The sequence below is a fragment of the Dipodomys merriami genome, unplaced genomic scaffold (assembly GCF_024711535.1).
Source record: "Dipodomys merriami isolate MVZ:Mamm:240054 unplaced genomic scaffold, mDipMer1.0.p SCAF_52, whole genome shotgun sequence".
NCBI classification, from domain to species: domain Eukaryota; kingdom Metazoa; phylum Chordata; class Mammalia; order Rodentia; family Heteromyidae; genus Dipodomys; species Dipodomys merriami.
The window spans coordinates 7516467-7753069 of NW_027206091.1; the positions used below are offsets into that span (position 1 = coordinate 7516467).

Genomic DNA, 236603 nt, shown 5'->3' on the forward strand with positions numbered 1-236603 from the left:
ACCAATGGAAGAATAATGTCAAACTTTAGACTCCAGTTTATAGGCATGTTTTCTCCATTTTCTAAATTATATTGGAGTTTTGTGGTTTTTTTTTTTTTTTTTTTTTTCAGTTGTGGGGCCTGAGCTCTGGGCCTGGGAGCTGTCCCTCAGCTCTTCAGCTCAAGGCTAGCACTCTACCACTTGAGCCACAGCACCACTTCCGGCTTTTTCTGCTTATGTGGTGCTGAGGAATTGAACCCAGGGCCTCATGCATGCGAGGCAAGTACTCTACCACTGAGCTACCTTCTGAGTCCCATATATTGGAATATTTCTAATTCTGTGTGGTCTATATAGTTGCTTTTTTTTTTTTGTCGGTCGTGGGTCTTGAACTCTGGGCCTGGGCGTTGTCCCTCAACTCTTCAACTCAAGGCGAGCGCTCTACCACTTGAGCTACAGCGTCACTTCTGGAATATTTCTAATTCTGTATTGCACAAGATTAGCTTCCTTTTTCTTCGTCCCTGTGAAAAATTCCAATTTTTGGGGGGGGGGGAGGTCCGGTCATGGGGCCTGAACTCTGGCCTTGGTGCTGTCCCTCAGCTCTTCAGCTCAATGTTAGTGCTCTACCACTTGAGTTACAGTGCCACTTCCGGCTTTTTTCTTTTTGCTTATGTGATGCTGAGGAATCGAACCCAGGGCCTCATGCATGCAAGGCAAGCCTCTACTACTGAGCCACCTTCCCAGCTCCTCCAATTCTTTAATATGCATCTTTAGGGAGATTTATTAGGAATGCTGAGGACATCACCTCTCTTGTTTAGTCTCACCTTCTATGCCTGCATCACAGGGAACCAACTTGCCTGTCTTCCTCCTTTTCTGGAGGATATGAGATGCCCAAATGTTTACCCCAAAAACAGGTTCCATAAATTAATGCTTACAAGGAAATTGCTAGAACTCAAGGCATCCCATGTCAGAGATCATTCTAAAATTAAAAATGAAATGCCTTCTGGAGATTATTTTTTGTCCGTTGTGGGGCTTGAACTTGGGGCACTGTCCCTGATCTCTTTTGATCAAAGCTAGCACTCTACCATTCTATCACTTTGTACCACATCTCCACTTCCAGTCTCCCTTGCTCTCCCTCCACTGTGGGGCTGGATGCTGTCCCTGAGCTCAAGCCACACAACTGACAAAAAAAAGTCTCACAGGGACTTTTCTGTCCAGGCTGCTTTGAACCACAATCCTTACAATCCTTACATCTCAGCCTCCTGAGTAGCTAGGATTACAGATGTGAACCACCAGCGACAGCCAGAGATTTTTTGTTGTTGTTGGTTGTGGGGCTTGAACTCTGGGCCTGGGCACTGTCTCTGAGCTCTGCAACTCAAGGCTAGCACTCTACCACTTGAGCCACAATGCCACTTCCGGTTTTCTGATGGTTAATTGGAGATAAGAGTCCCATGGACTTTCCTGCCTGGGTTGGCTTTGAACTGTGATCTTCAGATCTCAGCCTCCCAAGTAGCTAGGATTACAGATGTGAGCCACCAGTGCCTGGCGCCAGCTAGAGATTCTTTTTTTTTTTTTTTGTCAGTCATGGGGCTTGAACTCTGGGCCTGGGCGCCCTCCCTCAGCTCTTCAGCTCAAGGCGAGGACTCTACCACTTGAGTCACAGCACTACTTCCAGTTTTCTAGTGGTTTATTGGAGATAGGAGTCTCACGGACTTTCTTGCTCCGGCTGGCTTTGAACTGTGATCCTCAGATCTCAGCCTCCTGAATAGCTAGGATTACAGGCATGAGCCACTGGCACCCAGTGCTAGAGATTCTTAAATCTTTCTGTTTTGACATATAGAAAGATTCTTTTCTCCATGATAATCTTAGTTTTTTGTTTTTGGGTTTTTTTTTTTTTGGGTCCAGTCGTGGGACCTGAACTCTGGGCCTGGGCGCTGTCCCTCAGCTCTTTAACTCAAGGCTAGTGCTCTACCACTTGAGCCACAACACCACTTCCGGCTTTTTTCTTTTTCTTTTTGCTTATGTGGTGCTGAGGAATCAAACCCAGGGCCTCATGCATGCAAGGCAAGCGCTCTACCACTGAGCCACCTTCCCAGCCCGATAATCTTTGTTTATCTCAACATTCCTACTGTCAATCCTTAGCTGTTTATTTCAGCATTCAGTTCCTAGCTAAAATGGGTTGCCAAATGGTCTCAGAAATAGACCTTGAGAATCTCCATTCTGGAGGAAGTGATACCCCCTTTTCAAAACAATAGTGAAATTATGATTAGCAGTTCTGCTTCAAGGTCCATTTCTTTCTGAATTAGGTGGTCATAAGACCAACACACAACCCACAATTTGTCAGGTGGCAAAGAGAAACCTTTCCAATTTCAATCACCAATAACTTGTACAGTTGGGGTGGTAACAACAAATTGATCATGTGCCTTCTCCTTGGTCCTGAAATGAGACTTTTATTTGGAGTCTAAATAGTGAATATTCAAGCAAAACAGAAAGGCCAGCCTGGGAGAAAGCTGTATCAAAGAGAGGTGGGGGGGAGGAATGGGGGGCTGAAAGTAGATGAGGGTTGGGGCAGACCAGAGACTCAAGTCTATGACTTCTTCCCAGAGGTTGGCTCAGGTTCCTCCTTTTCCTGGAACATTTTGGAGGGGGCCCTGTAGCTCTCCGGGAAGCTCATCTGGGAGGCCATGCTGAACATGGCCGTGGAGGTGGCATAGGTATAGTAGGACTCTGAGGTCATTACATTGTTGATCTTCCAGCGCAGTGAGTTCCAAGCAATCACCATGTAGGGCCACAGGAGGGAGAAGGTGAGGTAGAAGATCACCAGGCCCATAAAACTGCTGACCGACACCTATAGACACCAGACAGTAGGGCTGGGTGCTCAGCCTGGGGGGACCCCCCTTGCCATGCACAGCTTGGTATGTCCTGGACTTCACTCACCATGACGATGAAGAGGGCCCGCTTGTTGCTGAGTGGGAGCCCGTGGATGTGCAGCCAGAAGGTGAGCTGGTAGTCACAGTATGTGCTCGAGTCTACATCTCTGGTAGGACATGGGGGTCCCAGGAATGGGAGAGAAGTCAGGTCCCACATAGGACACCATCAACTCCTTCCCAGCCCACATGCTGAGCTTACCTGTTGCTCACCAACACCTTGAAGTAGAATTCAGGGGGAAAGATGCTTGAGGGAATGATGTCATGACATGGGGAGTTCTGTAGACACAGCCACCTGGGAGAACAAGATCAGGCACCTGTGCCAGCCCCCTCCTGACTGTATACCACCCCACCCCCACCACTCCCACTCCCTCCTGAGCCCTGCTCAGTGCTGACTCCATCTTCTCCAGTCTCATGCATTGCAGGCAAGTGCATCACTGCTGAGCCACGTGCCCAGTTCATGGTCTCTGTCTTCTCTCATCCATTGCTTCATGCCTGTGTCCAACAGGCAGAGCTGGAACATTTGGCAGGCACAAAGTGCCAGCTCCTCTATCTTCTTCCTCTCTTGGTTCATGACTCAGTAAACACAGGCTGAGTACTGAGCAGTTGGTTCCTTGCTTCGTTTGCCCACTGCCTTCTTACTCATGGAAATGAGCTATTGAGCCCCCTCTATGCTAATGAATTCCTCCAAACTTTTATCCATTTGCTAACTGCTTTGTTTAGCTGCCAATCAATGCCTACCATAAGTTACTATATACAAGTGTTGATTCTTTGAGAAAAGACCGTGATGAGTCCATTCAAGATCTGGTCCTGTAAGGCAGGCAGATCCCATGGGAGACATGGGCAGCGCCCATCTCCGGGACCTGGATGCAGGTGGGACGTGCAGAGGGCGAGGATGGTCAGGCACAGGATGTGTGTCAAAGGGAAAGGTTCACCAGATGGGTTGTGGAAGTTTAGGCAGAGGATGGGAAGGGGAGGCTCAGATGGAGGGTTCAGGACAGGAGGGACATATGGAAATCAAGCAGAGGCAACCGTTGGGTCCTAAAACATTTAGGTATACCATCAATCACATAGGGACACCAGAAGGTGGTCTCCAGAAGGACAGGAGGGTCCAGCATTCCAGGTGAAGTGGACTGATATGCAAAGCTTAGTCCTCTCTGCGAACATGAAGGTAATCAGCTCTGTTGGCAAGATCTAGAAGCTTTTCAGAGGCAGGAAGGATGGCAAGACTGATGGGTATGGGGTGTTGTCATGCCCAAAGCCAGGCATGGTGTGGTGCATGTCTGTCATCCCAGCACTAAGGAAGCAGAGGCAAAAGGATGGCAAGTTGGAGACCAGCATCGTCTACATAATGAGTTCCAGACCCTGGGTCAAAAGAAAAGGGAAAAAGGTGGGAGGGGTCTATGACTCACTCGATGCCCAAGCTCTTGTGGGACAAGATGTGGAAGGCCATGTCTTCTGTGGTCCTTTCAGTCCTTGTGTTCCAAATGAGGCTCTCAGTCCTGGGCAGAACCATATAATCTCAGCCTGGGCAGAGCTCCCCAGGAGCTGCCAGTCCCAAAGCCTAGCCCAATGGGTGAGGTCAGGGCATTGGTGCACAGGGCTGAGGTACTAATGGGTGGTATCCTGGGGTTTCCATGTGGGTGGGATCTGAGGTTCCCAGGAGGTTCAATCTGGAACAGCCTGTGTGACTGGGACCTGGGTGGGGCCGGCATGGGAACTGGGGTATCAGGGGAAAATGGGCTCAGTCTGCATGGGGCTCACTTGTCCAGGGGACTGTTGTAGCGGTAGATTTCCTCATCGCTGTAGTCCCTGACGTTGTCCATTGAGGACCCGCCACCCACAACCTTCATCACGTAGCTGCCAGAGGCACAAATGCAGAGCCCCAAGTCCTACATCGCTCTCCCAGTCCTTCAGCCTTCCCATACTCCATGTCCTCTGGCTAGCCTTGACTTTACCTGCCATTGAAACTGCCCGAGTCTCCCGTCACCAAATCTTGAATCAGGAAGAAGGGGTAGAACACTGGAGTTGGAGGAGGTTCAGAAGAGGAGAAAAGGAATGAACTTGGTCTGGGAAGCTGAGGGAGGAGATGGGGGCTGGGGAAGGGCAGCAGGTGGAAGGGGTTAGAGCAGGGGAGGGGGGATGTGGGGAAGGGAGCCAGGAAGGAGAGATGTGGCAGAGGGTGAAGTGGTAGGGGAAGGATGGGGTACACACTGTCACGGAAGAGAAAGCAGGGCATCTCAGGGTCACTGAACACACAGTCAAAGTAGTGTTTGTTCTGCTGGCGGTTGTATTCCAGAGTATAGGTGATATCAAAGGCTAAGCGCTTGCCTGGGGGGCAGCCAATAAATACTGGCACCATCAGGTCGCCCTGAGCAGGAGAAAAGTCTTGTGCTTGGGGGGGTCCTTGTTGTGAAAAGGGTTTATTTATTTATTATTGTGGGGGGGGTGGGTTGTGGGGCTTGAACTCTGGGTCTGGGTGCTGTCCCTTAACTTGTTCAAGGCTACACTCTACCACTTGAGCCACATGTCCTCGTTTGGCTTTTGGGTAATTAATAGAAGATAAGAGTCACGTGGACTTTTCTACCCAGGCTGACTTTGAACCTCCACTCTCAGATCTCAGTTTCCTGAATAGCTAGGATTGTAGGCGTGTACGTGGCTTTGTTCTTTGCTACTTTAACTCAAAATAGAATCAAAGGAGCTGGGGGGGGGTTTGGGGGAGTGGGGGAGGACTACTACAATTGCCTTTTATACCTGGGTCACTCCAAGTCAGGAAGGGGGAGCCCTAGGGTCTGTGTGTTGGCAACGCTCAGGAAAATGGGAGAGAATGGGGACTCTGTGGCAGCTCCTTCCTCTACCACTTTGAGCTCCTGGTGCTCCCCTGAGCAGACATCTGTCCTTTTCTGAAACTCCCCATCTGTCCGTGTGCAAAGGAATCATTTTATGTGTAAGCAAGCGGTGAAGAAACAAGTGCACCCTCCTCAGCCATGAGCACAGAACTCAAGGGGTGCAAATAAAAAGCATCATGAGGACTGGGAATGTGGCTTAGTGGTAGAGTGCTTGCCGAGCATGCACGAAGCCTGGGTTCTATTCCTTGGTACCACATAAACAGAAAAAGCTGAAAGTGGTGTTGTGGCTCAAGTGGTAGAGTGCTAGCCTTGAGCAAAAGCGGCTCAGGGACAATGCCCAGGCCCTGAGTTCAAGCCCCAGGACCAGCCACCTTGATACATGCAGACATGACTGCAGAAAGCATCCGGGGGAGCACATAGTGTTATGTACAACCCACACAGCTGTGAAGGAGGCCCTTCTGAAAATGGGCCTGGAGAGTAGTAGTGAGGAGGTAGGAAGTTACATGAATGAGATGGAAGGAAATTATGGATGACTTAGTGGAATTATCTGGGTGGTCTTGGCAATTGGGCCTGCTGAGACCCTTCCTCTTTTCTTCCTTCCCCTCTTGTCCCCTCCCTCCCCCGCCCTTCCCAGCACTGCCACTCTCCCAGGCTCCAGTACTTGCATGATCAGCCCCTGGTTTGTGTTATGGAAGCAGTAACCGGAAGATCCCAACACCTGTGGGTGGGAACAGGTAAGTACAGTGGGCTCCAAGGGTCCATCCTCTCATCTCCTTCCTGTCCCGCCCCTCTAGACTGAAGATCACACACCTGGATCATCATGGCAGTTTTCATGAGGTGATGTCCACTAAGGCCTTGGTCATAGCAGTGCCGTCTGTCCATGAGTGTTATCTGAGGGAGGGGGGAGAAAAGGGCACAAAGGCCTCTCCAAATGCCACCCTCCTCCATTTCTTCCTTCTCCTTGTTCCCTCCTCCTCTTTTCCCTCCAGCAACCCATCACTCAGCTGCCCCCCTGGAAGCTCACCAAGAATTGCACAGAGTTTCGATTAACCAGGACCTTCTGCTGCACCAGGGCCTCGATGCACAATGGATCTGCCACTACCACGCCCAACGCCAGCTTGCTCTGTACCTGAAAGGCCACATCTGCCACAAGCCAAGGGGGGGGGGACATCACAACCTAGCCTAGACCTCAGCCTTACCCCGTTGTGGGGGGGGGGCTTGGGGATGCTGGTGTTCAGCTCAGGCCCCGCCCACAGACCCAGGTCAGATGGCATTGAGAAGGAGTCTCCCTGCGCCGTGAGGAAGATGCTGAAGGTGTAGGTGGTGCCCTTGTCCAGGAAGATGCGCTCTGGCAGCTGATGATTTGGCCTGAGATTGTAAATCTTCTCGTAGCTCTCCATGTCAATGTGCACGCCGCCTGCGCTGCGCCAGTTGCTTGCCATGTAGAAGAAATAATCCTGAAGAAGTAGTCATCCGCCATGAGGTGAAGGGGAAAGTCAGAGGGGTGTGGGGGGGTGTCCCTGGGTACCTCTTTTCCCCATCCCCATTCTCTCCACGAACCTCATCTTGCTTCTTGTTTTTCCACCAGCGCCAGGTGGGGTCATGCTCGGGATCCGCGTAAGGCTGCAAGGATTGTATAACACCATGAAGGGGTGACCCAGAGGAGAGATCCCCCTAACACTCCCAGTGGCTGCCCCCACAATGCAAAGGCAAAGATGCAGCTTTCCATCCAGCGGGTCACACCCCCAAAAGCTCTCCTCATGACCCTCCCGCTCAGTCTTGTCCTGAAGGCAGGGTCTTTGAACTTCAGAGTCTCATCACACACGGGCTCCTCCGAGCAGGCCCAGCTTCTGGGCTGAATCCCTTCCTGCAGTCCAGGATATCATCCCTGGCCCCAGGGACGGAGCCAGCTTGTAGGCACCCACCTTGTCATATTTGGAGTGCAGCCAGAGCAGGTAGTAGACCAGGCCTTGATAGACTGCCAGTGACTTCTCATTGTGGAAGCCCGAGGGATCCATGACAAGCGGTGGCCGAGCTAGGTAGCGCTCCTCCCGCGTGTAGGCCTGTGGGTTGGGCACATCCTGCAAGCGCATCACCACGAAGGGACAGAAGTCGATGAAGGAGAGCTTCAGGTGGCCCCTGGGCAGTGGTAGTAGGGGATTTACATATGGGGGGGGTGACTCTTTACATTCTTAGTATAGCAGTTTCCCCCCTCTCCCCCGGCTCGGCATTAGTTTCCCACCTCTACACTGTCTGACTTCCCAAATCGAATTAACTTTTTCCACTCAGCATCTGGGTGCCTCTGAGGCCTCTGGACACATCCCCGGGCCGTCCCCCTCCCTCAGACCACAGCTTCCTTGGCTCCACATCAGTGCCCACTTTGCTTGTTGTAGCTGACCTCTTCTTCCTCTCTTCTAGCCTCATGGCCCCATACCCCCTCCCCCCCACTGTATTACCCCCTCCCAGCACTTTCTGATCTACTCAGGGCTCTGCCTCTCCTCACCCCTGTCGCTGCAGTTGGTGGTCTGTCTGCTGGTACATCAGCAGCTTCTCCACAGGAATCAGCCGCTTTATTATGCGGCCCTTATTCTCAGTTTTAATGTATACAATCTATGGGGTGGACGGAGCAGGGACAGCATGTGAGCAGGGGTAGGGGCAACTACTCTGGAGGATCACCCCCACCACCACCACCATGTGTGTCATTAGCACCACCTGGTACCTGGTACAGCAGGCCCCGTTCGTAAAACAGGGTGATCATGGTTTCCTCAGGGGCAAAGAGTGGGGAGTGATGCATGTTTTGCAGGCTGACGTACATGTCCCAGCCCCTGGATGGGAGCAGCCTGTACACTGTGTAGCTGCCCTCGTGCAGGTACCAGACCTGAGGGGCCAGAAGAGACCAGGTGACTTATACAGGGCCCGCAGGGACCTGTGATTCTGCCTCTGTTTAAATTTTTTTTTGGGGGTGCTATTCCTGGAGGCTTTGAGCTGAGGGCTCTCCTTTGCCTGTTTTTGCTCAAGGTTGGCACTCTACCACTTGAGCCACACCCTTCATTTCAGGCTTTTTGCTGATTAATTGGAGGCATGAGTCTCTCAGATTTGTCTTCCCCCGCTGACTTCAAACCAAGAGATCCTCAGCTCTCAGCCTCCAGAGTAGCTAGGGTTACAGGCAGCATGGCCCCCAGCAACCAGCTAAAGCTTTCTGAATGCATACACCCCTATTCCTAAAAGCCAGAGGTTCCTGGGGATAAAGCTCATGGGTCTTCCTACTCATTGTGGCCCCTAAGGGTCTCTCCATACCTGACCTCAGTTTCCCATCTATGTGCTAACAGACTCACCCCATCTCTGATCTTTTTTTTTTTTGTCAGTTATGGGACTTGAACTCAAGGCCTGGGTGCTATCCCTGAGCTCTTTTGCCCCAGCACCACTTTCAGTTTTCTGGTGGTTCATTGAAGAGTCTCAGGGACTTTCCTGCCTGAGCTGGCTTTGAATCTGGATCCTCAGATCTCAGCCTCCTGAGTAGCTAGGATGACAGGTGTGAGCCATTAACCCCCCAGCTCCCATTTCTGAGCTTAACCCTTCCTCCCCTTCCCACTTCCTGAGCCTTCAGGCTAAGTGATCTCCAGCTTCTAAGCCCTCCTGTCCATGAGGCACACCATGGCACACAATTCCAGTGTCATTTCCTCCATGACATCCTGGCCGCTTGCGGTAAGTGCACAGTAAGTGCACAAAATACTTGTGCAATGAACAACTGCATCATAGTATGTGGTCCCTGAACGTTTCATCTTGTTTTTGCTGCAAATGTGATGTTGGATCAGGTTCCCTTCCTCTCTGGGTTCCCTCAGGTTTCCTCCCCTTTCTCACTCATCTTGAAAGTGAAGGAAGGCTTGGGGCTGGGCGGGGGGGGGGGGGGTGGAGAGGAACTGGGCAGCTCACCTCCTCTGTGTCTGTGACCATCACCAGGTCCCCTTGGAATGAGTTGACCAGGAATTTGATGAATAACTCCTTGGGAAAATCCGCCAGGTAGATGAAGTTTTCATTATTGTAGCTAGGGGGGTCAGGGGTAGCAGAGGTAAGGAGGCAGAGCACAGGCATGGCTGGGCTATCCAAGTATCCCAGTCACCTGACTCAAGGCCTAATACAGCACAGGACCCACCCACTCTGGCCTTGTACTAGCCACAGGAGTGAGTGGACAGGAAACCTGGGAGTCTAGCTTCTGCTCCCCCCAGAACCACATTGTCCCCAGACTCTCCCCTTCCCCCTGGGGAGAAGAACATCAGAGCATGTTCTGGGTGTGTGTGTATGTGCACACACATGTACCCGTGAACTTGGGACCTGGGTGCTGCCCCTTAGCTTTTTCCATTCAAGGCTGGTGCTCTACCACTTGAACCACACTTCCAATTCTGGACTTTTTTTTGCTGGTTCACTGGAGATAAGAGTCTCCCGGACTTTCCTGCCTGGGCTGGCTTTGAACCACAATCCTCAGATCTCAGCCTCCTGAGTAGCTAGGATTACAGGCATGAGCCACCAATGTTCTTTTTGAGTGGTTTGGGGACCTAGCTTTGAGTTTAAACAAGGGCTCCCAAGGCTGAAGCTGTGGATCAGAGGCAGAGCACTTGTCTACCATGTGGGAGATGCTGAGTTTACCCCCAGAATCTCTAAGTGCTCTCTCTCTCATATTTAAAATGAGTAGAAGCTACAGTGTATCTATATCTATCTATATCATACATACATACATACATCCTCATCATACATACATACATACATACATTTTCCACCTGGGTCCTGACCATGCCAGCCTACATCTCTCCATACAGTTCAGGTGACCTTGCAGTGTCCCCTGACGCTTGGGGACTTTACAAAGGGGCTTCACCCTAAGGAGAAAAAGCCTCCCTGGCTCCTGGGGTAGGGGGCCAGCATGGCCTACCTCTGCAGGAGGAAGTTCCCCCAGAGGAACAGCAGATTGTTGAAGGTGTTAAACAGCATGCCCCTGGGGATCATGGGCGTGTTGGTGTAGGCCTCTGACCCCAGCATCATGAGGAACTCCAAGCCCCTAGCTGATGGGAGCAGAGGAGGGAGGGGGAGAACAGAGCTGGCAGAGGTTTCCTGGACCTTTCCTGGCCCCTGCCCTCCCTGGAGGCCACCCTGCCTTCCCCACTTTACCATCAGGGACGAACTCTGGGAAGTTGTAGAGGACTTCTAGCTCATCCTTTACTGCAGGGGGAGAAACAGCAGGACCTCCTGAGGCCCTGAGCTATCCAAACCTGAAGCCAGTGCTCAGAAACCCTCTTTCTCCTCCAGTAGCTTCCCATGTGGGCCAGCATTTCCTGCAAGACATCCTGCCATCTCAAGTCCATAGGGCTAGCAACCTGTCTCCTCTGATGCCCTGGCTATGGTTTTTTGTTTTGTTTTTGTTTTTGTTTTTTGTCGGTCGTGGGGCCTGAACTCTGGGCCTGGGCGCTGTCCCTCAGCTCTTCAGCTCAAGGCGAGCGCTCTACCACTTGAGCTACAGCACCACTTCCTTGTTTTGTTTTTCTTTTTGGTCGGTCGTGGGGCTTGAACTCTGGGCTTGGGCACTGTCCCTCAGCTCTTCAGCTCAAGGTGCGTGCTCTACCACTTGAGCCACAGCGCCACTTCTGGTCTTCTGGTGGTTTATTGGAGATAAGAGTCTCACAGACTTTCCTGCTTGGGCTGGCTTTGAACTGCAATCCTTGGATCTCAGTCTCCCGAGTAGCTAGGATTACAGGCATAAGCCACCCAGTGCCTGGCAGGCCAGAGGTTTTGCAGTGCGCAACCTGCACAACTAGCTCAAACAAAGCAGGCCAAAGCCAATGGAATCTCCATCTTTTAAGTCCCTGAGGACTTTTTCTATCTCTAGCTTCTACTCATCTCTCCAAACCCTACCCCTCTGTCTTTCTCCAGCCCACCAGATTTCTCCATGAAATCCAAGTTGTCCTCTAGGCCACCTGCACCTTTCCCACCACCCTCTGAGCCGCCCTGATTACACATGTTATAGCTGGACATGGTGTAGTATTTCTTGTTGGAGTCCGGATCTGTGTTCTGCACCAACAGCCTTAAGATGAACTCGGCAGATATCATGGCCACCCAGATAATGGAGCACTTGGCAACTGAAAGGGGGGAGCAGCCAGTGCTCAGTGCTCATGGCTCTCCCTGAAACCTCCCCCAGCCCCATTCCTGGCACAGCCATGCCCCTCCCAGGAATTCCCCACTCCTTTCTTTTTTTTTTTTGTCGGTCGTGGGGCTTGAACTCTGGGCCTGGGCGCTGTCCCTCAGCTCTTCAGCTCAAGGCGAGCACTCTACCACTTGAGCTACAGCGCCACTTCCGGTTTTCTGGTGGTTTTATTGGAGATAGGAGTCTCACGGTCTCTCCTGCCTGGGCTGGCTTTGAACCGAGATCCTCAGATCTCAGCCTCCTGAGTAACTAGGATTACAGGCGTGAGCCACCAGCGCCCGGCTTCCCCACTCCTTTCTGAGACCCTGGTCCATCTCCCTTGCTCTCTCCCTGTCTGTCCCCCGCCTTCCCCTCTCTGATACTGGGGTTTGACTGAGGGCCTTGTTTGCTCAACTGGTGCTCTACTACTTGAACCCGTTTTGTTTTTGTTTTTTCGTTTTTTTTCCTAGTTATTTTGGAGGTGAGAGTTTTTCTCTGTTTTTCCTGCCTGTGCTGGTTTCAAAGCTTGATCCTCCAGATCTCATCCTCCTGAGTAGCTAACATTATGGGTGTGTGCCCCTCCCCTCCCCAAGCACACCTTGCCTAAGGTGTCTCTTTTCCATTCTTCCCACCCTTCCTCTCGCTCAGCCCCCACCCTCTCACTCTAGCCCCTCCCCCTTCCCGGCTGAGGGATGGTTACCATTTGTCTTTTCGCACACTGACCACTGCTTGGGATACATCTCGAAGAACACCTCACCATCTGGGGAGAAAGGCAGGATGCATGCTTAGGTCTCTCCTGGCCTACCCTATCTGCCTGGTACCCCACCCAAGCCGTGTTCCTGGTTCATAGAAATTCACTGGGGTCTCCCACAACCTGAATATGGTTACAGGAATGGGTGCAGGCTTGGGCATGTAACCCAGTATGGATCAGAGCTGCTTCCATTTTCTTGGGAGTAAAAAAGTGATGGGTTAGCCAGGTGCTGGTGGCTTACACCTGTCATCCCAGCTACTCAGGAGACTGAGATCTAAGGATCCTGGTTCCAAGCCAGCCTGGCCAAAAAACCTGAAAGACTCATCTCCAATTAAGCAGCAGAAAACCAAAAGTGGTGCTTAAAGTGGTAGAGTGCTAGCCTTGAGCAAGAGCTCAGGGACAACACCCAGGCCCTAAGTTCAAAAACCAAAAACAAAAACACACTGATGGGTAACGTGATCCTGAGTTCATAAACACACACACACACACACACACACACACACACACACACACTTTTTTGTTGTTGGTCATGGGTCTTGAACTCTGGGCCTGGGTACTGTTCCTGAGCTCTTCAGCTCAAGGCAAGCACTCTATCACTTGAGCCACAGCACCATGTCTGGTTTTCTAGTGGGAGATAAGAGTCTCATGGACTTTCCTGCCCAGGCTGGCAAGCCATGATCCTCAGCTCTCAGCTAGGATGATAGGTGTGAGCCACTGGTGCCCAGCTTTATTTTATATTTTTTGGGGGGGTATTGAACTCAAAGTCTGGGCACTGTCCCTGAGCTGCTTTTGCTCAAGTCTAACCCTCTACCACTTGAACCATAGCTCTATTTCTGCCTTTTTTTTTTTTTTTTGTCAGTTGTAGGGCTTGAACTACGGACCTGAGTGCTGTCCTTCAACTCTTCAGCTCAAGACAAGCATTTCACCACTTGAGCCACAGTACCACTTCCAGTTTTTTGGTGGTGTATTGGAGATAAGTCTCACAGACTTTCCTGCCTGGGCTGGCTTTGAACCAGGATCCTCAGATTTCAGCCTCCTGAGTAGCTAGGATTACAGGTGTGAGCCACCAGCACCCGGCCCATTTCTGCCTTTTGGGTGGTTCATTGGAGATGGGACTCTTTCCTGGGCTAGCTTCAAACAGTGATACTTAGATCTCAGCCTCCAGAGTAGCTAGGTATTTATCACCAGCACCCAGCTAAGCATGCTCTTAAGTCCACATGTTCTCAGCTTTACATATAAGGAGGACGTAGTAGACCCTGCAAGATGCCTCATCATTATGAAGGCCTAACCCCTTCCCCTACAGAGCCAGGATGACCCTCACTGTGGGTCTTCTTCCTGTGGCACATGGTAAAGAACGAGGGCCTCAGGAGTGGGACTGGAGGCCACTGCTGGGCTCCCAGGTGCCTATCCTTACCTCTGATAGTCATAACGTGAACATAACCCTCATGCTTGCCCATGGTCAGGGCAATAACGTACTCGGAGCCATTGCTGTCGAAATGCACTGGGCACAGCTTACTGATGCACTCGTTGGCCAGGACTCGAACCCAGTTGCCTAGGGCACACAAGCATGGGACCTTAGTCCAGGCAGTCAGACTCATTTCATTCCTTTGAGCTAAGGAAGGCTGCTCTTTTCCTCTCAAAGTTCCTGCCAGTGCTATGAGCAGCCTTCCTTCCTCATCTTCTGCCCACCAGGTCCTGATTGAGCTGACTCCTCCCATGCTTTCCCTTGGCCAGAGCAATGGGTTGTGACCCAGGCATGTGACTGAGCTGGGTAAATCAGACACCTTTTGCAATTTAAAACTACTTAACAGATGCTCTTTCCTGTAGCAAGTGAGGGACAGCTACTGGATAAGGAGAAATGTCACCAAGACATCCATAAGGGGGAGACTGTCCAACAGTGAAAGTGAACTTCTGGATCCAACTATGCCTGAAACCCACATACTCCTTGTCTTGTCATCCATGTAAGTAATAACAAAACCCCATCTATTTTATATTTTGTTCATTCATTCGTTCCAGGACCTCACTATGTATTCCAGGATTCGCTGAACTTGTAGTATCCTCCTGCCTCTGCCTCTCAGTTGCTAGGCCACCAGGCCTGGCTACTCTTTGTCCATTTTGGTTAATCTCCTTTGGGCTTTTCCTCTTCAAGATTCTCTTTTACTCCCTCCATCTATTCCTTTTTTTTTTTTTTTTTTTTTTTTTTTTTTTTGCCAGTCATGGTACCTGAACTCTGGGCCTGGGCACTGTCCTTCAGCTCTTCAGCTCAAGGCTAGCACTCTACCACTTGAGCCACAGCACCACTTCCAGCTTTTTCTGCTTATGTGGTGCTGAGGAATCGAACCCAGGGCCTCATGCATGCAAGACAAGCACTCTACCACTGAGCCAGCTTCCCAGCCCCCTCCCATCTATTCCTATCCCAGCCATTTCCCATAGCCTGCTCTTAGTTCCCAGGATGTTGTGGCCTGCAGAGAGGAGGGAAGGGTCCCCTGAAGTCTTCCAGACAGTGGAGGCATGAGTCATGACTGGGGGAGGTCCTGCCCTAGCCTGCCCAGGGCAATTCCAATCAGTGGCTTCTGATAGGTGGATTCCCTTAGGTGCTCTTGTCCAAGGACCGCGTTCCCCCCCCCCCCCCCCATGGTATCCCAACCTGGCCCTCTTACTGCTTTTGTGTTTTTTATCCAGGACTGTGTGATAGTTTCCTGTAAAATAGTAGACCAGCTGGTTCTGCCGTATGAACAGAGTGGTTTCGGTGGAGATAGCATCGTGGATGGTGGCCGAGAAGCCGGTCTGGGGGCAGTAGTGGGAGCCCACCCAGCAACTGTCAATGCTCAGCTGCAAGGAAGCAGGCAGGGCGCTAGTGAGTGATGACTTTGACCACAGCCCCTAAGCTTTGCCTTGGGGCGGGGGGGCGGGGGGGGGGGGGTGATGGGCGGACAGGCTGCTCATCCTGTTCCCCTAGCAGCCCCATCACCACTGGTCAACAAACTTCCCCGCCAGCAGAAGCCAAGGAAGCAGACCAGAAAGATCTGAGCCAGTTGGGGCCCTGTATGGCCGCCACATTTGAGCAGTGCAGAGTATGCATAACCGCGTTCAGCAGTCCCTGTGCCCACAGCTGCAGTCAAGGTTGTTTAAATGTGAATATAAAACCTCTCATGCATGGCTGAAGGCACACTTTTATTTTATTTTTTGCTAGTCCTGGGGCTTGAACTCTGGGTTTGGGCTCTGTCCCTGAGCTGCTTTTGCTCAAGGCTAGCACTCTACCACTTGAGCCACAGTGCCACTTCTGGCTTTTTCTGCCTATATGGTACTGAGGAATCAAACCCAGGACTTCATGCATGCTAGGTGAGCACTCTACCACTAAGCCACATTCCCAGCACATCCTCAAATATTTCAAGAGTCCTCATGCCTGTAAATCCTAGCTATTCAGGAGGCTGAGATCTGAGGGTCTTGGTTCAGAGGCAACCTGGATGGGAAAGTTTGTAAGACTCTTATTTCCAATTAACCAGAAAAAAAGCCAGAAGTGGAGGTGTGATTGGCCATAGGACCCTGCCCCAATTCAGACGCTTTATCCCCCATTTACCTGTACCACTCACCTCTACGAGGGAGACATCCTCGAAGTTGGTGTCTGTTATCAGGATGACTTTCTCGTTGGGAATGCCACCCAGGATGAGCACGGGTGAGTGGCCCAGAGTGCACCTCAGAGGCCTCGACGAGACATTCTCAAAGTGCCAGGGCATCATGTAAAAGAGCTGCCAGCGAGGGGCAGGAGGCTGTTCAGCACCCTGCCATACCCCCACTCTACCTAAGTCAGGCAAAACCCCAAGTCCTCACCCTGTCCCCTATGACTGCCCCCCTCAACAATATGCTGTTATCTCCATGACTTCCTGTTGTTCTTCCTTACCTCAGGGCCTTTGCACTGGATCCTCTATCTCCTCCATCCATATGTAGGTCCCCTCTTCTCCTCTAGGTTCCATCCAACTGTTTCCTACTTCCCAAAGATCCCTCTTTCTGCACTGCACTGGCTCTGCATCCCCGTCCCCAGGCCCACTCCTTTCTAGGCTCTGTTTCTCTCTAGAACACTCTCTACCTTTCAGGAACAATGAATGGATGGGTGCTCATGCCACTGCTTTGGTGCTCATCTCTTCCTTCCCCCACCCCTCCCTCCTAGCTTGTCAGCCCAGGTGGTAGGTGTCAGGGACTGTGGGTTCACTATGTTCTTATGGTATCCCAATGTATTTCAGGAAGGGCCTGCTGAATGGATGAATGGATGGATGAATGAATTTGGGAACAGGTGTCAGGCAGACAAGGTTTCAGGCCTTCTGTCAAACAGAATAGGTATGTGAGTCCAGGAATGGTTACGCACATTTCTAATCCCAGCTGTCCAGAGATACTTCTGTGAAGATAGAACCTGATCTTCTTGTACGTAGGAAAATGTATCTCCCAGAGCCTGGCACCAAGGCAGTGTGTGTGTGTGTGTGTGTGTGTGTGTGTGTGTGTGTGTGTGTGTGTGTGTGTGTGTGTGTGTGTGTGTGTGTGTGTGTGTGTGTGTGTGTGTGTGTGTGTGTGTGTGTAGGGGTGATGGCCCCAACCTGACATGGTTTGACAATCTTGTCTCCTCTTCCCACTGCCCAGGTGCTCACCTCATCTCCTATAGTGAACTGTAAACTGTTCTTCTCTGACTTCAGGAAACCATTGATATTCATGTAGAAGCTGGCAGCAGGTGCAGGGCAGGCCCATGTGAGGGTTCTAGTCATGGGGGCTCCCCAGCTGCCAACATTCCCACCCATGTTCTCCCTCCCTTGGGGCTCCCTCCTTGCTCCTGGTTGAGGGACAGGGGGGAGGGAATCAGGGCTCAGCAAATCTCTGAGGGAACCCGGGATGGGTTTGAATCAGGTACCTTTTTGGAGGAATGAAGGGCCCCAGCCCGTTACTGTCGACATCCACTCGCATGACAGAACTGCCATTCTTGAGGGGCATGGGAGTGTACCAGCTCATGCCACACACCTCGCTGGCCAAACATGTTTCTGGTGGCAGGAGAGGGCACTGAGGTATGGGAGTGAGGCTCCAGGAGGAACCCTCCTCCAGGTCTAAGCACACTGGCAGCTCCTGCACCTCCCCCCAGCCCAGGGGGCACCTTTGTTGCGGAAGGGGGCTGCCTCCATCTGGATCTGCAACTGTTCTATCTTCCAGCGGTAGAAATTGATCGGGGACTGGAAGGTGACCAGCACCAGGGGCTTCAACCCCATCAGGTGGGCCCTGCGGACCAGGTCATCCGAAGGCTAAGGGGGTAGACAGCCTTAGGTAACTAACCTTAAGACAGCCCTGCCTTGAGACACCCCCCCCCCTCCTCCACCTTCTTCTTCTCCTCCTCCTCCTCCTCCTTCTTCTTTTCGCTAGATCTTGAACTCAGGGCCAGGGGCCAAAATACTGCCCCTTAGCTTTTTTATGCAAGTCTAGTGTTCTACCACTTGAACCACAGCTCCACTTCTGGCTATTTGGTGGTTAACTGGAGATCAGAGACTCATGGACTTTCCTGCCTGGGCTGGCTTTGAACTGTGATCCACAGATCTCTACCTCCTGAGTTGCTAGGATTACAGGCTTGAGGTACTGGCTCCCAGCTTTAGATAAATCTTGAATCCAGGGCTGGGGATGTGACTTAGCAGTAGAGTGCTTGCCTGACCTAGCATGAATGAAGCCCTAGGTTCGATTCCTTGGTACCACATACACAGAAAAAGCTGGAAGTGGCACTGTGGGCTCAAGTGGTAGAGTGATAGCCTTGAGCAAAAGCAGTTCAGGGACAGTGCCCAGGCCTCAGTTCAAGCCCCAGTACTGGCAAAAAACAAAACAAAACAAAACCCACTTAAATCCTGAAGGCCTGCAGTGTTGCATGGTTCTAGAGAGATGGGGGAAAGTCAGGCTGCATCAGCCCACTCCCTAGGACACTCACCTCTCTTTTACAGGAGTAGTTGACCTTCAGATAGTAAGGGAAGCCCAGGTATTTCTGTAAGAGAGGTGGACCAGATGTCCAGATCAACACAGCTTCCCCTCCCCCCCCACCTCTTTTCTCCTGCTAGGTCCCCTCACCTCAGTGGGGTCAATGGGTGAGTCAGTTAGCAAGTTGAACACGTTGGCCACCGTGTCTTCGGGCTCTTGTGCAAAGAAGCGGACAGTGGAGGTAGCCTCCCCGACTTGGTGGAACTTGTTTAGGACCACCTGCCAGGTGCACTGCTGGAAATCATCCTGAATTGCCCACAGCCTCCAAGAAAACAGGAGTACCAGCAGCAGCGCCCACGGTGCCCATAGGACGCCTGCTGTGGGCCACACAGGGCTGGCAGGGGCCATGGCTGGGCACCGTGCAATGTAGCTAGAACCTGGAGGACGTGGAGATCAGCAGCCGCCTCTGCAGGACAGACGGACCTCTGTGATCCCACATGCCCCTGAGCCCGCGGCCCCCCCCATCCTACCCTTCCCAAGGTGTTTTGCACCTGGCATCGCCCCTGCTCTGCTCCTGGCTGCCAACGCTGCCCTCACTCCTAGCCCACCCCCCTGCTCTTGCTCAGGGCACCTCTCTGTCTCGGTTTCTGCTTTCTTGATCGGATGGCGCTCCACAGGCTCCCACCGTCCTTCTCCAACCCACGATCTCACTCTTATTCTGGACTTGCTGCGCCGCCTCTCACAGCCCTTCCTGTGCCTCTCCGCTCCTCATTGACCCTCTTGATTCATTCCTACCCTGCCCAAGACCTTCGTCCTCTACTTGATCTTATTCTCCCTCCTCAGTCCTCTATCCAGGCTTTCTCCATGCCTGCCTTACCTCCTATCCTCTCCCCTAAGCTTGGGGCTTATTCTTGCTCAGCTTTTTCTCCCCGTACCACCACAGCCTCCTCCGCCAGCCTTTTCCTCGGGTCCTAGACCAGCGCGTTGAATCCTGCGTGCTCCTCCACCACGCCTTTCCTCTGCCCGGCCCTCCCGTAGCCACGCCCCTCCGCTGCCCCACCAATTGCGGCCCTTCCCATAACACACCCTCTGTCCCGCCCCTCACACCAGCACACCCTCAGGAGGTCCCGCCCTCTCCTATATCCACGCCCCCAGCGGCCCTGCCTGTCGTATAGCCCCTCCCATAACCGCACCTCTGCCCACTCCCTCGTAACCCCACTTCCTTCAGCATGCCCCGCCCTCTCCCGTGGCCACACCCCTCGTGCGGCCACGCCCCTTGGCGTACTCTTCCCTCTCTCCTCGCTCCACCCTTTCTCCTCAGGGACCCTCTCTTATTGAGATTTCTTACCCCTAGCTGCCAGACCTCTACTCCCCTTTGGCTACCTTTTTGATCTTGTTGTCTTTAGCGAACCCTCTCTTCCCGGTGGGGTCCCGCCTTACTTCTGGGTCTCCTTCCCATGTCCCTAGCCCTCTCCTTCCCCACACCATACTGCCTTCGAGGTGCTCATCTTCTCTCCATCCCCCTCCCCCCGCCCCACTGCAGCATCCACCTGTTCGAAGCCACCTTTCCATGAACACCTGATAGATCTATAAGCCCCACCCTTTGCAGCCTCTTCTCCTCTCCTCGCTTCTGTTCTTAACCACACCTTGCCCTCTCCTTTTTCATCTCTCCATGGACTCTGCTGGGTCCCACCAATGTACAGCCTTCCTCCCTCTTCCCCCCACAACCTTCCCACACCTTCCCCCACCCAACTTCCCATCTCTCTTCCCTTGCATCCTCAGTCAGAACGGCACCGCCCACTTCTCCCTGCCTTGCCTCACCAGTCAACCGTTGCTGAACAGCGCCCCCAACTTGCTCCGTCTCAAAATGGCTGTCCTCACTTCCACAACCAACGTCTGCAAGTCCGGAGACTTGCATGCGCAGCCTGTTTCCATGGTAACGGGCATCGCCCCCTCCCCTCCACTGAACCCCAAAGGCCGGTAAGATGGGTGACCAGGAGAGGGTGCTGGAGATGAGAAAGTGTGCGAAGGAGGCAGCAAGGACTTCTTAATAGCTCCCTTGGCTGGGGCTGCTATTCCTATTTGCTTGCAGCTCAGAGGTTCTACTCCTGAGTGGCTACAAATATGAGGATTGCAATTCAGGCACAAAGTGGTTACCTCCAAAATAACCAGTACAAAAAAGGGCTGGAGGCATGGCTCAAGTAATTGAGCATCTGCTTAGATGCTTGCTAAGTCCTAAGTAAAATTCCTACTACCAAAACAAAACAGTAGGTATTATCAGCAGACAGCAGCAAGCAGAAGAAAGAATATCAGGGATGGAGGATAGGATTGGAGAAATACTGCACTCAGAAAACGAAAGGGGGGGGGGAGATAAACAAGTATGATTGCAAACTCCACTAGCACCTGGTAGGTCAAGAGACCAAAAACAATTTTTTTGGTGGGTGCCGGTACTTAGGCTTGAACTCAAGGCCTGGGTGTTGTCCCTGAGCATTTTTTGCTCAAGGCTAAGGCTTTACCCTTTGAGTATCAATTCCACTTCTGGCTTTTTGCTGGTTAATTGGAAGTTTCACAGAGTTTCTGCCCAGGCTGGCTTTGAACTGCGATCCTCAGATCTCAGCCTCCTGAGCAGCTAGGATTACAGGCGTGAGCCACCGACGTCCAGCAAGACTGGGTAGTTTTTAATGCAGTTTTCACTTATTTCTTTTCTTTTTTTTTTGTCGGCCGTGGGGCTTGAACTCTGGGCCTGGGCACTGTCCCTCAGCTCTTCAGCTTAAGGCTAGCGCTCTACCACTTGAGCCACAGCACCACTTCCTGCACTTATTTGTATAAACTTCACTTTTGTCCGTAGGCTTAGATTTAAATTCCACCTGCGGGTCTTTGGAAGGTGACTGTCTTATCTAAATCCGTCCATAGAATGAGACTGATTGATCTGTCGAAGTGACTCCCATCGTTCTCGGCTTAGAGAAGGCTCTCCTGAAAAAATGGAACTTTCATGGTAGAAACTGTCCGGAACAGCACAGGTTGAAGCCACGGCGGCCATATTGATTACTGGCGTGAAGTTGTGAGAGTGTGGTCCTTTTCAGTTAGGGCAAACCGACTTCCGGGCACCATTTTGAGTGACAGTGAAGGCGGAGCCCTAACTGACATGTTCATTAAAGGCAGGACTCCCAAGGTCCCGCCCCGAGGGCGCCGGCGCACCACCCGCGGTGAGCGGGATCAAGCAGCCTTAGCCACGCCTCCGACTTTAGGCTCCACCTCTATGCCCCACTTCCGCCGGGAGAGCGTCTGTAGGCGTCGCTGCCGTAAAACAAGCCGGCGGTTTGCCGCATCACGGAAGATGGCGGCCACGACGGTGAGCGGAGCCACCGGCGTCTCGAGCTCGGGCCCCGCCGCGGCGTCAGGTGCGGTTTTGCAGGCTGCAGCCGGCATGTACGAACAACTCAAGGGCGAATGGAACCGCAAAAGCCCCAATCTTAGCAAATGTGGGGAAGAGCTGGGCCGCCTCAAGGTAAGGGGTCGGCGGACGACTGGACGAGGGTAGGGTCACCGGAGAGGGCCTGGGTCGGTGCGAAGGGGGGGTCACCGGAGAGGGCGGAGGGTTCGGAGCAGCCTTGGAGATGCGGAGGAGCGCGAGAGTTGGGCCGAAGGCAGCCCCGGGGGTGGGCTGGGGCAATGATGGTTCAGGGTTACAATTTTGATAATCCGGAAGCCTTATTGGTCGGTGGGCAAGAATAGGGTGGGGGCGATCGTGATGGCGAGTTCCAAACACGACCGAGGGGGAGAATGAGGTTTCGATGATGGGATAGTGCAGGGCATGTGGGGTTAGGGACCCAATCGGATGGAACCAAAAGTATACGGGCACCTGTGGCTCACACCTGTAATCCCAGCTACTCAGGAGGCTGAGGTCTGAGGATCGTGGTTGGAAGTCTCCGGTTAGCCACCCCCTAAAACACACACACACAGACACACACACACAAAGAAAATTACAATCTTATATGGGCATTTGTTATGTGTGCAAGCCCTGTTCTTAGGGTTTTTTTTTTTTTTTTGGTCCGTTGTGGGGCTTGAACTCTGGGCTTCGGAGCTGTCCCTGCGCTGTTCAGCTCAAGGTGAGCACTCTACCATTTGAGTCATAGTGCCACTTCTGGTTTTTGAACGGTTAATTGGAGATGAGTCTTGTGGGGACTTTTCTGCCTGGGCTGGCTTTGAACCATGTCCTCAGATCTCAGTCTCCTGAGTAGCTATGACTACGGGCAGGGGCCTGTGCCCACTTGGACCAGTTCTTTTTTCTTTTTTGGGGGGGTCCAGTCGTGGGGCCTGAACTCTAGGCCTGGGCGCTGAGCTCTTCAGCTCAAGGCTAGCGCTCTACCACTTGAGCCACAGCGCCACTTCCAGCTTTTTTCTTTTTGCTTATGTGGTGCTGAGGAATCAAACCCAGGGCCTCAGGCATGCAAGGCAAGTGTTCTACCACTGAGCCACCTTCCCAGCCCCTGGACTAGTTCTTTTCTTTCTTTCTTTTTTTTTTTTTTGGTCAGTTGTGGGGCCTGAACTCTGGGCCTAGGCACTGTCCCTCAGCTCTTCAGCTCAAGGCTAGCCCTTTACCTGTTGAGCCACACAGCACCACTTCTGGCATTTTCTGCTTATGTAGTGCTGAGGAATTGAACCCAGGGCCTCATACATGCAAGGCAAGCACTCCACGACTGAGCCACCTTCCCAGCCCCTTTTCTTTTTCTTTCTTTCTTTCTTTCTTTCTTTCTTTCTTTCTTTCTTTCTTTTTTCTTTTTTTTTTTTTTTTGTCAGTCGTGGGGCTTGAACTCTGGGCTTGGGCGCTGTTCCCGCACTCTTCAGCTCAAGGCCAGTGCTCTACTGCTTGAGCCACAGCGCCACTTCTGGTTTTCTAGTGGTTTATTGGAGATAAGAGTCTCACGGACTTTCCTGCTCGGGCTGGCTTTGAACCGTGATCCTCAGATCTCAGCCTCCTGAATAGCTAGGATTACAGGCGTGAGCCACCGGTGCCTGGCTCTTTTCTTTTTCTTTTTGCCAGTCCTGGGGCCTGAACTCAGGGCTTGGGTACTGTTCCTGAGCTCTTTTGCTCAAGGCCACAGTGCCACTTCCAGCTTTTTCTGTTTATGAATCGAACCCAGGACTTCATGCATGCTAGGCAAGACTCTACCACTAAGCCACATTTCCAGCCTGGACTAGTTCTTTTAATAAAGCAGTTTTATGTCACTTAAGTGACATTTTTGAAATCTCATCTTTTTTTTTTTTTCTTTCCCATCAGCTGGTCCTGCTGGAACTCAACTTCCTGCCTACCACAGGGACCAAGCTAACCAAACAGCAACTCATTCTAGCCCGTGAGTGTTACTGGCACTGGTGGTGGTGGTGGTGGTGGTGGTGGTGGTGGTGGTGGTGGTAGGGTGCTGAGCTGGTGTCAAGATAGCAACAGCAGCAGTGGTAGACTGGGGAAGGGACCCCAGCTACCCCTGAGGGCCCACTGTATCACTCACAGGTGACATACTGGAAATCGGGGCCCAGTGGAGCATCCTACGCAAGGACATCCCCTCCTTTGAGCGTTACATGGCCCAGCTCAAATGCTACTACTTTGATTACAAGTGAGGATGGGTCCTGCCTGAAACGGGAAGGGGAGGGGGTTATGTGGCAATTAATTTATATCTGGTGGTGGTCTAGCCATGCAGGTCATCTTTTACTTGGGAACTGTTGTCCCCAGAGGCTGAAGGATCATAAAGTTGTCTTGGAGATCTGAGGTTGGGGTTGTATGGCGCAGTTGCTGTAGATGTTAAGTCTGTCTCCCTTTATCTACTCCCATACTATTCTCTTCTCTCCAGTATGGCCAAAATCACTGTTTACCTTCTTGTTTTGTTCCTGTGATTCTTATACAAGAACCAGTAGGATCCCCCTCCTCACCTCTGGAGGCCCTACTATCTAGGCCTATAACTTGTGGACCTCTTGCCTCTGCTTCTCAAGTGCTAGGATTATGTGTGCCTGGACCAATAGGATCTCTATGATTCTAAAGTTTTTTTTTGTTTTTTTTTTTTGTTGTTGGCCATGGGCTTGAACTCTGGGCCTGGGCACTGTCCCTCAGCTCTTCAGCTCAAGGCAAGCGCTCTACCACTTGAGCTACAGCGCCACTTCCGGTTTTCTGGTGGTTTATTGGAGATAGGAGTCTCACGGTCTCTCCTGCCCGGGCTGGCTTTGAACCGCTATCTCAGCCTCCTGAGTAGCTAGGATTACAGGCGTGAGCCACCAGCGCCCGGCTGATTCTAAAGTTTGACTGTATTGATCCTCTACTTAAAACCTGTCATGTTCTCAGTGGCATTCAGGCTTAAGACCTAAATCTCTTTCAGTGGCCTCCATTGCTGTCCTTGCCCTCACCCATCGCACTCTACCCTTCATCCCACCCTTAACCTTCTGCCTGTACCTTCCCTATCCAGCCCTCTCTTCCTTTGGACTGTGAGCTTCCTGAAAGCAGAGAGGATACTGTCTTGTGCTGCTTTGTCCTCAGCACTGCCTAGCACAGGACAAGGCCCAGATTAGTCACTCACTAAATGTGTGTTGGATATAAAACTAAATAATGCAGCACGAATTTGACATTAAGTTTGGGTTTGACTTTACCTTTCTTTAAGTCATCTTTTTTTTTCCCACCTGTCCTGGCCACTGTCCCTGAGCCCTTTTTCATTTTTTTTCTTTTTTCTTTTTTCCCCTTTTTCTGTTTATGTGGTGCTGAGGAATCAAACCCATGGCTCATGCATGCTAGGCAAGCACTTTACCCGTAGGCCACATTCCCAGTCCAAGTCTTAATTTTTTTTTTTTTTGGGGGTCAGTCATAGGGTTTGAACTCTGGGTCTGGGCACTGTCCTTCAGCTCTTCAGCTTGAGGATAGCACTGTACCACTTGAGCCACAGCCCATTTCTGTTTTTTGGTGGTTTATTGGAGATAAGAGTCTCATTGATTTCCCTGCCTGGGCTGGCTGCCTTTGAACCACTATCCTCAGATCTCAGCCTCCTGAGTAGCTAGGATTACAGATGTGAGCCACTGGTGCCCAGCCCAAGTCTTAACCCTTAATTAAGATTCTTAATATAATCTTAGTACTTAATAGAGCTTATTTGGGGTAGGTAATCTTATCACTTTACCTGGGTTAGGTCATGTTATTCATTTCATGTATACTTATGGATCCCAACTCTCTGCTATGGACACTCTGGGAAATAGTCTTATGTCACTTCTGTGGCGTGAAGTTGCTTGCTTCAATGTGATTTGTGACATTTGTGTTTCTCTGGACCTCAACTTCCTCATCCGAACCTCCTTAAACCCTTATTAGGGCTGGAGCCTGAGATCAGGCACCTGATTGGCCTGGAAATCCTTCTTACCTGATTCCCCTCCCTGGTTCACAGAGAACAGCTCCCCGAGTCAGCCTACATGCACCAGCTCTTAGGTCTCAACCTCCTCTTCCTGCTGTCCCAGAACCGGGTGGCTGAATTCCACACAGAGCTGGAGCGCCTGCCTGCCAAGGACATCCAGACCAACGTTTACATTAAGCATCCTGTGTCCCTGGAGCAAGTGAGTCTGGGGCAGAGGCGGGGGAGGGCCTGGCTGAGGGAGCTGTATGAGGACAGACATTGGGAGGGTTTCTCAGAGGAGCTGTTGGTTTCCTCATCCTCATCCCACAGCCTCATTCACATCCTGAGCCCTGGCTGTGTGACAGGCACTGGGGTGGGTTTGCAGACTAAGAATCAGATAAAGTCCTAGACCTTATAAAGATGGCAAGGAGGAGAAGAAGTAGACAGTGAGCCAAAAGAATGAGTAAATCTGTGTGATCTGTCAGATGCCAGGAAAAAACTTAGTAGGAAATGGTGGAGACTCTGGGAAGGGGTGAAGATTTCTGTGGAGTGAGATCTGAGGACCAGAATGTGAACCGTGGTGAGAAGTGAACCATGGTCAATCCAAACAGAGGGGCCTGTCAGTTTTAGATGATCGAAGGCCAAAGTCTGCTGTGTTTGAGGCACAGCAGAGAGGACAGTTTGTAGAGTGAAGCGAACAGGGCCTGGGAAGAAGCCTCAAAGCTGTGTGAGGAAATGGTTTCTCTAGCCCAGGTCCCTGAAGGATGTGACTTGGGGGTGCAGGTAGGTGGCAGCACAGTCCAGCCTGGATCTAGCCTCGCCTCCTATCACAGAAGAGATAAGAGATAATGGGAACCAGCCTTGAGCTGGCTGGGAGAGCACGTGTGTGTGTGTGTGTGTGTGTGTGTGTGTGTGTGTGTGTGTGTGTGTGTGTGTGTGTGTGTGTGTGTGTGTGTGTGTGTGTGTGTGTGTGTGTGTGTGTGTGTGTGTGTGTGTGTGTGTGTGTGTGTACGCACGCACGCACATGTGCGTCCATTTATGTGCAGAGCTTCCTGAAAAGAAGAATGTCACCTGCTACGAATGGGTGACTGTATAGCAAAGGGTGCCTGGCAGCATGGGGACTGGGGTTAGGGGGTGTACAGGAGTTCAGGGAGGCCCTGTGCTGTCTTTTCACCCTCTTCCTTCTCACCTGTAGTACCTGATGGAGGGCAGCTACAACAAGGTATTCCTGGCCAAGGGGAACATCCCCGCTGAGAGCTATACCTTCTTCATCGACATCCTGCTCGACACTATCAGGTGAGGGCTGGGCCCATGGGATTCAGAGAGAGCTTGGACTTAACGTGAGTCCTGTACTGGCTGGTTATGGCCACGTGGGCTGGGCTGGATTCCTATCCTCCCAGTTCCAGTAGGACTGGAGTGGTGTGGGCAGCGGCCCCTCTCTTGCCCAGGCTGTTTATATATAGAAGGGCAATTTGTGTCAACCTTGAGCCAGGGTATGACAGACAGCTCCACAAGGAGGGCCATCTTGCCTCTGAGAAGTGCTGTGGACATTCGTGGCTTTTCTTTGTGCATGTGTTTGCATGGACCTAAGCGTAGTGCTTAGGTAGAGTCACATCCCCAGCCCTCTAAGGCATTTTTCATTATGAAGGAGTCATTAATGTGACTGTCCATACCTGTCTAGAGAGGGACTTGCCTTTTACACTTTTGGCTTGCTGGTGAGTTTGGTTTTTTTTTTTCTTTTTGTCATCAATCGTGGGGCTTGAACTCTGAACCTGGGTGCTATTCCTGAGTTCTTCAAGGCTAGTGCTCTACCACTTGAGCCACAGCATCACTTCTGGCTTTTTCTGCTTATGTGGTGCTGAGGAATCGAACCCAGGGCCTCATGTGTCTAGGCAAGCACTCTATATCACCAAGCCACCTTCCTAGCCCGGCAGCGTTTTTTTTTTTTTTTTGTCTTTTAAGATATTTTGTGATGTCTAAGCTGACCTTCAACTTACCATACTACCTCTGCCTCCTGAGTGCTGGGATGGATATAGGCATGTTCCCCATGCCTGGCCTTGCTGTTTACTTCTGTACTGTTCATGCTCCCCAGTCAGTCATGGGGCTTGAACTCTGGCCCTGGGTGCTGTCACTCAGCTCTTCAGCTCAATGCTAGTGCTTGAGAGCCACAGAGCCACTTCTGATTTTCTGAGTGGTTTATTGGAGATAAGAGTCTCATGGACTTTCCTGCCCGGGCTGGCTTTCAGCTGCAATCCTCAGATATCAGCCTCCTGAGTAGTTAGGATTACAGGCGTGAGCCACTGGTGCCTACCCATGCTACCTTTTGATGGGTCTTTTTTTTTGTCAGTCCTGGAGCCTGAACTCTGGGCCTGGGTGTTGTCCCTCAGCTTTTCAGCTCAAGGCTAGTGCTCTACTACTTGAGCCACAGCGCTACTTCTGGCTTTTTCTGCTTATGTGGTGCTGAGGAATTGAACCCAGGACCTCATGCATGCAAGGCAAGCACTACCACTGAGCCACCTTCCCCACCTGAAGTGTGTCTTACTTGAAGAAATTCTATCAGGTTAATCTCAAGCTGGGTTTCAGGCAGCCTGAGGCCCTCATGCCTGGGTATGGGATTCAGAGCATGTACCTGCTCTGTTGCCTCCACAGCCCCAGTAACCAGATCCAGAGTGGGTTCCCTGAGGCTCTGCCTGGCTTGGTCTGTGGCTCTCGTCAAGTCCCTGCCCATTTTCTGAGCCTCCATCAGTGAACTAGGGCAGTGACAGGGCCAGTTAGCCATCAGTGCTAACTGGCAGGGTCAGAACCAACCTGAGTCAGGCGTGGGAGGACAGTCTGAGTGGCTGTCAGTGTTCAGTAATGAGAACTCATCTTCCCTCTAGGGATGAGATTGCTGGGTGCATCGAGAAGGCCTACGAGAAAATCCTCTTCACTGAGGCTACCCGGATCCTCTTCTTCAACACACCAAAAAAGATGACAGACTATGCCAAGAAGGTGGCTGGGGTACAGGGCAAGGGGCTCTGGAGCCAAGGGTTGCACTCTGTCAGCACTTCAATGAGCAGTGGGGTGGTCTAGAGGAAATTGGACTGCCAAGGGTTCAATTCAGACCTCACCCAGGTTGCTAAGCCTCTCAGAGCTTCAGTTTGTCTATCAATGGAAGGGATAAGTTTAGCTTAGCATCTGGCACCAGGTGAAGGGTGCTCTCTTCATATTGGCTTTTATCCTTATCAGCATTCCTTTAGAAGTGGCAGCTTTTCCCCATAAGCCTCTGCTTCATTTGGTTTGGAACATTTGTGCAGGTACAGTACTGGGTACACAGTTACCCTGGTGTTTGGAAATAGGCTCAAGAGCAGACAGCTGGGCACTAGTGACTCATGCCTATAATCTTAGCTACTTGGAAGGTCCAGAGAATTGTGGTTCAAAGCTAACCCTGCCAGAAAAATCAAGCGGCTATCTCCAAAGTAAACAGCAAGATGCTGAGTTGGAGGTCTGGCTCAGTGGCAGAGCACCTGCCTTGCAAGCAAGCTGAGCAAGCACCAAGGCCTTGAGTTGAAACCCTAATTTGTTTATTTTTTGAGCCAATCCTGGGGCTGGAACTCAGGGCCTGAGCACTGTTCCTGCACTTTTTGCTCAAGGTTAGCATTCTACCATTTGAGCCACAGTACCACTCCTGGTTTTTCTGTGTATCTGGTACTGGGGAATCGAAACCAGGGCTTCATGTATGTTAGGCAAGCACTCTACCACTAAGCCACATTCCAGCCCACCCTAGTATTTTTGATGTCTCAATTCACTGAACTCTTAGAGCAGGCCCAGATAGGAGTATGACTAAGGCCTTGTCTCCAGCATGAAGAAATTGAGGCACAGTAAAGTTCCTTGCCAGAGTTGTGGGGCTAGAGCGAAGATGAAGTGAGCATGACATGCATGAGTTGTGGCTCCATGGGGGTAGGGAATGAGTCTTTGGGATCACCCTACTTATCTTTGAAACCTCTTTCTGCAGCGAGGATGGGTCCTGGGTCCCCATAACTACTACAGTTTTGCCAGCCAGCAGCAGAAGCCAGAAGACACTACCATCCCCTCCACAGAACTGGCGAAACAGGTCATTGAGTATGCCCGGCAGCTGGAGATGATTGTCTGAGGCCTGTGGCCTGGGCTGAACGCCCAGGATGGGCAGGACATATGTGGCTGTTCAGTCCTGGTGCAGCTGTCCTCCAATAAAGGTGGATTGACCTCACTTCCAGGCCCTTGTCTCCCCAGTTGGGATGGCGGGGAGACAGCCTGGGAAACTTGGAAGCCTGGGTTCTCTTGGGGGTTGCTAGTAATACCCCTCCAGCCTGCCTGTGTAGAGGCCATTCATTGCTCTGGCCTCAAGCACAGGCCCCCACATGTAGAGGGATTGTTCCAGCCTGCTCTGGACACAGTGCTGGGCCAGGACATCACAGTGGGTAATGTCCCAAGTATTTAAAGTGTTGACAGTGAATTAAATAATTTTTAAAATGTGACATGAAATGGACCCCATCTGTGGGCTGCTAGTGTGAGCCATCTGGAACAGAAGTTATAGGCCCTTGTGTGGATATATGCCTGCATCCCTTTTCTGAGGCGTCCCTGTGGCCTGGGACCTCTCCACCTTCCAGCTTGTTAAAGTTGAGTCCAAGCCTGGCCGAGCCATTTGTGCTGACTCAGTTCTCCCCACTGTTGCCTTGGGAGTGGTCTCTCCAGAGTGACTTGGGCTCACCTCGAAGCTTGGCACCAGACAGCACCCGTTGCTGGTATTAGGGGAGTGAGTGCCCCCTCTCCCCCAGTAGATGCTAGCTGGAATCCCCCCCAGTAGATGCTAGCCGGAATCCCTGTCACTTAAGTCCCAGTGGTGACTTGACAGGCAAGGAGGCTGGAGTTACTTTATTAGCATCGAGGGGCAAGCAAGGGCGTTGAGACCACGCTCAGTTGGAATGGGTGGTCTGCAAGTCGTAGTGCTCCAACCCAGCTACCAGCGAGCCGGCCAGCTTGATGGTGGCGACCCAAGGTGGCTCACTCAGGTGGTTGGTGGGTGTCCTCAGCCTGGGAAGAGGGAAGAATGGAGGCCTGTTTATGACCAGGTTCACCTTGTTGGATGGAGAACTCCTTTTGGGGGGCTGCAGGGTGGGGGCTTGCTTTACCCTGAAGGCTGGCAGAATATCTCTAAGGCAGAGCTACATTCGCTTAAGTACCGAAAGATGCTGTAGGTTGATGGTGGGTCCCTAGCTGAGCCCCTAAGTGTCTCGCTAGTCTCAGGGATTGTGTTCGAGAACCAGGATCAGACTAGTCGTCCAGATGAGTGGAGAAGGCCGCCCGCCACACGCAGGAACTCATGGAACCTTTGCTGCACAAGGGCTGGAACAGCAGTGCCCTCTAGTGGTCAGAGGCTAGCGGTTCCGGAGCCTGAGGGGCTAGGCCAAGGGCTCTCCTTTGTTCAGAGTTGGGGGGAGGCGGGTCCTGTCTTGTTGGTTCTGGGAGGGCAAATTTCGCCTTTGCGCCCTTAGGGGCAGGCTTAGGGGTCCAGTCCCTCCCTCATGGCCCCGCAGGGTGATTCTCAACCTGGAGGTCTGCGCCAGTGCCCTCCTGGTTCCTTATACGCGGGTCCAGCCAAGTTTGGCATGTGGGTAAGAGGGTCCAGGGGAGCGTTCCCTCCCCTCCCCGCTTCCTGACCTCCCTCACCAAGCAGACACGTTGCGCGGCAGGCGGCGATGGCGGGGCTGGTGGCGGCAGTAACACTTGCAGGGACAAGAGTTGAGCACCTGGAAGGGCGGCCAGTGGTGCACAGCGCCTTTGTTACCTGCCCCTGAAGAGGCCCCGCTGCTGCCGTCCATGGTGGAGGCCCGGTCTCCAGGTGTGCCGTCTTCGCGGGCTGCGCCTCGGGCTGCGCGGGAGCCCTTGTTCCTGCGCGTGCGAACCTTGGCGGGCGCGGGCGCGGGCGCCAAAGGTTCAGTGGCCACGGGAGCCGGAGCCGGGGCCGGAGCCGGGGCCGGGGCCGGGACCGGGGCTGGGGCCAGCACAAGGGCTGCGGCTTGGTCCACGGCCAAGGCGGGGGACAGAGCAGGAGCTGGGGCTGGAACCCGGGCCGCCTCCTCGTGGCCCGGGCCAGGGGTGGGCGGGCGGACCGGCAGCCGCGGCGCGGGCTGGAGCGGCTCGGGCTGCGGGGTGGGAGGCGGCGCGGGCGGCGGCGTGGCTGGCGGCGTGGGGGGCGGAGGCGGTGGTGGAGGCGGTGGCGGCGGCGGCGGTGGCGGCGGCGGGATTTGCTGCGGGCCCGTAGGCCCGGGGCGCGCGGGCTCGCCATTGGTGGGCGCCGGAAAGATGAACATGGGCGGCGCCAGCAGCGCAGGTGCAGGCCTCCGGGGCCCCGGGGCCGGGTGCGTCTGCCCAGGTGGGGGCGGAGGGGAGCCCCAGGGCCCCGAGAGCGCGGCAGCGCGCCGTCGGGGCACCCCGATGCCTCCGCCGGCCCCGTTGAAGCGGAAGTGGCGCTCAGGGCCATCTGGGGGGCTCACCCAGTCGAATTTGGGTTTAGAGCCTGGGAAGGTGGTGTAGGGGGGCGGCTGTGGGGCCCGGGCCTGGGACGCAGGCACCGAAGGGGGACCAGGGCACCCTTCGCAGTCTCCATCGCCGCCCTCGGTTTCCTGAACCCCTCGAGGAGGTTCCCCGGGGGTCCGGGGGGCTCCGGGGGCCAGAGCCCCCTGCTTCAGGACCTCGGCATACGAGGCAGCGAAGAGTCCGCCGGCCCCGCCGCTGGCCCCGCCGGCCCCGAGGGAGGGTTTGGTGGCCAGGGGACCCGGGGGTGCCGCAGGAGACAAGGTGGGGCCCGACTTGAAGGTGACTTTACACAGCAGGCTCAGGCCTGGTTCTGAAGCCGCGGGCCGAGCCATGTCATCTCCCCCTTGGGGAGCCGCCCCTCCGCGCGCTCCGCCAGCCGTCGGGGCTTCGGGGCAGGGCCTGGCCTGGCTTTCGGGGGTGCTGGTGGCGGATGCGGCCAGAGCTGGAGCGATCCTGCGGTTCGAGGGCTGCTGCGAAGACAGCGGCAGCGGCGGCGGCGGCGGCGACGGCGGCGGTGGCAGCGGTGGTGGTGGCTGTGTCGGCGTCGGCGGCGGTGGCTTCCGAGGCTCCAGGGGCGTCGGAGGTGGGGCTGAGGCCCTCGGGACTGGGTCCTTTTCCGTTAGTTGCCGGGGCAGCGGAGGCAGCGGGCGGAGGTTCGGAGGGTCGCCTTGGCCGCGATGGCTCGCCTCCAGCAGGCCGCGGATCCGGGAAACCGCGGTACCCGTGGGTTTTCGCCACTTAGACGGCGCGGGCAACAGGGTCCCCACGGGGGGCGGGGGTGGTGTGGTGACCGTGGCCGCAACCGCCTCCTCTGGAGGGGGCGTCACTGGCGAGGGCAGTTCTAAGGTCAGGGGCAGGGGCGAGGGTGAGGCCTGGGGTTCTGGGGGTACCAGGAGTACCGGGGGCGCGGAGGTGCCCGGGAACCAGACGCCCAGCCCTCGAGCCAGGCGCATGGCTGGGGAGGAAGGGGTCACCTCGGGCTCCACCAGGGACGTCCGGCGGGAATCAGAGGCGCGGTCTGAGGCCTGCTCTTTTCGGGAGCCCCCGCCCGCGGACGGCTCCGACTGTACGTTCCCCATTTCCCACGGAGGTCTGGGACTGTAATCAGATAAATGTCTACCAGTCAGTCTGCCAAGGCTGCGGGAACCCCACGATCCCCGGCTCTTCTTGGACTTAATCTGCATTAGTCCCGTCTCAGTCCTTCCCCCGCCCCCCAATATGCCTCCTCAGTCCTGCGCTCCCAGTCTCTCTTTCCTCTCCGGTCGCCTATTTACCCAAAGCCCCTCCAAAGCCCGAGGTGCACATACTTAGGCCCCACCCCTTTCATGTACTAAGATTCCATCACAGTTCCCTTGGTTGCTTAGCTCACACCCCTACACTCTTGACCACGCCCCAGGCCCCCAGGCTAAAAGACTCAAAACTTGTGTCGTCGTCGTTCCCTCCCCCCAACCCCTTTTCGGTGGTGTCCCCTACCTTAGCCTACTAAGAGGTGACACTTTCCTCCTCAGACTCTTGACGTCTGCCTCTGCCTAACCAATACTAGGTATTCAGTTCTTACCAATCCCCCTCAGCTCTAAACCTCTTCTCATCACCCACTCTTTCTCAGGCGATCGTTTGGATCTTTCCCACTTCCCAGACAGTGGTAGATCTACAAGTTCCATTCCTCAACTTCTTTTCCCGCTTCGGGTTTGTAACAATCAGGTCTCAATAACTCAAGGTTTCCAATTCTTAACCTCGAGCTCCGTCTCGGCTCCCCGACCCCCCAAAAAGGCTCCACTCACCGACTCCTCCAGCCGACCCAAGTTCAGGCCGCGGCCCCCTAGGCCCAGGGTAGAGCGGGGAACGGCCGTAGCAGAAAATAACCGAAAAGAACACGGGGGAGGGGAGGAGGGGAGGTGCGGGTGAAAGCCAGTGGGGCGAGACTGCCAGGTTGAATCCCCAAGCTCGAGGCCACGCCCCCTAGCCCGAGGCCACGCCCCCTGTGAGTCTGTTGAAGCCCTGTCCTTAGGAACCTGGATCTCCCTTCCAAAGACTGACGTCTTGTAGTCCCCACCCCCAGGCCTGGCTTCCTAAGCCCCACCCCTTTAGAATGTTTTCTCTTTAGCCCCGCCCCTTGACTTAGCCCCTCCCCTTTGTAGTGCTACGCCCTTTCTCCTGGTCAGTCGCGCCCTAGGCCCCGCCCACTGCGAACTCCGCAGCGTAGCTCCTCCTTCTGGACCATTCACGGGCTGCGGGACTCCGGAGGAAATTGATCGCTAAGCTCTGCCTTTTTATTTTATCTGCTGGTTCTGGTGCTTGAACTGAGGGTCTGGACTCTGTCCCTAAGATTTTTCCGCTCAACGCTTTAGAGCCACAATTCCAATTCTGGCTTGGTGGTGGTTAATTCCTGCCGAGGCTGGCTTTGAGCCTCGATCCTCAGATCTCAGCCTCCTGAGTAGTTAGGATGACAGGTGTGAGCCATCGGGCACGCAGCGGCTAACTCCATCTTTTTTAGGATCTGTCTGTATCTTTCAGAGACTCCCCCGCCCTTCCTCCTTCCACAGAGGGCCCCCTCCCATAACACACCTTTGCTTTGGACCAAACCCCTTCCTCAGGCCCACCGACCCCGCCCCTCCAGATTGCACCCTTCTCTCCCCACCCTTTTCCGAACTGCTCCACCCAGCCCCGCCCATTTAGAGCCCAAACCTAGGCCACTGCCCCACTTTAGCGCCCTGAAACCATCCTCTCTCCCTCCCTGTCCCTCCCCGCCTCTTCCTCAGGGAGCCTTGGGCCTGATGGGAGTGGAAGAGTAGAGGGATCACGTCTGGATCCTGGAAAAAAAAAATGGGGGCTGGCGGGGGGGGGGGGGCGGTTGTTCATTGTAGCCAATACCGGTCTCTAGGACCCAGCGGGCCTCGCTCTGCCTGCCTCGCTCTTACCCCTCCCCCACGCCGCCCCCCCCCCACCGTCTTCCAGGTTCCCCCTCCCTCCCCCCAGCGCCCCGGCTCCCGGTGCCCGTCTCTAGCGCCGCCCGAGCCAGCGAGGGAGCCGGAGAGAGCAGAAGGAGGAGGAGGAGGAGAAGGAGGAGGAGGAGGAGGAGGAGGAGGCCGCGTCGCCGCCGCTCGGAGCCCGGCCGGAGCCTCCCAGGCAGGTGCCCAGGGGCGGGCAAGGGGGCGGGGGCTGACAGACCGCCTGCCCCAGCCAGGGGGCGACCAGGACCCCGCTGCACCTTCTGCCCACCCAGGTGACCCGCACACCCCAGCTGGGAAAACAGAAGGTGATGGGGTCCCTAAAGTACTCGGCAGCCATTTGGGGGTACCAGTCTCCATTTAGGGGTGTGTGTGGTGGGGGGTCTTACACTCCCTTTGAAGACTCCCATTCACAAAATTTCATCCTGGCCCCTCTCCATTGAGGGAACTCTGAGGACCACTTCCCCAGGAGGCGGAGGGGGGGGGAACAGATTTATTTGTGGGGAGCGTAGGGCATCCTGGGATCCTGATGCCCCATCCCAGCTAGGCCCTGGGTGGTGGGGAGGGAGGGGAGGAAGCCCCTGCCCTCTTTCAGTGCTTCACCTGTTGTCGGGGGAGGCGGGCGGACAAAGGAAGCAGTGTCACGTGACTGCTCATTCACAAAATCCCATCCCATTGAGAAAAAGGGGGCTGGGGGCGCTGCGGCCGCCCCTTCCTCTCCCAGAGGGCTGGGGAAACCCGGCAGCCTGCAGGTGGGGGAGGGGGCTAGAGCTTGTGGCTGGGTCCCCTAAAGGTTGGGACGTCTGGGTCCCCGGGTTTGGGTAGCAGTGAGGTGAGTGGGGGGGGTGCTGGGCGCTAATCGTGATTACTGGGCGGAGGACTCAGTCCTCCGAGCTGGGGGGCGGGGTAAAATGCTTCTGAAGGATGCTGGGGGGAATATGTGGGGGGGGGAGGAATCAACACCCCCCTCCCCAATCTCGGACACACACCATCTCTCCTTTTTTTTTTTTTTTTTCCTTTGCTTTCTTCGGCCCGGGACCCGAGAAAGCAGCTTTGATTTTTTTTGTGAATGAAAACGCTCGTTGGATCTCTTCAGTTTCTGGCTTCCTCAGCCAGCCTCCATCTCCTCCCCCCCTCTCTCTTTCTCTTTCTCTCTCTCTCTCTCTCTCGGCCTCTCTTTCTGGCCATTTCTCTTCCCTGCTTCCCTGCCCATCTCCTGGTTGCTGGGTGACTCAGTGAGCTTTGCATCCGGTCTCATTCATAAATCCGGGAAGGGGTGGGGTGGGGTGGGGGGGAAAGAGAGCCAAGCTTTTCCACCCAGCTTAGTGGCCTGGGTGACAGGGTGCAGGGACAGCGCTGGGGTGGGGGGTTGGGGAACTGGAGCTGTAGTTGACGGGCTCAGGGAAAATACATATGCGCAGGAACCCAGCTGTGTGTGTTGGGGGGGGGATGATGGGTGGGGCTGTGGGTATGTGCTGACTGAGGAGAGAGGGTTGAGGGGATGAGCTGGAGGAGGAGGGGAGGTGGCAAACCTAGACTCTGGGGGCTGAGGGTGAGAAAGATGGGGGAAAGGAGGGTCTGGCCAGGGAAGGTAGCCCTGGGGGAAGAAGGCAGATAGGAGAGAGATGTCAGAGGAAGAAAGAAGCCATGCCAGAAGAAAGGGGGCATGAGGGGGAAATGGTGGGTATTGTGGCTGAGGGTGCTCTGGGCCCGGATGTGAGAGATGAAGATGGAGGGAGGGAGGGAAGGAACACTGAAGGAGGGAGCAGGATTTGAATTCACAGACTGTTGTCCTTGTCTTCTCCCATGTCCTCTAGGTACATGGTGCGGGTCCGAGCCGTGGTCATGGCCCGAGATGACTCCAGTGGGGGCTGGCTTCCTGTGGGGGGCGGGGGCCTCAGCCAGGTGAGCGTATGTCGGGTCCGAGGGGCCAGGCCCGAGGGGGGGGCCCGCCAGGGGCACTACGTCATCCACGGGGAGCGCCTCCGGGACCAGAAAGTGAGCCACCCTGGGGCGTGAGGGTGGGGTGTGATCTTTGGGGGAGGCTGGAACGGGGCTGGGGGTCTAGAGGGCAGGTCAGATGGTCTTCTCATCCGAGACTCAAACTGGGATGGAGGGGGTGGAATTTGGTAAAGAATCCTGTCCTAAAGATAAAAGTTAGGCCTTGGGGAGGGGTCTATTGGGGGTGCTAAGCAGGTCTGGGCCACTGCCTCTTCTTGCCATTCTGTCACAAAAGCCTCCTTAGTGATTTGCCCTGCTCCCTTCCTGCTCCCCCTTCCATCCCAGTTGGTCCTACTTGGGCCCTGCTCACACCTGACTCAGGCCATTTCCCTGCTCAGCTCTGAAGCCTTCCTGGGCTTCCTCTTCAAAATCATCACTTCCCCCACACCCCCCCCCCGCATCCACCAAGTTGGCCCCTGTGTGCCCCAAAGCCTGATGGAAGGCATTTGATTTGGGGGGAGGGCGGTCCTTCTTAGAAGTGTCTAATATCAGTTGCCAATTTTCTGTGTGGTTTCAGCAGGGGTAAACTGGCTTTCTTTTGGACACCAATCTGAAGAGATGAGATAGAAGTTTCAGCTGGGGATGTAGTAGGAAACTTTGAATTGTTTGACAAGACTTGGGGGAGGTAGTGTTTAAGAGTAGGAGTCACTAGGGAGAAGATGAGAGGGGACAAGGATGTGGACCAGCATTGAGGGGGGATTGTGGAAATACAATAAGAGCAGTCAGGAAATGTTTGAGGCCAGAAGTGTGGAGAGTATTCTGCCTGCTGGGTTATCTAGAAGGAGCAGGCATTCAATAAGATTTGGAGTTTCTTACTAGGGCATCAGAAAAGGATCAAAGGAGAAGAGGAAAAAGTAGAGGATGATCAGAGATCCATTTCATAAAATTAGGGTGCCGTATTGGGTGACAAGGAGGGCTCAGGGGTACATGTGGGAGATGAAGTTGGTGGGGGGTCCTGTAGAATGCAGAAAAGGTTAGCATTAGGGAAAGTCATGGCTGGGGAAGGGGATGTCTGAGTTGTTTCCCTTCCTGCCTCTCAGATCACCTTAGAGTGTACCCTAAGGCCAGGCTTGGTTTATAACAAAGTGAACCCCATCTTTCACCACTGGAGCCTGGGTGACTGCAAGTTTGGCCTGACGTTTCAGAGTCCTGCAGAGGCTGATGAGTTCCAGAAGAGTCTGCTGTCTGCTCTGGCTGCCCTCAGCCGAGGTGAGCCACGTGGGTGGAAGGCACTGGGGATGGAGAAGGCAGGAGAAGCTGGGACTGGGGATTCACTCTCTGCTTCTCTCCCTACCCCAGGTTCACTCACTCCTTCCTCATCTTCATCCTCCTCTTCCCCTTCCCAGGACACCGCAGAGACTCCCTGCCCTCTCACGGTGAGTCTTCTGTCTTCTGCTTCCTTTGTTGAGAGTTTTCTTTCTGGTCTACAAATTCCTGGGAGCCTACAGTAGAGCAGGCATCAGGCCACCCACTGGGGACACGGGATCCAATCTGGTCAGTTCAATCTCACTTACTCTAGTTTTTCTGTTCTATTGAGAATCACAGAATTGTTAAAGGTATTTAAGAAGTACCTTCTGTATACCAGGCTGTGTTTTAGATACTGGGGGCACATCGATAATCAAGTTTCTTTCCTCTTGAAGCTACCTTCTAGTCTAGTGGGAAAAGGCAATTTAAAAATAAGATGAAGGGGTTGGAAGCGTGGCTCAGTTAGCAGAGCACTAGCCATTGAGCAAAGTATCAGGTACTACATTTAATAAATAAATAAAAGGAGAAAATGAAAAGACTAACCATAAATAGGGCTGGGGGCAGAGCTGAAGTGGGTAAGTTCTTGCCAAGCAAGTACAAAGGATTGGGGGGGAAATGTAAATGATGGGCAAAGGAACAGCAATTCCATGTTCTAGTTCCTCAGGCTACATACTTTTTGTTGTTGTTGTTGTAGTTGTTCATGGGGCTTGAACTCTGGGCCTGAGTGTTGTCCCTCAGCTCTTCAGCTCAAGGTGGTCTTGAGCCACAGCACCACTTCCAGTTTTCTAGTGTTTTATTGGAGATAAGAGTCTCACAGACTTTTCTTGCCCAGGCTGGCTTTGATCCATGGTCCTCAGATCTCACACTCCTGAGTAGCTAGGATGACAGGCGTGAGCCACCGGTGTCCGGCTCTGTCCCCAGCAGATGGACAATCTCATTCCTGCCTCCCCTGCTCACCTCTAAGTTCAGCTCCCGTCTTCCCCCACAAACAGGAGAGGGGACCCTATTGTCCCTTGTGTCCCTTGTTCCCTTCTCCTACTCAGATCCTTCCCCAGGTTCCTTGTTACCCAAGGGAAAGGACAAAATCTTTCCAGTGGTCCCAAGCTCCTACACGATCTGGCCCTGCGTTATTTTGCTCATACTCACATTGCTGTAGCTGTTGCACTATCCTCACTCTCATTCCAACAGTGCAGGCACATTCCTGTCACAGGACCTTTGTACTGGCTATACCTTCTAGAACATTCTTTTGTATGTGGCTTACCCTCTCCTTTCATGACTTTATACAATTATCTCCTCAGTAAGTACCTCCCTGAGAAACCTATTCAAAATCGCAATGACACAATGCTCCATAGGTCTAATTTTTTCCCTTCATCTTCCTTATTTACTGTCTGAAAACACAGGTTTCTTAGGTATCAAAAGTTTAATATATGTGTGTATGGGTTTTGGTTTTTTTTGTTGTTGTTGTTGGTCATGGGGCTTGAACTCTGGGCCTGGGCACTGTCCTTGAACTCTTCAGCTCAAAGCTAAGGCTCTACTTCTTGAGCCACAGCACCACTTCCGGTTTTCTGGGGGTAAATTGGCGATAAGAGTCTCATGGACTTTCCTGCCTGGCTGGCTTTGAACTGTGATCCTCAGATCTCAGCCTCCTGAGTAGCTAGGATTACAGGTATGAGCTACTCGCTCCCAGCATGTGTGTATGTTAATGCCACAGTGAAACTCCGTTGTGCAATTCACTGCACAAAGAAAAAGAAATGAAAAGAAAGGAAAGGCCACATTGTAGTGGCGCACACCTGCAATCCTAGCTACTCAAGAGGATTGTGGCTTGAAATAAATCCAAGACTCCATCTCTAAAACAACCAGTAAAAAAGCTGAGCTGGAGCTGTGGTTGCCCAAAGTACAAGCAAGCCAGGCAGAAAGGCCTGAGTTCAAATCTTGGTACCAGCTATCTATCTGTCTGTCTGTCTGTCTGTCTGTCTGTCTGTCTATGTGAGTTGACTCCTGTGATGGAATGCCAGCTCCAGTAGGGCCAGGATCGTTCTCTGATTCCTTGCTGTGTTTCCAATACCTAAAACAGTGCCTGGCACCTAAGTATTCAGTAAATGTGTTGAATAAATTAATGGAATGAATGAACGCATAGAATGTTGTGTGCATTTTGGCACTTGCTCGGAACAATGTGAATTGCCAAGAACACCTAGAGGAACAGAATGGGTTCCCTGAGACAGAAAGGGGGCCAGCCTCAGAGTAAGGGAGGATGAGATGTGGGCATAGACAGTTCCTGTCTGTGGAGTTTTTGCTCCATGCTCTGGCTGTAACCTGCACAGTGATCTTTGTGTCTGGTATGCTGTGGTGCTCAATGAATGTGTATGTATGCTAAAAAGGGTCAAATGAATGAGGCAGAAATGATGCTCAAGTAACAGAAATTAATGGAGGGTCTGAAAAGTGTTACTTCAAGTTAGGAATCAGGGACTCATGCCTATAATCCTACCTAGTCAAGTGGCTGAGATCCAAAGAGGATTGAGGTTGGAAACCAACTGGGGCAATGTCTTTGAAATTTCATCTCCCAAAAAGCAAAAAGCAAAAAGCAGGCCTGGAGGCATGGCTCAACTGGTAGAGTACCGGTGGAGCAAGCTAGCCAAATTAGTTGAACCAGGCCCTGAGCTCAAATCCTGGTAACTGGGGGAGGAAAAAAAAAAAAGATTAAAGTCCTAGTAAAGAACAGGGCTTAGTATGGGTAGAAGAAAAATACTCCAGGTGAAAGGAACTGCCCCATGGAGGTGTGCCAATAGAAATGACACAGGAACTTGGCTGGCTGGCCAGGGGAGAGGGCTTCAGCAAAGAGACATGATTTTTTTTGGGTAGTGGGTCAGTTGTGGGGCCTGAACTCGGTCTGGGTGCTGTCCCTGAGCAAGGCTAGCACTCTACCACTTGAGCCACAGCACTTCTTCTGGCTTTTTGTTTTGTTTTGTTTTGTTTTGTCAGTCATGGGGTTTGAACTCTGGGTTTAGGCGCTGTCCCTGTGCTCTTCAGCTCAAGGCAAGTGCTCTACCACTTGAGCCACAGTGCCAATTCTGGTTTTCTAGTGGTTTATTGGAGATAAGAGTCTCACAGACTTTCCTGCCGGGGCTGGCTTTGAACCTCAATCCTCAGATCTCAGCCTCTTGGGTAGCTAGGATTACAGGTGCCTGGCCACTTCCAGCTTTTTCTGCTTATGTGGTGCTGATGAATCGAACCCAAGGCCTCATGTGTACAAGGCAAGCACTCTGCCACTGAGCCACTTTCCCAGCCCCAAGAGAAATGATTTGATGTTGTATATGTTGGTGAGCTAAGCAAGATAGGACTTTAACAATAGTACCATAACAGTACTGGGTATGATGATATATACTTGTATGTATCATTATTTTTTTTGGTCCGTAGGGGTGCTAGAACTCAGGGCTGAGCACTGTCCCTGGGCTTCTTTGCTCAAGACTAGCGCTCTACCACTTTTAGTCACAGTGCCACTTCTAGTTTTCTGGTGGTTAATTAGAGATAAGGACCTCACGGACTTTCCTGCCTGGGCTGGCTTTGAACTATGATCCTCAGATCTCAGCCTCCTGAGTAGTTACGATTACAGGTATGAGCCACTAGCAGCCAGCAGCTTCTGTTTTGTTTTGTTTTTTTTAATTTAGGTGGTTAATTAGAGGTAAGAGTCCTACAGACTTTCCTGCACAGGTTGGCTTTGAAGCTGGATCCTTAGATCTCAGCTTCCTGGATAGCTAGGATTACAGGCCTGAGCCACCAGTGTCTCGCTGATGTATACCTGAAATCCCAGCACTTGGTAAACTGAAGCAGGAGAATCTGGAATTCAAGGCCAGCCTGAGCTACAAGGCAAGTCCCTATCTCAACAAACAGGACTATGGCCAGGCACCGGTGGTTCACACCTTTAATCCTAGCTACTCAGGAGGCTGAGATCTGAGGACTGGGGTGCAAAGGAAGCCCAAGTAGTAAAGTTCTTGAGACTGTCATCTCCAACTAAGAAAAAACAAGCTGGAGGAGGCTCAAGTGGTAGAATACTAGCCTTGAGCACAAAAGCTCAAGGACAGAGTCCAGGCCCTGAGTCCAATCCCCAGGATTGGCACCAAAAACAAAACAATTCAACAACAACAAAAACCACCCTCAAACTATGAAAGGAACTCCATGATAGAGTGCTGCCTAGCATGTGCAAAGGTCCTGGTTTCCATCCCCAGCCTTTCCTGTACTTCAGCATATGTTATACCCTAGACAATGGGCCCTAACCACAGACTTGTTTACCAGTAAGTACTATAATTGGCCCTGTTTGATGGAAGAAGAAACTGAAGCTCAGAGATGAGCTCAATTACTAGAGGGCCTGAGCTTGAACTCACATTTACTTGGTCCCAGCGCTCTCACTCTCAGTGGGGGGGGGGGGGAATCTACTTAAGGGTATGAGCTGGGAAGGGTGGTTCTCCCCTAGCTGAGGCCCTTGATCTCTCCCAGTCCCACATAGACAGCGACTCCTCCTCCAGTCACAGTCGCCAGGAGACACCTCCCGCCTCCGCAGCCGCCCCCATCATCACCGTGGAGTCAGCTTCTACTTTCGGGCCGGCCATGTCCCCCCAGCACTGCCGTTCCTCTGCTCAGGTGTGACCCCCCATCCCTCAGCCCCTCAGCCATCCTTTGGGTGAAATGGGAACAGGTGCTAGGGGTCTCTAAGGGGGGCTGGAGCTGAGGCCCTGAGGGCTGGCCGGCCTGACTACTGGAGTGGGTGTGGGGAGGGGGAAGGCGGTAGAGGTAGAGACAGGCCTGGGTCTCTCCCAAGGCTGGGTGCTTCCTGGAGATTTGATGGAGAGTTCTAAATCCTAGAGGGGCATTGGGGACAATGTGGACAAGTTTTGTAGTGTATTAGAAAATGCTGGTATTAGCCAGGTGTCAGTGGCTCATGCCTATAATCTCAGCTACTTAAGAGGCTGAGATCTGAAGACCCTGTTGGAAGTCAGCATGGACAGGAAAGTCCATGAGACTCTTATATCCAATTAACCAGCAAAAAGCTGGAAATGGAGCTATGGCTCCAGTGGTAGAGCTCCAGCCTTGAGCAAAAAAGCTCAGGAACAGTGCCCAAACCCTCAGTGTAAGCCTTAGGAACAAAACAGCAGCAAAAAAGAGACGGCTGGTACTCACAGAAGGTTTAGGGTTGCAAAGGTGGGAAGGCTTGGTACCCAAGGAATCCAGGGGGCAGGAATCCATCGTGAAAGGCAGAGTGGTTGGGAGATGTGACTCCTGGATCTTGAGAGTGACAAGTCTCCTGCCTCTAGGAAAGGAGGGACCCACGGGACCCCACACAGGAGCAGGCGAGGGTCTTGAAAGTCTTAAGTCCCAAACTCAGGAAGTATTTGAGGAGTCAGGTTCCTTGGGTGACCTAGGCCTATAGCTGCATCTTGTTTTTTTTGTGTTTTCTTTTTTCTTTTTTTGGTGCCAATCCCGGGGCTTGAACTCAGGGCCTGCATGTTGCCTCTGAGCTTCTGTGCTCAGGCTAGAGATCTGTTACATGAGCCACAGCTCCGGTTTTGAGCTGTTTGCTGGTTAATTGCAGATAAGAATCTCATCGATGGGCTGGGAATGTGGCTTAGTGGCCGAGTGCTTGCCTAGCCTGCATGAAGCCCTGGGTTTGCTTCCTCAGTACCACATAAACAAAAAGCTGGAAGTGGAGGCTGGGGAGGTGGCTCAGTGGCAGAGCGCTTGCCTTGCATGCCTGAGGCCCTGGGTTCAATTCCTCAGCACCACATAAGCAAAAAGAAAAATGCAGGAAGTGGCACTGTGGCTCATGTGGTAGAGCGCTAGCCTTGAGCTGAAGAGTTGAGGGAAAGCGTCCACGTCCTGAGTTCAAGCCCCAGGTCCATCAGTTAAAAAAAAAAAAAAAAGAAGAAGAACCTCATGGACTTTCCTAACCAGGTTAGTTTTGAATCATGGTCCTCAGATCTCAGTCTCTTGAGTAGCTGGGATTACAGGCGTGAGCCACCAGCCTCCAGCTGGATCTTGGAATTCATGGATCTTTTGAGATAGGGATGGATCGCGGTGGGAATGGACTGCGAGTCACAGATCTGGCTAATGTGATCTCCTTGTCCCTTGGTCCCGCAGAGCTATCCTCCGCTTCTACCTTTCACAGGGATCCCGGAGCCCTCAGAACCTGTGGCTGGGGCAGGGGGTCCGGGCTGGGGTGGCCGTGGCTATGAGGATTACCGACGCTCGGGGCCACCTGCGCCCCTCACCTTGTCCACCTGCGTCGTGCGCTTCGCCAAGACTGGCACATTGAGGGGCGCATCTCCAGGTCCCCCAGTGTCACTACCTGCTCCTCTCACCGAGGCTGTACCCCCAGCACCCCCGGCTCGCCCACCCCCAGGTCCCGGACCCACTCCTGTGCCAGCCAAGGCCTCCCCAGAGGCGGAGGAGGCTGCGCGCTGTGTCCATTGCCGTGCGCTCTTCCGTCGGCGTGCAGACGGTCGTGGTGGCCGCTGCGCAGAGGCCCCGGACCCGGGTCGCCTGCTGGTGCGTCGTCTCAGCTGCCTCTGGTGCGCCGAGAGCTTGCTCTACCACTGCCTGTCGGACGCCGAAGGTGACTTCTCGGACCCCTGTGCCTGCGAGCCGGGCCACCCGCGCCCTGCTGCGCGCTGGGCCGCGCTGGCCGCGCTGTCCCTGGCCGTGCCCTGCCTCTGCTGCTATGCGCCCCTGCGCGCCTGCCACTGGGTCGCCTCCCGGTGTGGCTGTGCCGGCTGCGGGGGACGCCACGAGGAGGCTGCGCGGTGAGGAAGTGACCGTCTTGGTGTGGGGTCCTGCAGCCGGATGGAGGACCTCCCTCCAAAACAACAACAAATGGAGGGTTCAGGACTCTGGACATTCTCTCTCTCTCTCTCTCTCTCTCTCTCTCTCTCTCTGCTCTTGCTCTTTCACACACTCTCTCTCGTTCTCTCTCTCAAATCTAAATCTCTCAAAACCTTTGGGCACATCCCAGAATTTGGAGCTTTGAGTTTGGATTGACCTAGAATCTGGAACCCCAAACCTAGGATTTAGAAACTGAGAAACACCCCCCCACCCTCACCCCAGCATCACTAGGAGGTCTGTCAAAACCACTGAGGCATCCTGAATTCTGCATTCTCCATTTCTTCTTGTCCATTGAGGGACCTCCTGACATCTCCCAAATTGTATCCCAGAGGGCCTTGCAGGGCACACAGAACCCCTAAAAGATGCAGGGACCATAAACCCTGAATCCTCGTCTGTCTGACTAACCATAGGCCTTGGTTACACCTGGCACCATGAACCCTCAGATTACAGCCCCAGAGTTAGTCAGGTGTTGCCAATAACAAATTACTCCCAGATCTTGAGATGAGAGGGTCTAGAATCACCCCTAAAATGATCCCTGAATATTCTGAGACCTAGTGTACCTCTATCTGAGATGCCCCTCAGGACCCATGAGATACCAAACCCCTCCTGGGTTTGGTGCTATGGGCTGGAATGCCTAGATTCTGGCCCCAAGTCTACCCAACTTCTGAATGCCTATTGACCTGGTCATCAGTTTGGGACAGCAAGGTTTTAGAAGTCTGGATAACTCCAGATACTGAAGTATTTTCTGATCAAAATGACCTTAGAGGGCCAGCCCAGGGCTTGGTAAATTCCATGTGTCAGGGACTGAGATGCTCTGGGAGCCAAGAGTACACCTGTATAGACCCACCTGCCCCTAAGCCAGTGTTCTTGGTTCTTATGTATGGACTAGAGGTGCCCGTTACCCCAGGTATATGACTGGGGGGTGGGTGGGCACTGCCTCCTTAGAGCCCCAAATCCTGGTCTCAAGTCCTCCACAATCCTCTTCTAGTTCCCCATTTGGATGTAGATTTTGAGATCCCAAATGCCCTGGAATCTTTGGCCACCTCTTGTTGTCAGTTCCTCAGTCACCTAAAGGCCAAGTTGGGAGTCTAGCTCCAGAAAGCTGGAGTGGCAATGGCCACTCAGACCTCTGATCCCTCAGTGACTCCAAGGTGCTTTAAGAGCACTGGATCCAAGATTCCAAGGTGCCATTGACACCCCTAGATGCAGGGCTCAAGAACTATAATATTGGGATTGTTACTGATACAGGACCTTGTTCTCCATCCCAGAGACCTACAGATCTGAGCTGCCCCAGGACCCTAATATTCTCTCAGATTCCAGATTCTTTTGGATTTAAATGCTACTAATCTGATGAAGCCTGGAAATGCCTCTGCTGGATCCTGCTGCAAATCCTCAGAAACGATAGCCCCTAGTATTCTACCATTCCATAGATCCATGAAACTCCAAGGTCTCAGGCCCTAGAATTTTTGTCCCCAGGACCCTAGCCCAAGCCCCCAGCAGCCTTAGAATTACTCTTTATAGCCCCCCCCCTTTTTTTATGGTCTGAGACTGGGACTTGAACTCAGTACCTGACACTTTCTCTCATTTGGCTAGTGCTCTACCAACTGAGCCACACCTCCAATCCCATCCAACCCCCCCTCTACCCTAATGTAGATTACAGGAGTTCCCCACTCCCACCTCTTATGGCCTGGCTTTGCTACAGAGGATTATGCAAGCTGTTTGTTAAACAAAGGCACACAATGAAGACAATGACCACAGGACTTTAGTGTCACCTGGTGGCCAATCCAGGCAATCAGACAAGGCCTGCCTTAAAAAAAAATTTTTTTTTATTATTATAAAGATGATGTACAGAGAGGGGTTACAGTTATATAAGTCAGGTAAAGAGTACATTTCTTTTTGGACAATGTCACCTTTTCCTTTGCTCCCTCCCAGTTTTTCCCTCCTGTCCCCACCATTAGCTGTATAGTCCATTTTGTCCTGCCCTTTTCTGATTGGCACAAAAGCAATTTCACTCTGTGGGAACCCCTATTCCCCAGCCTTGAAGATCCCCCTAAAGTCCAACCCTGAGCACTAACCCTGGCCCAAGTCCACCTACCCCTCCTCTTCTGTGTCAGAGTTAGAATGCTTCAAAGGCTTTATGATACTGCTCTCTAGGCTTCATCCAGGGAGAATGCCATACTCTCTGTCCTGAGTGGGACCAGATGGCTGGCGCACCTAAGATCTGTCCAGAATGGGAGATAGCAAGGTCTTGTAGCAAGAATGTCTCAAAAAATATATATATTTTTAAATGGCTTTGGACCTGCCTCTGGCCCCAAGCATCTAGCAATGTGCACTTACTACCCCTTTCTTCATTACCACACTCTGATGGCCTTGTGTGTGTGTGTGCGTGTGTGAGGGGTCCTTCAAGGCATAGCTTGTTCTGTCACTTTAAATTATTAACTATTTATTGCATCCGGAACCTGTGAGATTCAGCTCTCCCAAACCAGACCCTGGGATGGGTGAGAGAAAAAGAAGGGAGGGTGTTCCTCCCGTCCCTACTCTGCCCAGCTCTCATTACTGTCACCCCACCAGAGCTGAGGGCAGAGGGGCTGGGGGCGGCTTGGGTCCCCATCCCCCTCTCTGTGCCTCGGTCTCCCCCCCTTCTGTGGTGGGCTGGGGGGAAGCTCCATTCTTAAAACCTACCTCGTTTGGGGGAGGGGGGTGGGATGGGAGACCAGAGTGCTGTACAGTGCTGTGAGATCTTTGGATAAAGTGGTGCCCCCCCCACCCCCAGAAGGTTCTTTCCGGGGCCTCCACCTCCCAGCCCCACCTCTCCCAGATCTAGCCCTCTTGCTCCCTGCTGATACCCACCTCTTGATCCATGATTGCCCTTCATCACTCCCCCCCCCTAAATCAGGGGTGCTTGGAGGGTTGACCCTGGGAGCCAGGAAGACCTCAGACCCTGGAACCCCCAGGTCAGATTTCCCAGCTGCTTGCCCCTCAGATGGGTTGCTTGGCCCGTAGATTTGGGGGAGGCACCCCAACACTTATCTTCCTGGTCTTGATTCCAAGCCAGTCTTGGGACTTCAATTATCGTTAGCACCATGGCAGGCTGAAGTGGTAGGAGGATGGGGGCCGAAGGCCCAGCCTTGTCATGGGGGAGGGGGGCTTGAGATCTGCTCCAAGAAATGTCTATGATAAAGATTTGGCTTGTGTTCTTTATTTGTGTGGATGCGCCCTTGTCCACTCCCGTTTCTGAACTGGTAGATGAGTCTCCTGCCTCAGTTCTCCTTTCCCTCCACATCCTTTAGTCCCTGGGTGTTATACACATTTATTCACTCAGCAAGTACATTCATTGAACACTCATGAGGGTACCAAGCCTTGTAGGCACAAGGAAGCCAATGAACAGGGCTGGGCATGGTAGCTCTCCGCTTCCTCAGGAGATGGAGACAGAATTTTGGTTCTGAGGCAGACCAAGGAAAAAGCCCAGACACTATTTAAAAAATAACTAAAGCTTGGGGCTGGGAAGGTGGCCCAGTGGTAGAGCGCTTGCCTTGCATGCATGAGGCCCTGGGTTCGATTCCTCAGCACCACATAAGCAAAAAGAAAAAAAAAGCCGCAAGTGGCGCTGTGGCTCAAGTGGTAGAGCGCTAGCCTTGAGCTGAAGAGCTGAGGGACAGCACCCAGGCCCAGAATTCAGACCCCATGACCGGAACCCCCCCCCCAAAAAAAAACTAAAGCAAAAGGTTGAGGGCTTGAATTAAAACCCCAGTACCTCCTCCTCATTAAAAAAAAAAAAAAAAGCCAGCATCAGTGGCTCACACCTGCAATCCTAGCTACTCAGGAGGCTGAGATCTGAGAATCATGGGTTGAAGCCAGGCTGTGAAACTCCAATTAACCATCCCCCAAAAACCCTTAGTGGTAGAGTGCTAGCTTTGAGCCCAAAGCTCAGGGATAGCACCCAGGCCTTGACTTTATACCCCCAGGTCCAGCACGTATGTGGACACACACACACACACACACACACACACACACACACACACACACACACACACACACACACACACACACACACACACACACACACACACACACACACACACACACACACACACACACGGTTTTGGCCATGGTCAGATTAGGTCTTACTCAGGAACCTCCACAAAGATGAGGGGGATGTGTTCATGTCTGTAGGGAAGAGCATTCCAATAAGAGGGAACAGACAGTGTTAGGGAAGTGCTTAGAGGGGAGGACACCAGGAGATTCCTGAGGAAAGGAGGACATGCGTGTCTGGGAAGGTCTGGTGCCAAGCAAGCCATCCTGTGGACTTTGGTTTCTCTCTAATTGGTATGGGATTGGAGGAAGGGCCTTCTGTTTAAGTGTTCCATCCTCCGAGTCACACCCCAGTCCTGGACATTGGTTTTGACTCTAGTCTTGAGCTGGAGTCACAGGCAGTCCCCTACCAAGGAAGGGTATGGATCCTGTGTGCTAGCTTCCAGGGTGTGGGGAGGAGCCGAAGGACATTGGATCCATTTGGAGAGGTAAAATACACATTTCTTGGTGGGTTTGATAGAATCAGGGCTTGTGGGTGGGGTGTAGCTTGTGGCAGAGCTTTGCCTGTGTGTGTCTGGGTTCTATTCCCTGTACCAAAAGAATAGAAGAGAGAAGAGGAAAGAGAAAAGGATGAAGGGGAGAAAAAGAGGACTCAAAAGGTTATAAGCCCAAATTTTTGGACTCAGTAATTTCAATGCTTTACTGAAGTCAATAAATGCTATTCTGGGTACCTCCTAGGCACAGCCAGAGCTATGGAGAGGAGCAGGGTAAGAGCAGGCTGTGGCTCTGACAAGTTCAGGCCTTTATTGTTTCCTGATGCTCCCAGGACACCCTACACAGGAGATAAGGACAGCCAGGAAGAAATTAGAACTGGAACAAGGATTAAAAAAAAATTAACAAAATCAGCAGGTAGCAATAACAGAAACAGGCTCAGGGATTTAAAAGCATGACGTTTGCTTAGACCCTAATACACTAGGTATCCACTTTTAAAGTGGGGATAGTATTTACCCCAGAAGCACACACTCAATGTGTAATATATATCCATTGTTACTTATTGAGTACATATTTAACTATGTGTGTCTGTTCATCATATTCAAGCTGGAGATTGAACTACTCCAAGTCTTTAAACTATTTTTGCACACCCCAGTCCTTTTGTTTCTTTTTCAGATAGGGTCCTGTGCTTTCTCCAGAACCAGCCTCAACTGTAATCTTCCAACTTCTGCTTCCCTAGTAGCTGGTATTTACAGACATATATCACCATACCTGGCCTTAGTAATACATAGTCTTAACATTGTTTGTGAAGGTTAACTAGTTATATAAAAAGTGCTTAACAGCCAGGCACCAGTGACTCACATCTGTAATCCTAGCACTTGAAAGGCTGAGCTCAGGAAGATCGTGGTTCCATACACAAAGACTCATTCTCAACCAATAGCTGGTTGGCAGTGTGCCTGTCATCCCAATAACATGGGAGGCTAAAATCTCATGGGAGGGAAAATCTAAGTTCCAGGTTAACTCAGAAAAGTCGAGACTCATCTCAATGAAAGAAGCTGGGCGTGGTAGCACACATCTGTCACTCCAGTTAGGACACAAAGTCCAAAGCAGGTGGACTGCCATCCAGGCATGGCCTGGGCAAAAAACAAGACCCTAGCTTAAAGTAACCAGCGCTGGAAATATGGCTTATTGGTTAGGCCTTGAGTTCAAGTCTCAGTCTCATCCCCCTCCCCACCCTACCCCCTTAACAGACTCTAAATTGCAACTTGTAGGTCATCCTGGGCTACATAGACAATTCCCAAAGTAAGGTGGAAAAGGAGGAAGTAAATTTCTGGTTTGGAGATGAACGTGGATGAACATTTGGTCTGGTGTGCATTAAGAACAGAGGACAACTGAAGGAGGCTGAGGAAAAGGAAAGTGAAGTTGTTTTTGTGTCGCATTGGCTTTCTGGACACCCAGGATCCTGAATGCAAGCTCTCAAATTTACAGCCCCCTGACAGGTTACCAGGTGAGCTGAGTGGGCGGAGTTTAGGGCGGGTTCTACCTGCCCCTACCCCAACCAGAGTGCCGGAGATCCTTCGCGCGAAGACCTGATTGGTTAGGACTGTTTACAAATGCGCGGCGCTGCCAGGGCGGAGCCCGCCCCACCGCCTGAAGGGGGCGCGCGGCGGCCACAGGCCACAGTTCCATGGAGGGGGAGGCGGTGGCCCGGGACCTGCTAGCTTTAGGGTAAGGGACGGTGCGGCTTGGCTGGGGTGTGCGGGAAGGGCGGGTTCACCTCGGGACGTGGACAGAGACTCGCATTGACCCACGCCCCGCCGCAGATATGAGGTTCTACCGGAGACGGTGTCTCGGGGCGCCTGGTGTTCAGACTTCAGGGCGCTGTGCGCGCGGCTGGCGGCCGAGCTGGCGACTCTGGGCGCCCTGGAGCCGCGAGAGGAAGGCGCCGAGGTGCTGAGCGCCCGCGACGGTGCGTGTGGCTGGAACCGGGGGGCTGGGGGGCGGGGGAGGAGGCGCCGCGCGGTCCAAACCGCGGAACCCGCGTCCTGACATCTCCCGCCTCCTTGCAGGTCCGGCCGCGGAGGACGAGTTCCTGCGACAGTTGGCTGGCCTGCTGCGGGCGTTGCACTGCCCCGACCGCGCGCTCTGCGGCGAAGGGCGCGCGCTCGCGCTGCGGGAGCCCGGCGCGGGCCTGCGCCTGCTGCGTGAGCCTCCGGGGTGGTCCTGGCAAGCGGAAGTGGGCGTGGCTAAGGCATATGGAGTGGGCGGGCTCAGAATAACGAGGGCGGTCCCTTTCTGTTGACGCCACGAAAGGGGCGTGGTGGATGGTTTGGGGCGGGGTTATGGCTCTGGAGTGGGCGGGGCTAGACTTTTGTTTTTTGTTTTTTGTTTTTTTGGTCCAGTTGTGGGGCCTGAACTCTGGGCCTGGGCGCTGTCCCTCAGCTCTTCAGCTCAAAGCTAGACTCTACCGCATGAGCCACAGAGCCACTTCTGGCTTTTTCTGCTTATGTGGTTGAGGAATTGAACCCAGAGCCTCACGCATGCAAAGCAAGCGCTCTACCACTGAGCCAACTTCCCAGCCGGGGCTAGACTTTTGATGAGTCCCGCGGATTGAGGTTGGGGAGTCCTGGCAGGTGGTTCCTAAGTGGGCGGGAGTGGAATTCCGAGGAGGAGAAATTCTGGGTCTCAAGTGGGCTAGACTTATTCTGGAGGCTGCCCCCAAGTTCTATGTGGGCAAAGAAGTGATGGGTGGGGGTAGCTGCCCTTTTTTTTTTTTTTTTTAAATAATGTCTATAGAGGATCCGTTTTCCTATTTTTAGGTTTTCTTTGCTCTGAGCTCCAGGCTGCTCGTCTTTTGTGTCTGCAGTCCTCGCAGGATCTCAGCTGTGTGCCACCCCTTAGGGAAGGGACAGAGGGCACTGGTGTGGTCCAGGAACTATTGCTCACCCTCCAAGCTTTGGGAATGCCTAAACCCATGCCAAGAACTCCTGCCAGCCAGCTACTTCGAGAGATACATGCCAAGGTAGAGAGCTAGGGTCCCCTCCCCACTTGGGCAGCCCCACCTTGCCTGGACAGAAGATCCTTTTTTGTTTATTTGCTTGTGCCTGTACAGAAGTTTGAATGCAGGGCCTGGACACTGTCCCTTAGCTTTTTCACTCAAGCTAGTGCTCTATCACTTGAGCCACACCTCTACTTCTGGCTTTTTGCTGGTTAATTGGGGGTAGGAATCTCAAGGACTTTCCTGCCCAGGTTGATTTCAAATCGTGATCCTCAGATCTCAGTAATTAGGACTACATACATGAGCCACCAGCACTCAAGTCCTAGGGATGCCTTTTAGAGCTGTTGTCCACCATTCTTGCTTTTGTGGCTTGGGTCCTTATGATAAAGGGAAACAGGTTCATGGAGTAATCCATCCATCCTATTTCTGCCTCAGTTAGCTTGTCTTCTCCCATCAGATCTCAGAGCTCCTGCCTCCCATGCCCCCAGGGTCCATGCAGCCCCTCCTTAGCCACCCACTGGATTCACCACAGTGGGTAAGAGTGTATATTTCTATCCCAGAACAATATCCTCACTCACAGATAAGAGGGAGGGATAGGGACCCCTTGCATGACAGACCTTTTCTCCCAGGAAGCACTGGAGTCCCTGTCCCAAAGCCTGACAGAGCAATATGGCTGCCGCCGCTGCCTCCTTCTCAAGCGCCTGGACCTCACGATAGCTGCATTCCATTGGAGCGATCGAGCAGAGGTGTGGGCAAAAGACCCTGGCAGGAGTATCAAGGCCCAACTGCGTGTGTGTAGGGGGTCACAGCTGCTGAAAGGAGGGAGAAGAGCCAGAAATATTAGCTCTTTGGAGGTTCTATGGCCCAGGCCGTTTTGGAATCTGGTTAGGATTGGGGCTTCTAGAATCTTAGGGTCTCTAGAGCATTCTAGAATTTCCAGCTCTGACTTGGGACTGTCTTCCTGAACATACCCCTGTGAGGCTCTGTTGTGTTTGTGATGCCATGAGAAAATACTTGAGACAGGGTATGTTATAAGGAAAAGGGGTTATTTTGATTTATGATTTGGGAGGCTGAAAAGACCAGATGTGGGCATGCAGATCTAACAAGGACCATGCACTGTGTTATAACACGGTGGATGTCATCACAGAGTAGGAGTACAAGTAACAAATGGGTACATGTGGAAGATGATACAGGGTGATGCTCCCCCCATCTCTCTGTCTCTGTCTGTCTGTCTGTCTTCTCTCTCTCTCTCTATGTGGGTCCTGGGGCTTGAACTCATGGCTTAGATACTGTTCCTGAGCTTTTTTTGCTCAAGGTTAGTACTCTGCCACTTGAGCCACAACTCTACTTCTGGTTCTTTTGGACTTTAATTGGAGGTAAGAGTCTCATGGGCTTTCTTGCCTGAACTGGCTTCAAACAGGGATCCTCAAATCTCCATCTCCCAAGTACTATGATTACAGGTGCGGTGGCTTTCTTTATAACACCAGTGCTCTTGGTGACCAATTTAATCCTGTGATTAGGCTTGAATTAATCCCCTCCAGGGAGAGTCCCCATGATCTAGACTACCTCTAAAGGTTCCACCATCCTTTGTTGTTGTTGTTGTTGATGTTGGCTGTGGGGCTTGAACTTAGGACCTGGACGCTATCTGAGCTCTTGTGCTCAAGGCTAATGTTCTACCACTTTGAGGCACAGCACACCTAGTTTTCTGGTGATTAATTGGAGATGAGTCTCACAGAGTTTCCTGCCCAGACTGGCTTTGAACTGCAATCCTCAGATCTCAGCCACTTAAGTAGTTTGGATTACAGGTGTGAGCCACCTGCCTCACAGTGGTGATAAGGACCAAGTGGTATTTAGGACCAAGCTTCTAGCATATGCTCCTTTGCGGGGTGTGTGTGTGTGGGGGGGAACCACATCCAAAGTAGAAGTCCCAAGTTGGGAAGAGATGGTCCCAAGATGACGTTCCTACCTGGGCAGGGTTCTTGGGCACCTTCTTCGCGTGACCCTCCCCTTACTCCAGACCCAAGGAGAAGCCATGAAGGCAGTGCTGATCCCACTTCGAGAACTTCTGACCCCAGAATCAGATGTCTCCGTTGCACATGTTCTGGCTGCCCGAGCTGACCTTTCTCGTCTGATCCCAGCCACCAGCGTGGCTGCCCGCCGAGGGACCAGCTGCGCTATCAACAAGGTGGGCATGGGGGTGGGATGGGGGGGGAAAGGTTCCTGGTGTCCTTGGCCTTCAAGTTGGCCTTTCAGCCTTTCTCCTGGACCATACTGTCCTCTCTCTGTCCTCTGTCTCCCAGACTCTCCACCTCTGGGCCCATTACTTATAACCTACTCCACACAGAAGGGTCTTTTGAATTAAAAAACAAAATCTAACATAGACTTCCCTAGCTCAAAACCCTTCAATGGCTCCCTAGTGCTTTAAAACAAAGTCTACTTGTTTACACATCTATTGTCCACCTCTCCAGTTTGTTTCCACTCCTTTTTTACCACCTCATTGTCTCTATTATATTCTTTTTATGTGTGTGTCAATTGTGGGGCTTGAACTCAGGGCCTGGGTACTATTCTGAGTTCTTTTGCTCAAGGCTAGCACTCTATCACTTTGAGCAACAGCACCACTTCCAGCTTTTTGTGTTTATGTGCTACTGAGGAATTGAACCCAGGGCTTTATGCATGCTAGGCACTCTACCCACTAAGCCACATTCCCAGCCCCTCATACCTCTTTAAGTAGCCACCATCTCTGCCCTTCTTCTTCTTCTTCTTCTTCTTCTTCTTCTTCTTTTTTTTTTTTTGGTGGGGCTTGATCTCTGGGCCTGGGCACTGTCCTTCAGCTCTTCAGCTCGGCGCCCGGCCATCTGCCCTTCTTTCTTCCGCCTCATGTTGTTCCTTTTACTTGCTGTTCTCACTGTCCTAAGAATTCTTTCCTTCAAGCCGGGCGCCGGTGGCTCACGCCTTTAATCCTAGCTACTCAGGAGGCTGAGATCTGAGGATCGCTGTTCAAAGCCAGCCCGGGCAGGAAAGTCCTGTGAAACTCTTATCTTCAATAAAAACCACTAGAAAACTGGAAGTGGCACTGTGGCTCAAAACGGTAGAGCGCTAGCCTTGAGCTGAAGAGAGTAGGGACAGCACCCAAGCCCAGAATTCAAGCCCCCACAACCGACCAAAAAAAAAAAAAAAAAAAAAAAGAATTCTTTCATGCTCTAAAACTCAACTCTGTTCTACTCTCAGGTGCTTATGGGTAACGTGCCAGACCGAGGAGGCCGCCCAAATGAACTGGAGGCTCCCATGCCCATCTGGCAGAAGCGAAGGGAAGATGGAGGAGGGTGGAAGTCAGGCCACCAGCGCTGGGGTCACAAGAAGAAGAAAAAGAAGTAAAAGGGGTTGGGGGAATGGGGATGCATTGGTAATCTTTGGGGAGTCAGCTTGACAGTTGGTACCTGTCATCCAGAGTCCCTGTCCTGGAGGTCTCCCCCAAAATGTGCCATACCCCACATATCATTCAACACCAAGAACCATGCTCTCTGGAAAATAAATTTAATTTTTTGACAACTGTAGGTCCTGTCTCTGTGGGGGCCAGATGTTTGAGGAGGGGCAGAGGGACCCACAAGCCCTTTGATCTGTGACAAACCCCCTTCCCTTCCAGTGGGCATGAACACTTCTCTGGTGCCCACATTGTGCCAGACTTGTTTTGAGCCCCAGGGACCCAGCAGTGGAAGTGGAAGACACCACCAATACAAGCCCCGTCCCCTTCCTGGAACTGACATTTCCAGAAAGGAGGGACAGACATTTAACATGATAAATAAGTGAAAAGTATAGTTTGTCAGAGGACAAAAGTGCTATAGGGAAACATGAATCTGGAAGGCCAGAACTGGGGCAAGGGCCGCATCTCCTGAGGTCAGAGAGGTCCTTATCAAGGGGTTATCACTTGAGCAAAGTCCCAGAGAGGGAGCCACGTAGGGCTCTGGGAAGAATGTTCCAGGAAGATGGAACAGCCAGTGCAATGGTCCTGAGGTAGGCAATTTGGAGCTTATCTGAAGAACAGCAAGGTCAGTTTAACTACTGCTGGATGGGAAAGACAAGAGATGAGGTCAGAGAGGTGGGGGGTGGGGCAGATTTCACAGAGCTTTCTGGGCTACTGTGAGGACCAGCTTTGACCCTGAGAGGAGTTGCAGGTGGCCTCTGTGCAGGATAGAGCTGTGACCTTCTTCCCAGATCTCTCCTATGTTCAACTGCACACCTTCATCCCGGTCCCTCCCAATATATTCCAATTGTCTGCGTGGAACAATAGTCTAGAGCTCAGGGCTGGGAAGGTGGCTCAGTGGTAGAGTGCTTGCCTTACATGCATGAGGCCCTGGGTTCGATTCCTCAGCACCACATAAGCAAAAAGAAAAAAGCCAAAAGTGGTGCTGTGGCTCAAGTGGTAGAGTACTAGCCTTGAGCTGAAGAGCTGAGGGACAGCACCCGGGCCCAGAGTTCAGGCCCCATGACCGGACCCCCCCCCCCAAAAAAAAAAAAGTCCAGAGCTCCAATTTTAGAGGACAAGGGATTGAGTTTTGCCTCCCAGATCCTGGACTGGCAGCTTGAATGCACCAAGCCTCAGTCTCCATATCTGTGAAGTGGACATTAGAGAGATAGCTAAGTTTGAGTGCTTTGAATACAGAAGTGGACATTAGAGAGATAGCTAAGTTTGAGTGCTTTGAATACAGAACTACACAGATTCTGTGCAGGGAAAATCAGTGAGACAGGAAATTTGAAGGAAAGAACTTTGGGTAAGGGATGATGGATGCTTTATCAAAGGCTGTGTGGGTGGGCTGAGGCAGTGCTTTTATGAGAGGGGAGGGGAGCGGTGGTAAGAAAATCCCCGGATGATGTCTAGGAATCTAGCTTGGAAGATGGCATGGATGATGGAATTCTTGCTGGTAAGGGGACCTGGAACGAGGAAGACAGAATTAGGGGAGTGGAAGACATCTAGGCAACCAACAGTTCACTACCAGGGACTGGGCTTTGTCTAGACTATAACTAAGTGGCTGAATTTAAACCCAACCAGACAGTCTCTGCCTTTGAAGAGTGGCATTTACTCCACTGATATTTGTTGTGGCTTTAAGATATTATTTGGTCTTACTTTTTACTTTTTTAGTGCCAGTCCTGGGAATTGAACTCAGGGTTTGGGTTAGTGCCAGTCCTGGGAATTGAACTCAGGGTTTGGGTGCCGTCCCTGAGCTCTTTTGCTCAAGGCTAGCGCTCTATCTCTTTAAGCCACAGTGCCACTTCTGGTTTTTGAGTGGCTAATTGGAGATAAGAGTCTCACGGAGACTTTTCTGCCTGGGTTGGCTTTGAACTGCAATCCTCAGATCTCAGCCTCCTCAGTAGCTAGGATTATAGGCATGAGCCACAGGAGCCTGGGATATATTGAAACTTTTACTTTTTTTTTTTTTTTCATTATAGGGCTTGAACTCTGGGCCTGGGCACTGTCCCTCAGCTCTTCAGCAAAAGGCTAGCGCTCTACCACAGCACCACTTCTGGCTTTTTGTGCATATGTGGTGCTGAGGAATTGAACCCAGGGCCTCATGCATGCGAGGCAAGCACTCTACCACTGAGCCACCTTCCCAGCCCCTATTGAAACCTTTATTTCCTTGCCAGTGCCTGCAACCTCCCACCCAAGCAATCAAGGACTTTCTTATGTGCCCCTGAAATCTGATTTCTCTCCAGGCAAATGGCCTATGTCTTTTGTATGTATCAGAGTTGGGGGGGTGGGTGGAGCGGGGGGACTCTTCCTCACCATCTCTGACTCCCAGGAAGACTGTGAAGACTCGGTCTGTGTCCAAGCATGGCGACGGTGGCATCTAGCGTTAGGGTCCAGACTTTCCTGGGAGCCTGGGTAAAGGGTGATGAGTGGAAGAGATATGATGGGATGGATCCCAACCACCAGGCCTTCCTAGGGCTGCTCCACTCGGGTCTTACCACAACTGGCATGAGGAATTGGTATGGCTGGAATGGGGGCTTCCTGGGTACCCATGTCACCCTTGACCCCTGGCCTCTTCTTACATTCCACCTTCACTTGGTCCCTGCAGTGTCTGTGACAACACAGACCACAGTCTAGGGAGCAAGGAGGGAGCAGTTAATGGCCTTATTCTTCCAGCTTTCAGGTCCTTCCCACTCATGGGCACCCCACTTACTTACCCTGACAGCGGTAGCCTTGTTTGGTGACACCCCAGAGCTGGGGAGAGAAAGGAGAATTGGTTACTCAGGCCACATGGGTGGAAGCCACAAAGTTTTGAAAATTCTCAAGAATTTGAGAGGGGTGTGTGTGTGTGTGTGTACTGGTACAGGGGTTCAAACTCAGGGGCCTGGGCGCAGCCCCTTGGTTCATTTTGCTTAAGATTGGTACTCTGCAACTTGAATCATAGCTCTACTTCAGGCTTTTTTGGCAGTTCATTGGAGAGAAGAGTCTCACGGACTTTCTGGCCCTGGCTGGCTTTGAACTGAGATCCAAGGATCTCAGCCTCCCTGAGTAGTTGGGATTATAGGCATGAGCACCAGTGCCTAACTGAATTAGGGAAACTTCTGAGTTAACAGAGCACTTGGACCCAGGGAGGTAATGGGGGAGAGGCCTTACTATGCCACTGCAGCTGTAACAGAAGGCTGGCTTGCGGAAGGTGACCTCATGGAAGGTGTGCAGGAAGGCCAGGCCCAGCTTGGAGCAGATAGCACTAGCGTGCAGCAGATACTCTGTCAACTCCTTTCGGCTGAAGGAGCCACTCCTGGGGACAAAGACAGGACTCAGTGCAACCAGCCCTCCCTCCCAGAGACCACTCAGCCCCATTTCTGGGGGTGGGAGGAGGCACCCTGAGAAGTCAGGAGCACTTACCCCTGGCGGGGAGGAGGGTGAAGCCCGTGGCAGGCAAAGGGGAAGTTGCCTGAGAGGCGCTCAAAGTCCTCTTGAGAGATGGTGCCCTGGCCTTCAGGGTCGAAATTCTTGAACACAGACTTCCGAGGCACATAGAGGGTAGGGGAAGGCCAAGGTGTCCAAGTCTAGCCCCAGGATCTTGGGTCCCCTCTTGTCAGCTTAGGTGGAGACATGTGTTCTTTCCTGGCACCTTTTTAACCAGGCCCTAGGACCCACCCACCCTTCTCTCACCTCAACCAACTGCTCCACATGGCGACCCAAGGTGATCTGGTCCGGCTTGGGCTTTACACCAGGAGCCCATTCCACCACCAGAGGTGCTTTGAAAGGGGACAGGGACTGAAAGGGGACAAAGGGAACACAGTTAGGTGAGTGTAAACCTAGCAGGGGTAAGCAGTCAAGACATTCCCTCCAGGGTTTGGGTCTCACCAGGCTCTTGGGACAGCGGGGCTCCCGGGCATAAGAAAGCTCATAGATTTCTTCCTCTGTGTAGAAGAGATCCAGGGAAAGCTGGCAGTGGGGGTGGGCAGAGCGTTATGGTCCCTCCTTGTCTGTCCCCATCCTGTTACTTACATCCTCTGTCCCTGCCTGGACCTCACTTCCCATCGCCTTGCTAGGATTACAGATGTGAGCCACCAGTGGCCGGTTGCAAACAATGAACTTGTTGAAATTGTCTTGAGAGGAAGGAGTGGGCTGGGGGACAGTAATAGAGGGGGTGAGGGTGATGGAGGCACACGAGTATGCATGAATGGATATGTTACAATAAAACCCCACCCTCTTGCACAAACCAAAACTTGTGTACCAACAAAAATTTCCTAAGTTAGAACGACTCCCACACTTGCCATTTTTTCACTGGGCCTGGTTTTACAGCCTGAAAATTCAACTTTATAATCTCACACGACATGGTCCTCAAAACGTCCAATCTAGCTGGGCATTGGTGGCTCATACCTGTCATCCTAGCTACTCAGGAGACTGAGATCTGAGGATCAAGGTTCAAAGCCAGACTGGGCAGGAAAGTTCATGAGACATCTCCAATTAACCACCAGAAAACCAGAAATGGTGGTGTGGCTCAAGTGGTAGAGCATGAGCCTTGAGTTGAAGCGCTGAGGGACAGTGCCCAGACCCAGAGTTCAAGCCCCATGACTGACAAAAACAAAACAAAACAAAAACCTAAAAACAGTCTAATCTAAAAATCTCCAGGCGATGAATAGCATGAATCCTACCCCTAACCTTCAGGACTTGGCATAGAGGCTAACATATTAACACACAGGGCCAGAATTCAAATTCCACTTTCAGTCCTGTAGGAGAAGTGGGTAAGCTGCATCTCTAGCCTTCCGTCTGTCCCAATGTGCAGAATGGGCACACAGACAGTGCCCACCTCCTAGGGTTGTAACACAATGCCTGGCACTCAGCAAATGATCAGTAAAGAGGTGTTAGGTTTTTAAGTTTCAGATACATCAAAACTTGGATATTTGAACTTGTTGGCATATCTCAAAGCAGTGGGCACTTGAGTCAGATGGACACTGGTCTCATTTATATAGATTTCACTGGGTTCCAGAATCTATCTTCTATCTGAGCATCTATCCATGTCATCTATCTATCTATCTATCTATCTATCTATCTATCTATCCATCCACCCATCTTTTTTTTTCTTTTTTGTTAGTCATGGGGCTTGAACTCAGGGTCTGGACACTATCTCTGAGCTCTTTTGCTCAAGGATCCTGCTCTGTCACTTTGAACCACAGCACCACATTGGTTTTCTGGTGGTTTATTGGAGATACAGCCCCACAGACTTTCCTGCTCAGTTTGGCTTTGAACCATGATCATCAGGTCTCAGCTTCCTGGGTAGCTAGGATTACAGGCGTGAGCCACCACACCTGGCTTATCCATCTATCCATCTTCTATCTATTCATCCATCTGTCTTCGATTTATATATCTATCCATCCATCCATCTATCTTCTACCCATCCATCTACTATCATTTATCCAACCTTGGGCTTGCTAGGTAAGTGCTTTACTACTTGAGCCATGTACCTAGGCCCCAGATTGTTTTTTTAACTACTTCATATGAATCATATTATGTTTTTTTTTCAACCACTCCCTGAAGTGGGTCCTGTTACAGTATTTGTCACATGACAGACATGGAAACTGAGGGTGAAGTGACTTGCTAAAGTCTGCACAGCTAGCTAGCTCCTCAAAAGCTCTAGCTTCAAAAAGCTCATGAGTTCCAACGCTATCTGTCGTGATCCTGCACACCGGGACCCTAAGTCTTGGTGTGCCTGGGTTGTGCAGGACCAGCCACTCACCGTGAGTAGGTGCAGCAGGTCCTCATTGGCACTGCAGGGGGGGTGCTGTCTCTGGAGGGCAGCCAGATCCTGCAGTCTCAGGTAGAGGCTGTTCAGCTTGGGCAGGTGCAGGCGGCCATCTGGCAACCTGTCAGGCTGGGCCTCGTGCAGAGACACCAGGTCCTTCAGATGCACACCCAGAACAGGCAGCCGGAAGCCCGTGCAGCCAGCCCAGGTGCGGCGGTAACATGCATAGTTGTTGTGGGAGGCCAGGAGCTCAGTCAGTTCCAGCAGGGCCTGTGTGCAAGGGGCACGCTATGGGCTATGGATAGTTCTCCAAGCAGAGTAGCCTAGCCACCTTGTCTGTGGACTCCAGAACCCCCAGGGAGGGACCTGTGGCATTTGGGACACCCCCTCAAACCCTTCTAGATCCATACGTTGACCTGAGCATCTCCCTAGAATTTATTTTCCTCTTAAGTCTCCATCCCAGAAAGTCCCCATTCTCCCCTCTCATGGTAGGGATGGATGATGGTTAGGAGGTTTAATGTGGTAGTTCAGGGCCACTGACTATTTGGAACTTTATAATTATGATTATGTTTTTTCCATACTGGGGCTTAAATTCAGAGCTTCACATTCTCACTTTGGCTTTTCCCCTCAAGGCTGGTGCTGTACAACTTTACCTCCTCTAATGGCTTTAAAAACTTATAAAAATTGTTGGTGTACACAGGGGTTACAGTTACAAAAGTCAGGTAAACAGTACCTTTCTTTCTTTTTCCCTTTCTTTCTTTTCCCCTTCCTTCCTTCCTTTCTTTTTTTCTTTCCTTCCTTCCTTCCTTCCTTCCTTCCTTCCTTCCTTCCTTTCTTTCTTTCTTTCTTTCTTTCTTTCTTTCTTTCTTTCTTTCTTTCTTTCTTTCTTTCTTTCTTTCTTTCTTCCTTTCTTTTTGTCGGTCGTGGGGGCTAAGCTCTGGGCCTGGGCGCTGTCCCTCAGCTCTTCAGCTCAAGGCTAGCACTCTACCACTTGAACCACAGTGCCATTTCTGGCTTTTTTCTGCTTATGTGGTACTGAGGAATTGAACCCAGGGTCTCATGCATGCAAGGCAAGCCATTCTACCACTGAGTCACCTTCCCAGCCCACAGTACATTTTTTTTGGACAGTGTCATCCTCTCTCTTCTCCCCAGTTTTCACTCCTGTCCCCACCCACAAGTTGTATAGTTCAGTTCTCAAATAGTGTCTAGTGAGTACCACTGCTGCATTTGTTCACTATTTGTCCCTCCATTTCTGTGTACCTCCTTACCCTCCCAAAGACAAATTATTAATGGCTTTATTTTTCAGTTGTGAGGCTTGAACTCTGGGCCTGGGCGCTGTTCCTCAGCTCTTCAGCTCAAGGCTAGCACTCTACCACTTGAGCCACAGTGCCACTTCTGGCTTTTTCTGCTTATGTGGTGCTGAGGAATTGAACCCAGGGCTTCATGCATACGAGGCAAGCACTCTACCACTGAGCCACCTTCCCAGCTCACTAATGGCCTTTTGATTGTTAATTGGTATCCTCGAGTTGTGCAGGACCAGCCACTCACTGAGTAGGTGCGGTACACACAGTAGTGTCTGAGGTAAGAATCTCAGATGTCTGCCCAGGCTGGCTTCAAACCTTGATCCTTAGTCTGAGCTAGGATTAGAGGTATGAGCCACTGGTGCCTGGCTCACTTGGAACTTTAGGTAGGATGATGGGGATTCACCTTGGTGCTGTCAGGGCTCAGGTGGGTGTGGGAGTCCTTGAGTCGGGAGATGGCACTATGACACAGGCCTCCGGTGACCGCCATCAGTGTGTTGAAATTCTGCAGGTGGCGGAGCCTCTAGGAAGAGCAGGGAAGTCAGAGATGATGGGCATCACAGGCTAGGCAGGGTGGAGGCGTAAAATGACAGCATTGTGTGGGTGTGTGCCATGGAACAGGTGGGAGGATGTGGGAATGCTGGGAAGGTGATGGACTAGAACTGTGGAAAGACAGGCATATATGGGAGGGGGAGACCGGAGGACACTGGAGACTAGACAGGTGTGGAGGATTCAGACAGATGTGAGTGGGGGATGTGTGTGTGTGTGTCAAACTTCTCCGAGAGCCAAACGGATGTGGAGTGTGTTGAGAAGGCATGGACCTAGCCAGTTGCCAGTTGCTCACTCCTGTAATCCTAGCTACTCAGGAGGCTGAGATCTGAGGATCACAGTTTAAAGCCAGCATGGGTAGTATAGCCCATGGGATTTTTTAAAATCTCTAACCAGCAAAAAAAAAAGCTGGAAGTGGAGCTGTGGCTGAAGTAGTAGAGCTCCAGCCGTGAGCCAAAAGACAAAGCCCAGAGACAGAGCCCGGGCTCTAAGTTCAAACTCCAGGACCAGCACAAAAAGGAGGACGAGGAGGACAGCAAGGAAGAAGGGATGAGCCACGGAGAGGAGCTGGGAACCCCAAGAGGCAAATGAAGCCAGAGTGATATGGAGAAGTTACAAAGACAAATAGGAGTGAACCAGCCAGTCCCTCAGCCTTCCCCTTTCCAAACTTGAAGGGCAGAGGTTGCTGGAGAGATGAGGGAGAGGCCTCAGGACAGAAGAGAAGATGCTCAGAGTAAACTCAGACCCTGGCGGAAGCCAGAACCCCCAGGTCTGAGGGGCCCAGTAAGAGGAAGGAAGTGATGGAAGGCGTGGCCTGCGTGGAAGTACGAAAGGGGGCGTGGCCACTAGGACCCAGGGCTTCCCTTTTCCCAGAAGGGAGGGGGAGGAAGGAAGGGACGTGACTCAATGGGGCGTGGCCAGGGCGAGAGTGGCTCGGGAGTAGGGTTATGAGGGGGCGGAGCCAGAAGATGTATGACGTCACTGTGGGGGCAGGGAGGAAATGGTCTGTTGGCGCCCAGGGCCTAGGAGCTTCTGTGGGCTAGAACAAGGGGAAGGTCAGGTAAGCTGCACCTCGCACGTGCCCGCAGGGCAAACACCCCGAAAAGTAAGGCAGGCCTTACCTGAGCTACGAGAATGAACTTTTCCAGCACCTGTGCACGCTGTGCAGGCCCAGGACGGCTCAGTACCATCACCTGCACCCAGCGGGACACGCTGTTACTCAGACCTACAGAACCTTCCAGAGCCGGGCAGTCTCGCACAGAGCCCTGTAAAACGTAGCCCCGCAGGTCCTGCGGCTGGAGGAGAGGTGAGAGTTAGGGGGTCCCTCAGATGCTCATCCCCCTAGCAGTCATAACCTCTGGTGTCTTAAGACCCTGACCCTATCATGGTTCTCTTCCGTCTGAGGAGAAATGTTTGAATGAAGCCAGGTTCAATTCTGAGCAGTTTATTTTTATTTTTGTATGTGCTGGTCCTGGGGCTTGAACTCAGGGCCTGGGCACTGTCCCTGAGCTTTTTGGTGGTTCATTGGAGATCAGAGTCTTACAGACTTTCCTGCTCAGGATGGCTTTGAACTGGGATCCTTCAGATCCCAGCCTCTGGAGTAGCTAGAATTCCAGTTGTGAGTCACCAGTTTTTGTTTTTGTTTTTGGTCTGGTTGTGGGGCCTGAACTCTGGGCCTGGGCGCTGTCCCTCAGCTCTTCAGCTCAAGGCTAGCACTCTACCACTTGAGCCACAGTGCCACTTCCGGCTTTTTTTTTCTGCTTATGTGGTGCTGAGGAATCGAATCCAGGGCCTCATGCATGCAAGGCAAGCACTCTACCACTGAGCCACCTTCCCAGCCCGAGTCACCAGTTTCTAAGTCTTTGTTTTTTTTTGTTTTTTTGTTTTTGTTTTTGCTAGTCCTGGGTCTTGAATTCAGGGCCTGGGCACTGTCCCTGAGCTGCTTTTGCTCAAGGCTAGCACTCTACCACTTGAGGCACATTCCCAGCCCATACTAAGCATTTTAAAATGAGACCTTTCATTCCTCTAGCCATTTGATGAAGTATTATGAGCTCTAGTTTATTAATGAGTATTATGACCTCTAGTTTATTAATGAGTCCCAGAGATGTTGAGAAACTAGTTACCCAGGTAAGAAGGAGCGGATGAGATTTGAACCCAGGAACTCTGTGCTCTCATTTTCCTGGAGCCTCTGGCTGCCAAGTTTAACAGTTTTAAGAGCTTGCAATCTCAGCTGCCCATGCAGCACCCCACATCTCTACCCTGTTTGAGGAGGAGCGTGGAGAGGGATTCTCACCGTGATAGCCTGGAAGGACCGGAACTCTAAGTATGTGAGATGTTGAGCCAGCTCCTCTGTCTCCAGGTGGTCAAAAAGCAAGGATACTTTGCGCTTTTTTCCCAGGCCTGGGCTGCTCATGAGAGGAGGGGGGCCAGGGCCACCAGGGCTCAGGCTGGGGATGAAGAAGAGTAGAATATTGAAATGGCTGAGTTGAGGGTCAGGGGGTATGGAGATGGCAGGATGGGGGACACGGAAAGGGGCATGAGTCCGACTCACAGGTGGGTGGCATCTCCCAGGTTCCTTTGGGCAGAGGTCCCCTCCTGGGCCACCTTGGCCCAGAAGCGACCTATGACTTCTTCTAACTGGGGCTCCTGGTGCAAAGCTTCTGGATGCTTGTTCAGCCAGTACCTGACAGTGGTTTAGATCAGGGTGAGGCTGGGATGGGGGTGGGGAGAGACCACTACAGGGGTCTTCAGCTGAAGATTCTGTAGGTACTGGGTTATAGGTTTCTCTGTGAGTGTGTGTGTGTGTGTGTGTGTGTGTGTGTGTGTGTGTGTGTGTATGTATGTGTGTGTATGTGCAACAGAGAGAGGGAGGGAGGGAGGGAAGAGAGGAAGTGGGAGAGAGAGAAAGAGAGAGACAGAGAAAGAGAGAGAGAGAGAGATCTTTGGGAGTCAGGATTTGGAAGTGTGCCAGGATGGGACAATCTCTAGGATAAACTGAGGTTCTTTTTATCTCTATCTCTGTCTCTGTCTCTCTGTACTGTGGATTGAACTCAGGGTTTTGAGCTAGCTAAGCTACACTCCTAACCCTTTTCTTCCTTAGTTTGTTTTTCATATACCGTCTTGCCCCTTTGCCTTGGGTCTTGGATTGTGATCCTCCTAGGAAACTCTGCCTTCCAAGTAGCTGAGATTACATGTGTGCCCCACCACATCCAGCCCCAAGTTTGAGGGTTGTCTCAAGACCAGATGGGGGAAATCTATGGAAGATGGACATGGGGAATCTCTTGGAAGTAGGATGGTTCGGCGGGGTGGGGGTGGGGCTCAAGAAGCAGACTGGGGTGAGATTTTTGAGGGGAACAGAATGAAGCAGTCCTAGGAGTTTGTGGGAGGTGGGAGCTTGCGGGGGGGGGTCAGAGCTAAAAGTCTCTTGATTCAGTTGGGAGACAGTCTATGGGATCTTGTTGGGGGGGGATCTCAAAGAAGTGTGATTCTAAAGAGCAGAGATAGGAGGGCCTTAGGAACTAAGCCAGGGAAGTCTTAGATTTTGAATCTTGGATGGGTCTGTGGGGGAATTGGATTGGGGAATCTCTGAGACGTATTTTTATTTTTATTTTTTTGGAGAGGAGTCTTGGGTTATAGGATTGAGGGGCTTGGCCCAGACCTACCTGACCAGGTAGCAGATCTGCAGCTGCCTCTGCTGCTGTGTGTCTTCTGTGGCCTTCTGGTATCTGAGTTCTGGTCAAGGCTTTTTCTCAAACATCCCAGCCTCCTGCCCTCACCTCCTGTTCCTATCTCCCAGGTGCTCACATGTCTGCCCTCCACCCTCTACCCTCAGCTTATGATCCTGGGGGAGGATATGAAGTCAACAGACGGCCAGCAAACTCAACAGAAGGTAGTACCCAGTTGTGCATGGCCAGCACCATATTGAGAATGTGGTCCCCATGTCGGAGGTTGCCAGTTGAGTCTGGGGTTGAGGAGGAAATTTCCATCAGAATGGCCTCTGGGCAATGGATTGACTTCCAGGGCTGAAGGGACTGTCTGGCTCTAATGCCGGCTCTGCCAGTGATGCCCTGCGTGCACTTGAGCAAACAATATAACCTCTCTTGTGCCTTAGTTTCCTTATCTGTGGCGAGCTTGGGCAAGCACACCTTCTTCTTCTTGTTGAACACAGCTTCCTACCCCACTCACTTCAGGAGCAAACAAGTACAGGTGTTTGTCTTACCCAAAAAGATTAAGAGTCATCACATGTCCATTTTTTGCAGCCATTCGCTGAGCAAGGGGAATGCATGGGTGGGGAGACTAGCCAGGCCTGGGGACACTCACCGAAGGACTGGATGCATTTCTCCAGCAGCTCATCTTCACTGCAGCTGTTCTCACTCAGCACGCCCAGAGTCATGGAAGCCATGACCTTGCTGATTTCTCGGGGACTGGGGCAGGTCTTGTGGCGTCGGGCTGGTCGAAGCCGCCCCTGCCCTCCTGTCTTCCCCGAGCATTCCTGATGAGACTTCCTGTGGGCATTACACCCACACACACAAGGTATTATGGGTGTGCCTTCCTTTGGGCAGACCCTCAGGATATCTTTTAACCCCAATTCCTCAAAAGACTATGAGAGACTATGATGATGACATTTAAAAAAAAAAAAAAAAGACTATGAGAGAAATTTCCTACAAGTAACATCCTCAGGTTCCTCCTGTACTACTAGAGACCCATGAAAGAAACCCCCCAGGAGTAGTCCAGATCTCCCAGGGGATCATGGAAGACCCCAGAACTACTAAGGACTCTCCAAGAAACCTAAGAACTTCCTGCAGGAATTGCTTTCATATTTCTCTTGATAATACAGTCCTGAGGCCTTATGAGAGTCTTCCTTTTGGCATAGCCCTGCTGGGATTTTGGTCTGGATACCCCAGGAAATCAAGGAAGGAGATCCCCTAAGAGCATTCCCAGAGGAATGACCCAGAAGGTCAGTCCCTCAGACTCCAGACTCCCCTTTACTCTCTAGTTCACCTTTTTGTTGTTGTTGTTGTTGTTAGTTGTGGGGCTTGAACTCTGGGCTTGGGCACTGTCCCTGCGCTCTTCAGCTCAAGACGAGTGCTCTACCACTTGAGCCACAGCTCCACTTCGGTTTTCTAGTGGTTTATTGGAGATAACAGTGTCACAGACTTTCCTGCCCAGGCTGGCTTTGAACTGCGATCCTCAGATCTTAGCTTCCTGAGTTGCTAGGATTACAGGCATCAGCCCCTGGTGTGCCCGGCTTCCTAGTTCACCTTTTTTAGTTAGTTTGTTTCTTCACCTCAGCCCAGACATCTTAAAAAGAAACTCAGGCTGTCTGGCCCTTGGAAGCAAATCTTTCCCCTATATGTACACTTCGTCCCTGTAAGATCACATTCCCCTTCCCCAGGTAGATGCTTTGCAGATCCCAGGGTTGCAGCCTTTTGTTTGGGTCCTTCCAGTTGAAGCCCAGAGAGGAAGTACTAATGTACAGTGGCCTCTCTAGGGCTCCTCAGAGCTAGGCGGGGTCCCTGGGGCCACTTCAAGGAAAATTTAAAAATAAACTTTCTCTCTGCCCTGTGCCTCCCTCGGCTCCAGGTCCAGGTGGGGAAAGAGGTGTAATGGAGAGACAGGGGTAGTGGAAGGCAGGAGGGAGGGAGGAGAAACTGAGATCCATCGTCAGACAAAACTGGGTTTGAGACATTTCTGCTGGCTCTGTGACTTTTTTTTGTGAGTCACTCACTTTCTCCAGTCCTCATTTGTCTCATATGAAAAATGAGGATCGTCTTTGAACCTTCCCCAGAAATTTGTTCATTATAATCAAGCAATTCCTGGCTCCTTGGAGGTTCTATTTGATTGGCTCAGGCTGATAAGTGACCCAGAAGTGGAAAAGGTTAGTTCAAGTTGCACAAAGTAAAAAGGGATGGGGAAAACTAGAAGCCAGGTCTGCAGTTCTGTGTGTGTGTGTGTGTGTGTGTGTGTGTGTGTGTGTGTGTGTGTGTGTGTGTGTGTGTGTGTGTGTGTGTGTGTGTGTGTGTGTGTGTGTGTGTGTGTGTGTGTGTGTGTGTGTGTGTGTGTGTGTGTGTGTGTGTGTGTTGAATTGACAAAGAGGGAGCCCTCATAGCAAAGGCACCATGTTGCCTGGCACATCTTGGTTCAATATACGTGTATTGAATATCATTGAGCAGGCATTTACTGAGTGCTGACTAGGTAGTAGGCCAGGAACTGATCATTAAATGGGTCAGTGATTCTCAAGCATAGTACACAATTGGCACCAATGGTATTGCCAAGGAATTTGATATAAATATGTATTCACAGGCCCTGCCTCCTAGACTTACAAAATCTCAAACATCAGGGGTGATTCTAGCAAGATTCAGGTGTGTGTGTGTGTGTTTGTGTGTGTGTGTGCGTGTGCTGGTACTAGGGTTTATACTCAGGGTTTAGACACTGTCCCTGAACTTTTTTTTTTTTTCTCTAGGTTGACTACCACTTAAACCATTTCTGGCTTTTTGCTGGTTAGTTGGAGATAAGAGTCTCCTGGACTTTCCTGCCCAGGCTGGCTTCAAACTGTGATCCTTAGATCTCAGCCTCTTTGAGCAGTTAAGATTACAGGTGTGAACCACCAGTGCCTGGCTTCAGGTTTTTTATTTTTTTGACATGCACTCAAATTTGCTAATCGCTGCTTTAGACTGCTTCACTAAAAATGTACAGTATGACTACTCTAGTAATACAAGAAAAAGACAGGCAGAGCAACGGAGGAACTTACCTAAGATCACACAGACAGGAAATGAGGCCGCTAGTGTTCCACGAACTGTTCAATCCTCTGGGAAGTGACCCGGGGTACCCCTTCTACTTATCAGAATCATGCTGGGGGTGGAGGGGGGGGAAGGCTGAAGGAGCTACCCAGGCTGGGAACCCAGCACCCTCTGTCCTATATAGGGACAGGAGGGCAAGCATGCGTAGGAGACAGGAGTTCATTGCAGCACCTGCTGGCATTGGCAGCCGCCTGGCCCTTACCTGTGGACTGGCGGGCAGCCCCCTGTGGTGTCTGGAGCAGCTGGGAGTGTTTTAAGAGGCAGGGAAAAAAAAATGCCTAGCCTACGTCACTCCTTGTCTCCTGGGTCCTGCAGAAGCCTAAGAGTTTCCAGTTCAGGGTGAGAGGGTGGGCAGTGACTATGATTTGAGACCAGGTAGACCCCGGGGAGAACAGAGACACCCTGCTGTGGGAGCTGGGATGGAGAGCAGAAGGACAGAGAAGGCGACCCAGGGCAGCTCAAACAGGAATTTGAGGGCCAGGTACAGTGCAGCAGCCCTGGCTAGCTCTGGATTCTAGAAGCATCCTCTTTGATCCTTTAACCCAATGTGCGGGATCCAGACATACTAGCCCCTCCTTAGTATCCCCCCCTCCACAACTTTCCCAAGGGGTTGTTTTGCTGCTAGTCTTCTCCGGTGACAGTAGCACAGGGCAGGGGGGTGTCTCTTACCTCTTGCTGTCTTTCCTGTTCATGTTTCCTGGGGGAAGGGGTCCTTGGGAGACCTGGGGGTTCAGCTCCTCCCCCTCACTGGTGCTCCTGCTTGTCAACCCCTTGGGAGCTGGGGCCTCCCCAGAGCTTGGGAAGGAAAGAGGAACTGCCCCTCCCCGCCCACCCTCAGGCCAGGGGGAAGGAAGAAGCTGGGGAGAGACCAAAGGCTCCCCTCCCCCACGCGGGGGATCCCTGCAGGCTGAGGTTTCCGGTGTTGCTGCCCCCCCCCCCCCCCAGCCTAGCAGGCTCTCTATCTCCCTATCTTTTTGTCTTGAGACTTCAGATTGTCATTATCACACTTCAATAAAAGCAGTTTAAAAAAAGCATGACTAATATTTCTGTAGAAACACATACACACAAAAAGTATTTCTATACAGGCATATTCATGCATACAAAACACTAAGGTTCACTTCCAGAGTGCTGGGATTACAGGTGTGCACCACCATACCTGGCTTGAAGGGTATCATTTGTACCCTGGAAAACATTTTACTTTTATTACTTCCCTTGTGGCACTTTCTGTAACATCTACTATACACCATGCACTGTGATGAGTTTTAAAATATTAATTCCTTGTGCTATAATCTTATTATAAAAATGTGACAAGGAGGTAAACTTTCTGGAAGTTCCACATAACACATTCTGTCTCTGTTGGGCAGGAGAGGCAGATATTATATGTTATTTAAGGCTCATGAGAACTGGAACTGTTGTCTGTGAGGTTTATGTGTGTACATTGTTGCCCCTAGAAACAGACTTTTCTTTTGAGTACGTATATTTGGTGCTTTTACCTAAATGTGTCATGCTTGACATAGTTTTTAATTGAAGTACAAAAAAAAAAAGAGCACACATCATCAGTTAAATATTTAGGTTGAAGAAGGCTGCCTGAGCAAAGACACATGGTATTCATTCAAATCAAGAAACAGGCTGGGTGCCGGTGTGGCTCATGCCTGTAATCCTAGCTACTCAGGAGGCTGAGATCTGAGGATCAGGGTTCAAAGCCAGCCTGGGCAGGAAAAGCCGTGAAACTCCTATCTCCAATAGACCACCAGAAAACCAGAAGTGGCTCTGTGGCTCACGTGGTAGAGCACTAGCCTTGGGCTGAAGAGATGAGGGACCGCGCCCAGGCCCAAAGTTCAAACCCTGCAACTGACCAAAAAAAAAAAAAAAAGAAAGAAAAAGAAAAAAGAAGCAGAACATTCTCATCAACCTCCCCATCACCCCATTACCACCAGCCTGACTTCTAACAGAAGCGGGCGTAAGCTGGCCCAAGCAATGCTTTTATTTTGTGCTGTCTGTCTATGTCTGTGTCTGTGTCTGTGTCTCTCTTTCTCTCCCTCCCCATCCACCCTGCTGGGCTCAACTAGCAGTATGAGAGTGTCTCTAGCCTCTGGTAACCCAGAAAGCCCCAGAGAGGTGGGTTGGAAAAGGCTTTGGTGTTTATGTATAAGCACATTGGGACCCTCAGGAAGGTGAAAACTTAGGGAAAGTGATACATGTTCCAACATGCAAATATGGATTTTCTTTTTTCTTTTTTTTTCTTTTGGTCGGTCGTGGGGCTTGAACTCTGGGCTTGGGCACTGTCCTTGTGTTCTTCAGCTCAAGGCGAGCGCTCTACCGCTTGAGCCATAGCACCACTTCCGGTTTTTGAACGGTGATCCTCAGATCTCAGCCTCCTGAGTAACTAGGATTACAGGTGTGAGCCACCAGCGCCCTGCCAAATATGGATTTTCTTTACAAGAGGAGACTAGGGAACAAACATCAAATGTCAGGAAATGCATTGTACTTGCTATGTTTAAAATCAGAGCAGGGCACTGGTGGTTAAGGGCTGTATTCACAGTTATTCAGGAGGCTGAGATCTGAGGATTACAGTTTGAAGCCAGCACAGGCAGCAAAGTTCATGAGACTTTTTTCTTTCTTTCTTTCTTTCTTTCTTTCTTTCTTTCTTTCTTTCTTTCTTTCTTTCTTTCTTTCTTTCTTTCTCTCTCTCTCCTTTCCTTCCTTCCTTCCTTCCTTCCTTCCTTCCTTCCTTTCTTTCTTTCTTTCTTTTCTTTCTTTCTTTCTTTCTTTCTTTCTTTCTTTCTTTCTTTCTCTCTCTCTCTCTCTCTCTCCCTTTCTTTCTTTCTTTCTTTCTTTCTTTCTTTCTTTCTTTCTTTCTTTCTTTCTTTCTTTCTTTCTTTCTTTCTTTCTTTCTTTCTTTCTTTCTTTCCTTCTTTCTTTTTTGGTCTGTCATAGTCCTCCTGAGTAGATAGGATTACAGGTGTGAGCCACCAGTGCCCAGCTGTGTGAGACTCTTATCTCCAATTGATTACCAAAAAAACCTGAATGGTAGAGCTCTAATCTTATGCAAATAATTTTCTAGACAGTGCCAGGTTCTGAGTTCAAGCCCAGGTGGCCGCACGCACGTGCCTGACTTGGGGAGCCCAAATGGAGGCTAGGAGTAGGGGGGACTGAGCCCACCAGACTGCCAATAAACAGCCATTTCTCAGGACTTTCTGGCACTGCTTAGATGAACTGTAGACCTGGGTAAGTTACTCAGCAATTTGCTCCAGGGGCACATACTAAAACCACGTGTGTCAGCTCTGGAAGAGGGGAGTGCAGGACTTAGCAACGACCCTCCAGAACTGGAGGCAGTCCCAATGTCTGTGATGTCCACCCCAAGTTCCTAGGTAGATAAACCAAAATATCAGTCATTAAGAAGTCCTTGTAGCAGTCCTAGCTACTAAGGAGGCTGAGATCTGAAGATGGTGGTTCAAAGCCAGCCTGGGTAGGAAAAGCCGTGAAACTCCTATCTCCAATAGACCACCAGAAAACTGGAAGTGGCTCACGTGGTAGAGCACTAGCCTTGAGCTGAAGAGCTGAGGGACAGCACCCAGGCCCAGAATTCAAGCCCCATGACCACTACCAACAACAACAAAAAAGTCCTTACAAAGCCATCATAGCCATGAGGCAGGTGTCTGCAGACCAATATGGGAAGGGTTCTAAGACATGTAATCATGACTGGCAGAAGTAAGACACTATTAATATCTTATGATATCAGTCATAATGACACAATCATTTTACATTCTGTGCAAATGTTAATGGAAAATAATGCTTAATTTTGTATTACTTGGAATCAATTCAAGTAATTTAACACACCGTTGTGTATTCCAAGATGCACAACACAAAATGATATTGTATTTTATCATATAATATTAACCTAAATATGGAATTATGTAATACCTTTTTGATTCATATAATTCAACAGTATGCTACAGAGTTACCTGCTATTTAATGTAATTTCATTAGCACCAATATTTCTGTGACTTCTGACAACCTGTTATACATTGTATAATATATATATATTTTTTTTGGGGGGGGGTCCAGTCGTGGAGCCTGAATGCTGGGCTTGGGCGCTGTCCCTCAGCTCTTCAGCTCAAGGCTAGCGCTCTACCACTTGAGCCACAGCGCCACTTCTGGCTATTTTTTTTCTTTTTGCTTATATGGTGCTGAGGAATCGAACCCAGGGCCTCATGCATGCAAGGCAAGCACTCTACCACTGAGTCACCTTCCCAGCCCTGTATAATGTTTTTTTAAGAATGAGGTCTTGAAAATAGACATTCAAGATCAGCAAAAAAAGGGCTGGATGTATGGATTAGGTGGTAGAGTTCTAGTCCTGAGTAAGCAAGCATAAGAAGCAAGCTGAGTGAGTGTGAGGCCCTGGTACTAGAAAAAAATTAAAAAAACCAAAAACCTCCTACAAAACTAGACATGGTAAAGCTATGTGTTTTCATTTTTGTGTGTGTGTGTGTATGCTTGTATTGGGGCTCAAACCCAGGGACCTGTGTGCTTTTCCCTTAGCTTTTTTTTTTTTGGTCTGGGCCTAGGTGCTGTCCCTCAGCTCTTCAGCTCAAGGCTAGTGCTCTACCATTTGAGCCACAGTGGCACTTCTGGCTTTCTGGTGTTTTATTGCAGATAAGAGTCTCATGGAGCTGGGCGCCGGTGGCTCACGCCTGTAATCCTAGCTACTCAGGAGGCTGAGATCTGAGAATCACGGTTCAAAGCCAGCCCGGGCAGGAAAGACCGTGAGACTCCTATATCCAATAAACCACTAGAAAACCGGAAGTGGCACTGTAGCTCAAGTGGTAGAGAACTTGCCTTGAGCTGAAGAGCTGAGGGACAGCGCCCAGGCCCAGAGTTCAAGCCCCATGATCGACAAAAAAAAAAAAAAAAAAGAGTCTCATGGACTTTCCTGCCCAGGCTGGCTTTGAACTGTGATCCTCAGATCTCAGCCTCCTGAGTAGCTAAGATTATAAGTGTGAGATACCAGCGCCCAGCTTCCTTAGCTTTTTTTTTTTCCCCCTCAAGTGCTCTACCACTTGAACCGCAGTTCCACCTCTGACTTTTTGGTGGTTAATTGGAGTTAAGAGTTTTATCAACTTTTCTGCCTGGGCTGACTTCAAACTGTGATCCTCAGATCTCAACCTTCTGAGCAGCTAAGATTACAGGCATGAGCCACTGGCACTCAGCTCATGCTTTCATTTTCTGCTCTCAATAAGATGAATCAAACCCAGACTATCTGGCACAGAGTCCTTACTTCTCAACCTTGTGTGTTGTGTTGCATGTGTGTGCAGTGTGTGTGGTGTGTGTGTGTGTGTGTGTGTGTGTGTGTGTTGGAATGCACTTTGTAGCTCAAGCTGGCCTTGAACTTGTGATCCTCCTGTCTTGGCCTCCCAAATTCTAGAATTATGGAAATATGCCACCACACATGCCCATATAATGCTTTTTTTTTTTTTTTTTAAGCCAGGAGACTTTATTTATGCATTTATTTATTTAGCCAGTCCTGGAGCTTGAACTCAGGGCTGGCCACTGTCCCTGAACGTTGTTTGCTCAAGGCTAGCACTCTACCACTTGAGCCACAGCACCACTTCCGACTTTTTCTGTGTATGTAGTATTGAGGAACTGAACCGAGGGCTTCATGCATGCTAGGCAAGCACTCTACTACTATGCCACATTTCCAGCCCCAAGTCAGAAGGCTTTAAATGGCACACATTCAGGTTCTCTTGAGTGATATCCAGCCAAGGTTTTACTGCCTAGAACCTCAGTTTGCCCTTTGTGAAACAAACCTTACCCCCACCTTGCAGTTTTAGTCAAGGTTTGAGGTCTGTGGGCGTGGCTCCGAGCGAGGGGCGTGGCTCCGTGCACATTGGTCCAATGGGTGCGAGGCTCCGAGTGAGGGGCGTGGCCACATGCGCCCCGGCCCAATGGGTGCAGTGGGGGGCTGGGACCTCTTCCCAGCTCTGTCCAGCACTCGTGTCCTCCTCCCAGTTCCATCTACCTCGCGGGTGCCTCTGGCGTCCCCAGAGGTCTCCGACTTCAACCCGCCCCCAGCCCACCTGCCCAGCCTGCAGCCCCTTCCCTCCATCCCCCGACCTCAGCCCAGGCCTTCTGGAGCCCCGACATCATGGGAGACGGAGGAGAAGGCGAGGACGAAGTCCAGTTCCTGCGGACGGTACTTATCTCTGAGTTCGGGGGGGGGGTAGTCTCTGGGGGTGGGGGGCTATTTCTAAGGTATCCCTGAGTCTTTCCTTCATCTCTGTGTCGGTCCTGTTTGCCGGTGGTCTCTAAGCATCGAGATCTCTTCCTTTGTCACTTCAAGTGACTGTCACTTTTTAAATATCTCCTCCACCTTTCTCACCAGAGATTTAATTAGCAGGATTTGAGAATTTCAGAATGAGGAACGGGATATCCTTCAGCTGCTTCTGATTTTTAGTGCTTTAGTCCACAAGTGGGGGACACTGAGGGAGCACCCACCCCCCTTTAGGCCACCCTGCAAGCAGACACTTGGGGAAGGTGGTTCTAATTCCTGGGCTTAATTTAGCCACCCTCCCACCCCCACCCAGCCCTCATTCTCTTCTTGCTCCAGGCTCTGACCCATTTAAATTCTTGGGAAGGGGGCTGGCTGGTGTGGGGTTGGAGGACAAAATTTCTTCTAACTCCTAGTCCTTGAGGGGGAATCCTTGGGGGTCTCTTGGATTCTTGGTCTCCCCCCCCCACCCGCCCTTTCCCTGCTTTGGGTTGGAGGAGAAGGATCAAATACGTCTGCTGATGGTTCATGAGACTCTGTGGGTGGTGTCTCTACCCATCTCTTTGGGATGTCCATTATCTCTGTCTCTCTGTCTCTTTGTCTCTAGCTCTTCCTTTTGTTCCTTGGCTTCAGTCCCTCTGTGTTTTGCTGTCCCTCTGGCTCTGTCTCTCCCTGAATCTCTGATCACAGGCTGGAGGGTTGGGGGGCAGGGATAGGAATTAGAACAACAGGTGTCCCTCCCAGAAATAGTCCGTTTTTCTGGGCCCTGGACAGAGAGGAGAAGAGAAAGAAGGAGGGGCTGCCCATCTCCCAGTCCTTCACCCTCCCTTTCAATGGTGCACCCTCCCAGTTCCACCTCTCCTCCAGTGGCTCAGCTGGGGGTGAGAGGGGGTGAGTCTGAGAGGAGATGATTCCCCTGGTCCAGGTCTGCTGACCCTCTACTGCCCTCTTCCCTCCCCCTCCAAGGCTCTGAATCCATGCAAGAAGTGCTGACGCAGCATTCCAAACCCAGAATAGAACCCTGGTGGCCTGGGTCCGGTTTCCTGGGAGGGAGGAACAAACAGCTGGGCTGCTAGTGAAGGATGGGGACAGCTGGATGCGAAGCCACTGGATGGAATCTTGCCCAGCCCCAGCCCCTTAACAGATATGATGGGTTGGACCTAATAAGACCATAGCTGTGGTAGCCTATGGTCTGTACCCAGGCTTTGTGCCCAGGTCCTTGGCCTCTGGAGGTATCTAATTATATTCTTGCTGCCTTATCTTCTGAGGTAGGGCCCTATCTTTATCTCCCAGAGAGATTTGAGGGAAAGCAAGCCCCAAGTGGTTAAATCACTTGCTCAAGGTCAAGGCCAGGAAGTGGCATCTCTGGATAGCCACGAAGGCCTAGTTGTTTTGTTTTCACCAGAGGAAAACTGGATCCAGACATACTAAGTTAGCAATCTAGTGTTAGGGCTCCAGAGAGTCCTGGCCTTGGTATTCTCTTGGCCCCAGATTGGGTCTGGTTTTCCTGAATGTTATTGAACTCATGCAGCACTTCTCTACACTTTTTTGGGATCATGTCCCACCAATTGCACCAATATTTCATATTGCAACCCAGTACATAAACATAGACTTAAAAAAAAAACTCTGCTTTATTAAGGCATATACAATAAATTATACTCACTTTGACATGCTAGTTTAATGAGTTTTGACAAACTGTGCAGACCCAGGTAACCACCATCAAAGCAGAGAATATTTATTTCCTTTACTACAGAAGGTCTTTCCTGTTCTTTTTCTTCTTTTAATGCTAATACTGGGGCTTGAACACAGGACCTCTTGATCTCGCTTGGCTTTTTCTGCTCAAGGCTAGCCCTCTACCACTTGAGCCACAACTCCACTTCCAGCTTTTAGCTACTTGATTGGAGTCTTGTGGATTTGTCTTCCCTGGCTGGCTTCCAACCAGGATCCTCAGATCTCAGTCTTGTGAATAGCGAGGATTACAGGAGTGAGCCACCAGTTCCCCGGCTGTCTTACTCTTTTTGCTCAGTGTATTTTTGACATTTATCTGTGTTGCTTGTATCCAAAATGCATTCCTTTTTGTTGCCAAGTAGTACTGTATTGTATGACTATATTGCAATTTGCTTATCAGTTCATTTGCCTGATGGACATTTGGGTGGTCTCCAGGTTTTGCAACCATGGACAACCCCTGTGAGCATTCACACACACACACACACACACACACACACACACACACACACACACACACACACACACACACACACACACACACACACCTATTTTTAACAGTGACAACTTCATAAAATGTAGATTGCCCTGAAGGCAGGACAGGAGGTTTGTTATTTCCTGTTCTTGCTCTATTTTATTTCAGTGTTAAAGAAGGCTAGCCAGTCCCCCGGCCCCCCCTACAAACACACTCTGCACTCCCCTCCTACCTGGTTTCATTTCCCTTGGATGGTAGATGACCTCTTAACTTGCCCAGGCTGATGTTTCTCAAAGCCAGGCCCAAGTCAGAACTCCCAGTGGGGAGATAGCTGGATAATAATACAGATTCTTTGTAGGCCCCAGGCCTCTTTGAAGGAGGTTTTGGTGGTAAGGGGTAGGAAGCTGTGGTAGCAAAGGAGCTTTATTTTACTTTATTGTTGTTGTTGTTGTTACTATTATTACTATGTTTTGTGTGGATGTGGGATGATATTACACTCTTACTTAATTTTTTTTACTCAAAGCTAGTACTCTGCCACTTAAACCACAGTTCTATTTCTGTTATTTTATTTTATTTCCAGTCCTGGGGCTTGAACTCAGGGCCTGGGCACTGTCCCTGAGCTTCTTTTGCTCAAGGCTTGAGCCACAAAACCACTTCTGTTTTTTTCTGTGTATATGGTACTAAGGAATTGAACCCAGTGCTTCATGTGTGCTAGGTAAACACTCTACCACCAAGCCATATTTCCAGCCTCTGTTATTCATTTTTGGGGAGGGGGGAGGGATGGTTAATTGGAACTTTGAGTTCAAATATCAAGTGAAAGTGTGAGGCCCTGAGTTCAAGCCTCAGTACTGGCACACTTACAAAAAATTAGTCATCTTGAGGTTAATTGGAAATTAAGTTGGAGTTGAGTTCAAAGAATGCACATTCCATTTAGCCTTCAGTCATTGTCCCAACTGTTATGTTTGCTATGTCTACTTAACCTTTTCCTCCTCTCTATATTTTTTCCCCTGAGGAAAATACCTAGACCTGTGCTACTTTCAGTGTATAAGAATGGTGTTTCACTGGACACCCGTAGCTCACACTTGTCATCCTAGCTACTCAGGAGGCTGAGATCTGAGGATTGAGGTTCATAACCAGCCTGGGCAGGAAAGTTTGTGAGACTCTTATCTCTAATTAGCCAGCAGAAAACCAGAAGTGGTGCTGTGGCTCAAGTGGGAGAGTGCTAGCCTTGAGCTGAAGAGCTGAGGGACAGTGCCCAGGCCGAGTTCAAGCCCCATGATTGACCAAGAAAAAAAAAAAAAGAATGTTGTTTCTTCTGAAACTACAATGCAATCAGTTACCAAAATCAGACGCAGTAGTGTTGATAGGACCTCATTATCTAATCCCAGCACTTGGGAGGCTGAGGCAGAAGGATGGAGAGATTGTGGCCAATCCATGAGCTACCCAATGAGACTCTGCTTTAGAGAGACAACACTAAGCAACAACAAAAAATTAACTTATAAGCCTGGATATATTTTCCACCTTCTAATGGGTCATCTTATGGATCCTACTTGGGAGGCCTCTGGAAGCTGCTGGACTCTGGTTCAAATCCAAGCTCCCCCACCCACCTCTATCTCTCTGTCTCTGTCTCTGTCTCTGTCTCTCTCTCTCTGTCAGTCATAGAGCTTGAACTCGGGGCCTGGGTACTGCCTCTGAGCACTTTTGCTCAAGTGCTCTACCACTTTAAGCCACAGCTCCACTTCTGGTTTTCTGATTAAGGTTAATTGGAGATGAAGAGTTTCTTGGAGTTTCCCTACACTCAGGTTGGCTTTGAACCCCAATCCTCAGATCTCACCTTCCTGAGTAGCTAAGATTACAGGCGGGAGCCACCAGTGCTCAGCCAAGCTCCTTCTCTTAACAGATGTGTAGTCTTGGGCAATTAGTGGCCTCCCGTGCCACCAATCTCAGTTTCCCCTGGGCTGGAGTCAAGTGCAGTGGAGCTTGCCTGTAGTCCCAGCTGCTCTGGAGACTGAGGCAGGATCTCTTGAGTCCCCAAGGGTGGGTAGGAATTCCTCTCCCTGGACAGTTGGTGCGGGGCTGTCCCTACCAGCAGGTCCTGTCCCTTGGTGTCCCCAGGATGACGAGGTGGTCCTGCAGTGCAGCGCCACGGTGCTCAAGGAGCAGCTCAAGCTCTGCCTGGCGGCCGAGGGCTTCGGCAACCGCCTCTGCTTCCTGGAGCCCACCAGCAACGCGCAGGTCAGTGTCCACGGCCCCGGGGGAGGGCAGGGAGTCTGGAGCCCAGGGCCCAGATTCAAACTCAATCCTTGCAAGATGAGGCTGACAGCAGAGGGATGGCCGTGGAGGCGGGGCTAAGATGGGAAAGGGGCGGGGCAGGAAGAGGGTGTGGCCTGTGGCTGGGGGCGGGGCCTGGTTTCAAGGCGGGAAGTTCGTGTCCTGAGATAGATGCCTGGTCTGAGGAGTGACGGGGGGGGGGGGGGGGGGGGGGGGGGTGTGAGAAGGGTTGGAGTCTGAGGTGACTGGGGCTGGGGTCTGAGGAGGGACTTAGGCAGGGTCTGAGGTATTTGGGGGGCAGGGTTTGAAGTTGCAGAGGTGGAGTCTGAGGAGGACAGGTCCTGAGGTGGGAGAGTGGGGTCTGAGGCGATTGGGGGCAGGGCTTTGGGTCACAGAGGTGAAGTCTGAGGAAGGAAGGATGCAACCTGGGGTGAGGACAGAATCTGAGGAGGGATCGGGGTCTGAGGAGGCCAGGGCCAGGGTCTGAAGTCTCAGGGGTGAGGACTGAGGAAGGATGGAGTTTTGAGGTAGCAGGAGTTGCAGGCCCTAAGGGGTACACACACAGATTGTGGAAGGTCAGGCAAGGCTGCTGAAGGAAAAGGCACAGAAATCCCCCAATGGGAGGTGGCCTGAGGGTTTAGGAACCCTGTTGAGAGGGAAGGGTTGGGGGCTCAGGAGAAAGGGCAGGAGACTGGAGGTCCATGAAGGAGGGGTCCTAACGGGCAAACAGGGGCTTGAGATGAGTTAGATAACAAGGGTTTGAGGGGAAGGTGTTCTGAGAGTATATGGCTTGGGATTTGGGGGGGTCTGAGAGCCTGGGTGGGGCTAAGAGGGGGTGTTGGCAGGTCCTTTTGTGGGTGTCTTAGGAGTGTGGTTGTTCAGATTACAGAAGGGAGTCTGCCATGCCAGGGAATGGCACTCAGGAATCTTCTGCCCTCCTTCCCCCACTAACGTCTGCCTGTCCCACTCCAGAATGTGCCCCCTGACCTGGCCATCTGCTGCTTCATCCTGGAGCAGTCTCTGTCAGTCCGAGCCTTGCAGGAGATGCTGGCCAACACTGTAGAGGCTGGCGTAGAGGTGAGGTTCTCCCCTTCCCTCCCCAGGGATCAGGACAAAGGGACAGGGATGGAGGAGGGCAACTGGGAGGGGGTGTCATTTACCATATGCTCTTCTTCCTCTCTCTGCCCTGCCCCACAGGCCCTCAATTTGGATAAGTGGGTAGGTCTAGCCTTGGGTGTCATCTGTCCACTCCTTCTGTTCTCAGGCCTGCTGCTCAGGCCCACTTCCTGCACACAGGGGCTTTGGGGGCTCTCCCCAACTCCAGTGGTCAGGGACTGTGGTCCAGAACAAGCCAGGCAAGCAGGAAGGAAGGAGTAAGGGCTTCTGAGCCCCTCATTATCCCCACCTGATTCTTTCTCCTCTTTCCCAACCTTTCCCCTCCAAACCTTGACCCCCAGATCCTCACCGCATGGGATGTCTTCCCTCACCTCCTTCCATCCTATGTATAGGCCCCCTCCGGTCCAGGAGTGGGTCCGCCATGTGATCATGTGGCCCCATCACATGGTACCCTCGGCATGGGCATGTGAGAGCCATGATGGGGGCATGATACCATCAAGGGCTCATCCAAAGGGCCGAGTCTCCTTGTGCTCAGGAAGGGGCAGTTGTGGCAGGTAGCACAGCTGGTCACCTTATTGCTAGAGGTCATAGCCACATGTTGAACACCTGCTAGTACTTTCCCAGCCCGTTGAGGCTACAGCTCAGCCATGTTATGATAGATGAAAGCCCAGGGGGCTGAGGCCCATGAAACACAAAATCCTGGGGTTCCTCGAGTGTTCCCAGGCATGTCAGATGAGTTCTTCACTCTCCCTGGGTGACTTTGGGTTGATGAGATAAAAAGAGGCTGAGATAAAAAGAGGTTTCAGAGAATGTCAAATACCCCTTCCCTGGGCTTCTTAGAGACACAGTCCCTAATTCCATGGATGGGGAAACTGAGGCTCTCTGAACTCCAGACTTGAGCCCAGTATTTGATGGAGATCATATGCCTGCCTGTGAATAGGGAAGATGTTTTATTTTGGGTGGGGTCTTGTGAATCTGGGGTTCTGTGCTTACTCTGTGCCTCCTACCCCCCTACAGTCATCCCAGGGTGGAGGACATAGAACACTTCTGTATGGCCATGCCATCCTGCTCCGGCATGCACACAGTCGCATGGTAAGTGCATTAACATGGGGTTTAAGCAGGGGGCAGGGGGCAGGTCTGCCAGAAGGAGACTGATCCCCCTCTCCAACCCTAGTACCTGAGTTGTCTTACTACCTCCCGCTCCTTGACTGACAAGCTGGCCTTCGATGTGGGACTACAGGAGGATGCCACAGGTGCAGCGATGGGAGAGTGAAGGGCCCCTCCCTTGAGGCTGGAAGTCAGGATACAGAAGTGCCCAGAACTCCAGAGTCCGGCAGGACTTTGGGACAAAGGGACTGAGTGCATGGATGGACACATTTTGCCCAGGAAGATTTGGTGGGGAGATTCTGGGTGGAGACTTTGTGGAAGCAATGGTAGATTTATGGGCCTGGGGCTTGGGGAGCTGGATGGCTAGTGAAGAGCATTATGAGTAGATAGCATCCTAACAGCCGCCTTACCCCCATCCTGTCCCCACCCACAGGAGAAGCCTGTTGGTGGACAATGCACCCAGCCTCCAAACAAAGGTCTGAAGGAGAGAAGGTTCGAGTTGGAGATGATCTCATTCTTGTCAGTGTCTCCTCCGAGCGCTACCTGGTAAGCTGAACTTGCCTCCAACAGTGGGTCCTACAGCTCCCAGGATTCAGAGCCTATGGGAGTAGCTCTATCTCTTCATTTTTAGTTTTCCCATCTGTTTCCTAGCCCCAAATATCTTTTTTTTAATTGTGAAAATACCATACAGAGGGGTTACAATTACACAGGCAAGGTCATGAGTACATTTCTTATCAAGCATTGTTGCCTCCTCCTTTGTTTCCCCTTCCCATCCCTTCCCATTCCACCCCCACCCCCTGCCAAAGTTGTAAAGTTCCTTTTTTGACATAGTCTTGTACATCTCATTGTTGCAATGGGTCCACCTGTATCCCTATTTAAATAATTTGTTTTTTCCCTTCCCCTCCACAAAGTATAGCAACATCAAATACAGTGAAAACAGGGGTTATACTGTGGGGGAGGGACATACAAAGCAACAAAAAAAATATGGAACGCTTCATGAATTTGCATGTCATCCTTGCGTAGGGGCCATGTTAATCTTCTCTGTATCGTTTCAATTTTAGTATACTTGTTGCCAAAGCGGACACCCCCAAATATCTTGACTTCCAGTGTTCCCAGCCCCTTATTTGAGCTTGCTTTTTGTATTTTTTTTTATTGTGAAAATACTGTACAGAGGGGTTATAATTACATGGGCAAGATAATGAGTACATTTCTTATCAAGCATTGTAGCCTCCTCCTTTGTTTCCCCTTCCCATCCCTTCCCATCCTCCCCCTCCCACCCCCCCACCCAATCCTTCCCGCCCCGCTCCCCCTGCTTTTCGTATTTGTGATCTGCAATTTTCTATCTCAAAATTTTTTTTTGCATCCATCCTCAATTTCTGCCCTGAACTCTGGATCGTTGCCAACTTCAACCCATCATCTCTGACTACCATAACTTGGGGGTCCCCAGCACCTGTCCACAGCCAGTGGGGAGCTCCAGGTTGACGCTTCCTTCATGCAGACTCTGTGGAACATGAACCCTATCTGTTCCTGCTGTGAAGAGGGTGAGACCCCCTGGACCTCTGACCCCTAAATTGAAGTTCCCAAAACAGACCCTCAGTGTTGCCCTTCAGCTCTGCCCAAACAGAGCTTCAGATCCTTAGCCCTAACACCTAGATTTCCAATTTATTATCTGTATACCTTGCTCGCTAACTGATCCCAAATCTAGACCCCTAGATCTCATATCTCCAACCCCCAAACTCAGACTGCAAAGAATTAGTCCCCAAATCGCCTACACAAAATGCTTAAGGTAAGATCCTACATTCAGATCCAAAGCTTTTTTTTGGGGGGGGGGGTTGTCGTGGGTCTTGAACTCTGGGTCTGGGTACTGTCCCTCAGCTCTTCAGCTCAAGGTGAGAGCTCTACCACTTGAGCTACAGCGCCACTTCGGGTTTTCTGGTGGTTAATTGGAGATGAGAGTCTCACGGATTTTCCTGCCCGGGTTGGCTTTGATCCACAATCCTCAGATCTCAGCCTCAGTGGCTAGGGTTACAGGCATGAGCCACCGGTGCTTGTCTAGATCCAAAGGTTTGAGTATCAGATTTGGAGCTCATCCTCAGACTCCAGTGTTCAAAAATAAGTACAGAACTATGGACCAGTGGTTAATGCCTGTAACCTTAGATACTCAGGAAGCTGGGGTCTGAGGATTGGGGTTCAAAGCAAACTCAGACAGCAAAGTCTGTGGGGCTCTCCAATTAACTAGCAACATTCTGGAAGTGGAGCTGTGGACCAAATGGTAGATGCCAGCTTTGAGTAAATGAAAGCACTAACCTGAGTTTAAGCCCCAGTACTGGCAACAACAACAAAAAAAAAAAAAAGAAAAGAAGAGAGAGAGAGAGAGAGAGAGAGAGAGAGAGAGAGAGAGAGAGAGAGAGAGAGAGAGGGCTGGGAAGGTGGATCAGTGGTAGAGTGCTTGCCTCGCGTGCATGAGGTCCTGGGTTCGATCCCTCAGCACCATATAATCAGAAAAAGCCGAAAATGGCGCTGTGGCTCAAGTGGTAGGGCACTAGCCTTGAGCTGAAGAGCTGAGGGACAGTGCCCAGGCCCAGAGTTCAGGCCCTACAACTGACAAAAAAAAAAAAAAGAGGAAGAAATAAAGAAAAAAAAAGAAAGGAAGAAGGAAAGAAGAGAAAAAAAAAAAGAGAATAAGAACAGTTATCTTCAACCCTTGAAATCAAACTTCAGATTTCCAACCTAGGAACTCTAATTCAGACTCCCAGGCTTTACCCTACCAGTCTCAGACTTAGAAAATTTCAGTCCACTTCTTAAAAAATCAAAAGCTGAGCCAGATGCTGGTGACTCATGCCTATAATCCTTGCTACTTAGGAGACAAAGCTCTGAGGATCGTGGTTTGAAGCTAGCTGAGGCAGAAAAGTCCGTAAGATTCTTATCTCCAATAAACTAGTCAAAAAAGCTGGAAGTGACACTGTGGCTCAAGTGGTACTTACCTTGGGCAAAGAAAGCTCAGAGACATCAACCAGGCCCAGAGTTTAAGCCCCAGGACTGGCAAAAAAATTAAAAGCTGGTGGTGGAGGCCTGGCTCAGTTGGTGGAACGCTAGCCACTGAGCAGAATCATTAGGTACTGAATTTGAGTTCCAGTCTTGGACCAAAGGGAAAAGAATAAAACCAGGCACTGGTGGCTCATGTCTATAATCCTAGTTACTCAGAAGGCTGAAATCTGAGGATCATGGTTCAAAGCCAGCCTGGACAAGAAAGTCTGTGAGACTTTTTTTTTTTTTTTTTGCCAGGCCTGTGGTTTGAACTCAGGGCTTGGGCACTGTCCCTGAACTTCTTTTTTTTTGCTCAAGGCTAGCACTGTACCACTTGAGCCACAGTGCCACTTCTGGCTTTTTATGTTTATGTGGTACTGAGGAATTGAACCAAGGCTTCACACATGTTAGGCAAGCATTCTACCACTAAGCCACATTCCCAGCCCTTTCTTGAGACTCTTATCTCCAATTAACCACTAGAAAACTGGAAGTGGTGCTGTGGCTCAAGGTGGTAGAGCTCTTATCTTGAAGAAATAGAGCTCAGGGACGGCACCCAGGCCTTGAGTTCAAGCCCCACAACCAACACAAAATCAAAAAGAACTTTGATTCAGACTCCAAACTTCAGAATCCCAAACCAAGTTGAAATTCAAACCAGGAAACGCCCAAACCCAGGCCCATCAACTTCTAACTACAAAACTCAGGTAGGTCTTTCCAAACTCACATTATACTTCATAACAACCAACTTCTTTTTCTTCTCCCCAGGCTATGTGACAGGGGGACATGTCCTCCGTCTGTTTCACGGACACATGGATGAATGTCTGACCATTTCTCCTTCTGACAGTGATGACCAGCGCAGGTCTGGGTTGGGTACAAGAGCAAGGGGCCTGAAGTCTAGGATGGGGGTTGGGGAGGAAAGTTGCCTAGAGGGCTGGGACTCTTGTGTCAATCACCTTCCTGATACTCTGACAAAATACCTTAGTCAACTTGGTAAGAGGGAAGGTTTATTTTGGGTCATAGTTTCCAAGGTTTTAGTCCATCATTGCTTGGCCCTGTTTTGGACTTGTGGCAGCATAGGACATCATGGAGGAGACATGTGGCAGAGGTCAGTGGGCAATTGAAAGGGTCTCCAAGCTGGGTGCTGGTTGCTCACACCTGTAATCCTAGCTACTCAGAAGGCTAAGATCTGAGGATCATGGTTCCAAGCCAGCCTGGGCAAGAAAGTTTTTTAGACTCTTATTTCCAAAACACCACCAGAAGACTGGAAGTGGTGCTGTGGCTCAAGTGGTAGAGCATTGGCCTGGAGCAGACAAGCTCAGGGACAGTGCCCAGGCCCAGAATTCAAGCCCCATGACCTTAAAAAAAAGTCTCCATATTCTCTTAAATGGCTCACTCTCAATGAAATGACCTCACTTCCTTCTATTATGTTCCACTGCCCAAAGTTTCCAGTAGTGGCACAGACTGGGGACCAAGCCTTTAACACATGTACATCACTGGGTGATATTAAAGATCCAAACTATAACAAACCCTGTTGATGGGATTGGGGACCAAGATTCTTGGGACCTCACTCTGTCTTGTGTCTCCCCAGACTTGTCTTCTACGAGGGAGGATCTGTGTGTACCCATGCTCGCTCTCTCTGGAGGCTGGAGCCGCTGAGAATCAGGTGTGTGTGTGTGTGTCGGGGCGGGGGGGGGGGGAGGGGAAGAATAGACTGGAGGAAGGGCCGGGGTCCTGAGGGAATTTCTTGAAGGAAGATCTAAGGAAGAGGATGAAAAGTCTTTTTTTTTTGGGGGGGGGCAATCTGGAGAGCCCAAAGAATGATATGGAAGTCCTTAGGGATTCTGGAAAAGGGAGAAGGTCTTGGGGAGAGTGGTGGACTTCCAATGGAGAAATGGGGTCTTGAGTGAAAGTCTGGGGAGTGTATGGGATTTGGATAAACTTGGGGGTATTAGAAACCTCTGGTGAACTTGGAAGAATCTTCTAGCATTTTAAAGAGGGTTGGAATTCCTGAGGGAGGATGAGTGGGTCCAAAGAGAGACTTGAGGGATCCAAGAAAGGTTTAGGGAATGCTAGAAGATGAGTTGGGGGCTTAAAAAGGTTTGGGCCAAGTCTATAGTGACCATGGTAGGACTAGGGATGGAGGGGCTCTGACCCCCCCCCAACCTTTGCTGTCACCCTGAACAGTTGGAGTGGGAGCCACCTACGCTGGGGCCAGCCTCTGCGAATCCGGCATGTGACCACTGGGCGGTACCTGGCACTCACCGAGGACCAGGGCCTGGTCGTGGTGGATGCCAGCAAGGCCCACACCAAGGCTACTTCCTTTTGCTTCCGTATCTCCAAGGTCAGTTCTGGTCAGGGTGACCTCCTTCACCTGGGCCCACACCAGCCTCTTCTGGGGCTCCCCCCATTAACACATAAGCAGAGGAGGCTGAATGCTGTCCATTTCCCCTGCAGGAGAAGCTGGATGTGGCCCCTAAGCGAGATGTGGAAGGCATGGGCCCCCCTGAGATCAAGTACGGAGAATCGTTGTGCTTTGTGCAGCATGTGGCTTCAGGCCTGTGGCTCACTTATGCTGCCCCTGATACCAAGGCCTTGCGACTTGGTGTGCTCAAGAAGAAGGTGGGCTTCTGCAGGGGGAGGGGCATAAGTGTTTCTGGGCAGAGAGGGGGCTGGTAGTTGGGCTAGGTGGTGGTTCAAACCCCAGTACCACACACACACACACACACACACACACACACACAAATGCTGTGAATACGTGGGAAGCCTTTGTGAAAATGAGGTTCAGAGATAGAGGCAGATGGACTGGGTGTGATGGTGCACCCCTGTAATCCTACCTATGCTGGAGGGAGACAGGAGGGTCAAGGTCCAAGGCCAGCTCAGGCAAAGTTAGCTCAAGACACCATCTCAAAAATAAAGTGTAGGGCTGGAAATGTGGCTTAGTGGTAGAGTGCTTGCCTACCACGCATGAAGCTCTGAGTTCAATTTCTCAGTACCACATAAACAGAAAAAGCTGAAAGAAGTGCTGTGGCTCAAGTGGTAGAGTGCTAGCCTTGAGCCAAAGAAGCTTAGGGACAGTGCCCAGACCCTGAGTGCAAGCCTCATGTCTGGGGGGGCGGGAGGGGAAAGAAAAAAGACTAGGGACAGCTCAGGTGATAGAGTGCCTGTCTAGCCAGCACAAGGCAACTTGAACCTCAGCCCTACTAAGAGATAAAGACAGAGAAAAGGAAAGGCAGACAAAGAACATGGGAGAAAGCTGGGACTTATGACTCTGGGTGGCTGACCCCCTCCTGAATGCTTTGTGTGGAACCCTCAGGCCATGCTACATCAGGAAGGTCACATGGATGATGCCCTGTCACTGACCCGCTGCCAGCAGGAGGAGTCACAGGCTGCCCGGATGATTTACAGCACAGCTGGCCTGTACAACCAGTTCATCAAGTAGGTGTACCCCCCTGCTGCCTTCTGCCCTGGAGTGACCCCCAGTTTCTGGTACTCATGCACTTGACCACTTCCATCTCCAGAGATCTGAAGAGGCAGCCTCAGCCCTGTTTAACACACGCAATACCTAATCTCTAATCCCATACCCTCTGTACATTTGAGCCCTAAATCTTACCTAGACAATGGTGATCTTTGACCTCATACTTCTGCTCAACACTCTTTACACCCTGAGTACTACCACCCTCAACTCTGAACCCGTCCTTACTCCTCTTTCCATAAGCTCCCTGTGTAATCAAGTGAGTCTCAGTCTCAGTTTCTACTATGTGACCTCCAGCCAAGGCCTTTCCCCCTGGCTTTCCATATCTCATCCTCTTTACAAGGGGGAGTCTGTAGGAGTGTTGATAGCGTTGGGCAATGACAGAGGGGTGCTCTTGGGTGATGACAGTGGGATGTGCTTGGCCCTGACTGACAGCTGTGGTCTTTGTTGTAGGGGCCTGGATAGCTTCAGTGGGAAGCCACGGGGCGCAGGACCGCCTGTTGGCTCTGCGCTGCCCATCGAGGGTGTCATTCTGAGCCTGCAGGACCTCATCGGCTACTTTGAGCCTCCCTCAGAGGAGCTTCAGCATGAGGAGAAGCAGAGCAAGCTGCGCAGCTTACGCAACCGCCAGAGTCTCTTCCAGGAGGAGGTGAGGTGCAGGTGGGGTGGGTGGGGCCTAAAGGGTGAGGGTGGGGCCTAAAGAGGGCGGGGCCTCTGGACAGCGAGATAAATGGCTCAGGGAATTGGGCGGGGGGAGGGGAGGAGCACAAGGAAGGGCCTGGGCCAATGGGAGCTGGGGGGCGGGGCCTTAAGTAGGCGTGCTCTTGCATTGATCAGAAGGCCTATAAGTGAAGAAGCTCAAAAACAAGGCCAGGCCTGGGAGATAGGCCTGGGGAGAAATCAGAGGTTGAGCTAATTAGGGCTTCTGGTTCCCTAGGTAGTGTGGGATGGGAGGATGGGGCCAGAGGCCAGAAGAAGGAGAGTGTAGGGAGGAAAGCCAGTAAAGGTTAAGTCAGAATACAAGAGGTATGGGGCAGCTAGAGATCTGAGAAGGGGTGGGGGGAAGATCAGGGGATCCTAAGTGTTGTCAGGAATTGGGGAGCACCATCTATTCAAAAGCATCCAGCTAGACTCTTCCTCTCCAAGGGCTCCATATCTGCTGGGGAGGAAGACCAGTAAATAAATATAGTAACAATGAAACTATGGCCAGAATGGAATTGCTATATATAGACAAGGCACTTACAATAGTTACAGTATAGAGTGGATGCTGTTTGTGATTATTGTTAACTTGTATTTAGCTTTTGCTATGGCTATATACATGACACCATGGGAGGTTGTAATTCTCACAGTACAGATGGGATCTTCAAAACTCAGAAAGATTAAGTAGCAGTCATTTACTCATCCAATAATCCAGCTGTGAACAAAGCAGATCAAATCTGCCCTTAGGAAGTTGATGTGGCAAGGGAGAATCATATGATCAAATATAAATAAGACATAGTGGTACATGCCTGTAATTCTAGTACTGGGGTGTCTGAGAAAGGAGGACTGAAAGTTTTGGGGTTAGTCTTGGCTACACAGAAGAACCCTGGCTCAAAACAAAACAAATAAATAGATGAATGTATGGCAAGCTATATGGTGATAAGGGCTAAGGAGAAAAATCAGGGAAGGGCTAGAGAATGCTGGGGTTTTGCAGTCTAAACTAGACTGCTTAGTCAGGGTGACATAAAAGAAGAAAGGAAAGCCAGGTGTATACTTAGAACAACGGGTAGAAAGGCAAGTAAATGCAAAGGTCCTGAGGTCAATGTGCTTGGCCTATGCTTCAGAAAAAGAAAACTTGATCTTATTTAGTTTATTTTTCCAGCACCATCATTTAAACTCAGAGTTTTGTATTTTCTGAGCTTATTTGCTCAGCTGGTACTTTGACACTTGAGCCAAACCTCTAGCCCTGCTTCTTACTGGTAATTTTTGAGATGGAATTTGGTGTACTTTTCTTCACTGGCTGGCTTTGAACTGCCATCCTCTGGATCTCATTTTCCTAAGTAGCTAGGATTACAGAAGTGAACCACCAGCACCTGGCAGAACCCTTGATTCAGTAGGAGCATTTTATGTTGGAGATAGAGGCAAAGAGGATGAACAGATCTGGGGAGGCAAGGAAGAGAAGAAGGTGGTGGGAAGGAATGGGAACATGGGATTAATGAGACTGGGTTGAAACTAAGTGTTGGAGAGATTTTCTTAGCAAATTTAAGAAAGAGAAGAAAGGAAGGTACTGGGACTTCACTTGTGACCTCTTTGTTTCTTCCATCCCAGGGGATGCTCTCCCTGGTCCTGAATTGCATTGACCGCCTGAATGTCTACACCACCGCTGCCCACTTTGCTGAATTTGCAGGGGAGGAGGCGGCTGAGTCCTGGAAAGAGATTGTGAACCTGCTGTATGAACTCCTGGGTAAGGAGCCTGAGTCCTAACTTCCCCAACAGCATCCGATATGCAGTTCCACACAGTCTGATGCCTCTGTCACCCACAGCCTCTTTGATCCGTGGCAATCGTACCAACTGTGCCCTCTTCTCCACCAACTTGGACTGGCTGGTCAGCAAGCTGGATCGGCTAGAGGCCTCATCTGGTAGGGGAAGCCAGGGCATTGGGAAAGGGGTCAGGGAAAAGAGGATCACACCACCTCAACTCTCCCCTGGTACCTGACAGGAATCCTGGAGGTGCTGTACTGCGTCCTTATCGAGAGTCCTGAAGTCCTGAATATCATCCAAGAGAACCACATCAAGTCCATTATCTCCCTCCTTGACAAGCATGGGAGAAACCACAAGGTCTGTTCTTCACCTCTGACCTCTCATCCCTGACCTCTGAATTCCCACTTCTGACCTCTCCTCATGGACCCATCAATTCTCTGATCTACTCTACCCCCACATACCTTCCATCTCAACACCAGTGTCTCATGCTCTGGTTCTTAAATGGATTTTGGGTGCAGGGATACTTGCTAAATCTTTGAAAAGTTTATCAAATATTTATCATAAATTTCAGCTTTTTTTTTCTGGGGTCTGGTCGTGGGGCCTGAACTCTGGGCCTGGGCACGGCCTGGGCACTGTCCCTCAGCTCTTCAGCTCAAGGCTAGTGCTCTACCACTTGAGCCACAGCGCCACTTCCAGCTTTTTTCTTTTTGCTTATGTGGTGCTGAGGAATCGAACCCAAGGCCTCAGGCATGCAAAGCATGCGCTCTACCACTGAGCCACCTTCCCAGTCCCATAAATTTCAGCTTTAAGTGGCTGTATACTCTGGTATTTGTTACAGGCGCTAGCAGTTCCTATTGATTGATTTCTAACTACTTCACACATTTGTATCCTCCTTTGGCCCCTGATGATCCAAAAATCTCATTTTGATTCCCATTTCTCACTGACCCTTTCACTCTACCCTTTAACCTCTCTTTTCTTACATTGCTGATGCCTTATCTCAAACCTTATCACAAACCCCTAGTCTCTCACTTGATCCTCTTCTCTGATCCCTAACCTTTTCCTGTCATCCCTAATCTTTGTTTTTTTTTTAATTTTTTATTGTAAAGATACTATACAGAGGGTTACAGTTACATGAGTGAGGTAATGAGTACACTTCCTCTTGAACATTGTTACCCCCTCCATTGTTTTCCCCCTACCATCCCCTCCCTCCCTCCCTTCCCCGAGGTTCTTTTTTTTTTTTTTTTTTTGATTGTGATTAAGTGATTACATAATTTCCGGAAATTCACAGTATTGTGGAATAATGATGCTCATTTAAAGTCACAAGTTCATTCTAACTTTTCTGGAGCAAATTGTCTATCACAGTCTGTAATATATAACGGTGCTCACATGTTATATACCATATATGTGATCAGCAGCATGGGGATATTTGGTAGTGGTTCAACCAGATGAGTGGGAGTTCTTTGTTTCTTAAGTCCTGTTAGTTTTGTCATATCACCTAACATTTTGGATTTAGCATCCACTTATCAGGGAGACCATGTACTGTTTGTCTCTTCGTTCTTGGCTTACCTCGCTCAGCATGATTCCTTCTAGCTCCATCCATTTCCCTGCAAATGCCATTATTTTGTCATTTCTAATGGCTGCATAATATTCCATTGTGTATAGATACCACAATTTTTGGATCCATTCATCTGTGGTGGGGCATCTAGGTTGGTTCCATATCCTAGCTATTGCGAACAGTGCTGCAATAAACATGGAGGTGCACGTGTCCTTGTATATTGGTTCCTGTTGTTCAGGGTAGATGCCTAGAAGTGGTATGACTGGGTCGTAAGGGAGGTCAATCTTTAGCTTTCTAAGGACCCTCCAGACTGCTTTCCAAAGTGGTTGTATAAGTGTACATTCCCACCAGCAGTGTAATAGGGTTTCTCGTTCTCCACCCTAATCTTTGTTTATACCAACTTCTCTCAGGCAAAATCTCCATATTTATGTCCAGATACATCATCCTTCCTTTCTGGCTTTCTATCCTGTTTTTCCTGTAGCCCAGTACCCTGCTCTCTCACTCTCTTTAACCTCTGATATTGACCTCCAGGTCCTGGATGTGCTATGTTCTCTGTGTGTGTGCAATGGTGTGGCTGTGCGCTCCAACCAAGATCTCATTACTGAGAACTTGCTCCCAGGTCGTGAGCTTCTGTTGCAGACAGATCTGATCAACTACGTTACCAGGTGAGGCTCCTAACCCCTATGCTGACCTCTACCCCTATCCTAAGACTCAAAAGCTCCTCAACCCTCTTCCTTAGTGGGTATTTTTTTGCAAGGTCCCTTCCCAGGATGTCTGCCTTGTACCAGTTTACCCCTAGACTCCTACTGTTCTCTTTTCCAGGCTCCATTTCTGCCTCTATCTCTCTTTCTGTGTTTTCTTTTTCTTTTTGTCCTTGTCTCTGCCCCCTTCTCTCCCATCTGTCTCTTCTCAATCTGTTTTTGTGATGTGTTTCTCTCTCTGTTTCCCTCCCAACAACATGACTGTCTTCTTCACTCCCACAGTATCCGCCCCAACATCTTTGTGGGACGAGCTGAGGGTTCCACGCAGTATGGCAAATGGTACTTTGAGGTGATGGTGGATGAGGTGGTTCCATTCCTGACAGCTCAGGCCACCCACCTGCGGGTGGGATGGGCCCTCACTGAGGGCTATAGCCCCTACCCTGGAGGCGGCGAGGGCTGGGGAGGCAATGGAGTCGGCGATGACCTCTATTCCTATGGCTTTGATGGGCTGCATCTCTGGACAGGTACTTGGGCTCTCCCAGGAGATTCCTTAACCCTGACCTTTGACCCCCAGAAAATTGCCAAGACTGATCACATACCCTGGGGTTTGGGGGGAGTATTCTGAACCCCAGGGGAGGCATTTTTTGTCCCCTTACTCTTCATTTTTCCAGACCCTAACCCTCAAGCTTCCAGAGCCCCACCCTTCCCTTTTTCCTCATAACTTCCAAAATGCTGATCCTTGAAGAGGTATAACCTCTGATTCTAGAGCTTTAACCTCCGAGCTTTGAATCCTGATCCTAAAGTTTCCATAATCTAAACTCTGTGTCTTTAATCTGTGACCCACAGTTCCCAGGAATATAACCTCAGGAGACCCCCTCTTAACCTCTGCCCCCTAATTTTAGAACTATAGGAACACCTATAGTTTCTCAAGGTCTAGTCCCCAAGGGATCTTCCGATATTCGCCTGTTGTCTCTTGATACCGTTGATTCTGTGGGACCTCTGACCTCTGACCTCTGGCTGGTATAGGTCATGTGGCACGCCCAGTGACTTCTCCAGGACAACACCTTCTAGCCCCAGAGGATGTGGTCAGCTGCTGCCTGGATCTTAGTGTACCATCCATATCCTTCCGCATCAATGGCTGTCCTGTTCAAGGTGTCTTTGAAGCCTTCAACCTTGATGGGCTCTTCTTCCCAGTTGTCAGCTTCTCAGCGGGTGTCAAGTGAGGACTTACCCCTGCCCCATTGTCTATCCCAGGTCTGGGGACTGATAGCTTCTCTGACCACTCTATAGCCTCCTCGGAGGCCAGGAGAGAACAGTTCCTTAAGACATGAAGGTTCCAGTGACCTCTCCATGATCCCAATGACCTCATATTCTTCCCAATCCCATATCCTACCAGTTACCTTCAAATGGCCCCAGGATTTTACAATCACTTCGTAATGACTGCAGACTTTGCAAGTCCCCCTGACCTCAAACCTAGGACTTTCTCAGTGACTTCAGACTCTCCTAATGACTCCATCCTTTTCCAATTAGCTCCTCATGATGACAAGGTCTCCCAGTGATGATCCAGTCAGCTCAGATTTGCTCAGAACCCCAGTTAACCCAAAGACCTCTCAGGGACCCAGCCTTCTTCCCAACGACCTAAAGCTGGAAATTCTGGTTATGTCATAATTATAACAGAATCTAAGACCTTCTTCTTGGTTTCTCCAAAATGTTTTACTATTCCCTGATATTCTGTTGACCTGGAGTCTCCAGAGGGCCTTCCAAGATGGGAATTCTTCTCTAATAAGTACAGATCTACCTTCGTGTATGTGTATGTTTGTGCATGTGTGTGTGCGCTTGCGCACATGCACATGTGCTGGTACTGAGGCTCAAACTGAGGACAGGTACTGTCTTAAGCTTTTCTATTCAAGATTGGAGCTCTGCTACATGAACTACAACTCCTGAGTTAAAAAAATTTTTTTTGTGTGGCTAATTGGAGGTAAGAGCCTCATAGACTTTCCTGCCAGGGTTGGCCTTGAGCCTTGATCTTGAGATCTCAGCCTCCTGAGTAACTAGGATTAAAGTATGAGCCATGGGTGTCTGGCAAGACCCTTTGATTCTTAACTCCCTATTGACAGCACAACTTTTCCTCTGGATTGTCCATTGACATTCCCTATGCTATTTCTTTTACCCTCAGATTTTCCTTTCTGACTTTTAAATGACTTCCATAACCCTAGGGAGACCCATGACTTCCCAGAGACATCAGGTCTCCCTAGAACTTTTCACTGATCCTAGAATTGCTGTGTCCCCCACTAACTGCAGACTCTCCTCTATATCCCACACCATAACCCTCTTTCTCTTCTTTCAGAGTGCGATTTCTCCTTGGTGGCCGCCATGGGGAATTTAAATTCCTCCCCCCACCTGGCTATGCCCCATGCCATGAGGCTGTGCTACCTCGAGAGCGACTCCATCTTGAACCCATCAAGGAGTATCGACGGGAAGGTCCCCGGGGACCCCACCTGGTGGGACCCAGTCGCTGCCTCTCACACACTGACTTTGTGCCCTGTCCTGTGGACACTGTCCAGGTATTGCCTGACCTGCCAGGGTATTCTGGTGAGGTATTACTCTCTTAGATGCCAAAGAGGCCTAGAGTCGAGCTGGAAGCTGAGAATCTCTTTGTGTAAAACAGATGGTGAATCTGAGGCAAAGGAGGCAAAGGGCTCTCTCAAGGCAGAATTCTAGTTTCAGGGACTCTACTCTATGGTCTCATTTCAAAATAAAAAAGCAGCTGGGAAGGTGGCTTAGTGGTAAAGCGCTTGCCTTGCATGCATGAAGCCCTGGGTTCGATTCCTCAGCACCACATAAGCAGAAAAAGCTGGAAGTGGTGCTTGGCTCAGGTGGTAGAGTGCTAGCCTTGAGCTGAAGAGCTGAGGGACAGCGCCCAGGCCCAGAGTTCAAGCCCCACAACTGAGAAAAAAAAATAGGATGGTGAGGCAGGGCATAGTGGTAAAGGCCTGTAATCTAATCTACTCTGGAAGTAGAGATTAATGTTCAAGGCTAGTTTAGGAAAGAAAAAAGTTAGCAAGACCCCCACTAAATGGATAAGTTGGATTTGATGGTTCACATTTGTAACTTCAGCTATGAGGCAGGCATAGGTAAGAGAATCTTAGTCTGAAGCCATCCTCAGGGAGGAGAAAAAAAAGCAAGCATGATCCTATTAAAAAAATAATAACTGGCCAGGTGCTGGTGGGTCATGCCTGTAATCCTAGCTACTCAGGAGGCTGAGATCTGAGGATCATGGTTTGAAGCCAACCAAGGGCAGAAAAGTTCCCAGGAGAGACTCTTATCTCCACTGGCTAGGAAAGTGGCTCATTGGTAGAGTGCTTACCTAGAATGCATGAAGCCATGGGTTCAATTCCTCAGTACACATACATAGAAAAAGCCCTAAGTAGCACTGTGGTAAAGTGCTAGCCTTGAGCAAAAGAAGCTTAGGGACAGTACCCAGGCCTAAATTCACAAGCCCCAGGACTGGCAAAAAAACAAACAAACAAACAAATAAAACCTGGAAGTGGAGCTGTGGCTCAAAAATGATAGAGCACTAGCCTTGAGCAAAAGAGCCCAGGGACAGTGCTTAGGCCCTGAGTTCAAGTCCCACAACTGAAAATAAAAATAGTAACTAGCTGGGCACTGGTGTCTCATGCCTGTAATCCTGGCTATTCAGGAGGCTGAGATCTGAGGATCGAGATTCAAAGCTAGTCTGGGCAGAAAAGTCCATGAGACTCTTATCTTCAGTTAACCACCAGAAAACTGAAAGTGGTGCTGTGGCTCAAGTGGTAGAGCACCAGCCTTGAGCTGAAGAGCTCAGGGACAGTGCCAAGGCCCAGAGTTCAAGCCTCACAACTGACCCCTCCCCCCAAAAAATATAATAACTAAAGGAAAAAGGGTTGGAGGTATGGCTTGAGCAGTAGAGAGCCTGTAGCAAGGACTGCCTGAGTTTAAACCCCATACTGAAAAAAAAGAAAGAGATAGAGAAAGGAAGGAAGGAAGGGAAGGAGGGAAAGAAAGAACTAGCATGTTATTGCCTTTAATTTACAGTTGAGGAAATTGAAAGCCAGAGAGATGAAGGGACAAATGCTGATTTGAATGCAAGTGACAAATGCTGATTTGAATGCAAGGATCTGATTCTGAAGCCTATGTTCTTATATACTGTGCTATGGCTGAGAACTGAGCACAGTCCTGAGTAAATAGCAAGCATTCAATGTATTTCCAGAAGTCAGAGGACTTTAGGTCTTCCGGTCAGCTTCCTGCCCACAGGCTGTCTGCTCTGGCTCCTGGAGCTCCCTCTCTGGTCCAAACCATCAATATCTCTTGCCAGCAAAGCACTGCCAAACATCAACATTCATTAGACACTCATTGTATGCTTGGCATTCATCTCAACTAGAATATTAAATATTTTGCATAAATATGTTCAGGAACTCTTTTTTTATTTTGCCAGTCATGGGGCTTGAACTTAGGGCCTGGACACTGTTTCGGAGCTGCTTTTGCTCAAGGCTAGCAATCTACCACTTGAGCTACAGCACCACTTCCAGCTTTTTCTGTTTATGTGGTACTGAGGAATTGAACCCAGGGGTTCATCCATGCTAGGCAAGTACTCTACCACTGAGCCACATTCCAAGGCCATCAGGGACTCTTTATAAAGTAAGGGTCAAGAGTTAAGTGTTATGTGAAGAAAGGAGCTGAGCACTGGTGGCTCACACCTGTAATCCCAGCTTCTCAAGAGGCTGAGATCTGAGAATCAAGGTTCAAAAGCTGGCCTTGACAGGGTACTCTTATCTCCAATTAACCACCAGAAGGCCAGAAGTAGAGGATCAGTTGGTAGAGTGATAGCCTTGAACAAAAAAGGCCTTGAATTCAAGCCTCAGTATGGAGAGAGGAAAGGACTAGGGAAAGAAAGGTTTTTGTTAGCCTAACCTCCTCCACCTTAGGAGCCACTTTGCTATCTTAGACCCTGCTGTAAAGCATGGCCTTTCCTGAAATCTGGTGACATAGGCCCTTCCCTGAATTTAGCTGACTCAGGCCTTATCACTGACACAGGCAGCTGCAACCATAAAGTTTAGCCCCACCACAACAAAATCCCCCATTCTCACCTACCTCACAAACTCCACATCTCACACAAACCAGACTGCAGAGTACTGGGGCCCCTAGTGAAATTCTCCATCCCCAGTTCTCTAGCCATATAAACCCCCATATAAACTCAAGGACAAGAGCTGTCCCTACCTGGAAGGGTCAGCCTGTCAGCTTGCTGACAATAAACTTTGCTTTATGTGACTTGGTGTCTTCATAGTCTTCTGGGATGAGGCTCCCCCGGTGATTTTGCTCTTCCATTCGAGTTGATCTGGAGGTGATGGTAGAATTTTAGGGACCTCACGAATGTCCCCCTGACCCTAGATTGTCCTGCCTCCTCATCTGGAACGCATTCGGGAGAAGCTAGCAGAAAACATCCATGAACTCTGGGCGCTGACTCGCATCGAGCAGGGCTGGACCTATGGCCAGGTGAGGAGTTGCTCACTTCTAGAGTGAAGAGCAAGAATAAGTTCACTGGCAGGGAGGGCTGGTGTCTATGGACTTCAGGGCACTGGAATGTCCTCAAACTTCCAGTGGTATAAGTGTAAATGAGGAGGGGAGGCCAGAGGGTCACTGTCTGGGAGCTGGCAGAGGAAAGGGGAGCCCAAGGAATTGACTCCAGGGTTTCTCCAGGTTCGAGATGACAACAAGAGGCTGCATCCATGTCTTGTGGATTTCCACAGCCTGCCAGAGCCTGAGAGAAATTACAACCTGCAGATGTCAGGGGAGACGCTCAAGTAAGAGGGGTTTCTGGGGAGCAAGGGTCTGGAATGACTTCTGGTCAGGAGGAAGGGCAAGGAGGGACAGTTACTAACAGAAGGACACCAAAGGGGCTATGGTTGTAGCTCAATGACAGAGTACTTACCTGATATACACAAGGGCCCTGGGTTTGATCTTCAATACAGGAAACAAAAAACAAAAGGAAAGGAAGAGGAAGGGAGGGCAGGAGAGGAAGAGGCAAAGAGTAGTGGGGAAGGGAGGGAAAGAAAAAGAAAGAAAGAAGGAAAGAAGGAAAGAAAGAAGAAAAGAAAGAAAGAAGAAAAGAGAAAGAAGAAAAGAAAGAGAGAAAGGGATTATGAAATAGAAACTGATAGAGGAGAAAGAAACAGCAAAAGGCATTGATAAGCTGGGTGTGGTGTCATACACCTGCAGTTCCAGGTATATGGGAGGCTGAAGCAAAAGGATCACTTGAACCTAGGAGTTCAAGACCAACCTGGGAAGCATAGCAAAAATATTGTTTCAAAAGAAAAGAAGAAAGACAGAAAGAGAGAGAGTGTGAGTGAGAGAGAGAGAGAGAAAGAAAGAAAGGTAGGCAGGTAGGAAGGAAGGAAGGAAGGAAGGAAGGAAGGAAGGAAGGAAGGAAGGAAGGAAGGAAGGAAGGAAGGAAGGAAGGAAAACAAAGATTGAGACCAAGACAGAAAAAGGCATTAATGGAAAGGCAAAGAGACATAGGAAAAAGAGAAGAATCCAGAAGATAGTGGCCGTAGGCAGAGAGATACTGAGATGAAGAAATGGAAATATAAAAATCAGAGAGACTGAGTAAGATGGGGACAGGATAGAGAAGAGACAGAGAGAGAGAGAGAGAGACAGACAGACAGACAGACAGACAGACAGACAGACAGACAGACAGACAGACAGACAGACAGAGACAGAGACAGAGACAGAGACAGAGAGAGCTTAGAGACTCAGAGATAGAGGAGACAGAGACAGGAAACTATGGACTATGACCTTGTGGCCCCATTTCTTTAACCCAGGACTCTGCTGGCGCTGGGCTGCCATGTGGGCATGGCTGATGAGAAGGCAGAGGACAACCTGAAGAAGACAAAACTCCCCAAAACGTGAGCATGGGTGGCTGTGGGCCTGTCTGGGGACTGAGGGTGTACTATGAAAGCTGAAAAGGCTGAAGAGCCTTATGGGTAAGTCTGAGGCCAGAGATGCAGGGGCATGGGTTAGAGTGAAGGTTGTAGGGTCAGGTGTCCAGGGTCAAAGGTGAGTGTTCAGGATGGAGCAGTTACGAGTTCCAGAGAAGGAAGGCAGGAGTAAGTCTAGGATTCTGGATTAGGGTCTGCCCTGGGAAATTTCACTTTAGAGACAAAGCAGAGGACAAGAATTAAGATGATTCTGGAGGGGTAAGGTATTCTAGAATTATAGGCAAGGAATTAGAGGTCCTGAGTCAGAGGTTATGGACTCTAAAGCCAGGAGATTTGGAAAGATTGGGTTTGGGGTCAGAAGTAAGAAAGCTAACAGTGAAGCTGGGTGCCAGTGGCTTATGACTATAATCCTAGCTATAGGAGGCTGAGATCTGATGATCCTGGTTCAAAGCCAGTCTGGGCAGGAAAGTCCATGAGACTCCTATCTTCAGTTAACTACCCAAAAAGCCAGAAGTGGAGCTGTGGCTCAAATGACAGAGCACAAGCCTTGAGTAAAAAAGCTCGGGGACAATATCCAGACCCTAAGTTCAAGCCCCAGACCAACAATGAGGGCGGGGGCGGGGTGGGGGGGACTAGGTAGGAAGGAAGAAGGGAGGGAGAGGAAGAGGGAGAGGGAGAGGGCACACTAACAGTGAAAAATCAATGAGTGTCATGCCAAGATCAAAGCTGAGGCTCCCAGAACCAGGTTGAAGGGTAAGTGATGGCCAGGGACTCAGCATCCTGGGAGTCAGAAGTCAAGATTTCAAAGCATGTTCTCTGCAGTTTTAGAACTGTGCCATCAAGGATCATAGGTCAGATATCCCAAAGCTCAAGGCTAAAGGTCCTTCAGCCCAGGGACAAGCTGAAGATCTTGCAGCCCAGATCCCTGAGATTGAGGGGAGAGTCTTAACCCACATACACTTCACCACACCTGCAGGTATATGATGAGCAATGGGTACAAGCCTGCCCCCCTGGACCTGAGCCACGTGCGTCTGACACCAGCACAGACGACACTGGTGGATCGGCTAGCAGAGAATGGACACAATGTGTGGGCAAGAGACCGTGTGGCCCAGGGCTGGAGCTATAGTGCTGTGCAGGACATCCCTGCTCGCAGAAACCCTCGCCTAGTGCCCTACCGCCTGCTTGATGAGGCCACCAAGCGCAGCAACCGAGACAGCCTCTGCCAGGCTGTGCGTACCCTGCTGGGCTATGGTTACAACATTGAACCACCTGACCAGGAGCCCAGTGAGTGCTTGACTCTAAACCTTGATTGGCCTTATTCTTTTCCTTTTCAACTGTTGTCACTTTAAATGTGTTGTTATGTAGTCCTTTCTTACAGATGTCCATGTTGCCCTTAATCTTGACTTTTAACCCTAGACCATAACCTCTGGATCTATTTCCTGCCCAGTCTCTCTAACTCTGCCTGGCTTCATTGGTAGGCCAAGCAGAGAACCAGTCTCGAGGAGACCGGACACGCATCTTCAGGGCAGAAAAATCCTATGTGGTACAGAGTGGCCGCTGGTACTTTGAGTTCGAGGCAGTTACCACGGGCGAGATGCGAGTGGGCTGGGCGAGGCCTGAACTGCGACCGGATGTAGAGCTGGGAGCTGATGAGTTGGCCTACGTCTTCAATGGGCATAGGGTGGGTACCCCTGTGGATCGTACTCTGCCAAGCTCCATGGACCTTCCCACAGTCCCACACTATTGTCCTATCTCGTGACTCACTCTGTCCACCCATCTCTGCATGTACCATGCTGCTATCCACTCATTGTTCATATATCGGCTCATCTATCCACCCATCCATCATCCATCTGTCTATCAATCTGCTCATCCACCTACTCATCTATCCATTCATCCATCTGCCCACTTATCCCTTCACCCATCCATCCATCCATTAACAATTTGTAAACCTAGCTATCCACTTATTTGCCTATACATCTACCTATCCATCCATCCATCTGTCCATCCACCCATCAATTCATCTACTCCATCTATTTACCTCTTCACCCATCCATCTATTCATCCATTCTTCCACCTATCCATTTGTCTATGTATATATGTACTTATATTTTCTTCCTTTCCATATTAACTCTCAACTCTCCATCCATCCATGTATGGATCCACTCATCCATCTGCCCATCCATTCACCCATCTACCTCTCTAACCATCCACCCACTTATCTATTCAGCCATCCATCTACCCAGTCATTCATTCAGCCAGCCATATACCTACCTTCTCATCTATCTCTTTATTCACGATTTATTCTGGGGATTTATATGGATCTGTATGGAGGTTATGGATCTGTATTGAAAGGTTAATTTTTCTTTTCCGTCCTTTCACTTTCTGCTGTCACCAATCCTTTCTGTCACTTTGGTGGACTGTATACCTACCATACCATGGGAGCAGCAGGAAACATAAGATCAGGGATAAGACACAGAGATGAATGGGCAAGGAGTTGGATGCTGGTGTCACATGCTTATAATCTTAACTACTCAGGAGGTTGAAATCTAAAGATCATGGTTCAGAGCTAGTTGGGGAAGGAAAGTCCATGAGACTCATATCCAATAAACCACCAAAAAAGCCACAAGTGGAGCTATGGCTCAATTGGTAGAGTGTTAGCCTTGATCAAAAAGTTCAGGGACAACCCTGATTTTGTGTCCCCAAAAAAGAGATGAATGGGGAAAGCAATTCAAGGACTATGAATATGAATGAGTAGAAAGATAGAAAATGCTGTAGGGTGATCCCTCTTTGTTTCCAGGTACCCTCTACCTGACACTTTGCATATGTGTCTTCATGCATCTCTCTCTCTCCTCCTCCTCCCTCCCCCCTCCCTTTCCCCCTCCCGCTCCCTCTCCCTATCTCTCTCCTTCTCTCTCTCCCCCTCCCTCTCCCTCTCCCTCTCCCTCTCTCTTTCCCTCTCCTTCCCTCCCTCTTTCTCTCTCTCTCTCATCTCTTCATTTCTGTGTCTCTGTACCATGTCTTCCCTGGGACCTCCTCATAGGGCCAGCGCTGGCACTTGGGAAGTGAGTCATTTGGACGTCCCTGGCAGTCAGGCGATGTCGTTGGCTGCATGATTGACCTCACAGAGAACAACATTATCTTTACTCTCAATGGCGAGATCCTCATGTCTGATTCAGGCTCTGAGACGGCCTTTCGGGAGATTGAAATTGGTGACGGTGAGAGCTGATTTTTCCATCATCTCACTGAAATCTGCACTTGAAACTTCTGCCTCTCATTCCCCTCCCTTCCACTGTAATTCCTCCCTGTGGCTGCATCTGTACTGCCCACCTATTCACCCCTGCACATCATTCATATCCTTCAGGCTTCCTGCCTGTCTGCAGCCTGGGACCTGGCCAGGTGGGTCACCTGAATCTGGGCCAGGATGTGAGCTCCCTGAGATTCTTTGCCATCTGTGGCCTCCAGGAAGGGTTTGAGCCATTCGCCATCAACATGCAACGCCCGGTCACCACTTGGTTCAGCAAAAGCCTTCCACAGTTTGAACCCGTGCCCCTTGAGCACCCCCACTATGAGGTAAGGACTTAGCCCACTCCAGGTTTCCTCCCAAACCAGCCATCTTGGCACAGAGAACATGGGAAGGGTTGTCAGGAAAATTGATTCTCAGAGCTGCTTTTTAGGATATAACTTTAGCAAAGCATACTTTCCTGGATCTCAGTTTCTTACCTTTAAAACAGGAGGAGGGCTGGGCACTGGTGGCTCATGCTTGTAATCCTAGCAACTTGGGAGGCTGAGATCTGAAGATCATGGTGCAAAGCCAGCCCGGGCAGGAAAGTCCGTGAGATTCTTACCTCCAATAAACCACTAGAAAACCAGAAGTGGCGTTGTGGCTCAAGTGATAGAGCGCTAGTCTTAAGATGGGTGCAGGGAGAGCACCCAAGCCCAGAGTTCAAGCCCTATGACCGACAAAAAAACAAAACAAGACAAAAACAGGAGGGAAGCTGGGCACTGGTAGCTCATGCCTATAATCCTAAGTACTCAGCAGACAGAGATCTGAGCATCAAGGTTCAAAGCCAGCCGAGACAAAAAAAGTCTGTGAGACTATCTCCCAAAAGTTGGAACTGGAGGCATGGCTCAAGTGGAAGAGCAAGAAAAGCCAAGCAAGATTGAGAGGCTCTGAGTTTAAGCCTTGGTATGAAATAAGAATAAGAGGAGGGAGAAAAGTTTGCGTGACTTAGAGGAAAGTTGTAGACTTTATTTTAAAACCTGGTCTTAAAGGACCTGATCCTAGGGCTGGGAAGGTGGCTCAGTGGTAGAGCATTTGCCTTGCATGTATGAGGCCCTGGGTTCGATTCCTCAGTACCACATAAGCAAAAAGAAAAAAGCCGGAAGTAGAGCTGTGGCTCAAGTGGTAGAGCGCTAGCCTTGGGCTGAAGAGCTGAGGGATAGCGCCCAGGCCCAGAGTTCAGGCCCCATGACTGGACCCCCCCCCCAAAAAAAAGGACCTGATCCTAAAACAAGGTTTAAAGAAATATAAACCAGTGGGTACCTTTGGGTGTCTTTGTTACTAATTATCAGTGGGTTTGTTTTGTTTATTTGTTTACTTATTTATTGCCAGTTTTGGGGCTTGAACTCAGGGCCTGAATTTCTTTTGCTCAAAGGTAGTACCACCTGAGCAACAATGCCACTTCTGGCTTTTTCTGTTTATGTGCTACTGAGGAATCGAACCCAGGGCTTCATGCATACTAGGCAAGCACTCTACCACTAAGCCACATTCTCAGCCTGTTTTGTTTATTTGTTTTCAATAGCCCTTCATCAGTCAAGCCAATGTCATTTTTTTTGTCAATAATGGGGCTTGAACTCAGGGCCTGAGTGCTGTCTTTGAGCTTTTTCACTCAAGGCTAGTGCTCTACCACTTTGAGCCACAGCATCACTTCTGATTTTCTGGTGGTTAATTGGAGATAAGTCTCACAGACTTTCTTTTTATTTTTTATTTTGTCAGTCCTGGGGTTTGAACTCAGGGCCTGGGCACTGTCCCTGAGCTTCTTTTGCTCAAGGCTAACACCCTACCACTTGAGCCACAGTTACCACTTCTGGCTTTTTCTGTTTATGTGGTACTGAGGAATCGAACTCAGGGCTTAATGCATGCTAGGCAAGCACTCTACCACTAAGCCACATTATCAGCCCTCTCATGAACTTTCTTGCCTGCACTGGCTCTGAACTGTGATCCTCAGATCTCAACCGCCTGAGAATCTAGGATTATTGGTGTGAGTCACCAGTGCCTGGCAAGCCAATATAATTTCTTTTCAAGGTTTATACTTACGGTCACACTCAGATCATAAATACCTGACAGACCAAGTAGGAGTTCTTTTCTCAACTTGCAAAAACTTGGAAACTTCATGTGACAGAGCTGCAGCTAGTAATTTTGTTGTTGTTTGCATCACTAGGGATTGAACTCAGGGCCTCATACTTCCTTGCATTGGTTATTTTTGAGATAGGGTCTTCTGTTAAGCTGTGGACAGCCTATTCTGTGACCCTCCTCTTTGTGCTTTCCTGTTTAATTGAGGAATGACAGAGGTATACCACTGCCCCCAGTCATTGTACCTTCCTGTAGCAGAAATAACAGGTGCATGCCACCATATTGTCTGTCAGTGGTTGAAACAGAGTCTCACTCTTACTGGATTTTGTGCTTGGGTTGGCTTCAAGCCTCAATACCCCAGGCTCTGCCTCCAAGAAGCTTTATTTGCTTATTTTTTATTTACTTAGATATAGTTTAGCTGCTTCATCCTGGCTGGCCTGGAACTTGTGATCCTTTTGCCTCAGTCTCTTGAGTGCCACGATTATAGGCATGCACCACCATGCCTGCTTCCCTTGTAATTAGAAATATTATTATTATTATTATTACTGCAAAGGATTTCTGGAAGGGGTTTTAGTAAGTGTGGGAGAGGAAGGTAGAGCAGATGTGAACTTGTGCCTTTCAGAGGGGGAATCTCATGTCAGTGAACAGGATGCCATGCAATAGTGTAAATGAATGAACTGGAAACCACACAACCACATGGACAGCTTCCAATATAATGTCAAGTGAAAAAGAGCACAGGCTGTGGGGCTCCATTCATAGAGAGTTCAAGGGCGGGCCACACTCAACCTGCGGGATGACTGATGGAGAAATTGGTTCCTGTGACAGAATAACTCAGACTAGTTGTTAGTTTCTTCACACACAAATCACAGGAGGGAGTCTCTTGTCAAGGAACAAAGGATTTCTAAGAGAGAAGGGAGAGAGGAGAGATAAAAGCCCTGTAGAATTTCTGAACAGGGAATGTTGCAGGTATAGTTCGGGGTAAATTTACTGGCTGATGGGGAATACCAGAGTCAGCAATTAGGCCCAGGTCTGCAATTGATACTTGATGAGGTCAATTCTACTTCTGCTGTTTATGGAGTCTCTAGAAAACCTCTGAGGAGAGGCTGGGAATGTGACTCAGTGGTAGAATGCTTACCTTGCATGCATGAGGCCCTGGGTTCGATTCCTTAGAACCACATAAGCGGAAAGAGCCAGAAGTGGTGCTGTGGCTCAAGTGGTAGAGCACTAGCCTTAAGCTGAAGAGCTGAGGGACAGTGTCCAGGCCAACATCAGAAAACCTCTGGGGATTTTTTAGAGAGTGGGGAGAGGAGAGTTTGATCTCAAGGCCTCACATTTGCTAAATGGATGTTCTACCACTTGAACTACACCTCCAGCCTTTTAAACTCTTGTCATGTAGGTTTTTTTTTTCCTGGGGGGGGGGTGTTCCAGGTCAACCTAGACTATGATCCTCCTATTTATGCTTTATAGCTAGGGAGACTAGGCCCAATTTTTTGCTGTTGAGATGGAGGTGTTGAGCACTTTTTGGCTTCAGCTTACATGGAATCATAATCCTCTTGATCTCAGCCTTTTGAACGGCTAGGATTCTAGGAAATGAGCCATTATGCCTAGTACTCATTATCTTGGAGAGGATAGTGACTCTGAAAGGCCACAAAAGCCTCCCAGGAATCTTGGTTCATTTTCCCATCCAGTTCGTGAATTGCATTTCTTCTTTTTTTTTTTTTTTTTGTTGGTCATGGGGCCTGAACTCTGGGTCTGGGTGCTGTCCCTCAGCTCTTCAGCTCAAGGCTAGTGTTCTACCACTTGAGTCACAGCATCACTTCCAGCTTTTTCTGCTTATGTGATGCTAAGGATCGAACCCAGGGCTACATGTAGGCGAAGAAAGCACTCTACCACTGAGCCACCTTCCCAGCCCCAATTGTGTTTATTCTGTGAAAACTTATCACTGTACTGTGTACTTCTTTTTTTTTTTTTTGTCGGTCGTGGGGCTTGAACTCTGGGCCTGGACGCTGTCCCTCAGCTCTTTAGCTCAAGGCGAGCGCTCTACCACTTGAGCTACAGCGCCACTTCCGGTTTTCTGGTGGTTTATTGGAGATAGGAGTCTCACAGTCTCTCCTGCCCGGGCTGGCTTTGAACCGCGATCCTCAGATCTCAGCCTCCTGAGTAGCTAGGATTACAGGCGTGAGCCACCGGCGCCCGGCTTGTACTGTGTACTTCTAATGTGGGTACTTTCCTGAGTTACATTTCCATGTACATCATGGGAAGTCTTTACAAAGTTCTGAGCCCTCTAAGCTCTACTCAGGAACTCCAGTAGGGCAGTTTCTTTATTTTGTTAATTTATGTGTTCCTGGCACATAGTAGATGCTTCCAAAATATTTGTGGGATGGACTGGTAGATGGATTATCTGAACTGGATTGTAGGCCTGGGCATAGATAGGTTTTTCAAAGTCCCCCAAGTAATTCTAGAATATGACTGGATTGGCACTAAGCAAGGGGCAAAGGTTGACAGAGGGCTGACAACACACCATGGCCAACCTGTATGTCCTGCTAGGAACTTCAGCTCCAAAGAAGGGCCAAACTCTGTGTCAGCTGGGTGTTTGTGGCTCACACTTGTAATCCTAGCTACTGCTGAGGCTGAGATCTGGAGGATCTCCTCCAAGTCAACCAGGGCATAAAAGTCTTCAAAACTCCATCTCCAGTTAACTAGCAAAAAGCTAAGCTGGAGATGTGGCTCCAATTGTAGAGTAACAGCCATGAGCAAGCATAAGGCCCTAAGTTTAAACCTCACTATTGGTAAGAGATAGGAGGGAAAGAGGGAATAAGACTGAGATAGATAGATAGATAGATAGATAGATAGATAGATAGATAGATAGATAGATAGATGTGGGTAAGCTGTCTTTGGCTAATTTTTTTTTTTTTTTTTTGTCAGTCATGGGGCTTGAACTCAGCCTGGGCACTGTCCTTGAACTCTTTTTTTTGCTCAAGGCTAGCGCTCTACTATTTTGAGCCTTAGCACCACTTCCAGTTTCTGGTGGTTAATTGGAGATAAGAGTCTCATATACTTTCCTGCACAGGCTGGTTTTAAACCATGATCCTCAGATCTCAGCCTCCTGAGTAGCTAGGATGGCAGTTGTGAGCCACCATTACCCAACTTAGCTAATTTTTACACGTGTATAAGAATGGTTTCATGTGTGCTAGGAATGTGGCTTAGTGGTAGAGTACTGCCTAGCATGCATGAGGCCCTGGGTTCAAATCCTTAGTACCACATAAACAGAAAAAGCTGGAAGTGGCCCTGTGGCTTAAGTGGTAGAGTGCTAGCCTTGTGTACAAGAATCTCAAGGACAGTGCCCAGGCCCTGAGATCAAACCTCAGGACTGAAAAAAAAAAAAAAAAAGAATGCTCCATGTGTAACCAGATTTAGAACCAGTGACCCAGCTCAGTGCTTTCTGCTCCTCTACAGGTATCCCGCATGGATGGCACTGTGGACACGCCCCCCTGCCTACGACTGACCCACCGTACCTGGGGCTCCCAAAACAGTCTGGTAGAGATGCTTTTTCTCCGACTGAGTCTTCCGGTTCAATTCTACCAGCATTTCCGCTGCACTGCTGGGGCCACTCCTCTGGCACCCCCTGGCCTACAGCCCCCTGCCGAAGATGAGGCCAGAGCCGCAGAACCAGACCCTGACTATGAAAACCTACGCCGTTCAGCTGGAGGCTGGGGTGAAGCTGAGGCGGGCAAGGAAGGAGCTGCTAAGGATGGGGGCACTCCTCAGCCTGGGATGGAGGCCCAGCCTGTAAGGGCAGAAAATGAAAAGGATGCCACCACAGAGAAGAACAAGAAAAGAGGGTGAGTCAAGGGTGACCAGCATGGGGTTTTAAGACTGTTTGGGACCCTGATTATGCAACCTTAATAGTTTGAGCCAGGCACTGGTGGCTCACACCAGTAATTCTATCTATTCAGGAAGCTGAGATCTGAGGATCACCATTCAAAATCAGCCCAGGCAGATAAATCCTAGATTTTTTTTTTTTTTTTGCCCATCCTGGGGCTGGAACCCGGGGCCTGGATGTTGTCCCTGAACCAGTTTTTGTGCTAGCGCTCTACCCCTTGAGCCACAGTGCCATGTCCAGCTTTTTCTGAGTAGTTTATTGGAGATAAGAGTCTCCTGGACTTTTTTGCCCTGGCTGGCTTTGAACCGTGATCCTCAGATCTGAGCCTCCTGAGTAGCTAGGATTACAGGCATAAGCCACCTCTCAAGGGCCTGGCTCAAGAGATTCTTAAGTCCAATTAACTAGCAGAAAGCTAGCAGTAGACATGTGGCTCAAGAGGTTGAGCACCAGGCTTGAGTAAAAAAGCCAAGCAAGAGTACAAGACAGAGTTCAAGCCCCAGCATCAGTACCAGAAAAAAAAAAAAAAAAAAAAAAAAAGCTGGGTGCCGGTGGCTCACACCTGTAATCCTAGCTACTCAGGAGGCTGAGATCTGAAGATCAGGGTTCTAAGCTAGCCCAGGCAAGAAAGTCCTTGAGATTCTTATCTCCAATAAAACCACCAGAAAATCAGAAGTGGTGCTGTGGCTCATGAGGTAGAGTGCTCACCTTGAGCTGAAGAGCTCAGGGACAGTGCTCAGGCCTAGAGTTCAAGTCCCACGACTGACAAAAAAGAAGGAAGGAAGGAAGGAAGGAAGGAAGAAAGGAAGGAAGGAAGGAAGGAAAGAAAGAGAGAAAAATAAAATAAAATGAGGACATCCCCAGCATACCCACAAAGCAGCCTCATCTATCCTAAGTGAAGTCATAATACTGAGGCATCCAATTGTGTCTCAAGTGAACCCTGTTATTTTCCAGTGCTATTCTAATTTCCCTAGAATATAAAACTAGGGAAGTTTTATATGGTTCCCTAGGGAACCATATGGTTATGGAGAATTCTACCATTCCTGAGGAACTGGTGGACCCCAAATCTTTATTCAATGGCTTCATTATCTGTGAGCACTAAAGGAGACTTCAGTATCCTGGTGAAGTTTTCTGTACCCCCCCCCAAATATCTCAGTGAACATCAAGTGATCTAAATTGGAGCTTTTTTTGTCGGTCGTGGGGCTTGAACTCTGGGCCTGGGTGCTGTCCCTCAGCTCTTCAGCTCAAGGCTAGCACTCTACCACTTGAGCCACAGCACCTACTTCTGGCTTTTTCTGCTTATGTGGTGCTGAGGAATCGAACCTAAGGCTTCATGCATGCAAGGCAAGCACCCTATCACTGAGCCACCTTCCCTGCCCCAATTGGGGCTATTTCTATATCTTCAATGTACCAACCCCCCCCAAAAAAACCCCACTCTAGCTCTAAGTGAGACCCTGAGAAGGTCCTAGATTGAGAAGAAATCTACTCTCCCCCCTCCCCCCCACCCCTGCCCATGGTTTGTGTCTATTGTCTTTTGTCTGTGTCTCTTGGATGAGGAGAGGGCATTTGGAAATGATGGAGTATTGCTGGTCATCACAGTTGGGGTGCTACTGCTGGGGTGCTCTAAAGAATTCCACATTCTTTACAGAGTATATGACAATGCCAGACAATGAAGGATTGGCTTTTCTCAAGCACATTGGGAAATACAAATGAGAAATGCTGGTTTAGGGGGAACTACTGTATGTCACAAAGGGACCCCCCCCCACATTTCCAGAAGACACCTTTCAATGTGGGTGACCTAGTATCCACAAGCACAGAGCACAGCTCCTCCAGAATGGACTAGGTTAGGAGTGGTCAAGAACTCTAGCCCTGTAGAGAAGAGGTTTTGGGTCTTAGAGCAGGGTGAAATCAGGACAGATTGTGGCTATGAGTTGTGGTGGGAAGGTGAGAGTTGGGCTTGAGAACTATTTTTGGGGGGGGGAGGGGGAATTCCAAGACGGGAACTTGAACTCAGTATGTGATGTTTTCCTTCATTGGCTAGTGATCTACCAACTGAGCCATACTTCCAACCCCTGAGAGCCAACTCTCATGGAAGCCTCTCTCTTCTCATCATCAGGTTCCTCTTTAAGGCCAAGAAGGCTGCCATGATGACCCAGCCACCAGCTACCCCTGTTCTGCCCCGACTCCCTCGTGAGGTGGTACCCACTGACAACCGTGATGATCCTGAGATTATCCTGAACACTACCACGGTGAGAACTGGGAATGTTCAACCTTTGGAGGGACTCAAATATGGGATATCACACACCAAAAATACTCCCAAGGGATCCCCAAAGCTACAAATGGCATTGGTAGACACAGAAACAGACATAGATGAGCAGGGGGAGGGTCTCAAATCTGGCAACTTCTTTTTAAAAATTATTTATGTATTTATTTGTTTATTTATTGCCAGTCCTGGAGCTTGAACTCAGGGCCTGAGCATTGTCCTTGAGCCTCTCTGTGCTCAAGGCTAGTGCTCTGTCACTTAAGCCACAGTACTACTTCTAGCTTTTTCTGTTTATGTAGTACTAAGGAATCAAACCCAGCGCTTCATGAATGCTAGGCAAGCACTCTACCACTAAGCCACATTCCTAGCTCTTATTCATTTATTTTTAAATTGTTATTATAAAGGTGATGTGCAGAGGGGTTACAGTTACATAAGTCAGGTAATTGAATATAGTTCTTTTTGGACACTGTTACCCTTTACCTCACTCTCTCCCAGCTTTTCCCTTCTGTTTCTACCCACAAGTTGTATAGTTCATTTTCCACATAGTGTCTAGTGAGTACCATGCTGCATTTGTTCATCCTTTGTCCTTCCTTTTCTTTTCTTTTCTTTTCTTTTTGTCAGTCCTGGGGCTTGAATTCTGGGCCTAGCCACTGTCCCTGGGCTCCTTTTTGTTCAAGGCTAGCGCTCTTACCACTTGAGCCACAATGCCACTTCCAGCATTTTCTGTGATTAATTGGAGATAAGAATCTCATGGACTTTCCTACCTAGCCTGGCTTCGAACCATGCTCCTCAGATCTCAGCCTTCTGAGTAGCTAGGATTGCAGGCTTGAGCCACTGGCACCCGGCTTTGTCCCTCCATTTCTGTGCCCCTTCTTAGCCTCCCAAAGACAGATAAATAAACAAGACAAAAAGAAAAGAAAACAACAGTAACAACAAAGGGAAACAACCCTATTGTTTCTATTTCCTGGAGTTCATTTTGATGCTTTTTTTCCTCCAGTTCTGGGGCTTGAATTCAAGGCCTGGTCTCTGTCCCTGAGCTTCTTTTGCTCAAGGCTAGCATTTTACCACTTGAGCCACAGTGCCACTTCTGGCTTTTTTTGGTTGATGTGGTAGTAAGGAATCAAACCCAGGGCTTCATGCATGCTAGGCAAGCATTCTATCACTAAGCCACATTCCCAAACTGATACGTATTATTTTATATGATCAGAGCTGAGAATTTCTTATTAAACTCCCAGAGGTCTAAGAATCCAAGAAACCAATTCAGAGTCCAAAGGAACCCCACCTTCCTGACTCATCTTTGGTCTCCCTTCCTTTGTGTCCTTAGTACTACTACTCCGTGAGGGTCTTCGCTGGCCAGGAGCCTAGCTGTGTATGGGTGGGTTGGGTCACTCCTGACTACCATCAGCACGACATGACCTTCGACTTGACCAAAGTCCGGGCAGTGACAGTGACCATGGGGGATGAACAAGGCAATGTCCACAGCAGGTACTGGGGCAGGGCGGGGAACTATGCAAAGGGAGAGTGTGGGCCAGAGAGAACAGGAGTTATGGCTGCCTGGCTATGACTCCTAAGAACCTTCTAGAACAAGAGAATACTTTGGAGTCCTGACATTGGGTCTCTGAGCTTCTTACTCCTTCCTCTCTTCTTCTGTTCAGTTTCTTTTCTTTTTCTTTTTTTTTGGTGCTAGTACTGGGGCTTGGGAACTGTTTCTCAGCTTTTTCTCTCAAGGCTGTTGCTCCACTTCTGGCCTTTTCCTGGTTAGTTGGAGGCAGGAGTCTTACAGACTTTTTTCCTGCCTGAGCTGGCTTTGGACTGAGATCTGATAACACGTATGATCCACCAGTGCCCCAAATTTTCCATTTTTTAACTTCTTTTTTTTTTCTCAATTTCATCCCACCCTATTTTTTCTTTTTCTTTTTTGGTTAGTCCTGAGGCTTGAACTCAGAGCCTGGGCACTTTCCTTGAGCTTCTTTGCTCAAGGCTAGCACTCTATCACTTGAGCCACAGCTCTACTTCTGGCTTTTTCTGTTGATGTGGTACTGAGGAATTGAACCCAGGGCTTCATGCATGCTAGGCAAGCACTCTACCTCTAAGCCACATCCCTAGCCCCCCCCCCTCCACTTGTTCTATGTCACCTTCTCGTCTCTCTTGTGCTGTTCTTCTCTCTCCTCCTTCCAAGACATGTGCACCAGCTCCTAAGGATTCTAGCTCTAGTCTGCTGGGGCTGTACATTTGGGGATGGAGTCCTGAGGTCATGGTATTTCTGGAGCTTGGGGAAGAGGGCATCTGGGATTCAGACCTCTGGTCAGAGGATGCTTGCAGTGACCACTCTTGTTTCTTCCAGCCTCAAATGCAGCAACTGCTATATGGTATGGGGCGGGGACTTTGTGAGCCCTGGGCAGCAGGGCCGGATCAGCCACACAGACCTTGTCATTGGCTGCCTGGTGGACTTGGCCACTGGTTTAATGACCTTTACAGCCAATGGCAAAGAGAGCAACACCTTTTTCCAGGTAAGCCCATCCCTAAGCAACTTAACAATAGTATTTTCATTACCCAGCATCTCAGGATGACTCTTCAAGTCCCTTCTCCTTTCCCTCCCCCCCCGCTCCCACCAGACCAGACCTCAGAAAGATAGGAAAGAACCAGTTCCTAGTGTGTCCTAGTTGAACCTTCCATTAAACTGAGACCCACAGCCAGGCATTGGTGGCTCATGTCTATAATCATAGCTATTCAGGAGGTTGAGATCTGAGGATCATGGCTTAAAGCCAGCCAAGGCAGGAAAGTCTGTGAGACTCTTGCCTGTAATTAACCATAAAAACAAACTAGAATTGGAGCTGTAGCTCAAGCAGTAGAGCCCTAGCCTTGAGCAAAAGAATTCAAGGAAAGTTCCCAGGCCCTCAGTCTGGTTGGTACAGTCCCAGGACTGGCGCAAAGCAAAGCAAAACAAAACAAAACAAAAACTGAGGCCCAAAATGAAGGAGATAACATTGACCTTGGAAAGGCACATGGACTCCATATTACATCATGGGCTGGGGTGACACTAATTGGAGAACAGCCTAAGATGGGCAAAATCCAAAGGTGGACTTTTTCTTTTCAACATTTTATTATGAAGGAAAGTTTATGTATTTTGAGTATCCAGAGACCTAAAAGGAATTGTACAATAAAATACCCATTGCCCACTACCCCCCAAAAAATCAACCATTGTTATTTTACTCTCCTGGCTTTATCACATATTTATCCAGCTATCTATGCATCAATTCACCTGAGGTAGGCTTTGTAGAATTTTTATTTTAAATGGAGAATTTCAGAAATCTGCAAAAAAAAAAAATACCATAGCATAATGAGCCACCAGATTTGTACTCCACCCACTCATAGCCAATCTCGTCTCATCTTTCTGCCTACTTCCCTTCCACACCCACTGTAGGATTTGGAAGAAAACTGTAGACATCATACAGTTCATCTCTCTCTCTTCTTTCTCTCTGTCTCTGTCTCTCTCTTATTTTTTTGGTGCTGGTTCTGGGGCTTGAACTCAGGACCTGGGTGCTCATCTGAGTTTTTGTCCTCAATGGTAGCAATCTAACCCTTGAGCCACAGCTCTATTTCTGGCTTTTGTTGGTGGTCAATAAGAGCCTCACGGATTTTTTTCCTGCTGGGCTGGCTTTGAACCTCAGTCTTCAGATCTCAGCCTCCTGAGTAGCTAGGGTTACAGGCATGAGCCACTGATGTCTGGCTCCAGAGTTTTGTTTTGTTTTGCTTTTATTTTTGTTTTGTTGTTGTTGTTGTTGAGTGTGTGTATGTGTGTGTGTGTGTGTGCGTGTGTGTGTGTGTGCTTGAACTGGGGCTTGAACTAAGGGCACTGTCTCTGAGCTTTGCTGCTCAAGGTTAGTGCTCTGTGCTTTGTACTTCATGTAAACTGTGGGGGAGGGGAGTTGGATCTAGAAGTATGGTTTGCTTTTGGAAAGACTGCCCTTCAGAAGGTGTTTAGGGTGGGCTTGGCTGACAGGGTGGGAAGATCTGAGGGAGAAACAGCAGTCAGGGAACACTTTTTGTTGTTGTTGTTGCCAGTCCCGGGCTTGAACTTAGAATCGGCTCTGTCCCTGAACTTCTCTGTGCTCAAAGCTAAGGCTCTACCATTTGAGCCACAGCATCATTTCCAGCATTTTCCATTTATATGGTACTGAGGACTTGAACCCAGGGCTTCATGTATGGTAGGCAAGCACTCTACCACTAAGCCACATTTCCTAGCATCAGGGAACACTTTATGGGTTTTGAAGTGCAAGTACTCTTGGGAGAAGACAGAGAAAGGTTTTCCTGGAGGAGTCCTAATGTGTCTATGAAGACATGGCAACAGATTGCCCTAAAGGGGCTGGAGGAGGCTGGCCTGGCTGGATGACTAAAGGCAGCTCAGAACCACTGCAGAGCCTCCAACGCCCAAGTGTAGATCTGAGAATTGGCCTCAGCAATCAAGGTCAAGTCCACCTTGCACAGTCTGCCCTCTTCCTCCCTTGTCCTTTGCTTTCATGCCAGGTGGAACCCAACACGAAGTTGTTTCCTGCCGTCTTTGTCCTGCCCACCCACCAGAACGTCATCCAGTTTGAATTGGGGAAGCTAAAGGCAAGAGTGCAGGGTTGGGGCACTTGGAGTAGGCTGAGGCGGGAGGTGCTAGAGAACTTTCTCTGGAAGCCAGATGAGGGGAAAAGGTAAGCCTGGGAGACCTGACCCTGTGCCTCTATGCCCCCAGAACATCATGCCACTGTCAGCAGCTATGTTCCTGAGTGAGCGCAAGAATCCGGCCCCACAGTGCCCACCGAGGTTGGAGGTACAGATGCTCATGCCCGTCTCCTGGAGCCGAATGCCCAACCACTTCCTGCAGGTGGACACCCGGCGTGCGGGTGAGCGGCTCGGCTGGTCTGTTCAGTGCCAGGAACCGCTGACTATGATGGCGCTTCACATCCCTGAGGAGAACAGGTCAGGGCCCATCCAGCTGCACTGGTTAGGATCCAGCTCAATGCCTCCTCCTCCCTACCACAATCTCTGGGTACCCTGATTCAGCTCAGATCTTGCCAGTCACTCAGCAAGGCTGGATGCATCTCAGGGTTTCTGGTCAGACCCAGAGAGACTTTAGTGCTACTAATGTGTTAGCATGGGTACCAGGAAGTCTTATTATCTAAACATGGCCAGACCCCAGGTGGTCTTTCTTCTTCCTTCTTCCCTCTCTCTCTGCCTGCCTCCCTCCTTCCTTCCTTCCCTCCCTCTCTCTCTGATTTTCTCTCGCTGATTCATTCATTCTCTCCCTCCCCCCCACCAACGCACACATACACTTTTTCTGCCAGTCCTGGGGCTTGAACTCAGGGCTTGGGAATTGTCCCTTAGTTTTTGCACTTAAGGCAGGCACTCTACCACTTGAGCCACAGCTCCACTTCTGACTATTTGGTGGTTCATTGGAGATAAAAGTCTCATGGACTTTCCTGCCTAAGCTGGCTTTGAACTGGGATCCTCAGATCTCAGCTTCCTGAGTAACTAGGATTACAGGCATGAGCTGCTGACACTCAGTTCTAAGGAGGTTTCTAACTGGCCTCATTAAATTTTTTTTTTAATTTAGTCTTTTAAACTGTTAAAAGACTCCTATACAGCTTCAAAGTTTCCGTGAGGCCCTGGGACCCTGTGGGACACAGAGAAAACAACATTTACCTGAGTGTCTCTCTCTGTCTCTCTGTCTCTCTGTCTCTCTCTCTCTCTCTCTTTTATCTTTTCTGTTCCAATGTGTTTTTCACCTATCCGCAGGTGCATGGACATCCTGGAGCTCTCCGAACGCCTGGATCTGCAGCGCTTCCACTCACACACCCTGTCCCTTTACCGAGCCGTGTGCGCTCTGGGCAACAACCGCGTGGCGCATGCTCTGTGCAGCCACGTGGACCAGGCCCAGTTACTGCACACGCTGGAGGACGCGCACCTACCCGGGCCTCTTCGCGCAGGCTACTACGACCTCCTCATCAGCATCCACCTGGAAAGTGCCTGCCGCAGCCGGCGCTCCATGCTCTCTGAATACATTGTGCCCCTCACCCCGGAGACCCGGTCCATCACCCTCTTCCCACCTGGAAGAAGCGCGGAGGATGGTCCCCGCCGCCACGGCCTGCCTGGCGTTGGAGTCACGACTTCCCTGAGGCCCCCGCACCATTTCTCACCCCCCTGTTTCGTGGCTGCTCTGCCAGCTGCTGGAGGAACAGAAGCTCCCGCTCGCCTCAGCCCTGCCATCCCTCTGGAGGCCCTGCGGGACAAGGCTCTGAGAATGCTGGGTGAGGCGGTGCGAGACGGTGGGCAGCATGCTCGAGACCCCATTGGAGGCTCCGTGGAGTTCCAGTTTGTGCCTGTCCTCAAACTTGTGTCTACTTTGCTGGTAATGGTTTCCCCCTGTTTTCCATTCCCTTTCTAACATGTTCAAAACTATTCATCCCTGTATTATTCAAACAATTATCCATTCATGAATTCACAAACCCATTCACCTTTCAGTTTATCCTCCCATCTTTCATTCACTGGAGAGTGTCTTCTATTCATGTTTATTCACCTCTTTTTCCTTCATCCTATTTCTCCATCCAATTAACCAACATTCATTCATCCTCCATCCATCCATCCTCTTATCCATTCATCTATCTATTCATGCATATCCTCATCTCATTTGTCTTTCTATTAATCTATTCTCCACCTACATATTCATCCATCCATCCTGCTACCCATCCATTCTACCTACCCACATCCATCCATCACATCCATACATCATACATCTTCCAATATATTTGCTTACCTATCCTGCCATTCACGCATCAGTCCATCCACAATTCCATCTATTCTTCTATCCACCTATCTATTTATTGATGGATTGATATATATATATTTCCTCTCATACACACAGTAATCATCTTCCTTTCACCTCTCCATCCATTCATATAGTAATATACCCATACACTATATACCTGTCCATATCTGCACCTTTTATTTACCTTTCTATCCATCCATGCACCTTTCCATCCAATATTCATGCTTTCTCCCACCTACCCAGAAATCCACACCATTCATTTCACTGTTCATCTTCCATTATCCATTGTTCTATTCATCTTTTATTTCATGCATCCCTTTATTCGAATCCCTATATAACCATTTGCCCATATATCTATCCATCCATCTATCCCAGCCACTCACATTTATCTACCTATATATTAATTTACTTGCTCATGCATCCATCAACCCACCATCCATCCACCTGCCTGCTTCATACATACATCATTAATCCTTCCACACATCCACTCTCCTCCATATTTTTCTCCGTCATTTCCTTTATTCTTCATCATCTACTCATTCTCACTTCTCCATCATGATCCACTCATCCATTACCTCCCCTTAAAACCCGCTACCATTCTATCCATCCATTCACTCAGCCAGCCACCTCTCTCCTCCTCCCATTTATTCATCTTTCTCTTATTCTTCTCTACTTTTGTCTACCTTTTATCTTTCCATACTTTAATCTGTTAGCATCTGTTAGTATGTGTTGAGTGAGAGCTGGTGTATGCTGGGACCTCTGTAGGCCTCAATCAGGTGTAGAGTATGTTCCAATCCATAGCTACATGTAAATATTGGCCTGTGAAGGAAGAGGAACACATGTCTGGTGATGTAATCTGATGAAGGTGTGGACTGGGCAATCTCAAGGAAGGTGAACAGTGAGGAGGGGATGTCAATGCAGGAAGGAACCTGGGACACACTGGAGAAACAGGTCTAGACAGTAAGATGGGGGATGATTGTGGAGGCCTTGCCAGTCACAGTGAAGAACTCATGTTTTGTCCTGCCAGGTGATGGGTGTCTTTAGTGATGAGGATGTGAAACAGATCTTGAAGATGATTGAACCCGAAGTGTTCACTGAGATAGAAGAAGAGGAAGAGGAGGCAGAAGAGGAGGAAGAAGAAGATGAGGAGGAGAAGGAAGAGGACGAAGAGGAAGAAGCACAGGAGAAGGAAGATGAGGAGAAAGAGGAAGAGGAAGCAGAAGGAGAGAAAGAAGAAGGCTTGGAGGAGGGGCTGCTCCAGATGAAGCTGCCAGAGTCTGTGAAGTTACAGGTAGGTAATTTCTTCCTGCCTTCCCTTCTTCATCCATCTGGGTTGGGGGACTCAGGATCTGATGGGGCATGAGTCTGGATTTTGTACTATGGAGAAGCATAAAACTGGTGTGATGCTGGCTTGGAATGATCTCTCTGATTTCCATGTGAGAAGAGACCATGGGAGGAATTGATGGTGGCTGGACATGGACAGGACCATGGAGAGGGAAGAGGTAGCAAGAAAAGTTTCTGAGAAGGCCTGATAGTCTCATTACAATCCCTCCTACTGCATGACTGTCCTTCCACAGATGTGTCACCTCCTGGAGTATTTCTGTGATCAAGAGCTGCAGCACCGTGTAGAGTCCCTGGCTGCCTTCGCAGAGCGCTATGTAGACAAGCTGCAAGGCAACCAGAGAGGTCGCTATGGACTCCTCATGAAAGCCTTCACCATGAGTGCAGCGGAGACTGCAAGACGCACCCGCGAGTTCCGCTCCCCACCCCAGGAGCAGGTTCTCTGACCCCTGACTTTAGCTGGTTTTATTGTCTAAACTCCCAAATGCAAACACTATCCCAACTGACCATGGATATGCCTCACCTTCAAAACTGCTGCTTTTACCCTTGAACCTACTGATACATTTATCTCTCTCTCTCTCTTTTTTTTTTAAAAGCCTCTTATTTCCATTTCCTGGAGTTCTTTTTTCTTTCTTTTTCTTTTTTTCAATCCATCATGGGGCTTGAACTCAGCCTGGGCACTGTTGCTGAGCTCTTTTTCTCAAGGCTAGTACACTTTGAGCCACAGAACCACTAATAGTTTTCTAGTGGTTCATTGGAGATAAGAGTTTCATAGACTTTCCTGCTTGGGCTGGCTTTGAACCATGGTCCTCAGATCTCAGCCTCCTGAGTACCTAGGATTATAGGCATGAGCCACTAGTGTCCAGTGCTGGAGTTCATTTTGATAAATATTAGTTTATATGATCAGAGCATTTATCTTTTACTCAGTGCCACTCTGTGAATGAACCTAACTTCGAAGTCTTCCAGACATTTTTCATCAACTCATGCTTTATTATTATTATTATTATTATTATTATTATTATTATTATTATTTTGGTTGTTCATGAGGCTTGAATAGGGCCTGGGCTCTGTCCTTGAGCCTCTTTGTGTTCAGGGCTAGCACTTTACCACTTAGCCACAGCACCACTTCTGGCTTTTTCTAAAGAGTTTATTGGAAATAAGACTCTCACAGATTTTTCTGTCTGGGCTGGCTTTGAACTGTGATCAGCCTCCTGAATTGCTGGATTATAGGTATGAGCCACTGGCACTCAGCCAACTCATACTTTGACCCATGATTTTATTTTCTTTTATATGTATTTATTTGCTGGTCCTGGGGCTTGGAACTCAGGGCCTGGGCACTGTCTCTGAGCTTCTCTATGCTCAAGGCTAGTGCTCTACCACTTGAGCCACAGCACTCCTTCTGGCTTTTTCTGCTTATATAGTACCGAGGAATTGAACCCAGGGCTTCATGCATGCTAGGCAAGCACTCTACCATTAAGTCACATCCCCAGCCCAACCCATGATTTTAGACAAGGACTTACAATTGACTCTTTAATTGTTAATTTTGTAATGACGATTGCAGACTCTCATTCTAATCTTTGGGCCTTTCTGTAGATCAACATGCTTCTGCATTTCAAAAATGGGGCTGATTTGGAAGATTGTCCTCTCCCTGAAGAGATCCGACAGGATCTGCTTGATTTTCATCAAGACCTGCTGGCACACTGTGGTAAGGACAGGAGATCAAAGAGCCTTCCCCCAGACTTTCTTTCAAGACCTTCCTGAAGTTTCCACTAAAGTTTTCTGACCTGGAACACCTATATGTTGGTGCAATGTAGATCTTGGTTGGGTGAATAGTAGGATAAGATTAAAAGAGTATTTGAGTGAATGAGTTTTTGGGTGGATGGCTAAAGGCAGTTGAATGGAGGTATGTGAATTGATAGATAGAAAGGATGGATGAATAGAGGATTGAAGAGACAGCTGTTTGTATAGATGTCTGTCTGTCTGTCTGTATGGATGATGAACTCAGTGGGGAGATAGCTGGCTGCCTGGAGCAGCAGATGATTAACTTCCATGGTTTCTGATTAAAAAAAGAAATCAGTTGCCAGGTAACTCACTGTAATCTTAGCTACTCAGGAGGCTTATATGTGAAGATCAAGGTTTGAAGCCAGCCTGGGTAGGAAAAGTCTGTGAGACTCCTATTTCCAATTAACTACCAGAAAAGCTGGAAATGGAGCAGTGGCTCAAGTGGTAGAGGGCTAGCCTTGAGCAAAAAGAAGCTCAGGGACAATGCCAGGGCCCTGAGTTCATGCTCCAGGACTAACAAAAATAAAAATAAAAAGTGGTAAAGAGTGAGGCTATGAAGTCATGAGTGACATCATTTCTTCTGGACTACCTCTAGGAATTCAGCTGGAGGGGGAGGAGGAAGAACCAGAGGAAGAGACCAGCCTGAGCAGCCGCCTGATGAGCCTGCTAGAGAAAGTGCGGCTAGTGAAGAAGGAGGAGGAGAAAACAGAGGAGGAGCCGACAGCAGAGGAACACAAACCTGGTAGGAACTGAGGAAGAGCAAGGAGGGGGTAGGGAACTCTGTCTCCAAAACAGGCCACAGGAAGAGGAATTCAAGGCAGCCACAGATAGGGAGGAGGGAGAAAGGAAGAGCTGGGGCAGAGGGCAGGCATACAGACTTGTGGACTGAATGCAGGGGTTGCAGCATGTGTGTGTGGACCCTGTGTCGGTGTCATCTACCAGAGCAGAGATATGCATCCCACACCTTGGGGGAGAGGTGGCAGCTTCTAAACCTTGGTGGCTTTTATTGTCCTTGTGGCTTTTGTTTTTCTTTCTTCCCTTGAGGAGACATTTTATCCTACAACATTCCAGAAACTTCCCCTGGGCAAGTCTAGGCCAGGCACTGTAATCAGGACTGGGAAATAGAGGAGAAGGAAAGTCATAACCTTTACCTGAAGGGCACTGTCATCCTAGCTACTCTAGAGGCTGAGATCTGAGGATCATGGTTTAAAGCCAGCTGGGGCAGAAAAGTCCATGAGACTTTTATCTCCACTTACCTACCAGAAAAACCAGAAGTGGAAGCTGGGTGCCGGTGGCTCACACCTGTAATCCTAGCTACTCAGGAAACTATCTGAGGATCATGGTTCAAAGCCAGCCTGGGCAGGAAAGTCCATGAGACTCTTATCTCCAATAAACCACCAGAAAACCAGAAGTGGTGCTGTGACTCAAGTGGTAGAGTGCTTGCCTTGAGGTGAAGATCTGAGGGATAGTGCCCAAGCCCAGAGTTCAAGCCCCATGACCAGCAAAAACAAAAACAAACAAAAAAATGGAAGTGGAGCTGTGGCTCAAAGTGGTAGAGTACTAACCTTGAATGAAAAAGCTCAGTGACAGTGCCCAGGTCCTGAGTTCAAGATCTACAACCAAAAAAGTCTCACTGATTTTTCTGCCTGGGCTGGCTTTGAGCCTCGATCCTCAGATCTCAGCCTCCTGATTAGACTTACAGGCATGAGCCATCAGTGCCCAACTAGAACTGCTTTCAAAGGTGTGTGGTGAAGGCTTTCTAGTGGGATTTTTACTATTGTATACTTTATTTTTCCTCTTATAATTCAGATGGAGGTATAGTCTATATTGTCTGCACTTTATGGTAAAAAGAACAGGGCAACTCCTAGGACAATAGAAACATCTTCCAGATCCATATACTTCTGGCAGGTGGAGGATGGGACAGTAAATAGCTAAACAGTGGGAACTCTCTTCATTACATGGACTCTTGTGTCCTTTCCCAGAGTCCTTACAGGAGCTAGTATCCCACATGGTGGTGCGCTGGGCCCAGGAGGACTTTGTGCAGAGCCCCGAGCTAGTCCGGGCCATGTTCAGCCTTCTGCATCGGCAGTATGATGGGCTGGGTGAGCTGCTGCGTGCCCTGCCTCGGGCATATACCATTTCACCGTCTTCTGTGGCGGACACTATGAGCCTGTTGGAATGTCTCGGCCAGATCCGCTCGCTGCTGATTGTACAGATGGGGCCCCAGGAGGAGAATCTTATGATCCAGAGCATTGGGTGAGGTGCCCCCACTTCTTGCCTATTACATCTGCTTTCCCCATGTCCATTTCAGCCAGCAGCTTTTGCTCAGTTATACCTGTTTTGTTTTGGTGCTGGTACTAGTGCTTAAACTCAGAGCATGGGTACTGTCCCTGAACATTTTCTGCTTGAGGCTGGCTCTCTACCACTTAAGCCACAGCTCCGTTTCTGCCTCTTTGCTGATTATTTAGAATAAGAGCTTCCTGGATTTAGCTGCCAAGGCTGACCTCAAACTGTGATCCTCAGATCTCAACCTCCTGAGTTGCCAGGATGACAAGTATGAGTCATCGACATCTGGCTCTCAGTTGTAATTCTTGGCATGACATCATGGCACTGAGCAGTCAATGTCAAATATGTCCTATTCAGTGACTCAACAAACATTTAAATACCTACTATGTGCTAGGCCTTCCCTGGGTACTTGGTAATACAATGGACAGTATGACAAAGGTCTCTACTCTAGGGGAGCCCACTTCAGAACCAGGCCTCAGTTTCCTTACCTGTAAAATGGGCATAATCATGGTTCCCGCTTCCTGTCACCACCCCCTTTCCATGGATGTGGGGATGAATGAGTTCAAAGTTGTACAGGGGAGCAGTGCCAGGAACTGTCAGAGGTCAATGAATGCTAAGCATTATCACAATGGTGGCCATGCTGACTCTTCCTTATCCACAGGAACATTATGAACAACAAGGTCTTTTACCAACACCCAAACCTGATGAGGGCCCTGGGTATGCATGAGACCGTCATGGAGGTCATGGTGAACGTCCTTGGGGGCGGTGAATCTAAGGTGAGGGAGGGGCCTGGCTGGACTGGAAAGCTCAGGGGAGGAGGGGACACTGCAGCAGGCAGACACTGACCATGGAGCCTTACTATCCATCCCAGGAGATCCGCTTCCCCAAGATGGTGACCAGCTGCTGTCGCTTTCTCTGCTACTTCTGCCGCATTAGCCGGCAAAACCAGCGCTCCATGTTTGACCACCTGAGCTACCTGCTGGAGAACAGTGGCATTGGCCTGGGTAAGAGACTTCAGACCCAGAGCCCAGGGCAACCCCCAGAGTTCACTTCTGACAGCCTACCCAGACGGGCACCTTCCCATCTCACTCACTCAATTCAGTCATTCATCAAACATTCTAACTCACCACACAGCACCGAGACACAACAGTGATCCCCACAGACCAGTTGAGGCACCTGGAAAGAAGGAGTAGTCAGGGAGGGCTTCCAAGAGGAGGTGAAGCAGATGACAATACATTTCTCACCACTTCTTATCCCACAGGCATGCAGGGTTCCACGCCCCTGGATGTGGCAGCTGCCTCTGTCATTGACAACAATGAGCTGGCATTGGCATTGCAGGAGCAAGACCTGGAAAAGGTGTGGAGGGGGCAGGCACAGTCCTACCTGGCTGTGTGGGTTACCTCTGACTATGAACTGGGGTGGTTCAGGAGATGAGGTAGACCAGGCAGAGTTCCCTGGGAGATCCAGAGCTGAATGGGGCTGAGTCACTCCCAGAATGGTAGAGCTGGTCCTTGGAGGGGAGAATGGCGTAGGTCTGACCTTGAACTGAGGCCCTTTCCATCCCCCAGGTCGTATCCTACCTGGCAGGCTGTGGCCTCCAAAGCTGCCCCATGCTGCTGGCCAAGGGGTACCCAGATATCGGCTGGAACCCCTGTGGTGGTGAGCGGTACCTGGACTTCCTGCGCTTTGCTGTCTTCGTCAATGGTGAGCAATATGGTGGCAGGGGCAGGGCAGGAGGTGTGAAGGTCAGGGATTAAAGCCCATCTTTGGGGTGACAATTCATACCTTAACCTGCTTGAGGCAGGGGCTGGGGGCAATGGGGAGCTAGCAGTGTCCCTTGAAGGTGGCAGGTTGTCCCTAGGGGGTCCCTGGCTGTTGGCATATGGTCCCTTCTGACCCTGTCCGCTGGTTGGCCAGGTGAGAGTGTGGAAGAGAATGCCAACGTGGTGGTACGGCTGCTCATTCGTAAGCCTGAGTGCTTCGGCCCCGCCCTACGTGGTGAGGGTGGCTCAGGGCTGCTGGCTGCCATTGAGGAAGCCATCCGCATCTCTGAGGATCCTGCCAGGGATGGCCCAGGTGTCCGCAGGGACCGGCGACCGCAGTGAGTCTCCTGGTCCCCTCCTAAGTAAGGCAAACTTCCCTCCTTATACCCCTGGCTGCCTCACCCACATCACACTCCTCCCCCTACAGCTTCGGTGAGGAGCCCCCTGAGGAAAACCGGGTACACCTGGGACATGCCATCATGTCCTTCTATGCTGCCTTGATCGACCTGCTGGGACGCTGTGCACCAGAGATGCATGTGAGACCAGAAAGCTAGATGGGATGGGGAGAGATGGAGGCATGGCCCAGCCTCAAACCTCTGCCCTCAGGCATTGGGCATTACTAACTGAGCTCTCATAGGGGGTGAACTTGGGTTTGGCAGTGCTGGCTACATGTTGTGACTTCATGAAGCTTTCAGGCCATGGTAGAGATAGACATTGATAACCTAGAGGGGTCAGGCAGGGGAGGCACAAGCAGAGGAGTTGGGACTACAGATAGTACCTTGAAAAAGAAGGTTTAGACAGGGATGGTGGCCCATTCCTTTAATCCCAGAACTTGGGAGGCTGAGGCAGGAAGACAGAATTTGAGGCCAACCTGGACTACATAGTTGGACCCTCTCTTGAAATAATAAAAGGAGGCTTGCTGTACCTGTGACTGCATCAGAGGTAAAATGGGATCATCTCCAAATTAGGCACAAGTTTCTGATGATATGTCTATCCATCTTCATACCACCTCTAGCTAATCCAAGCTGGCAAGGGGGAGGCTCTGAGGATCCGGGCTATCTTACGATCTCTTGTGCCCTTGGATGACCTTGTGGGCATCATCAGCCTCCCACTGCAGATGCCTACACTGGGCAAAGGTAGGAAGGTTGGGATATATCAAGGGAGTGAATGCTAAGGAGGGAGCCAAGGGATTTGAAGGGCATCCATGACTCCCCCCACTCTGCCCTGGCCATCTTTGTCTACAGATGGGGCACTGGTCCAGCCAAAGATGTCTGCATCCTTCGTGCCTGACCACAAGGCATCCATAGTGCTCTTCCTGGACCGAGTGTATGGTATTGATAACCAGGACTTCTTGTTACATGTACTGGATGTGGGCTTCCTTCCTGACATGAGGGCAGCTGCCTCTCTGGACACGGTAAGCGGCCCGTCCAGCCTGGCTACCATCCCTGCCCATTGCGACTGATATAACAGGATGACCACAGCAGCATCTTGTCCTGGGATTGAGAACATATCTTAATTCCCATCACCATCTCCAAAAATAACCAGCAATCAGGAGGCATGGCTAAAGTGGTAGAGATCCTAGTAAGCCTAGTAAGCCAAGCAAGAAGGAGATCCTGAATTGGAAACCCTAGTATCATGCCCCTTCCACTCCCCCAAAAGCTCTGCCAAATGTATATGTGTAAATGAGATCTCTATCTTATTACATAAAAGATAAAGGTTACAGAGGAAATAAGCGCACAGAAGGGTAATGTCTTCAAACTAGGAATAAGAAATCCATCCTATCAACCTTTCCTTGGCTTTTGTGTGTGTGTGTGTGTGTGTGTGTGTGTGTGTGTGTGTGTGTGTCTGTGTCTGTGTCTGTGTCTGTGTCTGTGTCTGTGTCTGTGTCTGTGTGTGTGTGATTTTTTTCTTTTTGTTTTGTGATGGTACTAGGGCTTGAATTCAGGGCTTTTTGCTCAAGACTGGCATTCTGCCACCTGAGCTGTATCTCCACTTCTGGCTTTTTGGTGGTTAATTAGAGGTTAAGAGTCATGGATTTCTCTGCCCAGGCTGGCTTTAAACCTTAATCCTCAGATCTCAACCTCTTGAGTAGCTAGGATTACAGGTGTGAACCACTGTTGACTGATGTGTGTGTGTGTGTGTGTGTGTGTGTGTGTGTGTGTGTGTGTTATCAATCTGTCTGTGTTAAAATTTTGATTCCCAAATAATAAGCACGAGGAGTAGAAACTGAGAGAAGCAAGATTTAGGGAAAATAATCAGAAGCCTGAGTCCTTCACTCAGAGTTATCTGGACAGGTACCAAGATCACCCCCGGGGTGTACAGTGGGCCTGATATCCCCACTCTGTGCCCCAGGCCACTTTCAGCACCACAGAGATGGCGCTGGCTCTGAACCGTTACCTGTGCCTGGCGGTGCTTCCTTTGATTACCAAGTGTGCACCCCTGTTTGCGGGAACCGAGCACCGGGCCATTATGGTGGACTCCATGCTGCACACTGTGTACCGCCTGTCCCGGGGCCGCTCCCTCACCAAGGCTCAACGCGATGTCATCGAGGACTGCCTCATGGCACTCTGCAGGTGGACTGAGACCCGGGAGTGGGCGTGGTCATGACACGGTGTGGCTAGTTGTTTGGCTGGATTGCTCTGGGGGTGTGGTCTGAATGGAGGCAGGGCCAGTTTGAGGGTGTAGCCACAGGGCAGGGCTGGCCTCCAGGTCAGAGTACCCTATGCATAACCTTCCAGGTACATCCGCCCATCCATGCTACAGCACCTGCTGCGGCGCCTGGTGTTTGATGTACCCATCTTGAACGAGTTCGCCAAGATGCCACTCAAGGTGAGAGCAAGCTTTCTTTGGCAGGTGCATTTCATGCCTTGCTCACTGCCTGGCTCTGCCCTTGGACTAGGGGGCTCTTTGGGATCAGCCTAAACACGTGAAGGTCAGAGTCCCCATAGTCACCAATTAGCATCTTCATTTGCCTCCCAGGATTCCCAGGACATTCACTTTGCGTCATTGGTGCCTCTAACATTCCCTAATTAGAGCTTAATTTGACTAACCAAATGAGCCAACCCCCGCCTCAATTAGCATATGTTTGCATAGGGCACACCACTTTCCTTAATTAGCATTTTATTCCTCATTCCAGACCACCAGCCTTTCACTATTCAAATGAGTATATTTATTTGAATAAACAGTACCATAGCTGTTCTGAATATTTGCACACTGTCTCTCCTGTTTCTTACCATTTGCATAGTAGTTTGCATAAGGAGATACCCCTAACTCAGATATCTGGAGCCTGTTTTGCATAATATACTTAAATTATCTCCATGCTTCAAGTTTGCATAGTGGACACCAAAGGCCCACTTCTCAATTACCATATATTTGCATGGGGTACTGTTTATGTTTCAATTTGGCATACTAATTTGCATAAGCACAGATCACTTCTTCCATATTTGCACACCACCCTCTCCCTGGACTATTAGCATGCTTATTTCCGCAAAGGAAAGACAAATCCAGTTCTAACTTAATGCCCATCCTAGCTCTAAATGAGAATGCTAACTTTGCATTAACCAACTGTCCAGGACCATTTCCTCAGGAAGCCCAGCATTCCTTCCCTTATTAGACATCATTTGCAAACACCAGCAAGTGCGTGCCTCTGGAGCCTTCATTTGCTTGCTGTCTGCTCATGCCTCCTCCTACGTGCCCCCTCTTGCTCCCACTAGCTTCTCACCAACCACTATGAGCGCTGCTGGAAGTATTACTGCCTCCCCACGGGCTGGGCCAACTTTGGAGTCACCTCTGAGGAAGAGCTGCACCTCACACGCAAACTCTTCTGGGGCATCTTTGACTCTCTGGCACATAAGGTCTGGGCACACAGAGCCATCCCAAGGGGACCTGTGTAAAGGGTTTGGGGATCCAAGCTTGGAGACTTCTTCAAATCTGAGGGGTCTAGGGAGAGGAACCACAATACAGGTTTGTGAATTTGGGGAGGGAGGTTGACAGAGGATATGAGTTGGAGTTCCTGAAACTCCAGGGATGAAGGCCTCAGCAAGGCCTGCTGTGACTGCCACATGCACCCCCCCCCCAACCTCCACTTCTTTCTGGCCTCTGCAGAAGTACGACCAGGAGCTGTACCGCATAGCCATGCCTTGTCTATGCGCCATCGCAGGGGCCCTGCCTCCCGATTACGTGGACGCTTCCTTCTCATCCAAGACAGAGAAAAAAGCCACAGTGGATGCTGAAGGCAACTTTGATCCCCGGCCTGTGGAGACCCTCAAGTGAGGCCTGGGAATAGGAGGACTTGGGGGGATAGCTTCAGCTGGGGAAATAGAGGGACACCCAGCCCCCACACCTACTGGTCCCTCTCCTCCAACAGTGTGATCATCCCAGAGAAGCTCGACTCCTTCATTAACAAGTTTGCAGAGTACTCACATGAGAAGTGGGCCTTCGACAAGGTCGGAGTCATAGTCCCCATCCCCAGAAAACCCACCCTTGCCCACCATCTATCTTCCCTGAGAACCCCAGATGTCCCTAAGACCCCTTGGATCTCTGGGAGCCTCAGTCCCTGCAGGGCCCCCCACATACACTTTATGTCCCCTCACACTGTTATCTACATGTTATCCTGCCTCCACCTCTAGATCCAAAACAGCTGGTCCTATGGAGAGAACATAGATGAGGAGCAAAAGACCCATCCCATGCTGAGACCCTACAAGACCTTTTCTGAAAAGGTGACCCAATCTTGGGGCCCAACGTTGTTTCATTTTGAAAACTCCCAAATTTGAGAGGTTTAGGAAGCAATGAGGTAGCCTTCCAGGTTTTGCATCTCAATAGACCTGTAGTTAGGGCTCACTAGCCATGAACTTTGCCCTCAGTCAAACTTAGTTGCCTTCCTGAGAGATCCCAGAATCCTAGTGTTTCTAGAGGATGAGTTTGATTCCTTGATCCTGAGATCATGTAAGTGAGATCCTGAGTATGTGCTTAGAATGCTCAGTTACAGAGCAGATAAGAGACCTGAGTTCCCACTGGGTATGGTAGTAGATGCCTGTCTTCTCAGCTACTCAGGAGACTCTCGGTCTAAGACTGGGACATGTGAGTATGGGTGTTTCAAGGCATAAAACACTATCTGACAAACAAAAGCAAAAGTGGTGCAGGTGCTAGAGCACTTGTCTAACAAGTTCAAGGATCAGTTCAAACCCCCAATACAGAGGCAGGCAGATAGACAGACAGACTTCTGGCTTCTGCTCCTGGATGGACTAGTTCTAGACACATGGTGGGAATTTCCTTGGAGGCCAGAGAAGCTAAACCAAGGGCTCCTTCTTGCCACATCCTACCAATTCTGCTCCCTCCTGTCTACCCAGGACAAAGAGATTTATCGCTGGCCTATCAAAGAGTCCTTGAAGGCCATGATTGCCTGGGAGTGGACCATAGAGAAGGCCAGGGAGGGCGAAGAGGAGAAGACAGAAAAGAAGAAAACAAGGAAGATTTCCCAAACTGCACAGGTAAGGCCACAAGGGAAGGGGCAAGAGGCTGAGTAAGGGGTGGAGCTAGAGAAAGATGAAGTGGAGAAGGGAGAGAGGCTGAGGAGGAGAGGTAAGATCAACAGAAAAGGAAAAGGAGAAAAGGGAAGCAGAAAAATTTGAGGGTTCTTAAGCATCAAAGGACAGGTGGGTGCTAGTACCTCAGACCTGTAATCCTAGCCACTCAGGAGGCTGAGATGTGAGGATTGCGGTTCAAAGCCAGCCTAGGCAGACAATTCCAGGGGATCATATCCAATTAAGTAGCAATAAGCTGGAAGTGGAGGTGTGTGTCAGGTGGCAGGGTGCTAGTCTTTGAGTAGAAAACGCCAAGCAAGAGCACAAGGCCTTGAGTTGAAGTCCCAGTACCAGCACATGCACGCACGTGCACACGCATGCATGCATTCACACACACACACACACACACACACACACACACACACACACACACACACACACACGGAGCAGAAGAGAGGAAGGGATGATTCCAAAACAGGGCCTTAAGAAGGAGAACAGAAAATGAGGGAGTGGTGAAACTGTTCAAAAAGAAATGTACTCAATACCTGACTTATGTAATTGTACCACTCTGTACATCCCTTTACAATAAAATTTTTAAAAAAATAAAAAGGGGATCAGAGGAGTTTTCTGGGGGCCTGCACTTCCTGCTAATCCATTAATCCCCCTTCTCACTCTTGCCCTCTCAGACCTATGATCCCAGAGAAGGCTACAATCCACAGCCTCCTGATCTCAGTGGGGTTACCTTGTCCCGAGAGCTGCAGGTGAGACCTCTGATCTTTTATTTGGGGGAATGTGAGGGGACATCTGATGGGAGAGCATCCTCTGAATCAGATCCTTGCCTCCACTCCTAGGCTATGGCAGAACAACTGGCAGAGAATTACCACAATACCTGGGGGCGGAAGAAGAAGCAAGAATTGGAGGCCAAGGGTGAGGGTGCCCATACCCCAGCACATGCACCTTCCCCAAAGCCCCCAGCCACAGGTCCAGAGTCACAAGGGCCTAGGTTACAGTCCTGGCAGTCATTGTCATTGTATGATTTTTGACAATTGCTCTTCCACCCCCTCAATGTTTCCCTTTGTAGAAAGGGAATAATAAAAGTGGGTTACCACCCCATGGGCAGGGTGGACAGGGATAGCAGCATCATAAGCTATTCTATTATCTCTATCTTTATTATTGTAATTAATATGAACCCTCAAGCGCAGGAACCATTTCAAATGAGAATGGCCCTGGTCCTGATTTCTGATCTTTGCCTTCTCAGGGGGTGGGACGCATCCTCTGCTGGTCCCCTATGACACACTCACTGCCAAGGAGAAGGCACGAGATAGAGAGAAGGCCCAGGAGCTGCTGAAGTTCCTACAGATGAACGGCTATGCTGTTACCAGGCATGCCAGCAGGGCGGGGACTGGCCAGAGGGCTGCTAAGAACTTGGGTGGAAGCCACTTGCAGGAGCTGGGAGGGGTGGGGAGGAGGAGAGGCGGGGTGGAGGAGAGGGTGGAGCCATGGTGGAGGCCCAATCAGAAGGGATGTGCTTGGGGTGGGGCTTGTGGTAGAGGTGGAGCCATAGGGGATGAGGCTATCAACTCTGACCAGAGAGAAGGCTTAGCAGGCAGAGCTAGGGGAGATGCCTAGAGGAGCCAGGACCTGGGATGAAGTAGAAGCCTGGTACAGAAAGTATCTGTGGGCCTATAACTCACAAGGGAAAGAGTGAGAAAGCTGGACAGGACCTGTGTGAACTGACCTTTTCCTGCCTTGCCTCACAGAGGTCTTAAGGACATGGAGCTGGACACATCTTCCATTGAGAAGCGGTTCGCATTTGGCTTCCTGCAGCAGCTACTACGATGGATGGATATTTCCCAAGAGTTCATTGCCCACCTGGGTATGACGAATTCCCCCTCCCTGCCCCCGATTTCTACCACACCTACAAAGACTCGCCTAGAAAAACCAGTTTACTCCTTCTCCCTTCAGCTCATACTTACTGAGCATCTACTATATTCCAGACACCATTGTCTGGGGACACTGATCCTGCCCATTTGCACCTACATTCTTGTGGTGGAGTCAGTTAACATGACAGGAAATGAAATCACTTACTGGGTTAGGTGATCAGTGTTATGGGACTGAGAAATCAATAGCTCCAGATAAAGGAGAACTGGGAGTGTGGAGCTGGTTGTAATTTAGACACAATTCAAAAAAGTTTTGTGGGGCTGGGAATGTGGCTTAGTGGTAGCGTGCTTGCCTAGCATGCATGAAGCCCTGGGTTCGATTCCTTAGTACCACATAAACAGAAAAAGCTGAAGTGGTGCTGTGGCTCAAGTAGTAAAACAGTAGTCTTGAGTATAGAGAGGCTCAGGGACAGTGCCCAGGCCCTGAGTTCAAGCCCCAGGCCCAGCAAAAAAAAAAAAAAAGAATCTTGTGTGCATGTATGTTTATGTACCCTAATAGTTGGGCTTGAACTCAGGGCCTCTTTCACTTGGCTTTTTAGCTCAATGTGAGGGCTCTACAACCTGAGTAACACCTCTACTTTCAGCTTTTTGTTTGTTAATTTGAGATAAGAGTCTCATGGACATTTCTGCCTGGGGTTGGCAATCCTCAAATCTCAGTCTCCTGAGTAGCTAGGATTATAGGTGTGAGGCACCAGCAACCCAGCTTGCCTTTTGGTACTTGAGAGCCAATATTATTGTTTTAATAGTTTTATTACTTGGAAGTAGATTTTCATTTCAAAATGAACTCTAATCCATACCAACTTCTAGTTCCATTTGATTTCATTGATTCATTTGCTCAACCTCGTGGCAAAGTTCAAAAAGAATAAAACCTCTGTTTCAGTTTGCCTTCCTCCTCATTTTCAGCTTCAGGAAGGGTTTGATCCAAGACCTAGCAGGGATCAGACAAAGAGGAGCTTAACTGAAAGCTAACAGAGTTGATTTCATACCAAGAATGTATGTCCCATCATTTCCTACTGCCACCCAAGTCTCTCCCATCAGAACATGCTAAGTCCCTTCACCAAGAACCTACCATGACCTTTATGTCCCCCCTCCCGCCCCCATAGAGGCTGTGGTCAGCAGTGGGCGAGTGGAGAAATCCCCACATGAACAGGAGATCAAATTTTTTGCAAAGGTGAGAGGTAGGCTCAAAAGCTGGAGGGAGCTGGGGAACTGAAGGGTTTTTTCGCATTCCTCACTGGTTCCCGTCCTCTTCCCCTCCATCTCTAGATCCTGCTTCCCTTGATCAACCAATACTTCACCAACCACTGCCTCTATTTCCTGTCCACGCCAGCCAAAGTCTTGGGTAGTGGTGGCCATGCCTCCAACAAGGAGAAAGAAATGATCACCAGGTGAATGGCCTGTGACCTCTGATCCTGACCCCAAACTCACAGGGTCCTAGATATCTTGGACTCCTTACTCCCAACCTTGGTCCCTTTTTTTGTTTTATGTCAGTTTTGGGGCTTGAACTCAGGGCCTGGGTGCTGTCCCTTAGTTCTTTCTCTCAAAGCTAGTGCTCTTTCACTTCAGCCACAGCTTTGCTTCTGGCTTTTTGGTGGTTCACTGGGGATGAAAGTCTCACAGACTTTCCTGCCTGGGCTGACTTTGAACCATGAGTCTTAGAGCTACTTCTGAGTAGCTAGGATTGTAGACATGAGCCACTGATGCCCGGCCTTCAGGCTTCATGCTGGATGCTAATCAGTGGTAACTCCCCAAGCAGAAGCAATGACAGGCAAGGGTAACTTACTGTGCAGGTTTTCCTGTATCTGATGGGTTTCCCAGGATGCAACACTCTCAGATGGACAACCAGGTCACCTTGACAAAAGCACCCCCCCCCACAGCATGGCACATGCCACTTATTGCCTGTGACTCTTGTTCATCTCTCTGTCCCTCCCCTTCTCTGTCAATTGGTTTCCTCCTGGTCTTCTGTCTTCTCTCCTTATCTTTTCTTCCCCTATCTCCTCTTCATGCTCTCCTTGTCTCCTGGTTTCTTGTCCTTCTGTCCATTTGTCCCATTCTCTCTCTTCAGCCTTTTCTGCAAACTGGCTGCCCTTGTCCGCCATCGTGTCTCTCTCTTTGGTAAGTTGCCTTGCTCTTAAGCCCATCTGCCAGATCTCTCTTCTTTTTTCACTGACCCCTACTGGAAGAAAGCTATCCAGGTTTGGCCTTCCTTGTTCTTCCTCTGGATGGGGACTGCATGGTCCTGGGGTCAGGACAGTAACTGAGACAGCCCTGGGCTGTGCCAACCCACTCTTCCTAGACATTGACAGCACAGAGAGTTCATGGCTGGAATGAAGGAGGCCTGGGGAGGGGGGAGCCCTGGTGAGGTGAGGGTGGGCTTGCATGTTGACCTAACCGGAGGTGGGATCAGAGAGGGAAAGGTAGGGTGGAGATGGAGGGAGGTACTTCCTTCCTGCTCTTGACACCTCTTTCCCATCCAGGGACGGATGCTCCTGCTGTGGTCAACTGTCTTCACATTCTGGCACGTTCCCTGGATGCCAGGTAGGGCTATGTAGCCCCCCCACCTTAGCCACCACCCCCTTCTTACATTGTCTGAAATTAGTACTTGCTGATTCTAGAACTAGGGTTTTTCCACTTTCCTCCTAGGACGGTGATGAAGTCAGGCCCCGAAATCGTGAAGGCTGGCCTCCGCTCCTTCTTCGAAAGCGCCTCGGAGGACATCGAGAAGATGGTGGAGAACCTGCGGCTGGGCAAGGTGTCCCAAGCACGCACACAAGTGAAGGGCGTGGGCCAGAACCTCACCTACACCACTGTGGCCCTGCTGCCTGTCCTTACCACCCTCTTCCAGCACATTGCCCAGCATCAGTTTGGAGATGATGTCATCTGTAAGGACCCCTGAGCAGGGGTGGAGGTGGGGTCAGCTTGGCCAGTAACAGCACCCATGGCTGGTGCCTGGCATGGTCCCCAGGTGTTTAAGTTTGTGGCTTTTTGTTGCTGTTGGGGGTGGTGGTTGGGGGCTTGAACTTAGGACCTGGACAATGTCCTTGAACCATTGCTCAAGACTAGCACTCTACCACTTTGGGCCACAGCGCCACTTCCAGTTTTCTGGTGGTTCATTGAAGATAAGAATCTCACAGACTTTCTTTCCCAGGCTGGCTTTGAACCATACTCCTCAGATCTCAGCCTCTTGAGTAGCTAGGATTACACATGTGAGCCATCAGCGCCCGGGTAAATGTATGGCTTTCTTGTTGGAAGTAAAGCACCAAGTGAATGGTAGGGGACAGTAAAAGTTAACTGAAGTGTGAGTTCAGCTGCTTGACCAAAAACCCTAAGTCACTGCAGCTCAAACAAGCTAGAACTTTCCTTTTCTTGTAACACTACTTGTAGGCGGGTCTTAAAGTCATAAGCCCAGGTTCCTGCTATCTCATTTCTCTGCTTTCCATGGAATGCTGCCTTTCCCACATGATCCCACATGGTCTCCAATATGCCTTACTACTTTCTTCTTCTAGGCAGTGGGAGAGGAGAAAAAAAAGGAGGAGCTGGGCACAGTAGCTCAGTAATTCCAACTCCTCCAGAGGCTGAGATCAGGAGAATTTTGCTTTGAAGTCAGCCCTAGGGAACAAGTTGATGAGACCGTCATTTCTACCAATAAAAAGCTAGGCATGGTGGTTCACACCTGTCATCCCAGCTATGTGGATAATGTAAATAGGAGGATCACAGCCCAGGCCAACCCAGGGAAAAAACAAGACCCTATTTGAAAAGTAACAAAAGCAAAAAGGGCTAGTGGTATGACTCAAGTTATTGAGTACCTGCTTAGCAAGTGCAAGGCCCTGGGTGCAAACCCCAGTAGAACAAACCAAAAAGGATACAAAGCAATGAGGAGACACTACAGCTCTTTTTTTTTTTTTGCTAGTTGTAGGGCTTGAACTTAGGGCCTGGGCTCTGTCCCTGAGCTTCTTTTGCTCAAGGCTCGCACTCTACCACTTGAGCCACAGCGCCACTTCAGGGTTTTTCTGTTTATGTTGTACTGAGGAATCGAACCCAGGGCTTCGTGCATGCTAGGCCAGCACTCTACCACTAAGCTACAATTCAGAGCCCACTATAGCTCTAGAAGAGGCCCTCTGTGTATCAGCATGTTGTCCTTGAGATAAAATATACAAGAGAAACAAGGAAGAACAAAGATTAATTCTGGCTCCTTGTTTCAAAAGATTTCCATCTGTGGTCACATGGGGTCATGTGAACATTGATCATTATTTGTTAATTTTTTGGTGGCACTAGGGATTGAACTCAGGTTCTATGCTTGCTAAACAAGGGCCCCCAGCCATAATTATTCCCACTTTATAGGCAGAGAAACAGGCTAGGAGAGAGAACTGGTTCTTGCTCAGGTCACAAAGCATATATGACAAGCAGGCTGGATGGCCACCACTATTCTCCATTGTCAATGGATTTAAGGCAAGGCAGGGGTGAGCATGAAGGGCTCATCCCAGACCCTCTCTCTTTCTCCTCAGTGGATGATGTCCAGGTCTCTTGCTACCGAACACTGTGCAGTATCTACTCACTGGGAACCACCAGGAACCCGTATGTGGAAAAGTAAGGAGAGGAAGGACATAGGTTGAGACTTGGGTATGTATAGGATTGGAATAGAAAGGTCAGGAACATGGATTAGAAATGTGGGTGATGTGGGAAAAACTGTGGGGGGGGGAGAGGGGATGGTCATAATTTCTGCACTGGCCAACTCTAAAGCAGCTGCAGTTCCAATGATGGCCACACGAGGGAAGTCAAGGGAAGACTAGCTAAAGAGCTGGAAGCCACAAGGCCTGGTAGACTATGAGAGCCAGGCTCTAGCAGCCCCGTAGCTTCTTTCTGGAAACAAGCTTGCTGTAGTAGGCAACATGCAGGAATGGAGCAGTGTACAGGAGCCACATCATGCTAAGAACTCTGGGGAGGAGCATTACAACAAGCAGGGAAATTCTTCCCAAAGGACTGGGCTGCACTCATGGGTGGCCCACTGTTCTGTTCCAAAGGATTCTGGGAGAAAGCATTTCTATGTAGGATGGGACTAGGACCCAGGACTTGAAGAAGCTAAGCTCAGTTTCTCTTCCAGGCTACGGCCAGCCCTTGGGGAGTGCCTGGCCCGCTTGGCTGCAGCCATGCCAGTGGCATTTTTGGAACCTCAGCTGAATGAGTACAATGCCTGCTCCGTGTACACCACAAAGTCACCGCGGGAGAGGGCCAGTGAGTTGTGTGGACTGGGGGGGAGGGGGGGCGGGGGAGGCACATTCTGCTTAGCATGCTGCCTCCAAGTCTGAAATATCAAAGACTGAGGATTCCCTACGGCAGGGATACCACATACTCAGGAATCCTAGAGCCCAAGAGGCCACTCCAAAGGCCATTAAATCAGAATTGAGAAATCAGGGTTGGAATTTGGAGCCTGAGGTTTATTTTGGAGATGGTGACCATCCAGCATATAGGGACTTTCCAGCATCCTTGAGCTCAGAGTGTGGAAGGAAAGACATAGGTTCATTCTTCGTTGTTCATTCAGTCATTCATTCAACAAGTATAGATAGAGCGCCCCCTATGGACGTGCCCCTAAATTAGATATGAAATTCAGCAGTTACCAAACCAGATAGAAATACATTACATCTCAGTCGGGAGGAAAGCGGGGAAAGGGAGGTGTTAAAATAAGATGTGTATCTCAGGGACTAAGAGGCAGGAAATTTCTTTTTTTTTTTTTAAACCAGTCCTGGGGCTTGAACTCAGGGCCTGGGTACTGTCCCCGAGTTTCTTTTTTTACTCAAGGCTAGCACTCTACTTGAACCAGCACCACTTCTATCCTTTTGTGTTTCTGTGGTACTGAGGAATCGAATCCAGGGCTTCATGCATGCTAGACAAGCACTCTGCCACTAAGCTACATTCCCAGTCTGAAGATTTTCTTTTCATCAAACTTTTCCTTTTAGAAATTTGCCGTGCTAGCCGGGTGCTGGTGGCTCACGCCTGTAATCCTAGCTACTCAGGAGGCTGAGATCTGAGGATCTCGGTTCAAAGCCAGCCCGGGCAGGAGAGACTGTGAGACTCCTATCTCCAATAAACCACCAGAAAACCGGAAGTGGTACTGTAGCTCAAGTGGTAGAGTGCTCGCCTTGAGCTAAAGAGCTGAGGGACAGCGCCCAGGCCCAGAGTTCAAGCCCCACGGCCGACAAAAAAGAAAGAAAGAAAGAAATTTGACGTGCTTCAGGGCTGGGAAGGTGTCTCAGTGGTAGAGTGCTTGCCTTGCATGCCTGAGGCCCTGGGTTCGATTCCTCAGCACCACATAAGCAAAAAGAAAAAAGCCGGAAGTGGTGCTGTGGCTCTACTGGTAGAGAGCGCTAGCCTTGAGCTGAAGAGCTGAGGGACAGCGCCCAGGCCCAGAGTTCAGGCCCCATGAACGGACCCCCCCAAAAAATAAAAAAGAAATTTGCCGTGCTTGCAATCCCCAGGGCTCAGCCCCTGGCAGGCAAATGGAAGAGAGCTAAAGTTCATTGTTTCAAGAGAGAGAATTTGGATGTGGGGCTCAGATAGATGAGATTGGGGACTGAATGGATTTGGGGGGGGAATGGACATAACAGGGTAGGGTGTGAACAATTTTAGGAGTAAAGTTTTCTAGGAGTGAGACTGGAGTTAAGTATAATTTTAGGGACTAGAAAGGAAGGCTTGTCAGGTGTCCTACTCAGGAGGCTTAAGATCTGGAGCTCACAGTTTGAAGCCAGCCCAGGCAGGAAAAGTCCATGAGCTTCTGATCTCCAGTAACCATCAAAAAGGCTGGAAGTAGAGCCATGGCTTAAGTGGTAGAGCATTAGTCTTGAGCAAAAGAAAAACATTCAGGCCAGGTGCCGGTGGCTCATGCCTGTGATCCTAGCTACTAGGAGGCTAAGCTCTGAGGATCTTGGTTCAAAGCCAACCGGGGCAAGGAAAGTCGTGAGACTCTTGTCTCCAATAAACCACTAGAAAACCAGAAGTGGCACTGTGGCTCAAGTGGTAGAGCATTTGCCTTGAGCTGAAGAACTCAGGGACAGTGACCAGGCCCAGAGTTCAAGTGCCACAACTGACAAAAACAAAAGAAAAAGAAAAAACCTTAGGGACATTGTTCAAGCCCTAATACAAGGAAGGAAAGAAAGAAGGAAGGAAGAGAGAGAGAGAAAGGAAAGAAAGAGAGGAAGGAAGGAAGCGAGGGAAGAAGGGGGAGAGAGAGAAAGAAAGAAAGAAAGAAAGAAAGAAAGAAAGAAAGAAAGAAAGAAAGAAAGAAAGAAAGAAAGAAAGAAAGAAAGAAAGAAAGAAAGGGAGGGAGGGAGGGAGGGAGGGAGGGAGGGAGGGAGGGAGGAAGGGAAAGGAAAGGAGGAGGAAGGCAGGTCTGGGGTGAGAAGTATTTAGGGGATACTGTGAGAAACGCTGGGATTGGAAGGTGGCATTGGAGGGATGGGCTCTGGAAAACCAGTTTATATGGGGGTTTCTAATGTATTGTGGGGGAGATCAGGGCACTGCAGCTTTGGGGTAATGAATTGGCATGACCTAACCTCTCTTTGCACCCCAGTCCTGGGGCTCCCTAACAGCGTGGAGGAAATGTGTCCTGACATCCCAGTGTTGGAGCGGCTCATGGCAGATATTGGAGGACTGGCCGAGTCGGGGGCCCGCTACACAGAGATGCCACACGTCATTGAGATCACCCTCCCCATGCTCTGTAGCTACCTGCCCCGCTGGTGGGAGCGTGGGCCAGAGGCTCCCCCACCAGCCCTGCCTGCCGGGGCCCCACCTCCCTGCACAGAGGTCACCTCTGACCACCTCAACTCTCTGCTGGGGAACATCCTGCGAATCATCGTCAACAACCTGGGAATCGATGAGGCCTCATGGATGAAGCGGCTTGCTGGTGGGTCAGAGGGCAAGAAGATTTGGGAGAGGGAGTGGGGGGTACGGAATGCTGGGGTCCTTGGGCCACATGATCCAAAAGAGAGAACCAGATCTTAAGATATCCTGGGATTGCCGGGCGCTGGTGGCTCACGCCTGTAATCCTAGCTACTCAGGAGCCTGAGATCTGAGGATCTTGGTTCAAAGCCAGCCCCGGCAGGAGAGACCGTGCTGGTCATAGGGCTTGTTTATCTGCAATAAACTACTTAGAAAAAGCCAAAAGTGGTGCTGTGGTTCAAGTGACAGAGTACTAGCCTTGAGTACAAAGAGGCTCAGGGATAGTGACCAGGCCCTGAGTTTAAGCTGAAGGACTGAAAAAAAAAAAAAGACCTATTTCCTGATCACTGTTCATAGCCAGGCTCTTAAACTAGTCCTCTGATCCTTTGTATAAGGGGATGAGGGTTCTGACTGAGCTCTTAACCTCTGACTGCATCCTTAGCCCTTCAGAAATTCAGTGTCCATCCTGAAGGACTCCATCCACCCCAAATTTACCCCGAGAACCTGATTCTGATCCTAGCCTTTGACCTACACTCTTAGCCCTCCCGCCCTCCCAATCCCAGGATATCTTTTTTTTGTTGTTGTTGTTCGGCCGTGGGGCTTGAACTCTGGGCCTGGGCGCTGTCCCTCAGCTCTTCAGCTCAAGGCGAGCGCTCTACCACTTGAGCTACAGCACCACTTCCGGTTTTCTGGTGGTTTATTGGAGATAAACAAGCCCCATGACCAGCAAAAAAAGAAAAGAAAGAAAAAGAAAGGTGGGAGGGAGAGAGGGAGGGAAGGAAGAAGGAAGAAAGGAAAGTAGAAGAAAGGGAGGGAAGGAGGGAGGGAGAAAGGAGGGAGGAAAGAAGGAAGGGAGGGAGGGAGGGAGGGAGGGAGGGAAATGAGTTCTTTAAAACACTGGGATTCTTGGTTTGGAAGCTCCATCAGAAGAGTTCAGGAGTGTAGTTTAGAGTCCAGGGCCACAAGTCAGAAGCTGCCATAGGAAGCCAGAGGCCAGGCTGAGGATATAGCTTCGTGGTAGAGCCCCTGACTACATAGGTAAAGCCCTGGATTCCAGCAAAACACACACACACACACACAACACACACACACACACACACACACACACACACACACACACAGAAGTCAAGGGGTCATAGTCAGAAATCACAGTGGGACAAGATGCTGAATATAGGCACACCAGCTCACAGGTTAAAGACAGGTTAGAGTCATGTTGGTTTAGGATAACTTATCAGGTTAGAATTTACTAATTGGACGTCAGAGGTCAGGGAATGGGTGACAGGATGGGACTATGTCAAAGATGAAGGCTTGGGGTCAGAAGTAGAATCAAGGTGGGCACTGTTGGCTCACACCTGCAATCCCAGTTGCTCAGGAGGCTGAGATCTGAGAATCACCATTCAAAGCCAGACTGGGCAAGAAAGTCCGTGAGGCTCTTATCTCCAATAAACCACTCAGAAAAAGCCAGAAGTGGTGCTGTGGCCCAAGTGATAGAATGCTAACCTTGGGCACAAAGAGGTTTGGGAACAGTGCCCAGACCCTGAGTTCAAGTCCCATGACTGATTAAAAAAAAAAAAAAAAAAAAAGAATCAGAGGATGCTGGAGTTAGAGGTTGGAGGTCAAATGACAACTGCAGGTTCTAGGAAATAGGTCAGTAGTTGTAAGCTGAGAACTGAGGTGAGGGGCTAGGTTAGAGGTCACACATGAGTGACCCCTCCCTTCTCCATGTTTCTGCAGTGTTTGCTCAGCCCATCGTGAGCCGTGCTCGGCCAGAGCTGCTTCGCTCCCACTTCATCCCCACCATAGGGCGGCTGCGCAAGCGGGCAGGGAAGGTGGTGGCTGAGGAGGAGCAGCTGCGCCTGGAAGCCAAGGCCGAAGCAGAGGAGGGCGAGCTCCTGGTGCGAGATGAGTTCTCAGTCCTCTGCCGGGACCTGTATGCCCTCTACCCGCTGCTCATCCGCTATGTGGACAACAACAGGTCAGTGTATCCTCAGCCCACCATCCCCACTCTCCCTCCATTCCCACCTGGCCCTACCTGATGCTCTTACCCTCCTTCTTTGCTCCCTGACTTTTCTTACCTTAGCCCAGAACAACCCAGTCCCCTTGGCTTTCCTTCTACTCTTTTGTGTGTGTGGGGGGGGGGGGTGTGTGTGTGCATGCCTATAGGCGTGCTAGTGCTGGGACTTAGAGCCTTGAGCTCTTGCCTGGCTTTTTTTTTCGGGGGGGGGGGGGGGCGGCGGGTCCGGTCGTGGGGCCTGAACTCTGGGCCTGGGCACTGTCCCTCAGCTCTTCAGCTCAAGGCTAGCGCTCTACCACTTGAGCCACAGAACCACTTCCAGCTTTTTCTGCTTATGTGGTGCTGAGGAATGGAACCCAGGGCCTCATGCATGCAAGGCAAGCACTCTACCACTGAGCCACCTTCCCAGCCCATTGCCTGGCTTTTTTTTTTTTGGTGCAAGGCTAGTGCTCTACCACTTGAGCCACACCTCCATCTGGCTTTTTGCTGGTCCATTGTTGATAGAGAGTTTGTCTGCCTGGGCTGGCGTCCAACCTCGATCCTCAGATCCCAGCATCCTGAGTAGCTAGGATTACAGGTGTGAGCTACCAGTGCCCAGCTGCTTCTGCTCCTTGAACCTCCCTCCTCACCAGAATGGCTGAATCATCTCTCTTAGTAGTCCCCCTTCTCTGGGTATCCCTGCCCCCACCAACAATCCCTTTTCCCACCTAGGGCGCACTGGTTGACAGAGCCCAATCCCAACGCAGAGGAGCTGTTCAGGATGGTGGGCGAAATCTTCATCTATTGGTCCAAGTCCCACGTGAGTTCTTCCCCCACAGTGCTGTTCTCTTCCTCAGCCAGTAACTATGATTTCCTTCTTAGTCTCCCTGACTGAGCCTCAATGTTGCTCTCCTTTCCAGAACTTCAAGCGTGAGGAGCAGAACTTCGTGGTCCAGAATGAGATCAATAACATGTCCTTTCTGACTGCTGACAACAAAAGCAAAATGGCCAAGGTAGGGAATGGCTTTGTTTGGGGAAGAGGACCTAGCAGGGGAAAAGAGAATGAGCTACCTGTCCTGTTCTGTACTATAGTCCCTGTATCCCTCAGAGCACCTCTTCTTGTCCCATGTCCTACTTCCTCCTCCCTATCACCCCCTTTCCTCCTCTGCCTCCCCATATCCTTCCTCATCTCCCTCCTCCCCCCCATTTCCCATCCCCCCCCTTTCCTCTTCTCTCCATTATCCCACATCCTCCCTTGCCCATCCTCTCCCCACCCCATCCTCCTCAAAACTGGGGGTCATAAAAAAACACACCCTCCCCTACTGAAGGTCTGAAATGCCCAGCTAAAAGAGGGATGGCAGAGTGGGGCAGATGAACTGGGAGGGGGGTGTTAACAATTTGGAGTTGGGCCCGGGGTTCTCTGTGGGGCTGGGGTAACCCTTCTTGTCTCTGTCTGCAACCCGGTGAAGCAGGCGGGAGATGTACAGGTCAGCCCCACATCTGGAACCTTTTGCATGGCTCTTGGCCAATCCCCTTCCCCTCTCCCCCAAAAGCTCCCCATTCCTCCAGAAACCCCCTATTCCTATACCCACCCTTTGTCCTTAGTTCCCAGTCTCTTCCTTCTTTTCCTCTTTCCCCCTCCCCCACCATTTACCTCCCTTCCCAACTCTTGGCTTTTGGCGATTTGTTGATTTATCTTTTTTTTTTTTTTTTGGTTTTTGCTACCCAAAAAAAAAAAAAAAAAAAAAGCAACCTTCAGCTTTCCCTCAAGCATCATGGGCTGAGGTCAAGGGGAGTGAGGGGAGGGATAGGGGCATGGTTGAGATGGCAGCTCCGGTGGCCATGCACTGGTGTAAGGCTTGGAATGGGATGGACTTGGGTAGAATTTGTGTGACCTTGGCTAAGTGTCATCCTGTTGAGCCTCTGATGACATCCAGCCAGTGGCCCTGAGGCCCGGGACCTTGTGAGAACTCAATGCAATGCTGCATGTGTGGCCTTCAGGAGTGCCTGGCACTTGGGTCCTGCTCAAGTATTACCAGCTGCCATGGACGGCATGCTGGCCGAAGCTTGTCACCAACGCTTCTTGTTGGCATGACTTAGGGCAACCCTGGCCAGGGAGCCCTGCACTCAAGACTCCAGAACACTGCTTTGGATGTCTGTTGTCTCTGCTTCCAGATCTTTTTATATCTCTCTTGCCTCTTCTGTCTCTTTTAGCTCTTTGTCTGTCATCTCTCAGTGGCTCTCTCTTTTTGCTCCCCAACTTCTCTGATCTCTTGGGATTCTTGGGTGGGCCTGCATCTTTATTTGATTCTTGGGAACTTGGTCTTGGGACATGAAGTGTGAAGTTGTGCATGTTGGAAATGGTGGGTTTTATGTATTGGAATTTTGCAAGGGATTCTGGGAGAGGGTCATCCAAGGTGGAGAAAATGCTCAGCATTTGAGAGACATTTGAAAGGGTTTGGGTTATTTAGTTATGTGAGCCATGCACCAGTGGCTCATGCCTATAATCCTAACTACTCAGGAGGCTGAGATCTGAGTTTCACAGTTCAAAGCTAGCCTGGGCAGGAAAGTCCATAAGACTCTTATCTCAATAAAACCACCAGAAAACCGGAAGTGGCACTGTGGCTCATTTGGTAGAGCACTTGCCCTGAGCTGAAGAGCTCAGGGACAGTGCCCAGGCCCAGAGTTCAAGCCCTGCAACCTACCAAAAAAAATTAATTATGTGAGGTACAGGGCTGGGGTTAGGGTGAGAATAACCTTGTGGATTGAGGTCAAGGCTGTTGGGGGTTGGAAGGAGGATGCCTGGCACCCAGGCTGTAGTTGGCTACAGGTTTGAAACTGGGGCAGGGAGTTGAGACATGAGCAGACACTGAGCACTATGTCCTCATAGTCAGGTGGCTCGGACCAGGAACGGACCAAGAAAAAGCGCCGGGGGGACCGGTACTCTGTGCAGACCTCGCTGATCGTGGCTACGCTCAAGAAGATGTTACCCATTGGCCTGAACATGTGTGCCCCCACTGACCAGGACCTCATTGGGCTGGCCAAGGCCCGCTATGCCCTGGTGATTTCTCATCCCCACCTAGCAGCTTGCTCAGCCCTTGGGACCCTGGGATCTTATGGAACCCCTGAAGGCTCTCCTGTACTAAGTCTTTCACCATAACCTTGAACCCTGTGCTCTTTGGGATACCTGGAACTTTAAACAGGCTTAGAATTTGGGTGCCTGTGGCTCATTGTTGTAATCCTAGCTGAGATCTGAGGATCATGGTTTGAAGCCAGCCTGGGCAGGAAAATCTGTGTAACTCTCATCTCCAATTAACCACCAAAAGGCCAGAAGGAAGGCTGTGGTTCAAGTAGTAGGGTACTAACCTTGAGCACAAAAGTTCAGGGACGATGACTAGACTCTGAGTTCAAGCCCCAGGAACAGAATTCTCAGAGTCCAGCAGACTGAAAAAGCTTCCTAATGGGCACCCAGTAAAACCACAAACCTAAGACCTATAAGAATTCTAAGACTCCTAAGGCATACCACAGAACCCCACTAACACCACCTGCTAAAACTGCTGAGCCCCTGATCTTCCTCTGAGTCCTCCAAGATCATTAGGATCTCCCAAATCTCTTGGGACCCACTGAGCAGTCTGTGACCCCTCTACTTAACCTAATACTCTCAGAATTGAACATCTGGGCTCCCACTAAGCCTTCACTCCAGCTTACTCCCTCTTATCTTCAGGACCCTGTTCATATGGATTCTATTGACACCCAGATAAGCCCCCACACACACACACAAGGACTTTCAGGGACCTCCTGAGCCCCTATGGTCCTGAGTAGCCCTCCCTCCACAGAATCCTAATGATCCTTTTCCCAAAACTACACCCAAACCTCTGAGGTCTCAAAGATTCTGGGGATCAACTGACCCAACTCCCTAAGCCTTCTGAGATCCCAAAGGAGCCTCCTAAAACACCTCCCCCACTTACCTTTTGTATAGCACAACCTCAGGAATCCTCTTAGAATCTTCCAAGACACGCCCCCCCCCCCCCCCCCCCCCCCGTCCCCGCCAAGATCCTGCTAAGCATCTGATAACTTACTAACGCTTCTGGAATGCTAAAGATCAGAAGGACAGACTAGGAATGTGGCTTAGTGGTAGAGTGCTTGCCTAACAAGCATGAAGCCCTGGGTTCGATTCCTTAGTACCACGTAAACAGAAAAAGGCAGAAGTGATACTGTGGCTCAGGTAGTAGAGTAGCTAGCCTTGAGCACAGAGAGGCTCAGGGACAGTGCCCAGGCCCTGAGTTTAAGCCCCAGGACTGGCAAAAAAAAATTACGAGGACCCCTTGGAGTCCTGGGACTCCTGGGACTCCAAAGGCCCCTTCTCCTCCAGGATCTCCAGCTCCACCTAGAATCTGTTGAGTCTTGTTGGGATCCCAAAGCATCCTCCAGGGTCCCATAACTGCTTGCTTTGGTCTTTGACCTTAAGAAACTTCCTCCCTATTGACCTCTCCTTGGGCCCCTGAACACAGTGGCTTAGTTGACCTTCCCTACTACTTGTGATCTCTGCTGACCTTGCTGAATCCCTCACAGCCCTTCCCCACCCCACCCCCCAAAAAAGTCTCCTGACTCTCGTTGTACCTTCTCACCCCCTATCATCTTTCCACTTGTTTGACCTTTGGTGATTTGTCCTTCTCCCCCTCCATCCTGCCAGACCCCTATCCTTCTATCCTTTCAGGCTGTCTCTATGACTCCCTTGTCAATCAAACACTCCTCTCTGACCACTGCTCACCTTTGGGTCCTCCCCCAACATACAACCCCTCAGCAGGTCCTGGGGTGGTGAGTCTAGAGAGGAAAGGGCTGTGGGCCAAAGATGAAACTGGGGCCTCAAGTGACCCAATGGGTCAATGTCTTTCCAGAAAGACACAGATGAGGAGGTCCGGGAATTCCTACAAAACAACCTCAACCTGCAGGGAAAGGTATGTGTCAGTCTGCAGCTGGAAGGGGTGGGCCAGAAGAATAATCACAATGATAGCAAATGCTTCCAGCACTGTCTATCTTTGAGGCATAGAGGAAGGACCTTAATCACATTCCTCCATGGAAGCCTGGCAGTGGAAATGGGACACACGGCTGAGGAGGGCGACCCTGGGGTTGGAGAATTTGAGCTAAGCAAGAAGATCCCTCATGCAGTTGGCCTTGTACCTTGCCTCTCCACCCTAGGTCGAAGGCTCCCCATCTCTACGCTGGCAGATGGCCCTGTATCGGGGCCTCCCAGGCCGGGAGGAGGATGCTGATGACCCAGAGAAAATTGTACGCAGAGTCCAGGAAGTATCTGCAGTTCTCTACCACCTCGAGCAGGTAGGTAGGGCCCAAGAGTTCTTACTGCTGAGTAGCAGGTCTGTGGGTGGGGGTTTGAGCTGGCCCTGGACTTGTGAGTAGAGCCTACAGGTGAAGCTTTTGTCTATGGGTGGAGCCTCAGCTGGAGCCTTGAGTGTGAGGCGGGGCTTAGGATGCAAATAGGGCTTTATGAGAAGGACCTAGTGTTCCATTTGGCATCCGGTTAGTAGGACTAACTAGAACTAAAAGGGGACATCAAACTTTGGGACCAGGGATGGGGCCTACTAGAAGAAGATACCTTGAGTCTGGAGACAGGGCTGAAGATGGGAAGTTGGTACTGGATACAGATGTGGCTACACATGTGTAGTTTCATCCAGGCCTGGGAGGGGGACAAGGCCTGGGACATGACAGACTGATTTCTGCCCTCCAGACCGAGCACCCTTACAAGTCCAAGAAGGCAGTGTGGCACAAGCTCTTGTCCAAACAACGTCGGCGGGCAGTTGTGGCCTGTTTTCGCATGACACCCCTGTACAACCTGCCCACGTAAGGCCCCCAAGAAGGAAGGAAGCCCAAAGGGCCCCCAAGGAAAAAGGAATCTGGGAGTCATGAGGATGGAGAGCCATATTATATATGGGGGCATGAAGATGGTCGAGAGTGGAATGTGGGGGGTGGGATGTGTGGGAGGCAGGGGAATGTGGAAGAGGTGGGGTCTCAGTAACACTCAGACTTCTTCCTTGCAGACACCGGGCATGTAACATGTTTTTGGAGAGCTACAAGGCTGCATGGATCCTGACTGAGGACCACAGTTTTGAGGACCGCATGATAGATGACCTTTCAGTGAGCAGTGGGGCTGCCTGGGGAGGTGGGGGCAAGATGGGGTAAGGGCACCTTCCACATCAAGAGCTATGAAAGTGGGAATTGGTGGTTTACACCTGTAATCCCAACTATACAATGGGTAGGATCATGTGGGTTTTTGTTTTTGTTTCTGTTTTTTTGTCGGTCAAAGGGCTTGAACTTTGGGCCTGGGCACTTCCTCAGTTCAAGGTGAGTGCTCTACCACTTGAGCCACAGTGCCACTTCCGTTTTTCTGGGGTTTATTGGAGATAAGAGTCTCACACACGTTCCTGCCCAGACTGGCTTTGAACCTCAATCCTCAAATCTCAGCCTCCTGAGTAGCTAGGATTATAGGCGTGAACCACTGGTTGTGTTTTTGTTTTTGTTGTTGGCTGTGGGGCTTGAATTCCCAGTTTAGGGTCTGTCCCTGAGCTCTTTTGCCCAAGGCTAGTGCTCTACCACTTTGAGTCACAGGGCTACTTCTGGTTTTTCCGTTGTTAATTGGAGATAAAAGAGTCTCACAGGGACTTTTCTGCCCAGGCTGGCTTTGAACCACAATCCTCAGATTTAAGCCTCCTGAATAGCTAGGATTATAGGTGTGAGTCACTGGATCATGTTTTGGGGCTACCCTCCTAACCCCTAAGCCCTGCGCAAAGTTAGGTATTATCTCAACCAATAAAGCTGGGCATTGTATAGTATGTCAGTCATCCGAGGAACATGGGAGGCATAAGTAGGAAGAGCCAAATCCAAACCTGTAAAAGTGTGAGGCCCAATCTGAAAAATAACTAAGGCCGAAAAACTAAGATGTGCTTCAAGTGGTAAAAAGTGTGATGCCCTGAGTTCAAATCCCAGTATCACAAAAAAGGGGGGGAGAGAGGAGTAGGGGAAGTATAGAAATGCATCCCTTGTATTGAGTAGCACCAGGATACATGATACAGGCGAAGAGAAAAATGCCTCCAGGCCTGGGAATGTGGCTTAGTGGTAGAGTGCTTGCCTAGCATGTATGAAGCCCTGGGTTCGATTCTTCAGTACCACATAAACAGAAAAAGCTAGAAGGGGCGCTGTGACTCAAGTGGTAGTGTGCCAGCCTTGAGCAAAAGAAGCTCAGAGACAATGCCCAGACCCTGAGTTCAAGCCCTAGGACTGACAAAACAACAACAACAACAACAAACCCTCCAGCCTACCAGGGCTATGAGAGAAGACTAGAGGATACTCCAGGAACCCCTCCCCTAAGATTCATCCTCTTCCTTCAGAAAGCTGGGGAGCAGGAGGAAGAGGAGGAAGAAGTAGAGGAGAAGAAGCCAGACCCCTTGCACCAGTTGGTCCTGCACTTTAGCCGCACTGCTCTGACTGAAAAGAGGTGAGGACCTTTTCCAGCCTCATGTTTCTGGGTTGATTTTACCAAGGCAGTTAGGAAGCTGTGATCAGATAGGGGAGATGTAGTCCCCACTCCTCTGGGTTCCAAACACTCTCTCTTTACTTACTTCCTCAGTAAACTAGATGAGGATTACCTATACATGGCATATGCTGACATCATGGCAAAGGTAAGTTCCTGCCCCTGTAGTACTTGGCCCCTGACTGAGCTAAGGGTGGACAGATGGGGCATCTCCTTCATTTTTTATCACCATTAATTGATGCCACTCCCCAGAGCTGCCATATGGAGGAGGGAGGGGAGAATGGTGAAGCTGAAGGAGAAGAAGAGGCTGAGGTGTCTTTTGAGGTAGGTTGGGGCCAGGTAGTTGGGACCATTATATATATAATGGTCAGCACCCAAGAGATAGCACCCAAGACCAGAGTTTGAGCACCAGGACCACGCCCCAGAAGGATGCCAGGTGTGGTGGCTCATGTCTGTCATCTCAGGAGACTGAGATCTGAGGATCACGGTTCAAAGCCAGCCCGGGCAGGAAAGTCCATGAAACTCTTACCTCCAATAAACCACCAGAAAACTGGAAGTAGTGCTGTGGCTCAAGTGGTAGAGTGCTTGCCTTGAGCTGAAGAGCTGAAGGACAGTGCCTAGGCCCAGAGTTCAAGCCCCACGACTGACCAAAAAAAAAAAGATAGAGAAGAGGAGGAAGAGGAGGAGGAGGGGGAGGAGGGAGAGGAGGAAGAAAGATAAAGGAGAAGCAGTTCATGGGGCCCAAGTTAAGGCTGCTCCATGCCCAGCTTCAATCTGTGTAGCCCTGTGCCTAGACCCTGCTCTAAGTACAGGGTACAAATGAAAGACATAAGTCACCAGGGACAGGAAGAGCTCACAATTGAAAGGGGGTGCTTTCTGGAAGTGTCAGGCCCCCAGAGGGCAGAGGTGGAGGGATGAGGCTGTGGGGGGACATGCTAGACTCATTAGGGCTCATGGCCTCCTTTCTGCCCCAGGAGAAGGAGATGGAGAAGCAGAGGCTGTTGTATCAACAGTCACGGCTGCACAACCGGGGGGCCGCTGAGATGGTACTACAGATGATCAGTGCCTGCAAAGGTGCCCATCTGTGCCACGTTCATTCTATTCCTCTGAGACACCCTACCTGTTCTCCTTCCCTCCAGTGCTCCCATTCCCTGTAAACACAGAAGGCACACTTTGCCCCTCCCCCACCTCCCTACCATTCCCCATCTCTTGGATGGTTGTTGGGTGGTAACAGCCAATCAGAGGAACTGCTTTTACTCCCCCTTTGCTCCCTGTAGGTGAAACGGGCGCCATGGTGTCCTCCACCCTGAAGTTGGGCATCTCCATCCTTAATGGAGGCAATGCAGAGGTGCAGCAGGTACCAGAGGCACAGGTTCTTGGGAGGAGGCTTCAGGGACGTGGGAGCTGCCTACTTCCCTGACTTCTGATTCTGCCTCCCACATCACTCCCTTCCTCTGCAGAAAATGCTGGACTACCTGAAGGATAAGAAGGAAGTGGGCTTCTTCCAGAGTATCCAGGCACTCATGCAAACATGCAGGTGGAGTCTAATATCCATCCTCCAGTTCAGTCCTGCTGGGTATGGCAGTGTGCCCTTGCTTCCGGTGCCACTTCTGGTGGGCTAGGAAAAGAAAAGCTCAACTGCCAGAGAGCTTATTCTAAGAATTAATGTGGGTCAGGGGAAGAGAAAGCAGTAGAGGGAATTATTCTGATTAAAATATAATATAAACTGGGTACCAGTGGGTCATATGTATGATCCTAGCTTACTCAGGAGGCTGAGATCTGAGGATCACAGTTCAAAGCCAGCCTGGGCAGGAAAGTCTGTGAGACTCCTGTCTCCAATTAACCACTAAAATGCCAGAAGTGGCACTGTGGCTCAAAGTGGTAGAGTGCTAGCCTTGAACAAAAGGAGCATAGGGACAGCACCCAGGCCCTAAGTTCAAGCCCCATGATGACAAAAAAAAAAAAAAAAAGCTCCAGGACAGCACCCAGATGCTAAGTTTTAGCCCCAGGACTAACACAGAAAATAATAATATTATGAATTCCACATGGTAGAACCAGGAGATTGTTGAGAACTCAAGGGTATTTGGGTTCTTACTGATGGCCCTTTCTTTGCCTCTTGTTATTAACTGACTTCTGTCCATTCTTGTGTTGCTTTTGTTAGTTGATAGTTTCTGCTTCCTCACATTCAGCTGACAGGTGTTTTGTCCTGAAGTAAGGCCCTGCCTTACTTCATAGATCTGGGGTTGGGGAGGCTCAAGGTCCCCATTGCTTCTGCTGTCTACTCATTTCTGCCTCCATTTATGTGTGTGTGTGTGTGTGTGTGTGTGTGTGCGCGCGCGCGCACGTGTGTGCGTGTGTGTGCATTTATGCACGTGTGCATGTGTATGTGCCAGCCAGTACTGGGGCTTGAATTTAAAGGTCTCAGTCTCTCACTTGGCCTTTTCTGCTCAAAGCTGGTGCTATACCAGTTGAGCCATACCTCCACTTCCAGCTTTTTGCTGGTTAATCGGAGATAAGAGCCTCATGGATTTTTCTGCCTGGGTGGGCTTAGAACCTTGATTCTCATATCTCAGCCTCCTGAGTACCTAGGATTACAGACCTAAACTGTCAGTGCACAGCTCTCCTCTTGATTTCTGGCGATACACAGTCTCCTGTGGCCCTTCAGGTCCTGGAATCGAGGGGAGGGGGCAGAGATCTCATGACATCTCTCCAATCTTTCTTCCCTCAGTGTCCTGGACCTCAATGCCTTTGAGAGGCAGAACAAGGCAGAGGGGCTGGGCATGGTGAATGAGGATGGCACTGGTGAGACCCTCTTTCCCTGGGGACATTGACCTTCCTTCCCTCTACCACCACTGCCCAGAGCTCCTCTCCTCCAAGGCACCCCCTTCCAGAAACTCCCCCTCATTCTTCCTGGATTATGGATCCCAGTCCTGCCATCCCCCTCCCTCAGGATCCTCCATTCCTCAGGATCTCCCTCCCCATGGGTGCCACCTTGGGTGTCATTTGTCCTGTGTTCTCTTACCCATCACCCTATGGACCCCGCCCTCCACGTACCCCAGTCTCATGCCCTGGTTGCTGTTCTCTCATTAATGTCCCTAATCCGGGTTAATTAGTCCTCTCTTTGCTGTGTTTTGACGTGTCTAACATTTCTACCCTGATCCTCGCTTCCTGCCTCTCCTCCTCTCCCTGTCCTCTCTTTCTCATCTCTGTTCTTTCTCTTCCTTGGCTTGGACCTTCACTTCCTACTCTTTTACTTGCTCACCTGCTCTCCTCTGTCTCCTTCTGGCTGTCTTTCTGTCTGGGGCTGTTTCTCTCTGTGTGTCCTGTGTCCTTGTCCCTGACTGTCACTGTGTGTTTTGCTGTGTCTGTCTTTCTTTTTCCTCCTGCTTCCTCCTCCCATCCTGTTGGCTGCCTCAGTCATCAATCGCCAGAACGGTAATTCCCCCTCCCTTTTCCCCTGTGCTGTGCTGCTGCCATCCCTCCTCTTCTAACTCCCAACTTCCCCCTCTACCTGAGGGGCTGAGGATCTGGGACATCCAAGAATGGAGGGACCCTCCAGTGGGGGGCAGGGGGCACCTGTCTGACTGTCTGTGGAAAGCTTTGGGACCAGGAGTCCCAAGATAAGAGATTCTGATCTCAAATGAGTCACTGATCACAAGTGGCACTAAAGTCTCTTATCTAGCTCAGTGCTGGTGGCTCATACCTGTAATCCTAGCTACTCAGGAGGCTCAGAGCTCTGAGGACACCAGTTCAAAGCCAGCCCAGGCAAGAAAGTCCGTGAGACTCTTATCTGCAGTTAACCACCAAAAAACCAGAAGTGGCACTGTAGCTCAAGTGGTAGAGCACTTGCCTTGAGCTAAAGAGCTCATGGACAGCGTCAAGGCCCATAGGTTAGGCCCCACAACCGACACAAATAAATAATTAAATCTCTTATCTTCCCTAAGCCTCAGTTTCTCCATGTGTAAAACAGAAGTTAGCTAGGCATCAGTGGCTCATGTCTGTAATCCTAGCTACTCAGGAGGCTGAGATCTGAGGATCACAGTTCCAGGGCAGCCCGGGCAGAAAACTCTGTGAGACTCTTACCTCCAATAAACGATTCAGAAAACTGGAAGTGGTGCTGTGGCTCAAGTGGTAGAGCACTTGCCTTGAGCTGAGGGGCTGAAGGACAGTGCCCAGGCTCAGAGTTCAAGCCCCACAACCGACCAAAGAAAAAAACAGAAGAAAAGACCATAGAAGTTCCTTTCCAACTGGATATTTTAGGCCTTCCAGACCCAGATCCCCAGTCCCAGGGTGGGGTGACACCTCCCCACCAATTCCCACCTTCTCTGCGCACTGCGTCCCAACCGCAGATTGATTGGTCAGCGGTTTTCCCATCCACCAATCAGATTGGTTGCCTCCAATCATCCATTCTGATTGGTGCGCGCCTGCCCCCCCCCCTTGCGCCTGCTCTGATTGGCCCATTTATGACCTCGCCTTCTCCCTTACAGCCCACCATGATTGGCTTCTTTCAGTTGCCCATTCTGAGTAGACCATGTTGATATATCTTCCCTCTGCTTCTCCTGGATTGGCTGCTTTTGAGGCATTTGGGCCAGTTGGCTAGCTTTCAGTCCCTATCTTTCTCTTATCCCAGCCCAATCCTTTTCTTTCCTGCTCAGAGCCTTTGTGTGAAAGTGACCCCAACCTCTGTAATCCATTAACTGCTGCAGCCTGGGAGTGGGGTGGGTGGGGTGGGGTGGGGTGAGGGCACATCAGCTGCCTGAACGTCTGCCAAGTCAGACGTTTTGTCACACAAGTGGTGACATCACAGGGCACTGATGCTGTAGAAAGACACTTGAGGCCCCAGCTTCATGACTAAAGAGCCCCTCAGGTCTCCATCTGCTGATCTCATGGACTCTGAGGTCAAGACCTGCTGGTGTCATGGATGCCCATGGCCCTCACAGTGTCTTTGAAGTTTAGTGGCTGCTCTTCCCAGCACCTCCATACTTCGTGCATGTGTTTGCAGTGTGCATGTGCTGTGTGCATGTGTGTGCTTGTGTCTTGGCACATCTGATCCTTCCTGGGCCCTGTCCCTTCCTCCCATCCAGGAGAGAAGGTCATGGCTGATGATGAATTCACACAAGACCTCTTCAGGTTCCTACAGCTGCTCTGTGAGGGACATAACAATGGTGAGGACAAGGTGTGGGCTGGGTAGGGAGGACATCAAGGCCTTGGGGGAGGTGGGGAGGCTTCAGCCACACTTACCTGAGTTGCTCTCCAGTTGTCCTCCTCCTCTATCCATGATGGTCCACCAACCAGCCTGGTCTTGTCCAGCTTCAATCTACCTCCCTCCCAAAATCCTCTTGGAATTTCTGAGATTTAGCTCCTTCTCTTCACTCAACTCTTCTGGCCAAGTACAGTTTCCCAAAGAAATATGCCAAAATACAATGTGGCCAAAACAATTTATTTGCCCAAATGGGCATTTTAACTCATTTCATTTTCCTGTAAGGATTGGGTTCCATCCACCAAAGTTCAGTAAACGGGGTGAATTTCTGTATTTTGAATATGTAGAAGGAAAAAACTTCCTGTTTTTTGTTTTTGTTTTTTGCTAGTCCTGGGGCTTGAACTCAGGGCCTGGGCACTGTCCTTGAGCTTCTTTTGCTCAAGGCTAGCACTCTACCACTTGAGCCACAGTGCCACTTCTGTCTTTTTCTGTGTATGTGGTAATAAGGAATCAAACACAGGGTTTCATGCGTGCTAGGCAAGCACTTTACCATTGAGCCACATTCCCAGCCCTTTCTGGTGTTTTAAGATTAGTCTTTTTCTTTTAAATTGTGCCAGTACTGCAGCTTGAGCTCAGTGCCTGAATGCTTGTCTCTTAAATTTTTTTTCAATCAAGGATAACACCCTATCATTTGGGCCATATCTTCACTTCTTGTTTTTTTGGAGCTTTCCTCACTAACTTTCCTACCTGGGCTGACTTCAAACTGTGATCCTCAAATCTTCAGCCTCCAGAGTATCTGGAATGATAGACATGAACCACCATTCCCCAGCCTAAAATGAGTCTTGGATTGATTCATTTCTTTTGTGGCATGAAATGTTTTGTCAGGAGGAAGATCTTCCGATTCTTTCCCAATATACACAAGAGTTTTGTCTGAAAAAAAAAATTTGCCTGGCACCAGTGGCTCATGCCTGTAATCCTAGCTACTCAGGAGGCTGAGATCTGAAGGTTTGCTGTTCAAAGCCAGCCTGGACAGGACAGTCCATGAGACTCCTGTCTCCAATTAACCACTAAAAAGCCAGAAGTGGCACTGTGGCTCAAGTTGTAGAGTGCTATCCTTGAACAAAAGGAGCATAGGCACAGCACTCAGGCCCTAAGTTCAAGCCCCATGACTGACAAAAAAAAAAAGTTTATTTTTGCTCTGATTCTGCCAGTTTGACAAGATCAAAGATGACACAACTGCTTATTTAAATACAATGCTGAAGGGAAAAAATAACCTCATGTGACACCCAAAGTTCGTGACATTAAAGGAACCATCCAAATCCTGTACAAAGACATTCTCCTTCATGTCACTTCCTATAACAAACATGTGCAGTCATAAAGTTGTGGTTACCCTTAGCAGGTGCTTGGGAAACCACAGACTTCCCGGAAATTAATGTTCATGACAAAATTGGAATGAATAGAAATCTAACTGTTGCTGGGTGCTGGTGGCTCACACCTGTAATCCTAGTTACTCAAGAAGCTGAGATGCCAGGATCATGGTTCAAAGCCAGGCTAGGCAGGGAAGTCTGTGAAACTCTTATCTCCAACTAACCATCAAAAAGCCACAAGTAGAGATGTGGTGGGAGTGTTAGAACATCAGCTTTGATTAAAGAAAAAAAAAAGGGATTAGGAAGGTAGCTCAGTGGTAGAGTGTTTGCCTTGCATGCATGAGGCCCTAGGTTCGATTACTCAGTACCATATAAACAGAAAAAGGTGGAAGTGGCATTGTGGTTCAAGTGGTAGAATCCTAGCCTTGATCTGAAGAGCTGAGGGACAACTCCCAGGCTCAGAGTTCAGGCCCCACAACCAACAACAACAACAACAAAAAGCAAGGCCCTGAGTTCAAGCTCCAGTATGTACACACACACACACACACACACACACACAAAATATTGGGGGGGAAAATGAATACAGAAACAATAGGTCCCACCACAACACCTGATGCATAGTAGATTCTCAACAATATTTAATGATCCTATCCCCCTTTGACACATAGTAGGTCATTTGCAACAGTTACTAAACAATGGTCATGTACCCCTAGTATGCATTGGGCATTCAACAAGTTTTTTGATCAGTCCTAGGGCTTGAACTTGGCCTGGGTACTGTCCCTGAGCTTCTTTTGCACAAGACTAGCCCGCTACCCCTGAGCCACAGCACTACTTCTGGCTTTTCCTGCCAGGGCTGGCTTTGAACTGCGATCCTCAAATCTCAGCTTCCTGAGTAGCTAGGATTACAGTTGTGAGCCACCAGCACCGGGGGTAAAATACTCAACAAAATTTTATTGGATAAATGAGTAAATGATCCACCAATGAATAAATGCCTTTTCATCTCCTTAGATTTCCAGAACTATCTTAGGACACAGACAGGAAACACAACTACTATTAACATCATCATTTGCACAGTGGACTATCTCTTGCGGTTGCAGGTGAGGATGTGAGACCACTGGGATGTGGTTTGAAACTTGGGGGAGGGATCCCTGAGTGTCCTCACACCCTGCTCACCCCATAGGAATCCATCAGCGATTTCTACTGGTACTACTCAGGCAAGGATGTCATTGAGGAACAGGGCAAGAGAAACTTCTCCAAGGCTATGTCAGTGGCTAAACAGGTGTTCAATAGCCTTACAGAGTACATTCAGGTAGGGCCTGCCCACTGTGGTGGGGTGGGTTGGAGCATTCTCCCATATAGCACCCTTCCCTGGGCTTACAGTTCCCTCTGTCCCCAGGGCCCCTGCACTGGGAACCAGCAGAGCCTGGCACATAGCCGTCTCTGGGACGCCGTGGTAGGATTCCTACACGTGTTTGCCCACATGATGATGAAGCTTGCTCAGGTTTGAGGTCTTTCTTGTTTCCATTTGCTCAGCAGTCCCTGTCCGGTCTTGGTCCCATTAGCCAGTTTCTTATCCAAGTGCTCCCAACATGTTCCCACCCCTTGGTCAAGTCTGTCTTCCCTCTAGATTGGCTCTCTGTGTGACCTTGCCCCATCAATCAGCTAGGTTTCCACCTATACATCCATTATTAGCTTGTGCTGGGCCCCACCCCTTCTGGTCAGAGCTTTTAGTATTGGGTAGTATTCATTTCTCTCTGATGAGGTCATCTTAAGTTCCCACAGCCTTGAAATTGGAGTGGGCCCCTTCTAAGATCAGGGCTGGGGACTGAAGGAGTGTTGCTTTTATATTGTGCCTGCGGCAGATGACACCCATGGCAGGCATCCATGATGTAAGGACCAGAATCTTTGTGCTTCCCTTTTCCGCACTGTCCTTGTGTCTTTGCAGTCTTTGTCAATGCCTAGCAAGCGCTTTATCCATTTGCTCTGCTTCTGTATATTCAACAGTTCAAGGCTTTTACATACAGTCACATACAGTTATGCATTCATTACACCTGGGCCCATAGCTCAGAACATCCTAGCACCCTAGCCTAGCATCATAAATATATTTGTGTAGTTCAGAAGTTACCCAGCAGATGGCAGTAAAGTATTCTACTTGTCATTTCTCCACAGAAAGCATCCTGGAGATTTTTTTTTTCTTCTTCTAATTGACCCAAAGGTACCATAAAAACTGCCAGAAATCCTGTAATCTGACTTTGATAGGAGCTGAAGTAAGAGCCCAATACCTCAATGTCAGTTCAGTTAAAGTGACTGTAGATGTAATCTCAAAATGCTAGTGGAAACAGATACCAAAGTCCTTCAGAGTTAATTCACTAAGTGCTGTGGCTCAGGGGAAAGAATTTGTCAGTTAATATCACAGATCCGGGGCTTAGAATTCTGTCAGCAGATATGTCTCCCTGTCTTCTTTGGCTTTATTCTCAAGCAGAAGCTTACAGACTGGAAAATTGGTGAGCTGGACTTCCAATGGGAAAAGAACTGTTTTCTGAGAACTCCAGCCAAAAGATCTGAAATTCTCTTTGATTGGGCTCCTGGTTGGGTCAATCATTGTATCCAGAAAAAAAAAGAAACCTAATTGACCAAGCCTAGTCATGTACCCTCCCTTAGAATAAGAAGGTGTGGTTAGCTTTATGGGCTTGATTGGCTAGACTTGGGCCTGTGAACCAGGAAGTGGGGTTAACCAGGAAAACTCAGAGTATGGTTGAGGGGGCACCAACTGAAAATGGAGGGATTGTGTGAGAAGGTAGGTTGGTTCATAGGTAGGCACCTCTTCCCTATGCAGATCCTCATATGTCAGAACCTTAGATTCAGAATGTCAAATGTGTTCGAATTAGAATTAGCAACTCCCCAAGCTAGTGTGAGGGTTGAAAGAACTTTACCTACCACTTTTCTGGTCTCTTCCTTTGCCTTCTCCACTTGGTCAGAGAGAGCTATATGAAATCAGCCCTGTGGGTCAACAATGATCACATATTAACAATGGTATGTGACTCAACTTAACTACCAGGTGGCGGAACTTTGTGGTGAAGGATTCCATGTGTCCCACAGGAGGCACTGTGCAGGGCATGTGCTCCTCTATGTCCCACAGTGGCTTACCAGAAAGCACAGTGGCTGTCTCCCCAGCAGTCCTCCTGAACACAGTCTTTCTTTTCCAATGATTGTGGATATGGAGCACCCAACCATAGAACAGGCATTGTTCTCGGTCTCTGTCTTCAGCATTGCTCACTCTTTCTCTCTCTCCGCTCTGAATGTCTGTTCTCCATGTCTCCTCTTCCTTCTCTGTCAGTCTAATGCCCCTTATATCTCCTGCTGGGAGTGCTTCCCCCTCACCCAGTGCAACCCCCAACCCCCACAATCTTATCTCTGCCCCCTCCCCTGCTTTCGAGGAACATGTCAGGACTCGGGTCCCCTCAGAGGTAAGAAGGGAGAGAGGGGGTAATCTCAGACCTGTTGGGGAGGAGAAGCACCTGGGAGTGGGAGCCGTGTCTCTGCAGACACCAGCCCTGACACAGTGGGACTGTGGATCTCTAGGACTCCAGCCAGATTGAGCTGTTGAAGGAGCTGCTCGATCTACAGAAGGACATGGTGGTGATGCTGCTATCCCTACTGGAAGGTAAATGACAACCTGGGGAGTGGGGGGTAGAAGCACAGAATAGCCTGTAATCCCAGCATTTAGAAGACTGAATCAGGAGGACCAGTTTCAGGCCAGTCTGGCCTCCACAGTGAGATTCTGTCCCTTAATATATTAATTGAAAATTAAAAAAAAAAATTTAACAGGTACCAAAATAAGCTAGAGCTTCGGGCCAACTAGAGAGTATGTAAAATCCCAGTTTGCCATAGTCTTCATCTGTCCTGACTGTTTTATCCTTGGCTTCCCCCCTCCCTCCTGCCAATCTAAGGACTTTTGTGTACAGTAAAGGTTTTGGTATATGAGCTCTGAGGTTATGCATCTGGGTTCAAATCTTCTCTCTCCCTGCCATCTACTGGCTATGTTGAGTGGGTAATTTTCATCAGCTGATCCTCATGCGCAAAACCAAGTAGTCATACATTCTCTCCCAGGGTAGTCATGAAATTATGCAAGGCATATCTGTCACCCACAGGTAGCTTTATTGATGATTACCCCAGCTAGTGAGAGATATAGACAGCTTGGCATGGTGGTACATGTCTGTAATTCCAGCAGAGGATGATCTATAATCTAAAGAGGACTGTGGTCTGAGGCCAACCTGAACAATAACAACAACAGCAAAAAGAATAGACCCTACCTGAACAACAAAAGTAAAAAAAAAAAAAGTGTTAGGGTGTGTTAGGCAGAGTGCCTGCCTAGCAAGTGTGAGGCCCTGAGTTCAAACCCTAGTACTGCCAAAAGAGAAAGAAGAAGGCTGGGTGCTGGTGGTTCATGCTTGCAATCCTAGCAACTCAGGAGGCTGAGATCTGAGGACTGGAGTTGGACATGAAAGTTCATGAGACTCTTATCTCCAATGAACTACCAGAAACCAAAAGTGGTACTGTGGCTCAAAGTGGTAGAGCACTAGCCTTGAGCAAAAGAGCTCAGGGACAGTGCTCAGGTGCTGAGTTCAAGCCCCATGCAAAAAAAAAAAAAAAAGATTTGGGAGAGAAAAGAGAAAAGCACAAAACAAGCAGGTGGGCTCTCGGTAGGCTGATACAGATCAGGAAGTAACCCTTTTCAGGGGGATATAGAAGCTGGTTTGGGAGCATGAGCCCAATGGTGAACCATAGGTTCTGAGCTGGAGAGAGAAAGCTAGCCTAAGAAAACTCAGGAAAGGATGCTGTCGGAGCTGGGAAAATGGTAGAGTGCTTGCCTTGCATGCATGAGGCCCTGGGTCTGATTCCTCAGCCCCACATAAACAGAAAAGGCCGGAAGTGGCACTGTGGCTCAAGTGGTAGAGCACTAGCCTTGAGCTGAAGAGCTCAGGGACGATGCCCAGGCCCAGAGTTCAGGCCCATGACCAAATAATAATAATAATGATAATAATAATAGTAACTCAAGGAAGAATGCTGTGCTGGGCTGTACTGACCTGGAGTTCCCACAGGGAACGTGGTGAATGGCATGATCGCCCGGCAGATGGTAGACATGCTCGTGGAGTCCTCATCCAACGTGGAGATGATCCTCAAGTTCTTCGACATGTTCCTGAAACTCAAGGACATTGTGGGCTCCGAGGCCTTCCAGGACTATGTCACTGATCCCCGGGGCCTCATCTCTAAGAAGGACTTCCAGAAGGTGAGTTCTGCACAGGACCTCAGTGGGTGGCCAAGTTCTGGCCATGACTTCCTGACTGGCTGACATGAGGGACAGACTTCTCTGCCAACCACAGCTTCCTTATCTGTAAGTTGGGATGAAACAATAATGGGAATTGAACTCAGGGCCTCAGGTGTGCTAGGCAAGTGTTCTACCACTGAGCCATATTCCCCAGACCCTTTTGGGGTTGTTTGGAGGATGAAGTACATGAATGCATATGAGAATCATCATTATTATGAATAGTTCTAACAGTTATCATCTGTGCTAATGGCCTTTCTGCTAGATGACAAAATGCAAACTGGTTCAGTCTGTGGTCCCTTACCCCTAGGGCTTTGGGCCTGTGGCAGGCAAGAAGAGTACACGCTAGAGCAGTGCTGCTCAATTCATGACTGTCTATCTATCTATATTTTCTTTTCTTTTCTTTTCTTTTTTTGTCAGTCATGGGGCTTGAACTCTGGGCCTGGGCACTGTCCCTCAGCTCTTCAGCTCAAGGCTAGTGCTCTACCACTTAAGCCACAGCACCACTTTTGGCTTTTTCTGAGTAGTTTATTGGAGATTAAGAGTCTCAGAGGGACTTTTCTATGTGGGCTGCCTTCAAACCACAGTCCTCAGATCTCATCCTTCTGAGTAGCTAGGATTACAGGCATGTGCTACCTGTGCCCAGCAACTCATGACATTTTATAGCTCAACACTTGGCCCAGTTTTGTTGTTTTTTTGTTTGTTTGTTTTTTAGGCCTCAGGTAAGGGTAGAATATCATGTGGCAGGAGCCTGTGGCAAAGCAAATCGCTGTCACAGTCCAAGTTGGGATCAAAGAGGGGGAAGATCCCTGGATCTACTCTGAAAGCAGAGCTGACAGATTTACTGAGAAATCAGGTGTGGGTGGTGGGACAAAAGAGCCGAATCATGGATGACTCAACACTTTCAGTTTAAGCACTTAGGTGGGTGGAACTGCTATCCCAGAGATGGGTGGGTGGGGGCACAGAGGCTTTTGCAAACAGAAGTTCACTTTGGGCCATTTCCATTTCTGACATCTACAAAGAGATTTCAGCTGGGGCTTTAGCTGTTAAGAATCTATATTCTGAGGGCTGGGAAGGTGGCTCAGTGGTAGAGCGCTTGCCTTGCATGCATGAGGCCCTGGGTTCAATTCCTCAGCACCACATAAGCAAAAAGAAAAAAGCCGGAAGTGGCACTGTGGCTCAAGTGGTAGAGTGCTAGCCTTGAGCTGAAGAGCTGAGGGACAGCGCCCAGGCCCAGAGTTCAGACACCACGACCGGACCCAAAAAAAAAAGAATCTATATTCTGAGACTTGACTTGGTTGCTCACATCTGTAATTCTAGCTACTCAGGAGGCAGAAGTAGGAGAATCATGATCCCAAGTCTTGGCTGAAGCAAACGTTCAAGACTTGATCTGATCTATAACTGAAGCAGAAAGACCTGGGGTCATGGTTCAACTGGTAGACTTAACTGGCAGGCTAAAACTGAAAAAAAAAAAATTTTTAAAGGCACTGCATTCTGGAGAACACTTAGGGCTAGGTGTTGGTGACTTGACAGTCATTTCTGCAGCTGGCATTCAGTACTGGTATTCAGAGGCCTCAACTGTATCTTATGGAAAGAGCATGCTTCAAGAAGGGAGTGCAGATTCCAGACTATAGTCCCTGCAGCTTTAGAGCTCTATAAGGCAATTTCAACATGGGAAACTGACAATAGTGAGAAAAGAATGAGGGTGATGGTGGTTGGGAGGGAAAACTGAGAGAAAAATGAGGGAAAAGGTGACACCTTTCAAAAAGAAATGTAGAGCCTGGTGCCGGTGACTCATGCCTGTAATCCTGGCTACCCCGGAAGCTGAGATCTGAAGATCACAGTTCAAAGCCAGCCCAGGCAGGAAAGTCCATGAGACTTTTATCTCCAATTAACACCAGAAAACCAGAAGTGGCACTGTGGCTCAAGTGGTAGAATACTTGCCTTGAATTGAAGAGCTCAGAGACAGTGCCCAGGCCCAGAGTTTAAACCCCACAACTGTCAAGAAAAAGAAAGAAATGTGCTCATTACCTGACTTACATCACTGTAAACCCTCTGTACACCATCTTTACAGTAACAATTTTTATTTTTTTTAATTTAATTTTATTTTATTTGTGAACATACTGTACAGAGGAGTTACAATTACGTGGGCAGGATAATGCGTACATTTCTTACCAAGCATTGCAGCCTCCTCCTTTGTTTACCCTTCACATCCCTTCCCAGCCTCCCCCCTCCCCCACAATCCCAATCCTTCTCCTTCCCCTCCTTCCCCCCCCCCACCCCCCGCACCGACGTTGTAAAGCTAGTTTTGGACATGACAACTTGTACTTCTCAATGTTGCAACAGGTCCACCTGTATCCTTAAACAACTGGTTTTTCCCCATCTCCTCCACAAGTTATACTGACATCAAGTATAGTGAAAGCAGGGGTTATACTGTGGGGGAAGGATATACAAAGCAACAAAGAGATAATCTTATAAATGCATTAGAAACACATGCATGAAAGAAAAAAACATTAAAATACACATCTAAGGGTTCATTTTCCTGACATCACATTATCTGACCTTTTCCGCTTGACTCATACATATAAGTAACAATTTTTTAAAAAAAGAAGGTCTCACATCTGTAATCCTAGCTACTCAGGAAGCTGAGATCTGAGGATCATGGTTCAAAGCCAGCCCAGGCAGGAAAGTCGTGTGTGTGTGTGTGTGTGTGTGTGTGTGTGTGTGTGTGTGTGTGTGTGTGTGTGTGTGTGTGTGTGTGTGTGTGTGTGTGTGTGTGTGTGTGTGTGTGTGTGTGTGTGTGTGTGTGTGTGTGTGTGTGTGTGTGTGTGTGTGTGTGTGTCCGTCCTGGGGCTTGAACTCAGGGCCTGGGTACTGTTCCTGAGCTTCTTTGGCTCAAGGCTAACACTCTACCTCTTGAGCCACAGTGCCACTTCCAGCTTTTTCTGCGTATGTGGTATTAAGGAATTGAACCCAGGGCTACACGCATGCTAGGCAAACACTTCACTACTGAGCCACATCTCCAGCCCCTCCATGTGACTCTTAGGTCCAGATAACCACCAAAATGCTGGAAGTACAGCTCAAGGGGTAGAGTTCCAGCCTTGAACAAGAAAGTTAAAAGAGAGCACCCAGGACCTGAGTTCAAGCCCCAGTACCAGCATAAACAAGCAAAGTCCTAGGCAAATAAATGATGACAAAAAGAGAACAGCAAATCACAGGGCTGGGGCTGGGAATGTGGCTTAGTGATAGAATGCTTGCCTAGCATTCATGAAGCCTGGGTTCGATTTCTCAGTACCACATAAACAGAAAAGGCTGGAAGAGGTACTGTGGCTCAAGTGGAAGAGTGCTAGCCTTGATCAAAAGAAGCTTAGGAACAGTGCCCCAGCCCTGAGTTCAAGGCCCAGGACTGGCAAAAAAAAAAAAAATCACAGGGCTAATTTGGAGGGCAATGGGCCCCAGACCTGTTTAGGGGTGAGAAAAGACTGTCTTCTACCGGTCATCATGGAGAAAGGCAGGTGGCTGAAGACAGGGCAGAAGAGGAGAAGTTTCTGGGTGATTCTGTCTCTATACCCTGTGGTTTTTAGAACCCTTCACGATGTGCAGAGCCTCTTACTCATTTAGAAAGCATCTTGCAAAGTTCTTGGCTTTACAGAGCACTCCTTAGAACAACAAAAAAAATTCACTTCTATTCATACCATGGCAACATTTCTCACACTGTATTTTGCAGCCCATTGTAGGTCACAAAATTAATCTACTAAATCAGAACTAGCATCTTTAAAAAACAAAGTACCCATGGCTCATGCCTGTAAATCCTAGCAACTCAGGAAACTGAGATCAGAGGATCATGGTTTGAAACCAGCCCATGCAGGAAGTCCATGTGACTTTATCTCTAATAAAAAGCCAGAAGTAGAGCTGTGGCTCAAGGGATAGAGCACTGGCCTTGAGCAAAAGAAGCTCAGGGACAGTGCCAAGGCCGAGTTCAAGCCCCAGAATGGGTACCAAAAAGAAAGACATTGCAGAGTATAGTTGCATAGGAAGGAAGGAAGGGAGGAAGGGAGAGAGAGAGAGAGAAAGGGGGGGGAGAGATAGGTCATCACAAATACGGTTGCATAGGAAGTTAGAATTTTTTTTCTTTTGAGTCATATTGTGCAATACGTTCTTACTATTGGTGTGGTCAAGAACATTTAGAAAATTGCCTTCAATAACTGCTTGCAAAAGTACATAAAAGAGTGAAGTAAGCCAAGCTCAGAGACAAACAGCACATGTTTTTAAAGCTCATGTGGAAGCTAGATCTAAAATACCTGGGGCATGATAAATTATATAAGACTCTAGGCATTCACATATAAACTGTGAGACTAAAGAAAGATACTCTTAAGGAAGGAACCCAAATGCATAAGGCCTCTGCACATTTAAAATACTATTTATTGAAATTAGTTCCAGGAAATGGAAATATGGGCTTTTTGTTTTGTTTTTTGGGTCCGGTCGTGGGGCCTGAACTCTAGGCCTGGGCATTGTCCCTCAGCTCTTCAGCTCAAGGCTAGCACTCTACCTCTTGAACCACAACACCACTTCCGGCTTTTTTCTTTTTGCTTATGTGGTGCTGAGGAATCGAACCCAGGGCTTCATGCATGCGAGGCAAGCACTCTACCACTGAGCCACCTTCCCAGCCCCAATATGGACTTTTTGTTGATGGTGGTGGTGGTATTTATTTATTTATTGACAGTCCTGGAGCTTGAACTCAGGGCCTGGGCACTATCCCTGAGCCTCTTTGTGTTCAAGGCTAGCACTCTACTCCTTGAGCCACAGGGCCACTTCTCGCTTTTTCTGTGATTAATTGGAAATAAGAGTCCCATGGGCTTTCCTGCACAGGCTGGCCTCAAATCACAATCCTCAGATCTCAGCCTCCTGAGTAGCTAGGATTACAGGCATGAGCCACCAGTGCCGTGATGTTTTGTTACTTTTTTCTGTCTTATGGGAGGGCAAGGAGGTTGCCCTCAGAAATGGAGGAAGGAAAGATGACCAAATGCAGGCATGGTACTCAGCAAACACTATATGGAAAATGAGTTATGCAGCTTGTAGACTGAGATGGGAGGGGGAAATTGGTGGAAAGCAAAGGAAGGGGTGACATTGTCCAAAAAAAAAAGAAATGTACTCATTACCTGACTTAGGAGACTATAACCCCTCTGTGCAACACCTTAATCATAACAATAAAATTATATTTACATTTTTCTAAAGTACATAAGAGGGTAGGCAGTGTGGCTCAAGTTGTAGAATGTTCCCCTCCTCCCTTGAGCAAAAAGGCTAAGGGTCAGCTCCTGGGCCCTGAGTTTAAACCCCAGTACTGGCATGAGAAAGAAAGAAAAAGAAATGTAGCATTTCAGAATTTTGATGGTTGGCAACAGCCTTCCTTGCTGGATGGCCAGCCTTGGGTTCTGGATGTAAGATTCTAGTCTTTTATTTTTGTCTGCTGCTGTATGCAGAGCACTGGGGGTTCTGAGTCACCCCCACTGACCTCTCCTACTTACCTCTAGGCTATGGATAGTCAGAAGCAGTTCACTGGCCCGGAGATCCAGTTCCTGCTTTCCTGCTCTGAAGCAGATGAGAATGAGATGATCAACTGCGAGGAGTTTGCCAACCGCTTCCAGGAACCAGCTCGTGACATCGGCTTCAATGTGGCGGTGCTGCTGACCAACCTGTCCGAGCACGTGCCACACGACCCACGCCTGCGCACCTTCTTGGAGCTGGCTGAGAGTATCCTTGAGTACTTCCGGCCCTACCTGGGCCGCATCGAGATCATGGGAGCCTCACGTCGCATTGAGAGGATCTACTTCGAGATCTCAGAGACCAACCGCGCCCAGTGGGAGATGCCCCAGGTGAGCAGAAGGCTTGCACTCCACGTGGGGCTGTGCACACCTTGCACGTGTGGGCTGCTGTGCTCTGGCAAGCCCATGCCCGACCTTTTTTGGGTTTTGTTGTTTTGTTGTTGTTGTTACTGTTTGTGTACCAGTACTAGGGCTTGAGGTTAGGGCCTGGATGCTGACTCTTAGCTTTCTCACTCAAAGCTGGTATTCTACCTCTTGAGTCACACTTCCACTTCTGGCTCTGGGGGTGGGGGGGGGCGTTGGGTGGGATGAGGGGGGTGTGCACATGCGTGCGCTTGAGTCCTGGGGATTGAACTCAACGCCTGGGCACTGTCTCTGAACTTTTTATTTTTCCTCAAAGCTAGTACTTTACCACTTGAACCACAGCTCCACTTCTAGCTTTTTTCTTTTCCTTCCTTCCTTTCTTTTTCTCTTTCTTTCTTTTTCTCTTTCTTTCTTTCTTTTCTTCTTCTTTCCTTCTTTCTCTCTCCCTCCCTCCTTCCTTCTTTCTCTCCTTCCTTCCCTCTCGCCCTCCCTCTCGCCCTCCCTCCCTCTCTCCCTCCCTCCCTCCCTTCCTTCCTTCCTTTCTTTCTTTCTTTCTTTCTTTCTTTCTTTCTTTCTTTCTTTCTTTCTTTCTTTCTTTCTTTCTTTCTTTCTCCCTCTCTCCCTTCCTTCCTTCCTTTCCTTCTTTCCTTCTTTCTTTCTTTTTTTTTGTAGTTTATTGGAAATAAAGAGTTTCACAGACTTTCCTGCCTGGGCTGGTTTCAAACTTCCATCCTCAGCAGGGCACCAGTGTTTCACACCTGTAATCCTAGCTACTCAGGAGACTGAGATCTGAGGATTGTGGTTCAAAGCCAGCTTGGGCAGGAAAGTATGTGAAACTCTTTTTTTCTTGGGGGGGGGGTCCGGTCGTGGGGCCTGAACTCTGGGCCTGGGTGCTGTCCCTCAGCTCTTCAGCTCAAGACTAGCACTGTACCTCTTGAGCCACAGTGCCACTTCCGGCTTTTTTCTTTTTGCTTATGTGGTGCTGAGCAATCGAACCCAGGGCCTCATGCATGCAAGGCAAGCACTCTACCACTGAGCCACCCTCCCAGCCCCGTATGTGAGACTCTTATCTCCAATTATCCACCAGAAAAACCAGAAGTGTGCTGTGGCTCAAGTGGTAGAGCGCTCGCCTTGAGCTGAAGAGCTGAGGGACAGCGCCCAGGCCCAGAGTTCAAGCCCCTTGACCGACAAAACAAAAACAAAAACAAAGCCTTCCTCCTCAAATCTCAGCCTCCTGAGTCTCTAGGCATAAACCGGTGGTGCCTGGTTCACATCTGGCTTTTTGGTGGTTCATTGGAGATAAGAGTCCCACCAACTCTCCTGCCTGGGCTGTACATACGTACATACATACATATTTTTTGGGGGGGGAGGTGGTCATAGAGCTTGAACTCTGGGCCTGGACGCTGTCCCTCAGCTCTTTAGCTCAAGGCGAACGCTGTACCACTTGAGCCACAGTGCCACTTCTGGTTTTCTGGTGGTTTGTTGGACATAAGAGTCTCATGGACTTTCCTGCTCAGGCTGGCTTCGAACTCTAATCCTCAGATCTCAGCCTCTTGAGTAGCTAGGATCACAGGCATGAGCCACCTGCACCCGGCTCTGGGCTGGCTTTGAATCCCCAATCCTCAGATCTTAGTCTTCAGAGTAGCTAGGAATAGAGATGTGAGCTATTGGCACCTGGCCTTTGGGCCTTTTGTCACTGTGGTCCCCAGCCTCCCGTCCCTCCTCACCCCCCACTGATGGCACTTTGTGTCCTTCATATGCACTGCAGGTGAAGGAGTCCAAGCGCCAGTTCATCTTCGACGTGGTGAATGAGGGTGGTGAGTCGGAGAAGATGGAGCTGTTCGTGAGCTTCTGCGAGGACACCATCTTTGAGATGCAGATTGCAGCACAGATCTCGGAGCCTGAGGGGGAGCCAGAGGAGTCGGAGGACGAGGGTGCCACTGAGGCTGGCACAGAGGTTCCCGAGGAGGGATCGGCAGGTCCCGAGGGCACCACAGGCGCAGTGGCAGCTGGTGTCACTGCGAGGTTGGCAGCTGCCATGAGCCGGGCGCTGCGGGGTCTTAGTTACCGCAGCCTGCGGCGGCGGGTGCGGAAGCTGCGACGGCTGACAGCGCGGGAGGCGGCCACGGCGGTGGTGGCACTGCTCTGGGCGGTGGTGACCCAGGCAGGATCAGCAGGTGCTGGGGCAGCAGCAGGCACACTGCGCCTCCTCTGGGGCTCCCTCTTTGGCGGTGGCTTGGTAGACAGTGCCAAGAAAGTGACCGTCACTGAGCTCCTGGCGGGCATGCCTGACCCCACTGGTGATGAGGTGCATGGCCAGCAGCCCACAGGGCCAGGTGGTGACGCAGATGGTGAAGGCGAGGGTGAGGGCGAGGGTGACACCCAGGAGGGTGCAGGTGAAGAAGAGGCGGCATCGGATGAGGCCCGACAGGGCGGTGCAGACCGGGCTGTGGCTGTGGCCGATGGGAGTCCTTTCCGGCCTGAAGGGGCTGGTGGTCTCGGGGACATGGGTGATACGACTCCAGTGGAGCCACCTACGCCTGAGGGTTCCCCGATCCTCAAGAGGAAGCTGGGGGTGAGCTGGGATTCATCTGGGTGCTGAGCGATGGGGTGGGAGAGAGAGAGAGAGAGACCCTGGGTGGGTGGATATGAGCTGGTGGAAGATGGAGATGCTTAGAAAAAGAGCCAGGGACAGATACCTAGAGAAAGGGTCCCAACGTGAAAGAGAAAGACATCTGCAGTAAAGTACATCCAGAGTCCCAGAAACAAATCACAGGGGAATAGGAACCAAGTTTAAAAAGATCCAAGAAGACAGAGATCAGAGACCCTCAGAGATACATGGTTTGTATGAAATTAGCCCACTCAAGACCCCCAGGGGTTGGTTGGGAAGGTGGCTCAGTGGTAGAGCGCTTGCCTTGCATGCCTGAGGCCCTGGGTTTGATTCCTCAGCACCACATAAGCAGAAAAAGCCAAAAGTGGTGCTGTGGCTCAAGAGGTAGAACGCTAGCTTTGAGCCGAAGAGCTGAGGGACAGTGCCCAGGCCCAGAGTTCAGGCCTCATGACTGACCCAAAAATAAAAACAAAAACAGAAAGACCCCCAAAGCATCCTTAGGTCTAGGTGCCTTATTGACCTGTGGTTGTCAAGGAGATGAGATGCCACAGCAGATAAAGGCTTTCCATGAAGTCAGCCTGACCATGTACAATTTACCTCCTGTATAGTGAAAACAAGAAGTCCTAGCTGACTCTAAGAGTCATACCTGTAATCCTAGATACACTCAGGAGGCTGAGCTCTGAGGATCACGGTTTGATGGTAGCCTGGGCAGGAAAGTCCATGAAACAGTTATCTCCAATTAACCAGCAAAAGTCTGGAAATGGAGTACTAGCCTTGAGTGAAAAAGCTCAGGGTCAGTTGCCGGGTCTTGAGTTCAAACCCCAGTGTTGGCACAAAAGAAACCGAATGAAAGCGAAAGAGAGAAAATGATAGCCCCTCTTCCCTGGGGTGAGGGTATCTCTTGGATAACCTGAAAATGGGGGATGAGCTGCTGGGACAGAGGGCCAGTGTAGGATTAGGCAGGCCAGCCCTGAGAAGATTCAGACCTGTGTCCTATCCCCAGGTGGAAGGAGAAGAGGAAGAAGAACAGCCTCCAGAACCAGAGCCAGAGCCTGAACCAGAGAAAGCTGAGTGAGTGTCTCAGGGAAGAAGAGGGGGAACTGAGGCCCTATACACACCTCCCATCTGGACTGGGAGACTCCTGAGGTCAAGCCACAAAGCTGTCCTGGTCACCCTACATTCCAGCCAGGGACACAAAGGAAAGAACCCATGCAAAGAAATAAATGCTTTTTCTTTCTTTCTTTTTTTTTTTTTTTTTTATCATGGGGCTTGAACTCTCTGCCTGGGTGCTGTCCCTCAGCTCTTTAGCCCAAGGTGATCACTACCATTTGAGCCATAGCACCACTTCCAGTTTTCTGAGTGGTTTATTGGAGATAAGAGTCTCACAGCCTTTCCTGCCCAGGCTGGCTTTGAACCATGATCCTCAGATCTCAGCCTCCTGAGTAGCTAGAATTACAGGTGTGAGCCACCAACACCCGGCTTAGGAATAAATTTTGTTCTCTTAACTCCAAGCTGTTCCCTCTACCAGGAACACTTTCCCTCCAAGCTTCCTGAGTTTTCTAGTTCTTTCTGTTCAGGTTCATATGTCTCCTCCATGATACCATTTATTTATTTATTTATTTATTTATTTATTTATTAGCAATACTGGAGTTTGAACTCAGGGTCTTGAACTTGCTAAGCAAGCAATTCTGCAACTTGAGCCAGCCCCCCAGTCCTTTAACTTTAGGTTTGTTTTGCACATAGGGTCTTGTGTTTTGTCCAGACCAAACTTAGACTGTGTGATCCTCTTATCTCCACCTTCTTCTTTTTTTCTCTTTCTTTCTTCCTTCCTTCCTTCCTTCCTTCCTTCCTTCCTTCCTTCCTTTCTTTCTTCCTTTCTTCCTTCCTTTCTTTCTTTCTTTTTTTTTCTTTTGTCGGTTGTGAGGCTTGAACTCTGGGCCTGGGCTCTGTCCCTCAGCTCTTCAGCTCAAAGCTAGCGTTCTACCATTTGAGCTACAGCGCCACTTCGGTTTGGTTTTGTTTTGTTTTGTTTTGTTTTTTCCTAGTGGTTTATTGGAGATAAGAGTTTCACGGACTTTCCTGCCCGGGCTGACTTTGAACCTTGATCCTTAGATCTCAGCCTCCTGAGTAGCCAGGATTACAGGCGTGAGCCACTGGTGCCCAGCTCTTTTTTTCTTTCGTCATGGGGTTTAAATTTGGGTCCTGGGCACTATCCCTGAGCTCTTTTGCTCAAGGCTAGCTCTCAGCTACTTTAAGTCACAGTGCCACTTCTAGTTTTCTGGTGGTTAATTGGAGATGAGAGTCTCACAGACTTTCCTGCTTGGGCTGGCTTTGAACCTTGATCCTCAGATCTCAGCCTCCTGAGTAGCTAGGATGACCGGCATGAGCCACCAGCACCTGGCTCCTATCTCCACTTTTTGAGTAGTTGGGATTATGGGCATTCACTGTCTGTCTGTCATGCTATGTGGCTCCCTCCTAGGCTGACCAGATGTCTCATTTAGCTTCTTGCCTCCTTCGTTCCAGTTAGGACTGCTCCCCCTTAGTTACACTGGGCTGGAATCCCATGAAGGTGGAGCCAATGGATGTCTCATTACTCAGTGTTCCTAGCATCTCTAGATCTGAGCTAGGCCACAGGCAGGACCCTTTGTGAATGATTTTGAACAATGAATTGCCCAGGCACTTCATGACCTCTTCCGATATCCTGCCTTACAGTACTGAGAACGGGGAGAAGGAAGAAGTCCAAGAACCCCCACCGGAGGAGCCTCCCACGAAGACAGCACCCCCTCCACCCCCTCCGAAAAAGGAGGAAGCTGGAGGTGCAGGCTTGGAATTCTGGGGGGAGCTGGAAGTGCAGAGGGTGAAGTTCTTGGTGAGGGTCCCCTAAAGACTCATGAAACTTCTTCTCACAGAGAAACTCACCTGTCCTCCTCACGCTGGTTTTAAACTCACCTATGAGGGGCTGGGAAGGTGGCTCAGTGGTAGAGCACTTGCCTTGCATGCCTGAGGCCCTGGGTTCAATTCCTCAGCACCACATACACAAAAAGAAAAAAGCCGGAAGTGGTGCTGTGTCTCTAGTAGAGCGCTAGCCTTGAACTCAAGAGCTGAGGGACAGTGCCCAGGCCCAGAGTTCAGGCCCTACGACTGGACCCCAAAAAAAAGAAAACTCACTTATGACACACTCATGTCTGAAAAGAAGCCAGGCTGGCAAAGAAGGCAGAGCTGTCTCCAGACAAGGGCTAGGGTCTGGGGCCCAGTAGGGCATTGTTTTCAAATGACCCTCACTTGACTCCCAATCCCTATTCCTACCTCCACATCTTTGCTCCTCCAGCATTACCTGCTTAGGCCCTACCCATCTAGCCAGCTGAGGCTCTAATCTCCCCTTTCTCCCCAGTGTATTCTATTGCATGGCCTTCTGTATCTGGACTCCCCTGTGTATTCTATTGCATGGCCTTCTGTATCTGGACTAGGCCCTGACCCCAGCTCCTGCAGGGGTCTAAGCTGTCAGGGATTCCTATGCAACAGTCCATCTTCTCATCCATCCTTGGAGAAAGCATGGTGACTATTCTTCCCTCCCACCAATCCTGAGGTGGGGAGTGGGGGTGAGAGACACAAGTTCAACAGAAGGCCATGTCATGAGGGTTTGTGCGAGGAATGAGAGACACGGGAGGAAGTGGAGAGATAAAGAAGAGATGGAGCCGGGCTCTGGTGGCTCACACTTTTAATCCTAGCTATTCTAGAGGCTGAGATCTGAGGATCATGGTTCAAAGCCACCCCGGGCAGAAAAGTCTGTGAGACTCTTATCTTTAGTTAACTCCCCAAAGCCAGAGGTGGAGATGGGGCTCAAGTAGTAGAATGCTAGCCTTGAGCACAAAAACTCAGAGACAATGCCCAGGCTGAGTTCAAGCCCTAGTCCCTGCACCAAAACAATACAGGTAACATCACCTGCAAGCCAGCATATAGTGGTTGGAGTATAGACTCAGGTGCGTGACTACTAAGGTTTAATTCTCAGGTATGGGACTGGGGATATAGCTCAGAGAGGTTGCTTAGGATATGCAAGGCCCTGGGTTCCATACCTCATACAGACATCATCATCATCATCATCATCATCACCACCACCACCACAGTCATCATCATTCCAGGTCTGCTACTATGGGATGTTGAACCAAATACCACCTCCCTGATCCTGTTTTCTTTTTTCTTTTTCTTTTTCTTTTCTTTTCTTTTTTTTTGGTGCTGATCGTAGAATTTGAACTCAAGGCCTGGCACTGTCCCTGAGCATCTTTTTCTTTTCAAGGCTAGTGTTGTACCACTAGCCACAGCTAGTGGAGCCACAGCTCCACTTCTGGCCTGTTTGGTAGTTCATTGGAGATAAGAGTCTCATGGACTTCTCAGCCTGGGCTGGGAAGATCCTCAGATTTCAGCCTCCTGAGTAGCTAGGATTATAGGCATGAGCCATTGGCTCTGAGCCCTAAGCCCATTTTCTTGTCTAGAAAGCCTAGGGTTGTAGTAAGAATGAAACCGATTGGTGTATATAAAGTTCTCCACCCAGGTCTTGCTATACAGCAAGCACTCAATAAGTAGGAGCTAATAGGGTTGGCTGTTGAGGACCAGGAGCTCTGATGGTGGGTAAGTGATGGATGGGAGGGTTCTCCAGGAAAGAGACCAGACTGTGAGTGTTCTGTCTCTCTCCCTCTGTCTTTCCCTTCTCTCTCTCCTCTCTCTTTCTCTTTCTCTGTCTCTCTCTCACATACAGAATTACCTCTCCCGGAACTTTTACACTCTGCGGTTCCTTGCCCTTTTCTTGGCATTTGCCATCAACTTCATCCTGCTGTTTTATAAGGTACTGGTCACATGGGTCAGGCCCTTATCCAGGCTTTGGGGTGGGAAAGGGGGGATCTTTAGCTCTCCACAGGCCCCCAGAGATCCTGAACTGCAGATACAAGGTATGGGGCTTAGCATCCTTTGCATGGTTCAGGCTTGGTACTTGGGTCTGGGAACAGTGTGGGGTCCCTCTAGGGCAGATATGAGTGGCTGTGGGAAGTAGAGGAGCAGGAGCTAGAGTTATTGTATGTGTGGCCCACCTCTGCCACATGTGAGGCTGTGCCATGTACAGGACACTTACCGAGTTGGCAAAGCTCCTCTGCTTTCCTGTCAGTTCAGAATAGAAATGTGGGGAGGAGGAAGTGAGCAGCTCACAGAATGGAGGGACAGTCAGCTTCTGGCCAGGGGACTAGCTCACAGGACACAGAGACAGGCTAGAGAGAGGTCAGAGCTCAGTGTCTGGGAGATCAAGTCCTGGTTTTACCACTTTAAGGGTTGCATGACATCAGTAAGGTATATTTTTTGTGACTTGATTTCTTTTTTCTTTTTTTTCTTTTTTTTGTGTGCCAGTCCTGGGGCTTGAAATCAAGGCCTTGGCACTGTCCCTGAGCTTTTTTACTCAAGGCTAATGTTCTCAAGGCTAGTTTCAGCCACAGCTTCACTTCCAGCTTTTTGGTGGTTAATTGGAGATCAGTCTCGCAGACTTTCCTGTCTGGGCTAGGTTTGAACTGTGATCCTCAGAGTCTCTTAAGAAGCTTGGATTACAAGTGTGAGCCACAGGCACCAGGCTCCATTCTAATTCTTTTTACTCCCCAGTCATCCCATCTCCCAGTTCGGGACAAGTTCCCAGGGCAGAGTCTGATTTACTAGCTATTGTCCTAGGCCTACTCCTCAATCTTGAGCATAGTTCAGCTGAGTCTATATCTGTTAGAAGCCCAGTGTCTCACTTCAGGAATGGAGGCTGCTGAACATATGCTAGTGATTACAGGGTGGGACAGATAAGGTGCTGCGAATACCAGGATCCCCTTCCCTAATGGATCTCTGTCCCGAATTTAGGTCTCAGATTCACCACCAGGAGAAGATGACATGGAGGGCTCAGCGGCTGGAGAGATGTCGGGAGCAGGGTCTGGCAGTGGCTCTGGCTGGGGCTCAGGGGCCGGTGAGGAGGTAGAAGGTGATGAGGATGAAAACATGGTATACTATTTCCTGGAAGAGAGTACAGGCTACATGGAACCTGCTCTGCGGTGCTTGAGTCTGTTACACACACTGGTGGCCTTCCTCTGCATCATTGGCTACAACTGCCTTAAGGTGGGCTATAACTGTGGTCCTGGGGACAGGTGCTTAGAAGGGGGCAAGATGCTGGGGCATTGATGGGGAGGATCTGGGGTAGAGCTTGGGGATGGGGCAGAAGTTGAGCTCTCACAGTGGTTGAGACATGGAGAGAGTTTGAAGTTGAAGTAAGAGTGAGACACTGATAGAAAACTTGGGATGGGGTACTGGTGGCTCATGCCTGTAATCCAAGCTACTCAGGAAGCTGAGATGAGAGGATCACAGTTCAAAGCCAGCCCAGGCAGGAAACTCTGTGAGACTCTTAACCAGCAGAAAACCAGAAGTCGCGCTATGGTTTTAAATGGTAGAGCACTAGTCTTGACCTTTTGAAAGTGCTCTAAGAGAGTGTCCAGGCCCTGAGTTCAAGCCCCATGACTATCACAAAGAAAAGAAAAGAAAAATTGGGATCTGTAGCAAAGGTGGCAGTCAAATTGGAACAGGTACAGATGATGGCTGAGGTAGTCAAGGCCAAGACTCTTCAAATCTCCAGGCCTGGATATCTGTCAATTTCTGGGTCAGGAAGCAACTGTGTCATTGGGAATGCTCTGCATGTTTGTTGCTGGGTGAATTAAGATCTGTAGTGAGCCAGGTGTGTAGCACATACCTGTAATCTCAGCACTTGGAAGGCTTGAGAGTTCCAAGCCAGCCTAGGGGAAGTGGTTCTGTGGCTCAAGTGGTAGCGCACTCACCTTGAGCTGAAGAGCTGAGGGACAGTGCCCAAGCCCAGAGTTCAAGCCCCACGACCAAAAAAAAAGGCACCAAGCCAGCCTAGGTTACATAAGAGAGACTCTTAGAGGTCCTGGATATCAGGCATAACAAAAATACTTAATAGGGATGTAAATTCCACATCCCACTCTCCACCTTCTGCCTGTGCCTCCCCATTTCAATCCCCCCCCATGTCTGTCTGTCTGTCTGTCTGTCTGTCTGTCTGTCTGTCTGTCTGTCTGTCTGTCTGTCTGTCTGTCTCTCTCTCTCTCTCTCTCTCTCTCTCTCTCTTTGTCTCTCTCTCTCTCTCTCTTTCTCTCTTGTTGGTTGGTTGTGGAGGCCCTGTTCCTCTCTGAGGTCTTTTTGTTCAAGGTTAGTGCTCTAGCACTTTGAGCCACAGAGCCACTTCCAGTTTTCTGATGGTTTATTGGAGATACGAGTCTCATAGACTTTCCTGCCCCGGCTAGCTTTGAACCATGATCCTCAGATCTCAGCCTCCTGAGTAGCTAGGATTACAGGCGTGAGCCACCAGCCTCTGGAGCCCCATTTCTATCTTGACCACTGTTGGAAAGCTCCTCCAACAGGGAGGCCCCAGCCAGTTCTCAGGTGGTTGATCCTCCCACGTGCCTGATCCTTTCCTTCCTTCCACAACCCAGGTGCCCCTGGTGATCTTTAAACGGGAAAAGGAGCTAGCCCGCAAGCTGGAGTTCGATGGCCTTTACATCACAGAACAGCCTGAAGATGACGATGTGAAGGGACAGTGGGACCGCCTGGTACTGAACACACCGTAAGTGTCTAGCATCACCTCATGGTGTGAGGGGGCGCTAGGAGGGGCAGTGTGTGCAGAGCTGAGTTTCCTCCCCAGTTGAGTCTCAGTGGACCAGAACCTCCAGATTGGCATCCAAGAATTGTCATGTTAAATGCTGTCCCAATAGGTGATTCTCACTCAGGGCCCATAAATGAGACATGAGAATTCATTGAGCTGGGCATTGGTGGCCCCCACACCTGCCATCCTAGCTACTCAAAAAGCTGAGATCTGAGGATCATAATTCAAAGCCAGCCTGGGCAAGAGAGTCCATAAGACTCTTATCTCTGGGGCTGGGAAGGTGGCTCAGTGATAGAGCACTTGCCTTGCATGCATGAGGCCCTGGGTTCGATTCCTCAGCACCACATAAGCAAAAGGAAAAAAGCCGGAAGTGGTGCTGTGGCTCAAATGGTAGAGCTCTAGCCTTGAGCTGAAGAGCTGAGGGACAATGCCCAGGCCCAGAGTTCAGGCCCCACGACCAGGATCCCCCCCCCAAAAAAAAGACTCTTATCTCCCATGAACCACCAAAAAACTTGGAAGTGGAGCTGTGGCTTAAGTGGTAGAGTGCCAGCCTTGAACAACAAAAAAAAAGGTCAAGGACAGTGCCCAGGCCCTGAGTTCAAGCCCCCGGACCAGCACATATAATAATAATAATAACAACAACAATAATAATAATTCATTGAAAGTTTTGTCAGCCTAGGCAATGCAGGAGACCTGTCTTATTTCTGTGTGCCTGGCAGAGAGCTCCCATCTCTGCTTTCCACCAACTGAGATGTTCTCTCTCTCTTTCTCTGCAGGTCTTTCCCCAGCAACTACTGGGACAAGTTTGTCAAGCGGAAGGTAAGAAGACATGGTCAGGAGAAGATGATTTCTAGCCTGGGTCTCCTGTGCCACCACCTGGCCCTCTCAACATTGCTGAGTGCTTTCTCTGTGTGCAACCTTGGGCAAAATGCTTTTCCTATCTGAGGAGCACCTCAGTTTACCCATGGACACATAGGGTGATTCTCATACTTCCCCCTCTAATGGGGGTGACTCAAGTAAACTGTGCTTCCTGCCATCTGGCAGGGTGAAGACTCAGTAAATAGTGGAGAATAGGGGAAGAGATGGGGATTCGAACTTAGAGCCTAGAGTGTTCTATGCAGGTGTGCTCTACCACTTGAGCCACACCTCTAGATATGGAGCAACACTTTTAAATTCAGTTAAAGACTGAACATAGCCAGGTGCTAGTACCTCGTGCCTGTAATCCTAGCTACTCAGGAATTGAGGCACATAGTTCAAAGCCAGCCAGTGCAGGAAAATCCATAAGACTTTTATTTAATCAACCAAATGCCAGAAGGGGAGCTATGACTCAAGTGGTAGACTGCTAGCCTTGGGCAGTGCTCAGGCCCTGAGTTCAAGTGCCACTACCTACAGAGAGGGAGGGGGAGGAGAAAGAGAGAACCCTAAATGTGCAAGATCCTAGGTTTGATTTTTATCATACTAAAGAAACAGATATATAACTAAAATGGGAGCCAAGCATGGTGCTGTTTTTAGTGTAGAGGGCTCAGAAACAATTACACTAGGGCTAGGAATGTGGCTTAGGGTACCATGCTTGCCTAGCATGCATGAAGCCCTGGGTTCGATCCCTCAGTACCACATAAACAGAAACAGCTAGAAGTGGTGCTGAGGCTGAAGTGGTAGAGTGCTAGCCTTGAGCAAAAGAAGCTCAGGGACAGTGCTCGGGCCCTGACTTCAAGCCCCAGGACTGGCGAAAGAAAGAAGGAAGGAAGGAAAAAAGAGAGAAAGAGAGCCAGAAGACAGAGAGCCAGGGAGGGAGGGAGGGAGGAAAGAAAGAAAGAAAAAGAAAAGGAACAGTTATACTAGTTTACAAGGAGATGCCAAAGTGAACCTGGTAGAAAGCCAGAGGAAAAATACCCTAGACAAAGGTAATCCCTGGTCTGAACCATGAGGCTGGGGTGGCTGGAGCAGTGTGAGTGAAAAGTGAATGGAGAGAGCCAGGTTCATAAATGGAAAGAGGCCCAGATGCATAGGCTTTCTTACCTATCTATCTAAAATAATAAATGATCCCAATTGGGCAACTGAGTCAGCTAGACCTTACCTCTTTTGGACCTTTCCCCAAGAATCTATAGAATGTTCTGACCCCCGCTCCATCCCCCAAAATACACCCCCAATTTCTCACACTAAGTCCAGAGTAACCTCACACCCTCCATGTAAGCCAGTCAAGTCTGGATGCTAACTAGTCAAGTCTGAGCCTTCCTGACCCTGTTCCCTAGGTTCTGGATAAACATGGGGACATCTTTGGGCGAGAGCGGATAGCAGAGCTACTGGGCATGGACCTGGCCTCACTGGAGATCACTGCCCACAGTGGGCGCAAACCTGAGCCTCCCCCGGGGCTGCTCACCTGGTGAGTTGGGGCAGCACTCAGGTGGGGGTGGGGGAGGTGGTCAGGGTCTGATGTTCAACCATTGGCTGTCCCCTCCTCTTCGCCCTGCCCACAGGCTCATGTCCATCGATGTCAAATACCAGATATGGAAGTTTGGAGTCATATTCACGGACAACGTGAGGAGCACCAGAGGTGGGAGGGACCCAGAAGGAGGGGCCTCCCCCTTCCTCACAAATGTTTCTGACCCAAGAATGAATCCTGAACCCCTTCCTTTTATACCTTTGATCTTGGGATACCTTCTCACTCAGATTCCTTGTCCCCAGAATAACTTTTGATACCTTAGTGCTCCTAGATTTCAGTTTTTTGTTTTTTGTTTGTCCCCTGCCCCCCATACTATAGTTTGAACTTAAAATCTGGTGCTTTGCAAGGCACACAGATGCTGTGTGACTTTAGCCACACCCTCAGCCTTTTTTTTTTGGCTTCAGTTATTTTTTTAGGTAGGGTTTTTAACTTGGGCCAGAAAATCCTCAGGCCTCAGATCACAATCCTACTTCCTAACTGTGGCTTCTTTACCCAGTTTGTTGGTTGAGATGTGTGTGTGTGTGTGTGTGTGTGTGTGTGTGTGTGTGTGTGTGTGTGTGTGTGTGTGTGTGTGTGTGTGTGTGTGTGTGTGTGTGTGTGTGTGTGTGTGTGTGTGTGTGTGTGTGTGTGTGTATAGAAGGTTTCGTTAACTTTTTTGCTAGGGCTGGCCTCCAACCACAATCTCTGCCTCCTGAGTAGCTGGTACCATTCCTAGATATATCTCTCTCTGTCTCTCTGTCTGTCTCTGTCTCTGTCTCTCTCTCTCTCTCTCTCTGTCTCTCTTTCTCTCTGTGTGTCTCTCTGTGGTGTGTGTGTTTTGACACATGATCTCCCTATTTAGCTCAGACTGACCCAGCAAATTATCAAATTTCCTATGTAGCTGAGGCTGGCTTTGAATTCATGATCCTCCTGACACCATTTCTCAAGTAACTGGGATTAGTTGTACCACCACACCAGCTCAGCCAGCTTCCTTTCTGGAGAGGAAGAAGTTGCTCTCCACCTTCCCCTAGAGTGCTCCATGGCTTCCTAGTGCTCCCACACACACCTCCTTCAATCTGAGGTAGCACAGGATGCACAGTGCTTCCAAGTGTCCTTTACATGTTCCCTGACCCCAGCCCCTGTGTACCACATACAGTCTTTCCTATACCTCGGCTGGTACATGGTAATGTCTCTCCTGGGTCACTACAACAACTTCTTCTTCGCTGCCCACCTCCTGGACATCGCTATGGGGGTGAAGACGCTGCGAACCATCCTTTCCTCCGTCACCCACAATGGGAAGCAGGTGGGGCCAGGAGCTGGCAGGGAGGAGCCTGGCAGTCTGGGGGAGGGGATGAGGCTGGATGGCTGTGCCAGGGTGCTGTATGGACAGAGGTTGGGGTCATGGACAGGGAGGGGTTGGAGCTGACCTGCCCACCCCTGCCCCCAGCTGGTGATGACCGTGGGCCTCCTGGCTGTGGTAGTCTATCTGTACACCGTGGTGGCCTTCAACTTCTTCCGCAAGTTCTACAACAAGAGCGAGGATGAGGACGAACCGGACATGAAATGTGATGACATGATGACGGTGAGCCCCCTTCCTCCCCAGCAATTCATGACCTCAGTTTCCCTGTCCATACATGTACGTTCACAACAGTACCTGGAACTGGAGTTTTAGGCTCTGGTACACATATCAGGTCTGGCTACTCATTCCTGTGCACCAAATAAAGAGACGTGGGGAAGGGCAGAGCAAAAGAGATTTAGTACATGGCTTAGCTATTCAGCCACCTTCAGAGTACAGACAAGAGTGACAGGTTTAGATAAAGAAGGAAAAGGATGAACTGGGTATTGCTCACTCACACCTCTAATCCTAGCTACTCAAGCAGCTGATATCTGAGGATTGTGGTTCAAAGCCAGCCCAGGCAGGGAAGTCTGTGAGGCTCTTATCTACACTGAACTCCAGAAGTGGCAGAGGTTTAAGTGATAGAGTGCTCTAGCATTGGGCACAAATGCTTAAGGGCAGCCAGCGCTCCAACCCAGTGTTCAAGCCCCAGGACCAACACAAACAGAAAGGAAAGGAAAAGGAAAAGGAGGGGAAGGGAGGGAAGGGAAGGGGAGAAAGAGAGCAAAAGACAGGGAGAGAGGGAAGAAAGGAGGGAGGGAGGGAAGAAGGGAGGAAAATGGAGGGGAATAAAGCATAAAGTATTCATAAACAATCCATTGCAGGTTGGACCTTGTTGACCCATTGTCTCAGTTCTGGTTCTGCCAAGGATTCTAGAAAAGTCATTATGGCTGTGATTACTTGAGAGGAGCAATGTGGTTCCCATGAGATGAGTTTCCTCTGCTCCCAGATGCAACCTCATCTTTTATATATAACTGGCCTCCTCTGGGAGTGATATGTCCTACAAAGATGCAGTTCCTTAGGGGTAGTTGTAGTTCCTTGTCATAAAGCTATTATAATAAGTATTGTCCTTCCTTGGAGTCTCAGGGAAGGAAATGGATTAAAATGAAAGACATAGAGAGTTGGGAATGTGGCCTAGTGGTAGAGCACTTGCCTAGCATGCATGAAGCCTTGGGTTTGATTCCTTAGTACCACATAAACAGAAAAGGCCAAAAGTGGAGCTGTGGCTCAAGTGGTAGAGTGCTAGCCTTGAGCAAAAGAAGCTCAGGGACAGTGCCCAGGCCCTGAGTTCAAGCCCCAAGACTGGCAATAAATAAATAAATAGATAAATAAAATAAAATAAAAGACATAGATCCAAAGTGGAGGTAGGGTTGCCTAGCTTTCCACCTGCCTTTAGTTTATTTGTGAGCCCAAGTCAGGAGTCAGTGGTTTTTTGCCAAAGCAACTTATAAGCATCTGTTATGAACTTCCCTTGTAGACCTGTTGAGAGACATATCATAAGCATTCCTTAAATAACAACCCTTGTTTCATTAGAGCCGTGCAGCTATGCATTATGGCCAGGCATAGTAGCACATGTTTGCAGTCCTCAGAGGAGGCGACAAAAGGATTGAGAGTTTGAGACCAAATTAGACAATGTTAGCGAGACTCTATCTCAGAAAAAAGCAAACCAAGACAACAAACATGTCAGGACCATGTCCAGGTTCTCAGCCAGATGCTGGAGGCCTTGCTTCCATCACTGGAAACAAGGTGAGCCAGCGGATTCTCCGTGCCTGGAACACAGTAAGAGCAAGCATGGGGTCTCCCCAGTGCCAAGTGGACCATGTCCTGCCACTCCTGTTACTCAAAACGTACTAAGGAGCCAGACACTGGTGGCTCCACACCTGTAATCTTAGCTACTCCGGAGGCTAAGACCCGAGGCTCCAGGTTCAAAGCCAGCCTGGGCATGAAAGTCCTTGAAACTCTTATCTCCAATTAATCACCAGAAAACTGGAAGTGCTAGCCTTGAACAAAAGAGCTCAGTGACAGTGCCCAGGCTCTGAGTTCAAGCCCCACGACCAGACTGACGGACAAACAACAACAAACTTCTTGAGGATCATACCTGGTAGATAAAGTAGAATCACCCACCTTGACTTACATAAGCAGGGAAGAGCTGGTCCTACCTGAGTCTTAACTGCCTTAGTCTAACTACAGTTTCTCTTGCTTTTTTGCTTCCTTGCTTCCTCATCTCCTTTCAATTCCTCTAAGACCATGTGTTTCCTCCTGACCTTTCTCTGCCTCATATTCCAAGGTTACCACAAAACACACAGGCGCACACACACGCACGCACGCGCGCGCGCGCACACACACACACACACACACACACACACACTTCACCTGATACCTCACCATTCAACCTAAAGGCTGCCTCCTCCAGGAAGTCTTCCCTGACTGTTGTTTCAGCTAGAGCCTGCAGTAACCACATAACCACAGCCTGTCTCATCTCTTATCTTGCTCTGACTCCTACTCTTGATTACTTCAGCTCCATTCTACAGTCTTATCAAACTTCTTTCAGTTCCTCATGGGAGCAAGAATTCCCCCATTCTTCCCCCCACCCCCCCCTCCCGCCCCTGCCCACTGCAGTGTTGGGGATGGACCCGTGGCCTTTGCTTATGCTAGACAAGCACTCTGACACCCAACTACATCCCCAGAGCCACAGCATTGAGTCTTTTCCTCCCTGAGAATAACATAGCCCGTGCTTTTTGCTTTTTTTTTTTTTCTCTGCCTAGAACATTTGGTCTCACACCACCCAATCAGCAAACACCTTCTAGTTCCAGCTAGGGGACAGAGCCTCTTCCAGGAAGCCTGCTTGTCACAGAGGCTAGCTCAGATGCCAACAGGCCTCTCAGTTTCCTACTGATCATACTGAGCCTCCCCATCTACCCTCTATCTTGATCCACCATCCTTCCTCCCCCAGCCCTGACCCACCCCTGGGCTGTCATAGTCTGCCATCCTTACATGGGAACTGGGAACTTTGAATGTCAGGACCGGGGGTTGTCTGTTACCACCCTTTCCCCAGCTCTGCCTTGCCCAGAGCTGTGGCTGAGCTTCAAAGAAAGTTGAAGCCGGGTGCTGGTGTCTCACACCTGTCATCCTAGTTACTCAAGAGGCTGAGGTCTGAGGATCATAGTTCAAAGCCTGCCTGGGCAGGAAAATCTATGAGACTCTTATTTCCAATTAACCAGCCAAAAGCCAGAAGTGGAGCTGTGGCTCACGTGGTAGAGCACCAGTCGAGCAAAAGGAGCTCAGGGACAGCACCCAGGCCCTGAGTGCAAGCCCCAGAACTGGCATAGAAAAAGGAAAGAAAAAAAAAAAGACAGTGAGTGAGTCTATGTCCTCTCTGCAGTGTTATCTATTTCATATGTATGTGGGTGTCCGGGCCGGCGGAGGCATAGGGGACGAGATCGAGGACCCGGCAGGGGATGAGTACGAGCTCTATCGTGTGGTCTTCGACATCACCTTCTTCTTCTTTGTCATCGTCATCCTGCTGGCCATCATCCAGGGTCAGTGCTGCTGGGCTCTCAGTGGGAGTTGGTGCTTAGGTACCCAGAGGCAGGCTAGCTGCATCAGAAAGCTGTAGGTCTCTGATTTCTGCCCCGGCACTGCCTCTTCCCTGCTTGGGTACTTAAATGACCTTTTCTGGGACATCTGCACAATGGAGGTGTTCATGAGGTCAACCACAAGGTGTTAGAAGGATTAAGACAATCCATAATTTTTAAAGTGTTTCTTGGGGCTGGGAATATGGCTTAGTGGTAGAGTGCTGGCCTAGCATGCATGAAGCCCCAGGTTCAATTTCTCAGTACCACATAAACAGGAAAAGCCGGAAGTGGCACTGTGGCTCAAGTGGTAGAGTGCTAGTCTTGAGCAAAAGAAGCTCAGGAACAGTGCTCAGGCCCTGAGTTCAAGCCCAGCACTGGCAAAAAAAAAAAAAAAAAAAAAGTCTCATAAAAGTGCTCCATGGCATTCTGGCTACTCAGGAGGTTGATCTCTGAGCATCAAAGTTCAAAGCCAGCCCAAGAGAAAAGTCCTTGAGACATCTCCAATGTCTCCAAAAAGCTGGAAGTAGAGGTGTAACTCAAGTGGTAAAATGCCAGCCTTGAGCAAATAAAGCTAACGGACAGCATCCAGGCCCCACTGAGGTCAAGCCTCACTACAGGCAAACACACACAAAATGCTCGATCAACAGCGTTTTTTTGTTTGTTTGTTTGTTTTTGTCCATTGTGGGGGCTGAACTCTGAGCCTGGGCGCTGTCCTTCAGCTCTTCAGCTCAAGGCAAGAAGCACCCTACCACTTGAGCCACAGCACCACTTTTTTCTGTTTGTGGTGTTGAGAAATCGAACCCAGGGCTTAATGCATGCAATGCAAGCACTCTACCACCGAGCCAACTTCCCAGCCCAACATCTAGTTTTAATCTGAGGAAGGGAGGTGAGATTCCTAAAGTGGGAGAAAGGCAAGGTCCTGAGATAAGTTGATAGGAATCTGTGGGGCTGAGTCTGGCACTGACCTGTGTCCTGCCACCCCAGGTCTGATTATCGATGCTTTTGGGGAGCTCAGAGACCAACAAGAACAAGTGAAGGAGGATATGGAGGTGGGTCCTGTGTGGGGCTAACTCAGAGGGATTATGGGATGTTGGGGGGGTGGGTCAAATGGGCCTCGACCCTAATGTCTTTCACAACCTACAGACCAAGTGCTTCATCTGTGGAATAGGCAGTGACTACTTCGATACGACACCACACGGGTTTGAGACCCACACGCTAGAAGAACACAACCTGGCCAATTACATGTGAGAGGGGGCAGATGCTGGCCAATCAGGAGGGAGGGGCGTGGTCACTGATGTCTAGGGGACTAAGTAACTAAGGTTTGGTCTTTTAGGGAAAGAGGCATAGTGTCCATGTGGGTGGGTCCTCAGCCAGCCAATCCGAAAGTAAGGTTTGGGTTGGGAGGTGGGGGGGTGGCTTAAAGGTAGAGATCTAGCCTGAGAACCTGGGTTTCACACAAGAATGAAACAAAAAATCAGAAGGGAGGGGTGGTTCTGAAGCTTCTCCCTGGCCCTTTTTTCCAGGTTTTTCCTGATGTATTTGATAAACAAGGATGAGACTGAACACACGGGGCAGGTAAGACCAGTGTAATTTAAAAAAAAAAAAAAAAGGACTAGGATCAAAGGGAACTTTGAAAGTTTGTCATTACCATCTACTTGAGGATGTCACCAAGGGCCTCTTCCCTCCCTCCCCCTAGGAATCTTACGTCTGGAAGATGTACCAAGAGAGATGTTGGGACTTCTTCCCAGCTGGTGACTGTTTCCGCAAGCAGTATGAGGACCAGCTTAGCTGAGAGCCTTCTTCCCAGCTGGCCCCCATCCTGCCCCCAGCCTCCACTTCAAGTGCCTTATTCTCATTGCAAGTCCTTAGCCCCAAAGCCCCTACCCCCGGGCAGCTGGGGAGGAGGGGGAGAGGTGACCTTGTACTTGGAAATAAAGTCTGTGCTACACCCTTGGCCTCAGTACATTGAGTCGTTGGGAGTTTGGGGAAGTGAGCATCTAGAAATCTTGCCTCCCCTCCCCCAATAGAAAACCAAGATGATAGTAGAGGCTGAAGTCAGTTTATTGGAAGACCAGGCCTTCACATGATGAATAGTGTGTATTTGTTAGGGTGTGTATGTGCAGGGAATTCTTCCTAATAGCCCCCCACCCCCACCCAGAACTTCATTCCTGGATGTAGAGGTTGCTGGGGGCAGTAGGGTCATCTGCTGGCCTTGTCTCCACCACTACAGGCCTGGAAAAGGAGAAGTCATTTGTTTTTTCATTTATTCACTCCTTCACAAAGTAGGTAATAGAAACTGCCAGCCCAATGGGACCCTGTCAAAATGAATGAGCAAGCTAGGTGTGGTAATGTATGCCATTAATTCTAGTACTTGAGAGGCTTTGGCAACAGGACCATGAGTTTAAGGCCAGCCTAGGCTATGTACTGAGATTGTCTGAAGACAACAATGAAAAAAACCTTCTGATCTTTTTGTGTGTGTTCCAGTCCTAGGGCTTGAACTCAAGGTCTGAATGCTGTCCCTAGGTTTCTTTGTTCAAGGCTAGAGCTCTACCACTTGAGCCACAGCCTCACTTCCAGCTTTTTTTTTTAGGTTGGTTCTGGAACTTGTTTCTGGGCCAGGGCATTGTCGCTCAGCTCTTCAGCTCAAGGCTAGCACTCTACCATTAGAGCCACAGTGCCACTTCCAGTTTTCTGAATGGTTTATTGGAGATAAGACTCTCACAGACTTTCTTGCCCAGGCTGGCTTTGAATCGTGATCCTCAGATCTCAGCCTCCTAAGTAACTAGGATTACAGGTGTGAGCACCAGCGTCCTTTTTTTTTTTTTTTTTTTTTTGAGATAAGACTATCGTGAACTTTTTACTTTAAAAAAATAGCTATTTTTAAAAAAATAACTTTAAGCCAGGTGCTGGTGGTTTACACTTGTAATCTTAGCTATTCAGAAAACTGAGATCAGAGGATGGTGGTTCAAAGCCAGCCCTGCCAGGAAAGGCCATGAGACTCTTATCTTCAATTAACAACCAGAAAACTGGAAGTGGTGCTGTAACTCAAAGTGGTAGAGTGCTAGCCTTGAGTGAACAAGCTTAGAGACAGTGCCCAGACCTTGAGTTCCAGCCCCACAACCAACAAAAATAAAAATAAATAAATAAAAAGAAACATGGCAAACTGTAGATATAGCTCAAGTGGTAGAGCACTTACTTAGCAAACGTAAGGCCCTAAGTTCAAATCCCAATCCAGTTAGAAAGGAAACTGTCTGGGGCTGGGAATGTGGCTTAGTAGTAGAGTGCTTGCGTAGCATGCATGAAGTCCTGAGTTTGATTCCTCAGTATCATATACACAGAAAAAGCTGGAAGTGGTGCTGTGGGTCAAGTGGTAGAGTGCTAACCTCGAGCAAAAGAAGCTCAGGGACAGTGCCCAGGCCTTGAGTTCAAGCCCCAGGACAAGAAAGAAAGAAAGAAAGAAAGAAAGAAAGAAAGAAAGAAAGAAAGAAAGAAAGAAAGAAAGAAAGAAAGAAAGAAAGAAAGAAAGAAAGAAAGAAAGAGAAAGAAAGAAAGAAAGAAAGAAAGGAAGGAAGGAAGGAAGGAAGGAAGGAAGGAAGGAAGGAAAGAAGGAAACTGTCCCTTTGGTAGCCATGCATGCACAGACAATGGGGACAGGGAGATTGGAGAGGCTGTCCAGGCCAAAGATCCAGGTGGCTGCAGACACCTCTGGTTGGCTACTCTACTTCAGGGCCCCCTCCCAGGTTCTTCTGCCCTCCCCCTTGCCACCACCATACCTGGAGGAGCCAAGCAAGCGGAAGGTGAGGGTGGGATCTCTTAACTCTTGCAGCATCTACAGAAAAATCAACTGTGTGAGTAATCAAGAAGCCCCCTCCCTTCCACACCAGCCTGTAGAGGTTTCTGAATGTCTAAGTCCAGAACCAATCATATCCAACAGTACACAACAGCTGTGAGACCTCCAGCAAGTTACTTAACCTCTCTGTGCTTCAGATGGCTAACCTGCAAACTCTTACTAAACGCTTGATGGGTGATTGTAATCATCAGTAATCTGGCATGGTGCTCCATGACATGAGTCTCCATTTCCCTTCCATTGCCAATGCAGGACAGTGAAGCACAGAAAGACAATGTCATGTGGTCAGTCCAGAACAGATGGCTCACACCTAGCTACTCAGGAGATGAGATCTCAGGATCATGGTTCAAAGCCAGCCTGGGCAGAAAAATCTGAGACAAGAGTCTTCTCTCAAATTAACTACCAAAAAACCAGAAGTGAGCCGGGCACTGGTGGCTCACACCTGTTAATCCTAGCTACTCAGGAGGCTGAGATCTGAGGATCGCGGCTCAAAGCCAGCCTGGGCAAGAAAGTCCATGAGACTCTTATCTCCAATAAACCACTAGAAAACCAGAAGTGGCGCTGTAGCTCAAGTGGTAGAGCGCTAGCCTAGTGCTGAAGAGCTGAGGGACAGCACCCAGGCCCAGAGTTCAAGACCCAGGACCGACAAAAAAAAAAAAGCCAGGGCTGGGAAGGTGGCTTAGTGGTAGAGTGCTTGCCTTGCATGTTTGAGGCCCTGGGTTCGATTCCTCAGCACCACATAAGCAGAAAAAAAAGCCGGAAGTGGCACTGTGGTTCAAGTGGTAGAGTGCTAGCCTTGAGCTGAAGAGCTGAGGGACAGCACCCAGGCCCAGAGTTCAGGCCCCACGACTGGACCCTCCCCCCCAAATAAAAGGCCAGAAGTGGAAGTATGGCTCAATTGGTAGAGCCTTGAGTGGAAAAAGCTAAGGGACAGTTCCAAGGCCCTGAGTACAAGCCCAATTCTAGCCACACACACACACGCACACACACACACACACACACTAGCCACACACACACACACACACGTCATGTGCCCATGGGATTCTACTCCATGCTCTTAACCATCCACAGCTCTCTACATTGGCCCCCCCATATTACAATTGGGAAACAAAGTCTCAGAACAAAATCCCTTGCAGAAGGCCACAAGGGCCCAGAATACTACTGGGGTTCCAGAGGCAGACAAGGGATCCAAATCTGAGCTGAAACAAAGGGAAAGCATCCCCAGTGAACTCCAAGACCTGACTTGGGTTTTCCAAGCTCACCTGATAAATGGAATGACTTAGGGAGAGGGTGGAATGCTGAGTTTGGAGGGGAGAAACTCACCTGATCTGAGCCTGGAGCCCACACCTGCACCCCATGCTTCCAGAAGGCCTGAAGTTGGCCTCCAACCATAGCTGCAGAGAAAGCAGTATCCATGACCCATGGGATTGCTGGATCCCTGAAGCCTCTGCCCAACCCTGGGCCCTCCCATCCCCAACGCACCCACAGCCTCTACTGTTTCAGTCATAGAGATCTCAGTGGTGCGAAGTCCCCGGATTGGGGCCCCTTCTGGAGTTACCAGCTTCAGAGAGCCTGAAGAGAAGTAGAGTGAGGTTTTGTTTTATTTTGTTTTTGTGTCAGTCCTGGGGCTTGAACTCAGGGCTTGGGTTCTGTCTTCCCTGAGCTTTTGTTGTTGTTGTTCAAGACTAGTGCTCTAAGACTTGGGCCACAGCTCCACTTCTGGTTTTTCTGGTGATTACTTAGGGTAAGAGTCTCACGGACTTTCCTGCCTGGGCTGGCTTTGAACCGTGATCCTTAGATCCCAGCCTCCTTGAGTAATTAGGATTACCAGTGTGAGCCACCAACATTCAGCTGAGTGAGGTGTTTACCTAAGACCCAGATATACCAGGGCCTGAAAGGCAGGCACCAGGTCCTGGGGTAGGGAAATGGAAGAATGTCTCTTACCATCCATCAACACCATCACCATGTCTTCTTTTACCTGGGTCACCTGTACAGGTCCCTTGTGCTCTGTTTGAGAGATTGTGGGGAGGGATTAAGAACCAATTTCTCTCCCACACCACCCCTAGAAGACTAGTGCCTCTGCTAAGCACCAGGTAAGTCCCAAGCAAGTAGTCCCCGCCCACCACACAAGCCCCACCCCCTCCTCAATCTTACCAATCACATAAAAGCTGCTATTCTTTCCCCTCCCCAAGCCCTGCCCTTTTCCAGGATCGCCCAATCAGGTCCACCCTTCCAGGAGGGCTAAGCCCCACCCTCTCCAGCTCCGCCCTCTGCGACACACCCCACTCACCCGTGCTCTCCTCGCCCAGCCAACAGGACAGCGCGCCGAAGCGCACGGTATGGAAGACCACCGACCTGGCGGGTTTCCCGGGGCTCACGCCGATGCACACGGACGGCAGCTCGGAGCCTGGCGTGCTCAGCAGCGCGAACACTGGCAGCGGCGTGGGCAACGGGAACAGCACCTGCTGCGGGGAGCAGGGGGGAGGGGGACAAACGAGGAGGAGCGGACTCAGGGGCTGGGGGCCTGTGGGACAGGGCTTTGCAGCAGGCCTGGGACTTCCCAAGAATTTCCTAGGGATGGAGGGGGATGGAAGAAGTCTTAAAAGAGTGAAGACTCAGGAATTAGGGGTGCCTCCTTAGGAACAAGGGTGCAGCTTCGTTTGGGGGTGTACCAGCCTAACAATCGAAAGATAAGGATTTACACACACACACGCCCAAGATCCTTGCTGTCCCAAGGGCAACAAAATTTGCTTATAGACTCAAAGTGGACTCTGAATGAGACCTTCAGATACGACAAAGGGTCTGGAATAGAATTAGGAATAGGTTGTGGGGGCAGAGCTTAAGGATGAAAGGGGGAGTAGGTGGGGCTTCCCGTAACTCTCTTCAGAAGCATAGAAGGTGTGAGACCTCAGCCACAACATCCCTGTCCCCCAACACCCTGGCTCCTTCGGGGACCTTACCCGGACCAGCAAGAACTTGTTCATGGGTTGGTACCACTGAAGCAGGATCACTGATGTCTCCAATGCCCCACACAGGAACGGACCCCCAGAGCTCTCACCCTCTGCTGTAGGAGTGGGCGACGATGGGTAAACATCAATCTCCTTTCCCCCTTGTTCTCCTCTAGTGAGAACCACACTTCTTCCCCTGGACCCTGAGACATGCTGTCTTAATTCCTCAGCCTTCTTGGGAGGATGCTGCAGAAGCCCTGCCCCCTGCCATCCCTGGGGGTGGGGACTCTCACCTACACAGCATGCGCGGCAGCCTTTGGTGTCTTGGATCTTGGTGGAGACCATGTTCTTTCTGAAGAAGAGATGGATGTGAATGGCAGTGATGGGGGCAGGAGGTCATAGGACTCAAGGCTGCCGCTTGGGGGCTGATACCTGGCTAGTAGGCGGTGGGGGCTAATGTGAGCGATAGGATTTCCTGCTCTGGTCTCCTTCCGTTCCAGCAGGCCCAGGATGCTATGAGAATACAGGTGGGGGGTCTTTCCTGCAGTGTGTGTATGTAGGGGGGAAGCAGGAAGTAGTTATAGGACCCTGGAGACCCCCTCCTTTCTTCCATCCCTCCATTGGCTCTTGCCCTATGAAATCCTAAGACTGCACATCCCAAGCATGCCTCTTTCATTCCCTTCCTGCCCTACAATCAAAAATTAAATGTAAGATGGGTACAATGATTCAGGCCTGCAATCCAGCTACTCAAGAGGCTCAGATCTGAAGATCACGGTTGGAAAATCCATGAAATTCATCTCTAATTAACCAGCAAAAAGCCAGCAGAAAAAGCTAAACAAGAGCATGAGACCTCAGTATCAACACACACACAAACACAGAGTTGATATTAGAACCTAAGGCTGAAACTTTTGTTTTATTTTTGTATATCACTTCTATTATTATTATATTACTATTATTATTGAGACAGGGTTTTGTTACGTAGCTCAAACAGGGCTTGAACTTACTATGTACACCAGTATGACCTTGAACTCAACTGCAGAAGTCCCACCCCTTCCTTTCTTTGGAGAGGAGTTTCTCAGTTGCTGGGATCCTAATTGCCTGGAGATCATAGGAATAGACTACCACACATGGTCTCGAAGGGATTTTTTTCTGTCAGTTGTAGAGCTTGAACTCAGGGCTTAGGAGCTGTCCCTGAGCTCTTTTGCACAAAGCTAGTGCTCCACCACTTTGAGTCACAGTGCCACTTCTCCTTTTCTGGTGGTTAGAGATAAAAGTCTCATGGACTTTCCTGCCCTAGCTGGATTTTGAATCTCAGTCCTTAGATCTCAGCCTCCTGAGTGGCTAGCATTACAGGCATGAGCCACCAATGCTTGGCTAGGGTTTTTTTTTTTTTCTCAATTGTGCTTATCTGTGTCCCTTTCTCCTAACCTTGACCCCTTAACTTCTCCCCTTTTCCCTTCCTCCCCCCACCTCCGGCAGACCTGAGAGGGACATGAGGACGTTGTTGATGGAGTATACCCAGGTAGTCCGGCTAGGGAAGAGCTGCAGAGAGTAGTAGGAGACAGCTATGGAGCACCCACCAAGATCATTTGCACACACACTCCCACTCCCTGCCCCCCCTACCCCCCCACCCCCCACCCCCCGCCAAGGCACCATCCCTCACCATCTCCATTGTGGCCTCCTGGCCATTTCGATTCAAGATGAAGATGCCTTCCTCTGCCCCCAGAAGCAGGTGCTGGTCTGGGAAGTGGGGGGCAGACAGGATGCTGGGTCCTACCTCATCCCAGGGACCTCCCATCTCCCCACCTGTCTGAGCTCTGTAAATCTTGTCTCTCAGGTTCTCATATCTACCCCTTTATCCTCCAACTTTCCCCAGTCTGTCTCCCCCAAATCTAGCTCAAACCCCACCCTGTCACTTATTATTCTTAGCGTCCTCCATCTATGCCTGACCGTTCTTCTATTCCTGATCCACAAAATCTTGGCTGTGTGTCCTCGTTTCTCACCCAACCTTGTACCTGTCACTCCAAATGGACTCTACACCTCCTCCTATCTTTTCCCCAATGCCAAGTTCCCACTGCACACAAATCCTTAGCTCAGACATCCACAAATATGGCTTTTTCTGCCAAAGATCCCTGAACTGTGACAGGGTCTTAGCCTCCTGAGTAGCTAGGATTCCAGGCATGAGCTACCAGTACCTAGCTTAACAGCTATCTGTTGCGAGGGTTGGGCACAGTATTGGGATTTGAACTTAGGGTCTCACACTAGAAAGGGAGGCGGTCACTCACTGAGTTATGCATCCAGGTCTTTTTTTTGTGCTATTTATTTTTGAGAAAAGGTCTTGCTTCTTGCCTTGGCATGTGACTGGACCACAATCCACCTATTTTTCAATTTCTACTATAGCTGGAATGATAAGCATATGCCACCATGACCAGCTTCTTCCATTTAAATGGAGTCTCACTTTCTTTTTTCTTGCCCTAGCTAGCCTGGAACTACACTCCTACAAGTGTAGTAGCCTTCCACATAGCTAGAGTTACGGGAGTGAGCCACCACCTAGCTCTGATTTATTTATTCAACACTGAGACTGGGGGTGGGCAGGTGGCTCAGTGGTAGAGCGCTTGCCTTGCATGCATGAGGCCCTGGGTTTGATTCCTCAGCACCACATAAGCAGAAAAAAAAAGCCAGAAGTGGCACTGTGGCTCAAGTGGTAGAGTGCTAGCCTTGAGCTGAAGAGCTGAGGGACAGCGCCCAGGCCCAGAGTTCAGGCCCCATGACCAGACCTCCCCCCCAAGAAAAGAAAGAAAAAACATGGAGACCCTCACTGACCCTCCAACTCCTGACCCCAAAACATTGATCCCAGTTGCTACCATTAACTCATTAACCTCCAGCTAACTTTTGTCATCAATTGTATACCTCCTACTCTAGACATTCTATTATATTTGAACATCTCTGGGCCTCTAAACTCTTAACTTTCCTGCGTTCACTCTCCAATTCATTTTTGCTCTTCTCTTATATCTCTAGATCCAACTGGAACCACAGTCTTGGCCATTCCCCCCATACCCCAATGAGACCCTCCCTATACTTGCCTTTTACCTTTCCTTAAGGTCTCCTAGCCCACCCTGGCTCCCCACCCCCACCCCAGGCCCTTCTGGACCTCCCAAATGCCCACCCTTGGTGGAGGGGTGTGTCCAAGCTGCTGTGCTATGGATCCGAAGAGGGCAGCCATTGAACAGCTTTACAAGAAGAGCACATCCCTGGGTCAGGGCCGGAGTTGGGCCGGAGAAGGAAGCAAACACAGCAAAAGAAAATAGGGGACAGGAGGTACAATGGTTAGGATTCTGGAGCAAGAGTGCCAGGGTTCAAATCCTACCTCTGCTTCCATGGTCTGTTACCTGTGGTTAACTGTAGTCCAAATACATTACATGGAAAATTCCAGATTAAAAAATTGTAAGTTTTAGCTGGGCACTAGTGGGCTCATGCCTGTAAATCTAGCTTCTCTGAGATCAGAGAATCATGGTTCGAAGCCAGCCCGAGTAGAAAAGGCTGAGAGACTCTTACCTCCAATAATCTACTCAGAAAAAAGTCAGAGCCGGGCGCCAGTGGCTCATACCTATAATCCTAGCTACTCAGGAGGCTGAGGATAGCAGTTCAAAGCCAGCCCAGGCAGGAAAGTCCGTGAAACTCTTAGCTCCAATAAGCTACCAGAAAACCAGAAGTGATGCTGTAGTTCAAGTGATAGAGCGCTAGCCTTGAGCTGAAGAGCTGAGGGACAGTGCTCAGGCCCAGAATTCAAGCCCCACGACAGACAAAAAAAAAAAAAAAAAGCTCAGGTATAGCTCAGGCTGAGTTAAAGCCCCCAAGACTGGCAAAAAATATATTAAATTTTTTTATTTTAAATGCATATCTCCCTAAACAGGATATTGCCCTAATTATCTTATTTGATTATAGTTATTATTTTTGTTTGTGTGCCCATATTGAGGCTTGAACTGAGGGATTCTCACATTTGTTTGGCTTTTCTGTTCAAGGCTGAGGTTCTACCACCTGAGCAGTATCTCCATCTCCACTTCCGGCTCTTTTTTTGCCAGTTCTGGGGCTTGAACTTGGCCAAGGCTTGGGCACTGTCTTTGAGCTTCTTTTTGTTCAAGACTAGCACTCTACCACTTGAGCCAAAGTGCGACTTCTGGCTTTTTCTGTTTATTTGGTGCTGAGGAATCAAACCCAGGGCTTCATGCATGCTAGGCAAGCACTTTACCATTAAGCCACATTCCCAGCCCTACTTCTGGCTTTTTTGCTGGTTAATTGGAGGCAAGAGTCTCTGGAACATTTTTACCTAAAGTTGGCTTTGAACTGTGGTCCTCAGATCTCAGCTTCCAGAGTAGCTAGGATTACAGGTATGTAGCTAGGATTACAGGTATGAGCTACCAGTGCCCATCTTGACTATAGTTATTATGTGCCTTGTGGCCTCCTCTTACCCCCTCTTTCTGTCCTGTCTGTCTCTCTATTTTAGGTGGTTCTGGGAATTGAACCCAGGGCCTCATGTATACTAAACAAGTGCTCTACCACTAAGCTACCTTTTCATTTCTGTTATTCTCTTACTGTGTCTAACTTACCAATTAAACTTTCACATAGGTATGCTTGGATAGGAAAAATAAAAATATAGAATTGAGTACTATCCACAGGGTATCTACTGGTGTGTGTTGGGGGGAGGTCTGAGAACATAGCCACCATAGATCAGGAGGTATACTGTATACAGAACTCAGTCAAGCTACTTACTCTTCTGTGCCTCAGTTTCCCAACTGTGACATGGAGGATAATATCTACCTCTGTGATACGTTTCTGTCTGTGGAGGCTTACACCAGGTAAAGACACGAGATCAGTGCCTGGCACAAAAGGCTCAATAAATATCACCTATTGTTCTAAGCCTCTCCTACTCCCAGGACACCAGGCCAACCTTAAGGCACATAGCAGCCTCGTACCTTTCTCTTCATCTTTTCCTTTCTAGGGGGCAACCGTGGGGGCTGGTCAGGCTCTCGGGCAGCTGGGTTCCAGAGTGAGGGTTCTGAGAGGGGTTGGAACAAAATCAGCATCTAGAGGCCTTCCTGCCACTCCTGCCCTCCCCCTTCTTCCCCAGCCTATCCTTTACCTGAGTGGGCAGTTAGGTGGGGACTGGGAGTGGCTAGGGGAGGTCCGAGATGAGGGGTACGTGGAGGAGGCCCGCTGGCACACCGGACCAGTACCCCTGGGCTCAATTGCCCCTCATCCCCCATCTTCCCAAAGCCATCATCTGATGGAGAACGGGACTTGGGCTTTGGAGACAGAAGGAGGAAACATGGAGAAACATCAGATGGACTCAGAAAGAGGGTACCCTTGCACCCCCTCCCCCAGTCCCTGACTCCACAGGTACAGAGTTGGCTGAGGCCAATGACCTCTCTCCACTCTAGCCTACACCCTGCTTTCCCACTGTACCCCACAAACCAAATACTCGAGTGGCAACTGACATGTTCACTAGGCCATGCCAAGTTTCTATCACCCCAGATTCCCAAGCCCTGGGGATCCCCGAGTCTCAGCATCTAAGGACTCAGGGCCTTACCTTGGGGGGCAGTGGAGGAGGCTTATCCTCTGCAGGGGTGGGGCTGAAAGACAAAGATGGGGTAAGCAAGGAGGGGCAGGGAAGTTGGTATGTTCAGGGCTGGGAAGGCAGTGGTGGTGTGACAGCCAGGGAACAGGAGTAACTCAGGGGTAGCAAGGGCTGGCAATACACCCAGCATTCAAGGTTGGCAATATACCAGGAGACTGGCAATACACCGGGCACTCCGGTGTATTGATACAATCAGCAGGAAATCCCAGACCCCACCACGGGCCATGGGAGCCCAACCACACAGGGTAAGTCTGGGTGTGGGGCAAGGAGAAATGTACAGAAACCAAGATCTGAGGTCAAATGAGATGTTGAGAGATGAGGGCTCAAGTGAAGGGTTAGGTCTCAAGCTGAGGTTTGGGGGTGCAGGCAAATATGTGGGAGGAGGAGACTGTGGCATTGGGCAAGGGAACATTTCAGATGGAGATGGGACAGGTCGGGGAGCTGAGGACAGCTGGGGGGGGCTGAAGTTGAGGGTGGAGGTTAGAGATGGGATAGATGAGGGGTCAGGGGTCACAAGTCAGAGGTGAAGGGAGAGGGTAGAACTGGGGAGCAGGGTTTGTGGAGGAAGGAAGGTGAGGGCTGCATGTGGGGGGAGAGGTCAGGGTTCAGGGTCAGGGTAGAGATAAGGTTGGAGGTAAGGTGGGTCCAGCTGTCACATGTGGAGGGGGGGGGCTATGGGACAGGGCCTCTTACATGTCCACGTCATCATAGTCGTCATCAGAATCTGATAGAGATCTCCTAAAGAGTGTAGGGTATGAGTCTCAGGCAATCCCTACATATCCTGGTACCCCCTCCCTCCACACACACACACACCCAGGGGTCCCTGACCTGGGTCTGCTGCTGCTGAGGTCTTCAGGGGGCTGTAAGCAAGCCTGCACGATTGGGGGAGGAGGATTAGTTTGGCCTGGGGGGAAAGGGGAGGATGTGGGCAGAGGGGAGGGAGGCAGCAGCTCACCGTGTTGGCCTGGGACCCAGGCTCCATGCCTCTCAGCCTCCTGAATTCCATGTGCCACTCTGGGAGGAGAGGACAGTTGAACCAGTGGGGCAGGGAAAGGAACTTGAAAGGAGGAAGGAAAAGCTAGGGGATTGGTGTGTTGGCCCCTTGGGGATAAACCTTGGATTAAAGAGGTCTCCTTTTGTGGGGAGGGGAATATTAAGATTTTAGATCTGGGAAGTGGAGAGATTTCAATTATAGAAGGCTTAAGGATATATTTGAGAACCAAAGGTTTAAGTAAGTGTTTTTGGGGGATGAGATGGGAGGTGTTTTGGGAGTCTGCAGCTCAGAAAGGTCAAGTGGGAGAGGGGGTGGGGCACATTTCTATGGTTATTTTATAGGTCAGGTGGTAACCACTTTGAGCCACTTCCAGTTTTCTGGTGGTTAATTGGAGAAAAGAGTCTCACAGACTTTCCTGCCGAGGCTGGCTCTGAATCATGATCCTCAGATCTCATGAGTAGTTAGGATTATAGGCATGAGCCACCAGCACCCATCCTCCATGAGACTCATCTCCAATTAACCACCAGAAAACCGGAAGTGGTGCTGTGGCTCAAAGTGGTAGAGCTCTAGTCTTGAGCAAAGGAGTTCAGGAGCAGTACCTAGGCCTTGAGTTCCAGCTCCAGGACTGACACAAAACCAACGAACAAACGAACGAAAGGAAAGAAAGGAAGGAAAGGAAGAATGAAAGAGAAGAAAGAAAGAAAGAAAGAAAGAAAGAAAGAAAGAAAGAAAGAAAGAAAGAAAGAAAGAAAGAAAGAAAGAGTAAGGAAGAAAGAAAGAGGGAGGAAGGAAGGAAGGAAGGAAGGAAGGAAGGAAAGAAGGAAAGAAGGAAGGAAGGAAAGATGGTAGATCAAAGGGGTCTTCTCAATCAAGTATAGGACCAGGCATCTCCAAACTACAGAATTCTATCTACTTACCATAATGATCTGCATCTGGGATTTTCAGAGAACTGGACCGGTGAGTTGATCTGATCCGCCGAGGGACGGCAGGGGGTGGCTGGGCAGAGGGGCAGGCTGCATCAGGACTTGTGCCCACCCCCAAACCCCAACCATAATCAACCTATCGGCCTAGCCAGGAGCTTTCTTCTCTACTCTAATCCTCTGCACCCAGCACTGTGCCAAGCCAACCCCCCCTTCCTCTTCTGTGTTCTTTCTAGGAGAGGCTATGGGATGGCATCTCTCTTGGCAGAGGGGGATTGGTAGAACCTTACCTCCGACTCCTCGTCTTCAATCTCACCAACAGGGGGTCCTTTTCCCGGGTTCCTCATTTTGTCAAGAAGATCTAGGATGAGGCCTCTGTTCAGCCCAGCCTGCGAAACTAACTGATGCTGTGGGAGGAGGGAGTGTTGGCACACAGGGGTCATGGAGGGAAGATTGCGACAGGGTTTCCCTACCTAAGGGGACCCATGGGGGCAGTGACAGCTGATGGGGAAGGCAGGAAAGTCTAGAGAATTGTGAGAAGTCTAAAGGGATTAGAAGAATTTAGGGTTCTCAGAAGGGAGAATTTCTGGAACTGCAGGGATTCTTAGAAGCCAACGGAAGAAGGTCCTTAGAAGCAGTGGGATAGATTTGAGAGGAGTCTCAGAAATAAGACTCATGGGACACGGCAAGTTCTAGCAATTTAGGGGAATCACAGAAAGATTTGGGGAGTAGGGCACTGGTGACTCACGCCTATTATCCTAGATAATCAGGAGGCTGAAATCTGAGGGTCGAGGTTCAAAGCCAGCCCAGGTGACAAAGTCCATGAGACTCTGATTTCCAATTAACCAGCAAAAAGCCAGAAGTGGAGCTGTGGCTCAAGTGCTATCTTTGAGCAAAAAAGCTTAGTTAGGGGTTAGGAATGTACCTTAGTGGTAGAGTACTTGCCTAGCATGCATGAAGCCCTGGGTTTGATTCCTTAGTACCACATAAGCAGAAATAGCCAGAAGTGGCACTTCGGCTCAAGTGGTAGAGTGCTAGCCTTGAGCAAAAGAAACTCAGGGGGAAAAAAAAAAGAAGCTCAGGGACAGTGCCCAGGCCCTGAGTTCAAGCCCCAGGACTGGCACTAAAAAGGAAAAAAGCAAGATTTGGAAGCACAATATAGAGGGTCTTGGTGGAGGTCCTGGGAGATTCCAAGGGATTATAGAGACTTTGCAGGGGTCACTGGGGTTCTATAACCCCAGAAGGAAAATGGAGAGCCTTCTTTCTGCCAAGGGTGATTTAATTATTTATAATATTATAGGTCATACAAAATTGTCAACATAAGCAGATGGCTGCAGACAGCCAATGAACAGGATAGGTGTTTGTCCCTTCAAATACTAATTTTTTTTTGTCAGTTGTGGGGCCTGAACTCTGGGCCTGTGCACTGTCCCTAAGCTCTTCAGCTCAAGGCTAGCACTCTACCACTTGAGCCACAGCACCACTTCCGGCATTTTCTCTTTGTGTGGTGCTAAGGAATTGAACCCAGGGCCTTGTGCACACAAGGGAAGCACTCTACCACTGATCCACCTTCCCAGCCCCAATACTATTTTTTTTTCCTTTGTGCTGGTCCTGGGGCTTGAACTCAGGCCAGGGTACTGTTCCTGAGCTTTTGTTTTTTTGCTACAGGCTACCACTTGAGCCATAGCTCCATTTCCATCTCTCTCTCTCTCTCTCTCTTTTCGTGGTTTAGTGAAGTTAAGAGTCTCTCAGGGGCTGGGAAGTTGGCTTAGTGGTAGAGTGCTTGCCTCGCATGCATGAGGCCCTGGATTCGATTCCTCAGCACCAAATAAGAAGAAAAAAGCCAGAAGTGGCGCTGTGGCTCAAGTGGTAGAGCACTAGCCTTGAGCTGAAGAGCTGAGAGGCAGTCCCTAAGCCCAGAGTTCAGCCCCCAGGACCAAAAAAAAAAAAAAAAAAAGAGTCTCAGATCTGTCTACCTGGGCTGGCTTTGAACCATGATCCTCAGATCTCAAGCTACAGGCATGAGCCACCAGTGCCAGGCTTTACCAAATGGGTCTAATAGGCCCCAGGATATTTGCCACCCCTGTCAAATAAGGGAACTACCAAAAGCCCAGAGAACTGTGGGGCCTAGGGAACTGGGGGTCCTCTGGGAGGAGAAGCTTACACTGAGCAACTTGATGGCACTGGGCCGTTTCTTGGGGCTCTTAGTGAGGGTGACTTTGATAAAGTTGTGGAAAGCAGCTGACCTGGAGGAAGAAGCCAGATTGTGGGTGAGGGCACTAAGGACTTTCCCCAATCCAGCCCTGGCCCTTCGCTCCTTCCTTGTCCCCACTCAGGTCATCCGTTTACCATTTTCCTTTTTCCTTTAGCCGGGGAGGCTGGTAGCCACTCTTAGTCATGAGGAAGAGAACTCTAAAAAGAATAGGGAAGCAATGTGGGGTTCACGCCCCTTTTCAAGGAAGCTACATTCATGGCTTCAGTGTTCCCTAACAGCACCCAGGTCAGCAGAGCAATGTTAGAAACAAATGGACATGAGGATCCAGTTTGACAGTGGACTGGGATGAGACTGATACTGCTTTTATTTTTTGGTAACATTGGGGTCTGAACTCAAGATCTCACACTTGCTAGGTAGATGCCCTACTACTTGAGCCATGCCCCCAGAGCTTTTTGCTTAATTATCTATCTATCTATCTATCTATCTATCTATCTATCTATCTATCTATCTATCTAGTGTGTGCTGTTAGTGAGACTTGAACTCATGGCCTTATGCTTTCACTTGGCTTTTTCACTTAAGGCTGGTATTAGACCACTTGAGCCATACCTCCACTTCTGACATTTTGCTGGCGAATTTGTGATCAGAGTCTTACAGACTTTCCTGCCCAGGCTAGCTTCAAACCAAGATCCTCAGATCTTAATTTCCTTGAGTAGCTAGGATGACAGGCACGAGCCATAGGAACCAGGCTTGAGTTTAAATATTTTTCAGGGAGGGTTTTGCCTTTTTGTTTAGCTGCCTTAGAATCTGATCCTCCTGCCTCTGCCTCCCACATGGTTGGGATTACAGGTGTGCACGAAAAATTGAAAAGGTGTTTTGCACCGTGAGTCCATAGAGGCCTCTCTGATGTGAGGACATAAGCTGAGGGGTAGGATCTCAGGCCCAGGGGGACCTGCCATTCCTGCCTACCTGAGAGGGTGTACATCAAAGAGTGGTGGCTGTAGCTCGGCCAGTTCAATGGCTGTGATGCCCAGGGACCAGATGTCACACAGCTCATTGTATCCCCCTTTCAGGGCTACAGCTGCAACTTCGGGAGCCATCCTAAGGGGCAGAGACCCCCAGAGAGCCAAAGGTGGCATCAGGTCAGGGAGGAGAGGGTGAAGGAAGACAGAACAGGGTGAGAGGAGATGGACTACAGACAGCTAGATGGAGAGGAACATAAAAACAAAGATGGGCAGAGAGAAAGACAGGCAGACATAGAGTGGAAGATGCAGACAGAATGAAGTATAGTTGAGCTGGGCTTGGGGTCACATCATCTGTCATCCCAGCACTCAGGAGGCTGAGGCAGGAGGACCATGAGTTTGAGGCCAGCCTGAGCTACATTGCAAGACACAGGAAGGAAGGAAGGAGGGAAGGAAGGGAGGGTGGGAGGGAGAGGGAAAAACAAAAGCAATAGGGCTGGGGGCAGGTCATGTTTGAGGATGCTCTGGCTTTGTTCCCCAGCATAGAAAAACAAAAGAAAAAAAAGATCTATTACCACACAGAGACAGAAGCAAAGTCAGAAAGAGCTAATGAGAAAAGATGGGAACATTATTTGTATGGAGGGGGAGGAGAACGGAAACCCAGAGAGAAATAGGAAGAAAGCAGCACAGAGAGACAGGAGCCTTGAGAGAACCAAAGAGAAAGTCTTTCCCAGACAAACACAGAATGGAGGCGGGAAGGGAGTTTGTCAAGGGATCCAGGGAGGGAAAAATCCTCTGCTCCCCCCCCCTTACCCCCAGCTGCCCACCAGGCACCCCTCACCAATAGGGTGTTCCAATAAAAGACAGGCGTCTAGCCAGCGTTGCCCCAATCTGAGCTGAGATCCCAAAGTCCGCTGGAGGTAGAGGAAGAAATATACTGTCCCCTGTCTCTCCATTTCCCAGTCGCCCCCCTGCCCACACCCCCCCCCCAACCACCATACTCACCCAGTCTAACTTCTCCGCCATCATTGATGAGGATGTTGGCTCCCTGGGTACCAGAGTAGGAACTGGAACCTGTCAGAATATCTGCTCCCCATAGCTCCCATCCCACAATTCAGAAGTACCTGAGCCCCCCCCACCCCAACTGTGGCTTCCATTTCCGTCCCCCAGTCCCTTATCCCCAGTTCACCTTGATATCCCGGTGTATCTTCTTCTGGGAGTGCAGGTAGGCCAGTCCCTGGGGTAGGAGAAGAGCCGCCAGTGGGAGGGGGTGATCTGGAGCTAGCACAAGACCGCCCCCCTCCCAGACTCCTTCTTACCTGGAGCACTTCCCGGCAGACATAGCTGATCTGGAGCTCGGACAGGGAGCCAGTCACTGCAACACCAGCCAGGCCACATGTTGGATGGGAGCCAGGAAACCTGGGCCCTGGAGGCCCCAGGTCCTGCCCACTCCAGCTAAGAGGATAGTAGAGGGGAAGGAGACCCAGGACAGGACAAGGAAGCAGATGAGATGGAGGCATTGCGGGTGACAAAGAAAGGCCCCAGGGACATAGCCACACAGTCTAGAGGGGACAGTCAGCAGATAATTATTGTGCTTATACCATGTGCCAGATGCTAGTGGCTCACATCTGTAACTCCAGCTACACAGGAGGCTGAAGATCCATGTTCAAAGCCAGCCTGAGCAGACAAATCTAAGAGATTCTTATCTCCAATTAACCAGCAAAAAGTTAGAAGTAGACATGTGGCTCAAGTGGTAGAATGTCAGCCTTGAGCAAAAAAAGCCAAGCAAGATCATAAGGACCCTCAGTTCAAGTCCTTTTCCTGGTACACACACACACACACACACACACACAGAAAAACATCCCTGCATTTATGGAGAGAACATTCCAGATAGTAAACAAGATGAATATGTAATAGGTATATTACATAGGACTGGAAGTATAGCGCAGTGATAAAACATTGGCCTAGCATGTGCTAGCTAGGTTCATTCCTAGCCATCAGGGGGAAAAAAAAAAGAAAAGAGAAGTACATAATACACACACATACACACGCACACACACACACTAATAAACAGAAGAAAAACAGAGCAAGCAAAGTCAACAGGAAATGTGTGGGAAGGGTTTTGATATTTGACAAAGTGGTCAGTACGGCCACCTAAGAAGGTGTCCCACTCAGAGGGAGAAGAGCAAGAGCTAATATAGGGGTAGCAGTGAGAAGGAACTGGGGTTGGGGAGACTGAGGAAAGTGGGGTAGCAGAGGGAGAGGAAAGACCAGCCAGTGCAAGTGGGCTTAGCCACAGTGGACGTGAGAAATTGGAGCTTTTCTGGAGGGAAATAGAAACTGTGGAAAGACCTCGAACTGGGAGTGAGGAATAAGCAAGGGACAGAGGCACAAGGGCAGAGATGAAGGGACAGAGCCCAGCCGAGACACAGAAAGGAGGATGCAGACAGAAACTATGTGAAAGGAAGACATAGACATATTTTGAAAGAGATATGTCTGGGTAGTCATGGCTCACAACTGTAATCCTAGTTACTCAGGAGGCTGAGATCTGATCATCTGTTTGAAGCCAACTAGGGCAAGAAAGTCCACGGGACTCTAATCTCCAATGAACCACCAAAAATCCGGAAGTGGAGCTGTGGCTCAACGCGGTAGAGCACTAGCTTTGAGCAAAATTGCTCAGGGACAGCGCCCAGACCTTATCTCCTCCCCATCACCACCAAAAAAAAAAAAAAAAAGTGCTAAGGAAAAACCAACTAGGTCCTGAGTTCAAGCCCCAATATCAACACACACACACACACACACACACACACACACACACACACACACACACACACACACACACACACACACACACACACACACACACACACACACACACACCTCCAAAACTTCAGAGAGGTAATCAGAATCCCACCCTAACTCTACCAACAAATTCTCTAAGGAGACTGAGAGGCAGAAAGGACCAGAAATTCATTCCCACAGTCCACAAAAATCTAGGCATCTAAGTATGAGCCAAAAAAAAAAAAGAAGAAGAAAAAAAGAAAAGAAAAAGTTTAACTACAACACAACTAGGCCTTTGCAAGAGGCTGATACCTAGATAAAGATAGGGAGAGGGAGTTAAAGCAAGTCTCACACACAGAAAGACTGAGGCAGGACTGTTAGATGCTAGAGGGATTCCCAGCATAATGTAGGCCAAACCCACCACGCTTTGCATGCAATGTAGAGAAGGAACACTTCCCCAAGTCCGAAACCCAGAGAAGCAGAAGAGGTGGCCTTGAGGAGTAAAGGGCAGGTCCTCCATGACCTAGTCCTTCCTCTAACCTTGGTAAATATCCTGAAGAGAACCAGCCCCACAGAATTCCATGCATATCCACAGCTTCTGCAACCTACAGTCATTGAAAAGCAACAATGATAATATCAATAACACTTCATGAATTATTCCTTACAAGGACAGCTGCTACTGATCCCTCTGCTTGCACTAGGTTGGAGAAAAATGTAAATGTGCCAGCTCCCCTTGCCCACAGAGTGAGGCCACTGGACAGATGAAGAAGTTGATGCTCAGACAGGAAATGTACATTGGGGATCTTAACTCAAATATAGGTCTTTGAATCTAGTATATCTCTGATGTCCTGGGCTAGTCTAAGGGACAGGAAAGAAGATCTCTCCAGCTTGCAGAGCTGTGGATGCAATGAAAAGCTCCAGAATGCCAGGTTTGGGGGGAATTAAGGTCATTATTGGAACATCCAGGATATTAATTGGGGGGGGGGGGGAGGCCGGTCAGGGAATTTAAGAGCTTATATTAAAGGAGCAGAGTGAAACAGGGGCAACTCAAAAGGCAAACTATTGATAAGTTCCTTTGGGGGGGATTTGATTTCAGGATTGCTATTAATGAAGGGATTCATTTGGAGAACCCTAGGAAGAAATAGGAGGTTCCAACTGGGGTTTAGATGAAGGGGTGCAGTGATTTTAAAAAAATGAACTAGTGTGAGAGAAGGCTGAGGTGTCCCAGTTAAAAAGTAAGTGTCAAAGTTGAAGGCAAGGTAAGAGTGTCCTGATTTAAAGTAGCAGTTGAGGGTTAGAGATCAAGTTAGGGGTGCTGGGTCAGAAATAAGGGGTCTGAGGCTCATCACCAGAGGTAGCTGCCGTGGTAAGCCACGATGTTGACATGTCGGCAAGTTTTCAACATGAGGATTTCCTTCTGAAGCGTAGCTACATCATCATCTGTTAGGAAGGGCAGGAAAGAAGAGGGGTCTGTAGGTTGGGAATTACAGGGAGGGAGATGGTCCTAATGTCCCAGGCTGTGGGGTGAAGGGAGGGAGTTCAAAGTTCCAGGGTCCTCACTTACCAGGTTCCATCTTGACCATTTTCAATGCCACCAGGTCCCCAGATACCTTGTCACGAGCCTTGTAAAGGGGAAGTTGACCATTAGGCAGGCTCCATTTGCCTGAGTTTCTTAGCGTCCCAGGATCAAGACCAAGTATCGGGGCCTTTTTGCACCTTCTCCCTTTCCCAGGTCTCACCCTAAAGATATCGGTCTGAGGGTGATGGAGACAGAAGGGTTTTCTCACCTTGAACACTTCCCCATAGGTACCGCCACCCAGCCGCTGCAGCAGATCATAGTGATCTCGGGGATCCCTATTAAAGATGTCGTGGTCCATGAGGTCCATCCCCGGAGGATGGGAGCTGGGCCCGTGCCCAGGGGCCAAGCAGGGCCTCAGGGCTCCAGCGCTGGCACCTCCCTCCCTCCAGGTTCCCCACAAGCCCTGTGCCTGCCTATCTCTGTGGGCTGTGGCCTTCCCCCTCCCCACTCTCGCTTCCTGCCCCAGCTGCAGGGTTTTGCAAAGGGCTCCACCCCCTGTCCCCTGGGTGTGAAGAGCACTGTGCCTGGGGACCCATGGGACACCCGCCCCCCTCCTAAAAGCTCAGGGCTGAATGCAAATGAGATGCAAACTATTATAATTGCAATGAGGTGGGGGGGACCATGTGTGTTCTAACACCCCTTCCTTGTTCTAGGAGGGCCCACAAACCATAGTTGAAAGCTCTCTGGGTGCTTAAAATTTAGCTCTAATCAGAGGCTGCAGATCTGCACAGAGGATGGCTCGGCTGGCCTACACGCACTTCAGCATCAGCTCCTTGCTGTGGTGTCTGGTATCTGGATTTTTATGTGTATTTGGAACACGCTTGCACACACGGCATATGCCCGTGCATTATATAATATACATGCAGTGTACAGAATCTATGCACAATTTTAGAGTGCAGAAGAGGAGCCCGCCCGCAGCTAGCAGCGGGTGTTGCTTTGTGAGGACTTCAGCTTAGTGAGCCCTCTTCTCCGGGAACTGGAACGAAGCGTGGGGACTCGAACCCAGATCTCAAACTAGGAAAGTCAGAATGCTAGATCCTGCCTCGGGGGGGCGGGGCAGAAAGACCTCAGAGAGTCCCCAACCCTTGGGATGTGACCATGACCCAAAGGAAGAACTACGACGTCCCCGCGCCGGCTACTCGCTGCATCTGCGGCCAAGCACAGCCCGACGAAAGCGCGCGCTGTGAGCAGAGAGGTAGGGCGCGCATGCGTCCTAGACTACAGGACCAGTTCACTGGTCTAGATGGGAGGAGGGGGAGGAGGGAGAATTAGCCCGGCCCCCTCGCCCCAAGAAAAGGCGCACGCGCACTGCGAGCGACTAGGTTTGGTTTTTTTTTTTTTTTTACACGCCTTTGGTTCCAGCAGGGGCGGGGGCGAGTGCGCACGCGCGAAGTACGACTACTGGGCAGGAGTCACGTGGTAGCCGGAAAGCGCTGGGCTGTCAGAAAAGCATTTCCCTTCTTCTCTCGATCTCTTGGCCCCGCCCCCTCCTCGTCCCAGCACCGAGCTGTGAGGTGAGGAACGTGATGTATTTCCGTTTCCGTCCCCTCTTCCTCTTCTGCTCCTCGAGGAGCCGCCGGGGCCGGTTTTCGTCTGTTTGTGGCAGCAGAGCGCGACTGTAGTCATGGCGATGTTTGAGCAGATGAGAGCGAACGTGGGCAAGTTGCTCAAGGGTATCGACAGGTCTGAGTTGGGTCCGAGGGGTCGTTCTGGCCCCGCAGGGGTAGAAGACAGGAGATTTTCCGAGACAGCCAGGACGGGATATCCGGTCAGGGTCTTAAGCTTGCCCCTAGGTGAGGGTTTCTCGGTCTTTCTGCCTGCTAGAGGTCATCCTGGAGATGCCTGAGGATGTTTAGGCAGGCTTAGCAGCAGGAGCGATCTCGCGCTCGGACTGAGTTCCTTAGTTTCCCTCTCTGCCCCCTCAAGTCTCTCAGTACCTCCCTCCCTTGCCGGGTATATCCTTCATCCAGTTGTTCAGTGAAGTCTGCTCTGTCAGTGGTGGGCAATCTCGGGAACCAGAAGTGATCCATAAAGCCATAGGTGTTGTTCTTGTGGAGCAGTAATTGGCTGAATGAGGGGGTGGTGGGCGTTCCCCAAACCACACCGGGGTTCATTGGGGTCTGGAGAGGTCTGCTGGAGGTTTTATTAGGGGTTGTAGAATTGACTTACTGAGTAGAGTTGGTGATCAGGACCGGATATTTTTAGAGGGGCTGGACGTAGGGAAGAAAGGAGGGACAGATTAGTATCCCTTAACTTCTGTCTCCTCTCTGCTCACCCATTTTATGTTATATGGGGCAGGATTCCACTGCGTAGCCCTGGCTGACCTCAAACTCAGTGTGGCCTAGGCTTGCTTTGAAATCTCAAGAGAGTCTTGCCTCAGCCCCCTAGATGTTGGAATGACAGATGTTAGACCAACCACATCCCACTGTTTACCCACCTTGATTCTCCTCTAGGTACAATCCTGAGAATCTGGCCACCTTGGAGCGCTATGTGGAGACGCAGGCCAAGGAGAATGCTTATGATCTGGAAGCCAACCTAGCGGTCCTGAAGTTGTGAGTTATCCATCCCCTCCCCACCCCAGGCCAGCAGCTAGCAAACAAGTACTAATTCATGACAGCCCTGGGTGGGTGGGTGTCTGGGGCAGCCTGCAGTATGTCACTTATCTTTAGGATGCAAAACTAGGCAGCCCACTAAGTTTGGGGCCAACTTTTAAAATACTAGTTTCACCAGCTGGGCTCCAGTGGCTCACACCTATAATCCTAGAAAGCTGAGATCTTCAAAGCCAGCCCAATCAGACAAAGCCCCAAACAGATTGGAGATGCTTTTCTCCAATTAACCAACAAAATCCCATTAAGTGCTCAAGCTCCAACCGTGAGTAAAAAAGCTGAGCAAGAAATTGAGTCCCTGGGGCTGGGAAGGTGGCTCAGTGGTAGAGCGCTTGCCTTGAATGCCTGAGGCCCTTGGCTCGATTCCTCAGCACCACTGAAGAAAAAAGAAAAAAGCCAGAAGTGGCGCTGTGGCTCAAGTGGTAGAGCGCTAGCCTTGAACTGAAGAGCTGAGGGACAGTGCCCAGGCCCTGAGTTCACACCCTAGTACTGGTACACACATGGAACATCAAGACTCTGTCTTCTTGGTGGGTTGTTTAGGTTCTTCCCCTTGGGTCCTTTCTCAACACAGTGTAGAGGGTGGTTTTCCCACGTGTGTAATGGAAAAGGCAGTGGTGTTTCTGGGGATGGTTTGGATGTTGTTATCCACTGCCTGGTAAGTACTCAGTGGGTACTAAATACCAGGCTGCTAGGTTTCTTAGTGGGTTTTGGCCACTTGGTTGGTGTTTGTGGTGTGAGGATGGAACCCAGGGCCTCCTCATGTGCTTACTATGAGCGACGTCTCCATCCCTGGGCTTTTTGAGACCTCAGTTGTGTTTGTGGCCTAGTGACTGAACCCAGGGCCTTGTGTATGCTAAGCACTGGCTTTATCCCCAAGGTGGATTCCCAGTCTTCTCTTTGGGGAGGGAGGAAACTGAGTCACTGAATTTTAAGTAAGCATTCAAAGGCCATTCAAAGATGTTTGAACCTAGTCTTAGTGGGCTCCAGAGCTGTACCACCTCAAAGTATTGCTCCCTTCTCTTCCTCCCCACCCCCCTTTTTGCATTGGGAGTTGAACTCAGCCTCTTTCTTGGTAGGCAGGAGCTCTACCATTTCATTCTTGCATCCAGCTCCTTTTTGCCTTGGTCATTTTTTTCCTTCTTCCTCTCCCCCCTTTCCTTTTTTTTTTTTTTTTTTTTTTTTTTGCTAGTCCTGGGGCTTGAACTCGGGGCCTGGGCACTGTCCCTGAGCTGCTTTTGCTCAAGGCTAGCACTCTACCACTTCCAGCCTTTTCTGTTTATGTAGTACTGAGGAAGCAAACCTGGGGCTTCATACATGCTAGGCAAGCACTCTACCTCTAAGCCACATTCCTAGCCCATGGCTTGATCATTTTTGAGATGGGGTCTCTTAGGGCCATGACCCTCCTACTGTGCTTCTCTATGTTACCAGGGATGACAGGTACATACCAGTGCACCCAGCTGTTGGTTGAGATAGAGTCTCAACTAAGACTGGCCTCTATCGGTGATCCCCTAATTTCTTGCCTCCCAAGTAGCTAGAATTACAGTCTTGAGCCACCACACCTGGCTCTCCTCACAAACTAGTATCCCCCTATTAGGTGTTTGTGAGGGGACTGGGAATGTGGCTCAGTAGTAGAGGGCATGAGGATTTACTGTCCCCATCTTCAGCCAGGAGAAGTGAGCTTGAAGTTTAGGGTTCCTCTGCCAGAAAGTGTGATTGGGCCTAGAATGCAGGCCTGCCCAACTCTCAAACTCCAGAGTAAAGCAGTGGCACCCGGCAAAGCCTGGGGACCTGGGGGTGCCACTGTGCCATGTCTCTTGTGTCCCTCCTCAGGTACCAGTTCAACCCAGCCTTCTTTCAGACCACGGTCACTGCCCAGATCCTGCTGAAGGCCCTCACCAACCTGCCCCACACCGACTTCACCTTGTGCAAGTGCATGATCGACCAGGCACATGTATCCTTCACTGTGTCCTACACTGGGCACCGAGGAACTGGCCCAGGCTCGCTCACCTGGGCGGGACACTGCAGTGGTGGGATGGCCTGGCTCTGCTTTCAGTCAGGGTTCACAGTCCAGTGAGGAGATGACCAGACTCCTGTCCTTGACAGCCTAGCATGGTCAGCGCTGGGGCTGGAGGAACCAGCAGGACATGCCCCACCCCCCTTTCCTAGGTTCTAGAAGCCTCCTGAGATTGAGAATGCATGAAAGCCAAGGAAAGGCAAGGGTGACCCCAGAGAGCACCTGGGAGGAAGGCGGGAAGGAAGCGTTCAGAGCTGCCTTGGATACTGTGGGATAATTGCAATGTGGGCAAGCCACCATTTCTCAGCGGAATGGGGCTGGCTTCACGGCATGGGAGAACCATGGAAAGCTTTGGAATCACCAGCTGGTGTGGGCAGATTTATGCTCTAAGGCCTTGACCCCAGCCTCCCTGGGCTTTGTGGCCATTTTCCCTTAACATGCCCTCCTCCCAGCAAGAAGAACGGCCTATCCGGCAGATTTTGTACCTTGGGGACCTGCTAGAGACCTGCCATTTCCAGGCTTTCTGGGTAACTTCCTTGGTCTGTGGGTGGGGTGGGTGAGGGGAGCAGCTGGCTTGGTGGATGTGTGCTTGGTAGAGGCCCTGTGCCCCATGCTCTCCTCCAGTTTTTCAGCTCCTGTAAGATGTCCAGCCTCACTGAGCCACCTGACCTCCATATTCAGGCCCCAAGGAACTCTGCTTTCTTCCTTACCATAAGTCTGTGTGCTCCCTGTACAGCTAGACCTGAGAGGGTGAACACAGCTGGAGAGAGCCCAGGAACACACAGGCAAGCCCAGCCTGGAACTTAAATTTAAAATAAGAAAAGCTAGAGCAAGATTCACACATATCCTTGTGTATAGCCTTTTCTGTGACCTCAGAGAAACTGACCAAGGTCACCTTCCGCCCCTGGAGACCTTCCCTTACCCCTCACCACAACACACAGCTATTATCTACCCTTCCTAATGTCCCGCCTGCCCTTCCAGTGCAGTTTGCATCATGGCTGCATGCTGGGAAAAAGCGTTCTCTTTGGTCTGCCACCTCCTCCACCAGCTTTGTCCCTCCCCTCTACCCTCTCTAGTTGTGCTCTGTGCCAGGGGCCAGTTGGCTCTGTTTCTTGCTAGTATTGGGGCTTGAACTCAGGGCCTGGGCTCTGTCCCTACGAGGCTCAAGGTTAGCATTCTACCACTTAAGCCATAGCCCCACTTCCAGCTTTTTTGGTAGTTTGGTGGGGATGAGTTTCCTGCCTGGGCTGGCTTTAACTGCAATCTTCAAATCTCAGCCTCCTGAATAGCTAGGATTACAGGTGTGAGCCACGGGCACCTGACCTGGTTTTCATATAAAGCCTCTAGCAAGCCTCCAGCGTGCTTGGGTCTGCTGTGGCCCTGTGCATTCCTACAGAGCTTGCCAGAACAATCTTGAAAGGGTTTGAGGCCTTGTCCTGCTCCATCCAGAGCAAGGTTATAGAAATTTCAGACAGTTGCTTGCTTTAAAAAACAAAAACAAGGGCTGGGAAGGTGGCTCAGTGGTAGAGCACTTGCCTTGCATGCATGAGGCCCTGGGTTCGATTCCTCAGCACCACATAAGCAAAAAATTAAAAGCCGGAAGTGGCGCTGTAACTCAAGTGGTAGAGCGCTAGCCTTGAGCTGAAGAGCTGAGGGACAGCGCCCAGGCCCAGAGTTCAGGCCCCACGACTGGACCCCAAAAAACAAAAACAAAAGCCCTGAAAGCCTCACATTCCAGAAAGTCATGTCAAATGGGCAAGTTGGCATTGTCAGTTATCCTTCTGGGACAGGCTGCCTCTGCTATGCTTCCTGCTCCCTGTACTCATGTAGAGTGGGGTTTGACCTGCCCCTGCTCCTCCACACATACACTCTTCATAACCTCAGCAAGCCTGGGATAATAGTAAGACCCTATCTCAGAAGTCAGTTTGCTCCTGTCAGATCTCTATAGTCCTCTCCACATTGTTGGGTCCAGTAGGCCAGCCTCATCCTGTCCCTCAACCTGTCCCTTTGGCCTCCATGTGGGTGATCTCATCTGGCATCCTCCAGCCCTTCACCAGGGACTCCCAGGGCAGCTGTTCTCTTAGTTTTCCTGTAGCTCACTGGCTGCTGTTCCTGAGGGGCAAGGGGCAGTCATGGGGGGAGGGGGTTCCAGGCACTGTGACAGTGCAAAGGCCCTGAGATGGGTGGGTGCTTGGTATGTCAGAGAGGCCCAGAGGCTGGAGGCTAGTGAGGGCAAAATGGGTGGAGTAAGGGCACAGAAGTGGCACATAAATCCTATGGGGCTTGGGCCAGGGGATGTTGGCCCAAAGGTTGACTGATCTGCATGTGTCCTCTCTCTGGAGGCTGCTGTTCCCACCTGCCAGCTTTAAACCCATGCTTGTAGGCCGGTCACTTAGTTGCTATGTCTTAGTCTCCAGGCTTGTGCTAAAGTGAGTACAATGGCAGTAATGGGAACATAGAGACACGCTAGGGTCTCATTACATGTCCCAGGCTGGCCGTGAGCTTGGAATCCTGCCTGGCCTTCCACACTTTAACCCAAGCACTGCTATTAGTGGTAACCCTCTACCCTCCTCCTCTCAGCAAGCCCTGGATGAGAACATGGACCTTCTGGAAGGCATAACTGGCTTCGAGGACTCTGTGCGGAAGTGTAAGTCCACCAAGCATGGGCTCTGCAGGGGAGGCCGGGATGGCAGCAGGGCCCTGTAGCGTCCAGTTGCACCTTTGTTCCCAACCAGTTATCTGCCATGTGGTGGGCATCACCTACCAGCACATCGACCGCTGGCTGCTGGCCGAGATGCTTGGGGATCTGACAGGTAAGGTCTGGGTCCTTGGGCCAACCTGGGAGCGGGGAGGGCAGGCATGGGCATTGGGCCTCAGCCATCTAGGCTGTTTCCAAGCCCAGGGAGAAAACTGCTTCCTCAGGGAGCTCCTGCACCATGTGTCCACTTCCTATCCAACACCCAGTTGAGCCAGCTCTGGGCCAGACACTGTTCAGACATGCTGGGCACGTGGCTGTGAACAGCAGACTGGAGACGTGTTCTTGTAGATGTCTGTGGCCTGGCGTGATTGACCCTGAAGGACAGTGAGAGTGGACTGAGGTGGGCAGATAGAGATGGGGACCAGGGCAGGGCTGCCCTTCAGTTCACTGGGGGGCCCGGGGCCAGAGCTGGGTGTCGGGTCTTTGTCCGTCCCACGAAAGATGGACGGGGTCTGAGGAAAGGTAAGTGCGGCCACTCGCCCATTCCCCAGCCTCCCTCAGCCCGGGAGATAATCAGACGCACCGGGGAGTCAAGTCGAGCAGGAAAAAACTCGTTTATTAAGCCATTTTTAAAGCAAAAAAGAGCAGGTGGCATGGCAGGGGAGGAAGAGGATCCAATCGCTGTTAAGGTCACACCCTATCATGCACCTAAGCTTCCACAGGCTGGTTACGCACTGAACGTAAAGCAAATTGGGTTCTGCCCACTCTTTTTTTTTTTGTCGGTCGTGGGGCTTGAACTCTGGGCCTGGGCGCTGTCCCTCAGCTCTTCAGCTCAAGGCTAGCGCTCTACCACTTGAGCCACAGTGCCACTTCCGGTTTTCTGGTGGTTTATTGGAGATAGGAGTCTCACGGTCTCACGGTCTCTCCTGCCCGGGCTGGCTTTGAACCGCGATCCTCAGATCTCAGCCTCCTGAGTAGCTAGGATTACAGGCGTGAGCCACCAGCGCCCGGTGGGCTCTGCCCACTCAACTCCATCTCAGCGCCATCTTTGCTGCCCATGTGCCCTACAGATTCCCCCTTTTTTGTTTTAATGGCAGACCCTCCTCCTAGTTATCCTTTTCTCTCCTCTGTAAAGGTTATTTTAACAGGATTACATTGGTAAGAATAGCATTGGCCACGCAGGGGGTTTGAGGCAAGTCTGGGGGGCGAGATTCACCAGACAAGGATAGGGAGGGCCCTTGTGCATGATCCAAGAGCCCGTCCCAGTGACCTCACATCCCCACCTAGCACAGTAATAAACACCAGTCCCACCACAGTTAGAAATGTCCAAAGCAGGGGCGGGGAAGGTGGCTCAGTGGTAGAGCGCTTGCCTTGCATGCCTGAGGCCCTGGGTTCGATTCCTCAGCACCACATAAGCAAAAAGAAAAAAGCCGGAAGTGGCGCTGTGGCTCAAGTGGTAGAGAGCGCTAGCCTTGAGCTGAAGAGCTGAGGGACAGCGCCCAGGCCCAGAGTTCAGGCCCCACGACCGGACCAAAAAAAAAAAAGTAATGTCCAAAGCAGTTCAGTTAATTCCTGGGCATATATAAAAGTCAATATCTTGTAAGGTTGTCCTCTTCAGAACATGGGAGCAGCCTGGGTATTGGGAGTTCCGCACATGTGGCTCGGTGCATCCTCGCGGGCCCCCACACTCATGCCGTTCTACTGTAGTCCAGAAAAATAAGGAAATTTTAAAACAAACTGCAGACATAGCAAAGCAATCCTGGGCACCTGATGTCTTTTAAGTAAGCCAGTTCCTTGTACATGCCTTTAAGCTAGCACGGGGGTCAAGATGACCTTTGAGCTTTACTGTCAGCTCCCAAGGGCTCCCAACAGCTGGGGAAGTGATTGGAGGGAAAACCTCCAAGTTGTGGGGGTAAGGCCTTGGGGGCCTTTGTCCTTTTATCTGAATGAGCCAGAGAAGGTCCTGAGCAGGGAGGGCCTAGATCGGAAGGGTGCTTTTGAAAATTTCCACCAAAACAGACCAGAATGTTCATACATTGACTTTTGCAAAGAGAACAACAGCAAGGAAAACTAAGAGTTAACACGATTGCTGATTGTGTCTGGGACAGGGAGTTGAAACAGAGAGAACACTGATGGGCTTAGGGGTCGACTCCTGGGGACATTCCTTGAAGAGTTTTTTGTTTTTTTGTTTTTGTCATGGGGCCTGAACTAAGTGTTTTGTGTATTTGAAAGTGAAGTTGGCTCACACCTTTAATCCTAGCTACTCTGAGGCTGAGATCTAAGGATCATAGTTCAAAGCCAGCCTGAGCAAAAAAAGTCTGAGAGACTCTGAATCTCCAGTTAACCACCAGAAAATCAGAAGTGGTGCTGTGGCTCAAAAGTGTTAGAGCGCTAGTCTTGAGCAAAAAGCTGAGGGATACTGCCCAGGTCTCACAACTGGGGGGAAAAAAGTGACATTAAAAGCTTTTTTTGGGGGGAGGGGTCCCGTGATGGGGCCTGAACTCTGGGCCTGGGCGCTGTCCCTCAGCTCTTCAGCTCAAGGCTAGTGCTCTACCACTTGAGCCACAGCGCCACTTCCGGCTTTTTTCTGTTTGCTTATGTGGTGCTGAGGAATCGAACCCAGGGCCTCATGCATGCAAGGCAAGCGCTCTACCACTGAGCCACCTTCCCAGCCCCACATTAAAAGCTTTTTATAGACTGCATGTGAAAGTACTTGACTATAGTCTCACCACTCAGAAAGCAGAGTTAGGAGGATATTAGTTTGAGACTATCCTGGGGATATATGAAACCTTGTGTCTCCTACCAAGAAAAAGTGGGAAAATATGACACACACCTCAGAATTTAAAACAAAGAAGGGTTAGGCTGATCAGTATCAAATTGGTAATTGTTGTACAGAAAATATGGCTGGCCACTGCTTTAGCAGGATGTTTGGGTTCTTCAGGGTCAAATAGCCTTACTCCTGGTGTTAATGTTGGGCATAGTCCTGGTGGGGAAGGAAATCTGCCTGGAGAGAAAAGGGAAGAGGTGAAGACCAAGCACTCTCTGGGGAGGACAAGAAAGCCGGAGTGCCCTCTAGTGGCTGTGTGTGGAATGGGCCATGGGAGGGCAGCAGGGAGATTTACCAGGGGAGGCCGCTGCCATCCAGGCAGGAGAGGTTGGTTGGTGTCATTAGCACTGCCTCCTGTGCTTCCCGTGTCACCTGCAGACAACCAGCTGAAGGTGTGGATGAGCAAGTACGGCTGGAGTGCTGATGACTCGGGACAGATCTTCATCTGTAGCCAGGAGGAGAGCATCAAGCCCAAGAACATCGTGGAGAAGATCGACTTCGACAGTGAGTGCCACCCACCCACCACAGACACCACACTGGGCGCAGAGGACCCCAGGGAGGCCATCACTTCCTAAATCAGGGCTGGGAAATTTGCATCTGCCACACTGTAGAAAAAGAACTCCCCAGAGCCGAGAAGACTAGCCTGGCAGGGTTTCCACACCCTGCAGTCCCAGGCACTCTGTCCCTTTGGGACCCAGCGTATCACCAGCAGGTTCTGGAGGTGGGTTCGTGTGGTGTGGGATATTTGAGTCCCCACCTCACAGCTTAGGGTGATCTTATCTCTCTGTGTCAATTTCCTCATGAAACTGGGTGCCAGTGGCTCACGCCTGTAATCCAAACTATACAGGAAGCTGAGATCTGAGATTCATGGTTCAAAGCCAGGCCAGGCAGGAAAGTCCATGAGACTCTGATTTCCACTAAACTACAAAAAAAAAAGCCAGAAGTGACACCATGACTCAAGTGGTAGAGTGCTGGCCTAGAGCAAAAAATGTTTAGGGACAGTGCCCAGGTCCAGAGTTGAAGCCCTAGGACTGGCACCCAAAAAAAACAAAACACTTGAGAATGACATTTACAGTAATGATGGCCACTGGGTGACATCAATCCTGTAAGGAAGATGTGCTCACTGCAGTCCATCAGCTAGTAGAAACACTGTGATGTTTACCACATGAAATAACACGGAGCACAGAGTGGCTGGTTTGATACTGAAGGGAGGAATGGAGCAAAGATGATTACCTTTGCCCCATGGACCTTCCCTGTAAAAGCGATGCCCTGCTGGGACCTGAGAGAATTCCAGCAGCTTGAGGCAGGCTGTCCAGATTCAGTACTGTGATGCTGATAGTGATGGCACTTAGTACCCAGTGTGTTTCTAGGCACTTCAGGACTGAGGCTCAAACTCAGCCTTTGTGCCTACTCAGCTGACACTCTACCACTTGAGCCATACTTCCATCTTGGCTTTTTACCAGTGTTTTTGGAGACTTTGAACCACATCCCTCTGGATCTCAGCCTCCTGCGTAGCTGGGATGACAGGCACACCTTTTAACCCCACAATCCTACAGAGAAGCTGCTTCTTGCTTGTGGGGAAACTGAGCTCTTAAGTGACTTGCCCAAGGCTAACCTGCTGTCATCAAGAAGAGCTGAGATTTTAACCCAGGCCTTGTCCTGGAGTCCCTGGTTTTGTGTTATCTACTACATCAAATTGCCTTTGTGGTGGTAACCTTGGCTCTCCAGGGGGCCGGCGATCCACCCCTGGGGTAGGGGTGGGCAGCTAAAGGCTCACCTCCCACTCTTCCCAAGCTCACCCTGGTTCCTTCCTTTTGTCCCCAGGTGTGTCCAGCATCATGGCCTCATCCCAGTAACTGCAGGCGTTCAATAAAGATTTGTAGATGGGGCACTCCTGTGTCCTGCTCTTTATCCTGTGCCCAGCAGAGGGAGCCCTAGCACAGCGCTCCACACCCTCCCCTGGGAGCTTCCTCCTTCCCTTGACTTCCTCACCTCCCTCCACCCTGCTACTGGCTGTTAGCCATGCCCCCACCTTCCTGACCTGTGGAGCTGTAGGGGTGAGTCAGTCAGGAGGAAGAGGGGAGCGGTCTGCAAGGCTCTGTGTCCTCTTGCTTTTCTTTTTTTTTTTTTTTTTTTTTTTTTTTGGTCGGTCGTGGGGCTTGAACTCTGGGCCTGGATGCTGTCCCTCAGCTCTTCAGCTCAAGGCGAGCGCTCTACCACTTGAGCTACAGCGCCACTTCCGGTTTTCTGGTGGTTTATTGGAGATAGGAGTCTCACAGTCTCTCCTGCCCGGGCTGGCTTTGAACCGCGATCCTCAGATCTCAGCCTCCTGAGTAGCTAGGATTACAGGCGTGAGCCACCGGCGCCTGGCTGTCCTCTTGCTTTTCTGAGGCTCCATTTCCTCATCTGGAAAGGAAAGAATGGGCCCTTCTTCAGGACCTAACAGTGGGGGCAGGCCTGTTCTCTGCAAGGGTGTGAACCAATAGTAGAGTGTGGGGATTCCTCTCTTGCTCCAGCCTTGGGGAGGCAGAGGCAGGAGAGTTCCAGCCAATAAATGGAAAAGAAAGCCATCATCATCACCAAGGTGATGAGCTGGCCTTCCATAGTTTTGTTTTCTGGGTTATTTTTTTCCTGTCCCTGAGCTGCTGTTGCTTAAGGCCAGTACTCTCACAGCTCTTTTTGTGTGTGTGGGGTGGGGGGGGTCAGTCATAGGGCTTGAACTCTAGGCCTGGGCGCTGTCCCTCAGCTCTTCAGCTCAGGGCTAGCACTCTACCACTTGAGTCACAGCATCACTTCCGGCTTTTTCTGTGTGTGTGGTACTGAGGAATCAAACCTGGGGCTTCATGCATGCTAGTCAAGCACTCTACCACAAGGCCACATTCCCAGCCTCTCATATGCTTTTCTGCCCTTTGAGTCAGGATCCTCAGATCTCAGCCTTCTGAGTAGCTAGGATTATAGGCCTGATCCACCAGTGCTCAACTCAATCCATACCCTTGTAGCTGGAGAAACTACCAGGTTGGGACGTCCTTCTCTGAGCCAGGCAGCCAGTCTTCCTATCCCAGCACACAGACTCAGTCCTGGGTCTGGGTGGTGGTCATGGCGCATTCTATCAGAGGATCCCCAATTCTCTGGCCTGCACAAGGTGAGAGGTGGAGACATCAAAAAATGGAAGAGATGGACCAAGATAGTCACCCTTGGTGCCAGCCCTCTTTCCTCCCTGCCCAGGGAATTCCTCACCCTCCCCGACCCCTCCCTCCTGCATTCCTCCAAGGGCCTTGTCCTGGGGAGCCAGGCAGGGCCAGGCACCCTTTGCCCTGGGCTCCAGCCCCAAACAGGCACCAGGAACTAGGAAGTGTCCTAACCCTGGGGACAGGCCAGAAGTGTGCTTTGCAGCTGACAAGCTTGTTCAGATTAGCAAGAGGCACCCCTCTGGTCGGGGTGACAGGCATCTACTTGGCAGGTGCCCTTGAATAGAACGCAGCCTGTGCCACAGGCTGTGGCTGCAGTATGCTGGCGGAAGGAATAAACTTTTGCTCTTTGGGAGCCGCATTTTGCCCTACTTTGCTGGCCTGCTTCTACTCAAGGAAGATCATACCTTGAGCACTTGGCTCTGGCCATAAACTTCCGTAAATCTAAACCCCAGCCAAGTGGCTTTTGAATATCAGTCCCCCTCCATGTCTGGGGTTTACAGCTGGGGAGAATTATAATTGGGCCCCCAGTTGGGAATTGTTGCCAGGAATCTGCATGTAGCACCTTGGCCATTGTTTCCCATGCCTGTTGGGGCCCAGGGCTTCTGTTCTAGCTGTTTCCATTGTGGCCTCTGACCTCCCAGAGGCTGTTGGACTGCTCACCTTGCTCTGTATTGCTAACTGTGAAATATAGGGGTTTAGCTTGGTGGTAGAGTGGAGAGTTAACCATGTTCAAGTCCATCCCTAGCACTCCAAATGAAAAAAAAAAAATACATTTAATTCTGACCAAGCTGGCTCATGCATGTCTATAATCCCAGCTACTCTGGGGGCTGAGATCTGAAAATCATAGTTTGAAGCCAGCCAGCCCAGGCAGGAAAACCCATGAGATTCTTGTCTCCAACTAACCACCAAAAAGATGGAAATGGAGGTTGTGGCTCAAATGGTGGAGCACACATATACACATACACACTCCAAAAGATTAACTACTTTTTGTTTCAGTGACCAAAATAAAGATCCCCTCCCTGCTTTCCTGGTGGCCTGATATTTTTGGGGAAGGAGATACATTGAAGTGGACCCTGAGAAGGGGCCCCAGCTGGTATGAGTCTATTTTGAGCCTTGCCTTTGTTTTAGGGATTTTAGACTTGATGGGCCTAGTTCCCAGAATGAACAAAATGCATCTGGTCCCCCTCTCCTGAACAACCTAACCCACCCTTGACTGTTGAGTTAAAAGACTGACCTATAAAACAGATAGGTTGTGGGCTGGGAAGGTGGCTCAGTGGCAGAGTGCTTACCTTGCATGCATGAGGTCCTGGGTTCAATTCCTCAGCACCACATAAGCAGAAAAAGCTGGAAGTGGCAGTGTGGCTCAAGTGGTAGAGCGCTAGCCTTGAGCTGAAGAGCTGAGGGACAGCGCCGAGGCCCAGAGTTCAGGTCCCACGTCCAGCAAAAAAAATAAAACAGGTTGTAATCTGGCTCCAACTGCCTTTTGCACATGCTTAAGGTAAACTCCACCTATTGGCCACCTGTGTGTGGTCTGGTCTGACTGTACAATCCTTTGTGTGTTGCGATCCCATTGGTCACCTGCGTGTGACCAGGCTCAACCTCATGGATTTTGCCTTTAACAACCAAAGAATGGGGGCCATCTGGGGTTGCAGTATCAGCTCTGGAGCCTGTGCTTGGGCCCTGACCGCTCAGTGTAGGAACCTTCTCAGTAAAGTTGCTTCTTTGTTAACAACTTTGTTGTGGTGGGCTCTGTCACTCCAGACTACTAGGTGGGCTTGCCTGCCTGAGTAGGGGTCTTCCTACGACACTTAATGGGGGCTTGTCCGGGATAGAGCTCTTAGCTACTCCAACCTGAGGGGGATTGAAGTCCCCAGCCGGGAGGACAGTGTGTGGGCACTCAGCTGTTGGAGAGAAGTTCCCAGAAAAGCCTTGAGGTAAGCTGCGGTCAACCTAGGTAGAGAAGGCGCCAGAGTGAAGCCAAAAGTAGGGTGAGGCTGGACGCAGCAGAGTCCCCTATGGCCGAGGAGGTCCAGGGACCCCTCAATTCCACCAGTCCTAGCAGTCCTAGTTGGACAGGGGCTTGCTTGTGGAGAAAATAGGTTGAGAGGAAAAGTAACTTTTGGTTTGGGGATCCCTCCTTATTCTATGTATAATCGTGTCTGTGTCTCATTGTGCTTTTGCTTTTGCTAGCCATGTTTGTAACTGGATTTACAGGAAAAATATGGGGCAAAGTGAGTCCATGAGGCCACTCCTGCGACACCCCTAGACCTTGTCCTACTTCATGTCAAACAAACAAAAAACCTGCTAGTTCTGCTTTTGTCACTTGCTTCTTTGTCAATTATGAAACTGTCACTGACCACCTGCAAGTGGTCCCAGTAAGATCTCAGCCTCAGGCCTTGGCCCAGGGGGGGTCTGAGCATGGGGGAGAACTTGGTAGTCTGAGAGGATGGTCGCTAGGGACTTCTTTCCCTTGCCCCAAGATGACTGGGAATTCTCCTCCACCTTGGAAGACTCCTGGGTCAACATTTGCAGGAATCTAAAAGAAAAATCCTCTGGAGGTGAGTAGAGGGGGTTCGAGTCCCTGGTAAGTGGATTTGAGTCCCACTTGTGAATGGTGGTGAGATGTCGCCCCATTCACTGAGACCTGATTTTGTGGCCACTTGTCTTGTTTATTTTTCTGAAGTAGGGAAGTTCTGGGTGAGAGTGGCAGGCTCACTCAGCAGACTCTAGATTCAGTTTGCTGAGGGGGAGCCGCACAGAGTTCTGGTAGGGATGAGCTGGGGGCCCATTAGACCCCAACTCAGCCTTCGTCTTGTCCTGTTTTAGAATTGGTACCAGTTTTAAATGTGGATCCTTGGTTTTTGTGTTTAGTTGTATTTTTGTTATTTGAACATCTCTGGGGGAATAAAAGTTCAGCCTCCAGCTGGGCTTGGTCAGACCTGCTTTGTCCCCCTCCCTGTGAGGCATGGAAGGTTGCGGAACTAGTTTGGCCCCCTTCAAGCCCCCTTCAAGGCTGAATTTTCCCCCTATGGAAGCTGCCTGAGGGGAGGGTATAGACTGCTGTGAGCCAGGTTTGGAGACATTCAGCTGGTCCTGTTTAGTTTTAAGTGACACCCCCCCCCCTTCCTCCAGCTAAAGGTATTCAAAAGATCAATTGGTGAAATGCTAAACAATCAAGCCCTGGGAAAATGAAGCTCAACAAAGGTACTTTGTTAAAAAAAAGGAAAATCTTAGCCGGGCACTGGTGGCTCACGCCTGTAATCCTAGCTTCTCCGGAGGCTGAGATCTGAGGATTGCGGTTCAAAGCCAGCCCGGGCAGGAGAGATTGTGAGACCGTGAGACTCCTATCTCCAATAAACCACCAGAAAACCGGAAGTGGTGCTGTAGCTCAAGTGGTAGAGCACTCGCCTTGAGCTGAAGAGCTGAGGGACAGCACCCAGGCCCAGAGTTCATGCTCCACGACCGACAAAAAAAAAATGAAAATCTTGTCTTAAATATTTGTTATCTGAAGATTTAGAAAATGTTAGTCCAACTGATTTTAATTTTTGTGTGCTTTAAGATCTGTGTGTTACATGAGTGTGAACGTGTTCAAGATAGAATTGTCAGCATGTTGTAACAATTGGATGAGTTTTACGTTTAAAATTCAAAAGGTTATGAGGTTTGGACATTACCAAAAATTTTAAAGAATCTCAACATCATTTTAAAAGGCTTTTTAAGGATTCTTTAACTTGAAAAATAGAAAACCTGATATTTTAAAATCTAATATTTTAAAATGCATAAAGCTATTTATACTGTAGTCAAGTTATCTGGCTTAACAAAAATGCATTGGCTATTTGGGATTTAGTTCCCCTAGCTAAAATTTGGGGATAAATATTAGAAATTTAAAAAGGCCAGGCGCCGGTGGCTCACGCCTGTAATCCTAGCTACTCAGGAGGCTGAGATCTGAGGCTCACCGTTCAAAGCCAACCCTGGGCAGGAAAGACCGTGAGACTCCTCTCTCCAATAAACCACTAGAAAACCAGAAGTGGCGCTGTAGCTCAAGTGGTAGAGCGCTCGCCTTGAGCTGAAGAGCTGAGGGACAGCGCCCAGGCCCAGAGTTCAAGCGCCATGACCAAAAAAAAAAAAAAAAAAAATAGAAATTTAAATGTAAAGGTTAGTTTAACACTGTCAAAGAAGTACCTGTTCTGTCTGTTTAAAACTGTGTATTTCATTCAAGAACCAAGAGAAAAGAAAGGGTAAAAACTTAGAAGCCAACAGAAGACCTATCTTTAGGGGTGAGAGGTGAATGGACAGAAGTGCAGTTCAGCTGGTCATGCATGGTGGGACAGGCCCAGGGGAGGGGGGAACCACAGATGGTGGGGTGGGCCCTGGGAGGAGTCCACGCATGGTAAAAGATGGCAAGCTGGTACAAACACAGTTCATCTAAACCTAAAGAATCGGATTGGGTATGTACCCATTCCACAGAAGGGGCCAAGTTGGTCCATCTTTGTTCTGTCCCTTTTCCCTGCAGATAGACACTAGAAACATGATGGTAAAAATTAGTAATGTGATGATTTGATTAGCATTGCTAAAACTGCCCCTTGGATGTATTAAAATTAAAATTAAAAAGACCTTAAAAAGAGGTTTTAAAAGTTTTATTTGTATCATATGACTTGCTCTCAATGATGTTCTATAGTTAGGATATGTTTTTAAAAAGTCATAAAGGTGGGCTGGGAAGGTGGCTCAGTGGTAGAGCGCTTGCCTTGCATGCATGAGGCCCTGGGTTCGATTCCTCAGCACCACATAAGCAAAAAGAAAAAAAAGCCGGAAGTGGCGCTGTTGCTCAAGTGGTAGAGCGCTAGCCTTGAGCTGAAGAGCTGAGGGACAGTGCCCAGGCCCAGAGTTCAGGCCCACGACCGGACCCAAAAAAAAAAAAAAAAAAAAAAGTCATAAAGGTGTTAAGTCTAGCTTCTTGGTATAATGATGGTGATCGTAATTCTTGCATTAAAGAAAAATTGTCAGGCTGGGAAGGTGGCTCAGTGGTAGAGTGCTTGTCTTGCATGCATGAGGCCCTGGGTTGTATTCCTCAGCACCACATAAGCAGAAAAAAAAAAGCCAGAAGTGGCGCTGTGGCTCAAGTGGTAGAGCGCTAGCCTTGAGCTGAAGAGATGAGGAACAGCGCCCAGGCCCAGAGTTCAGGCCCCACAACAGGGCCCCCCCCAAAAAAAAAAAAAAAGAAAAGAAAAATTGTCATTTGAGTTTAAAAGGTTTTTTTTTTTAGTTTTTTTTAATTTTTTAATTTTTTTATTGTGAGTTTAAAAGCTTTAATGTGTATCTGTTTTAAAACAAGCAGCTGAGAGGCAGTGAGTGACACTTGACCTCAAGATTTCAAGGGATCTTTTCAAAAAGCAATGAAAACTAAAGTATAAAATATTAAAAAGAGATTAATAAGAGGCTTAAAAAATTAGGAATGGATTTTGTTTTTTTGGTATTTTTTTGTTTTTTGGGGGGGTCTGGTCATGGGGCCTGAACTCTTGGCCTGGGTGCTGTCCCTCAGCTCTTCAGCTCAAGGCTAGCGCTCTACCACTTGAGCTGCAGCACCACTTCCAGCATTTTTCTTTTTGTTTATATGGTGCTGAGGAATCGAACCCAGGGCCTTAGGCATGCAAGGCAAGCACTCTACCACTGAGCCACCTTCCCAGCCCAAGGAATGGATTTTGGATATAAAGTTTAAAAGTAAAATTGTTTTTAACATTTGCCTCAAAGTGCACAAAGGAAAAATTAGGATTACCAAAATAACTGCTATTCCAGTTTGCTCTTACAGGTTTTTTGTAACAGTTTCCAGCAAGCCCAGAGGAAAGCACAGAGGATTCTTACCCAAGTTTGTCAGATGTAACTCTGGCTCTTAATAAGTTCCAGGTAAGAGCATGCTTAAAAGCTACTTCTATGTTGACCACCTAGTTGCTTTTAATTGGAGTAAAGTGGCCTTTTATAAGACTCATTGATCTGGGGCTGGGAAGGTGGCTCAGTGGTAGAGCGCTTGCCTTGCATGCCTGAGGCCCTGGGTTCGATTCCTCAGCACCACATAAGCAAAAAGAAAAAAGCCGGAAGTGGCGCTGTGGCTCAAGTGGTAGAGCACTAGCCTTGAGCTGAAGAGCTGAGGGACAGCGCCCAGGCCCAGAGTTCAGGCCCCACGACCGGACCAAAAAAAAAAAAAAAAAGACTCATTGATCTGCAAACTGGTTCAAAGCCAGCCCAGGCAGAAAAAGGTCCCTGTGAGACTGTCACCTCTAATCAGCCAGCAGAGTGCTGAAAGAGCAAGCAGGGTTGCTTTGGGACTCAAACTGACAGTGCTAGCCTTGAGCTGTAGAGCTGAGGGACAGTACTCAGGCCCTGAGTTCAAGTCCAGTGATCAACTAAGGGAAATGCCAGTGAAGCATTTATCCCAGTGTGGAGGAGACACTCCTGGGACAAAAGCAATGGAGGAGCATCCAGAGGCAGTAAGCCACTGCTTGAATGGCAGAAATAATGTCAGATCCTAGAGTCATTTGTGCATGGCATTTCAAAAATTGTTCAGAGAGGCCGGGTGCTGGTGGCTCACACCTGTAATCCTAGCTACTCAGGAGGCTGAGTCTGAGGATTGCGGTTCAAAGCCAGCTCAGGCAGGAAAGTTCCTGAGACTCTTATCTCCAATAAACCCGCTAGAAAACCCGAAGTGGTACTGTGGCTCAAGTGGTAGAGCACTTGCCTTGAGCTGAAGAGCACAAGGACAGCGCCCAAGCCCAGAGTTCAAGCCCCACGACCGACAAAAAACAAAAACAAAAAACTGGTCAGAGAGCCGGGTGTCGGTGGTTTACACCTGTAATCCTAGCTACTCAGGAGGCTGAGATCTGAGGATCAAGGTTCAAAGCCAGCTGGGGCAGGAGACTCTGTGAAACTCTTATCTCCAATAAAAATCACCAGAAAAAAATCACCAGAAAACTGGAAGTGGCGCGTAGAGTGCTAGCCTTGAGCTGAAGAGCTGAGGGACAGCGTTCGGGCCTGGAGTTCAATGCCCACGATGGACAAAAAAAAAACAAAAAACAAAAATTGGTCAGAGGCAGGAGGTCATGGGAAGATGGTTTGTAAGCATGCCTAATGTCCATGACTGTCTACATTGTAAGGGACAGGAACTTGCCAGCCCTCTATGATAGTAGTAAAAAGCTAAAGTTATAAACTGTGGGGGATAGTTTAAATCTGAACCCCTGTATGTGCCAAAAGCCCTAACTGGCAGTAACTGAGCTGACACCAGCTACATGAAATTCATCTGTTCAAAAAAAGGGGGGGAGGGGCTGGGAAGGTGGCTCAGTGGTAGAGTGCTTGCCTTGCACGCCTGACACCACATAAGCAAAAAGAAAAGAGCCGGAAGTGGCACTGTGGCTCAAGTGGTAGAGCGCTAGCCTTGAGCTGAAGAGCTGAGGGACAGGGCTCAGGCCCAGAGTTCAGGCCCCACGACTGGACCCAAAAAACAAAAACAAAACAAAAAAAAAAAGTTTATAAAACTGAGAGTGTGTTTCTATTGACATCTGTCTGAAGGCTTGCACAGGTAACTTAGGCACTAGAGATCACATTCCTAAGCCATCCAGAAAGATTCTTTTGCAAACGAGAGTGCTGAACAAGCTACACTGCTATAGCCGGACAAAAGGTCTGTGCATTTGTCAAAAGTTTTGTTTTGTTTTTTTGGGGGGGTCCGGTCGTGGGGCCTGAACTCTGGGCCTGGGCGCTGTCCCTCAGCTCTTCAGCTCAAGGCTAGTGCTCTACCACTTGAGCCACAGCACCACTTCTAGCTTTTTTCTTTTTGCTTATGTGGTGCTAAGGAATCGAACCCAGGGCCTCATGCATGCAAGGCAAGCACTCTACCACTGAGCCACCTTCCCAGCCCCTGTCAAAAGTTAAAATATTGTTCTTACTGACATCTAACCCTGGTAACCTCTTTGTAAAATAGGCTAAGGTTATAGGTTCCTGGCTAGGTAGGATCAACACCCCTGAGTCAGCTTGAAGAAGTTACAGAAGATGAATCTTCACCCATCATCCCCTTTTTAAGACCAAGGGTCCAGAGTCAGTTTTGGAAAAATGAGGCAAAATAGATAAAAGTTGTCTTGGTAAATTGTCCTGGGCCATTGTCTAGACAGTCTTAAAGACTAGTGGGGCCACAGCCTACCAAGTCTATGGACTGCATCCTTAACCAGTCTCTGTAGGAATTTACAGCCCAGCACCAGGGGTGACAGTCCCTTGGAGCCACTGAGAGACCTTGCTGCTGCTGCTGCTGCTGCTGCACACCCTAATGGGTAAAGTTCAACAACAGCCTGACAGTCACCTGGAGGAAATCTACATCTTCACCCAGACCACCTCCACTGTGGTAAAAGTAGACTGAACTCCTGCCTGATTCCATCACCTGAGACTGCTTCCCGGTTGAAAGCTGCTAAAACCAAGATCTTGTGGGACATTATGTTGGTGATATCCAGTAACCCTCTCTACTCCCACAGTGGATATTGGGGGCAAGGATATCACTGGCCTGCCTTAGGCACTTCAGGGCATAGTGACTGGAAATCCACTCTATAGTCACAGCCTAGTTTGGCTCTGGTACGGTAATAACCTGCTTCCTCCTGAGTGTGTGTTATCAAGGCAGTTAGTAAAAGGAATGAGACTCAGCCCTGCTCTTAGCCTTAAAATCTAGCAAGCTTCTCCATCCCAGTGGTGCCTTGAGGCTGTTCTGAGATAACTTGGTTCCACAAGCCAAAGGAAAAATTGGGCAGATTTAAACTCTAGCCACAAAGAAGCTCAAGGAATTGTAAAGAAAGAGGTAGTAAAGAAAGCCTTGGGAAAGGAATTGGGGGTGGGGGGATGGTCTCCTCTGGATAAGAAAGGGTTTGCAAAAGTAAGGATTATCTTAAAATGTTTGTAAGTTTAAGTATGTAGCAAATGGTATGAGTATGTCTTCATATTGGAGCTTATGAGTAAAGCTGATATAAAATTAAGTTAGCTGTGCTATCCATACAGTCAGGATTGGTGCACTGATGTGGAACATTCTTTATGTCTATCTGTATGGTGGGGAGAAAGGATGAGCCTACTGCAATCTAGATGCTGGTTTAGTTAGAGCAGCCAGGTAGAATCATTGGCAGAGGTAGTTTTCTGAAATCGCTGGGGACTGGACTTCTTCTCATGAAGCAAGGTAGCCTTTGTATTAGGGAAAGTTTGGCCTCCGTTAGCAAGAGTCCCTCAGTCTGAGGAACTGAGTCATGCTATCAGTCTCTCTTCTCATGGTCCCCATGGGCGACAACCCTAATAACTACCCTGGCTGGCATAGTTCTCCTCTTGCTTCTGACATTAACTGTTGGTCTCCATGGATGACGACCCTGATTTCAGCTATTGCTGTCCCCCCTCCTCACCCCCTCCCATCCTCCTGATGTTACTGGTTGGTCCTTGTGTTTTAAATGCATTGATGTCATTCATGCAGAAGAGAGTTGGGACCATAAAATTAATGGTAATGCGGACCCAGTATAACTCTCTCTTCCTACGGAGGAACTGAGTCAATGATTTGACTCAGGAACAAGTCAAAGGGGGGGGATTGAAGTGGACCCTGAGAAGGGGCCCCAGCTGGTATGATTCCATTTTGAGCTTTGCCTTTGATTTAGGGATTTTAGATTTGATGGGCCTAGTTCCCAGAATGAACATAATGCATCTGGTCCCCCTCTCCTGAACAACCTAACCCACCCTTGACTGTTGAGTTAAAGACTGACCCATAAAACAGGTTGTAATCTGGCTCCAACTGCCTTTTGCACATGCTTAAGGTAAACTCCACCTATTGGCCACCTGTGTGTGGTCTGGTCTGACTGTACAATCCTTTGTGTGTTGCGATCCCATTGGTCACCTGCGTGTGACCAGGCTCGACCTCATGGATTTTGCCTTTAACAACCAAAGAATGGGGGCCATCTGGGGTTGCAGTATCAGCTCTGGAGCCTGTGCTGTGGCCCTGACCGGTCCATGTAAGAATCTCCTCAATAAAGTTGCTTCTTTGTTAACAACTTTGTTGCAGTGGGCTCTGTCATTTCAGACAACTAGGTGGGCTTGCCTGCCTGAGTAGGGGTCTTCCTACTACAACATAAGACTCAAATAAAGCAGCTTGTAAAATGGTGGCAAGTTCAGAGGTGTAGGTATGTCCATACCTGGGTTTAGAATCCAGGGCCTTAAGCACACTAGACAATGCCCTACCATTGACATTTCCAGCCTCAGGCTAAGGTGCTCTACAGGTGTAAGACGGGAGACCAGATTGCTAATTTTTTTGGTGGGTTGTAGGACTTGAACTCAGGGCCTGGGCTCTGTTTTTTTTTTGGGGGGGGTGGGGGTCCGGTCATGGGGCCTGAACTCTGGGCCTGGGTGCTGTCCCTCAGCTCTTCAGCTCAAGGCTAGCGCTTTACCACTTGAGTCACAGCGCCACTTCCGGCTTTTTTCTTTTTTTGTTTATGTGGTATTGAGGAATCAAGCCCAGGGCCTCAGGCATGCAAGGCTAGTGCTCTACCACTGAGCCACCTTCCCAGCCCCCAGGGCCTGGGCTCTGTCCCTGAGCTCTTTTGCTCAAAGCTAGCACTCTACCACTTTAAGCTACAGTGCCACTTCCAGTTTTCTGTTGGTTAATTGGAGAAAAGACTCTCAAGGGGCTGGGAAGGTGGCTTAATGGTACAGTGCTTGCCTTGCATGCATGAGGCCCTGGGTTTAATTCCTCCGCACCACATAAGCAGAAAAAGCTGGAAGTGGCGCCGTGGCTCAAGTGGTAGAGCGCTAGCCTTGAGCTGAAGAGCTGAGGGACAGCGCCCAGACCCAGAGTTCAGGCCCCACGACCAGCAAAAAAAAAAAAAAAAGTCTCACAGGGAGTTTTCTGCCTGGGTTGACTTCGAACTGATATCGTCAGCCTCCTGTAGCTAGGATTACAGGCATGAGCCATTAGCACCCAGCTAAAAGCTGCCTTTTTACTTTTTTGGGGGGCAGGGTGGGGATGGCTCAGGCATGGGGCTTGAACTCAGGGCTCAGAGCCTGGACACTGCCCCTGTGCTCTTTCACTTAAGGCTACAGTGCTATCACTCTGAGCCACAGTGCCACTTCCAGATCTTCTCTGTAGTTGTCCACCTCAAAATAATTCAGGCAACTTCTGAAAGGTAGCAATAGCAACATTTATTTTTATTTATGCCAGTCCTGGGGCTTGAACTCAGGGCTTGGGTGCTATCTCTTTGTACTCAAGGCTAGCACACTACCGCTTGAGCCACAGCTCCACTTCTAGCTTTTCTGAGTAGTTTATTTGAGATAAGAGTCTCACAGACTTTCCTGCCCAGGCTGGCTTCAAAACATGATAGTCAGATCTCAGCCTCCCAAGTATCTAGGATTAACAGGTATGAGCCACTGGCGCCCAGCTAATGGCAACATTAGGAAAGAATTATGTCTGGCTTGGTATGAGCAAATGAGAAACAATGAAGGACAGAGAAAGGATAGATTATGTATCATACAAGAGGAGCTATTGTGATGGGGGATGCAGGGGGCAAAGGAATGTATTGTTAAGGAGTCTTGGTGTGGTCTGGCTGGTTATTATCTGGTTTCTGGTTCTCCCAGAGATATTCTTATCCCTGGTCTCTGACTGATCTGGTTCCCATGAGACTTGCCTCCTGCTCCAGGGTTCCATCTCCTCATTACAGGTAATTATCCTCATTTGGGAGTGGTCTGTCCTGCTTAGGTTCTGCTATCCCTGAGGTAGTCTGTCTCCTGTCATAAAGATGTTATCAGTCCATCCTGTCCTTTCTTGGAAGCCAAAGGTGATTACAAAGTGATGCAAATGGAGGAAGAGACACCAAGCTTTTCTCCCGGCTTTTTTTTTTTTTTCATGAATTTGTGGGTCCAAGGAAGGAGTGCCCAGTTGAAGCACCTGTTAGAAATCCAAGGTCAGTGGACTGACACCTTTGTATAGGGAAGAGGAACTAAATTACCTTCTTCCCCATGGCAGGCTCAGGGCACAGAATAAATTCTCTTTGGCCTTCAGGATGCCTTTGGACTTTAAGGACTTGCTGCGATGGCCTGGGAGACATTCCTCTTCCTAGTCCAGTCTACCAGGGCTGAGGTCACCTGGGAGGAGTTGGGAAGTTTTAATTACAGTACAGTGGTTTCCCCTCATTTTTCATTAGCATCCATTAGTTGTATTGAGGAGGGGGGGCGGTCATTTTGACATGTCTATACACGCATATGATGTACCTCTTGATAAGCCTTACCCCTTTTTATCACTCTAGTCCCTCATCATTCCCCCAGTAGTGTTCTTTTTTTCCTCTGTCTCCCTTTTTTTTTTTCCCCCAGAAGCCTTGTGATCTGTTCCCGCCTGGTCACCCCTTAGGGCCTCTCTGTTATCTAACATTTTCCCTTTTAAGGAAGCCTAGAAGGATTTTCCATTTTAGGATTTCTTTGCATATTCCCCTCAGTTCTTGGCTAGCTCCTACCTATCCATATTGCTGCCGGAGGAAAGGCCATGAGCCACTGAAATCTGCAGTCTGGGGAATGTGTGGCAGACAGTGGCAACAACTGTCATCCAGGACGGAGGCCTGGAGGCAGAGCATGGTGCCTGGCACATTGGACAAGCAGCAAGAAGGCCAGCAAGCTAGAAGTAGAGGAGTAGAGGAACTGTGAGGGAAACAGAGGTCAGGTATGTGAAAGACCTGAGTCTGGCTGAAGCCTTAGGATTTTCTATGCTATTTCAAAGCTGAGCTGGTCTGGAACCAGGCAAAATGGACTCCTGCAGCCCTCCTGCCTTTCCTCAATTTTAGCTTTTACTCCTAAGTGTGGAGTCACAAGAGGGTTCTGAGAAGAGGGAGAAACATGAGCTAATCTAAGTTTTCACAACATCCTCTGCCTTTTTTTTTTTTGGCCAGTTAGGGGCTTGAACTTGGGGCCTGGGCATTGTCCCTGAGCTTTTTTGTTCAAGGCTAGTGCTCTACCACTTGAGCCACAGTGCCACTTCTGGCTTTTTCTGTGTAGATTTTTGAGATAAGAGTCTCAGGGACTTTCCTGCTTGCTTGCCCTGGCTTCAAACTATATTCTCAGATCTCAGCCTCCTGAGTAGCTAGGATTACTGACGTGAGCCTTCAGCACCCGGCCCTGAGCACTTTTTGATCAAGGCTGGAGCTCTACCACTTGAGCTACAAGTCCACTTCTGGCTTTTTTGGTGGTTAATCAATGAGCTTTTTTTTGCCAGGGTAGGCTTTGAACCTCTAGGATTACAGGCGTGAGCTACAAGCACCTGGCTCGGTCTGTCTTTAGGGTGAATGCATATAGTATGGTTTGGTATACAGTAGGCATTCAACAAATACTTGTTAAATGGGAATGC

The 236603-nt window shown here is 49.8% G+C and overlaps 9 protein-coding genes and 2 non-coding genes across 16 annotated transcripts; 6 read left to right on the top strand and 5 right to left on the bottom strand.

Annotated features, from left to right (window-relative positions):
- Positions 1-2410: 2410 nt before the first annotated feature.
- Positions 2411-20500, bottom strand: LOC138811139 (cation channel sperm-associated auxiliary subunit gamma-like). 2 transcript variants are annotated; one of them, XM_069998777.1, is made up of 29 exons: positions 20428-20500; positions 18757-19072; positions 18620-18673; positions 17807-17951; positions 17570-17696; positions 17313-17382; positions 16266-16421; positions 15333-15504; positions 14087-14224; positions 12622-12681; positions 11755-11877; positions 10913-10963; positions 10677-10806; positions 9686-9797; positions 8472-8630; positions 8256-8362; positions 7678-7891; positions 7313-7375; positions 7011-7209; positions 6777-6895; positions 6563-6643; positions 6414-6470; positions 5118-5274; positions 4862-4925; positions 4668-4763; positions 4316-4405; positions 3106-3198; positions 2914-3013; positions 2411-2824 (listed from the first exon to the last, which is right to left on the bottom strand). In XM_069998777.1, the coding sequence occupies exons 2-29, from the start codon at positions 19012-19014 to the stop codon at positions 2564-2566; spliced, it is 3456 nt and encodes a 1151-aa protein (XP_069854878.1). In that variant the 5' UTR covers positions 19015-19072; positions 20428-20500; the 3' UTR covers positions 2411-2563. The 2 variants fall into 2 exon arrangements, with proteins under 2 accessions (XP_069854878.1, XP_069854879.1); XM_069998778.1 differs by lacking the exon at positions 10913-10963.
- Positions 20501-21454: 954 nt separating this feature from the next.
- Positions 21455-30189, top strand: LOC138811140 (26S proteasome non-ATPase regulatory subunit 8). 2 transcript variants are annotated; one of them, XM_069998779.1, is made up of 7 exons: positions 21463-22114; positions 23888-23960; positions 24116-24218; positions 26016-26181; positions 27157-27257; positions 28841-28952; positions 29956-30189. In XM_069998779.1, exons 1-7 carry the CDS (start codon positions 21752-21754, stop codon positions 30091-30093), a joined length of 1056 nt encoding a protein of 351 aa, XP_069854880.1. In that variant the 5' UTR covers positions 21463-21751; the 3' UTR covers positions 30094-30189. The 2 variants fall into 2 exon arrangements, with proteins under 2 accessions (XP_069854881.1, XP_069854880.1); XM_069998780.1 differs by lacking the exon at positions 28841-28952 and having other exon boundaries at positions 21455-22114.
- A 650-nt stretch (positions 30190-30839) lies between these two features.
- Positions 30840-34523, bottom strand: LOC138811142 (gametogenetin-like). 2 transcript variants are annotated; one of them, XM_069998781.1, is made up of 3 exons: positions 34301-34523; positions 31650-33617; positions 30840-31013 (listed from the first exon to the last, which is right to left on the bottom strand). In XM_069998781.1, exons 2-3 carry the CDS (start codon positions 33596-33598, stop codon positions 30896-30898), a joined length of 2067 nt encoding a protein of 688 aa, XP_069854882.1. In that variant the 5' UTR covers positions 33599-33617; positions 34301-34523; the 3' UTR covers positions 30840-30895. The 2 variants fall into 2 exon arrangements, with proteins under 2 accessions (XP_069854882.1, XP_069854883.1); XM_069998782.1 differs by lacking the exon at positions 34301-34523 and adding an exon at positions 33993-34257.
- A 1751-nt stretch (positions 34524-36274) lies between these two features.
- Positions 36275-48728, top strand: LOC138811143 (sprouty-related, EVH1 domain-containing protein 3). The gene is made up of 6 exons (XM_069998783.1): positions 36275-36299; positions 37285-37465; positions 38509-38677; positions 38768-38844; positions 43205-43348; positions 44843-48728. The coding sequence occupies exons 2-6, from the start codon at positions 37289-37291 to the stop codon at positions 45506-45508; spliced, it is 1233 nt and encodes a 410-aa protein (XP_069854884.1). The 5' UTR covers positions 36275-36299; positions 37285-37288; the 3' UTR covers positions 45509-48728.
- A 2945-nt stretch (positions 48729-51673) lies between these two features.
- LOC138811145 (protein FAM98C-like) lies at positions 51674-56653 on the top strand. Of its 3 annotated transcripts, XM_069998784.1 has the most exons (8): positions 51690-51835; positions 51931-52076; positions 52177-52311; positions 52927-53129; positions 53563-53640; positions 53735-53851; positions 55123-55290; positions 56334-56653. In XM_069998784.1, the coding sequence occupies exons 1-8, from the start codon at positions 51795-51797 to the stop codon at positions 56478-56480; spliced, it is 1035 nt and encodes a 344-aa protein (XP_069854885.1). In that variant the 5' UTR covers positions 51690-51794; the 3' UTR covers positions 56481-56653. The 3 variants fall into 3 exon arrangements, with proteins under 3 accessions (XP_069854887.1, XP_069854886.1, XP_069854885.1); XM_069998785.1 differs by lacking the exon at positions 53563-53640 and having other exon boundaries at positions 51688-51835; XM_069998786.1 differs by lacking the exons at positions 53563-53640; positions 53735-53851 and having other exon boundaries at positions 51674-51835.
- A 965-nt stretch (positions 56654-57618) lies between these two features.
- Positions 57619-71662, bottom strand: LOC138811340 (RAS guanyl-releasing protein 4-like). The gene is made up of 17 exons (XM_069999083.1): positions 71640-71662; positions 68491-68675; positions 68026-68131; positions 67833-67895; positions 66722-66853; positions 66464-66617; positions 65292-65465; positions 64028-64144; positions 62315-62590; positions 60439-60519; positions 60244-60348; positions 59974-60092; positions 59722-59866; positions 59286-59322; positions 59067-59201; positions 58885-58979; positions 57619-58034 (listed from the first exon to the last, which is right to left on the bottom strand). The coding sequence occupies exons 1-17, from the start codon at positions 71660-71662 to the stop codon at positions 57978-57980; spliced, it is 2004 nt and encodes a 667-aa protein (XP_069855184.1). The 3' UTR covers positions 57619-57977.
- A 5441-nt stretch (positions 71663-77103) lies between these two features.
- On the top strand, positions 77104-189957 carry LOC138811146 (ryanodine receptor 1). Its single transcript, XM_069998787.1, has 105 exons — positions 77104-77163; positions 81554-81673; positions 82682-82786; positions 83843-83917; positions 84000-84078; positions 84366-84478; positions 85380-85473; positions 87722-87815; positions 88545-88619; positions 89141-89297; positions 89411-89575; positions 90270-90391; positions 90882-91077; positions 92736-92871; positions 92951-93046; positions 93127-93245; positions 94975-95108; positions 95427-95668; positions 96171-96363; positions 97492-97708; positions 100572-100676; positions 100881-100984; positions 102002-102085; positions 103095-103402; positions 103597-103799; positions 105159-105333; positions 105480-105688; positions 110928-111313; positions 113468-113600; positions 114939-115099; positions 115959-116124; positions 118142-118228; positions 118356-118582; positions 119399-120011; positions 121456-121719; positions 122006-122206; positions 123363-123474; positions 124147-124293; positions 125534-125807; positions 126499-126613; positions 126709-126841; positions 127099-127193; positions 127406-127541; positions 127755-127938; positions 128028-128136; positions 128616-128736; positions 128845-129014; positions 129953-130173; positions 130339-130429; positions 131314-131454; positions 131705-131868; positions 131967-132045; positions 132229-132318; positions 132949-133089; positions 133809-133883; positions 133974-134049; positions 134381-134504; positions 134883-134998; positions 136166-136233; positions 136329-136450; positions 137128-137177; positions 137540-137600; positions 137706-137944; positions 139568-139649; positions 140164-140294; positions 142627-142959; positions 144729-144969; positions 145720-145807; positions 145908-146000; positions 147878-148048; positions 149886-149945; positions 150187-150324; positions 150734-150846; positions 151044-151140; positions 152391-152497; positions 152630-152681; positions 152786-152857; positions 153508-153607; positions 153811-153890; positions 153994-154070; positions 155262-155335; positions 155951-155968; positions 157618-157698; positions 160109-160197; positions 160281-160409; positions 160497-160601; positions 162683-162764; positions 164203-164390; positions 169958-170299; positions 172101-172907; positions 173947-174014; positions 175656-175812; positions 177697-177783; positions 178821-179072; positions 180455-180585; positions 181401-181443; positions 182877-183007; positions 183102-183162; positions 184203-184349; positions 184494-184628; positions 187825-187981; positions 189002-189066; positions 189161-189261; positions 189541-189592; positions 189714-189957. Exons 1-105 carry the CDS (start codon positions 77116-77118, stop codon positions 189807-189809), a joined length of 15093 nt encoding a protein of 5030 aa, XP_069854888.1. The 5' UTR covers positions 77104-77115; the 3' UTR covers positions 189810-189957.
- On the bottom strand, positions 84911-85017 carry LOC138811373 (U6 spliceosomal RNA). Its single transcript, XR_011367368.1, has one exon. It is a non-coding gene; the product is annotated as a U6 spliceosomal RNA (small nuclear RNA).
- A 102-nt stretch (positions 189958-190059) lies between the features above and the next one.
- On the bottom strand, positions 190060-210320 carry LOC138811147 (mitogen-activated protein kinase kinase kinase kinase 1). Its single transcript, XM_069998789.1, has 31 exons — positions 210101-210320; positions 209878-209935; positions 209663-209753; positions 208854-208918; positions 206852-206907; positions 206722-206769; positions 206538-206580; positions 206374-206446; positions 205540-205671; positions 204708-204770; positions 204523-204604; positions 202652-202768; positions 202359-202437; positions 201403-201461; positions 201276-201319; positions 201141-201185; positions 200400-200442; positions 199953-200115; positions 199786-199868; positions 197979-198063; positions 196476-196552; positions 196294-196354; positions 195245-195353; positions 195106-195164; positions 194825-194928; positions 194155-194329; positions 193809-193871; positions 193347-193436; positions 193188-193258; positions 191791-191846; positions 190060-190249 (listed from the first exon to the last, which is right to left on the bottom strand). The coding sequence occupies exons 1-31, from the start codon at positions 210197-210199 to the stop codon at positions 190180-190182; spliced, it is 2463 nt and encodes an 820-aa protein (XP_069854890.1). The 5' UTR covers positions 210200-210320; the 3' UTR covers positions 190060-190179.
- A 1109-nt stretch (positions 210321-211429) lies between these two features.
- Positions 211430-221928, top strand: LOC138811148 (eukaryotic translation initiation factor 3 subunit K). Its single transcript, XM_069998790.1, has 8 exons — positions 211430-211575; positions 212346-212444; positions 214329-214449; positions 214965-215039; positions 217093-217159; positions 217248-217325; positions 220416-220541; positions 221862-221928. The coding sequence occupies exons 1-8, from the start codon at positions 211517-211519 to the stop codon at positions 221891-221893; spliced, it is 657 nt and encodes a 218-aa protein (XP_069854891.1). The 5' UTR covers positions 211430-211516; the 3' UTR covers positions 221894-221928.
- LOC138811368 (small nucleolar RNA SNORA9) lies at positions 215857-215989 on the top strand. Its single transcript, XR_011367363.1, has one exon. It is a non-coding gene; the product is annotated as a small nucleolar RNA SNORA9 (small nucleolar RNA).
- Positions 221929-236603: the final 14675 nt, after the last annotated feature.

Coding starts and splice junctions, on each gene's coding strand:
- LOC138811139 (XM_069998777.1), bottom strand. CDS start 19,014: ATGGCCCCTGCCAGCCCTGTGTGGCCCACAGCAGGCGTCCTATGGGCA. Junction 14,225..15,332: donor GGATAAAAAACACAAAAGCA/GTAAGAGGGCCA, acceptor TGTGTGCCCTAG/GCAACTGGGTTCGAGTCCTG. Junction 7,210..7,312: donor AAAACAAGAAGCAAGATGAG/GTTCGTGGAGAG, acceptor CTACTTCTTCAG/GATTATTTCTTCTACATGGC.
- LOC138811140 (XM_069998779.1), top strand. CDS start 21,752: ATGTTCATTAAAGGCAGGACTCCCAAGGTCCCGCCCCGAGGGCGCCGG. Junction 23,961..24,115: donor ACAGCAACTCATTCTAGCCC/GTGAGTGTTACT, acceptor TATCACTCACAG/GTGACATACTGGAAATCGGG. Junction 26,182..27,156: donor ATCCTGTGTCCCTGGAGCAA/GTGAGTCTGGGG, acceptor TCTCACCTGTAG/TACCTGATGGAGGGCAGCTA.
- LOC138811142 (XM_069998781.1), bottom strand. CDS start 33,598: ATGGGGAACGTACAGTCGGAGCCGTCCGCGGGCGGGGGCTCCCGAAAA. Junction 31,014..31,649: donor CCGCGCAACGTGTCTGCTTG/GTGAGGGAGGTC, acceptor CCCTCTTCCCAG/GCTGAGGACACCCACCAACC.
- LOC138811143 (XM_069998783.1), top strand. CDS start 37,289: ATGGTGCGGGTCCGAGCCGTGGTCATGGCCCGAGATGACTCCAGTGGG. Junction 38,845..43,204: donor AGACTCCCTGCCCTCTCACG/GTGAGTCTTCTG, acceptor GATCTCTCCCAG/TCCCACATAGACAGCGACTC. Junction 43,349..44,842: donor ACTGCCGTTCCTCTGCTCAG/GTGTGACCCCCC, acceptor TTGGTCCCGCAG/AGCTATCCTCCGCTTCTACC.
- LOC138811145 (XM_069998784.1), top strand. CDS start 51,795: ATGGAGGGGGAGGCGGTGGCCCGGGACCTGCTAGCTTTAGG. Junction 52,077..52,176: donor GGTGCTGAGCGCCCGCGACG/GTGCGTGTGGCT, acceptor GCCTCCTTGCAG/GTCCGGCCGCGGAGGACGAG. Junction 52,312..52,926: donor CGCGGGCCTGCGCCTGCTGC/GTGAGCCTCCGG, acceptor TCCTATTTTTAG/GTTTTCTTTGCTCTGAGCTC.
- LOC138811340 (XM_069999083.1), bottom strand. CDS start 71,662: ATGAACAGGAAAGACAGCAAGAG. Junction 60,520..62,314: donor ACCTGCTGCACCTACTCACG/GTGAGTGGCTGG, acceptor CCCCACTGCCAG/CTTTCCCTGGATCTCTTCTA. Junction 60,349..60,438: donor CCCGCTGTCCCAAGAGCCTG/GTGAGACCCAAA, acceptor GTCCCCTTTCAG/TCCCTGTCCCCTTTCAAAGC.
- LOC138811146 (XM_069998787.1), top strand. CDS start 77,116: ATGGGAGACGGAGGAGAAGGCGAGGACGAAGTCCAGTTCCTGCGGACG. Junction 139,650..140,163: donor AGGAACCCGTATGTGGAAAA/GTAAGGAGAGGA, acceptor TTTCTCTTCCAG/GCTACGGCCAGCCCTTGGGG. Junction 170,300..172,100: donor CCCAGTGGGAGATGCCCCAG/GTGAGCAGAAGG, acceptor TATGCACTGCAG/GTGAAGGAGTCCAAGCGCCA.
- LOC138811147 (XM_069998789.1), bottom strand. CDS start 210,199: ATGGACCTCATGGACCACGACATCTTTAATAGGGATCCCCGAGATCAC. Junction 205,672..206,373: donor TTTATTGGAACACCCTATTG/GTGAGGGGTGCC, acceptor TCTGCCCCTTAG/GATGGCTCCCGAAGTTGCAG. Junction 201,320..201,402: donor CTGGGTCCCAGGCCAACACG/GTGAGCTGCTGC, acceptor CCAATCGTGCAG/GCTTGCTTACAGCCCCCTGA.
- LOC138811148 (XM_069998790.1), top strand. CDS start 211,517: ATGGCGATGTTTGAGCAGATGAGAGCGAACGTGGGCAAGTTGCTCAAG. Junction 215,040..217,092: donor GCCATTTCCAGGCTTTCTGG/GTAACTTCCTTG, acceptor TCCTCCTCTCAG/CAAGCCCTGGATGAGAACAT. Junction 217,160..217,247: donor CGAGGACTCTGTGCGGAAGT/GTAAGTCCACCA, acceptor GTTCCCAACCAG/TTATCTGCCATGTGGTGGGC.